Source organism: Oryx dammah, unplaced genomic scaffold, assembly GCF_014754425.2.
Source record: "Oryx dammah isolate SB20612 unplaced genomic scaffold, SCBI_Odam_1.1 HiC_scaffold_4, whole genome shotgun sequence".
Classification (NCBI taxonomy): domain Eukaryota; kingdom Metazoa; phylum Chordata; class Mammalia; order Artiodactyla; family Bovidae; genus Oryx; species Oryx dammah.
This window is the reverse complement of record NW_024070188.1, coordinates 4,835,666-5,124,023: the sequence shown is the minus strand read 5'-3', so window position 1 is coordinate 5,124,023 and position 288,358 is coordinate 4,835,666. Positions and strand designations below refer to the sequence as shown.

The 288,358-nt window shown below is 40.5% G+C and overlaps 1 protein-coding gene and 1 long non-coding RNA gene across 2 annotated transcripts; both read right to left on the bottom strand.

The window, feature by feature from the left end:
- Positions 1 to 114,276: 114,276 nt before the first annotated feature.
- Positions 114,277 to 115,279, bottom strand: LOC120862907. The gene is made up of 2 exons (XR_005720878.1): positions 114,996 to 115,279; positions 114,277 to 114,456 (listed from the first exon to the last, which is right to left on the bottom strand). It is a non-coding gene; the product is annotated as an uncharacterized LOC120862907 (long non-coding RNA).
- Positions 115,280 to 123,329: 8,050 nt separating this feature from the next.
- On the bottom strand, positions 123,330 to 242,735 carry MEI4 (meiotic double-stranded break formation protein 4). The gene is made up of 4 exons (XM_040239329.1): positions 242,496 to 242,735; positions 201,189 to 201,718; positions 123,513 to 123,644; positions 123,330 to 123,419 (listed from the first exon to the last, which is right to left on the bottom strand). The coding sequence occupies exons 1-4, from the start codon at positions 242,725 to 242,727 to the stop codon at positions 123,330 to 123,332; spliced, it is 984 nt and encodes a 327-aa protein (XP_040095263.1). The 5' UTR covers positions 242,728 to 242,735.
- Positions 242,736 to 288,358: the final 45,623 nt, after the last annotated feature.

Here is a 288,358-nt window from a genome sequence, read left to right as displayed (position 1 = left end):
AAGTGAAGTCGCTCAGTCATGTCTGACTCTCAGCGACCCCATGGACTGCAGCCCACCAGGCTCCTCCATCCACGGGATTTTCCAGGCAAGAGTACTGGAGTGGGTGCCACTGCCTTCTCTGAGGTGCATAACTAGGTGAATATAAAGGAGGCCTAGCACCTCAGGACATCATGTAACCTGGGATAGGAACTAGTACTCCAGCATTTAGTGATGGATGTTTTGATCATCAATACTTTCAGTTGAGAGATCTGCAATCAAAAGGGGAAATGATGGAGACATCTGCATGTAGTAAGGCATGGGGAAGTTATTCTTCCTTATACATAGTTTAACTTAAATTTTACTGACGAGAGCACCCTGTGGTTGTTCAGAGAAGCAGTGTGCATTTGCTTTGGCCATTGAGGACAGGAAGGCATTTGACAGTCAAAATGGAGTAGCTATCATTCAAACACCCAAGGTATGAAACTAGGTGGCCATTGTATACTTGATTTTGGACATGCTCTTGTATTCCTGAAAACGTGAGTTTTTTAAAACTGTGTTCCATGCTCAGTTGCTCAGTCACCGCTGACCCTCTGCAGACCCATGGACTATAGCCCACCAGACTCCTCTGCCCATGGGATTTTTCAGAAAAGAATACTGGAGTGGGGTATCATTTCCTTCTCCAGGGGATCTTCCCAACCCAGGGATTGAACCTGGGTCTCCCGCACTACAGGTAGATTCTTTACCGCTGAGCTACCAGGGAATCCCAAACTATATTGCAGACCAAGACAAAAAACACAGGTGAGTGTAATACTATCCCTGAACGTGGCTCGTATTTTGCTTATTTGTCATGGTCTCCCCTGTACTGTGCCTATTAGATGTCTTATATTTCATCCGTAGCCTGAGAGGAGGAAACCTATTTGAGGGCTGAGCAGCAACACTGGCCTCAGTGCTGCTGCTGCTGCTGCTAAGTCGCTTCAGTCAGGTCCAACTCTGTGCGACCCCATAAACAGCCTCCTACCAGGCTCCCCTGTCCCTGGGATTCTCCAGGCAAGAACACTGGAGTGGGTTGCCATTTCCTTCTCCAATGCAGGAAAGTGAAAAGTGAAAGTGAAGTCGCTGCTGCTGCTGCTAAGTCACTTCAGTTGTGTCCGACTCTGTGCGACCCCATAGACGGCAGCCCACCAGGCTCCCCCGTCCCTGGGATTCTCCAGGCAAGAACACTGGAGTGGCTTGCCATTTCCTTTTCCAATGCAGGAAAGTGAAAAGTGAAAGTGAAGTCGCTAGATGAGTCTAATTGCTGGTTCCATGGGGAGAGGCCATTGTCGTCCTCCTCTGGACTCCATGAAAAGTTGAGCCGGCTACTGTGGCTATGTGGAGACTACTGACAACGGTGGAAAAGACTCACCATCTTCCTGTCCCACGTGCCAATATGTCAGAAAGACCCAAACGTTACTGTACAACTGACTGCCCAGAGCGCCCTGGACTAATTGGATTAATACTTACCGTATTTGAAAGTCTTTTTATTCATTGTATTTATTCCCCCCCCCTTTCTGTCTGACTTCTCTGGCTTTAATTGATAACTTTATATCATTTTATCTCCTATCTCAGTATGTTGACTATATTAAAACTCCAGTGGTTGCCCTACAATTTCTATACTCTTACATGTAGTATAGGTACCTTGTAAGAAAGTATTCTCAATTTCTCCATTTCCCCTGTGACATGGCTGTCACTCATTTCACCCATTAATAATTACCTAAAGCTGCTGCTGCTAAGTCACTGCAGTCGTGTCCAACTCTTTGCAACTCTATGGACCCTTGCCCATTCTGTCCTTGGGATTTTCTAGGCAAGAAATCTGGAGTGGGTTGCCATGGTCTCCCCTAGGGGATCTTCCTGACCCAGGGATCCATCGAACCCACATCTCTTATGTCTCCTGTATTGGCAGGCAGATTCTTTACCACTAGCACCACCTGCGAAGCCCAATCACCTAATAAATTGTTCTTATAAAGTTATCTTTCAGATCAAATAAGAATTTGAAAAAAAATTATTTGACTTTATTCTTTTTTCAGTGCTTTCCTTTCTTTATGTAGATTTGTTTCTGACATTTATCAGCTTCCTTCTCTCTGGATAACTCAATATTTCTTGCAGAGCAGTTTGGCTGATGATGAATTCCAGGTCTTGGTTTTTAAAAATTTCTCCTTCATTTTCAAAGGATAGCTTTAATAGATACAGATTTTTAGGTTGATTTACAATTTTTTTTTTCAACATTAACTTACTTTCTTCTTGCTTTCCCTTTCTCTGGTTAAGAGGTCAACTATAATTCTCATCCTTGTTCTTAAATATGGGTTTTCCTGCCTCTCTTTTCTCTTTACAATTTCTCTTCTTTTCCTCCTCCTCCTCCTTCTCTTTCTTATTCTTTTCTCATTCTTCTTCATTCCTGTGCTTTGAACATGACATACCTAAATGTAATTATTACAACCACATTGAAAGGAATATAGACCCTCTTGTTTTAAGAGTACGTCATTTGCTGAATAAATATTTGAGTAGACATGTACCTATGGAAACTACTTTGTACAATTCTTGTAAGTGATGCTCACATGGAATGTTATGAGATCACATTTCCTGGACCTGTGGCAGCTCTGAGGAGACATGACTCATTTTCCCCAGAAATAAAACTTAGGAAGAAAAGCAAAAAAAGTGGAAAGGTCATGAGCTGTGGAGTAGGAGAGTCTCATGTTCAGTCTCACCCTGGATCTTATACTGATGAATCTTCAGGAGAGTCTTTTCATCTCTGCAAGCTGTACTCATTGTCTGGGAAATCATACTCAATGCTCACGGTTATTTTGAAGGTCATAATACTATATAACCACACTGCAAATAAAGCATCTGACGCATAGCAATGATTAAAAAAAATTTAGGTTTCTCTTTTCCTCCCCACCTCCTCCCCTTTCTCTTCATTCTCGTCTTCCTTCTTCTCTTCTTACCCCTCCATCTCTTCCCTCTCCTACTCCCCTTCTTCCTCCTCCTCCTCTTTTCCTCCTGTTTTCTTTTGCTTCTCCTTCTCCATCTCCTTCCCTTTATCCCTTTATCCTCTTCTCCTTTCTTTTCTTTCTCCGTTTCCTACTTCTCCTCCTCTTCCTTCTCCTTCTGTTCTTTCTTCTCCTGTAAACTAAAGCACGGAATCTTCTTATCTGGGATTTAACTAGGAAGATAGTAAGGAGCGCAGAAAGAGATCTTATGTGCCAAGACCATGCAGTTACCATGTAGGGGTAGGTAGAGCAGAGGCAAATGAAAGAAATGAGCAAGATATTTACAACCTGAGCCTGGATTGGAAGATTGGAGCGTAATTGTCTCAAGGCAGTGTGTAGATTGGAACAAGCGTGGCCGATAATCTGACTGTGGCATAGAGTTTTGAATTTTGTCAGCATGTCTGGTATCACATTCTTTGGCTCATCCCTTACTGACTTACTGTTACTCCTTCTGAGAGTTCCAGATTGCTTCTGAAGAGAACGGACATGGATCTAAGCCAGAGTGCTAGAAATGGGATCAGGGCAGTGCTCTTCTGGGCTCAAACAGGTGGCATTAGCATTATAGTGAAAAATAACACAGCTTTATGGAGGATGTAAGTCTCAGGGTGGCAAAGTCAGAGCTGTTTAGCGTCCTACAAATTATTTTACATCTAGTAGTTTTAGGAGGCTGTGTTTTGTTTGTAATGAGCAATCCCTTTCAGGAAGTGGGTAATGCTACCATAATTCCACATCTAAATTCTGGATCCCTAAATGGCACTTGTAGTCCTTCTGAAATTACAGATGGAAAAAATGAGAGAGCTTCTAATAGGGTTGTGACTTGAAAACAAGCATCTTCGGAGAATGACAGGCATGTTTACTTTGTCTCTAACTTATTTACTCAGCTATTAATACGCTCCTGTGACGTCATTTCATAGAACCTTCTTGCCTGACTGGCACTCGCAACTTTAATATATATTTGTATATCCTGAGAAACTCTTTAAAAATACCAATTTTTAGGCTGACCATTTTTTTGAGGCATTGGTGGTTTTTTAAAGCTCCCACGTGAACCAATATACACCTAAGGTTGTAAACTACTGCCTTACATACTTAGTAACATCTTCCTATGTTTATACTGGAATTTTATCCCATTCTCTTTTGGTTTGTCCTTTGTGGCAATGAAGGACATCTGGTCACTGGTATCCTAGGCCAGTTCTACAAATGTTTGAAAAAAAAAATCCACCCCTCAGGCTTGCCTGGGCTCTATCAACCTAGAGCCTTTACTTTACTTCTTAGAAGACTTTCTACCCTTTTCATTATTTTTGTAATTCTCATGAGGAATTCTTGCAACTTTAAATCTCTTGAAAGGCAAAAGACAAAAGTTTAGAGAAAAGAATAGGCTTTACTTTAATTATAGTGGTAAAATTTATTACCAGCATTTACCCATTATTCCCTGGTCAAAACATTCTTAAAGTGTATTCTTAGTTTCTATTTTTGAATCATTAGTAAATGATTAGTGTCCAGCTTACAATCTAATATAATTCCATTTTGCCCCAAACTTTTGTTAGAGATTTCCCTAGTATTTTGAAGTTTTCTTGAGAAGAGACTACTTATACATTACATAAAATTTGGGAGGATAATAGAAGACACTGTTAAACAATAAGTCTCAAGGAAAGATTCTGTGAGAAGCCCATTTCTATCTTATTACAGCAATGTTTAGGTATATTGGATTCCTGCTTTAAATTCTGCCTGAAGCTTGTCAAATGGAAGTAAAAGCAAGAGGGAAAAAGTACCTTAAATTTCAACTACTGAGTAAAAAGTAAAAATTTTCCCAAAGCAATGAACCATTTAATTTCTACCAATGTTGTCTGAGGGAAAAAATACTACTAGAAGAAACTTAGAAACCAGAATACACACTCAGTCTTCAGAAACACCAAAAATTCTGGTTCAATGGAATCAGCATAGAAATCTTATCAATATAAACTTGATTGAATTTTTGGTTCTTATTTACAAATTAATTTGGCAGAAGATTGACAAGGACATATATCTCTTTTGGGAATTCAAAATCTGCTCCGAGGCCAGCATAGCACTATGTAAGCTAGACAAGCTTTGTACTGTAAAGGGGTAAGGAGACTTATCCTAAAATAAAGAGTGGATGATATTTTAAGATGCCAAATAAATGGCAGTGAAAACTTACTATACTTGCTGATGTTAGGTTTTAGGCAAGAGACCAAATAAACAATTCCTGCCTAGGAGTATTCATACTACATACTTGAAATAATAAATAAACAATAATGGTAAGACAAAGTGGATTGAAGAATCACAGTAAATTTTTTCACAATTAATTTAAAAATAACTAGTCATAAAAGACATTACTGATCACATAACAAAAAGTATTTAAATTCATCCATATCTATATCTGTCAAGGAAATTTTATCTATGTTGGGCCCTTTGGGGCTTCCCTGGTGGCTCAGACATTAAAAAAAATCTACCTGCATTGCAGGTAGACCTGGGTTTGATTCCCAGGTCAAGAAGATCCCCTGGAATAGGAAATGGCAACCCACTCCAGTTTTCTTGCCTGGAGAATCCTGTGGACAGAGAAGCGTGGCGGGCTATAGTCCACCAGGTCACAAAGAGTTGGACACGACTGAGGGACGAACACACATACACACACTGGGCTCTTTGAGGCAGATTGAACTGGAAGAGGATTCTATTTTTCTTCCCTGTTATGTTGCCCTCTGTGCTTCCAAGTCTCAACATCACTCATTATCAGAGAAATGTAAATCAAAACCACAATGAGGTACCATTTCACACCAGTCAGAATGGTTTTGATCCAAAAGTCTACAAGCAATAAATGCTGGAGAGGGTGTGGAGAGAAGGGAACCCTCTTACACTGTTGGTGAGAATGCAAACTAGTACAGCCACTATGGATAACAGTGTAGAGATTCCTTTAAAAACTGCAAATAGAACTGCTTTATGACCCAGCAATCCCACTGCTGGGCATACACACCGAGGAAACCAGAATTGAAAGAGACACGTGTACCCCAATGTTCATCGCAGCACTGTTATAATAGCCAGGACATGGAAACAACCTAAATGTCCATCAGCAGATGAATGGATAAGAAAGCTGTGGTACATATACACAATGGAGTATTACTCAGCCATTAAAAAGAATACATTTGAATCAGTTCTAATGAGGTGGATGAAACTGGAGCCGATTATCCAGAGTGAAGTAAGCCAGAAAGAAAAACACCAATACAGTATACTAACACATATATATGGAATTTAGAAAGATGGTAATGATGACTGTATGCGAGACAGCAAAAGAGACACAGATGTATAGAACGGACTTTTGGACTCTGTGGGAGAGGTGGGTGGGATGATTTGGGAGAATGGCATTGAAACATGTACACTATCATGTAAGAAACGAATTGCCAGTCTATGTTCGATGCAGGATACAGGATGCTTGGGGCTGGTGCACAGGGAAGATCCAGAGGGATGATATGGGGTGGGAGGTGGGAGCGGTGCTCAGGATTGGGAACTCATGTACACCCGTGGCGGATTCATGTCAATGTATGGCAAAACCAATACAGTACTGTAAAGCAAAATAAAGTAAAAATAAAAATTTTACAAAAAAAGAAAAAAAAAGAAAATATTTTTACATGTTTACTGTGTGCCAGGCAATATTCTAGTGTCTATGAGATATAGTAGCAAACATAGATAAATCCTGCCCTCTTGGAGCTTCTATTTTAGTAGGGGAAATGACAGCTAAGATATGTATATAAAAGATAAAGACTATTGCATTGGACTGAATACCAAGAAGTAAAATATATCAGGGAAGGGAGGGAGGTATGTGTGATGTGGTACTGTAATTTTAGAAGGGTGACCTCACTTGGAGGATGACATTTCAATAAATGCTCATAGAAGTAAAGCAACAAGCGACCTGGAAACAAGCAAACCAGAAACAGAGAACAGCATATGCAAAGGCCCCAAGGCAAGAGTACCTCTGATTGGTGCCAGAGACATCAAAGAGGCTGGTATTGCTGATGCAGAGTGAGTAAAGGGGAAGGTCATAGGAGATGAGGTTAAGATAAAGGCGTCTCGGAGACACAGATCGCGTAGAGCCTTATATTCTACTGATTTTTTCTTTTACCCTGATGCAATGCCATTGTGGGAATTCAGGAGAAGAGAGATGTCTTTATAACTGTCTCCCTGTGGCTGCTGATGTCAGAAGCAGGGAGACAAGCTAGAAAACGGCAATAATCCAGAAGAAATAATGATGGCAACAGAAGGGTGAGAAGTAGGATGATTCTGGATGTATTTTAAAGATAGAGCTGATAGGATTTATTGATGAATTAGATGCACAGCATGGGCTTCCCTGGTGGCTCAGAGAGTAAAGAATCTGCCCAGCAATGCAGGAGATCTGGGTTTGATCCTTGGGGTGGGAAGATCCCTTGGAGAAGGGAATGGGTACCCACTCCAGTATTCTTGTCTGGAGAATTCTATGGACAGAGGAGTCTGGCAGGCTATAGTCCACAGGGTTGCAAAGAGTCAGACATAACTGAGTGACTAAAACATGTGAGATAAAGAGCAATTAATGAGCCTTCCAATGTGTCTCCCTAAACAACTCAAAATAGAATTGTCATTTACTAACAAATACCCAAAGATTAAAAAAGATTCTATAAAAATGAGACTGTGATGTAGGGTGCCTGCAATTAAGGATATTCCAAGTAGAATTTTTTTTTTAATGTCTATCACATGCTCAGGCACCACTGAGTGTGTCCTGTAAGCCGATGTCTGAATATGGATATGTTTTTATCCGAAATTCTGAGACATAACCATTTACAATTACTCATCTTTCTAGACAAGGTGAATTGCATGCTTTGGTTGTTTTTGAATTTACAATATAGTCAAGTGACTCAGACACAGTGACACTTCCCATTTTTCCTGATTTTCCTGTCCAAAGCATCGGTTTATAAGTGAAACTTATTGTTCGAATGTTAAATTTTTTGTGGCAGGGCCTCAACCATGGTTGTTACATGAAGTCCCAAACACAATATTATTACAAATGCTTCTTCCATGATTAATCATTGTATTTAGAACTAAAGTTTATTATTTATTGTTATTTCACCAAATATAGCAGAAAAGTATTTAACTAATAGTTAACAGAAAACATAAGGAATCAGAGAAATTGATTTAAATTCAACATGTTCTCATTTTTGTGCCAACTTCAAGTACATCTGTGAAAGTGAAAATTTTCTTCCCAAATTAAACTAATTTCAGATGAGAGATTTATCTTGTTTTCCTCTATTCCAATAACGGACCATCTGCTCAATGGCCTTGACTTTCTATAAGCCCAGAAGAGCACAGTGCCACCCACTAAGAGAGAAAGAAGAATTATTTTTCTCTTGTTTAGATACAGTGCCCACTTCCAATAAATGTGAGCTATTTTCTTCCTGTTTCCTTTAACCCTTAAAAACAACTGGTCAGTTTTTACAGAATGAAGCCTTCTTCATGGCTGCACATTTATTTCTGGTGTTGGAACACAAGTAGACTCAGCATTTTCAATTTCCTAATTAAAAAAAAATTGTTCCTTTCACTAAAAAAAGAAGGAAGTTTTTTCTTTTTTATTGTTGTTTGGAAAGAGGAATGAATTCCCATCTGAGTTTCTTTTAACTAGATTCCAGAATCATCATATTCATTGTTTATTTACTCAATCCTTCTCTCATTCCTTCCTTCCTTCAGTAAGCACTTATTAAACATCTAGTAAATGTCAGGCATTTGCTGGATTCTGACAATAAAAAAATGGATAAATCAGGGTCTACCTTTAAACAATTTACAGTTAAAAAAAAAGGTAAGCAACTGAATACAAAAAAAGTGGCACTGTTTCTCAGCAGGACTGATCTCCTTATGAACTTGCTACTTCCACAGACTCCAGCCTCTTCTGGTCCCTCCAGACTCTTCTCTACATAACAGACACATTAATCTAGCAAAGAAAGATTAGATCGTGTAATTCTCATGTTTGGGAACTTTCTTTGGCCTCTTGTCACACTTAAATTCTGAAGCCCTTAGTGAGGTCACACATGACTTGGCTCAACTATCTCTCTGACTGCCTCCCCCACCATCATGGTGCTCAGAACACACTGACCTACTTGCTCTTTTTAGAGTTCCCAAACATGTTTTCACCACAGGGCCTTTGCACATGTTTCTGCATGCAAACTATGCCTTCAAGTATCTGCTCAAATGCCATCTCCTCAGCATCCTTCCTTGACTACCCAAGTCGTTTCTGTATAAAAGTTGGGGAAGGTTGCTAATGATATTGCACCACTTTATTTTAAATACCATTTATCACCTCTTGACAACATGTTTCTTTATGGCATAATCCATGTTCCAGATTTTCAGTGTCATGCAGGAAGGAATTTTCTTTCTGTTTTGTGTGTTTTACATTCTTAGCTTTTGGAAATAAGCCTGACATAGAAGAAGCACTGAACTAATACTAGGTAAATGATTTCACAAATTATGGAAGCACAGATGAGTAGGTGGCATGAGTGGCAAGCTAGAGAATCCAGGGAGTAATTCACTGAAATAACATGTGAATAAGATATAAAAGATGAGCAGGAATTTGACTGAGGGGGAAGGGAAGAAAGGAAATTTCATGAAAAATATATGTGTTCAAAGCAATGATGTGATGACCTGCCCAGGGCATGGTGGGCTTGGGGGAAACTGTGTATGTAGAAGATGCCAATATGGTGGTCATTACTGTTAGAGAAGTGATTTAGAAGAGTGGAGTTTCTCTGAGTTAAGCTTCAGGGAAAACAAGAGAGATTCTAACTCCGGATAATGCCTTGCTTTAAAACAATCTGTCCTTTCCCCTGAACTTCTTATTGGTGACAAATATCTCCATGAAGAATTTGCATTCAACTTTAATGAGTTTATTGTCATTAGTGGTTTTTAAGGAATGAGCCTTTTGCCATTCTCTTATTAAAATTATCCATGAACAGACAGGTGTACTCTCTGTTCCTGCAGGCTTGAAATTACATCCTCTTTATCTTTCCTTCCCTCCTAGCTCCAAGCACAGTGCCTGACACATGATTAGGAGCTCAGTAGGTAATAACTAGAGAAGTTCTAAATTTTTTATTTCAAATCTAAATATTTTAAATGAGTCAGGAGCACTACTTAGCGCATCTCTACAGTGCTTTTGTAAAAGGAATAACCATCTTCATGTACCCATCTGATGGAAGCATTTAAAAGGGGGCTGTTTCTGACCAGTCAGAATGCCTAGTCATCATGTTCACAGCGGCTTCATGTCACTGCCACCCTTCAGTTACCAGGAGACAGGCCATCTCCTCTGAGAGGGGCATTTTGCTTTCAACCCCTGGAGCTCTAAGATTCCTCAGCACCGCTTTGGTACAAGTCACCCAACTTTTTCTAAGAACTGAGATTTATAAGTGTGTGTTATTGATATTTCTTCTGCCACCCACCCATATTTGGAATTCCTCAAGGGTGGGAATAGCTATTCATGATTAACTATATCTCAAGTATGTACCAAACTGTCTTTCACTTTTTCAATTAACACTTATTTCTGAGGTCTATGTAAGTTAGGCACTGTTCGTTGTGCTTTATTTAGGGTGCAAGACAATGAACCAAAAGACAAAACCCCTAGTGTTTTATATCCTAGTGGATGTAGGAAATAGAAAATTAATAACATATGTGGTGTGTGAGAAGTTGATAAATATTTAGAATATTAAAGCATGGAAAAAAGTTAGTGATGTTGTCAAGAAGAAGCCTGCAAGTTAATATAGGGTGGTCTGAGCAGCCTCAGAGAGAAGATGGCACTTATGAATAGACCTCAAGAAAGTGAGGTTAAGGACTTTGCTGGTGGCCCAGTGGTTAAGAATCCTCCTTCCAATGCAGGGGGATGTGGGTTCGATCCTTGGTCCGGGAACTAAGATCCCACATGTGCTGTGCTGTGCTTTGTAGCTCAGTCATGTCCATCTCTTTGCCACCCCATGGACTGGGTAGCCTGCCAGGCTCTTCTGGCCATGCTGTGGAGCAACTAAGCCTGCACATCAAAACTAGAGAGAAGCCCAAGCGGCCAAAAAAAAAAAAATAAGTGAGGTTGAATGCTTGTCTCTAGCCATTTTCAGCTGCCTTGATACAGATGGTTATTTAGAGCGAGAGATTTCTTCAGTTATGGAAAACAGCAAGTTAGAGAAGACCTGTGGTGAGGGTATGGCTGGAATGTTCTAGACTAATAAGGAGGGCTGAGTGGCTGCAGCAGAGGAAGTGGGGAGAAGGAAAGGAAACAGATCAGACAGACAATGGGTTTTCAAATAGCAGAGCATCTTGTAGGGGATGGAAGGATTCTGATGCTTATTAGAGTCTATCTGGGTCACCAGAGGATTTTGAGCAGAGGAATGACATTACTTCACTTGCAAGACTACTCTGGCTTTTGCATCAAGGATCAGGTGTAGGTGGGTGAGGCAGGACTTCGAATAGGAGGTGCTCATGGGATGCTGATCAAGCCAGTTCTTCACCAGAGATGGGAGATGGACTGAGCATGAGAGGAGGCTTTTTATGGGCTCCTGAGTTCCAGAACTCCTTTAACTTTAGTCGTCTGGACACTTAGTTGCTTGCCCTTTCAAATCACCAAAGCCTTTAACCTATCCTGAGCTTCCTCTCTTGAAAGCTGAATCCTGGCAAGTTTCACTTCATACTTTTTTTTTTTTTTACTTTACATGTTTTCCCTTTGAGTGTGGGCAAGGCACATCACTGATTAGCGAATTAAAACGTACTAATTGTACATGAGCTCTTCTAAGGAAAACAGATGGTTGTGTTATAAAAGAATGATTTTAGAAAAATATCCAATTATGAATGAAAACATGTCTGGAGATAATGCAATGCCAAGGTAGGGCCTTATTTACAATTGTGAAACTGTCAAAGTTTCCCTGGAGCTCCTGTGCCCTCGTTTTTCATGCTCTCTCCTTTTCCAGGTAGCCTCCTGGATGCTCAGGGCTTGCATCCAGAATACCTCCACCTTCCTCACACTTATGGAAATTCACACATTACAGTCTATTCTTTACCTCTTGTGTTTTGCTAGGTGCCTAAGGCTTGAGATAATTTTCTCATGAGATATGGCTAAGGAAGGATTATTACCATCCTCCAACAATATCACAGTTAAAATGACTAGTATATATTTGAGAAGGTTGAGCACAGGTAGTTTTGATTTAGAAAACTGGTTGACACCTTTCAAACCACCTAGAATGGAAATACCTACTCGGACCAAATGAATGACTATTAGTATTCTTGGGAACACTGCAACCTGGGATAAATGTAGGGCTTGTTATTAAAGAGGAAGCCAACAGATCAGGGGATGTTTGCCCTTGAAAAATATAGATTATTAAAGTCACAGAGGAGAGAGGCATCACAGGGGGGACATGTGGGGAAGAAGTGGGGTTGGATAGGAGGCTAAGGGAGAGGGAAATACAAGGACAATAGCCTTTCCTGAGGTTTCCAAAGGACAGAATGGGCGAGCAGAGGAAGCATCTTCAGGCTTGGCTGGCTTGGATCATTTCAGCAGCCTCTGGGGTCCAGGGACTATTCCTACTTATCTGGCACATGGCCCTGGAGTGATTAGGGCAGGTGGATGGTACCCAGAATGTGAGAGGCTTGTGAGAGCCCGAAATGAAGTGTTGGGATGTGGGCTCTGGATCAGTTGGTTTACGTACGAAGGCTGTGCACTCAGCCCAGTATTTCCCTACCTTGAGGAATTAGCTAGCCTTGGCAGGAGCAGTCTCTCAGGGACCAACAAAGAACCAGAGCAAGGGATTGGAGATTCAGAGGCACATGGTAAATACAGACACTGAGGTATATGTCTGTCTCCAAAAGAGCATCTCCTGGGCATAATGACACACATCTGAGAACTCCCAGCAGAAAAAATATGAAGTGGATCTTCCCTGAGTTTGAACCATGATAAGCAAAATAGATGTATGGATTAGGTTTGAAATTTCCATTACATTTCACCACAAGAGAGATTTTCCAAGGTTTCAGATTATAATTACACTACCTTGGAACTGGGCCGGCTGCAAACCTCTCTATTTGAAATAAAATCCTCAAAAAGATATTTGAGCCGCTCATGAGGGTAGACACACAGCATGTGGATGTGTGTGTGCTCTCGTGTGTGTGCTCTTGTGTCTGACTCTTTGCGACCTTGTGGACTGTAGCCTGCCTGACTCCTCTGTCCGTGGAATTTTCCAGGCATGAATACTAAAGTGGGTTGCCATTTCCTATTCCAGGGGATCATCCCCACCCAGGGATCAAACTCCTGTCTCTTGTGTCTCCTGTACTGGCAGGCAGATTCTTTACTACTCTGCCACCTGGGAAGTCCAGACACACAGTTTTGTCCACAATAAAGGTCTAAGCAATTTCTGACTCATAAAAGTTGTATGTCTTCTAAAAAATCTCTTCATATACAAAAAATAGTTGCTGTAGCTCATACTTTAATTACACCAAAGTGCTCTTTAAAAATGTGCCAGAAGACCACACTGCAACTACATTTTAAGTCCTCCCCCTTGCTGTTTGCTGAGCTGCTTGTTATTTCTTTGTTTCACTGAACAATATCCAGGCAGCTTCAAGAGAAAAATCCATTAATGCCCTTAAATTTGCATTTGTATAGCAGCTTTTCTCAATTCTTTAAACGGTATGGAGGAACACATTATGACAGCTCTCAAGCACCCCTAAATAAACACTATGTTGGAAACTAAGAGAGGTCTGTGGATGACCTGGAGCCACTTGAAAAAATCAGCTGAAGGACCTGCCAGACTGCTGCTAGCTATGGGAGACACGGTGCTCATTAAGAAACCCCACTGGCTCATGATTTATTGATTGCAGACCAAATATCCTGGAGGACTCATAAATTACTCTTTAAATGGGCTTTTAAACCCCTCTCCTACATCCCACCAATGGATTATGATTCAGACACATTTGCACCTGATTTAATCTATATGAAAATTTATCTGTTCTTCCTATCTCATTAGTTAAATTGTTTTATAAAAAGATTATGTAGCTGGAATATATTTAAACAACAGGTTTCATTTAACAAGATATTATCAGTTCTATTAAATTCTAAAAACGATTTTCAGATAGATGTTATTTCAAATCTAGGCTTTAATATTTGAGTGAGTTGCTAAAATGCTTTCTGGATGTAGGGGTTAGGGCATTCAGATGGATCAAACTATGAATATTTTTATTCTAAAATAGTTTTTCTTTCATTTGGAGGAGAAAAAGATCAAAGTATCAGAGTATCAGAATTTCCTCTATCTCCCCAGATATGAAGGGTATTTAATAGTTTCTCTGAATGCTTGAATCCAAAAAAACTGTCAGCATTCCGTGCATGAGGTATGAGACTTAAACAAACCAACCCTGCGTTTCCAAACAATTTAGATTTAAAGTAAAATGGTTCCATGCAAACAACAAGCTGAATATAAGTAGAAAAATAAAACAAAATAAAGAACAGATGGGCAAACAACATGAGGCAAATAACAAACAACAGAGTAATTTTTAAAACTACAAAGCTAAATAAATGCTGGACATATTTAGGTAGGAAAACTAAAAACCAGAAGAAGATAAAGCATCTTCTAAGTGTTATTCATTCATTTATTCAACTACAAACTCTCATTCAACATGGTACTACTGATGGCCTTGTGTTAGACGGTGAAGAAAACAAACAAGCCAATGTTTTCTTCATCATGGAATGTAAAGACTATTTTGAGAAAACAAATGCCAGAGAATATATAACAAAAGGAGAGCATGAGTGAACATTACGTATAAACTACTTTGGAAGAACATAACTGCTCTGGAGGATCAAGGGATGAAGGCTTATTTCCTGAGACGATAGTGTTTAAGCAGAGATGTATAGGGTACAGGGTTTCCCTGGTGACTCAGACAGTAAAGAATCCTTCTGCAATGCGAGAGACTCGGGTTTGATCCTTGGGTCAGGAAGATCCCCTGGATAAGAAAATGGCAACCCACTCCAGGATTCTTTCCTGGAGAAGTCCATAGACAGAGACTGATGGGCTACAGTCCATGGGGTCGCAAGAGTAGGACACAACTGAGTGACTAAGTATACACGCGTGCTTGTAGAGATGCAAGGGCATTAGAGAGTGAGTGATGTCACAAGACAGAGGGAGAACCTTAAAGTTCTCAGTTAGGAATCTCAGCTTTACACTGAGAGAAATGAGAAGGCATGGATGGGTTTCAGTGAAGAGGTTTTATATCTGGGCTTTCCTGGTGGCTCAGATGGTAAAGAATCTGCCTGCAATACAGGAGACCCAGGTTCAGTCCCTGGTTCAGGAAGGTCCCTTGAGGAAGGGAATGGCAATCCACTCCAGTACTCTTGCCTGGAGAATTCCATGGACAGAGGAGCCTGGTGGGCAACACTGCATGGGATTGGAAAGAGTTGGACACGACTGAGCAACTAACACTCACACTCACTTTAAATCTATACTTAAAACCAAACAAATCAATGAAAGAAACATGTTGGCAGTAGCATGGAGCTGGGTTGTTAGGAAGTGATCACTGTGGGTACTGTGTATGAGGCTACTTATGTAAGAGATGATGGCTTTTTGGACTGGAAGTGGTTCAGGACTAGAGAAACAGAGGAAGTGAAAACCATAGCACCTGGACATTGATAGCATGTGAGTAATAGGAGATAGGAAGAATCAGGAAAGATCCTTAAGTTTTTAAATTCAGCAAATATATGGTTCTTAGGGCCTTCCCTGGTGGCTCAGATGGTAAAGAATCCGCCTGCAATGCAGGAGACCTGGGTTTGATCCCTGGGTTGGGAAGATTCCCTGGAGAAGGGAAAGGTTACCCACTCCAGCATTCTTTCCTGGAGAATTCCAATGACAAAGGAGCCTGGAAGGCTACAGTCCAAAGAGTCGGACACAACTGAGTGACTTTCACACATTTCACATGGTTGTTAGAGGATATATTGAGGCAGGAAACACTGGAGGAAGAAGAATTTATGCAAGAGTGCATGAATTCTCTTTTGGACATGTTGAATTTGAAGTGTTATATGACAGCTCTGTGCCACGACTTGCAAGATGTTAGGTGCATATAGTATGAAAGGTGTACTCAAAAGAGGTCTGGGCCTCTGTCAGCCAGCATGAGCTGGATTGTGTCACAGCAAACTTTCAGGAAAGTAGAACAAATTTTGTTTCTCGCTTTTGCTACACATTCATTGCAGATCGAGGAGGGAGCTTTTTCAGATTATTTACTCAGACACCCAGGCTGATTGAAGTCTTACCTGGTTCTGACGCTGCTACCTTTACTGGGGGCTTCAGTGTTGACCATGGCAAGGAAGAGACTATGTAGCAGGCATATCAGCTCAACAGTGTCCTGACCTCAAGTGACACTTGTCATTCCCATTTGCATTACATCAGCCAAGGCAAATTACATGACTGCTGCTGCAGTTTCCAATTGTTTTCTAGGAAGAGGAAGAGAGCCATACATTTAAAAAATAAATGCTAGTAATATCCACCACAGAATGGATAACATCGTTTCAGCTGATCTTAACATATGGCCCTTGTGGTGAGTGGTTATCATGGGTGATGCCCCAATATATTCCCTAAATTTTGGTAATTCCTCACAATGTTAATCTGTCTTTCCAAGACAGAGGACAGAATATGTATATTCCAGGCTCTCTTGCAGTTTTACACGAAGCCATGAAACTAGATTTCTCCAGTCATTCGCGCCCACTTGAGATTTGCCTTTGAAAGTTAGAATTGTGAAGAGATGACCATGAAAGGTGGAATGCACACTCTGGCACGTGTGACGACAGAGAGTTTGGTTCTTTCTGGGTGAGGAGGGGAGGAAGGCAGCGGAGCACCAGGCATCCAGTTGTGAGGGCAGTCAGTCCCCAGTGGCATGACCATGGTGTTTTCTCCAGAGGAGCCTCTTGGGTGTAGATCATTGCTTCTTGATGAGTAGCAATGTTACCGAATGAGTCACAATGCTAACTAATTTATTGCTACTCATCCTATTACTAACGGATGAGGAGCAATAAATTACGGAACCTCCAACTGTTTCATAATTTATATGAGCTCTATGATACCCCTCAGAGAAGGCAATGGCAACCCACTCCAGTACTCTTGCCTGGAGAATCCCAGGGATGGCGGAGCCTGGTGGGCTGCCGTCTATAGGGTTGCACAGAGTCGGACACAGCTGAAGCAACTTAGCAGCAGCAGCATGATACCCCTTTAAAAATTATTTTTCTCCTTACATAAATCAGAATATTTTATAATGTTTGCAAATATAAACAATGTCAATATGGTATTTGATCCCAGGAAAGGCAACAAGGCCTCAAGGAAATGGGAATCAGTGAATGGGTTATTTAACCTGGTTAGGTTCTTAGGCATTGAAGATCTAGTTAGTAGGGAACTGGGAACTCCAGTGGCTAATGGCAGAACATGTGAAAGAATTACATTCTCCTCCACAGTGAAATGCCTATGGAAGACAAGACTTTGGAAAAACATATAGCTGTTGATAAAGAATGAGTAGGTAGGGAGGATTAAGGATTATAAAGAAGACTGACTGCTTCTAGCTGTATTGTGGAGCTTGAAAGAAAATGATAAGATCAAAGTTTTAAATTCTTGGCTCAAGGCAGAGAAAGAAAATTGGGGACTCACTGTGTCTCTCAAAAGCATTTTTTGCAACAGTGAAATTGACATAGCTAAGGATAAAACATCACTCCTGATGCTCTGGGTGGCTTAATATCAGATTAGCTCGAATTCACCTCTTTGTCAGATTCTTTAGTAGTAGCATATTGAATGGAAAAAGAGTCGGACACCAGAGTCATAAAGAAGGTACTTAGGAGAATCCTAAACCCCCAGACGTTATGGATTGTCTTGCAGGCAAAACAGAACCTCTTTTTTAGTCTCTTTAGGCCTCAAGACCCCTAAGATAAGAGTCCTGCAAGCAGGGCCAGCTTTCCATGTGCACCTTCTTGTCACTCCTTATTATCTATAGTCTACAGTTAGAGTCAATCAGAAATTTAATTGCTTTCTCATTTGGTTCTTTATAAGGGTAACCTGTGCTGAATGAAGTAAAGAGAGTATAAAATTCTGTGAGTTAAAGCAGAAAATCAATCTGGTAAATTATGGACATTTTTGGAGTGAATTTATCATGGGTGACTCTAACTCCCAAATTGGTTTCCTGAGAGGACCCCAAAGACTGCATTGCAGCTAGTGGTAGAAATGCATTGGGAAGGAGAGACTCAGTGTCACTGAAAAGTAGGGTGGTGGCTGTCTTTGGTAGTCCTCAAAGTCCTTTGGGACACGCCTTTTGAAATGAGCTCCTGAGTTCAATGGAGTATATACAATCACCGGAGAGAGTGATTAAGTAAATTGATACATGAAAAGCACTTAGAAATGTCTTGCACAAATTAAACAATCAATAAACCTTAGCTGGGTTCCCAGGTGGCGCTAATGGTAAAGAACCTGCCAGCCAGTGCAGGAGACCTGAGAAGGGGGTTCAGTCCCTGAGTTGGAAAGATCCCCTGGAGGAGGGCATGGCAGCCCACTCCAGGATTCTTGCCTGGAGAATCCCATGGACAGAGGAGCCTGGTGGGACAATCCATGGGGTCACACAGAGTCAGACATGACTGAAGTGACTCAGCACAAGCACAAACTTTAGCTATTGCTACTCTTCCATTAAGGGATCTGCACCATTTATGAGGCAAACCATACAAAACAAAGAGAAATATCCATTTTGTTGAGTTTTGGATACCAACTCCAAGTGTATACTACTGGCTGAGCCAATTCTGTAATTTACTAAAAAAAAACAGGGCTTATTGGATGTTCCCTGACTAATGGGTATCTTAGGCAACTTGGTCTAAAAGTGAAAGTGTTAGTTGCTCAGTCATGTCTGACTTTGCAACCCCAAGGACTACAGCTAGCCAGGCTCCTCTATCCATGGAATTCTCCAGGCAAGGATACTGGAGTGCTTTGCCATTTCCTTCTCCAGGGGATCTTCTGGACCCAGGGATCAAACTCTGTCTCCTATATTGCAGGCAGGTTCTTTACTGTCTAAGCCACCAGGGAAGTCCATGTGCACAATACTGTAACAAAATACCACTGACTGAGTGGCTTAAGCAACTGATTTTGTTCTCCCAGTTCTGGAGGCTGGGCTGTTCAAGACCAAGACACTAGTATAGTCAGCCCACTCTCATGATCTCATCTGAACATAATTCACTCCCAAAGCCTCCACCTCCAAATACCATCACACTGGGGTTTAAGGCTCCAATTTATGGACATAATCCATCACAAGGGAGGTTTTCCATGAAAATATTTCAAAGTAGACCCTCTGGGTTTGCAAACATCCTGTTGCTATTTCTGTAGTTCCTTCTGAGAGTTGGAATAGTTACAATCAGTAACTGGCATGAGCCACAGATTGGATTCATAACTAATGGAGCAAACTCTACTCTGACAGGCTAAATGGAAGTTACTGGATCTTTTCTTTGTCTTTAAATTTAAAAACCAAAGTGTTATCATGTCTCAGGTGGAATTAAAGGATTTCTATTCCCACCAAAGGAGTAGTTGACACTAAACGTTCCTACATTTAATTAGGTGCTAATTCTAATTTCAACTGATTTCTAAATTCAGTCTTATTTCATGTGGAAAATTAGAAAACAGGCTGACCATAGCACCGGGAATGCAGCTATCAACATGGTAGAGAGCAACAGAAACAGTTTGCTTTGACCTGGTACAAACAGGTGACTATCTTGTCTCAGAACTACATTACATCTATGTCTCTGTACCATAATCTATTGTCGGAGGAACTTGATATTCTCATAATGTTAGAGAGTGTCAACCAAGTTCACACTATTGACAGCATCATGAGAAAAGGAATTTGAAAGGAGTATGAGAGGGCTGTCTATCTGTTTAATCCATATGCTGAGTACCTCATGAGAAATGCCCGGCTGGATGAGTTACAAGCTGGAATCAAGATAAGCAGGAGAAACATTAACAAGCTCAGATATGCAGATGATGCCACTCTCACGGAAGAAAGCAAAGAGGAACTGAAAAGCCTCTTAATGAGGATGAAGGAAGAGAGTGAAAGAGCCAGCTTAAAACTAAATACTAAAAAAACTAAGATCATGGCATCCAGCCCCTTTCAGTTCAGTTCAGTCGCTCAGTCGTGTCTGACACTTTGCGACCCCATGAATCGCAGCACGCCAGGCCTCCCTGTCCATCACCAACTCCTGGAGTTCACTCAGACTCACGTCCATCGAGTCAGTGATGCCATCCAGCCATCTCATCCTCTGTCGTCCCCTTCTCCTCCTGCCCCCAATCCCTCCAAGCATCAGAGTCTTTTCCAATGAGTCAACTCTTCGCATGAGGTGGCCAAAGTACTGGAGTTTCAGCTTTAGCATTACTTCATGGCAAATAGAGGGGTGAAAAGTGGAAGAAGTGAAAGATTTCATCTTCTTGGGCTCTAACATCACTATGGATGGTGACAGCAGCCATGGAATCAGCAGATGCTTGCTTCTTGGCAGGAAAGCTATGACAAACCTAGACAGCGTGTTGAAAAGCAGAGACATTACTTTGCCAACAAAGGTCCATATAGTCAAGGCTATGGTCTTCCCAGTGGTCATAAATGGATGTGAGAGCTGGACTGTAAAAAAGGCAGAGTGCCAAAGAATTGATGCCTTCGAACTATGGTGTTGGAAAAGACTCTTGAGAGTCCCTTGGACTGCAAGGAGATCGAACCAGTTAATCTTGAGGGAAATTAACCCTGAATACTCTTTGGAAGGACTGATGCTGAAGCTGAAGTTCCAATATTTTGGTCATCTGATTCTAACAGCTGACTCATTGGAAAAGTCCCTGATCCTGGGAATGATTGGGGGCAGAAGGAGAAGAGGGTGTCAGAGGATGAGATGGCTGGATGGCATCACTGATGCAGTGGACATGAACTTGGGCAAATTTCGGGAGATGGTGAGGGACAGAGAGATCTGGTGTTCTGCAGTCCATGGAGTTGCAGAGAGTCGGACACGACTGGGAGACTGAACACCAACAGCAGCAAAGGAAGGCTTTTTAGCTGGACGAGACCCAGTGAAAGTAACCTGATGGTGAGCCCTATGAGAACTAATCCAATTTGCTAAAAGTTACCTGTGGCAGAAAGAGATGCTGTATAAAGCCTGTGTCAAATCTTAATAGGAGAATCATAGTATAGGCACCCAGGGTTTTGAAGCAAAATTTTAGACCTTTTTGCAAGTAACTCTTTCCTTTCGATTAACAATTTCTGGCCTTCTAATAAAAACAAGATTATGGTAGGTACAGAGCAATAGAGCAATAGAGCACCGAATGACCTGCTCTTAGATTCATGAACTTGGTGTTACCTACTAGTCCAAAAGCTATATAATTGATAATGCCCAGCAATAGCCCATCAATTAGAAGTCACATATACATGTTTGACCTCAAGCAGGTCCCAAAAGATGAATGAGTTTCATAAGCAACTTTGTCAATGAAAAATAAAAGAATCTAGAAATTGAGGTGTGGCCAAGATGGCAGAGTAGGAATTCCCTGACCTTCCTTCCTTCCATGAGTATACCAAAATTACAACTATTTACAGAGCAACTATCTATGAGAACGACAAGACCAGAAAAGATTTTCCACAACTGAAGGTATTAATACAAAGAAGAAACCATGAAAGATGGGTTAGAGGGGTGGAAATGCAATATAGTCAAGACCTATGTAACTGATTCACTTTTTTGTATAGCAGGAATGAGCACAACATTGTAAACAATGACACTCCAATAAATACATTAAAGAAATGGACAACCAACGGGGACCTACTATATAGCACAGGAATTCTGCTCAATATTATGTAACAACCTAAATGGGATGAAGAATTCAAAAAAGAATAGATACATGTGTATGTATACCTAAATCACTTTGCTGTAACCCGAAACTAACACAACATTGCTAATCAACCATACTCCAATATAAAATAAAAAGTTCTTTTTTAAATAAATAAATAAATTAGATAAATAATAAGAACCTACCATATAGCACAGGGAATTCCACTCAATTCTCTGTAATGACCTATACTGTAATAGAATCTAAAAGACTGGAAAAAACAAAACAAAACAAAACTACACATTACCCAGTGTAAGTGACCTACAAATGGTAGTGTAATCACAAGGAGTGAGGGGTCCGGGCTTCCCAGCATGGGGGCCCGCACCAGGAAGTTGAGTCCTCAGAATGTCTGACCTTGAAGGCACAGTGACTTGCATACTGGAGAGAAATCCCTATCAAAATACCAGTGGCATTTTTCACATAACTAAAAAAAAGTTCAATTATTTGATTTTAAAAAGGGTATCAAATATAGCCACAAGAAGACAAAAAAAGAAATAAAACTGGACAGTAAAGTGAAAAAGACAGTTTTTAAGCCATACACCATATAATGCAGCATAATTATTGCAGTAGGGAAGGAGGTTCAAAGTAAGCTAAACTCAATTTGTACAAATGTGACTAGGCAGAAGAGCAGAATGCGGAGTGCAGTGGGGGCCTGGAGAAGGCTTGAGCAAAGCAGGGAAGTGAAAAAATTACAAAGATCTGGGCATATACATGCACTTAGGCCAGCTGTGTGTGTTAGCTGGCAACTATTAAAGTCAGGATTCTTTTCTCCCGCAGAGATTGGCTGACAGTGGTACCATCGTTCCTAATGATGATTAGACTTCAAAGGAATGAACTTTTAGGACCTTGAGGAGACATTCCTGAGTTGTAGGAGATACTGGTCTATCTCAAAGGAATAAGGGAAGGATTCACCATTGTATACACATTTTTTAGTAAATACTCTAAGAAAGGCATCTACTCAGTGGCTCAGGGGGTAAGGAACTTGCCTACCAATGCAGAAGCCATAAGAGATGCTGGTTTGATCCCCAGGTTGAGAAGATGTTCTGGAAAAGGAAATGGCAACCCACTCCAGTATTCTTGCTTGGAGAATCCCATGGACAGAGGAGCCTGGCGGGTCCATAGAGTTGTAAAGAGTTGGACACGACTGAGCAGGAATGCGTGCTAAGAAAGAAAGGTCAAAGGCCAACCTGATGTGGTTTTGGCTAGAACAAACAGTATATTCTTTGGGCAGCCTGGAATTGTCTTTCATCCTAGGGGTTAGGGTCATCTTTGGGATGCATTGCTGAGCTGTTAGAAATTAAGCTAGTGCTGCTCAGGTCTTTTACTGTGTGTGTGTGTGTGTGTGTGTGTGTGTGTGTAGGAGACAAATAAATAATTAGTGCTTGGCGTCTTCAGTCCTTCTGGCTAAAGTTGAGGCTTTGTCAAGGAGAGGTATCATAGGAGACTGATTAGATTTTGGTCGAGGAAAGAATATTTTTAACTTCATAATTCCTGTGCCCGACTGATTTTCTCTGATCATTCCCCCATAAATGTACTTTCATAACTTATGAGGAGGTCCTATACTACATAGGTCCCCCACCCCCTTGGGCCACAGGCTGGTACCAGTTCATGGCCTGTTAGGAACTGGGCCACACAGCTGGAGGCGGGCAGTGGGCATGTGAGTGAAACTTCAGCTGCATTTACAGCCCCTCCCTGTCACTCACACTAATGCCTGAGCTCTGCTTCCTGGCAGATCAGCAGCGGTGTTAGATTCTCCTAGGCTGCTGAGCCCTACTGTGAACTGTGCATGAGAGGGATCTCGTTGCACACTCCTGATGAGGATCTCCCTGAAATCACACCCCCACCCCAAACCATGGAAATATTGTCTTCCACGAAACCAGTCCCTGCTACCAAATGACTTGAGCCTCGTTCACGTGGCGTGGCCTTGCTGGTACTAATCAGAATGGGACTGCTGTCACATTAAACCCATTCAGAGGTGGCCATGATGAAAAGGACAGTGCCTTTCAATGTATTTCCACACGACAAGGCTGATCCAGACACCACAGCTCTGATTACCTGATTTATCTGCAGCAGGAAACAATCTTAAGCCCCACTAGGGTTCTATACCCCAAAGAAACTTATCCAGTTTTTTGTGGTAACAATTACACAGGGCTGCTCCCACTATGGCATAGGAATTTGTCTTTAGTAGGATAAATGCTGAATTTGGATTTATTTTTGCCTCCCTGCTCATTCTCCTTCCTCCAGCACCACCATCCACAGAGTTTATGGAATGTCATGCTTACAGTTCAGATTTCTCACACAGCAGTTCTTTTTTTGCAAACTCATTTTTCAGTAAAAGTAATAAATCAGTGGGCCAACTGTCATGAAACTCACTGGTCCTATGGATACTATGATGGATGAAATGTTTTCTTCCTTCTGAAGAAGGTGACAATATATTTGTTTATGGGTAGTTGCAATGGGACAAGTGGTGGCATGTTGCATTTGGAAGATTAATTTTGAAAGAAGGATATTAATGTCAGGTCAGTAAGTGTGGGCTGCCTTTGCCATTTCTGGTCACCTAATGGCTTAGAACACTCTCCTTATTTTCTATAATCTCCATACTCTGAATCCTATCCTGCTAAAAGAATAAAACAAAGCAAAACCCTCAAATGTGTTGACTCTTTGCAGTCTGAGTGGGGACAGCCACAGACGTGTGATCTGTTTCCCCAATCAGACACAATTTGAGAGACTTGGATACATACGTGAGAAATGTGAGGAGCTTGCTCTGTAGGGGGAAGCTTAGAGACAGAGCTGTCCTATTCTTCAGAGGTGGCAGTAGCGTTTTCACTAACACATCTTTCTAGTGGGGGTACTCTTTCTGGGACTAGCTTTACAGCCTGTCTCTGATTTTGTGAGCATTCTAACGTGAATAAATTCCTTTACTGCTGAAGATATTTGAGGTGCAGCTGTTTTCAATTAGGTCCTCTGACTCATATAGCAAAATTACAGTCACTGAAACAATGGTGACAAATGTTTCTCCTAGAAAGAGAGAGACTATATGAAGCAAAAAGAAATCCTGAGAGTAGACCCCTGAGGATCTTCACATGAACTCATCATGTGGAGGAATCAAAGCCAATGAAAGAGAAGGATATGGAAGTGTCAGGGAGTTGGGGACACCATACAAAGAGCACGGGTCTGAGCACCTTGCCCCCAGCCTTGTGCTAACTTGGAGTTAGCATCATTCTAAATCCTTTTAAAATATTCACTAAATTTCCTTTTATATAGTTTGTTATATCTATATGCATTCATAAAAATATATTTTTAAAAAACCATTTTTGATTCTGTAGAAAAGTTTTCATGTTGCCTGTAGTCTTTGGGACTGATTAATTTTTACTTTCATTCATACTGCTAAATATCATTATAGTTCCTTTCTTCTAATTGATGGACAATGTTCTATTGAGTGAAGATATAATTTATTCACCCGCTTTCTAATTATGAGAATTTGGGATTTGACATTACAAGCAATGACACTATGAACACTCTTGAATCAAGAAATGTTCCCTTTTGCACATGTGGAGAGGTCTCTTCTGTATATGGACTTAGAAGTGCAACTGCTTTATCAGAGGATATTTGTTTATAATTTCTCTGAGTATTTGTCAGGCTTTAGTTTTTAGGATTTAAAACTAAACTGAGCTAAAATAAGACACTGAAGAAATAGGAAGACCATTTCTTCTTCAACGGTGCTTTGAAAATATATGATCTTTATGTGACTTGAAAGATTTCAATAGTAAGTGAACATAGAAAAAATTACGGATGGGCTTGCTTGCACTTTGAGAAGCTCATGTGGTCATGGTGCTCTTTGTTTCTTTGTAGTCACTCAGAAGAAATTCACCTTAATTATAAATCAAGTATCATGTTATAACCCAACATTCTGCAGGTATATGATGCTGTAAGAAGACAGGCAAGGAGCAATTATATCTGGAAATATTTAAAATATTTACTCCATTATAAAGACAATTTTCAGGAAAGAAAATTGTAATCTTCTGTAATCATTACTGTATCACTTCTTGCCTCAGTTATTTTAGCATTTTATATTTTCAATATTTTTCTAAAATGTGATCTACTAAATGCTTCTGCTTTATCTCTACCTGATTAATCATTGCCACAATAGCTAGGATCTTCTTGCAGTGGGGATCCAAGCTAGTACTTGTTATGTAATTGCCTGTTCAGACGTGGACTTTACTTGTAAACACTGCCTTTACAGTAGATACTTTTTGACATTCTAATGGATTTTCCATATTCCCTCTGAGCAGCAGCTTGACTTGATGAGTGTCCTTCAGACTATTAATAAATCCTGCCATTATTCTGCCATAATTGATCACATTTACAACTATGCTTCCCTTTCCCCATTTTGAGAAGAAAATAGAGATAAAATATTTTCCCATATAATCCCTTCGAATGCACATTAACATTTGCTATGAATTACCCTTTGTACTGTCAGCAGAAGTATCCAGGAGCAAGAAAGGAATTATCTGTTCTTTGAATGATTAAAGGTTTAAAGCAGCCACAGTAAACAGCAATTATAAGTGAAGCAAAAGTTAACTAAGCCCTTCTTTCAAACTTCTGATTTTCGTCCCCATTTTGGTATCCCCTTCTTTCTCTTGAGCTGGCAAGAGAGGGCCCTCATGTAGTTTCCAAAGTGTAGAATAATGTAGCAACCCATGCTGGAGTGCACCGGCCATCTGTCCTTCTCTCCTACAACCAAATCAATAAGAACTAAAATGTTATAAAAATATTATAAAAGCAATAGAAAAAGCCCATCATATTTATTCATTCATTTATTCAAGTCAATCACAATATTATGAACCCCATATGAAAATCCTAGGTCCTTCTTTCCACTATGTTTGAGCAATACACATAAATTCCTTTAAGATAAGATATTCTTTAGATGGTATTTTCTTTTAGGCATAAAGGTAAATAAATATGACACTTTGGTCACTGATGGTTGTATAACTCTTGATGCACAGCTGTTCTTTTTTATTAACTTTTATTGGAATATAGTTGATTTATAATGTTGTATTAGCTTCTGCTGTACAGCAGAATGAATCAGTTATACATGTTAACTGATACATATATAATAACTTTTTAGATTCTATTCCCATATAGGTCATTATGGAGCACTGAGTTGAGCTCCCTGAGCTCTCTTATTAATTATCTAATATATATTACTGTATATATGGGGCTTCCCTGGTAGCTCAGCTGGTAAAGAATCTGCCTGTAATGCAGGAGACCCTGATTCAATTCCTGGGTTGCGAAGATCCCCTGGGGAAGGTATAGGCTACCCACTCCAATATTCTTGGGCCTCCATGGTAGCTCAGAGGGTAAAGAATCTGCCTGAAATGTGGGAGACCTGGTTCAATCCCTGGGCTGGGAAGATCCCCTGGAGAAGGGAACAGCTACCCACTCCAGTATTCTTGCCTGGAGAGTTCATGGACAGAGGAGCCTGGCAGGCTATAGGCCATGGGGTTTCAAAGAGTCAGACATGAGTGAGCGATTTTCACTCACTTACTGTGTATATGCCAATTCCAACTTCCCAATTTATTTTTCCCCCACCCTTTCCCCCTTGGTAACCTTAAATTTGTTTTCTACACCTGTGACTTTATTTCTGCTTTGTAAATAAGTTCATTGTACCGGTTTTTAGATTCCACATATAAGCAATATCATATGATATCTCTTTTTATGACATTTCACTCAGTATGACAATCTCTAAGTCATTCTTGTTGCTGCAAATGGCATTATTTTGTTCTTTTTCAAGGCTGAGTAATATTCCATTGCATATATGTACTACATCTTCTTTATCCATTCCTCCATTGATGGACACTTAGGTTGCTTCCATGTTCAATGCAAACCTGTTGTTTAGTAATCTACTTAAAAACAATAAAAACTCATGGTTGTCAGGAGAGGAAAAGCTTTGAAGTTTCTATTGACAGTCTATACATAACATCCTGGCAGTCTGTACCTTAAGTGAGTTGGGACACAAGAATTCATTTATAAAGAGGCTAACTGGAAAGTGGAATATATTTTACATAAAAATTCTATTACATATTGAGACAAGATTTTTCACCAGGACCCGAAGTCAACTTACTCTAAGATTCACCTAGTGTACTTTGTACTGTGAGTTGACCTGTAATTATTCACAATTGGTAATATTACTTTTTTCCCTGAGGAACTCACTTTATGATTTTCAGCTCATTCTCTACCTAGCAAGTAGCATTTAGAAATAAGATTTCTACATAATAGAATATATCTGCTCCATTTCTAAATTTGCAGGCCTGTATTAGGTTACTCTCTCTGAAAGTGAAGGAAAGAACAGCTGTTTAGGCTGTGGGTGCCTTGGTTATATAGTCACCCACCTACTTGTGTGTAGATCCTTCATAATTTGAGAAACAGATTGCCATTGCAGAATATGCTGCAAAGCTTCTAACTCTAATGTATGGAAATGAGGAAATGATTGTTCATTTATAAATTAATAAAATAATGTAGTCACTAATTATTGATAAATTACCATGTATAGTACATACTTGTACTAAACATCAGGATCTAAGTTTAGAAAGACTCTTTCTAAAGTGTTCAAAGTATAGAAGACAATACCAAGCCTACCTATGTTAATTAAAAAAAAAAATCAGTGGTTTTAGCTCAGCCAGTCAACTAATTGTGTGACTTGGGCTTGCTGCTTAGTTTTTTGGCATATATTTTGTCATATATAAAATGAAGGCAATGAACTAAATGATACTGAAGTCCTTTTAAAGTTAAAAATATTTGGCATTTAAAAATATTCACAAAAGTATGAATGGTGGCTCCTTGAAGTGAATGGTGCATTTCTGTCATAAGCTCTTACATGTTATTAGATTGTAAGATTCCTGGGTGTGAGGCAGTGCACCTGATACCTATTCACAGCAGAGGAGTGGACCTGCAGTTAAGCTGTCAGCATCTGGAATCACAAGGTCCCAGGGGCACAGAGAATTTAAGCTCCATCCAGACAGAGCAGACTGGGAGATGGTGGATCATGGTAGCTTATGCAAATTGGAGTCCTGGTCTTTAGCGTAAGATCACTGGTCAAGTTACAGGGCACACAGATTCTGGTGTGGTTGGCAAGTCTGGCAAGTCTTAGCTCCAAGTGCTGATGGATGCTGCCAGAACCGGAGGAGGAAACACTGAAAGTGTGATCCTGCCACGTTCTAGAGGGCACTCATAGGAACAAACAAGCAATAGGACTGCAACCTGTGGGCTTATTAGTAAGGGATCAGCAGTTCTAAGCTACCAACATTGTCTCTGGGTAACGTAAACAGAAAATTAATGCCATTGAAGCACATCTGGTAGGTAATCAGTTTTAGAAAAAGCAGAGAGCAGGCAGCCGTGGGAATCTAGTAAGGAGAACCATTCCACCACCTCATCACTGCACTGCAGCTGTTGGTAAGTGAGCTACAGCTGGTTTCAGTGAGTCTGCACGGGATTCAGGTTTAGAGAGGGGTTTTCCACATGGCTCGGCTTGTGTCATGCAAACTCCTTTCAGCTAGGAAAAAAGGTTTTTTGGTTTTCCAGTATTCAATAAAGACTGTACACAATGGAACAAAGAAATTCACAAGAGGAAATGAAGACGTTCTTTCCAAAAGCAGGGGAACTAATGTCCACTTTCTTGATAGTATTTAGGACCAGGATTCAGATTCAATAGAAAACCAGAATGACAATCAGAAATCAGTGCAGGAAGCCTGGTGTGTGAACCACACATGAAGAATTGTCTGTCCAGGTTGCAGGCATGTGAAACCCAGAGTCCCTGGTTGATGGGAAAGCAAACTCCTAAATAATCCACTATTTTGGAATTTCACTGACTGCAGACTCCTGAAGGACTGATTTATTTATGGCAGGTCAGCAAATTAGATTAGAGAATATAATAAAGCATGATGCAGTTTCCAGCATGCATAAATTATGGTTAACATTTATTAATTGTCATTAATATAACTGGAAGAGATTCAGGCAGAGAGTTTCATGACAGCTCAGCTATGAGTCCACTTAGAATTTATGTGGAACATAGGGAATAAAAAGAGATAGGAATATAAATAAAGTTTGTTTAATACTGTCACATTCTGTGTGACTCTGGAAAGTTCTTAAACTCTGTGTGTCTGTTTCTTCATTTGTAAAATGGGGCTAATAGAAGTAGTAGTATTGACCTGTTTTAGATGGTTGCTATGAGGGTTAAATGAGCAAATATATATAAAGTGCCTGGTGCATAATAAACACTATACATTTCTTAGCTCATCTGCTTCTCAGGGTTATGATTTTAACTTTACTGTTCACAAAGTATTTTTCACGTTATTTCATTTCATTCACACAAACAATCCTATGGTGAGACTGTCCTTTAAAAAAAAAAGTTGACAATGAAGAAATGGCGTTTTCATTTATATGAAAGGATAGAGCCAGGCCTTATCTTTTAACTCCATGTACTAGACTTCGTTACTGGTGTAAAAGTACGTATCACAGGAAGACCTCCATGAAGACAGGAAAGAGACAAAACTGCTGCTGCTGGGCAGCCACATTTATTAATAAGGAGTAGTTACACAGAACAATTTTAGTCTAATCATTTATGCAAACATTCAGAAGAAACAGGTTTCCTGAGCAGAAATAGATACTCTTCATTCTTTCCCTTGTAAAACTGAAACACAGATACTCTGTGTTACAGAGAGAAATTCAGAGTGTTAAATAACTTGTCCCGAGTCATTAGATGGCTGGGCCATCGATGGCCCCTCTGTTCTCTGTCCTTCCACCTCCCCTCTCATCTGTCCCCTCTGTTCTCTGTCCTTCCACCTCCCCTCTCATCTGTGAATCTGCGGTGTCTTCATTCTGCGTTTCATTGCTGTCTTATGTGAGAAAGACAGAAAATCTCTCAGATGAAACCTGATGCTGTGTGAGCTGATTGACAGGACCGAGTGCCAGTCAAGGTCCTTACGTCTCTTTTCCCAGATCAAAGAAAAATGAGTCAACAAGCGCTGCCTAAACTTTTGGGGGGAACATGCCACTGAGGTGCTTTAAATTATTTTCTATGTCTTTTTCCCGAGATGTAACGAGGTATAAAGACATTTTCTTTCTACCTCATAAGATAGTTTAGAAATGTCAATTGGATCATATCCACAAACTGCAAACATGAAATAGAGACATTTTTCTATACTTACAACAGAAAAACATGATTGTAGAGCCAATACAGAGAAACTGTGCTTCACATGTATTATGCCTTTCCTGTCTAAGACTTAGGAATTAACTGTAATCCACACATGGTTGTCTGACCTTGATCCTCACATTTTGAAAGATTTAACTTCCTTTATCCTCTGAAAGTGTTATTCACACTGGCTTACAAAACATCAGATACAGAAAAGAACTTTTATCTATTTCATTTAAATATACTGTGTGCTCAGTTGTGTCCGACTCTTTGCGACCCTGTGGACTGAAGCCCACCAGGCTCCGTCCATGGAATTTTCTAGGCAAGAATAGTGGAGTGGATTGCCATTCCCATCTCCAACTTCATTTACATAAATGTCACAAATTGGATATCTCTGGGTCTTACTGAAGTTCTTTTATTCTTCCAAATACAAAGGGCTATTTTGATTATGCCCATCTTTCTTCAGTTCGGTTCAGTTCAGTCGCTCAGTTGTGTCCGACTCTTTGTGACCCCATGAATCGCAGCACGCCAGGCCTCTCTGTCCATCACCAACTCCCGGAGTTCACTCAGACTCACGTCCATCAAGTCAGTGATGCCATCCAGCCAACCCATCCTCGGTCGTCCCCTTCTCCTCCTGCCCCCAATCCCTCCCAGCATCAGAGTCTTTTCCAATGAGTCAACTCTTCGCATGAGGTGGCCAAAGTACTGGAGTTTCAGCTTTAGCATCATTCCTTCCAAAGAAATCCCAGGGCTGATCTCCTTCAGAATGGACTGGTTGGATCTCCTTGCAGTCCAAAGGACTCTCAAGAGTCTTCTCCAACACCACAGTTCAAAACCATCAATTCTTTGGCACTCAGCCTTCTTCACAGTCCAACTCTCACATCCATACATGACTACTGGAAAAAGCATAGCCTTGACTAGATGGACCTTTGTTGGCAAAGTAATGTCTCTGCTTTTGAATATGCTATCTAGGTTGGTCATAACTTTCCTTCGAAGGAGTAGGCGTCTTTTAATTTCATGGCTGCAGTCACCATCTGCAGTGATTTTGGAGCCCAGAAAAAAAAAAAGTCTGACACTGTTTTCCCATCTATTTGCCATGAAGTGATGGGACTGGATGCCATGATCTTAGTTTTCTGAATGTTGCGCTTTAAGCCAACTTTTTCACTCTCCTCTTTTACTTTCTGCCATAACGGTGGTGTCATCTGCATATCTGAGGTTATTGATACTTAATGGAGTGTAAATTTCCCACCACTGTAATTGTCACAAACATGTGCTGGGTGTGTCTAAAATGAATTCCTAAAAAAAAGTATACGCTGGAGTTTTACTGTCAGGGTAACTTTATTCTGTACACTTAAGTTTCCACTTTTGCAGAGTTAGGACATGGCAGCTACAAGTAGCTAAGTGCTCAAGAGTGCAGTCTTTGTTTTGTGTTAAACTCCAAGTTTAGTTGCTTTACAATGTTGTGTTAGTTTCTGCTGCATAGCAAAGCGAATCAGTTATACATGCACATATATTCCCCATTTTTTGGGATTTCCTTCTGATTTATGTCACCACAGAACACTGACTAGAGTTCCCAGTAGGTTCTCATTAGTTATCTATTTTATACATTGTAGTGTATATGTCAGAGAAGGCAATGGTAACCCACTCCAGTACTCTTGACTGGAAAATCCCATGGGTGGAGGAACCTGGTAGGCTGCAGTCCAGGGGGTCGCTAAGAGTCAGACAGGACTGAGCGTCTTCACTTTCACTTTTCACTTCCATGCATTGGAAAAGGAAATGGCAACCCACTGCAGTGTTCTTGACTGGAGAATCCCAGGGACGGGGGAGCCTGGTGAGCTGTCTGTGGGGTCGCATGGAGTCGGACACAACTGAAGTGACTTAGCAGCAGCAGCAGTGTAGATGTCAATTTCCACCTCCCAATTCACTTCAATCCCTTTCTCCTCCTTGATGTCCATGTTTGTTCTCCACGTCTGTCTCTATTTTGAGTGCATACTCTTGACTCAGTTGTTCATTGCCTCTTTGGATCTTGGCTCTGATTTTTGTTTCAAGCCTTGTGACCATGAGCTAATTACTTACATGCTCTGTGCTTGCTTCCTCATCCAACTGGGCTAATGTTACTTATCTCATAAGGTTGTTAGAAGGATTAAGCAAAATAATAAAGGTCAAGAGCTGAGTAAAGTGTTTAGCACATACCAAACTAAATGCTGAGCATTATGACTAGACTTAATAAATGATGGTGCAAAGGCACATGGGTTAGATATTACATGTGGAAGAGACTCTATTTAAAAGGAAAGTAGGTCATAAGCCAAGCTCATACTAGCCTCAGAAATTATTTTTAACTTTTCACATGGGAATAATATCAATCCATCCATTTGGAGCTGGAGACATTCTCACATTTCTATAATTACTTTAGCTTTTTTCTTTTTGGTATAATCAGAATTCCTGTATTTTCTCTGTCTAGTCTCTGTAACTCGTAGACTTTGTCAAGTTGCTTGATGAGATGCCTAGTCAGCTATGGCAAGCTAACTTCTTGGTCACGTGCCACTGTGGAAAGGGACAAACCACATGTGTTAATGGGCTGTGGTTACTCCTTCCAGGAGAGTGACTTGGCTGTGGAGTCCTCTAGAAACTGCACTCTGTCCTCAATACAAGCTAGCTTTCAACGCTTAAGGATGACGAGGTATGTTTTATCAAATGAGAGACAGTTTTGAGAGGTTTGGATCTCTTTTTATGGAAGGAATGTTGAAGTCGAGTGTGAGTTTGAAAGAGAAAGAAGAACAAATACATCCTCTTCCATGCTGGTGGAGTGTCTGGCGTTTTGAGTGTTCCTGAAACGATTAGTCATTCATGAAAATGTCTTAGCAAGTTGTTAAAGCTAAAAGCAGTGAAGGTTCTGTTCCCTCATCGCATCAGGGGTGCTGTCCTTGGGTCACTCTGGAGATCATGGTAACTTGGGAAAGACTCAAAAAGTGGTGAAAACAAGCACAACCGTTGAGAACAGGCCATTGTTTACCAATTATTCATTTATAACTCACCATATTCCAGAAGGAGTGAAAGAAGATAGAATTTCAACTCCAGGGTTGAGAAACAGAATCATGTAACTAAGCTATGCTTATTGTATGTATAAAAACAGATCTCCTGGAATAAAAGAAATATTCTGATACCATTTGGGATGCTTAATATCTCACCTTACAAGTAACATCCTGTCTGCATCTCTGCCTGCTTCTTACTCCATACTAATACAGAAAGCTATAATTAGTTTATATCTCTTAAACTCAAGATTATAATAATTTTTTAAAATACCACCAACAGAAAGTAATTATTTTAGTAAAGGAACTAAAAGCTAAGTGTAAAGATGTTCATTTTTAAAGTGCTATTCAGGTTGATGTTTACAAAACTGCTACTCATTTTGGGTAAATCATGAACAATTTAGTTTTCCCAAATCCTCCTTTGGAATTTTAAGGTACTCAACTAGGGAAGTTTAAAAATTCAGTAATTTGGGATGACTGAATTTCTACTTTCTGAATGATTTTGTATGTAACTAGCCCTCCTGTTTTTACAAATTTGGGGCTCCACCCTAGCCTTTCTGTTCCTAAAGCAAGTCTCGTGTGGGGCCCTAGAACTTGTATTCCTAATAGGTTCTCAAGTGTTGCTGATGCTGCTGGCCTAGGGCCCACATTTGAGAACCACTGCTTTATGCCGGAGATAACTCAGGTTAGTGTTATCTCTGTAAATCTTGATGCTAAAATGGATTCGCTATGAGAGGGGATTTGCTATGAGAGGGAAATGGTAACCCAGTCCAGTAGTAGAAAATTCCATGGACAAGAGGAGCCTGGCAGAGTGTAGTCATGGGGTCCTAAAGAATAGGATATGACCGAACATGTGTGTGTGTGACACACACACGGAATACAACTATGGACTAAAATACATCAGAAGTTCACCAATGGTTAAATAGCTACAACATAAATTAGATTAAAATATCAAAACAAAGCATTACAAATTCAGAACATGTATCATTATAAAATCAATTTTTATGTCTTTAATGTTAGACTAATTTTTTTTCCCAAGTCTTGCTTCCTATTAGTAGTTGACTCTTAAAACAATGTAGGGTATATTTATATTAAATTGAAAGACAAGAGACCAATGTTATTTCCTATGTATCAATCATATTCTATAGTATTTAGACAATTTTTCAAAGAGTAGTCCATTTATTGGCCAAAGTTAGCATTGTCCAATACTATAAATAATTTTAAAATAATGAATTTACTTTTAAAAATAATAAAAATCCTATCTATTTAGCAGTATTAGGTAAATATCATCATCCTAATAATCTCCTTCACCAAAGACAAACTATTGATGTTGTTGGGTTATTATACTGTTAAAAGAAATTTGTTTTATAAATATGATAAAAGATACAATTTAGTATGCTTATTTTTCATACATACAAGTAATTCATTTTCACAAAGTTGGTGGTTAATAGTTGTTGAGTAAATGAAACCACATTTTGACAAATCACAGCTGTCAATATTTTTAAAAAGTCTACAAATATACACAAAAACCTGGAAATGTGAAAGGCTTTTTTGTTTGCCTCTTTTGGAATATACTGCCCTTATTTATAGGATGGCAACAAACATGATTAAAAAGTACAGCAACTTGTGAAAGAACTGCATCTCTTTATAGGTCCAAGAACAAAACAATCAGATGTGTTTTCTCTCCTCACTGAGCTGAGCACAGCATGCTGATGGTCCACTTACTCTGTCTTTAGAGAGAGATTTGCAGTTTTAGAACATTATTCTTGAAAGATGCTCTATAACACATCTAAGGAGTCTTGACTATAGTAAAATGTTACAATCCAGAGAATGACAGCTGCTCAGCACAGGTTTAAGAACCCAAAATAAGCTAACAATGAACCACCATCCTAGAAGAAGGCTTATCAAGCTTCAACGACAATTACAAAGGTATTTGTGAGTTTCATGAATTGCCAGGACAGCTGTTAAGGAGAGTGGACTGCAAAGACAAAATTCCTGGGGGCAAAACCCAAGTGGTTCCTTCCTGGTTTGCCTGAGTTCCTGATCTCTAAAATGGAGAGAATAACATGACCTCTCACATAGGGTTGTTGGGAGAATCAAATGAGTAAATATATGTAAAATGCTTAGATCAGTGCATCTGTTTATTACAAATATATGTATTTTGTATATAATAAATACTATATGAGTGTAACACTTAACCCTTTTATGATTTCCTCCATTTTTAGTAGTCTTCTCTGTCCTCTTTATTTCCCATCCTATCCTACATCCAGTTTCATTGCTGCCCAAAGTTGACTGCCAAGTCTTCATTGCTACGACATTCCTAAATACTGTTAATTCTAGCTTACATCGGTCTTTCATCATTTTATTTAAACAGATATGTTTCTCATTTGATCATCTTTTCACTGGCAAGAGACTTAGACCTCAATACTAGATATACTGCACAATTAACAGTGTTATAGACAGAAACACAGGATAATGAAGGATTAAGTATTATAGAAATGACTGAAGTTGTGTTTACATAAAAGTGAAAAGTGTTAGTCACTCAGTCATGTCCAATTCTTTTTGATCCCATGGAGTGTAACCCACCAGGCTCCTCTGTGCATGGAATTCTCCAGGCAAGAATACTGGAGTGGGTCACCATTCCCTTCTCCAGGGCTCTTTCCAACCCAGTGACTGAACACAGGTCTCCCACATTGCAGGCAGACTCTTTACCAACTGAGCCACCAGGGAAGCCCAATACCAAATGGAAATCAAATGTATCTCCACATTGTACATTGATGATGACTCCAAAATCTTATCTTTTCTTTTGTAACAAATATACTTCCTTAGGCTAATTTTCAGACCATGAAGCTGTGAAGACTACTGGAATTATTCTCAGGGTCATTATGTTACTGAGTTTAAGCTCACTCTGCTTGCCACAAAACAGGCCAATAAGTTGGAGATGAAGTGTTGAGGAAAGGAATAATGACTATTTGGAAAGCTGGCAGATCGAGAAGATGGAAGATTAATGTCTCAGCATAACCATCTTATTGGGGTCTGGATGTCAGGTTCTTTTTATAGAGTCAGAGAGAGAGCAGGGTGAGGAAGTAAAGTAAAAAGGTCACAAGTCTTGGAAATATCTCCTGGAATGGCCAGACTCAGAGAGGGAATGGATGTGTTAACTTCTCCCCTCCTGTAGCCATCCATAAGTGGACAGTATCAGGATGTTTCCCAGAATGGCCAGCCTCAGAGAGGGACTGGATGTGTTAATTTCTTCCCTCCTGTAGCCATTCACAAGTGGGCACGGTCAGGATGTTTCCTGAAACAAAGGTACTTTGGTTTAATATTCAGACAGAAGGGCAGGGTTCATTGAGGCAGGCCATTATGTACACACAGTATCCTTTTACTGAACAAAAGCAGAAGGAAGCAAAGGTTAAAGTAAGAGAAACATCCCAACAGGGAGTCAGATTTTTGCTTTTGCCTGTAACAATCATGTTGGCTGACTGCAGTGGGAAAAGGGCCACTGCTGCTGCTTGTGTATTTACCAACCTCTTCTAATTATTAGAGAAGAAAGAGGATGCAGTGATGTCATGGGATTTATACAGATCTTCAGAGTTGCTCCCAGGAATTCAATACTAAAAAAAAATTCCTTCTAATTTAGGATCTAAAATATCCCTCTTATGTTCAACTAGTATGTGAGGTGGAACAAATTATTTGCCCTAACTCTTCACCTTCTCATGGATCCAGTGCCCACTGCCATGTAACTTTGCAAATCTTCCTACTCAAGGTAGAGGGTACTTGTCTGTCCTTTTCCTCTGGGCTTGACCCTTTGATGTACCTGGTTCATACATGTGGGCGGAAGTAACAGTGTATAGTTTCTCAGCCTAGCCCTCTTCCTCTCGCCTACCTGCCACGGCCATAGCAGATCTTCCTGAGCAGCTGCTTCTCTCTCCTTCCACCTGGGACCCAGAATAAGCACATGTGGACGAAAACAAAGCCCTGTATACAACACAGAGTCTAACCCGGTGGGATCTGCTGACGGTGCAAAGTTTTCAGCAGGCGCAGATGAACTGACCCCCACGTGACCCACAGACATCTGAGAAAACAACTTTTATTGCTGTATACCATTAAGACTTAGTGGTTCTTTGTTATATAACAAAGTTAACTGATAAAATTTTGTTTCAGTATTACAAAAAAAAGGTTTTATCTTTTGTAGAAAGATAGAAATAACTCCACAAATATGTATCAGGTAATAATAATGATTTTGTAAAATACCAATGACATTCAGGAAAGGTAATTAACTTATGAAACAATATCACATATAATTAATAAAGCAAATTTGTATTTGCTGTATTTGCTACATTGCACTACACGAAAGTATATAATGTATGCTAATTAAGTTGGTTATAATTTTAATAACTGACCATGTCAATGAAAGTGTATAACTGAGAAATCCAACCAATACTTTAAATAAGTACAAATATACTTTTAATAAATATAAAGTATATTTCTAGACTGATGTTAGAATTTGTGAAAATATCCTTAATGACTTAATTACATATAATAACTACATTTTAACAGTAACAGGAATATTTTATATAATCAACAGAATCAAAACAAACATTTGTTGAAAAACAAATGGAACATTTTAAATTAGTAGTTTCAAAAGGACTTGACAAATATGTTGATTATATGAAATTAAAAGCCATTATCTTTACAAATGCTAACAACTTTTCTGTTTCTACATGAACCCCATCTAAGACAATAGAGAGTAAGTGAAACTAAGAAAAAAAGTTGAAAAAATCTTATTTATAACCACTGATTTTAAATGCTCTGTTGATAAAGTAACAAAACATAGACATCTTCTGTTACCTTTTAGCACCTAGTAAATGAAAATGTTTTAAAATGCAATTTTTTAATAAGAAAGACAATTAATGGTCCATTTTAGAGAATAACAGAGCTAGACTGCATTGAGTAAACATACTGCAATACGCAGTTCCGTAGGACTAATGGCGGGGGGGCATTCTCAACTGAAACTGGCTGATTTTAGTAAAGAAATATGACTCATAATCTTTTTATACACAGTTTAAGATTATTAAATTCAATTAATGATTGTCTTTAGGGATCCATTTAAAATGATCATTTAAAAATATTCTTGAAAACATTTAAGATCTTCATATATTCAACTTTAGTATGCTTCTGATTATTTGGTAAACTGCTAAGGAAGTGAGTCATTTCCAACAGTTCCTATTTCTACTGAGTTCAAGAGAATGCCCAGTCTCCACAAATAAAAAGTAAATAAAGGAAATGCATCAGAGAGTTTGAAAACAGTTTCATCATGTTTTTGAAGAAATTTCTTGATTTCCTGATCCTCATGCCCCATTCTTGAAGAGTTGTCTTCTTTGTTTTCCTTTTGAAGAAGTTGCTCCAGAACCCAGAGCACAGAGAACATATTTTCATAGCGTGCCACATCATAATTGGCTTGTACCTGCAGAAAAACAACAAACTCCTTTTAAAAAATACTGCAGTAGCTTAGCTCAGAAAAAGTCAAATAAAGGGATCAAATTTTTTTTAACAAAAGTAAAACACTTGACTTATTTAACACCTTCTGTCTTCCTGTTCCTTTGATTGGGGTTGGGAGAGAAAGAAAAAAAGAGAAAAAATCTTCCAAAACCATTATGATCTTGGTGCATGAGTTTATTTCCTTACGTTTACAGAGTTCTCTACATTGTTGCTATAATTTGTTACTGAGATGAATCTGAGAACACTTGGCAAAGAGTCTTACACACACCAAGTCTTGTGTGTTGAATTCAACCTCTCCCCAAAGACTTCCAAAGCCTGATACTTCTGTCAATGATACTATCAGGATCTTTGTTGGCTGGATTCTAGGAACACGTTTCAAAATATCAATATAACACTGTTCTAAAGCACTTAGGGTTATGACCTGTAAGCAACAAGATGTAATCTCATCCTGAGGCTATACAAGCCAGGAGGGAGTATGATTAAATTTGAATCAGATACATGGTCATGAGAAAAAAATTATATGTTTCTTGTAAAAATTATTATTTGGTTTTGATGGCTGAAAGTGAGATAAATCAAAGGAAGCCCTAAAAAGCACACAAAGGAAAACAGAACAAAGGGAATACAAGAAAAATGTATCTTCAACAGGCTGTCTGATAAAGAAACAAGTATATACAGGTAACTGCTACTTTCTATTTTTAATTGAGGTATAACTGACATAACATCATATTAGTTTCCTGTAAAACATACTGATACAATATTTGTATATACTGCAAAATGATTTCCACAAGAAGTCCAGTTAACACCAGCACACAGTTACAAAATTTTCCCGTGCTATTAAATTTCAAGACTGATTCTCCTAGCCACTTCAAAATATGCAAGACACGGTTATTAACTATAGTCACCATGCTGTACATCCACATTCAACCCTTTTTAATTTTACAACTGGAAATTTGCATCTTTTGACTCCCTTGACCCATTCTGCACCAGAATCTCACCTCAGTTCAGTTCAGTTCAGTCACTCAGTCATGTCTGATTCTTTGTGACCCCATGGACTGCAGCACGCCAGGCCTTCCTGTCCATCACTAACTCCTGGAGCCTACCCAAACTCATGTCCATTGAGTCGGTGATGCCATCCAATCATCTAATCCTCTGTCGTTCCCTTCTCCTCCTGCCCTCAATCTTTGCCAGCATCAGGGTCTTTTCCAATGAGTCAGCTCTTCACATCAGGTGGCCAAAGTACTGGAGATTCAGCTTCAACATCAGTCCTTCCAATGGACACCCAGGACTGATCTCTTGTAGGATGGACTGGTTGGATCTCCCTGCAGTCCAAGGGACTCTCAAGAGTCTTCTCCAACACCATAGTTCAAAAGCATCAATTCTTTGGTGCAAAGCTTTCTTTATAGTCCAAATCTCACATCCACACATGACTACAGGAAAAACCATAGCCTGGACTAGACAGAGCTTTGTCAGCACAGTAATGTCTCTGCTTTTGAATAGACTATCTAGGTTGGTCATACCTTTCCTTCCAAGGAGTAAGCATCTTTTGATTTCATGGCTGCAATTACCATCCACAGTGATTTAGGATCCCCCCAAAATAAAGTCTGACACTGTTTCCACTGTTTCCCCATCTATTTGCCATGAAGTGATGGGACTGGATGCCATGATCTCAGTTTTCTGAATGTTGCGCTTTAAGCCAACTTTTTCACTCTCCTCTTTCACTTTCATCTAGAGGCTCTTTAGTCCTTCTTCATTTTCTGCCATAAGGGTGGTGTCATCTGCATATCTGAGGTTATTGATATTTATTCCAGCAATCTTGATTCCAGCTTGTGCTTCATCCAGCCCAGCATTTCTCATGATGTATGCTGCATATAAGTTAAATAAGCAGGGTGACAATATATAGCCTTGATGTACTCCTTCTCCTATCTGGAACCAGTCTATTGTTCCATGTCCAGTTCTAACTGTTGCTTCCTGACTCGCATACAGGTTTCTCAAGAGGCAGGTCAGGTGGTCTGATGTTCCCATATCTTTCAGAATTTTCCAGTTTATTGTGATCTACACAGTCAAAGGCTTTGGCATAGTCAATGAAACAGAAATAGATGTTTTTCTTGAACTCTCCTGCTTTCTTGATGATTCAACAGATGTTGGCAGTTTGAGCTCTGGTTTCTCTGCCTTTTCTGAAGTTCATGGTTCATATATTGCTGAAGTCTGGCTTGGAGAATTTTGAGCATTACTTTACTAGCATGTGAGATGAGTGCAATTGAGCAATAGTTTGAACATTCTTTGGCATTTCCTTTCTTTGGGATTGGAATGAAAACTGACCGTTTCTAGTCCTGTGGCCACTGCTGAGTTTTCTAAAATTGCTGACATATTGAGTGCAGCACTTTTACAGCATCATCTTTTAAGATTTGAAATAGCTCAACTAGAATTCCATCACCTCCCCTAGCTTTGTTCATAGTGATGCTTCCTAAGGCCCACTTGACTTCACATTCCAGGATCTCATGCTAGGTGAGTGATCACACTATTGTGGTTAATTGGGTCGTGAAAATATTTCTGTTTAGTTCTCCTGTGCATTCTTGCCACCTCTTCTTAATATCTTCTGCTCCTATCAGGTCCCTACCATTTCTGTCCTTTACTGAGCCCATCTCTTCATGAAATGTTCCCTTGGTCTCTCTAATTTTCTTGAAGAGATCTCTAGTCTTTTCCATTCTATTGTTTTTCTTCTATTTCTTTGCATTGATCGCTGAGGAAGGCTTTCTTATCTCTCCTTGCTATTCTTTGGAACTCTGCATTCAAATGGGTATATCTTTCTTTTTCTCCTTTGCTTTTCACTCCTCTTCAGTTCAGTTCAGTTCAGTTGCTCAGTCGTGTCTGACTCTTTGCGACTCCATGAATTGCAGCACGCCAGGCCTCCCTGTCCCTCACCAACTCCTGGAGTTCACTCAAACTCACATCCATTGAGTCGGTGATGCCATCCAGCCATCTCATCCTCCCTCGTCCCCTTCTCCTCCTGCCTCCAATCCCTCCCAGCATCAGAGTCTTTTCCAATGAGTCAACTCTTCTCATGAGGTGGCCAAAGTACTGGAGTTTCAGCTTTAGCATTATTCCTTCCAAAGAACACTCAGGGCTGATCTCCTTTAGAATGGACTGGTTGGATCTGCTGGCAGTCCAAGGGACTCTCAAGAGTCTTCTCCAACACCACAGTTCAAAAGCATCAATTCTTCAGTGCTCAGCTTTCTTCATAGATCAACTCTCAGATCCATACATTACTACTGGAAAAACAATAGCCTTGACTAGACGGACCTTTATTTGCAAAGTAATGTCTCTGCTTTTGAATATACTATCTAGGTTGGTCATAACTTTCCTTCCAAGGAGTAAGTGTCTTTTAGTTTCATGGCTGCAATCACTTCACTGCTATTTGTAAGGCCTCCTCAGACAGCCATTTTGCTTTTTGCATTTCTTTCCCATGGGGATGGTCTTGATCCCTGTCTCCTGTACAATGTCATGAACCTCCGTCCATAGTTCATCAGGCACTTTATCAGCTCTAGGCCTTTAAATCTATTTCTCACTTCCACTGTATAATCATAAGGGATTTGATTTAGGTCATACCTGAATGGTCTAGTCGTTTTCCCCACTTTCTTCAATTTAAGTCTGAATTTGGCAATAAGGAGTTCATGATCTGAGCCACAGCCCACTCCTGATCTTGTTTTTGCTGCCTGTATAAAGCTTCTCCATCTTTAGCTGCAAAGAATATAATCAATCTGATTTTGTAGTTGGCCAGCTGGTGATGTCCATGTGTAGTGTCTTCTCTTGTGTTGTTAGAAGAGGGTGTTTGCTATGACCAATGTGTTCTCTTGGCAAAACTCTTTTAGCCTTTGCCTTGCTTCATTCTGTACTCCAAGGCCAAATTTTCCTGTTACTTCAGGTGTTTCTTCCTACTTTTGCATTCCAGTCCCCTATAATGAAAAGGGCATCTTTTTTGGGTATTAGTTCTAAAAGGTCTTGTAAGTCTTCATAGAACCATTCAACTTCAGCTTCTTCGGCATTAGTAGTTGGGGCATAGGATTGGAAACCGTGATATTGAATGGTTAGCCTTGAAAATGAATAGAGATCATTCTGTTTTTGAGATTGCATCCAAGTACTGTATTTTGGACTCTTTTGTTGACCGTGATGGCTACTCCATTTCTTCTAAGGGATTCCTGCCCACAGTAGTAGATATAATGGCCATCTGAGTTAAATTCCCTCATTTCAGTCTATTTTAGTTTGCTGATTTCTAGAATGTCGACGTTCACTCTTGCCATCTCCTGCTTGACCACTCCAGTTTGCCTTGTTTCCTGCACCTAACATTCCAGGTTCCTATGCAATATTGCTCTTTACAGCATTGGACCTTGCTTCTATCACCAGTCACATCCACAACTGGGTGTTGTTTTTGCTTTGGCTCCATCCCTTCTTTCTTTCTGAATTTATATCTCCACTGATCTCCAGTAGCATACTGGGCACCTACTGACCTGGGGAGTTGATCTTTCAGTGTCCTATCTTTTTGCCTTTTCATACTCTCCATGGGGTTCTCAAGGCAAGAATACTGAAGTGGTTTGCCATTCCTTTCTCCAGTGGACCACATTCTGTCAGACCTCTCCACCATGACCCGTCCGTCTTGCTGGCTCCACATGGCATGGCCTAGTTTCACTGAGGCTGTGGTCCATGTGATCAGATTGGCTAGCAGTCTGCACTGTGGTTTCAGTCTGTCTGCCCTCTGATGCCCTCCCAGTGCCTACCGTCTTACTTGGGTTTCTCTTACCTTGGACGTGGGGTATCTCACCTCAGGAAACCACAAATCTGTTTTGTATTTGGAGATCTGTTGTTTGTCTGGTTTTTGGTTCTACATATAAAAGGGACCATACAGTGTTTATCTTTTACTATTTGACTTATTTCATTTAGCATAATGCCTAAGGTCCATTTATGTTGTTGTGAACGGAACAATACCTTTATTTTTTTATGGCTGAATAACAGTCAAATTCATACATGTATATGTACCCAAGCTTTATTTCTTCACCCATGGATGGCATTTAGGTTGTTCCCGTGTCTTGGCTATTTGGCTATTGTGAATAATGCTGCAATGGACACAAGGGTGCACATACCTTTTTAAATTAGTGTTTCAAGTCAGTCCACACTAATACTCAGGAGTGGGAACTGTTGGATCACATAGTAGTTCTACTTTTAAGGTTTTGAGGAAACTCCACATTGTTTTCCATAGTGGCTGCACCAGTTCAGATTCACATCAGCAGTGCACAAGGGTTCCCTTTTTCTCCACATCCTCACCATCATTTGTGTTTTGATACTCCAGGAGTTGGTGATGGATAGGGAGGCCTGGCGTGCTGGGGTCACAAAGAGTCGGACACGACTGAGTGACTGGACTGAACTGAACTGAATAACCATTCTAACAAGTGTAAGGTGATATCTCACTATGGTTTTAAGTTTCATTTTTCTGATGGTTAGTGATGTTGAGTATCTTCTCATGTACCTGTTGGCCATGTGTATGTCTTTGGAAAAATGTCTATTCAGCTCTTCTCCTATTTTTTAATTGAACTGTTTTTTTGCTACTGAGATATAGAAATTCTTTATGTATTTTGGATATTAGCCTCTTAACAGGTATATTCATTGGAAGCCGCCAGTTTCCCTGGTGCCTCAGATGGTAAAGCATCTGCCTACATTGCGGGAGACCTGGGTTCAATCCCTGGGTTGAGAAGATCTTCTGGAGAATGAAATGGCAACCCACTCCAGTATTCTTGCCTGGAAAATCCCATGGATGGAGGATCCTGGTAGGCTACCATCCATGGGGTCGCTAAGACTTGGACACTACTGAGCAACTTCACTTCACTTCACTTCACTTCATTGGAAGGACTGATGCTGAAGCTCCAATACTTTGGACACCTGATGCAAAGAGCCGACTCATTGGAAAGGACCTTGATGCTGGGAAAGATTGGGGGCAGGAAGAGAAGGAGGTGACAGAGGATGAGACAGCTGAATGGTATCACTGTCTCAATGGACATGAGCTTGAGCAAACTCTGGGAAATAGTGAAGGACAGAGAAGCCTGGCGTGCCACAGTACATGGGTTCACAAGGAATCAGACAACAATATGATTTGCAAACATTTTCTCTTTGTTAATTTTCTTTGCTTTGCTGAAGCTTGCCCCATGATGATTTCTGATTTTGGTATGAACCTCAGAAAATAGCTGCCAAGACTAATGCCAGGGAGCTTACTTCCTATGTTTCTTCCAGGAGTTTTAAGGGTGTAAAGCAGGCAGAGTGTGTCTTGGTTCCTTTCTACTTGCTTTGAGAATCTCTTTTTGGGCACGGTTAGTTCTGCTTCAAGGTGGGCTGGGGTCCCCTGAAGTGTCCCACTTTTCTATGCTGTTGTGGACTGTACTTTTACCAGAATTTGTCTGCTTTGGGTTCCATTTTTATCCTAAATGCTCATTCTTATAATAATTAAATGGATGAACTCTTGCTTCACGATGTTTACATCTCATAAAACATTAACTTGACATTAATTCCTCTCTTTGGAGAGTACAAATTTAACTTATAAGCCGCAGTAGCCTTCCTGCTCAACGTGACTATGATGGCATGTCTGAGGGGGGAGGTCTTTCCTATAGTTCCCAAATTTTATCACACTGGCAGCTGCCCACTCTGCCTAATCATATGTTCAGAAGCTTTCTGAATTAGTGCATAAGCTGAATAAAAAGTAAAATAAATGGTATTAACATGACAGTTGATACCCTTCTACTGTATTTTGGGGTAATTTTTACATTCTTGGTGTCAAATTAGACTGAACCACACCAGCACAGGAAAATCCCCAACAGAGATAAAATATAGTCACTTGGAAAATGCTCAAGTGCTCTGCCTGAACACATACCAGGAAGGTAGAAGGAAACCCAGAACACAAGCACGATGGCTCTGTACATTCAACAGAAGGTGATCAGCTTGTCTATCTCAGTCTTTTAGAACTGAAGGAAAGTTGAGAGGCAGCTTCTATAGTCCCATGACTGCTTATTACTCTCCCATTTCGTAAACTAGGGGGACTTCAGAAGAGGAAATACTTCTCTGGTAGGAAAATCATCATATATTTTTGTAGGTTACTTTCAGAATTAAATATATCTTACGTCTATTTTTCTATTTCTGAGTTGGGCCTGTGTAAGTCAAAGTATACTAACATTTATTTGGGTAGTAAAGAAATATTAACATTTCTTTACATGCTGCAGAATGTAACACTTACATTATGAAATTCATGCTACAGACAAATGGTGCCTGTTTCCTAACTGTTGTTTCAGTTGAAATTCAGTCTAGGTTAACTTGACATTTTTGTAAACATTTATTATCTTTAAAGTAGATAAAGCTACTTGTTTACTCTCTTCCCATTCCTCCCTCCTTTGTCACCAACAGAACCTCAGTTTTGTTCAGAATGACAATGGATCAACTAAAAATGTCTATTTTCCAGTCTCTCTTAAGGCTAATTCTGGTCAAACAGATGTAAATATAAGTGACTGGGTAGGGCTTCTGGGAAAGCTCTTTAATAGCAGGAAAACCCAGTGGAATGCCCTTTTGCTTTCTCTCTTCACCACTGTTCCTGCTTGGAAGAAAAGGTGCAATACTTGGAGGTTCAGCAGCCTTACTGTGAACATGAGGATGAAGGCTGCCCATGGGTCAGTAGCAAACGCCAGATTCTAGAAGGCACTGTGTAGCTCGATTTACCCATGAGGGATGACTGTATCTTGCTGCACTGTGCCGTGGTTCCCTTCTTCTGTTTTGGTCTTTTAAAATCATAACCTTGAGACTTCATCTAGACAGGAAGGAAATTAAATTTCCTTTGTCTTAGAAAGGTGCTGCCTGCTGTCTCTGACACAGAAGGACAGAGATGCCTAAAGGGACAAAGCTAGGCATTCCTTGGCAGCCATCACATAACAAAAGTTACTGTACATTGAGGTGTGGCTCACAGTTTACTGCTGAAAACTGAGAATGTAACAGTTCATTACATTCAACAGTTTGGTAATTTATGTGGGCTAGCCAAGAGCACACAGAAGTACAGTCTGACACTTTCAGAAATAAGCATGCAGCTACGGAAAGGATGAAAACGCAACATGACATCATTCTAACTGCTACAAATGCAAGAGATGAAGGAGAAAATTGGATCATTACAGGGCAGGAGCCAAATCAAAGGGTCTAGGTACCTAATCTAAATGTTACATTAAATGTTCACGGAATATAATATGCCATTGGCTCCTTATCCCACATGCCAGATTTTATTAGACAAAGGCAATAAGTAAGACACAATTATAATAAGTAGTTTCTAAGAGAATGAATTCAACACAATACTATAAAGGAAAAGGTCAGTTGTCACCGTGATGATTAAGTGAAAAACATACCCCTAAGTTTTAAAAACTCAGCCTTTTTTAACTATTAGAAGGGAGTAGATTTTAGTCAAGGAGCTGAGGAGGATGAAGTTAACTCTCTATCAGCTACTTACTATGCAGCTTTAGCTTTTGAAGCACAGGAAAAGGCAGTGAGAGAGCCCAGCACGATACTGCACGCGGCCCAGCTACCAACAGTGCCTGAGAACACAGAAGAACCACGTGCATAATACACACACATATCACACACGCACACATATGACACACACACAGATAATCAATGAACTTATGTTCGCAGCAGAATTCTATAACCTTGGTGCCAGATCCATACTGAGGGAGTAGAAGGCAAAGGCTGATCAGAGCTGAGTAGTTAATTACGGAAGATTTCTTAGAGATGCATTGGGAGCCAAGGTTCAAAGGGAGTGAAGGATAGAGACTGGTCAATGACCTTTTGATTAAAGTGCCAAGTCAAACAGAATAAAAAGGATTCAATGGGCATTAATCCATCTTGCTTCATCCAGATAATGGCATAGTTAATCTGCCTAAAATGCTGCAATCCGGAGACTGGTTCCAGGGGCTTATGTCTAATTTGTGGGTAACTTAGTTTAACAGTTCTAAACTATTAAAAGGGCTAGCATTTGGGATCTTGACATTTTGCCATGTTTCCAATAGGAAGTAGTTTAATAAGTGTGAAACATGTATACATAAAAATATCAATTAAAGGGATGCTGCTGCTGCTGCTAAGTCGCTTCAGTCGTGTCTGACTCTGTGCGACCCCATAGACGGCAGCCCACCAGGCTTCCCTGTCCCTGGGATTCTCCAGGCAAGAACACTGGAGTGGGTTGCCATTTCCTTCTCCAATGCAGGAAAGTGAAAAGTGAAAGTGAAGAAGGGCTATATATGACATAATTAAAAATCTGTCTTAATTAGCCTTGTTTAAAAAATGATGGTTTTCTCATTAACCAACTTTACCTACTTCTCTGAAATCTGTTTCTTGAGGCTCAATATTAAAGACAGCACAGGATCACAAACTTTCAAGTAAGTATTACCTATCATCATCATCGTCACTATGTTTTTACCCAAAGTGAAAAAGTTATCACCTTTTCCATAAGGTTCTCTGAAGCTAGAGGAAAGCTACTGGTATTACTCAAGTACTGTACCATGGTCAACCGTTGGGAGCATTTCAAGCTCATTGTGAACTATTCCTGTAGAGGTGTGTAAGAATCTGGCGATGCACCTTTATCTTCTTTCCTCTGCCAAGGAAACCCTGCAGTCAGCCAGCAGATAATTCCTTTTAGCACAGAAGCATCATAAGTGTTAGTCACTTAGTCATGTCCATAACAAGAAACCTAAATGTACAATTATTTTAACATCTTTCTGATATTAGAAGGACCGGGGAAGAGGAGTATGTTTGGGTTAAACACAGCACTTTCAAGGAAATATAAAAAAGGTCCAGTTATTTGACTTGTGTGAGATGGATCCAACTGTCCAAGTCTCATTGTTGTTGTTCGGTCACTAAGAGGTGTCTGAGTCTTGTGACTTCATCAGCATGCCAGGTTTCACTGCCCTTTACTACCTTCAGGAGTTTGCTTAAACTTATGTCCACTGTGTCCATGATGCCATCCAATCATCTTATCCTCTGTTGCTCCCTTTTCCTCCTGCCCTCAATCTTTCCCAGCATAAGGATCTTTCCCAATGAGTCTGCTCTTCACATCAGGTGGCCAAAGTATTGGAGTTTCAGCTTCAGCATCAGTCCTTTCAATGAATTTTCAGGGTTGATTTCCTTTCAGATTGACTCCTTGATCTCCTTTGATCTCCTTGCAGTCCAAGGGACTCTCAAGAGTCTTTCCAGCACCATGGTTCAAAAGCATAAATTCTTTGTGCTCAACCTTCTTTACAGTCCAACTCTCACATCCATACATGACTACTGGAAAAATCACAGCTGATCAGGGTGAAAGAAGAGAGTGAAAAAGTTGACAAACTCAACATTCAAGAAACTAAGATCCTAGCATCCAGTCTCATCACTTCACGGCAAACAGATGGGAAGAAAGTGGAAGTAGTGACAGATTTTATTTTCCTGGGCTCCAAAATTGCCGGGGGCCAGTGTGAGGAATCCCGCCCGTGATAAGGTCATGCGGAAGGAAGCCTGACAAAATGCAAGGATGTGATCGGCTTCAGGGATTCTCCCCCGGAATTTCCTGAGCATCCACCCCCCAGGACCAGAATCTGCCTGCTTTATGTGTTATGCTTTCCACCTACTCTTCTGTCATTAACAGGGGCTGTCCCCCCACCACCTTTTTCTAGAAAAAATTAGAGCTTTTAGATAATAAATCTCCTGGGCATAATACGAGTGTTTCAATCCAAAAACCCCTCTGATGACTTTCTAGCCTGCCTGCAGGACTCGTACAGCTGCGCATGTGATTGTTTGAGGCCTCCCGACTGCGGGAGGCACAGGAAGCTTAAAACATCCTAAGAATGTAGGGGCGTCCGAGGAGTCAAAATCATTAGAAAGGACTGATTAAAGGTTTCATTTGTTGAGCCAATACTTGCTGCCAAATTTTCATATCTTTTATTTATAGATATAGTTGATATATAGAAAAACAGGTAGTAGACCTGGTATTAGCAACATTAGATCTTTGAGTTAAGTACTTTCTTTGTTATATCCCACTGCACCTTTGTTCTACAGGAATGTGACTTTATTTAGTACTTTGAGGGTGATGCAGGGTAAAGAAAAAACACTTCTAGGGAAAAGGAGTTTTCTGGTTGATAGACAATTAATTATCCAGGAAGAGAGCCATAAAAATGTTAACAGGCCTCTTGGCCAGAAGATAATGTAAACCACCTGAGACCTTTTGTATATGGGAGGGTATGCAAAAAGCAAACCTGGTCTCAATGAGGGTCAGGACTGCTGCCCCTGCATAACTCTGCATATTTCATTATTTCTTTATACAACTTGGGGTATATAAGCTGATTTTGAGAAACAGTTTTTGAAGCCTTGCACCCATGCTGGGCTTCCCCATGTCATTCTTTTCTCTCTCTCCCTTTCGGCTGCATTCCCATTTGGGGCGTGGAGGCTCGCCATGTTTATTTACTTGCTCCAGCTTCTAAGATCCGTGAGAGAGGGAGCCCAAGGCGGGGCACTCTCCGATATTCAAACGATGCCGGTGGCCTAACGTAGATGGTGCAAGCTCCTAGTCTGGAACTTTATTGGCTCTCCACATATACCAAGTTATTCAGCCTCTTTTCTCCACTTAATTTTCCTACTATATTATTTCTTCCTAATCTAATCTTATATTTCTATATTAATAAATAAATAAGTTCTCCTCACCAACGCCATCCCCGCTTCAAATTCCCTGGATCCACTGGGGCTGGACCCCGGCACAAAATCACCAGGGACAGTGACTGCAGCCATGAAATTAAAACAGGCTTGCTCCTTAGAAAGAAAGCTATGACAGATCTAGGAAGCGTATTAAAAACCAGAGACATCACTTTGTCACAAAAGTCCATACAGTCAAAGGTATAGTTTTTGCAGTAGTCATGTATGTGAGAGTCAGACCACAAAGCAAGCTGAGAGCCTAAAAATTCATGCTTTCAAACTGTGGTGTTGGAGAAGACTCTTGAGAGTCCCTTGGACAGCAAGGATATCAAACCAGTCAATCCTAAAGGAAATCAGTCCTGAATATTGATTGGAAGACTGATGGCTGAAGCTTAAGCTCCATTACTGTTGGGAAGAGCTGACTCATTTGAAAAGACTTTGAGGCTGGGAAAGATTGAAGGCAACAGGAGAAAGGGGCAGCAGAGGATTAGATGGTTAGATAACATCACTGACTCAATGTACAGGAATCTGAGTAAACTCTGGGAGACAGTGAAGGACAGAGGTACCTGGTGTGCTAGAGTCCATGGAGTCCCAAAGAGTCAGTCGTAAATGACTGAGAGACTGAACGAGCAACCATTCCATTCTGAGAAACTTTTTCACTATTTTATAACACAATGTTAAACTTAGTCTCAGGCTGGAAATGCCTTCCAAGCATTTTGAGAAGCAAATAGATAATTTATTTGTCTGGACTTTCATCACAGTAGTTCTTGACAAAGTGGTATAAGTCAGATGACTTTGTTATTACCACAAGAATGTATTGAGAGAACAGGGCTCACAGACAGGAATGAAAGCAGGGACACTTAGGTTTCTGTCTGCCTCACACTCCACTTCTTGCCCTTCAATCCTATTGCAAACACAGACGGGGTACCTTCATGTGCCAGACCCCACTAAGTATGGGCATTCAAAGACTAGGACTGGATTGCTATCTATACTAGGAGAACTCTTTGTGTGCATCTAGGGAGACATGAAGGTACCCAGTCTGACATGACTTAGCAGCAGCACCAGCAGCAGGGAGACAGAGACACGACTGAGTGACTGACACACACACACACACACACGGAGACAAAGAAGTAGAAAATAATGGCAATGCAGAGTACGTGCCTGCTCTAAGGGCTATCAGTTCAGTTTAGTTCAGTCACTCAGTCGTGTCTGACTCTGCAACTCCTTGGATTGCAGCAGACCAGGCCTCCCCGTCCATCACCAACTCCCAGAGCTTGCTCAAACTCATGTCCATCGAGTTGGTGATGCCATCCAGCCATCTTATCCTCTGTCGTCCCCTTCTCCTCCTTCCTTCAATCTTTCCCAGCATCAGGGTCTTTTCCAGTGAATCAGTTCTTCGCATCAGGTGGCCAAAGTATTGCAGTTTCACCTTCAGCATCAGTCCTTCCAGTGAATATTCAGGACTGATTTCCTTTAGGATGGACTGGCTGGATCGCCTTGCAGTTCAAGGGACTCTCATGACTCTTCTCCAACACCACAGGTCAAAAGCATCGATTCTTTGGCTATCAATTCTAAAGGGCTATGGGGGCTCTAAAGAGAGCTGAGTCTTGTGGTGTGAGAAGACACAGAAGAGCTGGAAGTGAGCCAGTCGTGGATAATGACCCCGGGGGCTCACTGCCTCCTCCGTTCTTTTGGAGAGATGACTTGAACGTTATTGTCACCACAGGCTAAACACCTGGTGGGCTACGGCCACAGGGCCCTCAGTGTCTGGTGGATCGGCATGCACTGAGGCACAGGGAGAGGCAGGGAGCTTAAAGGAGGGGTGGGGCGATGTTGGCAATCTCTGAAACAACTCACTGGGCAGAGGGCCCACCCCTCAGACTCCTCTAAGGTCGTGCAACCAGACTCATCTGACTGGTGCATGCAGTCAAAGGCCAAATCAGGTCTATATGTTAAAATCTCAAAGACTGCATTTGGTTCTATAGGGTCTGCTGCTGTTTTTAGTAGCTAAGTCGCTTCCAACGCTTTTGTGAACCTATGGACTCTAGCCTGCCAGGCTCCTCTGTTCATGTGATTCTCCAGGCAAGAAAGCTGGAGTGGGGCTGCCATTTCCTTCTCCATGGATATTCCCAACCCAGGGATCGATCCCACGTCTCCTGCACTGGCAGGCAGATTCTTTACTGTTGAGCCAACAGGGAAGCCCACATGAGGTCTATGGTCTCTTGAATGTCTGATGCTTATCTTCCTGAAGGAGAAGGCAAAGAGAACAAGAGAAATCATGAAAGTAGAATTGGGAGAGGATATAGTGCTTCACTAAGTGAGGCCACCCCTACCACATAATTCAGACAGAGCATGAGCAGAAGAAACAGGAGCTGGTAAAATGTCTGGTATATATTAGAAACAGAGATCCAGATAGCCATTATTTATGGCAAACACGTGTCCAAACAGCCAGTGGGGATAAAATCAACAAGCAATCTTCTTCTTTAGGACTGTAAAGATTATCCAAGACAGCATCAAAACCCACCTAACCAGGCAGAATGCAGGCACCAGATTTGCTGGAATAGAACCAATGGCCACCCAGACCAGAAAAGACTCTCCTGACCAGTTTGCCAAAGTAGTAAGAAAAGAAGATATGTTTTTAAGAGCACTGGATCCAAAGCCCAGGATTAGTGACAGTAAGGGGGTGGACTCATAAGTGACCAGATCCTTTCTAGTACTTTTGTTTGGAAACAGAAAGCTAAATTTGGCCCCAGATAAATTCACTGTTTGACTCACAAAGCACAACAAAATGGGGTTGCATTTACAGAAATTAAAAGCTTCAACACATTTATCCCTTTTTTACCCCTGTTTTCAAGATCTGTCACCAATGATTGAATTAAACCAGTTAACCAGAACTCGCTTTCAAAGGTTAAGTGAAGCTGCACAACAACACAGAAAAGTTTGGAAACACAACAGAAAAAATGTATGTGTTCTCATGAACATTTTATCTTACTATTGACATAGAGACGGTATATAGCAAAGTGAGCACTACATTTCTTGTTCTTTTGCTTTTTTAAAAATCAACTAACCACCATCTCTTCTTTAAAAATCAGGTTTTTTTGAGACATAATTTGACATATGGTAAAATTACCCTTTTTCAGTTTTTATCATCATGAGTTTGGTAAGTTACTTTTAAGAACAAGGAAATGGCATAAAAGAAACAATCTTTGAATAAAAGAAAAACCAATAATGCTATAATCATGTGATATTGTTTAACAACATTTTAAATGTTTTGCTACCTTCTAGTTGATTTTTTATTAAATATATGCATAAATTTAGTGGGTATTTTACTACTACATGAAGTACTTATATAACTGTAACTATGATTATAATAACTACAATTTTCACCTGAAGGTACTCTAGCGAATTTTTAAAAAATGAAAGATCCAAATGGAATGCAGAAAATTTAGAAGAAGGAACTAGACTTCAAACTATGAAAAAGTTAATCTGGTTTGACTTTTTTCATTACCTTCGTGCTGAGAAGCTGTTGGGGAAATGCATCTATTACAAAAGTGCTAAGTGGTCCTAAGGAAAGCTTTGGTATGTAGATCTGATGAAAGTCTCTACCTGATGACAAATGTAAAGAAAGGAGTACAGAAACAGAGGATCTAGCCTTGCACACTCTCCTTCAAAGAACATCTCAGTAGACACTGCCAACTGTATCAGCGTGTGTACATGCTGAGATGGAAATTATACAACAATGACAAGAAGCATGGCTTCATAATGGAGAAGGAAATGGCAACCCACTCCAGTATTCTTGCCTGGGAAATCCTGTGGACAAAGGAGCCTGGCGGGCTACAGTCCATGGGGTGTTAAAGAGTTGGGCACAACTAGCAACTGAGCACATGGCTTCAATATACTTTAAACGTCACAGGTTCAAGGTGGAATTACATATGTGAATAATGACAATACAGTGGGATGTATTTATGCTGTAAGAGTGTTATTATATTGGCACTACTCCTGGATGAAAGTGAAAAGTGAAAGTGAAGTCACTCAGCCGTGTCTGACTCTTTGCGACCCCATGAACTATAGCTTACCAGGCTCCTCGGTCCATGGAATTTTCCAGGCAAGAGTACTGGAGTGGGTTGCCATTTCCTTTTCCAGGGGATCTTCCCAATCCAGGGATTGAACCCAGGTCTCCCGCACTGCAGGCAGATACTTTACCGTCTGAGCCACCAATGTGCTCAGCACATAATCTCAATGGAGAATGCTGAGTACCTGTTTTAAACTAGCAATGGCTTATAAGGAAAATAAAATAAATTATGGGAAATGAAGTTAATTTAAATGCGTTGAATATGAAAAATCAGGAGAACAACTCGGTATACATATATTAATACACAGGTTATAAAAGTGCTTCTCAACTTTTTTCACATATGCATTGCAAAGCAAAAAATCAAGTATTCTGAGGCGTACTCACATTTGTAAAACAGATCAGTTAGTTCATTTAACCAGTACTATATGTACTTGGTTATATGTTTATAAGAAATTATTTTCAGAAAAAAAAAATAATGTTCCCAAGTAAGTCAATTATCACTGTTTAATTTCAAAGAAGTTTTTAAAATAAACACTGGTTGACCAGTTTTCCCAGCACCACTTGTTAAAGAGATTGTCTTTACTCCATTGTATATTCTTGCCTCCTTTGTTGAAGATAAGGTGTCCATACGTGTGTGGATTTATCTCTGGGCTTTCTATTTTGTTCCATTGATCTGTATTTCTGTCTTTGTGCCAGTACCATACTCTCTTGATGACTGTGGTTTTGTAGTAGAGCCTGAAGTCAGGCAAGTTGATTCCTCCAGTTCCATTCTTCTTTCTCAAGATTGCTTTGGCTATTCGAGGTTTTTTGTATTTCCATACAAATCTTGAAATTATTTGTTCTAGTTCTGTGAAAAATACCGCTGGTAGCTTGATAGGGATTGCACTGAATCTGTAGATTGCTTTGGGTAGTATACTAATTTTCACTATATTGATTCTTCCAATCCATGAACATGGTATATTTTTCCGTCTATTAGTGTCTTCTTTGATTTCTTTCATCAGTGTTTTATAGTTTTCGATATATAGGTCTTTAGTTTCTTTAGGTAGGTATATTCCTAAGTATTTTATTCTTTTCATTGCAATGGTGAATGGACTTGTTTCCTTAACTTCTTTTTCTACTTTCTCATTATTAGTGTACAGGAATGCAAGGGATTTCTGAGTGTTGATTTTATATCCTGCAACTTTACTATAGATCACTTTCTAACACCACACACAAAAATAAGCTCAAAATGGATTAAAGATCTAAACGTAAGACCAGAAACTATAAAACTCCTAGAGGAAAACATAGACAAAACACTCTCCAACATAAATCACAGCAGGATCCCCTATGATCCACCTCCCAGAATACTGGAAATAAAAGCAAAAATAAACAAATGGGACCTAATCAAAATTAAAAGCTTCTGCACAACAAAGGAAACTATAAGTAAGGTGAAAAGACAGCCTTCTGAATGGGAGAAAACAATAGCAAATGAAGCAACTGACAAACAACTAATCTCAAAAATATACAAGCAACTTATGCAGCTCAACTCCAGAAAAATAAATGACCCAATCAAAAAATGGGCCAAAGAACTAAAGAGGCATTTCTCCAAAGAAGACATACGGATGGCTAACAAACACATGAAAAGATGCTCAACATCACTCATTATCAGAGAAATGCAAATCAAGACCACAATGAGGTACCATACCATTTCACACCAGTCAGAATGGCTGCAATCCAAAAGTCTACAAGCAATAAATGCTGGAGAGGATGTGGAGAAAAGGGAACCCTCTTACACTGTTGGTGGGAATGCAAACTAGTACAGCCACTATGGAAAACAGTGTGGAGATTCCTTAAAAAATTGCAAATAGAGCTGCCTTATGACCCAGCAATCCCACTGCTGGGCATACACACCAAGGAAACCAGAACTGAAAGAGACACATGTACCCCAATGTTCATCACAGCACTGTTTATAATAGCCAGGACATGGAAACAACCTAGATGTCCATCAGCAGATGAATGGATAAGAAAGCTGTGGTACATATACAAAATGGAGTTATTACTCAGCCATTAAAAAGAATACATTTGAATCAGTTCTAATGAGATGGATGAAACTGGAGCCGATTATCCAGAGTGAAGTAAGCCAGAAAGAAAAACACCAATACAGTATACTGACACATATATACGGAATTTAGAAAGATGGTAATGATGACCCTTTATGCAAGACAGCAAAAGAGACACAAATGTATAGAATGGACTTTTGGACTCTGAGGGAGAGGGAGAGGGTGGGATGATTTGGGAGAATGGCTTTGAAACATGTATACTATCATGTAAGAAACAAAGTGCCAGTCTATGTTCGATGCAGGATACAGGATGCTTGGCGCTGGTGCATGGGGATGATCCAGAGAGATAATATGGGGTGGGAGGTGGGAGGGGGATTCAGGACTGGGAGCTTGTATACACCCGTGGTGGATTCATGTCAATGTATGGCAAAACCAATACAGTATTGTAAAGTAAAATAAAGTAAAAATAAAATTCTAAAAAAAAGAAGATGAAAACAAGACCAGGAAACAAATTCCCTGCCCCCTGCCCTAGAGCCAAGGCAGAAAGAATCAGCCCTGCTGAGAACCTGACCTTAAGTCAGTGAAACTGATTTCACACTTCTGACCTCCACAACTATAGGAGAATAAATTTATGTTGTTTAAAAAATAAATAAATAAATAAATAAAATAAACACTGAACACATTTTAAATGTAACTATATTTGTTTCTTAATTTCAGTCTTAAATTACAATAAATTTTACCTTTTTTTAGAAACTAAACTATGCTGCTAACATTAGAAAACTGATTGATTCTTAATTGAAATTCAACCCCAAAATGTAATATCTGGATCTGTTATAAAAATGACATTAAATGCTTTAAAATGATATATTCACTAAGACAACCAAAAACTCTCCAAATACTTCAAGAAAGCCGTTTCAGCAATTAAAAAAAAAATGAATATCTTACTCAAAAACATTTTCATACTTGAATTCAAATTGTAAAGAAATGCAGCCATTTTTTGTCAAATGCTCCACTCTAGGAGAATAAAGTCCACTTCTCTGGATGTCTAACTTCCAGACATCAACTATCTTTGGAATTTGCAGACCCTGAGACAGAAATGGCCACCAGGAGACTGTTTCTGGTGGACTGTGCACGTGACTGCACTGGGTCACTGAGGGTAACTAAAGACAAAGACTATGAATGTAGTCCTCAGTCAGACCCTCGGAACTCCCCTCAGGAACGCATTCTGATGGTAACAAGGACAGAGGAGAGAGTGTTCCTCCACAAGAGGGAAAGTGAGAATGGACAGCAAAGGAAAGACTAGAAAACCCAGACTGGGTCTTCCAGAATGGAAAAGGAGCTCCAGATGCTTCAGTGTGCCTCCAAGGACATAACTGAGGCAGCACAGTTCAACAGCAGGTGCTGGTTCTGAAAAATGTATAAATGATACTTGATACATTCAGTTTAATAAGCTAAATTTACTATAGCATTCCAATAACATGTTAAAGTTTAAAAAGTATCTTTTTCATGTGGAAAATTTTATTATGCAGAATAGTAAATTTTTGTATGATCTTAAGAGGATGTGATGTACCATCAGAAACATTATTTATTTTAGCATAACTAATAAGTCCCTGGGCATTATCCATAGAAATTTACTACAAAATAGTTATTCTTGGCAGTACACTAGAAAGTTTAGCAGCAGTGTCTTTTCAAAGATATATTTGGGTTTTAAGAAAACTCAGAAAAAGTACCCAAACTAGATACACAACTTATTTTAGAAAAAGGTATATACACATATACAAATACACACACACACATTTATATATATCTGTGTATACAACTGCATATAATTAATATGGACATAATTACTTACTTTTAGGATTCATGAGTATACATATAATATTTCAGCAACAATAATGTTTTATATACATAGTCTTGAATTAGTTATGGAAAAACCTGCACAGCCTTCCATGAAATAAGAACTCTGGTTTAAAGTTATATTATTTTTCATAAAAGTGTAGGAAAAAGAAATTCAGTAAGCACGTATTGTATAATGAAGCATTTGTCTCAGCTTTGTCCTTGGAATTTCCTGAGTGAAGGGAGTGTCTTTGTGATTCATGGTGGGGTCCTTGGCTCCTACATGAGATGAGTGAGTGTAGGCGATGGTCAGCTGCAACACCAACCATGTAGTTAGAAGACTGAGGCCTGAGTCAGCCTGACCTCAGGGAAGGTGGGGACTGAAGACTGAGTTCAATCATGTGGTCATTCATTCACTCAATCATGTCTACGTAAGAAACTCCAATAAAAACCCTGGCAAATGACGCTGTGTAGAACTTTCTGACTGGTGGACCCACTGGTACACTGTGAGGATGCTGCATCCTGATCCCAGGAGAGGAGGTCGTATAAGTTCTATGCTTAGGACTCCCTTGAACCTCCCACTGTATCTCTCTCCATCTGGCTGACCCTCATTGGTATGTTATAATAAACTAAATATAATACTTTCCTGAACTGTGACTCATTCTAGTAAATTATGAAGCCCAAGGGAGTTAGCAGAAATGTCCTCTTCCCCCACATTTGTAGCTAGTTAGTCGGAGGCACAGACCCCTACCCCCGTAGTTGCTGGCATGGGAAGTGAGGACAGTCTTACTGGAGACCATGCCTTGACTCTGTAGGGTCTGCACTAAGTCCGGGTAACTGGTACCAGAACTTAACTGAACTGGAACCCAGTAGTCTGTCTTGAAGCAGAGGCAAGTTATACAAAAGTATTCAAAAGATCTAAGGAGTCACAAAAATGTAAGATAAATTTCAAAAGATGTCCCCCTCAGCTTTCACACTTGTTTTTACTGAGCTATAATAACACACAACATTCTATTAGTTTTAGTTGTACAACATAATGATTCAATATCTGTAAGTATGGGAAATGGTCCCCATAATAAGTCTAATTAATATTCATCACCACCATAGAGTTACAAATATTTTTTCTTGTGATGAGGACGTTTAGCATTTATTGTCTTAGCAACTTTAAAACATATGGTGCAGCTATTATTAACTAGTTACCATGCTGTACATTGGAGAAGGAAATCGTAAGCCACTCCAGTACTCTTACGTGGAAAATTCCATGGACTGAGGAGCCTGGTAGGTCCATGGGGTCACAAAGAATCAGACATGACTGAGTGACTTCACTCACTCACTCATGCTGTACATTACATCCTCATGACTTAGGTGTTTTGTAACTGGAAGTCTGGACCTGTTAACCGTCTTAATCAGTATTACCCACACCATCCCCCTGACCTGTCATTTCCATGAGCTTGTTTTTCTGTTTGCTTCTTTTTGGTCACCATCCATCACCACAGAGTTGACCCCCTTTATACATTTTGCCCACTTCTAGTCTCATTCCCCTCTGATAACCACTAATCTGATCTGCTTTTGTGGTTTATTTTTTATTCTAAACACTATGAAATTATACAGTATTTGTCTTTCTCCATGTGACATACTGCATTTAACATAACTTTAACTTACATATGCAGAGTACATCATGTGAAATGTCAGGGTGGATGATGCACAAGCTGGAGTCAAGATTGCTGAGAGAAATATAAATAACCTCAGATACGCAGATGATACTACTTTAATGGTAGAAAGTGAAGAGGAACTAAAGAGCCTTGTGATGAGGGTGAAAGAGGGGAGTGAAAAAGCTGACTTAAAACTCAAAATTGAAAAAGCTTAAGATCATGGCATCTGGTCTCATCACTTTAAGAAAAATACATGGGGAAAAGTGGCAGTAGTGACAGACTTTATTTTCTTGGGCTCCAAGATCACCGTGGATGGTGACTGCAGCCATGAAATTAAAATACACTTGCTCCTTGGAAGGAAAGCTATGACAAACCTAGGCAGTGTATTAAAAAGCAGAGACATCACTTTGTCAATAACAGTCCATGCTGCACTCAATATGCCAGCAAATTTGGGAAACTCAGCAGTGGCCACAGGACTGGAAAAGGTCAGTTTTCACTCCAATCCCAAAGAAAGGCAATGCCAAAGAATGCTCAAACTACTGCAAAATTGTACTCATCTTACATACTAGTAAAGTAATGCTCAAAATTCTCCAAGCCAGGTTTCAGCACTACGTGAACCAGGAACTGCCAGATGTTCAAGCTGGTTTTAGAAAAGGCAGAAGAACCAGAGATCAAATTGGCAACATCTGCTGGCTCATGGAAAAGGAGAGTTCCAGAAAAACATCTATTTCTGTTTTATTGACTATGCCAAAGCCTTTGACTGTGTGGATCACAACAAACTGTGGAAAATTCTGAAATAGATGGGAATACCAGACCACCTGACCTGCCTCTTGAGAAACCTATAAGCAGGTCAGGAAGCAACAGTTAGAACTAGACATGGAACAACAGACTGGTTCCAAATAGGAAAAGGAGTATGTCAAGGCTGTATATTGTCACCCTGCTTATTTAACTTATATGCAGAGTACATCATGAGAAACTGAAGAAACACAAGTTGGAATCAAGATTGCCGGGAGAAATATCAATAACCTCAGATATGCAGAGGACACCACCCTTATGGCAGAAAGTGAAGAGCACCTAAAAAGCCTCTTGATGAAAGTGAAAGAGGAGAGTGAAAAAGTTGGTTTAAAGCTCAACATTCAGAAAACTAAGATCATGACATCTGGCCCTATCTCTTCATGGGAAATAGATAAGGAAACACTGAAAACAGAGTCAGACTATTTTTTTGGGCTCCAAAATCACTGCAGATGGTGATTACAGCCATGAAATTAAAAGACACTTACTCCTTGGAAGGAAAGTTATGACCAACCTAGACAGCATATTCAAAAGCAGAGACATTACTTTGCCAACAAAGGTCCGTCTAGTCAAGGCTATAGTTTTTCCAGTAGTCATGTATGGATCTGAGATTTGGACTGTGAAGAAAGCTGAGCGCCGAAGAATTGATGCTTTTGAAATGTGGTGTTGGAAAAGACTGTTGAGAGTCCCTTGGACTGCCAGAAGATCCAACCAGTCCATTCTAAAGGAGATCAGTCCTGCGTGTTCTTTGGAAGGAATGATGCCAAAGCTGAAACTCCAGTACTTTGGCCACCTCATGCGAAGAGTTGACTCATTAAAAAAGACTCTGATGCTGGGAGGGATTGGGGGCAGGAGGAGAAGGGGACGACAGAGGATGAGATGGCTGAATGGCATCACCGACTCGATGGATGTGAGTCTGAGTGAACTCTGGGAGTTGGTGATGGACAGGGAGGCCTGGCGTGCTGCAATTCATGGGGTTGCAAAGTGTTGGACATGACTGAGCAACCGAACTGAACTGATAGTTAAAGCTATGGTTTTTCCGATGGTCATGAACTGATGTTAGAAATAGAGGAAAACAACAGAGTGGGAAGACTGGAGCTCTCTTTAAGAAAATTAGAGACAGCAAGGGAACATTTCATGCAATGATGGGCACAATAAAGGTCAGAAATGATATGGACCTAACAGAAGTAGAAGATATTAAGAAGAGGTGGCAAGATTATACAGAACTATACCAAAAAGATCTTCATGACCCTGATAACCATGATGGTGTGATCACTCACCTACAGCCAGACATCCTGGAGTGTGAAGTCAAGTGGGTCTTAGGAAGCGTCACTACAAACAAAGCTAATGGAGGTGATAGGATTCCAGTAGAACTATTTCAAATCCTAAATGATGATGCTGTGAAAGTGCTGCACTCAATATGGCAGCACATTTGGAAAACTCAGCAGTGGCCACAGGACTGAAAAAGGTCAATTTTCATTCCAATTCCAAAGAAGGGCAATGCCAAAGAATGTTCAAACTATCGCTCAATTTCACTCGTCTCACATGCTAGCATGGAGAAGGAAATGGCAACCCACTCCAGTACTCTTGACTGGAGAATCCCATGGACAAAGCATCCTGGTGGGCTACAGGCCATGAGGTCACAAAGAGTCGGACATGACTGAGTGACTAACACACACACATGCTAGCAAAGTAATGCTCAAAATTCTCTAAGCCAGGCTTCAACAGTATGTGAACCATGAACTTCCAGATGTTCAAGCTGGATTTAGAAAAGGCAGAGGAATGAGATCAAATTGACCACATCCTCTGGATCATCAAAAAAGCAAGAGCATACCAGAAAAACATCTACTTCTGCTTTATTGACTACGCCAAAGCCTTTGACTGTGTAGATCAAAACAAACTGGAAAATAGAGATGGAAATATCAGACCACATGACCTCCCTCCTGAGAAATCTGTATGCAGATCAACAAGCAACAGTTAGAACTGGACACGGAACAACAGACTGGTTCCAAATTGGGAAAGAGTACATCAAGGCTGTATATTGTCACCCTGCTTATTTAACTTATGTCCAGACTACATCATGAGAAATGCTGGGCTGGAAGAAACACAAGCTGGAATCAAGATTGCTGGGAGAAATATCAATAACCTCAGATATGCAGATGGCACTACCCTTATGGCAGAAATGAAGAGCAACTAAAAAGCCTCCTGATGAAAGTGAAAGAGGAGAGTGAAAAAGTTGGCTTAAAGCTCAACACTCAGAAAACGAAGATCATGGCATCTGGTCCCCTCACTTCATGGGAAATAGACGGGGAAACAGTGGAATCAGTGGCTGACTTTATTTTTCTGGGCTCCAAAATCACTGCAGATGGAGGCTGCAGCCATGAAATTAAAAAATGCTTGCTCCTTGGAAGAAAAGCTAGGACCAACCTAGACAGCATATTCAAAAGCAGAGACATTACTCTGTCAACAAAGGTCCATCTAGTCAAGGTTTTGGTTTTTCCAGTGGTCACGTATGGATGTGAGAGTTGGACTATAAAGGAAGTTGAGCACTGAAGAATTGATGCTTTTAAACTGTGGTGCTGTAGGAGACTCTTGAGAGTCCCTTGGACTGCAAGGAGATCCAACCAGTCCATTCTGAAGGAGATCAGTCCTGGGTGTTCACTGGAAGGACTGATGCTGAAGCTGCAACTCCAATACTTTGGCCACCTGATGTGAAGAGTTGACTCATTGGCAAAGACCCTGATGCTGGAAGAGATTGAAGGTGGGAAGAGAACGGGACAACAGAACATGAGATGCTTGGATGGCATCACTGACTCAATGGACATGAGTTTGAGCAAGCTCTGGGGGTTGGTGATGGACAGGGAGGCCTGGTATGCTGCAGTCGATGGGGTGTCAAAAAGTTGGACACGACTGAGCTACTAAACTGAACCGATGAACTGATGTGAGACCTGGACTATAAAGAATGCTAAGTGCCACGGAACTGATGCTTTCAAACTGTGGTACTGGAGAAGACTCTTCCAAATCCCTTGGATAGCAAGGAGATCAAATCAGTCAATCCTAAAGGAAATAAATTGAATATTTGTTGGAAGGACAGATGCTGCAGTTGAAGGTCTGATACTCTGACCACCTGATGTGAAGAGCCGACTCACTTGAAAAGACTATGATGCTGGGAAAGACTGAAGGCAAGAGGAGAAGGGGACGACAGAGGATAAGATGGTTGAATGGCATCACTGTCTCAATTGACAGAAGTAGAGTAACTTGATCATTCTTAATTTTTTGAGGAATTGCCATACTCTTTTCCATATTTGCTGTATCAATTTACAGTCCTTCCGAAATGCACAAGGATTCCCTTTTCTTCACCCTCTCATCAACATTGTAGTTTCTTCTTTTTGATGAGAGTCATTCTAGCAAATATGAAATGATCTCACTGTAGTTTTGATTTGCATTTTCCCAATAATTGGTGATGTTGGGCATCTTTTCATGTACCTGGTGGCCATGTGTGTACCATTGTTGAAAAAAAATGTTCTATTCTGATCCTCTGCCCTTTTAAATTGTTTTTACTGTGTTGTATAAATTCTATATATTTTGGATACTAATCCCTTAATGAATATATAATTTGTAAATATTTCTCTGATTCAGTTGGTGGTTTTTAATTATGGTTTCTTTCACTGTGCAGAATCCTATTAGTTTGGTGGAATCCCATTTGTTTGTTTTTGCTTTTGTTTCCCTTAGGTTTGGAGCTAGATTCACAGAAACACAGCCAAGACAATATAAACAGGTTACTGCCTATATTTTCCTCTAGAAATTCTATGCTTTCTGATCTTACACTTAAGCTTTTAATTTATTTTGATTTAATTTTTATGGATAGTGTAAGACAGTGGTCTAGTTTCATTCTTGCAAGTGTGTCTGTCAATTTTCCCAACATTTACTGATGAGATTCTCCTTTCTTCATTGTATGCTCCTTGTTCTTTTGTCATAAAATAATTGTTCATACACATGTTGGTTTATTTCTGGGCTCTGTTCTGTCCCATTAATCTGTATGTGTGTATGTATTTTTGCACCAGTACAATGCTATTTTTATTACTGTATCTTTGTATTACTTTGAAAATCATGCAGTGTTATACCTCCAATTTTGTTTTTTTATTTTTAAATTTTAATATAAATTTATTTATTTTAATTGGAGGCTAATTACTTTACAATATTGTATTGGTTTTGCCATACATTGACATGAATCTGCCACGGGTATGCATGTTTTCCCCATCTTGAACCCCTCTCCCACCTCCCTCCCCATCCCATCCCTCTGGGTCATCCCAGTGCACCAGCCCCAGGTATCCTGTATCATGCATTGAACCAGGACTGGCGATTCATTTCACATATGATAATATACCTGTTTCAATGCCATTTTCCCAAATCATCCCACCCTCACCCTGTCCCACAGAGTCCAAAAGACTGTTCTAGACATCTGTGTCTCTTTTTCTGTCTCACATACAGGGTTATCATTACCATCTTTCTAAATTCCATATATATGCATTAGCATACTGTATTGGTGTTTTTCCTTCTGGCTTACTTCACTCTGTATAATAGGCTCCAGTTTCATCTACCTCCTTAGAACTGATTCTAATTTTGTTCTTTTTTTTCTCAAGAATGTTTTGGCTATGCAGGGTCTTTTGTGGTTCCACACAAATTTTAGGATTATTTGTTCTAGTTCTGTGAAATACACCATTGGAATTATGATAGGTATTCAACTGAATCTGTAGATTGCTTTGGGTAGTATGGGCAACACTTTAACAGGATTAATTCATCTAATCAAAGAATATGGAATATCTTTTCATCTACTTGTATCTTCTTCACTTTCTTTCATTAGTGTCATATTTTCAATATATAGTTCTTTCATCTCCTTGGTTAAATTTATTTCTAGGTATTGTACTCTTTGTGCCATTATAAATGAGATTTTCTTAAGTTTTCATCCTGATAGTTCATTATTAGTGTACAGAAACACAATGATTTATGTATGCAGATTTCATATCCTGTGACTTTCCTGAATTCATTTATCAGTTCTAACAGTTTTTGGGTGGTGTCCTAAGGGTCTTCTATATGTAGTACCATGTCACTGTCAAATAGTGAGAGTTTTACTTCTTTTCTGATTTGGATGCAGTTTAATCCTTTTTCTTACATAATTACTGTAGCTAAGACTTCCAAAACTATACTGAATAAAATTGATGGAACTGGGCAGCCTTTTCTTGTTTCTGATCTCAGAGGAAATGCTTTCAGCTTTTCATCATTGAGTATGATGTTAGCTATTGGTTTTTCATATATGGTTTTTATTTTCTTGAGATGCTTGCTATGACAAATGGATGCTGAATTTTCTCATATCCGTTTTTTTTGCAGTTATTGAGATGATTTTTATTCTTTATTTGTTAATTTGATGGATTATGAAGACAGGCTTGTAAACACTGAACCATCCCTGTATCCCTGGAGTAAATTCCACTTGATCATGTTGTTTGAGCCTTTTAATGTACTATTGGATTGTTTGCTAATATTTTATTGAGAATTTTTGCATCAGTGTTCATCAGGAATATTGGGCTGGTTTTTGTTATGTCATAAGAATACATATAAATTTTGCAAAAACTTTCCCTCATATCTCATACTTTAGTGACCTGACACAATACAATTTAATTAGATGCCCCTTGCTTTATAAAATCCTTTCCTATCACTTAGATGTTTCTTCCTTTTGCTCAAAAATTCCTTAAATTTGAACAAACTATGGCATATGCAGTACAAAAGGTAAATATAACTAACAAAGGAGTTAGGAATGCAGAGATAAAACTAACAGATCAAGACTACCCTCAAACAGATCTACGTGCTGTTCCTATTAAAACCAAGGTGTAAGAGCAGCAGCATAAAGCTCCCAATGTTGAGAAATTAAATTAGCAGTGTGTTTCTACAAATTTGATCTATGCTATCACTCAAAAGTATTCAATGAGTTAGAAGTCATTAGAAAGAAAAAATTTAATTTCCATTTGCATGATTTTAGATAATAAAATTTTAAAAATTAGTTTATGTCTCAAGTGTCTTTTGCTAAACACTAGACCCAGAAAGTCGCCCAGTAGTCTCTGACTCTTTGCGACCCCATGGACTGTAGCCTACCAGGCTCTTCCGTCCATGGGATTTTCCAGGCAAGAATACTGGAGTGGGTTGCCATTTCCTTCTCCAGGGGATCTTCCAGACCCAGACAAAGTGTCTGCCTACAATGCAGAAGACCCGGGTTCAATCCCTGGGTTGGGAAGATTCCCCTGGAGAAGGAAATGGCAATCCACTCCAGTACTATTGCTTGGAAAATCCTATGGACAGAGGAGCGTGGTAGGCTACAGTCTGTGTGGGGTCGCAAAGAGTCAGACACGACTGAGCAATTGCACCTACACTTTAGACCCAGAAAGAGTTCTATGATTGGAAAATTTGGAAAATAGTACATACTACAATTTTCCTCTCATAATTTATATTGACTAACATAGCATTTTGAGCATAGAACATTTTTTTAAATATATTCATGGAGAATAAGCATTCTGCAGAAAATACTGTTGACATTGCTAAACAACAATAAATGTCCAAACAGTCTTTAAAATACAGTAATGGATCACAGGAAAAAAAAAATTTCAAATGCTGAAAATATGGGATCATACTGACAATCATCTAACAATATCGTAAGTATATTTATTCCAAAAACTGAGAAACCATTTCCACAGCCTGCATATTTAATTTTAATGAAAAACTTCACCTACAATCAATGTGATTTTCTAAGAGTAGAATCTAGCCATTTCCTTCTCCAAGTATTTTCTAGCGCAGAGCTGAAAGGCCACTTCACTAAGGTGAACAACTCAGAAAGGAAAATTTCTATCCATTTTCCCAGAATTGTTTTTTTTTTTTTTTAAGAGAAATACATTTGTTAGTGTCCAAGCATTTTCTTTATGCTTCAGAAAGACATTTACCTTCCCCCAGCACCAGCCTGGTTCTGAAGTATATGGAGTGGGGATGGGTGGCGTCTTCATAAGTAGTGTCACTCAGAAGGTCAAGAGCACTCTGCTAAGTTCTTTGCAGATTCTTTTGAAGTAAGGAAACAGAGAAGTGGCATGCTGTCCTTTTTGTTCATACTTTTTATGTTTAATATAAGTCTCTGGAAGTGTGGAAATTTTCTCCTATTAATTCCCCCCCGCAAAGTTATAATTATTAAAACACATTCTTCATGTAAAAATGGCAGAAATATAAAGTTGTATAAATAATTTAAAAATGAACATCCACAATAATGTTCACAAGAGAAACAAACACAGTTTTTGCCATGACAGTCATTGTACTCTAGCAAAATAGACACAGATATTTGATGAGGAAATTATCTCAAGAACTTATCATTCCAGTTGTGTTCAGTGTTGCAATGGAAAAAATGTAGTTCTCTGAAAGTAGAAAGAGCTCCACTTATTTCTGCAATATTTATGTCTGTTGTTCTGCTTCTCAGTAGTTTGTTTTTCATCAATAATAAAATCTATGTCATTCTAAAGCACAGCTGCCCCTCCAGAATAGACTGTTCTGAGAGAGCTGAAGTACGTCGACTAGTGTCTGTTCTCCTTGCTCTGGGTTTGCTCTAGACACTTCAGGAACCAAATTTGGATTTGGAGCGACAGAATGTGACATCTCAACTAGTGAGGGAAGTGTGTGTGCGTGCTAAGCCACTTCAGTTGTGTCTGACTCTGTGCGACCCTGTCCGCCAGGATCCTCTGTTCATGGGATTCTCCAGGCCAGAAGAAGGGAGTGGGTGGCCAAGGCCTTCTCCAAGAGATCTTTCTGACTCAGGGATCGAACCTATGTCTCTCAAGTCTGCTGCACTGGTAGGCAGGTTCTTTACCACTAGACAGCCTGGAAGCCTATTTGTTAAAACAGACTGTGGCCCTCACTCTCATGTACTTCCCCAGATCACTCCTATCATGGCATATCCTCACTGTACAGATGGAACTGAGCTGTGCTTCTAAAGCAGCAGCACAAGTCTATACTGCAGATGACTTCAAAGGTCACAGGTAGCAGGGGATTCTTCCCCAGCCCAGGCATGGGGCAGCTGCAGAATGGAGACGAGGACTTTCCAATCTGTATATGAGACAAGGGTGCTGTTTGCTGTATGATGGCTGTGAAATCAAAGATGTAAGTTTGTGTGCTCTATGTGGTCTAAATTCAGCCTTTTGTACAGCTTCAGAGAATACCTAAAAGCTCGATTTAAAGAGGGAATAAAACACATAATTAATTTCTAGTTTGGTTGAATTTAAGCCTTGTGATTTGGTGTTTTAACTTGTTGCTGTGCCTGGTATTTTCTACATAAAATGCAAGTTAATTCCAATGTCTTCTAATTCCATTTACCTTTCATGTCTTTATTTTCTAATTCTAATAACTGCTTGACTCAGTTTTAGAGACACAAAAGTAGACAGCTGTACTGACACTCTGAAAACTTTTATAGCCCATAAATACAAAACAACATTACATTTTGTGTAAAATATTTATGTGAGGAAATGCCATATACACATTTTTATCTTAAATTCAAAAAAAAAATTTTGTGTGTGTTTCCTTATTCATTTTGGTTCATTTGTTTTACTAGGTTACTTAGGTTTAGAGAGACATCATAGCTTTGCCATACCAAAGGAATATCCACTCTCCTGAACAATTCTACTCTCAGTATCATTGAATAAATTTGGATTCTGATTGTTTTTAAGTGTTGACAATTGTAGAACAGATACTTGGGTCATGACTATCAGATGCTCATGAGGCTTCAAATGTTTTCCACCTTAAGTGTCTATATATTATCACATCATACACATTTTTACACAAAAACCTGGAGTATAACCTAAGTTTTAGGAAGTCCATACCTAGACCTGGACCCCTGTTGTATTAGGTTAAACCACATCAAATTTTCTGTATTTGACTGTTGTGACCCATAAACCAGCAACTTTATATGGTTCAATGTAATACTATATGTATCTTTATACCAGAAAATAAAATTTACTTTAATGGTTCATTTGATTAAAAACAATATGAAACAGAACAAAACAACAAACCTCTGAACAAATATCTGTAGGTCATTTGAAATCAAATCATCCATTATAAAGTGGGTATTTATGACTTGGCTAGCTAATGGTCAACCATCAGTTGCAACATTTTCTAAGTTTTTTTTAAATTGTAGACTATTTTTGAAGTTTTTAAAAATTTATTACAATATTGTTTGTTTTATATTTTGTTTTTGACGGCAAGGTTTATGTGATCTTAGCTCTCTGACCAGGGATTGAACTCACATGCCCTGCCTAGTCTTAACCACTGCACAGCTAGAGAAGTCCCACAACTTTTAAAAAGATTGCTATCTAAAGATTTCACACTTCCCTGGTGGCTCAGATGGTAAAGAATCCGCCTGCAATGCAGGAGACCTGGGTTTGATCCCTGTGTTGGGAAGATCCCCTGGAGGAGGGCATGGCAACCCACTCCACTATTCTTGTCTGTAGAATCTCCGTGGACAGAGGAGTCTGGCAGGATACAGTCCATGGGGTTGAAAAGAGTTGGACATGACTAAGTGACTAAGCATATCTAAAGATTTCATCATGTCTCTTAAAAATGCATTATAATGCTTATCTTTTCTGAAGATTTATATACTCGACTTCGACCTATTAATTGTGAACTTTAGCTAAAAACCTATTTCATATCATTTACAATATTCATTAGGAAAAGTCCTGAGTGGATTATTTACTGTTGAACACTTCAAGTTAGGAAGACTGACAATCAATGGTACTTAATTTTGTACTTAATAATTAATTCTTCTTTATTTGTCAGCTACAGGTAGTCAGGCTTTCAGACCAGGGGGCTATTTATTTATTCCAGAAGTATGTATATGTGTTGGGGGTCTGGGGAGAGAGAGAACTATAAATGAAAAAACATAGGCAGAAGCCCATTGGATCACCTCTTTCCCACTGAGTGATACAAACACTACTGCCCCAGTGACCTTCAGGGCTTGGTGCAAAGAAGTCTTTCAAAAGTGGTCACAGCAAAAAAATTGCTTGCTTGCTGCATTTTATTGCTAATTTGCTATATTAAATTTTAATTATTAAAGATGGAACATCATTAAATATTCTCTTTCCACTTACTTTCATCAGGTTCAACATAATCTGATTTCACCGCCTCCGTTTCACTGTGGAAAATACCAACAGCAATGCAGTTTTCAAAAAACTCATATCATGCATTATCTTTTTCCGATTCTCACTTAAATCTCTTTGTTTTCAGTTGTGTTTCAATAGGAATAAGAGACCTCTGAGAGAAGGGAGAACTACAATTTCCAGTGCCTCTTGCAGTGCTCCTTACCCAGCGAGCTTTCCAGAAAAGGGAACTGACTACTCAGTTTCTGGAGCATCACTTTTTTGCCTCCAAATCAAAACCAGCCAGGGGACAGACTGAGTCAATCCGTCCCTCAGTTGCAGAAACTGGTATTTCAAAACACTCACTTCAAGTGGCTAGATTTGACATTTCTGATAATCAATATTTAAGATGGTTTTTCAAGTTCGACCTATGAGCCATCTACTTGAGTATGTATGTGAATTAAAAAGGCTGACAGATCTCAGTGTGTGAGGGAATCTTCTCTCGTCAGCCATCAATTGGATGACACTTAGGGAAAATGGCATGATTCCTCTTCCTTTTGAATGCTGGCATTTCAGCTGTCAAAAGATTATCTTCTGAAATATTTGGCCACGGACATCTGAGCAGTGCCATTGGTGAACTGGATCTTATCAACACAACTTGGAAGAACAGGGAATTATCTTCTATTGTAGCTAGTAACATTAAGAGTTATATATGTATATATATAATTACTTGTTAAGCAGTTAAATTCAGTGGGTATTTTTAGGATTTCCATCAGAATGTACTTTAAAACTCCATTTTTTCTTAATGTTTAATAAATGTTCCACATCCTATCCTAAGCCTTAAATCTGTGGCTGCTTCATAAGTGGTATTCACTCTACAAAAGATTAACAGAACTCTTGTACTAATGGAGCCTAACATGAGCCTGACATTTGAAAATTTCACTGTGCCTTTCCTTTTCTTTCCTTTCTCCTCTTTCTCTTCTCTTCCTCTCTCTAGGTCAATTTTTTCCCTACTATTTCTCTTTCTAATTTTAGAAGCACTGTCTGAGATAGTTTGTCAGTGAAATTGTTATGGTCTGTTGCCTCATATTTTGCTAACTCAAGATGATTTATATTTTTAATTGCTTTAACTCATCAATAAACAGATTGTCTTGGCAGCAACAATCTGGGGTTGCTACTACTGGACATATTATGAGAAGAGGTCATATTCAGAAGAAGGCAGATTCATTGTCAGGCTAGAGACCTGACATACAAATTTTTATTTAAACCACAATGGGCTAGGTAGGAGATCTATTTTATAGATCAAGAAACAGTGAAGCTGACCTCAGTCATCAGGTAGCTATGATTTTCTCCAGGTCTCTATGGCTCTGAAGTCTGTGTTCTTTTCTGTCCTAAACTCCAGGATCTCATGGTGTGACCACGATCTTTACCATCACATTTCAGAAAAACTGATTTGAAGTAGATAAATTACCTAATCCCTCTGGATTACAAACTGTCAAAAACTGAGGATTACTCATTTTTCAATTATCTCTTGAATACTGTGGTTTGAGAACTTCTGAAAAGTGCCCCGATTATATGACAAATGCATCTCTTGTGCTGTATGCTTGGCATTTTGCCATGAAATGCGTATTTCAATGCAATTCTTAATTCTTTGCACAGTCTTGGAATAGAAGGAACATACCTCAATATAATAAAAGCTATATATGATAAGCCCACAGCAAACATTATCCTCAATGGTGAAAAATTGAAAGCATTTTCCCCTAAATTCTCACCACTACTATTCAACATAGTTTTGGAAGTTTTGGCCACAGCAATCAGAGCAGAAAAAGAAATAAAAGGAATCCAAATTGGAAAAGAAGTAAAACTATGACTGTTCGCAGATGACATGATCCTCTACATAGAAAATCCTAAAGATTCTACCAGAAAATTACTAGAGCTAATCAATAAATATAGTAAAGTTGCAGGATATAAAATCAACACACAGAAATCCCTTGCATTCCTATACATTAATAATGAGAAAATAGAGAAATTAAGGAAACAATTCCATTCACCATTTGAATGAAAAGAATAAAATACTTAGGAATATATCTACCTAAAGAAACAAAAGACCTATATATAGAAAACTATAAAACAGTGGCAAAAGAAATCAGTCAGTCTGTCAGTTCAGTTGCTCAGTCGTGTCCGACTCTTTGAGACCCCATGAATCGCAGCATGCCAGGCCTCCCTGTCCATCACCAACTCCCGGAGTTCACTCAGACTTGAGTCCATCAAGTCAGTGATGCCATTCAGCCATCTCATCCTCTGTCGTCCCCTTCTCCTCCTGCCCCCAATCCCTCCCAGCATCAGAGTCTTTTCCAAGGAGTCAACTCTTCGCATGAGGTAGCCAAAGTACTGGAGTTTCAGCTTTAGCATCATTCCATCCAAAGAAATCCCAGGGCTGATCTCCTTCAGAATGGACTGGTTGGATCTCCTTGCAGTCCAAGGGACTCTCAAGAGTCTTCTCCAAAACCACAGTTCAAAAGCATCAATTCTTCAGCACTCAACCTTCTTCACAGTCCAACTCTCACATCCATACATGACCACAGGAAAAACCACAGCCTTGACTAGACGGACCTTAGTTGGCAAAGTAATGTGCTTTTGAATATGCTATCTAGGTTGGTTATAACTTTTCTTCCAAGGAGGACCCTAACAGATGGAGAAATATACTGTTCATGGATCAGAAGAATCAATATAGTGAAAGTGAGTATACTACCCAAAGCAATCTACCAGAGAAGACCATGGCAACCCACTCCAGTACTCTTGCCTGGAAAATCTCATGGATGGAGGAGCCTGGTGGGCTGCAGTCCATGGGGTTACTAAGAGTCGGACACGACTGAGCGACTTCACTTTCACTTTTCACTTTCACGCATTGGAGAAGGAAATGGCAACCCACTCCAGTGTTCTTGCCTGGAGAATCCCAGGGATGGGGGAGCCTGGTGGGCTGCCGTCTATGGGGTTGCTAGAGTCGGATACGACTGAAGCGACTTAGCAGTAGCAGAAGTAGAACAAATAATTTCACAATTTGTATGGAAATACAAAAAAACTTTGCATAGCCAAAGCAATCTTGAGAAAGAAGAATGGAACTGGAGAAATCAACCTGCCTGACTTCAGGCTCTACTACAAAGCCACAGTCATCAAGACAGTATGGTATTAGCACAAAGACAGAAATATAGATCAATGGAACAAAATAGAAAGCCCAGAGATAAATCCACGCACCTATGGACACCTTATCTTTGACAAAGGAGGCAAGAATATACAATGGAGAAAAGACAATCTCTTTAACAAATGGTGCTGGGAAAACTGGTCAACCACTTGTAAAAGAATGAAACTAGAACACTTTCTAACACCATACACAAAAATAAATTCAAAATGGATTAAAGATCTAAATGTAAGACCAGAAACTATAAAACTTCTAGAGGAGAACATAGGCAAAACACTCTCCGAAATAATCACAGCAGGATCCTCTATGACCCGTCTCCCAGAATATTGGAAATAAAAGCAAAAATAAACAAATGGGACCTAATTAAAATTAAAAGCTTCTGCAAAACAAAGGAAACTATAAGCAAGGTGAAAAGACAGCCTTCAGAATGGGAGAAAATAATAGCAAATGAAGCAACTGACAAAGAATGAATCTCAAAAATATACAAGCAACTCTTGCAGCTCAATTCCAGAAAAATAAATGACCCAATCAAAAAATGGGCCAAAGATTAAACAGACATTTCTCCAAAGAAGACATACAGATGGTTAACAAACACATGAAAAGATGCTCAACATTACTCATTATCAGAGAAATGCAAATCAAAACCACAGTGAGGTACCATTTCACGCCAGTCAGAATGGCTGCTATCCAAAAGTCTACAAGCAATAAATGCTGGAGAGGGTGTGGAGAAAAGGCAACCCTCTTACACTGTTGGTGGGAATGCAAACTAGTACAGCCACTATGGAGAACAGTGTGGAGATTCCTTAAAAAACTGGAAATAGAACTGCCATATGACCCAGCAATCCCACTGCTGGGCGTACACACTGAGGAAACCAGAACTGAAAGAGACACATGTACCCCAATGTTCATTGCAGCACTGTTATAATAGCCAGGACATGGAAGCAACCTAGATGTCCATCAGCAGATGAATGGATAAGAAAGCTGTGGTACATATACACAATTATTACTCAGCCATTAAAAAGAATACATTTGAATCAGTTCTAATGAGGTAGATGAAACTGGAGCCAATTATACAGAGTGAAGTAAGCCAGAAAGAAAAACACCAATACAGTACAATAATGTATATATATGGAATTTAGAAAGATGGTAATGATAACCCTGTATGAGAGACAGCAAAAGAGACACAGATGTATAGAGCAGTATTTTTGAATTTGTGGGAAAGGGCAAGGGTGGGATAATTTGGGAGAATGGCATTGAAACGTATATTATCATATGTGAAATGAATCACCAGTCCAGGTTCGATGAATGATACAGGATGCTTAGGGCTGGTGCACTGGGATGACCCAGAGAGATGGGATGGGGAGGGAGGTGGGAAGGGGGTTCAAGATGGGGAAAACATGTACACCCGTGGCAGATTCATGTCAACGTATGGCAAAACCAATACAATACTGTAATGTAAATTAAAAAAATAAAATTTCTTTTTCCAACTCAAAAAAAAATTCTTTGCACAGTCTTAAGATCTGTTGAATTCTGTTGCCACAGTGCAGTAAATGTATGGCAAAACCAATGCAGAATTGTAAAGTAAAATAAAAAATAAATAAATACAAATAAATAAATAAAATTTTAAAAAAGACGTTTAGTATAAAACAATATGGATCAGTATTAACTCAGTGCTTGCCATTTAATACAGAAACCCCGTTCCCAGACTGAATTTCTGACCTATTAAAAGACACGGACAATGGCTAAAATAACTCTCTGTCCAGTCTGCAGATCCTTTTCAAGGCTTGTTTCACAATTTCAGAGCTATATAATGTGGTTATATAATGGGAAAGACTAGAGATCTCTTCATGAATATTAAGAGATACCAAGGGAAGTTTTCATGCAAGGATGGGCATGATAAAGGACACAAAAGGTAAGGAACTAACAGAAGTAGAAGAGATTAAAAAGAGGTGGCAAGAATACACAGAACTACACAAAAAAGGTCTTAATGACCCAGATAACCATGATGGTGTGGTCACTCACCTACAGCCAGACATCCTGGAGTATGAAGTCAAGTGGGTCTTAGGAAGCGTCACTACAAACAAAGCTACTGGAGGTGATGGAATTTCAGCTAAGCTGTTTCAAATCCTAAAAGATGATGCTGTTAGAGTGCTGCACTCAATATGCCGGGAAATTTAGAAAAAACGGCAGTGGCCACAGAACTGGAAAAGGTCAGTTTTCATTCCAAACTCAAAGAAGGGTAGTGCCAAAGAATGTACAAATTACCAAATAATCGCACTCATTTCGAATGCTAGTAAGTTTATGCTCAAAATCCTTCAAGCTAGACTTCAGCAGCACATGACCTGAGAACTTCCAGATGTAAAAGCTGGGTTTAGAAAAGGCAGAGGAATCAGATATCAAATTGCCAACATTTGCACGATCATAGAGAAAGCAAGGGAATTCCACAAAAACATCTACTTCTGCTTCACCTGACTATGCTAAAGCCTTTGACTGTGTGGACCACAACAAACTGTGGAAAATTCTTAAGAGATGGGAATAAAGATCACCTTAGCTTTCTTCTGAGAAACCTGTAGGCAGGTCAAGAAGCTTACATGGAGCAACTGACTGGTTCAAAACTGGGAAAGGTGTATGTCAAGACTGTATATTGTCACCCTGCTTATTTAACTTCTATGCAGAGTACATCATACGAAATGCCAGGCTGGATGAAGAGCAAGGTGGAATCAAGATTGTCATGGAGTATTACTCAACCATTAAAAATAATACACTTGAATCAGTTCTAATGAGGTGGATGAAATTGGAGCCGATTATACAGAGTGAAGTAAGCCAGAAAGAAAAACACCAATACAGTATACTAACACATATATATGGAATTTATTTTGGGGGGCTCCAAAATCACTGCAGATGGTGACTGTAGCCATGAAATTAAAAGATGCTTACTCCTTGGAAGAAAAGTTCTGACCAACCTAGATAGCATATTGAAAGCAGAGACATTACTTTGCCGACTAAGGTCTGTCTACTCAAGGCTATGGTTTTTCCAGTGGTCATGTATGGATGTGAGAGTTGGACTGTGAAGAAGGCTGAGCGCTGAAGAATTGATGCTTTTGAACTGTGGTGTTGGAGAAGACTCTTGAGAGTCCCTTGGACTGCAAGGAGATCCAACCAGTCCATTCTGAAGGAGATCAGCCCTGGGATTTCTTTGGAAGGAATGATGCTAAAGCTAAAACTCCAGTACTTTGGCCACCTCATGCGAAGAGTTGACTCCTTAGAAAAGACTCTGATGCTGGGAGGGATTGGGGGCAGGAGGAAAAGGGGATGACAGAAGATGAGATGGCTGGATGGCATCACTGACTCGATGGAAGTGAGTCTGAGTGAACTCCGGGAGTTGGTGATGGACAGGGAGGCCTGGCGTGCTGAGATTCATGGGGTCGCAAAGAGTTGGACACGAATGAGTGACTGAACTGAACTGACCTGATATATGGAATTTAGAAAGATGGTAATGATAACCCTGTATGCGAGACAGCAAAAGAGGCACAAATGTATAGAACAGACTTTTGGACTCTGTGGGAGAGGGAGAGGGTAGGATGATTTGGGAGAGTGGCATTGAAACATGTATACGATCATGTAAGAAACGAATTGCCAGTCTAGGTTCAATACAGGATACAGGATGCTTGGGGCTGGTGCACTGAGATGACCCAGAGAGATGATATGGGGAGGGTGGTGGGAAGGGCGTTCAGGATTGGAACTCATGTACACCCATGGCGGATTCATGTCAATGTATGGCAAAACCAATACAGTATTGTAAAGTAAAATAAAAAAAATTAAAAATAAAAATAGAAAAAAAAAAGATTGTCAGGAGAAAAATCAATAGCCTCAGTTACGCAGATGATACCATTCTAATGGCAGAAATTGAGGAGGAACTAAAGAGCCTCCTGATGAGGGTGAAAGAGAGGAGTGGAAAAGCTTAAAACTCAACATTTCAAAAAACTAAGATCATGGCATCCAGTCTCATCACTTCATGGCAAAAAGAAGGGGAAAAAGTGGAAAACAAATAGAATGCTGTGCAGATCAACTTAGGAGATGAGGGGTTTCCCATGATGGGACCAGCAGGGGAAGAGAGACTCTGGAGGGGCCACCTTTAGGAACCACGGAGGCAGAGCCCTCCAGTAAGATGAACTGGGCTGAGTGACTGGGTCCATGTACAACCCAGACAAGCTGAACCCCCACCCTTCAGTCATGAGCATTTATAGGAAACAAACAAAACAGGTACCTCCCTGCTTTCTTCAGGGCTCACAAAAGACACTTTTGCTTCTCTAAATAAACATTTCTCCTGAACGGAACTTTTTATGTTATAGTGTACCATGTGTATCTAAATCTACAAAATTAAACTGAATTTAAAATGAATATCTTACAGCATGATTATAATTTCACAAGTTTCTTTTTTTTAATGGACTTACAGTTCTTTCTTGTGTGTGTGTGTGTGTGTTTTCTCTTCTTTTTCTAAACAGGACAACAGTGCACTGCATGTCAAAAGCTTCCAATTCTAGTCCTGGCTTCGTCACTTGCTCTGGAAAAGTTCTCACTCTCCCCTGAGTCTTATCTCTTCATTTGTTAAAAAGACTGACTGTGAAGTACATAAGTACTTTAACCATCTTCAGCTGTAAAATTCTATGGTGATCCAAAATAAGGTAAGGCTCTATCTGAACATTAAGAAATCTAACTCAGGGCACTAAGTCTACAAATATGAAAATATGTTTGGGAGATGTATTATTCTTGGTATAGAAGTCTTCTTTAAACATGATTTATAAGCATTTGCCAAAAATGATAAATTAACTGATGGGATCTCCTTCGAAGGAAACCTACAGTTTTAAACCTAATCTAAAGCAATGGTATTGTGGTAGTTAATTTAAAAGGAAGAACTAGTTTTAATAATTTATTATCAGAAAGCATTATGCTAAACAGATATTCACTACAAATTTAGGACACGTTTTAGCAACTACACTCATCTGTTGTAAAAAAGAACTTTTAATAATGCAACTACCTGATGGAAACTAGCATATCATAGCTTCCCTCAGAGTCTAATTATAGTTTGGCTGGCAGTGTAACATTCAGGTTCCGAGACAGCCTGGATGGCATGTAATTAGCTGTTTTCTCCTAAATCTCTCCATGAACCTCTCTGTTAATGCTAAAAAAAAAAATTTAAAAAAAAAAAAGGTCCTGAAATTAAAGAAAGTCCTGTCAAGGCTATATCCATTTAACTTTACAGTTTGGACATAGTGCTTTATGAAGTAAAGCAATATTCAGCAGAGCTCACTCTACACTTAGTCGGTGGCTTTTTTGTTCACTCCCATTGGCATTCTAAACGTGGGTAAAACACGCATCATTAAAATGCTTACATCTGAAGGGAACCACTTGGCCCGAGTCCTTTCTGCCGCCCCCAATCCCAGCTGCTCTTCTGCCTGAAGTCTGGCTCACAGTGCAGTCCTGCCCACTTGCTCTCCAGCAGATGGTGGGCTCGCCCTCTGAAGTCTCAGAAGCATCACACTGTCCAGCCTGCTCTCTGGAGCCCTGATCTGAGGAGTGCCCAGCGTGGGGAGAGCAGGTGGGCGCTCCATCCAGCCCATATCTCCTGGTTCAACAAGCATGCGCTGCATACCCATGTCCACCCATGCAATCAGCCACGCGTGGACTCACCAAATCCTCTTCCCCAGCGTCTACAGCCAGACAACCTCTTGTGCTTGCTGCCCTCCTCTGTGATCCTCTCGTCACCAAGTATTCAGAGCCCATTCCTTCCCTGGCTGGTGTTCAAATGCCACGTCTGCGGAGAGGTCCACCCTTCCTAAAGCCGTGGCCATCTCCTCACTGTGACTTACTTTTATTCATAGAATTCATTACTTGACATTATCTATATGTATCTTTTTTTTTTCTTTTTCTGGTTTCTTCCACCAGCATGTAAGGTCCAGGAGGCACTTTGTTTGGCTCACTGCGTATTTCCACCATGTATGCCAGTCTCTGGCACAGAGTCACCATTCAGTATATAAATGCTGAAGGAGCCAAGAAGGAGATACAGCCAAGAGGAAGCCACATCGCAACAGCAGGGGAGCAGACCCCAAACAAGGACACCGCTGCACGAAATACAGGGCTGCTCTCCAGTTGCAAATCCCTGCCTTTCCACCCCAGGTGGGGTAAGGGGGCGGGCATGCTGCACTTCATCTGGGGATCAGGGGTGATCACAGAATCTGCCCTGTGACTGCCTACTCCATATATAGCCAAGATGCTTTTGCAGTCTTATATTCATTCTCTGGAGAGTTTGTTCAGTACCTTTTTCTGTCTTCTGACCTCAAAGACCGGGGACAAGAGGTTAAGAGGAAGGCTCTTATCTTCCTTTCTTTCTCATTACCTTCAACATCTGTATTTTTTCTACTTTCAAACAGAAATCACATAACGATTCTTTAGGAGAAACAAAGGGGCATGGAGAGGAGAGTGCTCTAGACTGTGCTTTTAATAAGGCTTGCTTGTTTACTTCTGCAAAGTAAAAAACTATGGTTTTAAATATATATACGTATATGCATGGAAGATTTTATTTACATGTGTATTACTGCTGATGTATAATGGCTTAAAATACCCGTATTTTTTCCTTTCTTTTTAAGTATATGTACTGATTTGTTCACAGAGATGCTGTAGTCTTATTGACAGAAGCACATAACATCAGTCTGAATATACACCAGGGAAAGCAAAGCAAACTAATATATATTCTATATTCTGAGCTTTCTTATACAACCTAAAAATTTAGAACTACTGTAACCTAGATAGCATATTCAAAAGCAGGGACATTACTTTGCCAACTAAGGTCCATCTAGTCAAGGCTATGGTTTTTCCTGTGGTCATGTATGGATGTGAGAGTTGGACTGTGAAGAAGGCTGAGCACTGAAGAATTGATGCTTTTGAACTGTGGTGTTGGAGAAGACTCTTGAGAGTCCCTTGGACTGCAAGGAGATCCAACCAGTCCATTCTGAAGGAGATCAGCCCTGGGATTTCTTTGGAGGGAATGATGCTGAAGCTGAAACTCCAGTACTTTGGACACCTCATGCGAAGAGTTGACTCCTTGGAAAAGACTCTGATGCTGGGAGGGATTGGGGGCAGTAGGAGAAGGGGACGACCGAGGATGGGATGGCTGGATGGCATCATGGACTCAATGGACATGAGTCTGGGTGAACTCCGGGAGATGGTGATGGACAGGGAGGCCTGGTGTGCTGCGATTCATGGGGTCACAAAGAGTTGGACACGACTGAGTGACTGAACTGAACTGAACTGAACTGAACTGTATTTACTTGTATAATTAATGAAGTCAGTATAAGACCTGTAACCAGCTCTACTTATCAACTGCTTATCTGTCCTGCTATTCGCACTTTTCTCTTTCACTTTTTTCCTGCACATGTACCTCGGCTTCTGAAACTCACTGGCCACAGAACCTGTCAAAGTGGTGTTTCCCAAACTGTGTTTGATGAAAAGATGGTTCATAAAAAGATTTCATGGTCAATAAGTTCAGAAATATTCACAGTAAAGGACCTGACAGGTTCTGCAGTAAATACATATGAATAAATTTATTTAAGCCAACGCTTCCTATACCTTCATTTTGAATGTCTTGTTCATAGAGTGAGAGCTAGTGAGACAGTGACTGCGGAAATGCTAGTTTCCAGTCTTTTGGATCATATTCCTCTTTTGTCATCATTTCCCGCCTTTCCTTCTTCCAAGTCTCTTCCTCTGTGATGACACTGCCCATCACTCAGAGCCCACTGCAAACCCTCTCCTGGGGGGTTACCCTGAGTTCTTGCTTCCAACCTCCCTGATCTTCCTTCCAATCTTTTCCCATATCGACTATGTACCAGACTCTGTGCTTGGTTCCCAGGATGGAAGGCCAAGAGACTCATTAACTACACTGGAGGACTACTGGGGATGTGGAGGAATACATTTTTCCCTTTCTTTTTAAGTATATGTACTGCTGATTTGTTCACAGAGATGCTGTAGTCTTATTGACAAAAGCACGTAACATCAGTCTGAACACACACCAGGCAAAGCAAAGCAAACTAATATATTCTATATCCTGAGCTAAGCTAAGTGGATAACTGGGCTGAACCAGGAAGAATTAAGGAAGTGATCCAGATGGGGATACAGGATTGCATATGTGTGTGCCTGGAAGCGTTAGAGGAGTAATTGGGGGAGGGTTACTTAATATATGTGACACATTATGTGCAAACACAGCTCAGTGTATAAGAATCTTCCAATTTCCCTGCCTTCTCTAGAACCCAGGGAGAAAGAACAGAGGTGGAGTGTGAAGTGAGAATTAGTGTGGGGAGAGGTAAGCCTTAGTATGATCATGGAGGGCTTTGCATATTAAGCATATTGAATTTATCCTCTAAGCCAGAGGTTCTCAACCTAAACTGCGCTTTTGCATAACCTGGAGCTTTTAAAAAATGCCCACAGATGCACCCAGCATCAGTTTAGGAGGCACTGCCTAATGTTCTAGAGTTTGTCTTTAATAGCTTGTTTAATTTTGCAAAATTAAAAAAAAAAGGTTCTATATATCTTTTCTGGCATGGAAGACTTATTTTATTTACAAGTATTAATATATTATTGTTGGTGTATAATGACTTAACATGCCCAAGATCTTCCTTTCAAGTATCTGTATTGATTCTCTGTTCATAGAGGCCCTGAAGTCTAATCGCCAAAAGCACAAAATATCTATGTCTAGAGTAGGGCCTTTTTTTTTTTTTTTTTTGAACTTCACAGTGATTTAATATGCAGCCAGTGTTGAAACCGCTGCTGGGTTCCTTGGAAACTTTGAAAGGTACTGAAAGATTCTGAAAAGTATGAAACATGATCAGGTTCTATTTTAGAGATATCAATTTAAAGGAAAACAAAAGATACATATGATTACAGAATGATGTTTAGTCCTGAGAATCCCTGGCACTCACAAACTATCCCAGAAATATTTTTGTGAAAGAATAAATTGGAACCAAACAAAACATGTGTGGTAGACACTGCAGACCTGGCTTCCCAGGCAGACAAAGGGAGGAGAGGCAGCAATAGGAGCAGAGCTCTCTAACAAGGAGAGAGAGCCAAACAGCATCGCCTCACCTCACCTCTCACCTCTTCCGTCAATACCCTCTCTGGGGACTGCCTGGTACACAGATTAGGGGCATGAGACTGGAATTAAACAGACCTGGTTTCTAATTCCCATCTGATACATCCAACTGTTTACTTTGGGATAAGTTATTTATTCCCATTAAGCCTCAGCCTTAGTATCTGTAAAATGGGGATGATGACAAGACAAATGAGGTAATGGTTAAAAATCACTAGTCTGATGCTTGATATAGAAAGAAAACTCACTACTAAGTGTTCATGGATAAACCTTTACAACTGGCATGCACCTCCTGGGAATTAGTCAAGGAATGTCTCTCTCGTTTCTGTTCTCTGTTTGGCCATCAAACACACTAACTATAAAGAAAAGTTCCACCTACAAAGTATAGCTGTAAGCACACCATAGGCATATGGACAGTCTTTTTTAAAGTAATGCCAATACAGCAACACAAAAACATACACAGCTCAAAACTTCACTCAAATGCACTTCCAAGTGACCTGCGAATGAGCAGCATGATGAAGAGGGACTGTGAAAGGTCAGAAAATAGTGTGGCAGACTGCAGGACCAAGCCCCAAAGGGCCCCAAGGAAAGAAAGCTATAGAGAATACCGTGACTGTTTTAATAGTACTAAAATGTCAAGCCTTACAGAAAATATAATATTTAACTGTCAATCAAATATTCACAAAAGGTGATCATATATAGATGATTCAATATATACAGTAAACCCTAAAACACACAGACCACATGATCTAACCAGAGCACAACAGAAGTTGAGATTAATAATAAAAATATAAATAATAACCAAAATATAATACTTAAGATTAACTTAAGAAAACAAATTCTGCCTTGGGCATTTTACGTGTTTTTGCTAATTTAATGCTGGCAAACACCCCTTGAAGTATTTAGATTGTCTGCATATTACAGATGGAGCTTTAAAAAGATGCATGACTTGTTCAGCTAATTAGAGGTGAAAACCAGCACTGAAATTCAAGAAGTCATCTGTCAAAACTTTCAGTTTAACTACTATTCTGCACTGCCTCTCAAACTCTCAGAAAATAAATTTTATTTCTCAGAATGAAACTTTAAAATACAGTTTAAAAAAAAAGAAAGGCAATTCATGAAAGAAGAAAAAATGAAGTCAAAGTAGAAATTAATGATTGATAACCAATATATATACTAAAGATTCATATTTATTTTTAATTTGTTTATTTTTTAATTGAAGGATAACTGCTTTTCAGAATTTTGTTGTTTTCTGTCAGACCTCATGAGGGCGATCTGGTTGTGACACCTGTCACCCCACTGATCGCCAGGGTGGATTCCGCTGATCTGGCTGGCTAGGCGGGTGCCCCCTTCTTCCCTCACATGCCATGTGCTTCCCTCCTGAGGTTATGCATTTGGTTGAAGAGGACGACCATCCCCAGTAAAGGAGGACAGGTCTTCGGTCAAGGGTATAGGATTAGCTCCGCTCCCCTGCTAGAACCTCCAAACAAACTCTCAAGATTCACTTTTTTTTTAAGGTGTGTACAATAGTAACAAATGACCGCACAGTCTAATAAGAAATATAATTAGCAATATCACTTCTACTAGGAAGAGCAGTAACAATATAACAGCCTGCTGTTATGCAGAATTTACTATGTACCAGGCACTGAGGTAAGCACTTCAATTTGTATTACATCAATTAATCCTCACAATAAACTTTTATAACAAATGCCCTACATGCATGCTTAGTTGCTCAGTCTTGTCTGACTCTTTGTGATGCTGTGGACTGCAGTCTGACAGATGCCTCTGTCCGTGGGATTCTCCAAACAAGAATACTGGAGTGGGTTGCCATTTCCTTCTCTAGGGGATCTTCCTGACCCAGGGATCAAACTCATATCTCCTGTGTCTCCTGCACTGGAAGGCAGATTCTTTACCACTGAGCCACCTAGGAAGCTTGATAAATACTCTAGCAATACTCAAATTATAAGGAAACTGAGTCTCAGAGAATTTAATTAACTTGTTTAAGTTCACCTCATTACTAAGTGCCTGCATCAGGTTTTGAACTCATGGCCTCTTGATTCCAGAACCCAAACTTGTATTATATTGTACATGTAAACAAATATCTAAAATTAAGAACAAGAAAGTACATGTAACACAATAAGTGAAGAATATTACAGTTTATTAGAGAATGTTAGGATAAAATTTGTGGCACAGAAGTTAAAATCTCTATTAAGTGACTGATTTTACCTGGAAAATGGAACTGATCCAAGTTGATATAAGAATTCATTTAAAAATATATAACCATAAAAAAATTGGAGCTTTTGTTTTAAAATAAAGCAAAAATATTTCAATGAAAGAACGGGTCTAGATCATTTTATAGGTAAATGTCATCAAGCTTTAAGAAGTAGATAATTCCATTAACATGTAAACTTTTGCAACCCACCAAAAGGGCACTAGAGACCAAGGCAGACAAACGGGGACAGCATTCAGAGGGTGAAGCAGACGATAAACTAACTGTTACCCATGAAGAATGACAACTTCAGATAAGTTCTATGAATTTGATGGGGTAGAGAGGAATTCTGCTGCAGATGACTGCCAGCCCTCTCTGAGAATGTGCCACTGTTATGGGAGCAATGATGTGACAGGCTAGACGTAGCTAGATGTGATAAGACAGGCAGAGAGCTGCATTCAAGGGAATAACAAAGAGAATAACATGGAAAAATACCCAGAGGCAGGAATGCAAGGAACATGTGCAAGAAACAGGAAAAAAGACAAAATAAAATATTAACAGTGAAGAGGGAGAAGGGGATGAAGATCATTCTGGAGATGCAATTTCAATCGTCCAAGTGACAGATGGTAATAATGGGGGAGATGGTGACATGTGGAAAGCTGTGACTTGTCTTTTGGAGGTGGTGGCATTCAACATATATGCGTAATATGTTATATATATTGTACATGTATTGTATACACACATATATTTATTTTACTCTTAATATGATCAGGGAGGCATAATAAAATGCAAAATGAAAACTCTTCTAGAAGTGGTTTTATATAACGAAACAAAATGTAATAAAAGAAACTGAGGTTGGACAGATAGATGAGGTTTATTAATAATGAAAAGATGCTGACACAAAATCATTCTACAAAATCATTTCAGTCCATCTTGATGATCCCTGTTAATACCTCTTTGAGTGTGAACATATCTTCTAGTAAAGTATGCTGACCAAAATGCTTGCTGAATCTTTCTAAACCGTATTATAGCCCCTTTTTCCACTGGAATCATAAACCAGCTAAATAATAGACTTAGGTACTAGCAGCTTTGACCATTTTTCCAGAGATCTAGGTGGTGGGTGGTTTCAGGATGATTCAAGGGCATTATATTTATTGTGTGCTTTATTTCTATTAGTATTACATCAGCTCTGCCTCAGATCATCAGGCATTAGATCCCAGAAGTGGGATGTGGGGTTCTCTAAATCTTGCAGTTCAAGTGGATCTCTGAGTACATGAAACCAAAACCTCAGCTGAAACCAAGAGATTGTTTTCTCCATGATTTAATTTTCATATTGTTCAACTGATAAATCATGTCCATGAACATGCAGCTCGCCAGGCTTCCCTGTCCACCACTGTCTCTCAGAATTTGCTCAAACTCACATTCATTGAGTTGTGTGGGTTGCTTCAATAAAGTTTCTTCCCTCACCACCGTCTACTAAAATCCTGCTTATTGCTCATTAGAAGTATTTAAGAATTCAGAACACTTGATTAAAAGAGATTATCGGAAACTCAAAATCTATCCTGTTTAAACTGTATCCATTCATATGAATTGTAGGCAACTCCTTTCCAGCAGGCAGGAAGAAAGGTACTATCAGAAACTCAAAAATAACATACAATGGAAATACATAGAAGGGACTTAAAAATACCTAACTTTGCTGTAGTCCAAACCGTTCTAGCTAGCCAGAGATGTTACTTCTTTCTGAGGTCTATGGAGACTTCTTAAGATTCTCATATTCAGTAAACGTGTCTTCCTAACTGTAGTTCCTTAAAAGCTTTCTTAACTTTCTTTAAAAAAGCAACTGTTGTTTTTGAACACTGTAATTACTCAATTAATGTTATGGAAATTTGATCTAGCAGGATCATTTTAACTAAAAGAAGGAGAAAATTTTCTGGTGATGAACATGTAATTTATTGCTTTAAAGAGAAAAACTGCTATGTTGTAGCAAATAAATTCACTAATAATACTTGATCATTTTGGTATTCAAGTTATTTTTGCAATCAATATTGTTAAAGTGCATATTAATTTAAACTGTTCTGGACAACTGAATATGCCTCTGACCATTAGTAACTATATTCATTTTTGGGGAAGTGTTAATGTGTATCTAAGACCAAGTGCATTTATTAGGTGGCATACTTTTAATATACATTGATGGTTAAAAAAAAGTCTCAATCTTTTGTCCAAACATAACAATGGAAACCAGTCTCATCAATTCTGACTCAAGAACATTTCTTTACAACTGATTAAACAAAAATTCCCAAACTACTCTGTTAGTAACTAAAGCAATTTTATCATTTTAGACAGAAACAATCATGTACTGTCTACATGACTAATAAAACTATACTTGAAAGTGATTCTTTTCATAATTTTAGGCATTATTTACTAATATGAAAATATGGCATTTCTGTATTGTACAAATTGCTAAAAAATACATATACAAAGGCTATTGTTTCTTATGTGGTTTACTTAGCAGTGACTATTATTAGCACTGTCTTGAACATCACTCTGCACAGTGTTCCCCCTAAATATGGCTAAAATGTGGTTACATCAGAAGGAATTGTGCATTTTAAAAATGAAGAAATTCTTTACCAACTGTAGCATTTTCATATCATTTTAGAAAAGAAATTCACTTGGTAAAATTATTTTATGGAGAGAGGGAAAAAAAAAAACAACCTGATTCAAAAACTTTGAATAGGAACGTGAGGCAACTGAGAGCAGTGTCTTTGCAGCTGGCATGAGCATTCTGGATTATGTGGCCACAGTGGACGTAATGCCAAACGTGACAAGGTCAGACGGGCCAGAAGGACAGATAAAAACTAGGTAACCCGTGAGCAGGGCTAGTTTCATCCGTGAGCAGGGCTAGTTTCATCCGTGAGCAGGGCTAGTTTCATCACGACGCATCTAAACATATGACTCTGTTTCAAAGGGGGAAAAAATAGGCAACAAACTATGCCATGGAATCTTCGAAACTGCGAATTCTAGGGAATCGTCAAGAGTATCTTCAAATTATTGTCTGTGTAATCGGATAATTTGTATCAAATCAACAGGAATCATTCTATGGTGAAGTCAATATCCTACTCCTTTGAACAATGCTCTTTGTTAAATCAATTTATCAGTGACAATTTTTTGCTCCTTTTTTCCAAATACTAAATAGCAACCAACATTAAAATATATACCTATTTTTTAAATATGCTCCTCTGTAAGTCTTTCATGAAGTCAATGATACCAACATGAGAAATTCTGTCCTAAAAATGAATCACTGTACTATAATTTCAAAATATATAGATGTTCCATATTATCACAATATAATCTGAAATTTCTGCTCATAAGAATCTAAAAGAATTGCTTGATGATGTGCTTCAGCAAATGGAAAAAAGGATCTAAAAAATGTAGATATAAAAAGAGAATACACACACACTCAGACATTTATATAGACAACCAACCAATCAAACCCCAATTGTGGTGAGCAAGGAGACAAGCACAATGCAGTATTTAGTCCAAATAATTGAAATATATGATGCAAAGTACTAAATATATGAAACTAAGATCTTATTTGGGTTCAATGTGAGGGTAATAATCAGTGCTCAAGGTAGCAGCAGGTGGGAAGAATGTGAATGTTTACGCCCTTTTTCGTTTGGGGGAAATGATTAACTTTAGTCACTGACTCAAAAATTATATATTTCAATATATTTATAAGTAGAATGTGTAATTTCAACACTAGTAGCAGGAAAAATACCCTCTATGTGTTCTTAAATAAACAAGAAAGGGATAACAAAAATGAATAGCAAATTATGATGATAAACAGAAAAAGTTGTCAGCTTTAAACTCTTCCCCTTAGCACACTTTGCAGATATTGTGTGTGTTTAACAAATCAAGTTTGTGGTAACCTTGCATGAAGTGAGTTCTGTTAGAGTCATTTTTATAACAGAATGTGCTCACTTTGTGTTTCTGTCACATTTTGGTAGTTCTCACAATATTCCTTTTTCATTATTATATTTGGGAGCGTGATCTGTGGTCAGTGATCTTTGATACTACTACTACAACTCAAGCAAGGTTCAGATGACAGTATTTTTCAGCAATAAAATATTTTTAATCAGGGTGTGTGCATCGTTTTTTAGACTTAACACTATTGTACACTTAATAGACCACAGTATAGCGCAAACATAACTGTTATATGCGCTGAGAAATAAAAACATCTGTGTGACTGGCTTTACTCTGGTGGTCTGGAATCGAACCTGCAATATCTCTGAGGTCTGCCTGGACCTAACGCTAAGGCACAAGACGACACATCACTGTTTACCTTACTTAACCTGATCTCCAGTTAGAGCCCCAACTGCTTTCTTCATGAGGCTTATCAAAATGTGTTATTCTTTTATTCTTTATTCTTCAGGTCTTCCTGTCACCATGTTCCACTAGAATGTAAGCACCTCAAGGGAAGGAATTAACACCTTTTTATTCACTAACATATCCTTAGTAACTTGCATAGTGGTATATGCCGCTTAGATAAGCATGAAATCAAACTTAGCAAAGAAAAGTACAAAAAAGACTGCTTGGAACACAGATACAAAGGGACAATGCTAATAAAAATCAAGCAAGCATGGACATACAATAGACAAAATAGAGCCAAGATGAAAAGTACTGAATAACATACCAAATATTTTTTTTGTATTGAGAAAAACTGTAATTCACTACAATGATATACTGATCATTTATCAATATAGCTGCAAAAAATGACCAAACATAAAAACCTGCCCCAAATAGTAGCAACATATGCGTCAACAACCATAGTAGAATAATTTAACATTTCTAAGGTCGTGAAAAATGAAGGCAAACATAATTAAGCCTATAAATAATTTGGCCAGATGACTATCACACATGGCACTTGTTACCAAACAGAGAAAGCAAAGTCAGTACTTGCGTTCATGGGCACCACATCTGTGGATTCAGCCAGCTGTTGGTTCAACCAGCTGTATGTGCAGAGCTGGCAGATGTGGAAGGCCAGCTGTACTGTACCTGTGGATATTAGTATCTGGGGTGGGAGGGAAGGGTCTTGGAACCAGCCCCCCTGGATACTGAGGGGTGACTGTATATTCTTTTGAAATAATCCTGAAATAGTGTTTTTAAGTCATGTATTAGGTTACAAACAAATTACAAAACACACCAAAAAATGTAAGTCATAAAGGCCGTGCTAGACTATAATACAATTAAATTGGAATTTAAAATGAAAAGTATAGCAACAGCACCCACAACTAATTCAAACCACTTGGAAATAAAGATATATGGCATGTGGCTGGAAGAAAATAAAATTCTGGAAGAATGGATTATCTTTATATTAAAGTGGAGAATCACTGCAGTACCAGTGGAAATCCTAAGGGGATACTTTAATGACTTCACCAGGTTGGTTGTAAAGTTCACTAGGAAGAGAAAATCAAAGTTATTAATAAATGGTTAAATAAAATTTTAAAAAAAGAACCATATTCACACAAATGCAGAGTGCTACAAAGCCTCATGTTAGCCATCAGATACACGGCAAATCAGCTGTATTGAAGAGGCCACACACCATTTAGGATTCAGTTTGAGACAACTTTACTCTATAAAAGCAGTTACAGTACCTACCAGTTGGTAGTAGAAGGCAAAATTTTTAAGTATTCTAAAAATATAAAAATTAGTAATTTCTGTGAATTCTATATAACCTGATTAAATAACATGTCCGTTAATTTCCTGAATTTTCATTATCTGTCAGGTATTTTCTCCTTAATACATAATGACCTTCATCTGAGTCATACTGCAGTTTCCAGTGTTTTGTTTTCACATGCCTGATTTTAACGCCTGTGGGCAACAGGTACATTAGCCTCATCCTACTTCATAGATGAACCCACAGCCCCAGCGTTTAGTCTGCCCAGTCTAAGTGGCTGCGATACAGGCCTAGGCCTGGCTCTCGCACTCCATGCGCTGCGGCCGAGGAGGCCAGAGGAGACCCGAGACACGGCTGGGGACGGAAGGCCATTCCTGCAACCACGCAACACGCTCCTGAGCTCAAGTCCCCAAATGGGATACATGAGTTTGCTTCCCTTCTCCATGTCTCCATTTCTCGAATAGTTACCAAGGTTAATTTCATGAAGCCTGTCCTCCCGGATATATCTGAGCAACCTTGCAAGTACAATGGCATACACAGATGGGATTTCATGGGAACAGAAGACAGGGGTACCCAACAGAGTGAGAGTCAGATAGGCACCGGAACTGAAGAATGAGGAGTCAGTAAAGAGAAAGAAGGCTGGACTTAGGGAATGATAATCTCCTAGTGAGGGAGCATCAGCCAAGGCAAGCATGTCAGAAAGACAAAACTGCCTGGACACCCTGTGCCAAACGAGGCTGGAAAGGCAGATGGGGCCAGTTCATACAGCAGCTTGTCTATCACACAACAGAGCTTGGATTTAGCCTCGGAACTAATGAGGTGCTGGAGAATGGATGCAGGTGGAAGAGCAGTATTGTTGACAGAGCCCTGTGGAAGCTGGGTGAAGAACTGATGCCTGGGGTAAGATCATCAAATCAGCTGGCAAAGAATCTGCCTGCAATGAGGAGATCCCAGTTTGATTCCTGGGTCAGGAAGATTCCCTGGAGAAGGGAGAGGTTACCCACTCCAGTATTCTTGGGTCTTCCCTGGTGGTTCAGCTGGTAAAGAAAACACCTGCAATGTGGGAGACCTGGGTTCGATCACTGGGTTGTGGGAAGATCCCCTGGAGAAGGGAACAGCTACCCACTTCAGTATTCTGGCCTGGAGAATTCCATGGACTGTACAGTTCATGGGGTTGCAAAGAGTTGGACACGACTAAGCAACTTTCACTTTCACTTTCAAGGAAATCCTATTAGGAGAGAAACAGCAAATTCTACTCACAAGAATGCACAGTACTTATTCTGAATTCTAATTCTTTGTTAAAGTTCTACTAAGTCAACTGACTCAATTACAACTCCCGATTCTACTGAGATGAATAAACCATTAGTTATCTTTCCTCAATAATGTGATTTCTTTTGGAATGTGGAGACTTTTTTGAAACTACCTTTTGATGGCAGAGTTCTCCACTGTATTTTAGCAAAGTCTTTTAAATCTATGTGCTTTGTTCCTCTTCAAATAATTGAGCATATTTTCTAATGGCCTAGAGTTTGGAGTCAGACAGACTTGAGCCTTAGTAACCATGTGACCTAGAGCAGTTTATCCACCCTCTTTGAACCTCAGTTCCAGAGTGGTAATGTAAAAAGAATATACATCTCAAGGGGGCTGTAATGTTTAAATGCAGTAATTTTTGTAAGTATCTAGCATAGGTCCCACAAATACAAAGGGATCAAAAAATAGTATTAAAAGCAGCCATCACCACCCTTCTGAGGCAGCACAGATTGATACTTAAAATCACGGGGCTTTGTAACCAGTAAGGTTTGAATTCCAGCTCAGATACTAGTTTCTGATCTCAAAAATTATCTACCATCTTATCTACATAATTGAAAAAAAAATGGTACCTTCACCAGAGGTATTCTGAGGACTGAATGAGACAATGTAAGTCAAGTGTGCATCTCTGGGCTGGCATCCGGCAAGCAGTCAGGGCATGTTTACACCACTGTGGTCATCACTATGACCACTACCCCCATCCCCATCAATGTCAGTAACCTCTCCTGGGGTCAGTTATGAGTGTAACAGGCCAGACACAAATGTCAGTCTTCACATGTATAAAGTCTTCACATAAAATATGCAAACATGTATTTTAACTAAAATTACTTTCTTCCTTATCTTTTTTTACAACAATCATGTTTTAGTCTTCAAATAAAAACTATACTTCTTTTTCTCCTTCTTAAAAAAGATATACCACATGATCAATGAGATAAATACTTGATAAGCTAGACTTTATTAAAATGAAAACCTTAGCTCTGTGAAAGACATTGTCAAGAAAAGAAGGCAGGCCACAGAGGCGAAGAAAATATTTACAACAGACGCATCTGATAAAGGACTATTACCCAAGATATACAAAAACTCTTAAAACTCACCAAGTATGAAAAAACTCAATTAAAAAAAAAATGGGCCAAATATCTTAACAGACACTTGACCAAAGAAGGTACACAGGTGACCAGGTAAGTACATGAAAAGATAATAACATCCTATGTCATGAGGAAAATGAGTAAGACAACAAGAGATCACCATGCACCTACAAAAATGGCTGAAACCTAGAACACAGCAACACTAAGCGCTTGTGAGAATGTGGAGCAATGGGAATTCTCATTCATTACTGGTGAACAGTGGTAGAGATACTTTGAAAGACTGTTTGCTGGTTTCTTACAAAACTAAACACATCCTTATCACATGTTCCAGCAATTGTGCTTCTTGACATTTACCCAATGGAGTTTAAAATGAATCTACACAAAAACCTGTAAAAAGATATTTAGTGCAGCTTTATTCTTAATAGCTAAAACCCGGAACCATCCAAGATGTTCTTTAGCGAATGAGTGGACAAATAAACTGGAACACCTAGACTATGGAATATTATTCAGCACTAAAAAGAAACTGTCTAGCAAGCCGTAAAGAGATGTGGAGGAACCTAAATGCAAATTAAGTGAAGAAACTCAGCTGAAAAGGCTAAATACTGTGTAATTCCAACTGTATGACATTCTGGACGTGCCAAGATTATGGAGACAGTAAAAAGATCAGTGGATGGCAGTGGTTTGGGAAGGGGAAGGGATAAAGTGGCAGCACACATAAGATTTTTAGGTCCTGAAACTACATTTTACGATGCTATTATTGCAATGGTGGATACATGTCATTATACATTTCTCTAAACATATAGAATGCACAAAACCAAGAGTAAACCCTAATGTTAACTATGGACTCTGGGTAATCATGACATGTCAATGTACGTTCATCAACTGTAACAGATGTACTACTCTGGTGCCAGATGTTGACATTCGGGGAGGCTACATATGAATGGAAACGAGGGGACATGGGAAATCTGTGTACCTTCATCTCAATCTTGCTCTAAAAAGAAAGTCTATTAAAAAAAGGCATGTATGGTATAATGTCGATTAACAAAGAATAAATAAAAACCATTAATCTACCATTCTACAATTACTGCTGATATTATTTTTTATCTGTTTCTGTTTTTTTTTTTAAATAGTATTTCTTGATAAAAGTCTTATATTGAGCCCAATGGCCAATCTTTTAATCTCAAACACTGAAGCAAAAGTTGCAGGTGAGTGATTGCATCTCTTGTTCAGACTTAAAGAGTACATTAACTAGCATGTCTTTAATAGAGCAAATTCTCAAATACTAACCTTAACCAGAATCCAAATGATTCAGAAACCTCAATTAACTCATTCCCCACCTCCATGTTGTATTTTTAGAAGAAATATGAAAATAAGAATAAGAAAAAAACCATATTTTTTAAAAATAGTTTATGGTCACATAGAATTACTATTAATGCAATCTCTTTAGTTCAGCTGAAGCCCAAGGACTACAAAATATGTAATTATGTTGAACTTATTCTTAGTTAAATATAAAACCCAATTAACAAAGATAGTCCATTACTTGGATATTCCAATAAAATATTACAGTTTTTGAAGAACAAGAATCATCAAAAACCGATGTTCTCAACATAGTTACCTTTTAGATTGTACTTTCTATGGCTCTGTTTTATTTGCAAATCTAACATAAGCTAATTGATTACTTTTTTGACTTTTTTTTTTTTTCTTTTAGCTTACAGGATCTTAGTTCTCCAACCAGGGATGGGACCCATGCCCCCTGCAGTGAAAACATGGAGCCCTAACCACTGGACAGTCAGAGAATCCCTTAACAGAACCTACTTTAGATCCTGATACAGAAAATATGCGAGACACGTATGCAAGGACTCAGGCAGGGCTTTGAATTTAACTCTTCCAAAGAGAATGAGCTTTAGTATTAGTACTCTGACAGAGAATCTATGGATTCTGCAGACCTTAATCTGTCAGAGTTTCAATACAGTTTTCAAAGCACTCAGATACACACTGTCTCATAGGCCTTTCGTGGCCATTTAAGTATGTGGTGTAGATATTGTTAACTTTGACTTACAGAAAAGAAACAGAGATTCAAAAGTATTAAATGCCTTTCTTCCTATGGCTCAAAACACTGAAACTGTAAAGTTTGCATAGCATTCTTGTTTTGGCTACTGTAAGAAGAAACAACCTTGAGCAAGTCACACAACCTCACTTGAGTTCTTTTACTAGTAAAATGCAGGGATCAGTCCAGATGATCTTTCCTTTCCCACCCAGCTCTACTACTCTAAGAGTTGTGACTTTCTAGTGCACAATGCTCTTAGGCTCTAACACTTAGTAAGTAACAGGAAATCTTATTTTGCTGAAATTAACTCATCGTATTGGCTTTATTACTTTACTAGAGTGTGAGATGAGTGCAACTGAGCAGTAGTTTGAGCATTCTTTGGCATTGCCTTTCTTTGGGATTGGAATGAAAACTGACCTTTTCCTGACCTCTGGCAGAGGAACCAGAGATCAAATTGCCAACATCCACTGGATCATGGAAAAAGCAAGACAGTTCCAGAAAAACATCTATTTCTGCTTTATGGACTATGCCAAAGCCTTTGACTGTGTGGATCACAACAAACTGTGGAAAATCCTGAAAGAGACGGGAATACCAGACCACCTGACCTGCCTCTTGAGAAACCTATATGCAGGTCAGGAAGCAACAGTTAGAACTGGACATGGAACAACAGATTGGTTCCAAATAGGAAAAGGAGTACGTCAAGGCTATATATTGTCATCCTGCTTATTTAACTTCTATGCAGAGTACAGCATGAGAAAGGCTGGGCTGGAAGAAGCACAAGCTGGAATCAAGATTGCCGGGAGAAATATCAATAACCTCATATATGCAGATGACAACACCCTTATGGCAGAAAGTAAAAAGTTAGCTTAAAGCTCAACATTCAGAAAACAAAGATCATGGCATCTGGTCCCATCACTACATGGGAAATAGATGGGGAAACAGTGAAAACAGTGTCAGACTTTATTTTTGGGGGCTCCAAAATCACTGCAGATGGTGACTTCAGCCATGAAATTAAAAGACACTTACTCCTTGGAAGAAAAGTTATGAGCAACCTAGATAGCATATTGAAAAGCAGAGACATTATTTTGTCAACAAAGGTCCGTCTAGTCAAGGCTATGGTTCTTCCAGTAGTCATGTATGGATGTGAGAGGGGGACTGGGAAGAAGGCTGAGTGCCGAAGAATTGATGCTTTGGAACTGTCGTGTTGGAGAAGACTCTTGAGAGTCCCTTGGACTGCAAGGAGATCCAACCAGTCCATTCTGAAGGACATCAGCCCTGGGTGCTCTTTGGAAGGAATGATGCTAAAGCTAAAACTCCAGTACTTTGGCCACCTCATGCGAAGAGTTGACTCACTGGAAAAGACTCTGATGCTGGGAGGGATTGGGGGCAGGAAGAGAAGGGGATGACAGAGGATGAGATGGCTGGATGGCATCACTGACTCGATGGATGTGAGTGTGAGTGAACTCCGGGAGATGGTGATGGACAGGGAGGCCTGGCGTGCTGTGATTCATGGGGTCGCAAAGAGCCGGACACGACTGAGCAACTGGACTGACCTGACCTGACCCTTCATCAGAAGCACGGTGTGCAAGCCTTCTCTCCCACTCCACGGGCTGCCTTTTCATTTTCCTGATGTCTTCTATGCAGGGAGCTTGCTAACTTGGTGTAGTGTCAGTTTATTTTTAATTGTCTTATTTTTGTTTTTGGTGTCAAATTCATTCCTTTCTATTTATTCAATAGGTACTTCATAAATTACCAAATATGTGCTTCACAGTAAAATACAGAGAGCCACAGATTAGCCTTTCACCTGAAATCATTCTTTTTAGATATTCAAAGGATTATTGCACAATGTGAGGAGATCTAGCTTCTAATAATTCTTTTCTTTCCTTTTTAATTTTGAGTGAATCAGAGTTTAGAAAGTAGTGTGTTTTAAGGTCAGTGAGAGTTGTTGATTATGGGTTGATTTCTCTCTACTTAAAGTGAAAAAATTCTGATTTGAGCAACACATTTTTTTCCGTAGGTGAGATATAGAGAGAAGACAATGGATAAGGCATTTTTGCTAGCTTCAGTGCATTAGAAAAAAAAGACAGATAAATGATACTTGATTATAGTTATTTCCAATAAAACAAATTAATATCTATCATACAGAGGTAGGAGTGGGAAGGATTTGGGTACCTTTGCTTGTGGTAATCAAATACGACTTGTAAGGTGTTAGGTTTCAACTGCATCACAAAATTGTTCAGAACAAACAAAATTTTACTTTCCAGAGGGAGCAAAAAAATCAGGAAAGGATCCATTATTGAAATATACTCGGATTTTCTCATGACACTGAAATGACTCTGATAATCTCTTTTCAGTACTGACAGACCTCAATCTGACAGCCGTGGTAGCAATACGTTCTCTCACTTAGAGAAAAAAAGTAAGAATTAATCATATGTAATTGACATTTTATTGCCAGCCTAGCCAAATACAGCAGAAATAATTGGCTTTATTTCCTATACTTACTCAAAGCCTCTTGAATTAATTATACTTTAAGGCACAGAACTGTTGTGACAGCCACTGAACACCTGGTCCCCAGCAACTGTTTGCTCCTGTATGAGACAAATGACTCTATACTCCGCCGCAGCACTTGTAGAGAAAGCACCGCTGAGCCTTTTATTTAAGCACAGTTAATTTTTTTAAAAATTAACTCTCAAAATAAATTAATAAGGAAATGTTCCCTCCCTTCTTTCAATTCCGAGTAAGGACACAGAACCCTTAAAAGGTGATAGACATTCTTGCTACAAATGACTTCTCCTAAGAGTCCTCCGATTTGGCACTAAAGAATTTGTGAGGGTAAAAGAAACTCTATGTGAGAAGCTGAGGAAGCTGAAGAGAGACACATAATCCGTAACCTTCCTGCAAACTTTTCTGTACATGCCAAACGACAGGCTGGGGGTCAGGGAGCACTGCTGCATGGCGAGAGGTGCAGAAGCCAGGGACGCAGTCGGCGCTGAGCAAGCCAGTCCTGCTTTCTGGCAAGGGTATCAGAGTGGCCACGGGTCTCACAGTCCATGTTGGGTCCGCAGAAAAGCAATGGGCACGGGTGCCACAATCTCCTCCCCTGGACAGGGCTGACAGAGGGGCTTCTTCTGTCACCCAAGTGAGTGCCCTCACCAGGGACAAATGACCCAGGCATCTGCGGGAAAATCTCAGGCAGATCCAATGACAAGTTTCTCATAAGAAGATGAGGAAAAATGCAAACAAACCAAAAGACAGATTCCATGAGAAACACTGAGAGGAGACACAAGAAAAGGCAAAGAACCCAAATATTAATACAAGGAGGAAGAACATGAAGAAAAAAGACTTGCTGAGGAGACCAGAGTAAACAGAGGGAAGCTCTGAGAAAGCAAAGGAAACGCTCAATGGTTGGAAAGGACACATGCCAGTTATGAAAGGGCGAAGCCAAGAGAAGATGAAAAGGCAAGAGGATTTAATTATAGAGAGCATATAAAAATGAAATAAAATGGAATGTGGTGGCATGCACCAAATTTATGGGAACTGAAATTCCAAAAGGAAAGCTGAAATCCATGCTGAAGACAATAAACCTAACAAGCACTATTACAGAAAAATCAAACAAATGATGAAGGAAGAACTTGAGAATTTTTAGTTGACATATCATGGGTAAGGACAAAGATATTAAAATAAGAAAATAGGATACATATAGAGAACGTCAGCTATAAACTACAATGATTGGTGTTTTTGAAGATGTAATTTTTAAAAAACATTTCCTCAAAAAAATCTCAATGAAAATCTACATAGTTTTATTTCTGAACTTGAAAAAGTTATTGTCAAGGCCATTTAGGAGTAAGAGCATGAATAATAACTAATAAAAAGTAATTGTAACAACTGTATATTAAAATATGTACTAAAACTACAGTAACTAAATTAGTGTAGTAGTAGTGTGGAATCCACAGGTGAGATGAATGAATAAACTCTATATATGAAAACAAAGTATATACTAAACGAAGCATCACAAACCACAGGAAAGGCCCTAGCCTTATTCAACACATAACAGGAAAGTTGAATTCTTTTCCACTCAGAGCCTCAATTCACTCCATGCATCAATAATTTTCCAAATACATTAAATAAACATAGGAAACCAAGACAAAAGATGAATCAATTTCCAACAATATGATGGACCAGGTGACCAAATTTACCTCATGCTATGAATACCTAAAAGCAAAAATGAACACTTTCTCCCTCCCACACTCATCGGTCATCGTCGTTGTTCAGTCTGTCCACGGGATTTCCCAGGCAAGAATACTGGAGTGGGCTGCCATTTCCTTTTTCAGGGGAATCTTCCTGACCCAGGGATCAAACCTGGGTCTCCTGCATTGGCAGGTGGATTCTTTTACCAGTCAGGCACCAGGGACATCCCAAAGAATTTTTCATACTGTGATTTTAAAAGCTATGGGCAATGATGGTGACAAGAAAAAGACAAACACAAACAGATTCATGAGCCATTCTAACGAGCATCAGCACTTAGCTGTGCTTTGTGTGGGCATCTGTTCTTTAGAAGCCTTGAGATGCTCTCCAAGCTAAAAGGGTAAAATGGCCAGAAAAGTGGAGAGATTATGACGCAGTCCGTCTGAAGAGTACCCATAAACCACATGGTGGGTTGGCTGCCACTCTTAAGACTGATTCGACTGACTGAGGACAAAACAAACAAAAAAACATACTTCTCACCAAACAGCAACTGCATCTGATTTTAGAATTAGACTTGGAAGAGTGGATTTTCCAAAGCCACTAAACTAGTTATTAATGCAGTCAGAACAAAAAGTGGCTCCCCACTAGCACTCTGCTCTCTGTCCCCACATTTTCACAATTCTATCAGATCTCTGTCTTCATACATGATCAGATTGTGAGTAAATCCACGACTATTTTAAAACATCAGTGCATCAATTCTAAGAATAACTCATTTTCATATTTTGAGAGGCCATCATAAGCAATCATTCATCCTGGTCTTTTATCATACATTGATTATGCTCTCTAGCATGAACTAGACAGAAATTTGAGTGCTTATTTTGAACAATGTTTTCTTTAATAGGTTAAGGAAGTCTGCCTATATCTTCATAGTTTTCCCCTTGGTTGTTTTTTCTTACCAGGCCTATAACTCTAAATTTAAACAGAATAAAGGTGCAATTAAAATTACCAAACACTTTGAAACTATTTTGGTTAACAGAGATTTTGCAAAATAAGACAACTTATACATAGACCAGAAGAAATTTTACTTTTAGGCAAAGATAAAACAAAACATCCATTTATTTATCCAGTGTTAAGTGAACTGTGGTGTTGGAGAAGACACTTGAGAGTCCCTTGGACTGCAAGGAGATCCAACCAGTCCATGCTAAAGGAGATCAGTCCTGGATGTTCACTGGAAGGTCTGATGTTGAAGCTGAAACTCCAATACTTTGGCCACCTGATGAGAAGAGCTGACTCAGTGGAAAAGACCCTGATGCTGGGAAAGACTGAAGGCAGGAAGAGAAGGGGATGACAGAGGATGAGATGGTTGGATGGCATCACTGACTCAATGGACATGGGTTTGGGTGGGCTCTGGGAGTTGGTGATGGACAGGAAGGCCTGGCATGCTGTGGTTCATGGGGTCACAAAGAGTTGGACACGACTGATAACCGAACTGAACTGCACTTCTCAGTCTATCATCTGAGTGGAAGCTGTACTCTGCAGAAATACTGTAATGGTGTTTTACTTTAAAATGTTATAATCTATATGCCATGCAACTATAAAGCATGCATTTGAAGTAAGCACGGTGTCCAAAACTTCACCAGGTTTCTAAAAGGCTAAGTAAATATTTTTAAAATCAACATCAATACCACACCACCCCACAAACTTACAACAGTCAAATCTGTAAAAGCAATTTTGGAAACAGAGAACACATCACATGATACCTAACGTCTCTCCCAGACACAATCAGAATTTTCACTGCTCCCCTCATCTCCCCCCACGTCCATGCTCTCTGCTCTCCTAGTCTCATTTCTCACTGCTTTTTGCCATAGACTGGGCTTCTTTCAGTTTTAACCATTCATGCTATCAGCGCATGTTGACATGACCATGATCATGTTGACATGACCGTGATCATGATGGAAGGCACTGGAGAGACAGCAGATACAAAAACAGACACCTCCAAGATTCCTTCCACAGTCTCCAGCTCCTCAAGGATCTGCTCTCAGTGCTGGCTGGAAGAGATATTTTTGCCCAAGCTTCTGGGCAAAACAGAAGCTCCTAAAACAGAGCCTCCTCCTTCCTCTCTTTCTCCCCATTCCACCTCTTCTCACCATAATACAATTTATTTGTTGAAGAAAATAAGTTGTTTTTCCTATACAGTCTAGATTTTTACCAAAGGCATCCTCGTGGTTAACTTAAAAATCCTCTGCATTGCCTGTAAGTTTGTAATTCATTATAGAGCCTTCAAATTTGTTGACAAGACAGACTACTCCAGAAGTCATATGGCATTTAAATTTTTTGAAAAAACTTTTAATTGGAAAATAATTGCTTTACAATATTCTGTTGGTTTCTGCCATATATCAACACGAATCAGTCACAGGTATATGGCTGTCCCCTTGCTCTTGAACCTCCCACCCACCTTCCACCCCATGGCACTGAGGAACCTATATGCAGGGCAGCTAAAATGGGGCTCCCTTGATGGCTCAGTGGGTAAAGAATCTGCCTGCCAATGTAGGAGACTCAGGAGATTTGGGTTTGATCCCTGGGTCAGGAAGATCCCCTGGAGGAGGGCACGGCAGCCCACTCCGGTATTCTTGCCTGAAAAATCCCATGGACAGAGGAGCCTGAGGGGCTACAATCTAAAGGGCTCCAGAATCAGACACGACTGAGCACGGGCAGAAGATGACAATAGAGCCATGTGGCATTTTAACCAGGCATCTGATTCAAAGGCTAGGCTCTTAGCCAAAATGACTGAGCTTACCCTGGGAGACATCTCCTAAAAAGATCGAGCCTCCACGCGGCAAATGCTCAAGCTAACTTTCATCTCCATTGGCAGTTGAGCTCACAGATAGAAGTTTTATCTTAATAAGAAGTAACACTGAAACATATATGTTATCATATATAAAACAGCCAGTGGGAATTGGCTATATGACGCAGGAAGCTCAAATCTGTGCTCCGTGAGAACCTAGAGGGGACAGATGGAATGGGAGATGGGAGGGAGGCTCCAGAGGGAGGGGACAGAGATATACTTATGGCTGATGCATGTTGATACACGGCAGAAAGCAACACAATACTGTAAAGCAGTTATCCTCCAATTAAAAATAAACTAACTCATTAATTCACCCGTGGTGGATTCATGTCAGTGTATGGCAAAACCAATACAGAATAGTAAAGTAAAATAAAAAATAAATAAATACATTAAAATAAAATAAAATAAAAAAGTTAGCTATAAAAATGCATTCAGTGATGTGGAAATGTTAGGCCCATAGTACATTCTGATAACTTTTAAGCCTTATTTCATCCTTACCTGGTAATTAAATAACTACTTGCATAAACAACACTGGTAAACAAAAAACTGCCCTGATCTCAAATAGAGCTCATGGTTGAGAATTTCTAAGTCCTGGTTAATCAATTCAAAATTAAAAGGGAAAAGCCATGCTGAGGAACCCTAATCCCGATAGTGTCCACTTGAGCATAATTTGATGCAAAATCTATTCTTCCTGACGGACTGACTGCTGACTGCACCAGGCTTCCCAGATCTTAGACAAGATCAAAATATGCATAATTGCAGAAAATAATATGGTTCCTCTCTCAGTTGAAATAGGTCAGCTGTTTCTGGCTCTGAGCTATGATTATTTTTTCTTTTTATTTTATTAAAAATGCTTATTTTGTTGCTATATTTTGCACTGATGTAAAAAAGTAGTTTCCTTTGAAGACAGTATGCATAAACTCATTCCATATTCAGAATCTTTAATTTGTATGTTCTATTTTTATAAATGAGTTGTTTAGCTTTTATTTTATTTAACACGTTAAATAGACATCTGATATGTAAAAATGCCTCCTGATGTAAACAACCAAGTTTTTACTTTTCTTCTGCTAATAAGCTTTACTTCTGCTAACAGGATTTACTTCCAATTAAAAAATCTATTTTCATGCAGAAATTTCATTTACTGTGTAAACATTAGACTTAAAAAGTATTTAACATGAGTATGCATATAATATTCTAAATTCGAATTTCACCCTAACCATAGCACTATTCTAAAAGCATAGTCATTTTTAATAGCTTGGTCACTATACCTCAAAACATGCTGAGAATTATGAACTATTAATATATCAAAGGAGAAAACATTTCTGTAAAAAAGCCATTAAAAATTGAGGTTTAATTTGAAATGAATATAGTTCTGATACCCAAGGAGACTCTTTATTTTAGAATCTATTTTATATTTTTAGCTCGGAAATATTTTTTCAACATAAAACTATTTCACAATGCAAAAAGCATAGATCTGGAGTACACAAATTATATATTTTCAATACTCATTAACATTTTCTTACATTTATTTCAGATTTTGTATTTGTAAAAGAAAATTGAGAAGTATGAATATACTGGAGACATGCTTTACGTGTGAAAGTCTTGTAAATAAAACTGTCAAGACTGGTATATTTGGGTCTCTTTCCTTTTTGAATACTTCCTTCTTCCCTGCAAATCAAAATTATGTTTCAAAGTGTATCAGTGTTGATACTTGAAGACTTAATTTATTCATTTTAACTGCTACAGAATATTCATGTTTGCCCTAGCACACCCAGCCATCTTTTGACAATGGACACTATTATTTCCAATTTTCAGCTATGACAAAAATGCTAACACACACATCCCTGCAGCGTCGTTTGTGCAATATACACAGTTGTGTGTGTGTGTGTGTGCGTGTGTGTGTGTGTGCGTGTGTGTGTGTGTGTGTGTATTTGACTTTACCAGGTGATGAACTCCACTTCCCCACACAATCATTAACACCTGATATTGTTGTCAAATTAAGTTTTTTAAGTTAATGTCAATAGAGTCAGTATGAAACAAACTGCTGTTTTCTAGACTTGCATTTCCTGGCACTGCCGAGGTTGAACATTATTCACTAATGTTAGGTTTCCTTCTGTGTTTCCTGCCTTTTTATATTGTTAGCTCACTTTTCCTTTCTACTGAATTACTTACCTCTTCCTATTGGAATATAGTTTATTGTATAATATATAAAATTATATAATTATAATTATAAATTGTACAGATTCTTTGAATGAAATACCATAACCCTGTTTACTTTCAAATAACTGAAATATACCTTTATAAAATTCTTTTCTTTCTCAGTTGACTCTGTTCCATAAACAATTCTAGCACAGAGAGGCTCCAGGAACTTGACAGCCAGCTGGGAGGAAGAAGATAAAGCTGCTGGTACTTACTGGGGATATGCCCTGAGAGAAAGAAAATAAATTGATGACCAGGCCTATATGCTCCTCAAGTGGATCTCCTGGCATTTGTTATTAGAAGAGAATTTTATCTAGTGAATGTCCTTAGTGGGGAGTTCCTAGCAAAATATTACTTAGCTAAGTGGACTCAGAATCTATGAGACACAGCTCCTTGACGGCAGCCGTTTGAGCTGTAAAATTCTCCAGGTTATAAAATGGAAATGTTTAACAACATAAAGCTCCCTCTGTGTGAGATCCCCACACAATCTCACCTGGGGACCTCATCTACTGTTGGAGGCTAGAGAGACATGTCTCACAACAAGGATCTTAGGAAATGTATAGAATGTCCCACGTCTCTTTCTGCTTCACCTGTGCCCTTGCCTATTTCTGAAATAATTAGTAAAGCTGGTACTGAATAAGGCCTCTCTGATTCACAGGATTCAACCTGAGAGTCCAGTCATGAGTGTGCTCCTAAGTGTGGACAGCAATTCCGACCCTCCCTGAGTCTCCGTACTGCCTATTTCTGCCTTGTCTCTGGACTCCTATCGGATTTCACTTGACACATCATAGAAAAGGTCGATCTATTGATTTCCGTTTCTTTAAAAAATACTGTCTTTGCCACTTTCGTACTTATTCTCACCTTGAGACAAGTGGTTGGTTTACAGGGCTCTGATGGGTAGCCAGGATTGCAGCAGGATTCTTTAACAACCATATAAAGTATAAACTAAACAGTTATGCCTCTTTTTCCATGTTGCCTTTCTAATGCCTTTCTATTAACAAAACACTCTGCTTTTGCTAAAATTTAGAAATGAAATACACTGATAAACCAGTAGTAGAAAATTTTCATAAAACCTGATAAGAAGGATGATTCTGTGAAAATCGAGTACCATCTAGATATCTGGACAAACTTATAAACTTATTAATAAAATTCTAATAAACAAAACAGAAAACTTACTAAATGTATCTATTGTTTTTTTTACAGCGAGAATGCCCCCATGTTTTCTCTGTAACAATTTGTGAATTGGCTGGCTTTTCCTAAACAATAGCTGTTTGAATTCTATCTGAAAAGAGGAAATCATTCAAAGAAGGAGTTACTCACAAAATTTTCTAACACAGAGACCCACTAGCACAATGTAAGAAAATTAAAACCAATGTCTTGATTTTGTTCTATTTTGAACGAACAGTGTAAGTCCTCAGAAAATCAACATGTCAGAAGTCTGTGTATTCCTATGGGAGTCACTTTTCAAGTTATTTTAAAAACAAATAGAAAACCAAGGTGACTGGTACAAGAAGGTGAATACACAACAATCATGATGAGAAGACTCTGTCACTCCTAATGAAAGACAGATATAAATTCTGAATTTTAATCAATTGATAAGAAAAGACTCCAAACAGGAGAATACAAATACATATTTGTCAAAATATTAGTGAAGTTTTATATTCAGCATCACGGAGTTTCTTCAAGACCTAAGAAAACAGCATTCTTACAAATAAACACAGCCGTAAAAAAGATAACAACATTAGAGGATACAAACCCAATTGTATATAAATCTAAATCACTATAGATTACATATGAAGAATATATATTGAAATTGAGTTAAAACACTCGCTCTAAAAAAGTATTGAGAAAATTTTACTATTATACTTATTTTGGATTCAGAAAAAAAACTGTTAAATTTCAAATGCTATGTTTTAATTGAGTTATAGTTTACAGACAGTGGAATGTCCAGAAATTCGGTGCCCATTTAGATGAATTGTGACAATCAAACTCAACTGTCCTTGTAACCACACTCCACTCCTTCCTGTTCCTTTTTAGTCAATCCTAGAGCCATCTCCAAATCAACCACTACTCTGGTATCTTCCACCATACATTAATTTTGCCTGTTTTGGAACTGAATAGAAATTTAATAAACCTTGTATGTTCTTTTAGGACTGGTTTACTTTTCACAAGACCTTTTAGAACACGCCAAAAAAGATGTCCTTTTCATTATAGGGGAATAGAATGCAAAAGTAGGAAGTCAAGAAACACCTGGAGTAACAGGGAAATTTGGCCTTGAAATACGGAATAAAGCAGGGCAAAGGCTAATAGAATTTTGCCAAGAGAACGCACTGGTCATAGCAAACACCCTCTTCCAACAACACAAGAGAAGACTCTACACATGGACATCACCAGATGGTCAACACTGAAATCAGATTGATTATAATTTTTGCAGCCAAAGATGGAAAAGCTCTATACAGTCAGCAAAAACAAGACTGGGAGCTGACTGTGGCTCAGATCATGAACTCCTTATTACCAAATTCAGACTTAAATTGAAGAAAGTAGGGAAAACCACCAGACCATTCACGTATGACCTATATCTAATCCCTTATGATTATACAGTGGAAGCGAGAAATAGATTTAAGGGCCTAGATCTGATAGACAGAGTGCCTGATGGACTATGGAATGAGGTTCGTGACATTGTATAGGAGACAGGGATCAAGACCATCCCCATGGAAAAGAAATGCAAGAAAGCAAAATGGCTGTCTGGAGAGGATTACAAATAGCTGTGAAAAGAAGAGAAGTGAAAAGCAAAGGAGAAAAGGAAAGATATAAGCATCTGAATGCAGAGTTCCAAAGAATAGCAAGAAGAGATAAGAAAGCTTTCCTCAGTGATCAGGCAAAGAAATAGAGGAAAACAACAGAATGGGAAAGACTAGAGATCTCTTCAAGAAAATTAGAGATACCAAGGGAACATTTCATGCAAAGATGGGCTCGATAAAGGACAGAAATGGTATGGACCTAACAGAAGCAGAAGATATTAAGAAGAGGTGGCAAGAATACACAGAAGAACTGTACAAAAAAGAGCATCATGACCCAGATAATCATGATGGTGTGATCACTCACCTAGAGCCAGACATCCTGGAATGTGAAGTCAAGTGGGCCTTAGAAAACATCACTACGAACAAAGCTAGTGGAGGTGATGGAATTCCAGTGGAGCTATTTCAAATCCTGAAAGATGATGCTGTGAAAGTGCGGCACTCAATATGCCAGCAAATTTGGAAAACTCAGCAGTGGCCACAGGACTCAAAAAGGGCAGTTCTCATTCCAATCCCAAAGAAAGGCAATGTCAAAGAATGCTCAAACTACTGCACAATTGCACTCATCTCACACGCTAGAAAAGTAATGCTCAAAATTCTCCAAGCCAGGCTTCAGCAATACGTGAACAGTGAACTTCCTGATGTTCAAGCTGGTTTTAGAAAAGACAGAGGAACCAGATGTCAAATTGCCAACATCCGCTGGATCATGGAAAAAGCAAGAGAGTTCCAGAAAAACATCTATTTCTGGTTTATTGACTATGCCAAAGCCTTTGACTGTGTGGATCACAATAAACTGTGGAAAATTCTGAAAGAGATGGGAATACCAGACCACCTGACCTGCCTCTTGAGAAATCTGTATGCAGGTCAGGAAGCAACAGTTAGAACTGGACATGGAACAACAGACTGGTTCCAAATAGGAAAAGGAGTACGTCAAGGCTGTATATAGTTCACCCTGCTTATTTAACTTCTATGCAGAGTACATCATGAGAAATGCTGGGCTGGAAGAAGCACAAGCTGGAATCAAGATTGCCAGGAGAAATATCAATAACCTCAGATATGCAATGACACCACCCTTATGGCAGAAAATGAAGAGGAACTAAAAAGCCTCTTGATGAGAGTGAAAGAAGAGAGTGAAAAAGTTGGCTTAAAGCTCAACATTCAGAAAATGAAGATCATAGCATCTGGTCCCATCATTTCATGGGATTAGATGGGGAAACAGTGGAAACAGTGTCAGACTTTATTTTGGGGGGCTCCAAAATCACTGCAGATGGTGACTGCAGCCATGAAATTAAAAGACGCTTACTCCTTGGAAGAAAAGTTATGACCAACCTAGATAGCATACTGAAAAGCAGAGACATTACTTTACTAACAAAGGTCCGTCCAGTCAAGGCTATGGTTTTTCCTGTGGTCATGTATGGATGCGAGAGTTGGACTGTGAAGAAAGCTGAGTGTCTAAGAATTGATGCTTTTGTGGTGTGGGAGAAGACTCTTGAGAGTCCCTTGGACTGCAAGGAGATCCAACCAGTCCATTCTAAAGGAGATCAGTCCTGGATTTTCTTTGGAAGGAATGATGCTAAAGCTGAAACTCCAGTACTTTGGCCACCTTATGTGAAGAGTTGACTCATTAGAAAATACTCTGATGCTGGGAGGGATTGGGGGCAGGAGGAGAAGGAGACGACAGAGGATGAGATGGCTGGATGGCGTCACTGACTCGATAGACGTGAGTTCGCGTGAACTCTGGGAGATGGTGATGAACAGGGAGGCCTGGCGTGCTGCAATTCATGGGGTCGCAAAGGGTTGGACATGACTGAGCAACTAAACTAAACTAAACTAAACTTGTTTTTCTCAGCCTAGTATACTTAGATTTATACATGCTGTTGACTCAATACATTTTATGGTTGAATATTCTAGTAAATATTCTGATTTACTTATTGATCAGTGTAATGGAGTTGTTCTCAGATTAACACTCTTAAAATTAAAGATACTATGAACATAGCTCATGAATTGTTTGGCCATATGGTAACCGATTTTACAAGGAACTGTTAGTCTGTTTTACATTCTCACTAGCGAGAGAAGACTCTACACATGGACATCACCAGATGGTCAACACCGAAATCAGGCTGATAATATTCTTTGCAGCCAAAGATGGAGAAGCTCTATAGAGTAAGCAAAAACAAGACCGTGAGCTGACAGTGGCTCACATCACGAGCTCCTTATTGCCAAATTCAGACGTAAGTTGGAGAAAGTAGGGAAAACCACTAGATCATTCAGGTATGACCTAAGTCAAATCCCTTACAATTATACAGTGAAAGCTACAAACAGATTCAAGGGATTAGATCTGATAGATTGCCTTGAAGAATTATGGATGTAGGTTCATGACATTGTACAGGAGGCAGTGATCAAGACCATCCCCAAGAGAAAGAAATGCAAAAAAGGCAAAATGGTTGTCTGAGGAGGCCTTACAAATAGTGGAAAAAAGAAGAGAAGCAAAAGGCAAAGGAGAAAAGGAAAGACATAACCATCTGAATGGAGAGTTCCAGAAAGTAGCAAGGAGATATAAGAAAGCCTTCCTCAGTGATCAATGCAAAGAAATAGAAGAAAACAATAGAATGTGAAAGACCAGATTTTTCTTCAAGTAAATTAGATACCAAGGGAACATTACATGCAAAGATGGGCATGATAAAGGACAGAAATGGTATGGACCTAACAGAAGCAGAAGATATTAAGAAGAGATGGCAAGAATACAGAGAAGAACTGTGTAAAAAAGATCTTCATGACCCAGATAACTGAAATGGTGTGATCATTCACCTAGAGTCAAACATCTTGGAATGCAAAGTCAAGTGGGCCTTTTGAATCAGTTCTGATGAGATGGACGAAACTGGAGCCGATTATACAGAGTGAAGTAAGTCAGAAAGAAAAACACCAATACAGTATACTGACACATATATATGGAATTTAGAAAGATGGCAATGATGACCCTGTATGCAGGACAGCAAAAAAGACACAGATGTGTATAGCGGACTTTTGGACTCAGAGGGAGAGGGAGAGGGTGAGATGATTTGGGAGAATGGCATTGAAACATGTATAATATCATGTAAGAATCGAATTGCCAGTCTATATCTGATGCAGGATATGGCACGCTTGGGGCTGGTACACGGGGATGACCCAGAGAGATGTTGTGGGGAGGGGGGTGGGAGGGGGGTTCATGTTTGGGAACGCATGTACACCCGTGGTGGATTCATGTCAATGTATGGCAAAACCAATACAGAACTGTAAAGTAAAATAAAAAATAAATAAATAAATAAATAAAGGCTTAAAAAAAAAAAAAGAAAGCATCACTATGAACAAAGCTAGTGGAAGTGATGGAATTCCTTTTGAGCTACTTCAAATCCTAAAAGATGATGTTGTAAAAGTGCTGCACTCAATATGGCAGCAAATTTGGAAAACTCAGCAGTGGCCACAGGACTGGAAAAGGTCAGTTTTCATCCCATTCCCAAAGAAAGGCAATGCCAAACAATGTTCAATTTATAGCACAATTGCACTCATCTCACATGCTAGCAAAGTAATGTTCAAAATTCTCCAAGTCAGGCTTCAACAGTATGTGAACCGTGAACTTCCAGATGTTCAAGCTAGATTTAGAAAAGGCAATGGAACCAGAGATCAAATTGCCAACATCCACTGGATCATCAAAGAGCAAGAGAGTTCCAGAAAAAACATCTTCTGTTCTACTGACTACGCCAAAGAGTTTGACTGTGTATATCAAAACAAACTGTGGAAAATTCTTAAAGAGATGGGAATACCAGACCCCGCACCTGCCTTCTGAGAAATCTGTATGCAAGTCAAGAAGCAACGGTTAGAACGGACCTGGAAAAACAGAGTGGTTCCAAATTGAGAAAGGAGTATGTCAATGCTGTATACTGTCACCTTGTTTGTTTAACTCATATGCAGAGTACATCATGCAAAATGCTGGGCTGTATGAAGCATAAGCTGGAATCAAGATTGCCAGGGGAATTATTAATAACCTCAGATACGCAGATGACACCACCCTTATGGAAGAAAGCCAAGAACTAAAGAGCCTCTTGATAAAAGTGAAAGAGGAGAGTGAAAAAGTTGGCTTAAAACATTCTAAAGACTAAGATCATGGCATCCGGTCCCATCACTTCATGGCAAATAGATGGGGAAACAATGCAAACATGAGAGACTTTACTTTTTTGTCTCCAAAATCACAGGATGGTGACTGCAGCCATGAAATTAAAAGACACCTGCTCTTTGGCAGAAAAGTTATGACCAACCTAGACAGCATATTAAAAAGTAGAGACGTTACTTTGCCGACAATTGTCAGTCTAGTTAAAGCTATGGTTTTTCCAGTAGTCATGTATGGATGTGAGAGTTGGACTATAAAGAAAGGTTTGCACCAAAGAACTGATGCTTTTGAACTGTGGTGTTAGAGAAGACTCTTAAGAGTTCCTTGGACTGCAAGGAGATCAAACCAGTCCATGCTAAAGGAAATCAGTCCTGAATATTCATTGGAAGGACTAATGCTGAAGCTAAAGCTCCAATACTTTGGTCACCTGATGTGAAGAGCTGACTCATTTGAAAAGACTCTGATGCTGGGAAAGATTGAAGGCAGGAAGAGAAGGGGATGACAGAGGATGAGATGGTTGGATGGCATCACCAACTTGATGGACATGAGTTTGAGCAAGCTCCAGCAGTTGATTGACAGGGAAGCCTGGCATCCTGCGGTCCATGGGGTGCAACGAGTAGGACACAACTTAGCGACCGAACTGAGCAATTTATGACTTCCTAGAACCACTTTAAAACTTGCCACATTAATCTTTTTACAATTTAGCCATTCTTGTCACTGTCCATTGCATTTCTCTGCTGACTAATCAAATCACACTTTATTCAGGTATTTACTGTCCATTCCCTTGTAGCTTAGTTGGTAAAGAATCTACCTGCACTGCAGGAGACCTGGGTTTGATTCCTAGGTCAGGAAGATCCCCTTTAGGAGGAAGTGGCAATCCACTCCAGTATTCTTGCCTAGAGAATCCCATGGACAGAGGAGCCTGGTGGGCTACAGCCCATGGGGTTGTAAGAATCACATACGACTTAGTGACTAAACCACCAGCAGTACGTATTCTTTCACGCGTTTAAATATTTTGCTCATTTTTTTATACTGAGTTGTTGATCCATTCTTTCCTGATCAAATTAAGATATGTCTAAAATCAGTAGGCCATAAGTGTGTGCTGTATTTCAGGCTTATCTACTTGGTAGCTTTTCGGCAAACTCTAGGATTTTCTCTGTTTCTAAACATGTTGACTCTAAAGACAGTTTCACTGTTTCCTCTCAAAGTACAGCAGCCTTATTGCAGTGGCAAGGAGGGCTAGTGCAAGGATAACTACAAGTGAGAAGACAGAATATCCCTTCCTTGTCCCTTACCTTTGGTGAAACACATTCAGTCTTTCACCATGGTATATCCATTAAGGTTTTCTCAGAAAACAAAATTTACTGTGTTGAGAAAGTTTCCTTCTGTTCTTACTTTTGTATTTTCTTGAAAAAATCATGGATGGGTAGTGAATTTTGGCAACTGATTTTTCTGCATATACTCAGATAATGTGGGTCTTTCTGTTAATATGAATTATACAGATTGTTTTATGAATGTGAAAACAACTTTTCATTCCTGAGATAATACATGAACATCATGTATTATTATTTTTTGTATGTTGCTGGGTTCTATTTCGAATACACAGTAAGGATTTTACTTGTGTGTTCATATGAGAGAGTCTGAGTCTGTTTTCAGTTTTGCTTTGTTTTCCTGCAATGTCTGTCTAGTTTTGATATAAAGTAACAATAGTCTCAGGAAATGAATCAGAAATGTTCCTTGTTCTTTCACTGCAGATGGTGACTGCAGCCATGAAATTAAAAGACGAAGGAAAGTTATGACCAACCTAGATAGCATATTCAAAGGCAGAGACATTACTTTGCCAACAAAGGTCCGTCCAGTCAAGGCTATGGTTTTTCCAGTGGTCATGTATGGATGTGAGAGTTGGACTGTGAAGAAGGCTGAGCACTGAAGAATTGATGCGTTTGAACTGTCGTGTTGGAGAAGACTCTTGAGAGTCCCTTGGACTGCAAGGAGATCCAACCAGTCCATTCTGAAGGAGATCAGCCCTGGGATTTCTTTGGAAGGAATGATGCTAAAGCTGAAACTCCAGTACTTTGGCCACCTCATGCGAAGAGTTGACTCATTGGAAAAGACTCTGATGCTGGGAGGGACTGGGGGTAGGAGGAGAAGGGGACGACCCAGGATGAGATGGCTGGATGGCATCATGGACTCAATGGACTGAGTCTGAGTGAAATCTGAGAGTTGGTGATGAACAGGGAGTCCTGGCGTGCGCAGAGTTGGACATGACTGAGTGACTGAACTGAACTGAACTGAAAGAGAGTTTGGGTAGTTTCTTGCTTAAATGCATGATATAATTTATTTGGCTCCAGAGTGGTCTTTATAGAGAGGTTCATAATTTTAAATACGCTTTATTTAATCAGTGTAATTTTAGGTTTTCTACTTTTTCTTGAGTCAGTTTTGGTAATTTTCAGCTTTCAAGGAATGTGTGCATTTAGTCTATATTGTTGAGAATACTGCCGATTTTTTTTCATATTTATATTTACTTATTTTATTTTCACAGTTTTCTTGGTATATACTGCTTTTATATTTATGTTGAAATTTCCTGTTCATCTCCTTCTTATTCATGTATTCTTTTTTCTAATTGAACGAAAGCTTCCTCAAATTCTGTAGTGTTTTACAACTTCAGCAGTTTCACACACATGATTTTATATAATCCTATAATAACCACTTTTTCCTCCTACACCTATATGTCCTTCCCCCTACCTTCTCCCCACTGGTAACTACTAGCTTCTTCTCTTCATCTGTGAGTCTGTTTCTTTTTTGCTATATTCACTAGTTTGTTGTATTTGTTTATATTCCATGTATAAGTGATGCATTTGTCTTTCTGTCTTACCTCACTTAATATAAGGTTCTCCAAGTCCATCCATGTTGCTATAAATGGCAAGATTTTATTCGTTTTGTTATTGCTAAGCAGTATTCCAGTGGGCGTCTCTGTGTGTGTGTGCAGTCACAGCTTTATCTATTCATCTCTCGATGGACACTTAGGTTGCTTGTGTAACTTGGCAATCATAAATAATGCTGCTATGAACATCGAGGTGCATGTATCTTTTAATTAGTATTTTTTGGATATGTATGCCCTGAAAGTGGAACTGCTGAGTCATATGGTAGTTCTATTTTCAGCTTAATGAGAAACTTTCATACTGTTTTCCACAGTGGCAGAACCAATTTACATTCCCACCAAACTGTGTACAAGGGTTTCTCTTTTCTCCAGATCCTCACTAACACCTGTTATTTGTGTACTTTATGATGACTACCATTCTGAGAGGTGTGAGATGACATCCCACTGCGGCTCTGATTTACATTTGCCTGATGATTAGTGATGGTGAGCATCTTTTCATGTGCCCATGAGTTAATCAGCTATTTTTGATGTTGAGCTGTATAACTCCTAATATATATTCTGTATTATACACACATACACAGATTTAAGACTTGGACCATAAAGAAAGCTAAGTGCTGATGAATTGATCCTTTCAAATTATGGTGCTGGAAAAGATTCTTGAGAGCGCCTTGTACTGCAAAGAGATCAAACCAGTCAATTCTAAAGGAGATCAGTTCAGTTCAGACGCTCATTCATGTCCAACTCTTTGCAACCCCATGGACTGCAGCATGCCAGGCTTCCCTGTCCATCACCAACTCCTGGAGCTTGCTCAAACTCATGTCCATTGAGTTGGTGATGCCATTCAAACATCTCATCCTCTGTTGTCCCCTTCTCCTCCTGCCTTGAATCTTTCCCAGCATCAGGGTCTTTTCCAATTAGTCAGTTCTTCACATCAGGTTGGCCAAAGTATTGGAGCTTCAATTTCAGCATCAGTTCTTCCAATGAATATTCAGGATTGATTTCCTTTAGGATGGACTGGTTTTATCTCCTTGCAGTCCAAGGGACTGTCAAGAATCTTTTCTAGCATCACAATTTGAAAGGATCAATTCCCACTTAGCATTCACACCCTGTATATTCACAGGAAGGACTGATGCTGAAGCTGAAGCTCCAAAACTTTGGTCACCTGATACAAAGACCTGACTCATTGGAAAAGACCTTGATGCTGGGAAAGATTGAAGGTGGGAGGAGAAGGGCAGCAGAGGATGCGATGGTTAGACAGCATCACAGACTAAATGGACATGAATTTGAGCAAACTACTAGAGAAAGTGAAGGACAGGGAAGCCTGGCGTGCTGCAGTCCACGGGGTCACAAAGAGGTGGATGCAACATGGCCACTGGAACAGCAACAACGATAATGTTCTTCCAGCAGCCAGCTACTTTACCTGTGAATCAACAAATTCTCTTTATGCTATGTTTCCAACTATCTGTTAGAATCTGTCTAAAATAGTCTTTATCCTAGAACTATAAAGTACTATAGTGCTAAGGTCCAACATCTTAGGGTCTCCACTGAATGCCTTATTAAACAAGGTCTTGGTTTTATAGCTGAATAGAATTTGGATCATCCCAAGCACTGTGTGAGGTCTGGCTATTGTTCTTTGCAGTATTTCTTTTCTGAGCAGGTTTTCTTTATTTGGCCTTGTGAAGTCTCCTCCTATACACGTGCAGTGTAGTAGTCAACAAGAAATCAAGAAAACCTCTGCAGAAATTATTTGAGCTCTTCCTTTGCAGAGTTTTCTTCTCTCCATGACCCTGACCCAGAATTTCCCTACATCAGTTCTCTGGAACTCCAGACTCTGACCCACCAGTTCAGTGAGAGCGCTGGGACTGGTGGGCCTCCAGGCTAAAAGGCAAGGCAATCATGGGCTACACAGCTTGTTTATTTATCTTAAGAATCACAACTCTGTATTGCTAATTGTCTAAAATTCACTAATTCGTGTATCTGTCCAGAGTTTTAGCTATTTACATTGGGAAGGGTACTCCATATGTCTTTCTAATAAACTCTTTTTACAAAGCTTAAGAAATTTTATTTTAAAAAGACAATTTGTTACATTCTTTCCAAAAATCCACCTCAATATGCAAATTTGAGATGCAAATCTCCAATAAGAATTGTATCAAAGGAGCTTGCATAACTCAGTGAAGCTATAAGACATGCCTTGTAGGGCCACCTAAGATGGAGGGGTCACAGTGAAGAGTTCACAAAATGTGGTACACTGGAGGAAGAAAAGGCAAACCACTTCAGTATTCCTGCCACGAGAACCCCATGAATAGCATGAAAAGTCAAAAAGTATGACACTGGAAGACGAGTCCCCCCAGGTCAGAAGGTTTCCAACGTGCTACTGGGGAAGAGCAGAGGGCAATTACTAATTGCTCCAGAAAGAATGAAACAGCTGGGCCAAAGTGGAAATGACACTCCACTGCGGATGTGTCCAGTGGTGAAAGTAAAGTCTGATGCCATAAATAACAATATTGCATGGGAACCTGGAATGTTCAGTCCATGAATCAAGGTAAATTGGATGTGGTCAAGCAGGAGTTAGCAAGAGTAAACATTGAAATCTTAGGAATCAGTGAACTAAAACAAATGGGTTATGGACGAATTTAATTCAAGTGACCAGTACATTTACCAATGTGGGCAAGAATCCCTTAGAAGACATGGTACAGCCCTCTGTGGGGAGTGAGCAAATTGGCGTGTTCAGGCTCTCTTACCCCACGGTTTGTAAATACCAGTTATGTAACAGCTGAGATCATGCGCAGTACTGCGCGTGCACGGCACGAAGTGCTCACTTGGTGTGGCACATGCATGTGAGCTCCATCGAGAAAGTGGCGGCATTACTGCTGCACCACACCTGTGTCCACCGGGTCAGCCACAAGAGGAGGGAAGCTGTGTCACGGCTGCCATGCCAGCAAGGAGACAGCAAACATGCCTGCAGTTCCTACGGCTCCTCAAGTCTCTTTCCAGCCTCTTAACTCACACCTTGCCTAGGCTGGGTTCAGCCAACAGTGCAAACAGCAAGACAACTGGCGCCATGAACAGGATCAGCAGTACACCCTTACAGTCAACAAAAGAGTCCAAAAGTGAAATCTCAAAAATGACAGAATGATCTTGGTCTGTTTCCCTTCAATATCACAGTAATTTAAGTCTAGGCCCCACCACTAATGTCAAAGTAGCAGAAGTTGACTAGTTCTATGAAGACCGACAAGACTTTCTAGAACTAACACCAAGAAAAAAAGCTGTCCTTTTCATCATAGGGAATTGGAGTGGAAAATTAGTAAGTCAAGAGATACCTGGTGTAACAGACATGCTTGTTATTCTAGATAGTTGAAATAACAGACAAGCCACCTCGGGCTTCCCTGGTGGCTCAGCTGGTAAAGAATCCACCTGCAATGCAGGAGACCTGGGTTTAATCCCTAGGTTGGGAAGACACCCTGGAGAAGGGAACAGCTACCCACTCCAGTATTCTGGCCTAGAGAACTCCATGGACTACACAGTCCATGGGATCACAAGGAGTCAGATACGACTGAGTGACTTTCACTTTGGCCTTGGAGTACAAAATGAAGCAGAGTAAAGGCTAGTTACCAGAGTTTTGTCAAAAGAATATGCTGGTTATTGCAAACACCTTTTCCAACAACCCAAGAGACAGCTCTACACATGGATATCACAAAATGGTCAATAATGAAATCAGATTGATTGGCATTTATAATTTCATCTAATAGTAAAATAAAGCTGGTCTTTCCTTGCTAACTCTCCCACTCCACAGCATTTCTGAGTCCCTGTTCTCTTTCTGACTATGATTTCATGATTGCCATATAGTGATAGTCCCCTAATTTTTATGTAGGTCCCTCTTTCTCTCAAGCTTTAATTTCACATTTCTGTGTTTGACAACTTCAATGTTTCCTCATATTCAATATATACAAAATAAACTTTTTCTGTTCTCCAAGAAGCATTTCTTTCCATTTTCCTAATTCTACTTAGTGACATTCACTTTTCCTCTTAGTTTTATAATATTAATTTTACACTGATTTTCCTGTCTCTTTCACATTAAACATTCCCTGAGTCCTTTGTATAACAGCTCTTGTATACAAGTGAGTATTTCTATTGCTTCTTGTAGAAGATTTATTGCATTGAGGGTCCCAAATATATGGCTTCTTTACATTCATGCCTCTTATATTCCCTTCTACTCTAACTCCATCTCTTACCACTCTTTTACTGAATTTCTGAGGCTTACATGTAGTAGACACCTTGAATTGACTAATCGTTAGTCTATTATATACCCTTTTATAGTAAAAAAAAAAAAATCTGGAAAAGCATAAAAGTAAATTTTTCCTTGCTGCTTTGGTTCTGAATATGTTGTTAGTTTAGAAATAAATACACACAGAAAAACTATATCAGCTGAAACTGAATCACACAGTGAGATTCAGTGTGGGGGGGCATATAGTGAGGGTATCTATGTGGCTGGTGTACACTACGGCAAGGCTGTTTTATGGACCCTGTGTCTATAGGAGTAGCTCCTGGAGTCAGCAAGCTACTTCGTGATCATGATGGTGAAGGCAGCAATTCCTCTGAAACTAGATTTTGCTCAGTGATTGTGGGAGGTTGTTGTTGTTCAGTCACCCAGTTGTGTCCGACCTGTGACCCCATGGACTGCAGCACACCAGGCTTCATGACCTTTACTATCTCCCGGAGCTTGATCAAACTCATGTTCATTGAGTTGATTGTGCCATCCAACTATTTGTTGCCCCCTTTTTCTCCTGCCCTCAATCTTTCCCAGCATCATGTCCTTTCCAGTAAGTTGGCTTTTCCCATCAGGTGGCCAATAAAGTATTGGATCTTCAGCATCCGCCCTTCCAATGAATATTGAGGGTGGATTTCCTTTAGGATTGATTGGTTTGATCTCCGTGCTGTCCAAGGGACTTTCAAGATTCTTCTCTAGCAACATAGTTAGAAAGGACCAATTCTTTGGCACTCAGCCTTCTTTATGGTCCAACTGTCACATTTGTACGAGACTACGGAAAAACCATGGCTTTGACTATAAAGACTTCCACTGGTAAAGAGATGACTCTGCTTTTTAATATGCTGTCTAGGTTTGTCATAGCTTTTCTTCCAAGAAGCAAGCATCTTTTAATTTCATGACTGCAGTCACTGTCCACAGTGATTTTGGAGCCCAAGGAAATAAAGTTATGGAAGGGGCCTAAGCTTTTCTTCAACAATTCCATAGCTCTTCATGGATTCTTTTCTTTCTCCTTAAATTGACTGGAGTAAATTCTGTCATCCATTTTTAAGAATGCTGATGAGTAGTTTCCTTGTCTTTAAATAGTAATACTAGTATCTTGAAAGGTTATTAAAAGAATTAAATGGAACAATTCATGTAAAGCATGTTAAGACATATTACCTGCGCCAAAACTAATTCTTGTTTTTGTGTTTTTACTCTTGTTTTAAAGTTGCTTAACAATCAGAATGCCTGGGTTTGAATCATGGTTTGTAGTGTATGTTCTTTCTGCAAGCTTGGTCAAGCTGCTTAAATTTTCTAAAGGTTTGATTTCTTTATCTAAAAACTAGGTAAAAAGCAAAACTACTTCATGTAGTTTTGCAAGGGAAGCCCTAAAATTAAATGAGAATATGTTAGTAATTTTTTTTGCTGTACTTCGTTATTCTCCACACGAATCTGATTCCATTCAAACTAATTTCCCACATTAATTCCTGTTTTAATGCCATGAGCTCAACCTGTTTCCTCAGAGTTCTGGGCACACCTTTTAAAAATAACACTCAGTATCCTGACATTATACACTCTCTCTTTTTCAATTCAAATCCATTTTCAAGCTGTTCCTTTTTCATGCAGTCTTTTCAAGGACCTGAAACCTACCTTGATCACTTTCTTGGTCTTGCAGCTCCTACAAACAGCACCATGCATGTTAAACCAATTTTTTTCCATTAGTAAAGGTGCCTTATTTCTTTCTCAAGAGGGTTTTTCGCTCATTGAGATCATTAGTAACAACTAATTAAAAAAAAATCTAACAGAGCTCTTACAAGAGTTCTCCATTTAATAGTGACTTGAAAAACTATTGACTAGGTAATTTATCATGTCATTGATTGAAATCAATTAGATTATACAATATTTTGTCATTAAATGTAGGGAACTTAGATGTATGAATTTGGTTAAGTGTTTAATATTATACATATATAATTTCCTTAATATTAATTTTTTCTCTTTACCAAAACATTTGTCCCTAATTTCCATTGATTGTGCTTACTTCTACCATAGAAATAATATTAGATTAACTGACAAAATGAACACATAAAATATGTCACTGTCAACATTAAAACATGAGAATGACTCCTGTTCCTTAGATACATGTGTTAGCAGTGACATAAGACTCACAGATAAAAGGGCTTAGAGAATAGTTTTCAAACTTGGCTGCACAATGGAATCACCTGGTGAGCTTTAACAATGTCGATACAGTAAGTCCCCTACATGTGAAACTTCAAGCTCGCGTGTCCAAGGACATAAGTTAGTTCACGTGCCTGGTGTACACTGTCACACGCATGCATTCTCTACAAGTGGTTGTGCTTTTGTGCACATTATTGTACACTACTGCATTGAATACAGAGTACAGTATCTTTATTTCAAGCCCAGGGTGTCCAGAAGCAAGTGTAAAAGCAGGGGTTAAGTAGCTGGCACTACTGTACTTTTCAAGGTAAAATACGGTTTAAAATGTTTTACTTTTTTGTGTTTGCTTTTTATGTATATATTATTTGTGTGAAAAGTGTTATAAATGTATTACTGTACAGTACTGTATAGCCAAGCCAAGTGTGTTAGATGGCTACCTGGGCTAACACTTTTGGACTTAGAAACAAACTGGATTTACGAACATGCTTTCAGAATGGAATTTGCTTGTATGTAGGGGACTTAAGAGTAATGTGTCAGCAAGCTAAAAAGCAGAGATATTACTTTCCTGACAAAGGTCCACTTAGTCAAAGCTATGGTTTTTCCAGTAGTCATGTATGGATGTGAGAGTTGGACCATGAAGAAAGCTGAGCAACAAAGAATTGATGCTTTTGAACTGTGGTGTTGGAGAAGACTCTTGAAAGTCCCTTGGACTGCAAGGAGATCAAACCAGTCCATCCTAAAGGAAATCAGTCCTGAATATTCATTGAAAGGACTGATGCTGAAGCTGAAATGTCAATACTTTGGCCACCTGATGTGAAGAACTGACTCATTTGAAAAGACCCTGATGATGGGAAAGACTGAAGGCGGGAGGAGAAGGGGATGACAGAGGATGACATAGTTGGATGGCATCACTGACAAAAACATGAGTTTGAGTAAGCTCTAGGAGTTGGTGATGGACAGGGAAGCCTGGAGTGCTACAGTCCATGGGGTCACAAAGAGTCAGACACGACTGAGCAATTGAACTGAACTACGGTACCTGCATCTTCCCAGAGACCTCCATTTAATTTGATTGGCATAGGCCTTGGCAACTGGATATTGAAAGTCAGTCAGATGAATCTCATGAGCAATTAGAAATAAGAACCATTGGTCAGAGGTTATTCTCCATTTAGCATCCACTCTTTTTCACTTTCCTCTCACTGCTTTGCTTTAGGAACACGCTACTTGCTTGGAGAGGCTTAAGGCCACTCCTTTGCCATTACTAGTAATACCTTTGACACATATATACCAGTAAGGGTGATAAAATGGTATTATTTTGAAAACTACTTCATGAAAATATCTTTCTGTAATTTCAGCAGGCAGTAGCAATATTTACATATTACTAGAAATAAGGTAATGATGAAAATATCTGCCTGGCAAAAAGAAAGAGGAAGAGAGAGTGAAAACAAGTTTACAGCTGCATTAATTAACTATAAAAGAAAGTTACAGTTTCAAGTTGTATGTACCTGGTCGATGGCACCCAGATCATCGGCAAAGCTGTTTACTTCTGACAGAAGCAGAGATATTATAGATCTTCTCAACAAGCTGCAACTTCCCAGCATTACCAGACTCTGCGAGACATAACGCTGCACCTGAAACTACAGATCAAGATAAGGAGGCTTCTACTTTCTGTCAAGTCAGGTCAGAATATATTTAATGGGCATTTTACTAAGATTTACTACTGAGCTCCCTGCTGCGGGGAGCACAGAAAGCGTCAACATAATTCTGGGTCAGTCTCAAGCAAAACTGTGAAGTGGATTATCACGACAGAAGCAATGAAATTTTATAGCAGTTAATATTTTGAAATGTGTGACAAGGTGCTAAAATGGGAGTTTTAGCTGAAGGACCAAAAGATCATATCATTCAGATGATAGATTACATGCAGAATGAATCAAGGGGATGACAAACAAGACTCTGAGACCCTTAACCATGAAATATAGATATGGGGCTGTAGAGGGAGCAACGATAAAAAGGGAAAGAGGAAAAGGTCTGAAGATGTCTGTGGGAAGAGGCCCACCTCCACGCTGCAGAGGGATGGGTGTGGGTGTCCATTCTCCACAAATCAAAAGAGAGGTCATTTAGAGGGAGGAGAAAAAAATGTGGGACTCTGATGTTTCATCTAGAGGTAGCAAAAGAACTTATCATTCAATAAATTTCAAAGGACAGTGGGAGACAGTAAACTGTATCCCTTATAGTTATTAGGAGAAATGCCACTTGATTATTATTCACATTAAGGTACATATAACTCATGCCTCAATTTCCATTAAATCTTTTCTTTAATATATCTGGGAGAAAGGAGCCTTCAAGGAATATCTCAGAACACAAAAACAGCATCTACCTTGCATTGCTCTCTATGAGCTTAAAATCATATTGAGGAGACATTACTTTACTGTATAAAATATTTAAATGACAATGCGAAATAAATAATGCCATATGACACTAAAAAATGCCATCTGTGTCCTTTAGGATAAACACTTAATGTAGATATTTCTCAAATTGATCATAATAATATGCTTTAAAAGCTAATCAATGACACTAAGAAACTGAATACATTATAGGCGTCAAAAAATGTCTATTATAAATCCAGATGTGTATAACTAGCTGTTAATAATAATTTTCTAAGTCAACTTATCAAATTTACAAATAAAACCACATCAATTTATTATCATAGGAAATCACATTTATTTATCAGTTATTTCCTAATAACGTAATTAGCCAAGACTCCCATCTTTTGTGACTCTTTAATACCATTTTTTCTATGTCCCATTTTTTATAACATTTTTCTTTGTACCTGAAATAAAGAGTGCTCTTAGCTAAGTTCTAAAAAGCTTCTGTTGAGTATTTCATGGATGATGTAGTTGTTTACTTACCATTTTTCCTTAATATCTAATCTTTAGGGGACAGCTTACAGAGAAGATACATTTCACAATAAAATGGACTTCACACAGTGGAGATGAAGTGAAGGTATGACAGACTGCAGACTCTGGAGCCCAACACTTGCCTGAGTTAAATCCCAGCTCCACGCTTATTAACTTGCACTAACAACCTATTAACCTTTTGTTTCTCACCTTACACTTCTGCAAACTAGTGACTGGACAGCAGCACCTACACAGAGTCCTGAATATGAAGGTAAGACAGCACAGGGCCAGTCCCTTGGTATGCCAGCAAACGTAGAAAACTCAGCAGAGGCCACAGGAGTGGAAAAGGGCAGTTCTCATTCCAATCCCAAAGAAAGGCAATGCCAAAATATGCTCAAGCTTCTGTACAACTGCACTCATCGCACATGCTAGTAAAGTAATGCTCAAAATTCTCCAAGCCAGGCTTCAGCAATACGTGAACCAGGAACTTCCAGATGTTCAAGCTGGTTTTAGAAAAGACAGAGGAACCAGAGGTCAAACTGCCAACATCCGCTGGATCATGAAAAAAGCAAGAGAGTTCCAGAAAAACATCTATTTCTGGTTTATTGACTATGCCAAAGCCTTTGACTGTGTGGATCACAATAAACTGGACAGTTGTGAAAGAGATGGCAATACCAGACCACCTGACCTGCCTCTTGAGAAATCTGTATGCAGGTCAGGAAGCAACAGTTAGAATTGGACATGGAACAACAGATTGGTTCCAAATAGGAAAAGGAGTATGTCAAGGCTGTATATTGTCACCCTGCTTATTTAACTTGTATGCAGAGTACATCATGAGAAACGCTGGGCTGGAGGAAGCACAAGATGGAATCAAGATTACCGGGAGAAATATCAATAACCTCAGATATGCAGATGACACCACCCTTATGGCAGAAAGTGGATAAGAACTAAAGAGCCTCTTGATGAAAGTGAAAGAGGAGAGTGAAAAATTTGGCTTAAAGCTCAACATTCAGAAAACAAAGATCATGGCATCTGGTCCCATCACTTCATGGGAAATAGATGGGGAAACAGTGGAAACAGTATCAGACTTTATTTTTGGGGGCTCCAAAATCACTGTAGATGGTGATTGCAGCCATGAAATTAAAAGATGCTTACTCCTCGGAAGGAAAGTTATGACCAACCTAGATAGCATATTCGAAAGCAGAGACATTACTTTGCCAACAAAGGTCTGTCTAGTCAAGGCTATGGTTTTTCCAGTGGTCATGTATAGATGTGAGAATTGGACTGTGAAGAAAGCTGAACACCGAAGAATTGATGCTTTTGAACTGTGGTGTTGGAGAAAACTCTTGAGAGTCCCTTGGACTGCAAGGAGATACAACTAGTCCATTCCAAAGGAGATCAGTCCTGGCTGTTCATTGGAAGGACTGATGCTAAAGCTGAAACTCCAATACTTTGGCCACCTCATGCGAAGAGTTGACTCACTGGAAAAGTCTCTGATGCTGGGAGGGATTGGGGCAGGAGGAAAGGGGACGACAGAGGATGAGATGGCTGGATGGCATCACCAACTCGATGGACATGAGTTTGAGTGAACTCTGGGAGATGGTGATGGACAGGGAGGCCTGGCGTGCTGCGGTTCATGGGGTTGCAAAGAGTGGGACATGACTGAGCGACTGAACTGAACTGAAGGCCCCCAATAAGTGTCCATTAAGTGTTAAATGTTACAATGTAGGATAGTAATACAAAAGCATTGAAGGTTTTATGTTTAATTCATTGACCCTTGAGATGTTAAATACTAGAAATAAAATCATTTGTCTAGAGTTAATACAGTCCTTTTAGAGGACACCACTGAGAAGGAAAGTTCATCACAAAGGGTTTTTCCACTGTATGGCTCTGAAGTAAGACCGTCTCCTCGATGTGACTGAGATTCATACGAGAGCAAAGACCAAGTATACAGCCATTAGAATGATTTAAAGTTTTGTGAATATTATTATAAAATGGTCTCTATTCTTCCTTTCATTTTAATTGACACATGCCCTGTTGTAAATGCAGGGAACTTTGAGAGAGGCTGAACTGGAGCCTCGGCTTTTATCATGTTATGAGGTGACTGCAGTAGAAACCAGAAAAGGGCTTGTCAACACCTCCACCATCCTTTTCTACTCTATAGCGCCTCTTAGATATTTCAGGGACAGGAGAGCTAGAAATAAATTTCCCAGGTTCCTCTGCAGTTAGGATTTGGGATGTGATCTGAGCTCTGCCAGTCAGAGCACTCATTTGGGAACTGGATGCAGCAGTGCCTTTTGGAATAAGAGAAGCAGGGCACGGGGCATGCACTTTGTTGGCGCAGTCTGTGGCAGAAGTGGCATGATTCTGGCTTATCTTGCAGCTGGTTCAGAGGACTCCTTCATCTCCAGGTTCTTAAACCCAGTAGAAGCAACAGGATGCTCTTCTGGTGACCCACTGGCTTAGGGAGTCATTCCTATTAACTCAAGGTTTCCCAAAGGTGCCTGGGTCTATATATTCACCTGGAGGATTCACAGAGCTCAGTGCCACATTGAAGTACTGGATTATCCAGGAGTGGAAATGCCTACCCACTTGCCCAATAAATTTGCCTATTTAACCTGCACAGGAAATTGAAGGTCTCTGGAGAATGCTAGTGAATTATTATAAAATTAGCCAGGCGGTGCTTCCAATTGCACAGTGCTGACGACGGTTCCAGATGCAGCTCCCTGCCTCTGACACTTGGTGCCCAGGCAGGTCCTGATCGGGGGAGTTTGCATCTGCCTAGGATACTGCAGTGTGCTTCTCCTGCCCTGCTCAGGCTATGCCAGCTTCCTGGCTCCATGCCACCATTTTGTTCATGGGATTCTGATTACTGAACTGGTCCACAGGACAGCATGCCAGTGCACTGGACTGATGACCCCATGCTGATATGGCAGGGGTTTTGAGGGCCCTAGTAAAAACACATGCATTTCAGAGAATGAACCCCAGAAATTCAGGTGCCTGGTGCACTTGGGAAGTTTCAGGGTCTGACACATGTTGGAATACACTCCCCAAATGAAAACCATGTTGCTTTAGATGTAACTCCCACCACTAATAAAAAGATACAATACTTGAAGTGCCTCTGGATATCTGAGGCAACATATATCCCTTTGGTTTTTTTTCTTAGATGTATAGATTGAGAAATCAAATGGCTGTGAACTTCAAGAGGGGCCCAGAAGAGCATATAAAGATCTCTAGAAGCTGAGGAAGAAGTTTGTTCCTCTAGGTGACTATAACAAGAATGGATCTCATGACCAATAAAAGCCAATATCTCTGGAGTTAATCAGTATACTCTGTGAATTCTGCAGCCGTGACCCTAATCAGATAATCACAAAGAGGGCTCTTTGTTTGGGGTTTGGGGAGAAAGTCATTCCTTTCTTGACAAGTAAATTTTATCCTTTATAGAAAAAAAAAGAAGAATGAAAGAAAGAACCTCTTTGCTTATGCTATTTGTCCCCAGTAAAGACTGAATGAGTTCCTGACTATGGACACCAAGTGACCATATGCCCAGAGCTGCTCATCTCAGCTGGGTGTTACCTAAAATCAGGTATACACGGCAATATTTCTTCATTAAGTAGTCGTAATAGATCAAAATAGGGATCAAGCAGGAACGGAAAGCATGGGTATATCTTCCTCGGGCAGTTAGTTCAAACTAGAATACCATTTCATAAAAGGTTGAATAATAGGAAACATGCTCTAAACTGTGACCAATATGCAACATTCCTTCCCCCACAGCCAAAATACACAGGTTCAGGAATCAATGTATGAAAGTGAGACTGGGAACTCTCAATAGACATCTAATGATTTATGGGCAAAGTGGTATTCCCATCCTTGTGGCACTGGCTTTCTCCCTAGAGGTCTACATAACCAAGTGAAAATGCTTCTTACTGACTGACCCAGCAACAGTTCCATGAACTCGAAGTTGAAATTTCCACCTGGCTACATAGATTTCTTCATACTACTATGCCATTGGCAAAAGAGAGGTTCCTGGTGCAACTGACTTCAATGTGGAGAAAAATAGAGATTTACAATGTGATGGAGCAGGGAAGATTATACCTGGAAGCCAGGGATTGCCCTGTAGGGCTGACACATCCAAGTGGCAGAAGTAAACAGAATACTATAGCCAACTTCATGAGGTCAGACCCTTCAAAGATGAAACTGTGTATAAATCAACTAAGGTTCTGGCTGAGTACAAAGGGGAATGTAATTGGCAGTAGAAGAAGAAAGTCAATACAAATCATAGACTCATAACCAGCTGTAGAACTTAAGGCCACGATGGGTCACTCTTTTCTTCCTCTGTGCTTGTGTGTGTGTGTGTGTGTGTGTGTGTGTGTGTGACTGTGTCCATGTATTTCATAATTTAGTCCATGAATTACAAAGTATCAAACTAGAATTGTGTCTGAACTAGCATGGACATGATTACCATTACATCACATCACATCACACCACATCAAAGGACCAAAACTTTGAATCTTTCCTTTTGAGAAGAGGTCTATAGATTTTTGTTTCCACAGAGCTGGTACATTGTTTTCATAACACAGTAATGTTGCTATTGAGATGTGAGGGAAGTTCGAATATGGGAAAAATGGAGTATATGAATGTTGAATAATTAAGAGGAGTGGTCCACAGCTGATAGACTGGAATCACCACTCAAATATTGTTTAAGCACACTTCAAGCACTAAAAAGGCTAATACTCTCCTTCAGAGCTGTTCTGGATATAATTTAAATGTTTGTAATTAGTACATCTTATTTAAGACATAGTGGAGAATTATTAATACTTGAGGAGAAAGGCAGGTTGTAGGGCATTCCTTTTGAATGATGATACAGTTTCCTAGAAGATACAGCAGGATTCTGGAATAGCTGGAAGAATTCTTCTTGAATCAGGAGATTCCTGATGATAAATCTCTATTATCTGGGACTGGAAGCTTTGGAGACTTTTGTCTCTGGGCTGTCTCCATCAGGGTAAAAGCAGCAGGCCTGATTCTGTGGGTGTGTTTTACAAGAAGGGATTTTAAGACAAGTATTAAAACTGGGCTTAATGCTGTACTAACCCAAAAGATATAGATTCAGGAGAGAAAGAGAAAATATTAAAAAGAACCAAGTAAAGATTCAAGAATATGTGACATAAAAACTCTAGGTGGATGAGCTCAGGAGAATAATGAAGATGACTGAGTAAACAGTTGACATACTTGAATATAGGTCAGTAGAATTTATACAACCTGAGGAACGAACAGAATCTCAGGGACATGTGGGACAATAGACACAGCTCCATCGTAAGTGTAACTGGGATGCAGAAGGAAAAAAGGGTCAGAACAGGCAGAAGATGTTTGAAGAAACAATGGCTGAAAACTTCCTGAGTCTGGTGAAAGACAGATTAAATGTACATTAAATGTACACATTCAAAAATCTCATTAACCTCAAGCAATTAGTATTAAAAATAAAAGCCTAGGCATATCAGAGCTAAATCCTGAAAACTGTGGATATGGAGACAAAATTGAGAGCAATCAGGGAAAAATGACCCTTTACAGGGAACATGACATTACAAATAACTGTGGACTTCCCATCTTAATAATCGGAGAAGACAATGGCACCCCACTCCAGTACTCTTGCCTGGAAAATCCCATGGATGGAGGAGCCTGGGGGGCTGCAGTCCATGGGGTCGCTAAGAGTTGGACATGACTGAGCAACTTCACTTTCACTTTGTACTTTCATGCATTGGAGAAGGAAATGGCACCCCACTCCAGTGTTCTTGCCTGGAGAATCCCAGGGACGGGGGAGCCTGGTGGGCTGCCATCTATGGGGTCACACAGAGTCGGACACGACTGAAGTGACTTAGTAGCATCTTAATAATATAACCCATGAACATGAAATATGTTTTAAATACTTTTGTTTTAATTTCTTAATGTTTTGTGTTTTAAGCAAAGATATCTTGTATTTTTCTTGAAAACTTATTATTTTGCTATTTTTATGCTAATACAAGTAAATTATTTTAATTTCATTTTAGACTCAATCACTTTTTAAGTATGTATTTAATATATAACTTTTCTGAGTATGTATTTTTCTTAAACATGTGCTAAGAACCTTGGATTAGAAACAACTGAATTATCAATATATCCTAGGGTAAACAAGATAAATCAACAAACCTAAGAATTGTGGGTGGGAAGTAAAAGAAAATTACATACATCTCCTTTGACTTCTTTTTTGCTTAAAAAAAATCAGTCATTAAAGACTGGAAATAAAATATGTACTCAAGTTATCATTATTAAAGTGGTAGAACTATGCACAATTTTCATAAACTTTTGGGACACACTGTGGATCCTGTAATCAGCTGTATGTTCTCTAAAATTCCCATCACAGAGCCTCTCAGGATGCTCCCATAACTTAGCATAGCTTGTCTATCTCTGCTGCCGTAACTACTATATGACACTTATAAGTCTTACTACTACAATTTCCACCTCAGAGAGGTGAGATCATTTAGTCATTTAGAGTTCAGACTCTGGATCCAGACTCCTGATTCAAAACGTGACTCTGCAAACTACTCCCTATGTGACCACTGCGAAGTTACCACACTTCTCTTTATCTCAGTTTTCTCATCTGTAAAAGGAGGTTAAGAAGAGTTACAATTTCACAGACTTGTTCTGAAAAATAGATGAGTTAATACGTAAGACTTGTAACAGTGCTTGGCACACAGTAATGCCCAATGAACATTAGCTATTTTCAACTTCAAGAAAAGATAACAAAATGGAAGTATATAAGAACTTATCTACAACACGGACTCACAGATAGACAAACTTATAGTTACCAAGGGGGAAGGGCAGGAGGAATAAATTGGAAGATTAAGATTGACATAAACACACTACTATATATAAAATAGATAATTAATAACGACCTACTATATATTGTGTATCAGAGAAAGCAACAGCAACCTGCTCCAGGACTCTTGCCTGGAAAATCCCATGGATGGAGGAGCCTAGTGGGCTGCAGTCCATGGGATCGCTAGGGGTCAGACACGAGTGAGCGACTTCACTTTCACTTTTCACTTTCATGCATTGGAGAAGGAAATGGTAACCCACTCCAGTGTTCTTGCCTGGAGAATCTCAGGGACAGGGGAGCCTGGTGGGCTGCCATCTATGGGGTCGCACAGAGTCAGACACGACTGAAGTGACTTGGCGGTGGCAGCAGCAGCATATACTGTGTATACTGTGCTTATCGGGTTAGTCGCTAAGTCGTGTCCGACTCTTTGCGACCCCATGGACTGTAGACTACCAGGCTTCTCTTACCATGGAATTTTCCAGGCAAGAATACTGGAGTGGGTTGCCATTCCCTTCTCCAGGAGATCTTCCTGATCCAGGGATTGAACCCAGGTCTCCCGCATTGCAGGCAGATGCTTTACCATCTGAGCCACCAGGGAAGCCTTCTCTGATACACAGTATATAGTAGGTTGTTATTAATTATCTATTTTATTATACTGTGCTTAGTCATGTCCAACTCTTTGTGACCCCATGGACTGTAGCCCACCAGGCTCCTCTGTCCATGTGGATTCCCCAAGCAAGAATACTGGAGTGGGTTGCCATTCCCATCTCCAGGGGATCTTCCCAAGCCAGGGATGGAACCTGGGTCTCCTGCATTGCAGGCGAATTCTTTACCCTCTGAGCCATAGCACATGGAATTCTACTCTGTGCTCTGTAATGGCCTATATGGGGGGAAAATCTTAAAAAGGTGGACATATGTATATGTATAACTGATTCACTTTGCTGCACACCTGAAGCTGATACAACAGTGTAAATCAACTATACCCTAATAATTATTTTTTTAAAAAACGGAAGTATAAAAATGCCTTAAAAAGATCCCAGCTGCAGCTTGATGAAGCCCTTACATCTCTTCTGTCCCACTGCTTCTCTCAAGGAGGAGAAGCGCAGGTATGACAGGCTTCCTGATGGATGGGCCAAAGAAGGAGGAGGCTGGGTAACGACATACAGGACCTGCTTCTTCGGTCTGAGTTCCCAGGGAACTTCATCTCTTTGTGATTACAGTGGTAAGACACTCTCAGAGGTGTCTATCTCCTAAGAGGAGTACTCAGTTTACAAAACAAAACAAAGAAAAAAAGCAGGGGGGAAGGGTGATGTTAGGAGAAACTAGGTATGGCCAAGAACACTGAGATCAAGCCCTATTTTTGGCCAGAGATGTGCACATATGTCTGACACAGGTACATACCAACCCTTAAAAAGAAACTTCCACATAAGCCTCCATCATAGTAGGATTTTTCCTCTAAAGACTGTGCATAGACTATCAGCAGAATTCTGAAAACCTCAGAGGTACCACTAAGTGAAAATCTATAAGCTAGAGCTTGACAAGTTTCCAAAGGGGAGACCTAGCTTTGATAACACTGGTCAGGGTGGGTAGTGAGGCTTATAAGACCAACGGAGTGTTTAGAAAGACAGTAATAGTAGACAAGTTCAGGCCTTGTCAGAAGAACAGCAAGAAGTAACAGGCACTCTGGCAAGCAAGTTCAACACATGAAAGCAGGATCTGAGGAGAGGTTGGGGTTTGAAGAACCGTGATCCAGCTGTAGACTGCAGGAGCTCAGTTTTGAGGATAACCTAAGAAACGGGGAAGGCTGACAATGCCGGAACCAAGCAGAGGGAAGTAAGACAGGACTCAGTTCCTGTGCCTGCCAGAAAGAGGCAAGGCCCAGCATATGTTTACTGAACTAGAACGTGAGGTTAACAGTTCTAGAAACACGACTGACTGAAATGAAATTATCCGGGGCTCCTGAAATCCTTACCATAGGACAGCTGGGAGCCCAGGGCTTGAGGAAGAGCTAAGCACACAGATATGGGTCAACTGACTGCTGGGCAAACAGGCAGAAGGGGCAGAGCCCAACTACGTGACGACACTCTAATACTGCGTGTATTATGGAGCTTCAAAATAAAGCAAGGCTTCTAAAAAGAATCACAAGGCAGGCAATTATTTGATTAGGTTTAGAGCAATGAGGACACAGAAGGGGCAGTTTCACTGTGAAAAAATGGTGGTATTGGGCTAACAGATTACAAAAAAAGTCATGTATTTATTATACTTTCCATTTTTTCCATTCAAAGGGATGATCTTCAATCTGGAGATAATAAACAATAATAAAAATAGGAGATAATATGAAACAGAATTAGAAGTTAAATTCAGTGATTACTGGGGTAGAGAAGATGTAAATACTTTGTAAAGCTGCAGATGGGATGGAAAAATACTGTGAGAATTGAACTAATTGAACCAAATTCAATTAATGAATTTTATCCTAAAGTATACAAAGTACTTGAAGATTAATTGACAATATATTCATGATAACTGCCGAGAACTCAGAAATAGGCCCTAATGAAATAGAAATGAGCAAGTGATACATGGGTTTCAAAAAAATATGAAAGTAAATGTCTCAACTCATAGAATAATATATATGTGGATGCTGGGACAATTCTAGCACATTACTATGCAGAAAATTTTTGATAACTAAGAGAAACATATAGAGTCCAGGAGTCCAGGAGGAAAGTACATCAATTAATAAATATCAAGTATACTACCCTGATATAAGCATGCTCCCAGAGCTGGTGATGGGCAGGGAACACTGGCGTGCTGCAGTCTGTGGGGTCGCAAAGAGCTGGACATGACTGAGTGACTGAACTGAACTGATACTACCTTAACTCCTATCCTATTCAGATGGAGTTGCTATATTCAATCCAGAGAAGTCCCAGACATAAAATGCATTGATTTCAACAAAGGCTCTGAGGAAGCCTTTAGGGTTTCTTGTAGATACAAGAGGCGCCACGTGAGTTTCAGGCTGGGTGAATGAACTGCATATGAACTATAGGACCAGATTATAACTGCAGAGCCTCCTGTAACATCATGCTACACCATCTGACCCTTTAGTCACATTTTTAATTAATATTTTCAACAAAATATTGTAAATCAAAATTTAAACCATGTAATACTAGGCAAGAGAGCTGGTGATGTGATGGTACGGGGAGGGAGGAGGGAGGGGGTTCAGGATGGGGAACACGTGTATACCTGTGGCAGATTCATGTTGATGTATGGCAAAACCAATACAATACTGTAAAGTAATTTGATCCTCTACATAGAAAACCCTAAAGACTCTACCAGAAAATTACTAGAGCTAATTAATGAATATAGTAAAGTTGCAGGATATAAAATCAACACACAGAAATCCCTTGTACTCCTACACACTAATAATGAGAAAGTAGAAAAAGAAATTAAAGAAACAATTCCATTCACCATTGCAACAAAAAGAATAAAATACTTAGGAATATATCTACCTAAAGAAACTAAAGACCTATATATAGAAAACTATAAAACACTGATGAAAGAAATCAAAGAGGACACTAATAGATGGAGAAATATACCATGCTCATGGATCGGAAGAATCAATACAGTGAAAATGAGTATATTACCCAAAGCAATTTACAAATTCAATGCAATCCCTATCAAGCTTCCAGCGATATTTTTCACAGAACTAGAACAAATAATTTCAAGATTTGTATGGAAATACAAAAAACCTTGAATAGCCAAAGCAATCTTGAAAAAGAAGAATGGAACTGGAGGAATCAACTTGCCTGACTTCAGGCTCTACTACAAAGCCACAGTCATCAAGACAGTATGGTATTAGCACAAAACCAGAAATATAGATCAATGGAACAAAACAGAAAGCCCAGAGATAAATCCACACACATATGGACACCTTATCTTTGACAAAGGAGGCAAGAATATACAATGGAGTAAAGACAATCTCTTTAACAAGTGGTGCTGGGAAAACTGGTCAACCACTTGTAAAAAAATGAAACTAGATCACTTTCTAACACCGCACACAAAGATAAACTCAAAATGGATTAAAGATCTAAATGTAAGACCAGAAACTATAAAACTCCTAGAGGAGAACATAGGCAAAACACTCTCCGACATAAACCACAGCAGGATCCTCTATGATCCACCTCCCAGAATTCTGGAAATAAAAGCAAAAATAAACAAATGGGACCTAATTAAAATTAAAAGCTTCTGCACAACAAAGGAAAATATAAGCAAAGTGAAAAGACAGCCTTCCGAATGGGAGAAAATAATAGCAAATGAAGCAACTGACAAACAACTAATCTCAAAAATATACAAGCAACTCCTGCAGCTCAATTCCAGAAAAATAAACGACCCAATCAAGAAATGGGCCAAAGAGCTAAATAGACATTTCTCCAAAGAAGACATACGGATGGCTAACAAACACATGAAAAGATGCTCAACATCACTCATTATTAGAGAAATGCAAATCAAAACCACAATGAGGTACCACTTCACACCAGTCAGAATGTCTGCGATCCAAAAATCTGCAAGCAATAAATGCTGGAGAGGGTGTGGAGAGAAGGGAACCCTCCTACACTGTTGGTGGGAATGCAAACTAGTACAGCCACTATGGAGAACAGTGTGGAGATTCCTTAAAAAATTGCAAATAGAACTGCCTTATGACCCAGCAATCCCACTGCTGGGCATACACACTGAGGAAACCAGAATTGAAAGAGACACATGTACCCCAATGTTCATCGCAGTACTGTTTATAATAGCCAGGACATGGAAACAACCTAGATGTCCATCAGCAGATGAATGGATAAGAAAGCTGTGGTACCTATACACAATGGAGTATTACTCAGCCATTAAAAAGAATACATTTGAATCAGTTCTGATGAGATGGATGAAACTGGAGCCGATTATCCAGAGTGAAGTAAGCCAGAAAGAAAAACACCAATGCAGTATACTGACACATATATATGGAATTTAGAAAGATGGCAATGATGACCCTGTATGCAGGACAGCAAAAAAGACACAGATGTGTATAGCGGACTTTTGGACTCAGAGGGAGAGGGAGAGGGTGAGATGATTTGGGAGAATGGCATTGAAACATGTATAATATCATGTAAGAATCGAATTGCCAGTCTATGTCCGATGCAGGATACGGCATGCTTGGGGCTGGTACACGGGGATGACCCAGAGAGATGTTGTGGGGAGGGTGGTGGGAGGGGGGTTCATGTTTGGGAACGCATGTACACCCGTGGTGGATTCATGTCAATGTATGGCAAAACCAATACAGAATTGTAAAGTAAAATAAAAAATAAATTAAAAATAAATAAATAAATTTATAAAAAAGTAAAACAAAATGATAATAATAATAGATATAAATGAACTCCCTAAGCCATAATCACTAGTCCTAAGTGAAATTTAATACAGATGTATATGAAGTTATATTTATTTAAATTTTTATAGCCTGCTGAAAACAAGAATTGCAATTATAGATACTGAACATATCTTTTTTTTTTAATATGCTAAGAACTTACCCAGGATGCAGCTAAGGACAATTAATGTCCAGAAAAATCCAAAAGCCCCCCAAAAGGAAACAGTGGCACCTTCATAAAATTCATTATATTTCCTAGACGATTTCTTCTGTAGGCTCGGACATGGGACAGGCAATGGTTTCCGTTAGACTTTGTCATTTTGCTCAAGCCAATGTGACTGAGAATCTGGAAAGCTCTGGGGGCCTACCCTATAAACTTTAGAACAGCCATCTGCCTATATGCAGAGTGGATCTTGCTTATTTATGACCAACTTCTCAACGGCAGAAGATTAACTGAACAAATTTTCATTTCCTTATCACTGGGGACTGTGTGACATTTGAATGGAAGTCACAAGTAAATAATAATAAAAACATGGCATTTTACATGCTCAAAATGACCTGAGGGGGCTGTGGAAATCATCTGCCTTCTCACTTAATCAGCTGGTTTGCATCCTTGAGTCACTGACATGTTTTTTAGAATGCACACACACTGCTAGTAAGAGGTACACCCTATGGCACTGCAGGAAAGAACAGTAGCCAATGGGCAGGCGCTGGCATGCTCACAACTGAACTCTGTGAGACAAATTCTGAAGAAAACAGTTTGAGATCAAAGGTATATAATTTTCACTGAATAAGCGAACATGTGGTATAGACTGGTTACATGGAAGGATTGCCCTGCACGTGCATTAGGTTGCTGAACCGTGCCTTCCATTTCCATGATCTCTATTTGCATAACTCTGCTAATGAAGGAAACTAAGTTAAACCAACTAAAAACATCTATCAGAACAAGAACTATGCTGGTTTCTTCTAAGCATATTCTTAGAAGAATATGCTTCTTAGCAAATTCTTAGCAAAATCCTCTAATTTGCCTAAGAATTTTGATAAAAGAGTTGGGATACTCCATCCAAGAACACATTCCCCATTTTTAACAGTATTTGAAAAATAAAGCAATTTAGACTCAGAAATGTTAAGGTGACATGGTGAGTGGTAGAGTCTAGTACTAAATTCAGATTTTTTAAAAACCTGAATGCCTTTTATTGTTGCTGCCAGTAATAAACCTTACGGGACAACACAGCAACAGAGTAACAGCAAATAATACCAGTAAAACTACCCTACAATTTATTAAGCTTTTATGTTGCATTGTACAATGCTTAGTATTTATACATCATTTAATCTTCAAAACAACCCTAGGAGGTATAATCTTAATTGAAATAAGAGGGTCTCAGTTGAGAGAGAGTAATTTGTTCAAAGTTAGATATGTATCCTAAGAACCAGAATTTCCTTGTGCTATTAACCACCGTATGCCTAAAGCTACCATGGAGACATAATGAATGTGAAAGACCCCAAGAGCACTCAAGCAGAATGTTCAGTCACTTGCCACATTTTCATAAGAATGTTATTACCACACTGAATTAAGGAGACAACTGCTGTGCTGTGCACCACCAATTTTTGTTAACAGACCAACACTGGAAACAAGCTGAACTGTGAGGTTAAAAGACTCAAATACACAGGTACAGACAGTATCAGCCTTAAATATGGGTGGGCAATGAACCACTTCCTACTTCCCGAAGCATATAACATTATACTTCACCCCTTTTGTTGTCTTCCTTGTTCAATCGCAAAGTCATGTCTGATTCTGTGACCCCAGGGACTGAAGCATGCCAGGCTTCCCTGTCCTTCACTATCTCCCGGAGTTTGCTCAAACTCATGTCCATTGAGTCAGTGATGCCATCCAACTGTCTCATCTTCTGTCACCCGCTTCTCCTCCTGCCTTCAATCTTTCCCAGCATCAGGGTCTTTTCCAATGAATCAGATCTTCTTATCAGGTGGCATCAGCTGGTATCAGAAGATACCAAGGGAACATTTCATGCAAAGATGGGCACAATAAAAGACAAAAATGGCAATAACCTAACAGAAGCAGAAGAGATTAAGAAAAGGTAGCAAGAATACACAGAAGAACTGTACAAAAAGCTCTTGATGTGGTCATGCACCTAGAGCCAGACATCCTGGAATGTGTAGTCACGTGGGCCTTAGGAAGCATTACAACCAACAAAGCTAGTGGAGCTGATGGAATTCGAGCTGAGCTATTTCAAATTCCAGAGATGATGCTGTTAAGTGCTGCACTCAATATGTCAGTAAATTTGGAAATCTTCACCCCTTTATTTACCTATTTTTCTATAGATAACATGCATTCATCACATAAAGCAAGAAAACCAAAGTCTGTTTAGAACAAGTATGTGTATATACATGTGTGTGTGTGTGTGTGTATATATATATATATATATATATATATATATAAGTTCTAGGTAATCTTACTCTAGGAAATCTGGGGAAAATAAACAGGCATGATAACCCTCTTCCCATAAATGTTACAAGTACATCTATAAAACTTTTGGAACAACCCAATATTCAGCCATATAAACTGTAGCTATTAATATAAATCTGGATTATCAGGTTGGAGGTGACCTAGTAGTCAAGCAATTTAGAGTTACAAATGTCCAGGGAATTGACCTCTGGAACTAATCAAGGCTTATAAAACATATGAAGGGCCCTGCCACCGCCCTAGCTCTCCAGGGTCTGAGCAGTGTAGACCTGTGCTGTGGAACAGAAGTTGTTTTACAAAAATCTTAAGAAATTCAGTGCAACAAGAGTGAAGGTAAATAATCCAAACTCAATTAAAGTAAGTCACAGTAAACAATTTTCACAGGTCCTCACTCAAATGGAAAAATATATACTACAGAAAATAAATATGCTGTATAGTTTAGAGTAAAAGTTATGCTACATTAATTACCTAAAACAATGTGATTTTTTTGTTGTCTTTATGGCTGCACCGCACAACATGCGGGATTCTGATTCCTCAGCCAAGGATCGAACTTGTACCCCCTGCACTGGAAGTGTGGAGTCTTTTAACGCTGGACTGCCAGGAAAGTCCTAATATGATGTTTTTAAATAACTGGATGTGTTAAGATTCCCTATGAGGTAGGAGAATATTTATGAATGTGCCAGGACTATAAAGAAAGGGGCACAATAAAAAATTATTTCTTTAACAAATTAAAGTTCTAACAGTCAAAAGGAAATGGTTATACATGTATTCATTCTTCATAGCAAATATTGACTGAGTGTAGTCATGTGCTAGAGCCTGAGCTAGTCCCCACTGTCACTTAGATTCAATGAAGGAGAAAATAAGATTACTTTTGCTTCAGTATTTACTTCTCCTTACAGTTGGCAAGATAAGCTTAAAAGCTTTCAAAATGAAATCTGGTGAGATTCTGATGTGAAAGGATTCTTCTCAAAAACTCTGGAGTGAACACGTCACTGGTGTATTTGTATCATCAATGAGGGTAGAGAACATTTGAGAAATTGAGCATTGGCTTTAAAGAAAGAACACTGTAATAACACTGCTGGATTAGATATAAAACTGGTTAATACCTTACAGTACAAACCCCTATCATAACTGCCAGGCTAATAGTTTTGTTTTCTTTTTTTAAAGCTTTGAAAGGTTTTATGCATATATGCATTAACGCAAATGGCTATGCCTAGCACGGCTTGCCTGTTCAGCTGTAAAGAAATCATTTGCAGCTATACTAGACAGCAATCTATGTGTTAATATGGAGTTTTACAGAGTCAGGGCTCTGATGAAGTACATTCCCAGACATTTCAATTATCCTTGGGTTATTAACCTATTAGATAAGGCCCTAGTATGTCACTGAGATGCTCAGCCAATCATTTGCCTTATTCCTAGTCTTTGGTGATGTATCTTAACACTATATAAAGCAATAATGCAATATAAAGCAATATATATAAAGCACTATATAAAGCAATCATTTTAATGCATTGTTGAATTCTTAAGAGGGAAAGAGGGATCCTCAGAAGCCAAAAGAAAAAGAGAAAATACAGGAAAATAAGACACAATCAGATAATTATCTTTTAGAAGTGGGTAAGGTGGGGATGCCTGTCAACAAACAAGTACTGACAAAGCAGAATTCTCAAGTAATGCCCAGGCCCTTCTAACATGCAGGAAAGCCTGAGATTCCCTAGGTTAAGTCCACAGGGCTTAAGTATTAAGGAAGGGTGGTCTGGAGAACATCTACTAGCAAGACAATCTTCCAAATTAGTAATAATAATACTAGTGGTAGCCTAGTAATAGTCACCTGGAAGAATGTGCAAAGTCAACTACGTTTACATGGAATCTGCATTTTAAAATTATACTACTGAGTATCCCATGAACACCAAACTGAGAACAGCTATTTCTTCTGGCAACTAGAAGAAGCAAACACAGAAACACTTTAAGATGTACAGTTTGATTATTTGATGCACTTGCATACTGTGAAATGATTACTACGGTAGGGTTAGTGAACACCTCCATCATCTCACATAATCACCATATATATATATATATTTTTTTGTATTGAGAATTTAAGATTAACTCTCTTAGGGAATTCCCTGGTGATCCAGCAGTTAAGACTCTGCACTTCCACTGCAGGGGTTATGAGTTTGATCCCTGATCCCTGGTTTGGGAACTAAGATCTCATAAGCAGCGTGGTGCAGCAAAAAAAAAAAAAAAAGAAAAGAAAAATACTCTCTTAGCATCTTTCAAGCATATAATACGATATGATTAACTATAATCGCTATGCTGCACATTAGATCCCCAGAACTTGTTCAACTAATGGCTGGAAGCATGTACCCTTTGACCAGCATCTCCCAAGTTCTCTCCTCATATAACTTGGTAAATGCCATTCTACTCTCTGTTTCCATGACTTCAGCTTTTTAAGGATCTGCTTGTAAGTGATATCATATGGCATTTGTTTTTCTCTGACTTATTTCACTTAGCATAACGCCCTCTGGGTCCATCCACGTTGTAAAAAGCCGGCAGGATTTCCTTCTTTCTCGTGACTGGATAATCCATTGCATGTACATATACCACATCGCCGTTACCCATTTATCTGTAGGCAGAACCTTAGGTGCTTCCTTCTTCATCTTGGCCATTATCAATATTGGTGCAAATGAACACAGGAACACAAACATCTCTTCAACACCCTGATTCCATTTCCTTTTGGATGTGTGCTCAGAAGTGAAATTAACAGATCACATGGTAGTTCTGTTTTTAACTTTTTGAGGAAACTCCAAACTGTTTTCCATATTGACCGTGTAGTTTACACTCCCACCAACAGTGTACCAGGATTCTCTTTTATTCTACATCCTTACCAACACTTGCTATTTCTTAACTTTATTATTTTTTTTAATGACAGCTGTGCTAAGTGTCAGATCTTATGTGTGAGGTGATATCTCCTTGTAGCTTCTGTTTTGCATTTCCTGACGATTTGTGATGTTGAGCATCTTTCCATGTACCTGCTGGCCGTATGTATGCCCTCTTTGGAAAAAAAGTCTGTTCAGTTCCCCTGCCCATTTTCTAATCAGTGTTTGTTTGCTTTTTTTCTATTGAGTTGTGTAGTTTTTTTTTTCTCCTATTCTGTAGGTTGCCTTTTCATTTTGCTGATTTTTTTTCCATTTCCTGCACAGAAACATTTTAGTTTGATGTAGTCCTACTGCTGAATTTTGCCTTTGGTGCTTGTGCTCTGGTGCTTTGCTTTTGGTGTAAGTTATGGGTCTAATTTCAGTGTTCTGCATGTAGTTATCCATTTTACCCAACACAATCTGTTGAAGAGACTATCCTTTCCCTATTGAGTATCCTTGTCCATTGTCAAATACTAGTTGACCATATATATGGGGGTTTATTTCCTCTCTATATTCTGCTCCATTGGACTATGTGTCTACTTTTGTATTAACACCATACTGTATGAATCAATGCAGCTTTGAAATGTATGATGCCTCTAGATTTGTTCTTCTTTCTCAGGACTGCTTTGGCTATTTGAGGTCTTTTGTGATTCCCTATGGATTTGAGGATTGTATTTTCTATTTCTGAGAAATATGCCATTAGAATTTTAATAGGGATTCCATTTAATCTAAAAATGGCTTTGGGCAGAATGGGCATTTTGAAAGTATTATTTTTCCTGATTCATGCATATGATTATTTTTCAATTTATTTGTATTTTCAATTTCTTTCATCAAAGCCTTATAGTTCTCAGCGTACAGATCTTTTACTTCTTTGGTCACATTTATTCTATAGTATTTTATTGTTTCTGATGCTTTTGGGAATAGCACTGTTTTATTTTTTTTCAGGTATTGCATTGTCTGTATAGGAATATAAATGATTTCTATCTGTTTATATCATGTAACTTTACTGAATTCACTGATTAATTCTAATTCTGTTTTGGTGGTCTTGGGGATTTTTTATATATAAGATGCATCATCTGCAAATGGAGAAAAATTATTTTTCTTTTATGATTTGGATACCTTTTATTTCTTTTTTTGTCTAATTGCTTAGTTTCAGAAGAAATGTTTTCAACTTTTCACTGCTGATGCTGGCTGTGGGCTTCTCATATATGACCTTTATTGACCAAGCTAAACAGAATATTAAAAAGCAGAGATGTTACTTTGCCAACAAAAGTCAGTCTAGTCAAAAAGACCCCGATGCTGGGAAAGATTGAGGGCAGGAGGAGAAGGGGATGACAGAGGATGAGATGGTTGGATGGCATCACTGACTTAATGGACATGGGTTTGAGTGGACTCCGCGAGTTGGTGATGGACAGGGAGGCCTGGCGAGCTGCACTTCATGGGGTCACAAAGAGTCAAACACGACTGAGCAACTGAACTGAACTGAACGCTGAGGTATGTTCCTTCTATATGCAATATACTGAGAGTCTTTATCATGAAAGAATATATTCTGTCAAATGCTTTTGTAGCATCTACAGAGGTAATCATATGATGTTTATTTTTAGTTCTACTAATATAATGTATCACATTTATTAAATTTGCACATGTTGGCCATCCTTACATCTCAAGGATAAATCCCACTGTATCACAGCATATGATTTTTCTAATGTGCTGTTGAACTAATTTTGGTAATACTCCATTGAGAATTTTTACACATAAGATTATCAGGGATATTGGCCTGTTTTCTTTTTCTATGGTGTCCATATCTGGTTATAGTATTAGGGCAATGGTGGCCTCATATAATTAGTTTGAGGGTGTTCCATCCTCTTCAATTAAATGAAAGACTTTGAGACAGACTGGCATCAATTCTTCTTTAAATGTTTGGTAGAGTTCACCAGGGAAACAGTTATAAGACTACTCTCAAAGAAAACAACCCAATTTAGTTCCTCAAGATATCTCAGATTAAATTCAGATAAATATGGGCTATTAATAAAACTGACCAAATAAACTTGAAAATAAGCTATCATCCATTAAACAGTAATAACAATAAATTTGGATCTCTGAAGACTTCAGAAATTAATTAGCAAATACAAGCTATAAAGCAGGAATAAAAAGATGAGGTTTGCAAAAAAAGAAAAGCAACTAGAACTCAGAAATTAAATATTAAAAATTAAAAACAGAGTGAAGCTGACAAACAGCAGATTGGTCACAGCTAAAGGGAAGGGTAAGAAAGCTGGGAATGGATATAAAGAAATCATCCAAAATGTAAGGGTTTGTTTTCAGGCTGTACTACATGGCATGCAGAATCTTAATTCCCTGACCAGAGATTGAACCCAGGCCCCCTGTAGTGGTTGCACTGAGTTTTAACCACTGAGCCACCAGGCAAGTCCCAAGGATGTTTAAGACAAGAATACAGGTTAAGAGATAGAGAAAATAAAATGAAAAAGAAAAAACCCAGAATATATGTTTATATAGAGTTTTGATTTTTTTAAAGAGAGAAACCTAGAGAAGAAACAACATAGGAAAATATAAAGGAAGAAAGTTCTCCAGGTATAAGGAACAACATGAATTTATAGACAACAGAAGCATAATTATATTAACAGAAAAGAATATCTAGACTGGTAAGATAATTCCTCAAGAGCAACAATTGAAGTCATTGTCTTTGGTATATTACCTTCAAAATACTTGGAAAATAGCACGTACAGAACCATACTAAAGGGACCTCTGAAGTTTGGACACTTCAAAGGGAGGATGGTCTCAGGAGTCTCTTCTTCTCTGGTATTCTGAAGAGGTCTGTTTCCCTTTTTTATGTCAATTTAAAGTATTTTTTAGACATACTTTTATATTTATTTTAATCTGCATCAAAACAAAGCTTATCCTGATTCTGACATTTATTGGATATGTTAGTAAAATTACAAAGTGCATAGTGAGAAAAGGGATAAAATAGGGAAAAAGTAAATAAGATTCAGGCTCTTAGAAAGCACATGTGAAGAGCAAACTCAAACTTAATCAATTCATGGAGGAAATAAATGAAGAGGACAAGGTAAGCAAAGCAGGTACATAGAAAAGTTAGATAAATCATTCTCGAAGAAGAAAACAGAACCGATGAATCAGAATAAATCCTCAAAGCTCTAAGTAAAGAAATCTTGCAAGAAGATTTCTAAAACAAACAAAAAATCAGACACAGAAGGGGTCCCCAAGCCCTTGGCCATGGACCAGTACCAAGCCACAGCCTGTTAGGAACCAGGCCACACAGTGGAAGGTGAGCAGGGGTGCACAGGCAAAGCTTCATCTGTATTTACAGCCACTTCCCATTACTCACGTTAGCTCCACCTCCTGACAAATCAGCAGTGGCTTTAGATTCTCTTAGAAGCCCGAAGTCTACTGTGAACTGTGCATGGGAGGCATCCAGGTTGGGCACTCTTTATGAGACTAATGCCTGATGACCTGAGGTGGAGCTGAGGTGGTGATGCCAGTGCAGAGCAGTAGGTGTCACTGGCTCCCATCCCCACCAAGATGGGACCATCTAGTTGCAGGAAAACAAGCTCAGGACTGCCACTGATTCTGCATTATGGTGAGCTGCAAAAGTATTGCATTATATATTACACTGTAATAGTAACAGAAATAAAGTGCACAATAAATATAATGCACTTGAATCATCCTGAATCCACCCCACCCCCAGTCTGTAGAAACAATTGTCTTCCATAAACTGATCCCTGGCGCCAAAAAGGTTAGGGACCACTGAGATACAGGAAAGAGAAAGATTTCTTCAAAATCAACATACTGAAACCAACACCAAGATATATCTAGTAAACATTAAACCCAGGTAAAAAGAAAGGCCCTTATTTCCTAGGGCAGCTGTCGGATCTCTTTAACAAAGGAAAGCTACCAGCCAGTTTCTAGTTCTAAAGCATCACTTAAAAATATTTCCCTCATCACAGTTTAATGTACTCATTGGAAGAATAAAAGGGCAAAGAGAAGAAAACTTTGGATAGAAAGAGCTTGTTGATCAATAATCAGTTATCATATTATATTATATTACATTAAAAGTAGATTAAAGGGTAATTTTTTAAAAAATCCTAGGAATAATACCAAAAAATAATACTAATATTCATTAGAGTTCTGGTCAGTAGTGACTTTTTTTTAAAATTTTGAGCAATAAAATGATAAAGACAAAAAATCACTTATATAAGAAGTTTAAACTACAGTAACAAAACATTGAGTAGAAAGAAAGTGAAAAAATATTGTAAGAAAAAAAACTATCAAACATGACAAAAAAGAGTTAATGGCAGAATTATAAAGTAAAATAAAAAATAAATTAAAAAAAAACGTTAAGGAAAAAAGCAAAAAAAAAAAGAGTTAATGGTTAAAAAAAGAGAGTTAATGGTGCTAGTCAAAAATACTTAATAATATTTTAACCATTATTTTAATAAGGGTTTTAATAATATTTTAAACCAAAAATACTTAAACTTAAAAAAACTTAAAACATTATTCAGTACCCAAAAGATTAATAGCAAAAAATATTATTAACTATTTCATACAGAAGTAAGTGGAAACAGGAAGTATTAATATACATGCAGAAAATGTTCTATACTGCAAAATAACCAAATTAAAACAAAGTATCATCTTATACTTATTAAATTGGAATACAATATTTAAATAATGTGAATGAATGAAAATACTATATATTTACATTGGAATTATATTTTTTAAATAGTTAAATATCCAACAATGTGGGAACACATAAGATTAGGTTTATCTACTGAATAAATATCACAAATATTACAATTATGTAATAAAACAAAATTCTTATAATATACATCAGGAAAGCAAAAAAAAAAAGTGATGGCTTTATAAATAAATTTTTTAAAACATGTTTATATTTATGATGACCAGTAATGAAGTTTTAAGCTTTGGAGAAGAATTTTGAAAATGAATTCAATTTAATTTGAGAATTATAATGATGTTGATATTTCTGTTTAAAAAGCTCCAGACAACATGAAATTAAGAAACCAATTAAACTGATATAAATGTAACACATACCGTTGTGTGTCTAATGAGACATACATTATCACTTTATGAAAAGATACACAAAATAAGACTCCTACTTTGACAGGTACTCTAATGCTTTCCAGATATGATATAAAGGAAAATTAGATTTAAATAAACTTTTCCAGGTATAATGATTATAAACATTAGTTTCAAATAAAACTTAAGGCAGTAAATGTACAAAGTACCAAAAGATAATGCAATCTTGAAACATAGGCTATGTAGTAAAGTAAATTTTCCAGACTAATGGGTACATGGCAGCAATCATTTTTTAAAATAAGAAAAACAAAATGAGCTCCAATTTAATAAAACTTTGAGAAAGCCTTGTTCTCTTGGCTTCAACGACTTGGTTTACAGACTGTGATGAGCAGGTTCTTCCACATTGACTACGGGCTCTGCAGCTCATGGATAACCAAGCCACTGGGCAGATGGAAGCGAGTACTGCCCAAGTGAGGGATGGGGTATGCCTGGGGCAGCCCTGAAGAACTTGGTAAGCCTTGGGATATATGAGATCTTGCCGTATATTGTCTAAGCCCTGTACCCTAAAAGCCAGTCTGCCCTCATTATTCTGTCCTCTATCAGGGAGGAAAAGAAGAGAAAAAGAGAGTGAAAAAGTAAAATCATTTTTCACACTGGACTTAAGAAATGAAATCAAGGGATCCTAAGCTCAAGGAACCTCAAGGAACTTTACCATTCTATCCTCAAAGAAGGCTACATCTTTCAGAAGAATGCAGAGGACTGTCAAGAAGGAAAATTTAACACAAAGATGGGCTTTTATTGCCTATTTCTTTCAATACCTGAGTTATGCTAAGGATAATGTACATATAAGAAGAATAAAACTGAGCTACAGATAAAATGCTAGAAAGCAGGACTATTTCAAAAAGCAAAAGTAAGAAAATACACACACACACACACAAACAAACCAGTGTCTTCCAACAACAAATACATGATGAAGTACAACTTCACTCAATAATGTGATGAAATCTTATGACAAAACACTGAGCAGAGCCAGAGCAAGACATTAAAGAATACTCACAGCATTTTACTTACAAAAATTTCAGAACAGACAAAGCTAAACTGTAATGAATTCTTTACAGACACAAACACAGGTGTTATAACTAGGAAGTTACTGGCATAAAAGTCAGAAAAGTGTTTATGTCCAGAGAGAGAGAGGTACAGGTGGAGTTTTATTTCTTGACCTGGTGTGGTGGCTACATGGGTGTTCATCTTCTAATGATTTTTTAAATTGTGAATGCTTATGTGTGTGTGAGTGTGTATGTGTGCAATAAAGCCCTTTTTAAATTTTATGCTGTTATGAAGTGGCCTTAAATGAATAATGCAGTCATCATACTCCTGCAAACTCAAAAGCACATGACCAAAACTCGGCCCAGGAATACATGGGTCAGCAGAAAGGGCCAGGCACTAAGAAGCTTGGTAGAAGAACCAGGTCTTCAGCACATTCAGCAGTTGAGTTTTCTGGTGAGGTGATACCGAGCACTGCTCTAATGAGGAGAACAGAGAAGTCCTGACTCATAAAGTCAAGGAGAAAACCACATTCACGGCTGAAGTTTAGGTGCAGGCTGTTTTGAATACTCCTGACAGACTGTGTCCACGGTGCAAATCTGGAGTGTCGGCACATGGCATGGATTCACTCAGACAGCCCGATGCCCCTTTGCCACCCCACAGAAGCAACAAGGGGTCCGTTTACAGCTGGATCGCAGTCGAGCTCCTTTCAGGAAGCCACCTATCTTCTCAATCAGCGCTCTCTGTAACTGGTCCCTTGTTCTTTTTTTTTTAGATTCTGAAAGTCAGGAGTGATTTTTTTTAATTTTTTTTTTTTTACAACATAGTGATTCAATACTTTTTATATATTACAAAATAATCAGCATGATAAGTCATGTTACCATCTGTCATACAAAGTTATTACAAAGTTATTGACTATATTTCTTATGCTGAACATAACATGCTGTGACTTATTCATTTTATAACTGGAAGTTTGTACCTTTTAATCTTCCTCACTCATTTCATCCACCTCCCCACCCTGGGATTCTTTTTTTCTTTTTTTTTCTCCTTTTTTTTTTTTAAATTTTATTTTATTTTTTATTTTACTTTACAATTCTGTATTGGTTTTGCCATACATTGACATGGATCCACCAAGGGTGTACATGCGTTCCCAAACATGAACCCCCCTCCCACCCCCCTCCCCACAACATCTCTCTGGGTCATCCCCGTGTACCAGCCCCAAGCGTGCCATATCCTGCATCGGACATAGACTGGCGATTCGATTCTTACATGATATTATACATGTTTCAATGCCATTCTCCCAAATCATCTCACCCTCTCCCTCTCCCTCTGAGTCCAAAAGTCCGCTATACACATCTGTGTCTTTTTTGCTGTCCTGCATACAGGGTCATCATTGCCATCTTCCTAAATTCCATATATATGTGTCAGTATACTGTATTGGTGTTTTTCTTTCTGGCTTACTTCACTCTGGATAATCGGCTCCAGTTTCATCCATCTCATCAGAACTGATTCAAATGTATTCTTTTTAATGGCTGAGTAATACTCCATTGTGTATAGGTACCACAGCTTTCTTATCCATTCATCTGCTGATGGACATCTAGGTTGTTTCCATGTCCTGGCTATTATAAACAGTACTGCGATGAACATTGGGGTACATGTGTCTCTTTCAATTCTGGTTTCCTCAGTGTGTATGCCCAGCAGTGGGATTGCTGGGTCATAAGGCAGTTCTATTTGCAATTTTTTAAGGAATCTCCACACTGTTCTCCATAGTGGCTGTACTAGTTTGCATTCCCACCAACAGTGTAGGAGGGTTCCCTTCTCTCCACACCCTCTCCAGCATTTATGGCTTGCAGATTTTTGGATCGCAGACATTCTGACTGGTGTGAAGTGGTACCTCATTGTGGTTTTGATTTGCATTTCTCTAATAATGAGTGATGTTGAGCATCTTTTCATGTGTTTGTTAGCCATCCGTATGTCTTCTTTGGAAAAATGTCTATTTAGTTCTTTGGCCCATTTTTTGATTGGGTCATTTATTTTTCTGGAATTGAGCTGCAGGAGTTGCTTGTATATTTTTGAGATTAGTTGTTTGTCAGTTGCTTCATTTGCTATTATTTTCTCCCATTCGGAAGGCTGTCCTTTCATTTTGCTTATGTTTTCCTTTGTTGTGCAGAAGCTTTTAATTTTAATTAGGTCCCATTTGTTTATTTTTGCTTTTATTTCCAGAATTCTGGGAGGTGGATCATAGAGGATCCTGCTGTGGTTTATGTCGGAGAGTGTTTTACAGATATAAAAACAAGAGAAAACTCGATAATGGTTTTAACAAGAGAAAGTGATGCTGGTTTCTATCAAGTATGAATAACTTATTTTAAGTATCAGGGGGCAGCAAAGGCAGGGCCTGGGGTCAAAGGCTTCCCCAGTATCTGAAGGTAACCAGCAGAGACGGATGAGGAAGCTCTTCAAGAGAGGGGCATAGTGAAGCCTGGGGTGATTTACTCTGATTCCTGGGGCTTGATGTGATTTTCTTTCTCCTCATCTAGGTCTTCATTTTTATTTGGTCCATGGGTTGACTTCTCTTGAGCTGAGGCAGTCATTGTACACCAGAGGTCAAAGCTAAATTCCAAATCTCCCCTCACTATACAGGGTGGCTCAGAGCCCTACTGAGTGTGTTGGTAATTCCTTTTACATCACTTCTTTGAACACTTAAAGTATGGAGCTAATATTTTATGACTAAGATATTTTTATTACCAAAAAGTGTTAGTTTCTTTTTCTTATTGATATTTTAAACTAAGCAGTTTTCTTATTATTTATAAAACTTCATTTAATTTTGCCCTTGATTTCCACTTATTTTGAGTAACATCTTACTCCCTTTTCAATCTTATAATTTCTGTAAATTATCTTCCTGTCTTCACTACGTAGCTTCAGTTTTATTTTTTCCTTCTCATTCATGCACAGCAAACTGTACTGTTATTCTCCCTTCTATACGTGTATAACTATAGATACAATATAACTTGCAAAACAATGTAAGTAGATGAATTAAACTAAAGCACTACTTTGCCTAGATGTTTTCATACACTGTCAACCTGACTTTGGCTTTATATTCAGTCTCTTCTAAGTAGATATTTTAAATTATTATTGTTAATAATAAATATCTGAACTGCTATTGGCATTTTTTGAGCCAAAAATTTATCATTTTAGGTTTAAATAAACCATATCCAATTCAATCTAATCCAATTTGATTGTTATTGAAAGAAAGTAAAAGTCGCTCAGTCGTGTCTGACTTTTTGTGACCCATGGACTGTACAGTTCATCATATTCTCTAGGCCAGAATACCGGAGTGGGTAGCCTTTCTATTCCCCAGGGGATCGATCAAACCCAGGTCTCCCACACTGCACACAGATTCTTTACCAGTTGAGCCACAAGGGAAGCCCAAGAATACTGGAGGGGTAGCCTATCCCTTCTCCAGCGGATCTTCCCAACCCAGGAATCAAACCGGGGTCTCCTGCCTTGTAGGAGGAATCTTTACCAACTAAGCTATCAGGGAAGCCCCTAATTATGTTATTAAGAATACTTAGTCAAACTTCATATCAGGTAAGAGTCAAAGAAGAATTGTCAACATAAGTACTCCAACGTGACTTCAAGTAAACATTTAAACAGTTTATTCTATAAATGATGTTTTTGGCTATGAACTTATTGCATGTGTGAATACCACAGACTGAAACACTCTGTTGTATTATCATATTTATCCTATAAAGAGTATATTTGCTTACCCCATCAGATTATAATTTATGTAACAGTTCTTTTTCACAAAGAATCAAAGACTCCACTTGTTACCTGGCCAGGGACTACAGAGAATAAAGGGTCAACATTCCCTTCTCTATGCTGTAAAAAGTAAACACTAACTGTGTAAGCCAGGGGTGGCCAGGCCCCGAGGACACTTTGCACCCCAGCGCCTCCTGACTTCATGAGGCCAGCGGGGCTGGAAAGCATGACCTGGGGTCAACATGATCCCAAACAATGACTCCACGTGTGAGCGGTATTAGCCCCACCTTCAACAAGACGGCAGAGGAGAAGGACGCACGCACATCTTCTCCTGTGAGAACTCCAAAACTGTAACTAACTGCTGAACAACCATCTACAGGAGAATGCCGGATCCCACCAAAAGTAAGACACCCCACGTCCAAGAGCAAAGGGAAACCCTAACAAGACAGCAAGAGAGGGGAAATCATGTTTAGAATCAAACCCATACCCATCAGAGATGCTCAGAGGGCTCAAACAAAACCGTGTACACACCGGGACCCAGAGACCCCACAGAGACTGGGCCAGACCTGCCACTGGGTGCTTCAGCGTCTCCTCTGGAGGCACGGTCATCAGAGGCCAGCTGCAGGGACATGGGTTCTGGCTGCAGCAGAGCTGGGAGGCACCACGTGTGCACAAGTCCTCTTGGAGGACACTGAAAGGTGAACTCCCCAGATTGGTAGGTGCCCAATATACTACTGGAGAAGAGTGGAGAAATAGCTCCAGAAAGAATGTGGAGGCTAAGCCAAAGAGAAAACAATGCCAAGTTGTGGAGGTGACTGGTGCTGGAAGTAAACTCCAATGCTGTAAAAACTATATTGCACAGAAACCTACAATGTTAGGTCCATGAATCAAGGTAAACAGGAAGTGGTCAAACAGAAGATGGCAAGAGGGAACACCAACATTTCAGGAATCAGAGAACTAAAATGGATCTGAATGGGCAAGAACTTGAACATCTTCAAGCTGGATTTAAAAAAGGCAGAGGAACCAGAGATCAAATTGCCAAAATCCGTTGGATCATGGAAACAGCAAGAACATTCCAGAAAAAACATTTACTTGTCCTTCATTGACTATGCTAAAGCCTTTGACTGTGTGGATCACAACAAACTGTGGGAAATTCTTCAAAAGATGGGAATGCCAGACCACATTACCTGCCTCTTGAGAAATCTGTATGCAGGTCAAGAAGCACCAGTTAAAACCAGTTAAAACAATGAACTGACTCCAAACTGGAAAATTAGTACATCAAGGCTGTATATTGAAACTTGCTTATTTAACTTAAAGCAGAGTACATCATGAGAAATGCCGAGCTGAATGAAGCACAAGCTGGAATCAAAGACTGCTGGGAGAGATATCAATAACCTCAGATATGCAGATGACACCATCCTTATGGTAGAAAGCAAAGAGGAACTAAAGAACCTCTTGACAAAAGCGAAAGAGAAGAGTGAAAAAGCTGGCTTAAAACTCAACATTCAAAAAACCACGACCATGGAATCCAGTCCCGTCACTTTATGGCAAATAAATGGGGAACCAATGGAAACAGTAGAGACTTTATTTTCTTGGGCTCCAAAATCAGTGCAGATAGTGACTGCAGCCATGAAAATAAAAGATGATTGTTCCTTGGAAGAAAAGCTATGAACAACCTAGACAGCATGTTAAAAGTAGATACATTACCAACAAAGGTCTATCTCGTCAAAGCTACATTTTTTCCACTAGTCATTTAAGGATGCAAGAGTTGGACCATAAAGAAGGCTCAGCTTTTAAAAATTGATGTTTTCGAATTGTGGTGCTGAAGAAGACTCTTCAGAGTCCCTTGGATTGCAAGCAGATCAAACCAGTCAATCCTAAAGGAAATCAACCCTGAGTATTCACTGGAAGGACTGATGCTGAAGCTGAAGCTCCAATACTTTGACCACCTGATGCAGAGAGCCAACTCATTGAAAAAGATCCCAATGCTTGGAGAGACTAAGGGTAGGAGAAGAAGGGAGTGACAGGACGAGATGGTTGGATAGCATCACTGAGTCAATGGACATGAATTGGGCTAACTCCAGGAGATACTGAAGAACAGAAAAGCCTGGAGTGATGCAGCCCATGGGTTGAAAAGAGTCAGACATGACTTAGTGACTCAACAACAAGAATTCACATCCAAACATAACTACTCTAAAAAGAAAAGCTTTGATTACGTGGACTTTTGCTGGCCAAGTGATATCCCTGCTTTGTAATATACTGTCTAGGTTTGAAGTAGAAGTATATGTTCTTCTGGACAATGAATGTTAGCAATCTGATCTCTGGTTCTTTGGCTTCACTGAAACCTCACGTGTACATCTGCAAGTTCTCAGTTCATGTACGCTGAAGCCTAGCTTGAAGGATTCTGAGCATAACCTCACTAATGTGTGAAATGAGCATAGCTGTACATTTTTTAGCATTGCTCTTCTTTGGGATTAGAATTAAAAACTGCTCAGTTTTTCAAACTTGCTGACATACTGAGTATAGCATTTTAACAGCATCATCTTTTAGGATTTAAAATAGCTCAGCTGGGAATTCCATCAACTCCTCTAGCTTTGTTTGTAGTGATGCTTTCTAAGGCCCACTTGAATTCACATTCCAGAATGTCCGATTCTAGGTGAGTGATCACACTATCGGGGTTATCTGGGTCATGAATACCATTTTTGTATAGTGCTTCTGTGTATTAGTGCACCTCTTCTTAATCTCTTCTGCTTCTGTTAGGTCCTTATTGTTGCTTCCCAGATCATATAAAAAGTCTTAAATTTTAAAAGACTGAAATCATACAAAGCATCTTTGCAAACCACAATTATATAAAACTAGAAATCAATTACAGAAAACCTAAAAACTTCATAATATACAGAGATTAAACAACTATTTGGATCTATGAAGAAATAAAAATCATGATAAAAAGTATCTTGACACAAATAAACACTGAAATACAACCTACAAAATGTATATGGAGCAAAAGCAATCCTAAGAGGAACATCCTTAGCATAAATGGTTCCCTTTAGAAACAAGAAAAATATCAAATGAACAACTTAATTTTACACCTCTAGGACTGCAAGAAGGACAAAGCACAATGTTAGAAGGAAGAGAATAACAGATATTAAAGCAAATATCTAGACTGAAAGAACAGGATAAAAGATCCATAAAACTGAGAGTTCATTCTTTGAAAAGATAAAATTTACAAACACTTAGCTAGATCAATCAAGATAAACAGATAGATTCAAGATAAAAAAGATAAAAAATATTATAAAGAAATGATGTTACATTAATGCTACAGAAATACAAAGAATTATGTTACTCTGAACAACTATACACCAGTGAACTGGACAACCTAAAATATGGATAAATCCTTAGAAATATACAATTTTCCAAGACTGAAACACAATAAAGAAGAAAATCTAAATAGACTGACTGCTAGTAAGGAAACTGAATCAGTAATTAGCACTCTCTGAAGGAACAAAAGTCCTTTGGATGGTTTCACTGGTGAATTCTACCAAACATTCAAAGAACTAATATGAATCATTTTCAAACTCTTCTAAAAATATTAGTAAAGGGAACACTTCCAAACTCATTTTATGAGGCTAATACTGTTCCCCTACCAAAACCAGACAAGGACAACTACCAAGGAAGAAAATTACAAGCCAATATTCCTGAGGAACACAAATGCAAAAATCCTCCAAAAAATACTAGCAATAATGATATATTGATGATACTTTTAATAATACATTAAAAGGATCATACACCATGAAAGTGTGGAATTTATTCCAGGGATGCAAGGATAGTTCAAAATCTACAAATCAGTGTGATACATCATCACATTAACAAACTGAAGAACAAAAACCATATGATCAAAATGAAGACTAAAAGTCTTACGATCATCTCAATAAATCCCCATAAAAGCATTTGACAAATTCAGCACCCATTTACAAGAAAAACTCTCAACAAAATAGTATATGGGAACGTACTTCAATATAATAAAGGCCATTTGACAAGCCCACAGCTAACACTATATTCATCAGTTAAAAGTTTAAAGCTTTTCCTCTAAGATAAGAAACAAGATGAGGATGCCCACTCTTGTCGCTTTTATTCAGCACAGTACTGGAAATCCTAGTCAGAGCAAGTAGGACAGAAATAAATAAAATACATCTAAACTGGAAATGAAATAAAACTGTCATCACTTTTGGATGACATGGTATTATATACAGAAAACCCTAATGAATCTATCAAAAAACGGTTGGAACTAATAAAAGATTTTGATGAAGTCCCAGTTTACAAAAATCAATATATTAACACAATATTGACCAGGGGATTTTTGCAGAAACCTGTGACCAGCGATTAGTTATGCAAGTGAATGTTATAACATCGCCATTAAATAATGTTCAGATAATAAAAGCCTTATGAATATATCTCTGGTCAATAATGTGTTAAAATCTCTTGTGTTTTTCTACACTTATAACAAACTATCAGAAAGAGATTAAGAAGACAATTTCATTTACACTTATATCAAAAAGACTAAAATACCTAGGAATAAATTTCAGCAAGGATGGTGAAAAATATAACATTAAAAACTGTAAAGCACTGATAAGAGAAATTGAAGACAACACAAATAATTTCAATGGGAGCCCATGCTCATGGACTGGAAGAATTTATACTATCAAAATATCCATAGCACTCAAAGAAGTCTACAGATTCAGTTCAGTTCAGTTCAGTCATTCAGTCATGTCTGACTCTTTGGGACTCCATGAATCGCAGCACGCCAGGCCTCCCTGTCCATCATCATCTCCTGGTGTTCACTCAGACTCACGTCCACTGAGTCAGTGATGCCATCCAGCCATCTCATCCTCGGTCGTCCCCTTCTCCTCCTGCCCCCAATCTCTCCCAGCATCAGAGTCTTTTCCAATGAGTCAACACTTTGCATGAGGTGGCCAAAGTACTGGAGTTTCAGCTTTAGCATCATTCCTTCCAAAGAAATCCCAGGGCTAATCTCCTTCAACTGGTTGGATCTCCCTGCAGTCCAAGGGACTCTCAAGAGTTCTCAAACACCACAGTTCAAAAGCATCAATTCTTCGACGTTCAGCTTTCTTCACAGTCCAACTCTCACATCCATACATGACCACAGGAAAAACCATAGCCTTGACTAGGCGGATCTTAGTCGGCAAAGTAATGTCTCTGCTTTCGAATATGCTATCTAGGTGGGTCATAACTTTTCTTCCAAGGAGTAAGCGTCTTTTAATTTCATGGCTGCAGTCACCATCTGCAGTGATTTTGGAGCCCCCCAAAATAAAGTCTGACACTGTTTCCACTGTTTCCCCATCTATTTCCCATGAAGTGATGGGACCAGGTGCTATGATCTTCATTTTCCGAATGTTGAGCTTTAAGCCAGCTTTTCCACTCTCCTCTTCCACTTTCATCGAGAGGCTTTTTTTAGTTCCTCTTCACTTTCTGCCATAAGTGTGGTGTCGTCTGCGTATCTGAGGTTATTGATATTTCTCCTGGCAATCTTGATTCCAGCTTGTGCTTCTTCCAGGCCAGCATTTCTCATGATGTACTCTGCATAGAAGTTAAATAAGCAGGGTGACAATATACAGCCTTGACATACTCCTTTTCCTATTTGGAATCAGTCTGTTGTTCCATGTCCAGTTCTAATTGTTGCTTCCTGACCTGCATATAGGTTTCTCAAGAGGCAGGTCAGGTGGTCTGGTATTCCCATCTCTTTCAGAATTTTCCACAGTTTATTGTGATCCACACAGTCAAAGGCTTTGGCATAGTCAATAAAGCAGAATTAGATGTTTTTTTGGAACCCTCTTGCTTTTTCCATGATCCAGCGGATGTTGGCAATTTGATCTCTGGTTCCTCTGCCTTTTCTAAAACCAGCTTGAACATCAGGGAGTTCATGGTTCATGTATTGCTGAAGTCTAGCTTGGAGAATTTTGAGTATTACTTTAGCGTGTGAGATGAGTGCAATTGTGCGGTAGTTTGAGCATTCTTTGGCATTGCCTTTCTTTGGGATTGGAATGAAAACTGACCTTTTCGAGTCCCGTGGCCACTGCTGAGTTTTCCAAATTTGCTGGCCTATTGAGTGCAGCACTTTCACAGCATCATCTCTCAGGATTTGAAACAGCTCCAATGGAATTCCATCACCTCCACTAGCTTTGTTCGTAGTGATGCTTTCTAAGGCCCCCTTGACTTCACATTCCAGGATGTCTGGCTCTAGGTGAGTGATCACACCATCGTGATTATCTTGGTCATGAAGATCTTTTTTGTACAGTTTCTGTGTATTCTTGCCACCTCTTAATATCTTTTGCTTCTGTTAGGTTCATACCATTTCTGTCCTTTATCGAGCCCATTTTTGCATGAAATGTTCCCTTGGTATCTCTAATTTTCTTGAAGAAATCTCTAGTCTTTCCCATTCTGTTGTTTGCCTCTATTTTTTTGCATTGATTGCTGAGGAAGGCTTTCTTATCTCTTCTTGCTATTCTTTGGAACTCTGCATTCAGATGCTTATATCTTTCCTTTTCTTCTTTGCTTTTTGCTTCTCTTCTTTTCACAGCTATTTGTAATCCTCCCCAGACACCCATTTTGCTTTTTTTTGCATTTCTTTTCCATGGGGATGGTCTTGATACCTGTCTCCTGTACAGTGTCACGAACATCCGTCCATAATTCATCAGGCACTCTATCTATCAGATCTAGGCCCTTAAATCTATTTCTCACTTCCACTGTATAATCATAAGGGATTTGATTTAATTCAATTAAATCTGAATTGAATACCGATTCAGTTCAATCCTTATCAAAATTACAATGACAGCTTATACAGAAATAGACAACCCTAAAATGTGTATTAATAGGAAAGTCTATGAAGAGCCAAAGTCTTCATCATCATCATAAAGAAGAACAAAGCTGGAGGCATCACAATCTCTGATTTCAACATATATTACAAAGTTATATTAACTAACAGAGTATAATATTGGCATAAATACAGACACAGAGATCAGTGGAGCAGAAGAGACAGTCCAAAAATAAACCCATACATACATGGTCAATTAATTTATGAAAAAAACTAAGACTATACAACAGGGAAAGGAAGGTTTCTTCAATAAACTGTGCTGGGAAACCGTACATGGAAAAGAATGAAACTGGACCACTGCCTTACACCGCACGTAAAATCTGACTCAAAATGGATTAAAGATTTAAATGTAAGATCTGAAACCATTAAACTCCTACAAGAAAACATAATTGATAATCTCCTTGACACTTGTCTTGAGGATGACTTTTTTAGATCTGACATGAAATGCAAAGGCAAGAAAAGCAAAAGTCAACAAATGGACTAAATCAAACTAAAAAGCTTCTGCACAGAAAAGGAAATCATCAACAAAATAAAGGACCATTGTCAACAAAATGAAGAGGCAATTTACTGAATAGTAGAAAATATTTGCAAATCATAATTAGACTTAATATCCAAAATATATTAAAAACTCATACAACTCTATATCCAAAAAACACTTCCACTGAAATATAGGCAGAGGCTCTTAACAGAAATTCTTCCCCAAAAGACACAGAAAAACAACTACATGAAATAATGCTCAGTATCACTAATCATCACAGAAATGGAAAGCAAAACCACATTGATATAACACCTCACAGTTAGCCAGAACAGCTTTCACAAAAAAACAAAAAACAGGAAATGATAAGTGTTGGTGAGAATGTGGAGAAAAGGAAACTATTATCCACTGCAGGTGAGAAAGCAAATTGGTGCAGTCACTATGTAAAAGAATATGGAGTTTCCTCAAGAATTGTAAAATACTGTATGATTCAGCAAAAGAAAATAACAGCACTAACTCAAAAGGCATGCGCCCTCTATGTCCACTGCAGCATTATCTACCACAGCCGATTTACATAGAGACGTAAGTGAATGCATAAAGAAAACGTGACGCACACACGCATGCGCGCATACCCACAGGAGCACCGTCCAGCTACTGGGAGAGAAGGCAGTCCCGCCACCGAGGACAACACGTGTGAGCCCCAGGGCACGGTGCTAAGTCTGAAGTCAGACAGAAACAGACCTATATTATATAACCTCACTTATACGTGGATCGGAAAGTAAAACAAAATAAAACTCAAGCTCAAAGATACAGAGACCATACTGGTGATTGCTAGGGCTGAGGGTGGGAAGTGGGCAAAATGGGTGTAGGAAGTCAACAGGCACAACCTTTCAGTTTTAAAATAAACAAACAATAGGGATGTATGTACAGCATGGCAACCACAATTAATACTATATTGTATATTTGAAAGTTTTAAGAGTGTAAACCTCAGGCATATTCTTCAGTATGTCTTTTTATTTTCTCCTTTGAAAGTTCTATCTGCTTACATTTTTTCTCACTGAAATTAACGTATTAATAACCAGTGATCAGTATGCATTATATAATTAAAATAATACATAGTATTTACATATTTAAACTTTTGATAATTAAGGAATATAAGAAATATTTATTTGTGGATTCTTCAAAGAAGAGTTATCATATAGATTCACAGCACCTGTTATATATTCCAGTGTTGTGCTTTCCAAGAATCATTCATAATTAACAAAAACTGAAACACAACTACTCAGGGAAAACATAAGTGGAAGAAAATAAAAGCTATAAGTAATATGTTTTAGCTTTAACTTCACAGAAAATCATTCTTATCAGTATGTAATACCCTCTTTTGAACAGGAATAAGATGTATTTCCATACATATCTCGCAGGATTCTAAAATACAGAGTTTCATAGAGTGTAAAAGCTTATTAATTGCCTGCAAAAAGATCTTAGAAATCAAGTATACACTTTAAATAGTTTTTGTGTAGTCTAAAATTAGCAAAAAATAGCTGATTGCTGCATATCCTTAGCTGCATAAACAAACACTATTTAAAAAATACTACATAGGCATTTTTATCAAATATACCTTCCTGTTGCTAAAATATATTATTAAAGGTTTGCTCTTGTTGCTGTGCAGTTGCTCAGTAGTGTCCGACTGTTTGCAACCCCATACAGTACTGCCTGCCAGGCTCCTCTGTCCATAGGATTCTCCAGAGAAGAATACTGGAGTGGATCGCCATTTACCTTCTCCAAGATTTGCTCCTAGGATGGCTTACTTTAAATGTCCTTCCACAGAATACTTTGATATTGCCTCATCATCTATGGAAGCTGTAAAGCTTATCATAAACAATACATCAAAATATACTTTATAGAGTTCATTATGCTAGAATGCATTCTGAGTATTCTCTGTAGATTAACTCATTCAATACTCTTAGCAACCTTATGAAGTAGGTATGATTCAGTTCAGTTCAGTTCAGTCGCTCAGTCGTGTCCAACTCTTTGCAGCACCCCAGGCCTGCCTGTCCATCACCAACTCCTGGAGTTCACTCAAACTCACATCCATCGAGTCAGTAATGACATCCAGCCATCTCATCCTCTGTCGTCCCCTTCTCCTCCTGCCCCCAATCCCTCCCAGCATCAGAGTCTTTTCCAATGAGTCAACTCTTCGCATGAGGCGGCCAAAGTATCGGAGTTTCAGCTTTAGCATCATTCCTTCCAAAGAACACCCAGGGCTGGTCTTCTTTAGAATGGACTGGTTGGATATCCTTGCAGTCCAAGGGACTCTCAAGAGTCTTCTCAAACACCACAGTTCTAAAGCATCAATTCTTCGGTGCTCAGCCTTCTTCACAGTCCAACTCTCACATCCATATATGACCACTGGAAAAACCATAGCCTTGACTAGACGAACCTTTGTTGGGAAAGTAATGTCTCTGCTTTTTAATATGCTATCTAGGTTGGTCATAACTTTCCTTCCAAGGAGTAAGCGTCTTTTAATTTCATGGCTGCAGTCACCATCTGCAGTGATTTGGGAGCCCCCCAAAATAAAGTCTGACACTGTTTCTACTGTTTCCCCATCTATTTCCCATGAAGTGATGGGACCAGATGCCATGATCTTAGTTTTCTGAATGTTGAGCTTTAAGCCAACTTTTTCACTCTCTTTCACTTTCATCAAGAGGCTTTTTAGTTCCTCCTCACTTTGTGCCATAAGGGTGGTGTCATCTGCATATCTAAGGTTATTGATATTTCTCCCGGCAATCCTGATTGCAGCTTGTGTTTCTTCCAGCCCAGCGTTTCTCATGATGTACTCTGCATAGAAGTTAAATAAGCAGGGTGACAATATACAGCCTTGACGTACTCCTTTTCCTATTTGGAACCAGTCTGTTGTTCCATGTCCAGTTCTAACTGTTGCTTCCTGACCTGCATACAGGTTTCTCAAGAGGCAGGTCAAGTGGTCTGGTATTCCCATCTCTTGAAGAATTTTCCACAGTTTATTGTGATCCACACAGCCAAAGGCTTTGGCATAGTCAATAAAGCACAAGTAGATGTTCTTCTGGAACTCTCTTGCTTTTTCAATGATCCAGCAGAGGTATGATTACTTGCCCTCTATTACAAGACTAAGGAATTCAAGTTCAGAGGGGTGAAGTTACTTTTCCAAGGTCACACAGTAAACAAATGGTGAAGATAGCGTTCAACCCAGACCATCTGACATCTGATTAAAGAGGCTGTTTTCTTACCTACAGGCCAACCTACCAAATATATGTGTATGCCTAAACAAATTTGTTTTATAATACTGGAGATGCATCTATAAACAAAGGAATAATGTCTCTGACATCTATTTACACAGCTTTGATCAATTGTTAGAAGAAAATTAGAGTACAACTGAGCTTTAATTAAACACTCTTGAATATCCAATCATGCAATCAACTTCAATATAAGCAGTTCTGATTTTAAGTAAATAGATTTTCCCCTCTCTTCCTACTCACAGCAAGAGATCTAATCAAGACGATATATTCAAACACATCAATTTGGAGACAGATCATGGATTGTGATATAAAAGGAAACCATTAGTAACATACAAAAAAAAACAAAGTCAAATAAGGATATATTATGATGCTTATGTACTAGAAAAAATATATTTCATTTCTGAACATTTCTTTCTTTATTTTGTGACCTATTTATGTATTGAGTTTTGTTTTTAAAAATTCAGAGTATCTATGATTTTTATTTTCTCTTTAATAGCAGTAATCCTCCATTAATGGGGCCAAATAATAAAAAGGCCCCCCAAATCTGAGTTTTAATTCCTTTTTACATTATAAAAATAATAGTCTTGGAACTCAGTATAAGCTTTAGATTAACACATTATTGTCTGTGTTTACACATTATTGTCTGGGGGATTTTTGTAGAAACTAATACCTGTGGCATTAATATGTCTCCAGTCAACAGTGATGTTAAAGCTTGTGAAATGGTATTGACTACTCTGCCTTTACCTTTTATTCTCCGGCATGAGGCAAGTGCCTTCTTTATCTCTCGTCAAGCTCATAAACAGCTGTACTTCTATGGCCATACTCTCCAAGATGCCTTCTCTGGCAGCTGCTGGCCTCGGGATCAAGGTCCAACCCTGGGGAAGTGGGACACATTGCTCCTATTCCCTTCTTTCCAGAACAGTCACTGTTCTGAACTCAGAACAAGGCTGCCAGAGCCAACAAGTGGCCTGCAAGAAGAGATCTGGAGATCTACTCAAGAGTTAACTACAGAGTTTTGCTTCTTGGCACAAAAATAACCACAAAATGCTAGAACATCTGCCAGGTACACCTCCACACACATGAAAACCATCTGTCACATCTCTTCTCACCTGGGAATATTCAGTGGACATTACTGAGATTCCACATCTGATGGCGGGCAACGTACACAAGCTGGACTGGCTCAGCAGGCACTGCCTTAGCTCACTCTAACCTATACTGCAGTCCACGGGGTCGCAAAGAGTCGGACACGACTGAGGGACTGAACTGAACTGAACTGAACCTACACATCGATGCATGCCCAGCAACGGGGTCTTCTGCTTGGCTGGTCTTATATTTCTAATGTCACCCACTGCAAGTGCATATGCTATGCATTAAGCTCTAAAGCTGAGAGCTTAATGACCAGTTTTTTTAAAATAAGGTGTAAATATAAAAATTAGTCAAAGGGCTTCCCTAGTGGCTCAAATGGTAAAGAATCTGCCAGCAAAGTAGGAGACCTGGATTCAATCCCTGGGTCGGGAAGATCCTCTGGAGAAGGGAATGGCAACACCCTCCAGTATTCTTGCCTGGAGAATTCTACGGACAGAGGCGCCTGGGGGGCTACAGTCCAAGGGGTTGCAAGAGTCAGACACGACTGAGCAACTAACACACACACATGTGCTATGGGGAAATCCTTTCCTTATCTTCCTTCCTCCCTCCCTCCCTTCCTTTCTCTGTTTTCTTCAGCACAGACTATAAAGGCAGCACATCTCATGGTGTCATACAACCACAACTGCCAGAGTTAGCAAATTAATATAGGAAATCCAGGTACTTTGAACTTCAGGTAAACAAGAAATAGTTTTTTAGTATAAGCATGTCCCAAATACTATATTTCACTTGGTAACTCTACATGCAACCTGATTATCTAAATTTGATAAAAGATATTTAAGCCATGCTGATTAGTAGGTCAGCCTGATTTAATAGAAAGACTGAGAGACAGTATCTCAAAAGATGGCATTCTCAGCCTAATTCCACCTCCTCCCATACAATGACTCTCAGAATACTCCCCACCCTCTGTGAACTCCAGTATCCTTACTTATAAAATAGACAGAATGATGCTTTTCCTGTCAGTCTTACAGGGAGGAGGATCAACTAAATGAGTAGAAGTGAAAGAATTCCAAAAAGTGAATTTAAGACAACCTTAAACTATGAGTCATTATTGATCAGTATGCTTTCAATAACAAAAGTCGACGTTATTTTTTCAAATAGAAACAAATCACAACTTAGCTGTTTGAAAATAAAACTATCCCATTAATTGCTCAAACTACTTCGGTCTGTTTCTTCCCAAACCATGCCATTAAATGACTACTGCATATTTATCCACGAGCACTTAGGTCACTGCCTGGCACACGGCACCTGTTCAACAAATACGCTCAGAAAGTAAATACACGCGCATGCATGCTCGGTTGTGTCCTAGTGTGCAACCTCATGGACGGAGCCCGCCAGGCTCCTCTGTTCATGGAATTTTCCAGGCAAGAATACTGGAGTGGGAAGCCATTCCCTTCTCCAGGGGATCTTCCCAACCCAGGGATCGAACCTGCGTCTCCTGCGTTGGCAGGCAGATTCTTCACTTCCTGAGCCAGATGGGAAGTCCCAAATAAATAAACAAAGGTCACCAGTTGGTCCTCATCTAGACTGTCCTCTGTAGTAGACATTAAGATGGGTCACCCAGATCCCTGTCCAATGAAACAGTTGTTGCCCCAGCTGTTAGGAATGCTCTTGGCAGATAGCCTTCAACTGCCGGGCCTTCAGATGCTGCCTCAGCTGCAGGGAGCCACGTTATGCAAAGTGTCACCCCTTCTTAGGGTGGCCCACAGTCCAGTGGAAGTACAGTGACCTGGCCTTTGGCCCAGCCTAGGAGAACTCTGAAGGACCCTCCTATCTGCAGAGCTCCACTGAGAGGTCATCGAGGTTGCTGCTGGGCCCACACAGCGGCTCCATTTCTCTCACTAATCCTCCTTGCTATACCCTCCTCCACAGACTCTGACTCCAAAATCATCCTGCACGTGACACTTCTTAGAATTTGTTTCCCAGAGACTTCAGCCTGTGATAAGTCTCACAACATCACCTCAGTTCAGTTCAGTCGCTCAGTCGTGTCCAACTCTTTGCGACCCCATGGACTGCAGCACACCAGATCTCCCTGTCCATCACCAACTCCCGGAGTTTACTCAGACTCATGTCCATTGAGTCGGTGATGCCATCCAGCCATCTCATCCTCTGTCGTCCCCTTTTCCTCCTGCCCCAATCCCTCCCAGCATCAGAGTCTTTTCCAATGAGTCAACTCTTCTCATGAGGTGCCCAAAGTACTGGAGTTTCAGCTTTAGCATCATTCCTTTCAAAGAAATCCCAGGGCTGATCTCCTTCAGAATGGACTGGTTGGATCTCCTTGCAGTCCAAGGGACTCTCAAGAGTCTTCTCCACCACCACAATTCAAAAGCATCAATTCTTCAGCGCTCAGCTTTCTTTACAGTCCAACTCTCACATTCATACATGACTATTGGAAAAACCAACATTATCTAACAGGGATGAAATTCCCTCCTTTGAAGTTTTCATTCCTTGCCAGTCCTCTTTTCCCCTCTTATAAACATTAAGGTGCCAGAGTTACCAGAGTCAAGCCCCCTGGTACTCTTGCTTTAAAAATTTTTTTAAAATTTCTCTTCAGTTGATCTCAATCATGTCTATATTTCTTGATGTTAGGTGTTCCTGCACTGATCTCTAATCCACACTGCTCTTCTAAATTTCACATTTGTACTGTGTGATTTCACATTTGTCATCTGAATGGCATCCCCATTTGGAACTGTCATCTGGAAGCTGGGACACTCTTGCTGCCTTTCAATTAATTCTCCACATGCTGACCACTGATCTTTTAAAGACATAAATCAAACCACAGTATTCTTCTGCTTCAGTGACTTTCCACTGTATTTTTAGCTAAAAATTCAAATTATTTTCCATGACCTAAAAGGAGGTTGAATACTTCCCATATTAGTGAACATTTGTACTTCATACTCAATGATATTCAGAATTATTCAAACTGGGATGCTTTTAAGAGAGACACAGAGTGCTATTAGCAATTACTCCAGGACAACAGATAGTAGCCAGAATGAGCTTAGGCGCTTGGAGACATATGTTCACTCCATGTAGAAGATGCTCACTATGTTTGGAAACGCATGTACACCCATGGTGGATTCATGTCAATGTATGGCAAAACCAATACAGAATTGTAAAGTAAAATAAATAAATAAATAAATACATAAATACATAAATAAACTTTCTGAAGTTACAAAATGTCTACATCTAGTTTCAATATGTTAATGTTCACAGCCTTGGAAGTGACTTAGATCCCAAATAATGAAATGGTTAAAAAACCAGTGGTTACATTTTGCAAGTGAAACCCATGAAGAAAACATGTCTCATGGAGTGGTGATATTTAACTAAGCGGGTCCTTCAGAGCCTTTGGGGCTCTTCTACATCACCCCTGCGCATTTTCAAAATGCATGACAACAGGCTCTTCCCAGAACCACAAAATCAAAATGCCTAGGATGGACCCAGGCATGTGCATTGTGGAAAACCTTCCCAGGGTGAGATCCGTTGCACTAAGCGATGAGACACTGTTTCAGCCACTTTTTAAGTTAAAGAGGTGAGTGCTGTAACAGTGAATGTGTAGCCTTAACTGCAGTGAGAGTATTATTAGACTTAGCAATACCGAATACACCAGATTACTGAACACACTTAGCTCGATTTTCCTCTAGAATACTTCAGCAATAGTAGTCATATTTTTAGGAGTGAAGATAGAATATGATTGGCAAATGCTGATTATTTTGAGACCAGGCATTCATTAAATGGCTGTCTATCCTTACTTTTGCATACATTTAAATTTTTGATAACCAAATGCTTAAAAAATAAGAGCTAATGGTAAAAACAAATGATGGATTTACTAAAATAACCAAGTCCAGTTAATTCTATTTTGCAAATGACTTTAATTTAGAACCTCTCTTTCCTACCCTTCTTGTCACTATCCTTACATCAGACTTTTATTAACGCTCATCTGAAATCTGAATTTAATTTTTATTCTGATATCCTGTGATGAATATACTCATTCATTCACTCATTCATTCTTCATAATCCCTCTATGAAACAGCGCATCTATTTGCAAAGTACTAAGCTACAAGAAGCTACTATCCTCTTAATGTTGCCAAAGTGAGTCTTAAATCTGATCACACCATTTCCCAGGAAAATGAGAATAAAACTATCATCTATGAAAGAGGTAGGCAAATCTTTTCCATAAAAGGTCAGATAAATTTATTAGGTTTTGTAGGCAATAAGGTTTCTTTTGCAACTATCCAATTCTGCCGTTATAATATAAAAGCAACCACAGGTAATACATAAACAAATGTGCTGATGTCTTTCAATAAAACAAGATGACAGACTGGATTTGACCCAATAGCACAGTTTGATAGCCAATGACCTGTATTGGGCTTCCCTGGTGGCTCAAATGGTCAAGAACTCTCCTGTAATGCAGGAGACCTGGGTTCAATCCCTGGGTTGGGAAGATCCCCTGGGGGAAGGCATGGCAACCCACTCCAGTATTCTTGCCTGAAGAATTCCATGGATAGAGGAGCCTGGTGGACTACAGTCGATAGGGTTGCAGAGTAGAACACCACTGAGTGACTTAATACATAGACCTGTGTATTAACAAACCAAATGTACACCTGTGGTGGATTCATGTCAATCTATGCCAAAACCAATACAGAATTGTAAAGTAAAAATTAAAAATAAATAAATAAATTTAAAAAAAATAAAAATAAATTAAAAAAAAAAGAAAAAAAAATAAAATACCAACTCAAATTACACCATAACTATGACCACAAACCACCCTGGTATTTGTACTTCTTTCTACAATTGCAAGTCTGGAAGCTCTTCCACATTTTCTGTGTTGCCACAGACTTGGTAAATCTTTGACTTGAGTACATATTAATAATCCAATACCCAGAACAAATTATAACTCTCTAGGTGAACCCTCCCTGTATTCTATGCTTCCCTTGAATTTTGGTAGAGTTAATAGCACCCCATATGTGTATTATACATAAAATGCCATGAAGGTGCTTATCACATATTATAGATTCTCTCAATTTTATCGCCACCATCCTTACTGACCCTGTTAATCTGTAATTGAAGGGTCTGTGGAGGGCATTTCTGGGTGCTTTAAAACACTAATAAGAGTAGAATGGTGGACTCTACCACTTCAGCCTCTCAGAGGAGATACTGCACTTCCTCAAGGAAAAGACAACCAAAGAGTACAGATTAAATTGAACCTCATTTCTCTTTCTTAAAGCCCAAAGCAATAAATATGCAAAAATAGGACCCCATGGAAATTAACAGCATGACTTATGTGTACTTCATGTATAAGCTTTCTAAAATCATTCCTTTATTCCGCTTTTTTTTTTGGCCAAAACCCTAATGAGGTTTCTGACCACATTTTCTTACACACAGTAACTGAAACTGGCCAGATGAAAGAGACAGTTAGAAGTCAGGTTATTCATCCCTCTTCTCTTAGGAAGAAGCATTCCTAACATACCAGGAAAAAGAGAAATTATCCTATTTTTAGGAGTCTCAGGAGGGAGTGATTTTACAACCTCCTCTGGTAATCTGTTCTAATGCTTAACAAATTTTGCTGTCAGAAAACAATCTTCCTAAGTCCCTTATGCTGCAGAATAAAATCATTTTTCTTGCCCTGTTCTTGGGGGAGATAGAAAATAGCTTACATTACCTTGTGAAAGAGACCTGAATATGTTTAAAAACTGTATAAAATTTTCCCAACTGCACTCATCCTTTTAGATATTTTCATTTCTTGAAGCAATGATCCTGTTTCCAAACTGCAAGTGTCTGAAATATAATTCCACATATTTATTCTTTTGTCTAACTTACTATTACTGAATAACAGCTTATGCAGACTGGCTTTCTTTCCCTACCTTTTATAAAAATAAGAATTATTCATCAGAAGGCACAGTTTTAATTATTATTTAAGTGGAATTTTAAAATTAGAATTGAAAATTCACCTCCTATCATTTGCTTAGCCCCTGAGCAATAACGTTCCCTCAACAAAGTTTTTCTAAACTGAGAAGATTCTTCAGATATCCATTTTATATAGCAATATCTCAGTGAAAATAAATAAACATGGTGTTATCTAAACTAGGAGATTTGAAAGTTCATGAAATTTTAATGTTTCACCTTGAAAGTGAAAAACATACAGCAGGAATGGTGATAATTCACAGAATACCATTTCTTTCATGTTCAAGGCACCCAGGTTCACTTTAACCAAAAGGGTGAAGGAATGACTGAGAGAAGGAATTCTTACTTGTGTCCAGGTCTTATTCTTCTTAATTACTCACTCTTTGGCTTCCCAACCTATGAGACTTTCTTTATCTTTCTCATTTAAGATTAAAATACCTTCTGGAGAAGTCCCTTGGACTGTAAAGAGATCAAACCAGTCAATCCTAAAGGAAATCAACCCTGAGTATTCACTGGAAGGACTGTTGCTGAAGCTCCAATGCCTTGGCCACCTGATGTAAACAGCCGATTCACTGGAAAAGACCCTGATGATGGGGAAGACTGTAGGCAAAAGGAGAAGCGGGGCAGAGGATAAGGTGGTTAGATAGCATCACTGATTCAACGAGCATGAATCTGAGCAAACTCGGGGAGACAGTGAAGGACAGGGAGGCCTGACGTGATGCAGTCTATGGGGTCAAAAGAGTCAGACACGACTTAGTGACTGACCAACAGCAACATGATCACTCCTCTTGGCTGCACTAACTTACATTCCTGCCAATAGTGTAGGGCCTTGTACTCAGTCGCTCAGTCATGTCTGACTCTCTGCAACCCCATGGACTGTAGCCCATCGGCCTCCTCTGCCCAGGGAACTTTCCCCTGCAAGAATACTGGAGTGGGGTGCCATTTCCTATTCCAGGGGATTTTCCCAACTGAGGGATAGAACCTGCATCTCTTGTGTCCCCTGCACTAACAGGCGAATTCTTTACCACTAGCACCACCTGGGAAGCCCAGCAATGTAGGAGGGTTCCCTTTCTTCCACATCCTCACCAGTATTTATTGTTTGTAGACTTTTTTGATGATGGCCATTTGAACTGGTGTGAAGTAATATCTCATTGTAGTTTTGAGCTGTATTTTTCTAAGAATTAGCAATGCTGAACATCTTTTCATGTACCTCGAGGCCATCTGTAAGTTTTCTTTGGAGAAATGTCTATTTAGTCTTCAGCCCATTTTCTGATTGCTTTCTTTATGTTTTGAATATTGAGCTGCATGAGCTGTTCATAAATTTTGGAGACTAATTCCTTGTCAGTCACATCATATTTAAATATTTTCTCCCAATCTATGGGGTGTCTTTTCATTTTGTTTATTGGCTCATTTGTGCAAAAGCTTTTGAGTTTAAGTAGGTCCCATTTGATTATTTTTTGCTTTTATTTCCATTATTCAGGAGACAGATACAAAAAATACTGTGGTGATTTATGTCACAGAATGTTTTGCCTATGTTTTCCTCTTGGGGTTTTATAGTGGTCAGTTTCATATTTAAATCTTTAGCCCACCGTGAGCTTGTTTATGTTCATGGTGTTAAAGGTTGATCTAATTTCTGGGTTTTTTTTAAGCTGTCCTTTTTCCTGGCACCATTTGTTTCCATATTCTTTGATTTCTTTCATTAGCATCTTATAGTTTTCTTAGTACAGGTCTTTTATCTCCACAGGTAGATTTGTTTTATTCATTTTGGTCTAACGATAAACATAACTGTCTCTTGAATTTCTCTTTTTGACCTTTCATTGTCAGTGTATAGAAATACAACAGATTTCTGTGTACTAATTTTATAACCTGAAACTTTACCAAATTCATTGATGAGCTCTAGTGGTTTTCTGGCAGCATCTATGTATAGTCTCATATCATCTACACACAGGGCTTCCCATGTGGCTCAGTGGTAAAGAATCCGCCTGCCAATGCAGGAGACACAGAAGGTGCAGATTCCATCCCTGGGTCAGAAAGACCCCCTGGAGTAGGAAACGGCCACTCCTTCCAGTATTCTCGCCTGGAAAATGTCATGGACAGAGGAGCCTGGTGGGCTACAGTTCAGAGGGCTGCAGAGTTGGACGTGACATGGATTTGATCCCTGGTCCGGGATGATCCCACAGGCCTAGATGTGTGGGCTTCAGCAGTTGCGCACACGTGCTCAGCAGTCACAGCCTGTGGGCTCTAGCGTGCTGGCTCAGCAGTTGTGGTGCACGGCCTATGTTTCTCCATACCATGTGCAATCAAACCCATGTCCCCTGCACTGGCAGGCAGATTCTTAATCACTAGGCCACCAGGGAAGCCTCCCATTGCCTTCCTGCCTCTTGTTTTCAATGAAAAACCAAATTTCATCATGTCATTATGTCATCTCTTGCTGCTTTAAATACATTTCTCTCTGCTGTCAATAGGTTGACTATATTGTGTTTCTGTGTGTGTGTATTTGTATTTATCCTATTTGACCTTCACTGATTCTTTTCAAAGTGTCAATGAATAGTTTTCTTTTTTTTTTTTCATCAAATTTAGGTTTGTTTTTTCCAAAAAGCCTCCATTACCAGAATTAAGAAGTGACTCCCAAAATTTTAACTGGAATCATTTATAAATTGATAAATCTAGTTCACAGAACATAAAATTTCACCAAATATATATATTTACAGATCAACTGGAGAGAACTGACATCCTTACCATACCAAGTAAGCTGTTGATACAGCTGCCCATTTAATTATTTTACATCCTTTTTTTTCCATAGAGATCTTACATAAATCTTCTGGGTCTCTTCATGTATGTTTTATATTGCCAGTGTAAGTGAACTTTTTCTCCTATCCAATTTGTTAATTGGTCATTACTGGTATGAGAAGCTTTGAATAATGACTTTATAGCTAAGACATTTCTAAAATTCTGACTTTACATCTAAGAACCTGGTTAAATTCTTATGTTTCGAATATGTATATTCTCTTGGATTTACATCAATTAATCATACTAAATGCAAATATGGACAGTTTTATCTCTTCTTTTCCAATTCTTAATATGTATTTCCTTTCCTAGGTAATGCAATATCACCTAGTACCTCCAGTAAAATGATGTATAGGAGTAAGACCTGGCATCTCTATACTATTTCTTTTTTTAAAATAGGATTGTTTGAAATTGATTATCTAACACCTCTACTTTAGAGCAATGTTAGAGTTATAATTGATATAGCTGATTCACTAGTATAGCCTCTAAAGGAAGATGCTGATAATTTATTCAGTATATATTATTACGGATATTCTGCAATCAAAGTTAGCATTATTACAATTTTCTCTTAGTGAGGGTTTGCTGATAAGTAATCAGGCAAGAACACAATATGAGCTGTCATTATGACAGTTATTCAAAATTTGGTTAATGACTTATATATTCCTCATAAAAAGCTCTTCACTATTTCTCCCTTTAGTGAACTTTCCTAAACTGTTTCAACTTAAAAAATTACAGGAACAGTTTAACCCAATGATTCTCAAGCTATACTTTTTTGCCTTTTTTCAGCTCTGAAACAGAAATAGTCAATGCTTAAAGAGACACTTCAGTTTGTTAAGCAAGAGATGTCAAAGGCAGAAACAGAATGAAACACTGGTGCATCAAATGTTTTTGCACCTCTCATGCAAAACTAAATAAAACTAAATATGCCACAGATACTGAGCTTCAAAAAATGCAAATCTGACTATGAGGGCAATTCTGAGGTCCAGTGAGAACTGGGGATCTGGGACAAAATGAACAAAACTGATGTAAACTTACATCAACTAGAGGAAGAAGGACAGCTGCTTGCTTTCTATCTAGCTCCTTATTTCTCCACTTTTTCCTAATCCATTTCCTCCAAGCTACATTTGCTATGTTATTCTTTTCCTAGGGCCAAAGGATTTCCTTATAAAGAAAATTAAACTGAAAACTCTACTCACCTTCCCTGCTCCCCAAAACACAAAACTAGTCATTTCTCCCATAGTCTTGCAAAAATAAACTAGCCAATGTCCAGCAGTACATGCAGACACAGTCTCGTACACATCCTGCTTTTGCTTGTCCCTTTTACCGCACTCCTTTACAGAACCATGTAAGAGAGTCTGATTAGAGTAGAGGAAAGAACAGTGAAACATGAGAAGTTAGTTTCTCTTCTGTGTCCTGCCGTTTTTTTCCTCTATGACCTCCTACTCTATTTGCTAGGCCTTCCCTCATTCGTTTATTAAACCATGATACCTCTGCGTTACGTGTTACACATCAGTCGCTCAGTCATATCCGACTCTTTGTGACTCCATGGACTGTGGCCCGCAAGGCTTCTCTGCCAGTGAGATTCTCCAGGCAAGAATACTGGAGTGGGTTGCCTTTCCCTTCTCCAGGGGATCTTCCCCACCCAGGGACAGAATCCTGATCTTCACTGAAGGTGGATTCTTAACTGCTTGAGCTATATACAGGGAAGCCCTTAAGACTCCTCTGGACAAAGATGCTCAAACTACCGCAGAACTGCGCTCATCTCTCACGCTAGTAAAGTAATGCTCAAAATTCTCCAAGCCAGGCTTCAACAGTACGTGAACCATGAACTTCCAGATGTTCAAGCTGGTTTTAGAAAAGGCAGAAGAACCTGAGATCAAATTGCCAACATCCATTGGATCATCGAAAGAAAAAGCAAGACAGTTTCAGAAAAATATCTACTTCTGCTTTATTGACAATGCCAAAGCCTTTGTGTGGACCACAACAAACTGTGGAAAATTCTGAAAGAGATGGTAATACCAGACCACTGGACCTGCCTCTTGAGAAACCTGTATGCAGGTCGGGAAGCAACAGTTAGAACTGGACATGGAACAACACACTGGTTCCAAATAGGGAAAAGAGTACATCAAGGCTATATATTGTCACGCTGCTTATTTAACTTATATGCAGAGTACATCATGAGAAACGCTGGGCTGGAGGAAGCACAAGCTGGAATCAAGATTGCTGGGAAAAATATCAATAACTCAGATATGCAATGACACCACCCATATGGTAGAAAATGAAGAAGAACTAAAGACCCTCTTGCTGAAAGTGAAAGAGGAGAGTGAAAAAGTTGGCTTAAAGCTCAACATTCAGAAAACTAAGATCATGGCATCCAGTCCCATCACTTCACAGCAAATAGATGGGGAAACAGTGGAAACAGTGACAGACTTTATTTGGGGGGCTCCAAAATCACTGCAGATGGTGATTGCAGCCATGGAATTTAAAGATGCTTGCTCCTTGGAAGAAAGGTGTGACCAACCTAGACAGCATATTAAAAAGCAGAGACATTACTTTGACAACAAAGGTCTGTTTAGTCAAACCTACAGTTTTTCCAGTGGTCATGTATGGATGTGAGAGTTGGACTATAAAGAAAGCTGAGCGCCGAAGATTTGATGCTTTTCAACTGTGGTGTTGGAGAAGACTCTTGAGAGTCCCTTGGACTACGAGGAGCTCCAACCAGTCCATTCTAAAGGAAATTAGTTCTGAATATTCATTGCAAGTACTGATGGTGAAGCTGAAACTCCAATACTTTGGCCACCTGATGCGAAGAGGTGACTCATTTGAAAAGACCCTGATGCTGAGAAAGATTGAAGGCAGGAGGGGAAGGGGATGGCAGAGTATGAAATGGTTGGATGGCATCACTGATGCAATGGACATGAATTTGAGCAAATTCTGGGAGTTGGTGATGGACAGGGAGGCCTGGCGTACTGCAGTCCATGGGGTAGCAGAGTCGGACACGAATGAGTGACTGAACTGAACTGGACAGTGACTCAGGCCTGTTACCCACAAGCTGTGGTCCACAGTTCTGATTTGCTTTGAGACAAATCCTCACCAGGATTTTTAATGATGAATTGGCTTTTATGTGTCATCTCTTCCTCCAGAGAGAGCTGCATTAATAATAAATTAATATAATTTGCATAAGGCTTCAAAAATTTACAAAGTGCCTCTTACAAACACCATTTTATCCTTCCCTAATCCATTTTCAAATGATAAAATGCAATTGCACAGAAGTTACATGACTTGCTGGTAAGCGAAAAACCCTCTCACTTCCCACTCCTAATCCCTAGTAATTTCCTATATTCTATAAAGCGGTAAAGCTTCTGTCTACAATGCAGGAGACCTGGGTTCGATCCCTGGGTTGGGAAGATCCCTGGGAGAAGGAAATGGTAATCCACTCCATTACTATTGCTTGGAAAATCCCATGGACAGAGGAGCCTGGTAGGCTACAGTCCATGGGGTCGCAAAGAGTTGGACATGACTGAGCAACTTCACACATTCACACATAGTAGCTTCACGAAAATGTTTATCTGATGGATAAATTGTGGGGTGTGTGAAAGTCACTCAGTCATATCTGACTCTTTGTGACCCCGTGGACTATACAGTCCATGGAATTCTCTAGGCCAAAATACTAGAGCGAGTAGCCTTTCCCTTCTCCAGGGTATCTTTCCAACCCAGGGATCGAATTCAGGTCTCCTCCATCACAGGAGGATTCTTTACCAGCTGAGCCATAAGGGAAGCCCCAAATTGTAGGGAGAATATATTATTCATAAAGGTAACTGGATAGGAGGAAAAAGTATAGACACTTTCTAACAATCTTCAATCCTGAGTCAGCAATATGCCTTGCCACTGATTTATTGGAAATTCTGGATAATTAGCTCATTAGAAAGTAAAAGGAATAAGTAGGATTTATGAGAGTTTCCTAGGATAGCAACTGAACAGGGCCCAGATGGTTGGTTATATTTCCTCCTCTATTTATCATGGGGTATAAAGGGAAAAATAATGCATGTAAATATGGTACTCTGAAAAAACAACCTCGGGCAAGTCAATTCAATGTGACATTTACATTTAACAACGCTCAGCATCCAGTAATTTGCTATTACTTACCAGACTGCAAGTTTTAGAAGAGCTTCTTAATAACTTTTGTGATTGAACTGTTATTCTGCCAGCTTTAACTGACACTCCTGCACCTAAGAATGTACACTATTTCTTCAGTATTAATTTCCTTTGTATTTAATTAATTCATGGAGAATGAAGCCTTGTGTTCATAGACTTGAAATGCATTAAGAAGATACATTCATCTATTTTAAAATAGCATTTGCCCATGAACAGAAAATCTTTCCTGGTTGCTAGATCAGGTCATGTCAACCTGCTGCTGCTGCTGCTAAGTTGCATCAGATGTGTCCAACTCTGTGCGATCCCATAGACGGCAGCCCACCAGGCTCCGCCATCCCTGGGATTCTCCAGGCAAGAACACTGGAGTGGGTTGCCATTTCCTTCTCCAATGCATGAAAGTGAAAAATTAAAGTCAAGTCACTCAGTCGTGTCCAACTCTTCACGACCCCATGGACTGTAGCCCACCAGGCTCCTCCATACATGGGATTTTCCAGGCAAGAGTACTGGAGTGGGGTGCCATTGCCTTCTCCGTCATGTCAACCTAATAGCCGCCAAAAACAAACCGCAAGAGATGGCTAATAGTGGGTGCTTTAACTAGCCAACACACGAACACAACACCGAGAGATGAAGTGTTTATTTCAGCACCTGAAAACTTCAAGACTCAGACCAAAGCATCTAAAAAACTGTATCTGATCAGTTACTAAATGGTATGTGTGTGTGTTTGTGTATACACACGCATGTACATTTCATTTTTTTAAACAGAACACCTCTAGAGCTCAGTGGTTCTCCATGATACTGAACATTAGAATCAAAGTGAAACTTTTAAAGATATCAGGTGCCCCCAAATTCCATTTCAATGGGCCTGGCATGAGATTCAGGCACCAGTATCTTTTTAAAAAAAAACAGGTTAAGGACTATTGTCCACTTTGAGTCAGTTAGTAGCAATTATGTGAAGACGAATTCTACACTCAAATTCTCTACAATTCTGTCCAACTTGATGTCTCTTATGTCAATTATTTGAGATTAGTTTGCTAAAAAAAGGAAGTTTCAGTACTGTTTTCTAATGAACTCATCTCTTGGCAAAAGACTGAAACTAAGCATGCTGCTGCTACTGCTAAGTTGCTTCAGTCGTGTCCGACTCTGTGCGACCCCATAGACGGCAGCCCACCAGGCTCCCCCGTCCCTGGGATTCTCCAGGCAAGAACACTGGAGTGGGTTGCCATTTCCTTCTCCAATGCATGAAAGTGAAAAGTGAAATGAAGTCACTCAGTCCGACTCTTAGCGACCCCATGGACTGCAGCCTACCAGGCTCCTCTGTCCATGGGATTTTCTAGGCAAGAGTACTGGAGTGGGATGCCATTGCCTTCTCCGAAACTAAGCATAAGTAAATATATTTATAAGTAACTATGTATGTCTTCACTTAAACATACTGCCAACTCGTGTTTGTAAAAAGTTGCTCAGTCATGTCCGACTCTGTGACCCCATGGACTATAGCCCACCAGGTTCCTCTGTGCATGAATTCTCCAGGCAAGTATACTGGAGTGGGTTGCCATTTTCTTTTCCAGGGGATCTTCCTGACTCAGGGACCAAATCTGGGTCTCCTGCATTGCAGATAAATTTTTTACCCTCTGAACCACCAGGGAAGCCCCCAGTTAGTGTTTAAGTGTTCTTATTTTATTATTTGATTTTACTCTGAAGCAATGAAAAAAAGATCAGGTTGATGCCATTTACTTTCTAGTATTTTCCTTAACTTTGTGTTCTTTTTTTTTTTTAGTGCTTCTCATAAAATAACAGAAATATTCATGAAAATGGCTAACATAAAAGAAAATCTTACTCTGGACAAAAATTAATGTCATATTTCAAAATAACTATCTTCTGCAATACAAGGTAAAACAAAACAAGGTGAAGGAAATGAAGAGACCTTTCTAAGCCTAGTCTGGTTTCAATCATTTACAAAGCCAAGAATGGAGTAGATCTTATTGTTATATTTTCTGTTTGCCTTAGCATCTGAAACTATGTTGAGATATCAGCTTTATCAGATTTTTTCATAGTTTTCAATTTATTAAGACTCACGGGAAAAAAAATGGAACACATCTGAAAAGTAAAATAAGCTGTTTCATCAGAGGGGAGGTGTGTTTTTAAAATTATTTTGCCATTTTCCCCTTTTATAATCTTAGGTATATACATCTCACAGACTAAGTATATTACCACATATATGTTCATCTACACTCCAATTCATCCACCTATACTCCACTTAGACGAGCCTATACTGTCCTCTGATTGTTAGGAAATAGTTTGGAGGAGAGCCTCCATCTTTCAAACAGTTATCCCTGGAATGTACAGAAAGCTCAAGTCTTCTATTTCCCAGACAAACGCATACCATGGTTTCCTCTGAAAATGTAAAGCTGCAATAGACAACAACACAGGAGTGGAGGAAAACAACAGATCTACATAGAAATACGACGACTCTTCCTGAATTTCAGGTAAATGCCCTAAAGAGAAATAAAAGTCAGCTAAGAAGGAGGTCTGCTACTATACATGTTATATCAGCAATAGGCTAGTATGAATTTGAAGTTACTAGGCCTTTGATGAAAAATAGTAAGTGATTTTACACATGTGCGTGTGTGTGTGCTCAGTCATGTACGATTCTTCACGACTTCATGGCCTGCAGCCCGCTAGGCTCCTGGGTCCATGGGATTCTGCAGACAAGAACACTGGAGTGGGTCTCCATTTCCTCCTCCAGGGGATCTTTCCAGCCCAGGGACCGAGCCCATACCCCCTGCATCTCCTGCACTGACAGGCAGGTTCTTTATCACTAAGGCACTTGGGAAGCCAGCTTTACATATGCTCAATACATCTTCACTCAAAACTCACAATTCGTTACTTTAATGTACAAAGTGCGGATGAGCAGTGACGGCCATGCTTCTGGTTCAGCCAAAGCTACATCCAACGACCCTTTTGTCTACACACATGATAATAAGTAAGCTACAGCTGTCAAATTAGGGAAGTGGCCCCAATATTCCTTTATTCCAATCTAAGGTACACCCTGTCCATTTCCGCTTGAAGTCAGCCTGTGACTTCTCTCTTCTAGACTCCTTCCCTTATCAAAAGAGCAAGATTCAACCGTTTGGCCAAGATCTCAACCACCAGGCTGTAAACTTTCCACATAATTCCATTTTCATATTTTGTAGTGTAACAATGTTTGTCTCCTGTGAAAACAGCTGCAGACAAATAAATGAAAATTTATCAAAGTGTGTATTTTAATATGTATAGCTCGTAACTCAGTGAAACTTCTTTAAAAACTTGAGTAGATTAGGATATTTTTCTGAAAAAGAAATCCTTCCCCTTACATGTAAAATCATGTCTTCGGCAGATACGAAAGATTCATCTCCTTCCACGGCTTTAGGATATGTTGGGCTTCCCCGGTGGCTTAGTAAAGAATCCACCTGCAACGCAGGAGACCTGGGTTCGATCCCTGGGTTGGGAAGATCCCCTGGAGGTGGGTATGGCAACCCACTCCAGTATTCTTGCCTGGAGAATCCCATGGACAGAGGAGCCTGGCGGCCTACAGTCCATGGGGTCACAAAGAAATGGACACAACTGAGCAACTAAGCACATAGCATAGACCCAGAGGGACTTGGGCTCTCCTCTCATCTTTCCCTTAACTCTGACCAACAATTTCCTAAGAGGTTTACAAACGCCAGAATCCAGACCACGTTCGTAACATTTCTCCTGCTCCATTCTGTCTGCCTCCTCGTGGCTGACACACAGCAGGCACACAACCCATGCACACAGCTCTAAAACCCTCTGGTAACGAGGGCAGAGACAAGGTGAACATCCTCCAGGGCAGACAGAAGGTGCACATTCTCCTCAAACACTTTTCCAGCTAAGGTACAGGGAAGAGAGAGATGCTCTGAGCTTAAATGACAGACACCATACCAGGGGAGCACAGGGTGCTGGGTGACGAGGAGCTGGCAGTAACGAACCAGAGCTCTGGGAACGCAGGGGCTGTCCTGTTGAAGAACAGAGCCTGCTGAGCAGGACTGCCTGGACCGGAGCCAGGGTCTGCCCAGCTATGTCTATGGAAGTTTTTAGAACTCTTTATGGCTCAATTTCTCCATCTGCAAAATCAGGATAATAAAAAATATCTTTCTTGGGTTGTTATAAGGATTACGTGAAATAATCTCTGCAAAGAGCTTAGCAATAAATCAATAAATACAGGCCTTCATTACTGGATAATCAGAATCAAAATTTACCTTTTAATTCAGGGCACCTCAGACTTTAATATGTATATGAATTGCCTAGGGATCTTGTTAAAACGCAGAATCCGATTTCAAAGATGGGGGTGAGGGGTGCTGAGATTTCGCATTTCTCAACACAGAAAAGGGAAGACGGTATCTGCCCAGCTCTATAAAAACAATCTTTAATTATCATGTGGTGCAGAATCGGTCTACTTCACCAAGATTCACCACAAAAGGACATTCTACATTTAAGTATTAATCTTCATTTGGGAGGCTTTTTGAGTACATCTGGTGATTCTGGCATGCTGATTGTCACATGTATTTTTAATAGAAGGAACATTAGCTACTTACTCATTAATTCAGTTATTCTGTTCAGTAAGACTATATCAGAATTAGAATTATTTAATTTAATTAGGCTTTAATATGGCAGAGACTGGACTTGACCCTTAGTTTCAAGCACAGGAGAACTGAAAGGTCATGACACAGAGAAAAGATAGAAGACAGGAAGCCAAAATTACAAGTCAGCTAGAGAAGCAGGTGAAGAGATTCACGCCCATGTAACCTAAAAAGAGACACCATGTGACCAGCGTTCCACGGCCTGTCTGCATTCATCCGTATTGTAACCTGCTCTTCCTTAGGTTGAGCTGAAAGAGTCTTCATGCTTTGCAATCTCCCAACAATGGCTATTATTTTCCAGGACACATCCCTATTAAGGTGACTACTACTCAATACTCCGACTCCCAGACATTCCCAAGGAACCTGAAGTAACTACCAGGCCACCCCCAAATGGTTACAGGAGCTTCTCCATTCGGACATGACACCTTCTGTCTGCAAGTGTTCAGAACTCTTCACGTGAAAATGAACTACAGCCAACTCAATGCCATGCTCTTTCACTTTTTCAAAGAGTTTCTGAATAAAAGTGTAGAAATAAAGCATTAAAGCATAGTACTAAGCGGAGGTCGGAGGGGGATGAAAATAGCATTGACAGAGAGAACTGAGAGATGGAAGCCTAGGGAAGTGACAAATTATCAACAAAAAAGACATTTCTAGTAAATGTCGTAACATCTTTCCATACAGACCAGTCACGGTAAGGCCAATCAACAGGTTCCAATCAAACTCAAATCCAAATGTGCCAGCATACCTTAAAAGAATGTCTAATTTTTTAATTATCATTTTGAATTATCTACATTTTCCTAGCATTAACTCAACTATTAAGGTGTTTGTGTGCGAGTCAGAACATGACCACCAGTGTGTTGAGATTGAGAGCATCCTCAGTAAACGTATACAGCACTAAGTTCTACGAAAAGTGAAAGTGAAGTCGCTCAGTTGTAGCCGACTCTCTGCGACCTCATGGAATGTAGCCTACCAGGCTTCTCCATCCATGGGATTCTCCAGTCAAGAGTACTGGAGTGGGTTGCCTTTTCCTTCTCCAGGGGATTTTCCTGACCCAGGGATCGAACCCAGGTCTCCCGCATTCCAGGCAGACGCTTTACCGTCTGAGGCACCAGGTAGCACGAAGTTCTGTAGAACCACAGTTACATACGCAGAGCTCTGAGTACCCTGCAGCAAGAAGACCAGCCTCTTCTCTGTGAAAGACCCTCTTCTCTTCTCTTCATGACAACACTTGCTAACTTTTCTCCTACCCCTCAGTCCTCTGAATTCTTCTCTCCTTTGCGGGCTCCTTCCTCGCTACCAGAAGCCTGAACACCCAGGGCTCCCAGGGCTCATGCTCCCTCCTCCATTTCTTCCTGTGACCTGTCTTCCCGCAGCTTGAAACAACCTCTGTATGCCGATGAAGACTTAACAATGCCCAGGTCAGTTCTCTCCTGTGGGATCCAGACTGATAAAGCCAAACTGCTTGCTAAGCACATCATCTTACAGTCAACATAAAACCCACCTTGCCCGAAAGGAGCCTGCTTTCCTCACCCTCACCGCCAGCCCCACCACCCCAGTCTCAGTCTGTCCCTCCTCCCATCTGTCTGTCCTCCTTCAGCCTGTAAACAGCACTTTTGTTCATAGGCTTGTTGAGGACCAGGAATACCGTTTGATGTCTACTTCTCCCTCAGCCCCAACATCAAGCCCATAACCAAATCCAGTGGATTCTCCCTCTAACATACTTACATTTCCTGGTTTTTACTTTTATTAAAGCATTTCAAGCATATATTTTCCATGATAGTTGCACAGCAGTTATCCCAAAGAGAGTAGTACTCTATCACTCTCTAATGTCACTCTCATTTGAAACTCTCCTAGTTGATTCTTTTGGTATTTACCTTCACTATTATAAACACCATACTTCTTAAAAAATAATGGTTTTCCCTTCTATGGAAGGGACTGTCTTTGCCCGCATTCATCTCCATTCTCAACCTCCTCCTCCTCTCTGTTTCTCTGTCTCTCTCAACTACATATACTTTTTATCCATGACTTTGGACTGATATTTACTCTGTGCTTATATCATGGCAACTATATAAACACCATACACAGCCAAGCCACACAGATTACTATATATTTTTCCTACTGAGGCACATTTACCTGAAATTAATAATTGTTTTTATTCATTCATTAATTTTTATGCATCTATAAAATTCCACCCCCAATTCTTCTACAACTGTCTTAATTCACTCTGAGGATATTCCTACACTGTGTATTCTGCTTACTTTCTTAAAGGCTCCCTGCTAGAGTCTCTGACGTCAGTCCATGAGGTTGCTCTCTAAGCCCTGTGCCAGACAGTCATCCTGAAATTTCCCTCAGCATCAGAGCCTCCCATTGCATGTTGTTCTTCAGTTTCCTATATTTCCTGCTTTCTATTCTTGGTTCACCAGCTCATTTTGTGAGACAATACCATCTAATAGTGCCCTGAGAAAGAGTACATACATGGGAGATATTATTTTAGACCTAATATGCCTGAAAATACCTTCATTTACTCTTACACTTGATTGATAGTTTGATCAAGTACTAAATCCTAAGCTGGAAATAAATTTCCTGTTGATAAGATTTCATCGTCTTCAATTCTTCCACTGTTTTTGCTTTTGAAAAATCTGAAATATGTATATTCCTGGTATTTGGCTTATAAACTTTAAATTTTTTTCCTCTTCTCTCTGGTAGCACATCTTTTCTTTGAACTAGTATTCTGAAATTTCATGGTGATAACCTCAGTTTATTTTCATCCAAGTACAGGGTACTTGGTAGGCTGATGATCTAGAAATGCAAGTTTTTTACTTTTAGGAAATTGCTTAAATTGTATCTTCAATGGTTTCTTCTTATTTTCTCTTCTTCCCTCTTTTTGAAACTCCATTACTCAAATGTTCAACTCCAAAAATCAGCCCTCCAGTTTTTTTTTTTTTTTTCTCACTGATTTTCTATTACTTATTTCCCTTACATTCTGGAAGATTTCCCCTGCCTCTCTGTCTGCTCTTTGAATCCACCCAATTATTTTCAGGCTCTAACTTCTGTATTAGACACTTCCCTCAGAAATCTGCTAATCGTGCATCTTACTGCCAGGACTGAAAGCTGACAGAGCTCTGGCTTGTGGGCAGAGTCAGTGCACCAAGCCTTAGTGCAGAGCGCCCTGCTGCTGTTTCCTTTAGGGAAACTCTGATTTCAGTACACCCATGTGTTTCCTCCAGGGATGTTCAACGTTCCCAGAAAAATGTCTCATCTGCTGTCTGAGAGTTAAAGGTCTTGTAGCCAGTGTTTTGGAGTCAAATGGGATAAGAAAGCTAGGGAGGTATCAACAACGGTACATGTGTGTTTATTTAATTTCCATTTAAAAAATACAGCACTTGTACCCTCAATTCTAATTTTCCCAGTAAGATGCTTTATGATTATTATTACTACTACTACTATTTCCAGAGAGTAAATCTCCTAGCTTCCTCCAGCTGTGGGACTGGCACATCCCTGCCATGGGAGGTGCATGGGGATGGGGTGAGGGGGGGCCTGCAGGGGACGCTGTCCTTGGTCCTGGGCTCTAATGCTTCCCAAGTACACTTCCAAACCTCCACTTCTGACCAAACCTCCTTATCTTACCTTCCAGCACCTGGCCTCCATTTTCTCTTCTAGAGGTAACTAACAAAGCTAATTTCTAGGCTGCTGGCAAGTCTACTGTGAAAATCAGTTTGGATGATTTCTTTCTCAAAAGGTCCTTACCATTCTGTTTTCTCAGATCTCCTAAGGCATTTACCAATTGTTCAAGTCCTTTCCAGCTTCTAATTGTTGCTATTGTCTGGTTTCCCATATCCCCCATATGATTATGCCTTTAAAAAAAAGTCCTTTACTATTGTTTTAATCAGGGTAGAAGCCACATTAGATATCTGTCCTCAGTCTACCAACTTTAATGAGAAATCCTGTAGTACATACTTTTGTCTTCAGTATATATTTTAAACCTGTATAACTGTTCTCATTTCTACCTTCACCACTCTAGTGTAAACCACCATCCAGTCACCTGGACTTAAATGGCTTCTCTACTTCCACCTTTTGTCCCTTCTAATCAGTTATCCCCATTCAGTGAGGCTTTGAAACCTAAACAACGACTTCCATTTCATATCAAATAAAATCCAAATTCCTTGCCACAGCCCATCCAAGAGATGCTGTGGGCTGCCAGCTGCATGAATCCCAACTCAAACCACTTTAAATGCTAATGAAATCCACTGACTTCTATGGATGGAAATCCAGAGACTGTGAAGGCTGCAGGGCTGACCAGTTCTGGCTGGATTCCCTGTGATTCTCTGGAGTTTACCCCCCTTTACCTATCTGTTCTGTCCTTCAGATGAGAGCACGATGACTGTGAGTCCCAGCTTTGCATCTTCAAAAGACAGTAGCCAGAGAAGGCATGGAGACTTATTTTTAGAAATCTTTCAGAGAATGAGAAGGCACTTCCCCAGAAGCCCAGAGAAAGCCTCTCCTGGGACCTCAATGGGCTGAAATGCCTATAAGCCTATTCCAGGCAAGGGGGATGAGATGAGAAGTGTCGTTGGTTAAGGAGTAAAGCACGCACAACACGTGCATGGCCTGCATGTAGACAAAGATATTTTAGTAAGGTCAAAGGGTAAGAGAGGAAATAAACTCTGGATCGGTGTGGTAGGCTGATAAACGCCCCTCAAAAGATATCACATCAAGTCCCTGTAATCTGTGAATGTCACCATATTATTTAGGAAAAAAGAAGTCTCTGTGATGGTGATTAAGTAAAGAATCTTGAAATGAAGAGAGCACCCTGGATTGTTTAGGAAGCCCCTAAATGCCATCACCATTATCCTCAGAAGTAAGAGGTACAGGGAGCTTGGACATACAGTGAAGACGGAACAGAGCTGGATGCAGCCACCACTCAGCACTGCCAGAAGCCACCAGGATTTGGAAGAGGCAGGGAACACATTCTCCCCTACACCTCCACACAAAGACACCTTTATTTCAGACTTCTGGCCACTGACACTGTGAGAGAATAAATTTCTGTTGTTAAGCCTTCAAGATTGTGATCATTTGTTTCAGCAGCCCCAGGAAATGAATACAGGATATAACCTACAAATGCCTTCCAGTCCATCCTTTCCCAAACTTATTATACAACTCTGCCCGTCCCACTCTCAACTGAAGCACCCACCTCCTTCCAATCACACACCCATCCTGTCTCAGGGACACACCGTGACCACTGGCACCAAAGTCCTTACTTCGAACTCCCTCTAATTCTATTTAAAAGCTTCTTCCTCAATGAGGCTTTGCATGTCTCACCAATTTAGATTAGGTCTTTTCTTTTATTCTCTCCCATTTCCCCTTGTCATTTCTGTTTTTACATACCTGTTATTTTACGTGTGTGCTAAGTCAGTTTGGTCGTGTCCACCTCTTTGTGACTCCATGGACTGCAGCCTGCAAGGCTCCACTGTCCATGGGATTTCCCAGGCAAGAATACTGGAGCAGGTAGCCACTCCCTTCTCCAGGGGATCTTCCCGACCCAGGAACTGAACTTGCCTCTCAAGTCTTCTGCACCGGCAGGCGGGTTCTTCACCACTAGCACCACGTGGGAAGCCACACTACCTTATAGCTATCTAGATTATTAGCTACTCTCACTTTCAAGTCTGAGACTGTGTCTCATTAGTCAAGTATAGTACATCCAGTATCTCTGACAGAGCCCAGCCCATGAGAGGGGTCCCATTTTTTATATTATAGGCCCAGCACATAAAAAATACCACAGGAAAAACAAGAAAACAGGTTAATGGTTAATTTTATGCTCAAAGTAAAATGTCCTGCTTCAAAATCATTGTTCCTTATAAACAATGAGAAAGCAATTTTAACGTTCTCGGGATTGTCTGATTTTTCCAAGTCTCATATTTGAAAGCTTTGATTTAAGCTTTCCCAACCCTTAAAAGATTGACAACTAAGTGCAGTGGGTACTTGATGCAGATTCAGAACTCAATGGGAAAAATATACCAAAAAAAAAATGATAGCTTCAAATTCCTATTTATAAATTTATAAACATCAAAATATAAATGTACTTCATACAAATTATTAAAACAGGAAGGAAGACATTTTAATTTTTATGCAGACACAAGCAAAACCACATAGTTTATATTCAATTAGAAACTAGTGCTGTAAGGCTCAATATGCTATTATAAAGTCTACAACAGAGTGTTATTTATAGCCAATAAAGAGAAAACAAAGGGACAGTGACCTTATATCATAACACAGAGCAGCAGCTTTATTTTCCTTTTTATAAATATAACCTGTGCACAGAATAAAATGCAGAAACTTACCCTGCTACTGCTGCTAAGTCACTTCAGTCATGTCCGACTCTGTGTGACCCCATAGATGGCAGCCCACCAGGCTCCCCCGTCCCTGGATTCTCCAGGCAAGAACACTGGGGTGGGTTGCCATTTCCTTCTCCAATGCATGAAAGTGAAAAGTGAAGTCACTCAGTCGTGTCCGACTCTCAGCGACCCCATGGACTGCAGCCCACCAGGCTCCTCCGTCCATGGGACTTGCCAGGCAAGAGTACTGGGGTGGGGTGCCATTGCCTTCTCCAGAAACTTACCCTAGCAAACTATAAATAAATATTCTTCTTATAAAATTGACAGAAATACTGCTAAGGTCTTTGATTTCAAATGGATTTTTTTGCTATCCCATAAACTGAAGTCAGTTTACTTCTTTTTGTATGGATAATTTTTTTAAACTAATGATGGAAATGAGATACAGGAGAAAGAGGGAAAGAATCTGTGGTCACAGCTATAGGTCTGAGATCCAGCTCTTCCATGACTGGTTAATTAAGTATCTAATTAAGTAAATTAAGTAACGAGTCCTTTAACCTGCCTATGTTCAATTTTTTTCCTCTATAAACTGAAGACAGTAATAACAACCACAAACACAGAGTTGCTGTAAGAAGAGATAGTAAACTCCTGGTGAGGGTGCTTCCCAAGCTATGAAGTATAACAAGAAGGTAGACTGCTGTTCAGTTACCTTAGGAAGAGATAGACTGTACCTTGAAAGTAAACTGTTCTGTTCTGTCTAGTCTTCTGTCCTCCTCATGAGCACTGCAAGTTAAACACTTCTTTGTAAATCAAAGGAATGTCTGATTTATACAGTGATCGAATGAGTATCAAGATTTTAGTTTTGTTACAACTCATTTCAGTAAATGCCTATTAAATTAAGTACAACTACAGGAATATTAGCCCAGATTTTTTTTTTTTTTTTAAACACAACCCTGCACAAGGATGCAAAGAGACATGGAGCCTGAGCCTTAGACACAACTTCTGTTTCCCAGGAGTTTCCTAAAACAAAGCAGATTGTGGGTACCATTAAAAATCCACAAGGCAAACTTCAAGAAACTGATGAAGACCTGTAACAAAAACAGAAGGTAAAGCTTTCTGGAAAGTCAGTGCAGGAGTAAAAGTCTGTGTCATTACGACAGGGATGCCCTAACTCAGCAGGCAAAGGTAAAACAAATACTGCTACCCAAACACAAGTCAGTTAAAAAATTAATATGTTTTACCAATTGATATGATTGTGGCATGACTGAGCTTTAAGACACAACTAGGAAACACATACTGGTGAAAAAAGACGTCTGATTTCATAAGACATATCTTCAGATTTGTCTAGAAATGACTGAAGGCCACGGCATCAGGGATCTAGACAAAAATGACAGTCTAGAGGGAATCAACAGCTACCACACCCCACAGCAGGGACATAACACAGCTCAGCAGGAGGGGAGGGGGCAAAGAGTAAGTAAAAGCATGACCGTTGAATAGTTATTACTAATTAACACAGATTTTCTATAATTAAAATAGAAAAATCCATGGAACCTGCTAGTAAGCTTATCAGTCAGTGGGAGGCTGTGGTTGTTGAAAGTGATTTTAGTGACACCACGAGATGATGCCTGCTACGTGGCGGTGCTTCAACATCAGTTAGACAGAGCTAATGCTCAGAAAGCTTTTACTTTATTTTACTTCATTCATTTATGTTTTCATTGTCGGAGTATAATTGTTTTACGATGTTGTGTTAGTTTCTGCTGTACAACAAGGGAATCACCTGTATGTGTACATACGTCCCCTCCGTCTTGAGCATCCGACCCCCGCATCCCACCCATCCAGGTCATCACAGAGCGCTGAGCTGAGCTCCCCTGCTATGCAGCAGCGGGCCACTGCTATCTGCTTTACACGCGGTAGTGTATGAATGTCAGCACTACTCTCCCAGTTCAGCCTACCCTCTCCTTCCCCCACTGTGGCCACAAGCCCATTCTCCATGCCTGTGCCTCTTTTCCTGCCCTGCAAATAAGTTCACCTGGGCCCTTTTCCTAGATTCTGTATCTATGCATTCATATATGATATTTGTCTTTCTCTTTCTGACTTTCACTCTGTATGACAGACTGTAGGGCTATCCACATGACTAGGCTTTAAACACACACACACAAAATGATCATAAGACAGAAGATGGTACTTGTATGTATGGGGGTATATAAAGTTTAACCTGTCATTTGTTTTCATTGTCTTCTTCAATTCAAAAAGATACTTCCTTCTGCTCCTAAGATGAGCTCAGCATTTTATTAGGAATAGGGCCCCTTCCTCAGGAGACTACATGGTACCAGGTATCATGCTAATAAGCACTTCATGTGCATCTATTCACTGAAAATTCCCAACACTCCTATAAGGAAACCACATTTACTGTCTTTCTTTCATAGATGTGGAACCCGACATATTACCTCTTGAAGGCCAGTGTTAGTAAACAAAATCTGAGGGATGCTAACTTCAGCTACTCTTACCTGCAATATTTGACAGATCTAATAAAATATTTTAAAAATCTGAGCCATACTAGATAAGCTAAAATGAGAGAGCAATACAGCAAACTGAACAGTGAATTACACAGACAATAACTGCTATAGGAGTTCAAAAGAGGAGCCCATTTCAGGATCAAACTGATGAAGAATTTATGAGTGAAGTGAGATTCGAGCCATGTTTTGAAAAGGGGTAGAATGTGGATGAAAGGGTATTTGTTTGGGTGGGCTGTGCAAATCAATCTCAATGGTTTCCCAGGTGACCTTTACTTTGGGAATCACAGTATCATTTCACCAACATGAAAATGATGGGTGCCTTCCTAGGAATAAGAACACATGTTCCTACAGGCAAAATTGTGCGTGCAATTTTAAACTGTACACCTCGAGACCTCAGGCTTACAGAAGAACCTCAAGTATTTAACAAAACATGCAAAAACCATCATTACTTGACCTTCTCCATCATGTTAGGTACATGTCTCTCTAAGCTCCACTCCTTCCCAACCAAACCCTGCAAGCTGAAGCAGCTCCAGGGCTCTCCGAGCTGCCCCCTGCCTCAGTGCCCCTGAAAGCAGCATGCACACTTCCCCCAAGTGATCTGTCAGGTGGCCCCCTAAATCTGCCCATCTTAACAGGTTATTATGCTTCAAGGCACTGGAAAGTCTCAACTAGGAAAAACAGTGATCAATGCAGATAGGGAAATTAAGACCAGAAGAAAATAGAGGCAAAGCAGGGCACAAGGAAAATATAAATATTTTACATATTATCATATAGAAAATAAAAAAGAACTGGGAGCTATAAAAAGGAACAATTAAGAGAACAGTCATAGAAACTAATAATTTTTGAGTAGAAATATAACTTCAATTGATTGGCTAAAAGAAAAGCTGAGGAAAGAAATCTAGGAAAAGCAAAAATAAAATGAATAAACATCCAAGTTAAAAAGAAATCTAGAGGATTAGACCAAGAACTGTTCCAATAAAAAAAGGATACAGAGGAGATAAAAGGCAAAAATATATGAGAAAAACTGTTCAAAACCTTTTTCAGAACTGAAAAATGAAATCCCTGATTCAAAGACCCACCAAGGACTCAAGAAAAAGAATTTCAAAAGACCCACACTGAGCTACACCATCCAGTGGTTGTGGCTGTTGTTTAGTCCCTAAGTCATGTTCGACTGTTTTGCAGCCCCATGGACTGGAGCTCTGTCCGTGGAATTTCCCAGGCAAGAATACTGGGGTGGGTTGCCATTTCCTTCCTCAGGGATCTTCCGGGCCCAAGGATCGAACCCGTGTCTCCTGCTTGGCACACAGAATCTTTACCGATCCAAATTCTTGGATCGGATTCTTTACTGATCCAAATAGGAAGCCTGTGGCTACAAAACAATAAGAACAAGAAGGATCCTAAGTGCTTCTCTGGGTGTGTGAGCATAGGAGAAAGGCCGCATGCAAGGAATCACAGTTGAATTATGCCAAAAATTTCAACAGCAACACTAGAATTCAGAAGTAAGTATGAAAGTGTTTCACATTCTATGGGAAAAAATGATTTCCAACCAAAAAAATCTATCTTAATCCACCAATAAAATTTAAAGTTGGGATAAAAATATGTTAAGTAAACAAATATTTTTAAAGTTTACATCCCAGGTATCCGTTCTAAGTGAGCTCAAAGAATGTGCATCACCTAAATGAAGTTATAAATTAAGAAAAGGAATATATGAGGCCTAGAGACTCTGAGATACAGCATAAGAAAGCAGCAAAGAGAATTCCCAGGGTGGTGATTGAAAGAAGCCCCTGTGGAGTAAAGCTGGGCAGAGACACAGAAAGCTCAGCCCAGATTAGAAGAGGAAGATGGAGGGCTCCAGAAGGTGTGCCTTAAAAATAAATAAATAAAAGGTGGAACTGATAAATGACTTAATTTGTTTGGCCATACTGAGAGGATGTTTACAACCCTGTCAAAGTATCTGAAAGAGGCATCAATTATAGGTAAGCAAATGGAAAAAAAAAATCCGAAGAAAAAATAAAAAGTTGTACAAAAAGGAAATGAAAAAGGATGTCCCAGGGCTAAAAATTTACATATTTATATAATATACATATGTTATATGTAATATTGATTTAACCACAAGTTATGATAAACTATGACTGGAAGAGGGCAGCCGTAAGACATAAATTTTTGTCTTCTATGATACAAAGTGAATAGATGAAAAAAGAAAATAACCTGAGAACAGCAGCATAAGCCTTTTACGTAAACGCACAGGTCTGAGTGGTGGCAAAACAGGAGTACAGATCTGGCCGTGGGGTCTCAGCAGGATGGAGGGCTGGGTGATGGCAGCGGGCTAGCTCTCGGTCCTTACAGCACGTGTGCATTTCAAAAACACAGGCACGGGTTTCCACTTCCGGGAAGTGGACTTGGACATCTCTCATCCTCTCACTAAGTACAACTAAAAACCCTGGGCGTTGTATTTAAAACACACCTGAGAAGACTTATAGGCAGACAGGCTATGAACCTTAGGCCCAAAGGAAGGACTAGGTGGTGAGTTCTCTCATTTCCTTTTCCCTTTTTTTTTTTTTTGTTATTACTTAGGTGCTTTTTTTTTTTTAATTGAAGTATAATGATTTACAATGTTGTGTTAGTTTCAGGTATATAGCAAAATAATTCAGTTACATATGTATATGTATAAATAAAACATATATATATATATATAATATGGTATATATATATAACATATTCTTTTACAGACTCTTTTCCCTTGCAGGTTATTACAAAATATTGAGTATACAGTTTCCTATGCTATACAGTCGATACCTGCTGGTCATTTTATATATTGTGCATATATAATGTGTGTATGTCAGTTCTAATCTCTCAGTTTATTCCTCCCCACCACCATTTCCCCCATGATAACCTTAAGTTTGTTTTCTACATCTGTGATTCCAGTTCTTTCATAAATAATCCCATTTGTGCCACTGTTCTAGACTCTAATATTAATAACATACGATATGTCTTTCTCTGTTTTACTATGATCATCTCTAGGTTCATCCACGTTGCTGCAAATGGTATGATTTCATTCTTTTTCATGGCTGAGTAACGTTCCACCATATATATATATATATATATATATTCCACACCTTCTTTATTCATTTGTCTGCCAATGGTCATTTTGGTGGTTTTCATGTCTTGGTTACTGTAATAGTGCTGATAGGAACACTGGGGTACATGTATCTTTTTAAATTATGGTTTTCTCTGGATATATGCCCAATAATGGGACTGAGAGGGTATAGATAAAAGGGAACTCTCTTACACTATTGGTGGGAAAGTAAACTGGTACAGCCACTATGGACAACAATATGGAAGTGCCTTCAAAAACAAACAATAGATCCGGTTTCCTTTTTGTCTCATTTATCCAAGATTTGGAGCTGAAAAACAGCAAACAACGTGGAAATGCCAATGGGCACAGACAAAATCAACAACAACAATAAAAGACTGCTCCCCCAGCCAAAGGATGGAAATGGGGCATCCTAGCAAGATAGAAAGCTTTAAAAGAGAATCTCCCTACAGCTGCCAATACCACAGGAAAAGCCTGTGGCTCGGCCCACCAGGGGAGGAGCCTAAAGTCTCCACCCACCCCAACTATAACCAAGACCCCCCAACTTGCCAGCAGACGGCACACATAGCAACGGGAAAAAGGGGAGAGGACCGGCTGGCCTGAGGCCTGGAGACCAGATTCTGCGGGGGGACGAACACACTCAAGAGCTCCTGCAGAGCGTGCAGGCAGTGAATTCACGGGAAGGAGACTTCATCAACAAGAGGAAAGGGAGACAGAGGCAGGGGATGAGGGAAGGCTTCTCTGTGGACCCATGCTCCATCTGGAAGGCCGAGGGGAACAGCTGGAGAGCAGAAGGCTCAGCAGGCCCTGTGGCACTGGCCCAGGGACAGAGCAGCAAGGCCTCGTACAACCACACACAGCTCTGTCCGACCCAGGGAAGAGGGTGCAGGGTGGACTGCAGACGGGAGAGGCCGAGGAGACTGGGCGGACTTCTCACAGAGGCAGGGGATTCCAGCCCTTGTTAAGGTCCCTGACAGTGCTGAGGCGGGGATGGGGGCGATCAGAGGAGGGGGCTCAGAGGAGTCCGGACTCTGACGGAAGGGAGGAGCTTCAGAACCCCGCCAGCTGGGGGCAGGAGACGCTGCAGGTGAAGCGGCAGACACCCTGGAATCTGGTCAGCTTCCCGATGTGAGGGTTCTAAGGGCTGAGCATGGAGAGGGCACAGCCACGTGCGAGCGTGTCTCGAGGGCCAGTGTTCACGACGCCCGGCCTAGTTGTGTGGCCTTGGGCAAAACTCTCTGAGCCTCATTCTTCCTGTCTATCAAATAGAAATAAGAACGGCCACCATGCCTATCTCACAGAGTTACCGTACGAATATATTATTAGGTAATACTTTGGCCACCTGATGCAAAAAACTCACTCATTCGAAGAGAGCCTGATGCTGGGAAAGACTGAAGGTGGGAGGAGAAGCGGGCAACAGAGGATGAGATGGCTGGATGGCATCACCGACTCGATGCACATGAGTTTGAGTGAACTCCAGGAGTTGTCAATGGACAGAGAAGCCTGGTGTGCTGCGGTCCATGGGGTCGTAAAGAGTCGGACACGACTGAGCAACTGAACTGAACTGAATGGATGTGAAAACACTATAAAAATGGTAAACACAGTCTGTATTTTTTTGTTTCTGTTGTATCAAACTGCCATAAACTTAGCGGCTTAAAAAACACACATTTATTCCATTACAGTTCTGGCGGTCAGAAGACTGAGGGGTCTCACTGGATCAAAGTGAAGGGGCTGGCAGGCTTGCACTCCTTGTGGGGTCAGTCCCCACTTCCTTTTTCCAGCCTGCATTTCTTGGCTCATGGTCCCCTCTTTCATCTCCACAGGTCAGTTCAATTCAGTTGCTCAGTCGTGTCCAACTCTCTGTCACCGCATGCCAGGCTTTCCTCTCCATCACCAACACCAAGACTCAAACTGATGTCTATCAAGTCAGTGATGCCATCCAACCATCTCATCCTCTGTCGTCCCCTTCTCTTCCTGCCTTCAGTCTTTTCCAGCACCAGGGTTTTTCCAATGAATCAGTTCTTGCATCAGGTGTCCAAAGTATTGGAGTTTCTGCTTCAGCATCAGTCCTTCCAAAGAACACCCAGGGCTGGTCTCCTTCAGAATGGACTTGTTGGATCTCCTTGCAGTCCAAGGGACTCTCAAGAGTCTTCTCCAACACCACAGTTCAAAAGCATCAATTCTTTGGTGCTCAGCTTTCTTCACAGTCCAACTCTCACATCCATACATGACCACAGGAAAAACCATAGCCTTGACTAGATGGACCTTTGTTGGCAAAGTAATATCTCTGCTTTTCAACATGCTGTCTAGGTTGGTCACAACTTTCCTTCCAAGGAGTAAGCATCTTTTAATTTCATGGCTGCAATCACCATCTACAGTGATTTTGGAGCCCCCCAAAATAAAGTCTGATACCATTTCTACTGTTTTCCCATCTGTTTCCCATGAAGTGATGGGACCAGATGCCATGATCTTAGTTTTCTGAATGTTGAGCTTTAAGCCAACTTTTTCACACTCCTCTTTCACTTTCAAGAGAACAGAAGATATTAAGAAGATATTAACAGAAGCAGAAGATATTAAGAAGAGGTGGCAAGAATACACAGAAGAACTGTACAAAAATGATCTTCATGACCAAGATAATCATGATGGTGTGATCACTCACCTAGAGCCAGACATTCTGGAATGTGAAGTCACGTGGGCCTGAGAAAGCATCACTACAAACAAAGCTAGTGGAGGTGATGGAATTCCAGTTGAGCTCTTTCAAATCCTGAAAAATGATGCTGTGAAAGTGCTGCCCTCAAAAAAATTTAGAAAATTCAGCAGTGGCCACAGGACTGGAAAAGGTCAGTTTTCATTCCAATCCCAAAGAAAGGCAATGCCAGAGAATGCTCAAACTACCACACAATTGTACTCATCTCACATGCTAGTAAAGTAATGCTCAAAATTCCTCAAGCCAGGCTTCAGCAATACGTGAACCATGAACTTCCAGATGTTCAAGCTGGTTGTAGAAAAGGCAGAGGAACAAGAGATCAAGTTGCCAACATCTGATGGATCATCGAAAAAGCAAGAGAGTTCCAGAAAAACATCTATTTCTGCTATTGACTATGCCAAAGCCTTTGACTTGTGTGGATCACAACAGACTGTGGAAAATTCTGAAAAAGATAGGAATACCAGACCACCCGACCTGCCTCTTGAGAAACCTATAAGCAGGTCAGGAAGCAACAGTTAGAACTAGACATGGAACAACAGACTGGTTCCAAATAGGAAAAGGAGTACATCAAGGCTGTATATTGTCATCCTGCTTATTTAACTTATATGCAGAGTACATCATGAGAAACGCTGGCCTGGAAGAAGCTCAAGCTGGAATCAAGATTGCCAGGAGAAATATCAATCACCTCAGATATGCAGATGACACCACCCTTATGGCAGAAAGTGAAGAGGAACTAAAGAGTCTCTTGATGAAAGTGAAAGAAGAGAGTGAAAAAGTTGGCTTTCAGTTCAGTTCAGTTCAGTTCAGTTCAGTCGCTCAGTCATGTCCGACTCTGCAACCCCATGAATCGCAGCACACCAGGCCTCCCTGTCCATCACTGACTCCCAGAGTTTACTCAGACTCACGTCCATCGAGTCAGTGATGCCATCCAGCCATCTCATCCTCTGTCGTCCCCTTTTCCTCCTGCCCCCAATCCCTCCCAGCATCAAAGTCTTTTCCAATGAGTCTCTCTATGATGCCTCAAAATTCTGAAACATACCAAGTTCTTACTAATATTATTAAAGAAAAAACTAAGTTTCAAAGCCAAGTTCTTACTGATATCATTCAAGGAACACTAAGCTGTGGTCAGAAAAATTTTACCATTGAATATACTGAAAACATGTTGCTGAATATTTTATTTAAAGCCTGGCTGTACATGAATTATAAATACATGAATTCCTTAGTCAGAATATTAAAGTACTCATACAACACCCTTTCTTAAACATCACACAAAAACAGGATTAATAAAATAAATAGCACGAATCATGTTTTTTAAGAAATATAATTATTTAAGCACTTCAAAACTATGGAAACAGGTTTTTTCCAAAGTATCTTCTCTGAACTATGGTATTTTGTTTTTAATAAATCCAGAATAGTATCATTAAAATACAATAAAAGGAGCCATCCTGTATTTCATTTCAGAATATATTCTTTTTTGAGATTCTGTTTATCAGTCAAAGAAAGCTAAGGTAACATACAAAAGCATTTATAAAGAGCAATTGTTAGTCAATTTTTCTACTAAAGAAGCCTTATGAACATATCTGGAAGAAAATGACAATGGTGATAATGATGATGATGGTAACAACAATTACAAAAGTTTGAATGACTTAATCTAAAGTGCTTTTGCTGGGGAGAAAAAAAAAAAATCCCCAGAGATGATGTCATTAAAACTTATTTATGAACCATCATCCTAATTGTGAATGCAATGAGCAATTTTATGATCCTACTTTCTCTAAATGGCAACAATTAGCTTTCCACGGAAAGTAGAGGTATTTACAAGTAGAGTACAACTCAACCCAAGTTAAGCTCCCCGGACAGACACAAGACTAAGATAACAATGACATATTGGCTAAACAACAAAACCATGCGTTCACTCAATCTTCAATGACTCGTGCCATGATAAATGGTATAAAAATACACAGACCAAACTACACCATGATAAGCTTCTTCTACATATATAGTTCCCAAAACTACTCTTGTGGTAGCCAATCCTTAAGAGAAAAACTAAGCTGAAAAAATATTTGCATCATCTGGTAACTGATAAGGACTATGAATGCCAGTATCTGGAAGGGGCCAAGTCACATAAAACCTGTTTAAAGTAGTATTAAAAGAACAAAGCAAAAAGATACAAAAAACAAATTAAAGAATATTAAGTATATGAGGTATTTATCTATAACTAAGAAACAAATTATTCATCTCAGATATATACCATGGATAATCTGATACTTAGTTTCTGATTGACCATATTAGGTAGAAAAAGAAATTTCCACTTCCCAGACAAAAAGTTCAGTTCAGTTCAGTCACTCAGTCATGTCTGACTCTTTGCGACCCCATGAATTGCAGCACACAGGGCCTCCCTGTCCATCACCAGCTCTCAGAGTCACTCAAACTCATGTCCATCGAGTTGGTGATGCCATCCAGCCATCTTATCCTCTGTCGTCCCCTTCTCCTCCTGCCCCCAATCCCTCCCAGCATCAGAGTCTTTTCCAATGAGTCAGCTCTTCGCATGAGGTGGCCAAAGTACTGGAGTTTCAGCTTTAGCATCAGTCCTTCCAATGCAATACTTTTCAAAATGTCAAAAGCTAAGTTGTGAAGTTTTATATAATATTGATCGAGTTAACACCTTAATAGAGAGGAAAAGAATAGATGGATGTGCAACAAACTGGATTATGAGTTCAACTATGTCAGAGTTTGGAAAATTCAGGTAAAGCCCTATGTTGTACAAAAACCCTAAGCGTTAGATGATGACATGGGGAACAAACATGGGACAGAGAGCTGTCAACAAAAACAAAGTCCAACAACCCTGTGAACCTTTTTACCCAGTGAAATATCATAAATAAGTTAGAGGGACCTCTTGGCTTCCTCTTTGATATTTTTAGTAGTCAACTATAAAGGATTAAAATGTGAAGGTATTTACAAAGGACCAGATATTGAGAAAGACAGCAAAGTTATGCAAAAAAAGATGCTATTATGTCTCAAGAGCCAAGCAGCAAAATAATTTCAGGTTACCTGAAATGTTACCTGCAATAAAAGAATCCCTGAGTCAACCTTTTAAAACAATTTAAAATAAACAAGGGAAGCAAAAAAAAAAGAAATAAAGCCATATTATTATTAGGAAGCATCACTATGAACAAAGCTGGTGGAGGTGACAGAATTCCAGTTGAGCTATTTCAAATACTAAAAGATGATGCTGTTAAACTGCTGCACTCAATATGCCAGAAAATTTGGAAAACTCAGCAGTGGCCACAGGACTGGTCAAGGTCAGTTTTCATTCCAACCTCAATGAAAGGCAATGCCAAAGCATGCTCAAACTACTGCACAACTGCACTCATCACACACGCTAGTAAAGTAATGCTCAAAATTCTCCAAGCCAGGCTTCAACAGTACATGAACCATGAACTTCCAGATGTTCAAGCTGGATTTAGAAAAGCAGATGAATCAAAGATCAAATTGCCAACATCCACTGGACCATTGAAAAAACAAGAGAGTGCCAGAAAAAACATCTACTCTGTTTTATTGACAACACCAAAGTCTGACTGTGTGGATCACAACAAATTATGTAAAATTCTTAAGGAGATGGGAATACCAGACCACCTGACCTGCCTCCTGAGAAATATGCATGCAGGTCCAGAAGCAACAGTTAGAACTGGACATGGAACAACAGACTGGTTCCAAATAGGAAAAGGAGTATGTCAAGGCTGTATATTGTTACCTTGCTTATTTAACTTATGAGCAGAATACATCGTGAGAAATGCTGGGCTGGATGAAGCACAAGCTGGAATCAAGAGTGTCAGGAGAATTATCAATAACCTCAGATATGCAGATGACACCACCCTTATGGCAGAAATTGAAGAAGAACTAAAGAGCCTATTGATGAAAGTGAAAGAGGAGAGTGAAAAAGTAGGCTTAAAGCTCAACATTCAGAAAACTAAGTTCATGGCATCCAGTCCTATCACTTCATGGCATATAGATGGGTAAACAGTGGAAACAGTGGCTGACTTTATTTTTTGGGCTCCAAAATCACTGAAGATGGTGACTGCAGCCATGAAATGAAAAGACACCTACTCCATGGAAGAAAAGCTATGACCAACCTAGACAGTGTATTAAAAAAGCAGAGATATTACCTCACCAACAAAGGTCTATGTAGTCAAAGCTATGGTTTTTCCAGTGGTCATGTACAGATGTGAGAGTTGGACTATGAAGAAAGCTGAGCGCTGAAGAATTGATGTTTCTGAACTGTGGTGTTGGAGAAGACTCTCGAGAGTCCCTTGGACTGCAAGGAGATCCAACCAGTCCATCCTAAAGGAAATCAGTCCTGAATGTTCACTGGAAGGACTGATACTGAAGCTGAAACTCCAATCCTTTGGCCACCTGACATAGAGAACTGACTCACTGGAAAAGACCCCGATGCTGGGAAAGATAGAAGGTGGGAAGAGAAGGGGATGACCGAGGATGAGATAGCTGGATGGCATCACTGACTCAATGGACATGAGTTTGAGTAAACTCCAGGAGTTAGTGACAGACAGGGAGGCCTGGCATGCTGCAGTCCATGGGGTCGCAAAGAGTCAGACACAACTGGGCAACAGAACAACAAAGCGGAGAAGCACAAGCTTAAAACACAGGCTACATAGAGAACAAAGCCATTACATCAGATGCTAAAGCTGGGTCATGAGGACAGGTCAGAGCTGTAGATTGCTACAAAGCAATGTCCAACTGGAGATTCTGGGCCATGAGGCTAAGCAACCACAACAGGCATTACCCACTCGGTGTGTTCACCCAAATCACTGGCATGTTATTTCATACATAAAAGAAACGTACTACTTACCCGATTGATATGGTTGTTCCTTAAAATAACCTGTACCAGGGTCTTCTCAAACTCTTCCAACTTTTTGGAACACTTTGTAAGAATATGATTAGATAAGTTACAATCACCAATCAGTCTAGCTAAAGTATCAATAGCTTCTGTCCAAAAGCTTGAACAAGGAAGTTTGGGTGCTCGGTAAAAAGCAATCAAGCCCTCCAGCAACTGAAAAACAGAATCCGATATTGTGGCAGAGGCATTTTCAAAGTGGCTTAAGTCTGTTTTCAGATACTCTGACTCAGTCAAGTTCTTCAGTCCAAGCAGATGTTGCAAGAACTGCATGTGAGAAGACAGAGGCTCTTCTGGGGGAACACAGGGTTTACTCCCAATGGGCAGTGATGAGAAGGGGGTGGGGATCTGGCTCTCCCCAGAGCACTGGGGCATCTCTGAGGGCGTCTGCTCACTTGATAAATAACACCCGGAATCCTCCAGCAGAGTTGGTGTATTTTCAGAACTTTTAGGTTCCTGAACCTGCAACTGGGAAGATGGGTCTCCTGAAATGGAAGAGAATATAAGTGTTATCTTTTTGTGGCTAACATTTCTTCAAACTAGACACTGACTTTTCTAACTCAAAACACTAAATGAAGCATGAAATACATTCTTAGACATCTGAGAAGCAGTAGTGTAAAAATTACATGGAGGAGAAATGTGAATGAAATTGCTTGGACTATGGAAAAGTTCTATATCTGGGAGAAAGCACGGGTGATTAACCCCACATATTGTCAGGTCACTATCTTTCATCAAGGCCATGCCTGAAAGACACAGAAGAGAGACCACAAAACCGGACAGAAGTCACCATCTAGTACAGATTCCAACAGGTACCTGCAAAATAACAGGTACAGCTAACGAAGATAGGAGGACCATTGCACATTCCACCCAGCTTAGGTCAGTGCCTCCTGGAAGAGGTGACAGAACTAATTTGTAAGCTAAAAGCAGGAGTTCCAAGTTAAAAGTTCGAGGAACAGGGGTAAGAGCAGAGAATTTCACTGACCAAAGGGTAAGTAAAATGCACAGACTTAAAAAGGCAAAGCAAAACATTGTTCTTATAAGAACCCACCAGTAGTTTCATGTTCCTTCTACAGAAAATACAAGGCAAGAGATTAAATTAGACACATACATAGAGCCCAAATCACAAACAAATCTTAAAAGAGATATTAAAGACCTCAGAATTCATACATTCTGTATAATCATATTTAAAATTGTATTAATATGTATGAATGTGTAGAGTGAGTGCAATTAGGAAAAATTATGTATATATGCACACATATACCTAATATACAAAAATAAATAAACAACTTATATATATGCATGTATATTTGTTTATAATTATTCAAGTATATGTATCTATATCTATCTGTGTATATATATATTCACAGATATATGTGAATGTGTGTTTATATATATGCATGTGTATGTATGTGTGTAAATCATAGATCTTTGAAACTATATATATAAACACCAGAATCAGCTGAGACATACTGCAGTTAAGGCTTAACTTAGTAACTTTATGAACTCTTTGGCAGAGATGTCATCATAAACACAAAGGTTATTGTTTGTGAAATGATTATCAGTAAAAATGGTGACTGCAGCCATGAAATTAGAAGACACTTGCTCCTTGGAAGGAAAACTACGACAAACCTGGACAGCATATTAAGAAGCAGAGACATCAGTCTGCCAACAAAGGTGTATAGTCAAAGGTATGGTTTTTCCATTAGTCACGTATGGGTGTGAAGTGTCAAAAGCATAAAGAAGGATGAGGACTGAAGACATGATGCATTTGAACTGTGGTGCTGGAGAAGGCTCTTGAAAGTCCCTTGGACTGCAAGGAGATCAAAGCAGTCCATCCTAAGGGAAATCAGTCCTTAATATTCACTGGAAGGACTGATGCTGAAGCTGAAGCTCTAATACTTTGGCCACCTGATGAGAAGAAATGACTCATTGGGAAAGACCCTGATGCTGGGAAAGACTGAAGGCAAAACGTGAAGGGGGCAGCAGAGGATGAGATGGTCAGATAGCATCACCAACTCAACGGACATGAATCTGAGCAAACTGCTTGAGATGGTGAAGGACAGGGGAGTCTGGCGTGCTACAGTCCATGTGGTGGCAAAGAGTCAGACACAGCTGAATGACTGAACAACAACAAGAACACACCCACAATATTGAAATCACTGAACATCCTTCAGCACACTCATGTATCTATGAAACCATTTTCAGAAATACTGGTGTCAGCAGTGGAAGCAGGAACGGGACAACATATGGTGTGGCTCAGGGAAGTGAATGATCATCTTTTCATATCACAGATCATTCTATGGGTTCTGTGAGGAGCACACTGGAGAAGGCCTCAATCGGACACTGAAGATCAGTCCAGAGTGGCCTCTGTGACATCAGGTGATGAAAGAAATGAACCAAGAAGTTGCAGTGGAAAACTAGAAAGGAAGGGACGGAATAGGGAAAGAAGCACCAGTGGAAGCCAGCTGATGGACTGGACACAGAGGTTGGAGTGGACTAGGAATACACACATCCTGTGCTTCTGACTTAGGCGCCTGGGTAGGTGACAGTGCTACCAACTGACCAGCACAAATACAGACAGGAAAGGGGCTTAGGAGAAACCCTGAGAACCAGAGAAGCAACCCAGAGAAGCAAACCCTGAGAAGCAACCAGGGGAAATCTAGGCTAAGATAGTCACCTGGAAATTGGCCACAGTAGCCAAAGGATGTGGAAAAGGGCTAGACTGCAAAGACACTTCAGGAGTCATCAGTGTGCAGCGGGGGTGGTGTTGGAAGGAACGGTTATGAGGCTTCAAGAGGGACCCTGAGGAATGTCAGTCTGAGGGCTGAGTGGAGAGAATGGCCATCAAAGAGACAGAGCAGGGACAATTTAAGAGGTGCAGGAAGAAAAAAAACAGTGTCACGAAAGACAAGTGAAGAGTTTCAAGGAGAAATTACATGCAGGTGGTAAGTCTGATAAGGTAAAGTACTAATAAAAAATTTGTCAGAATTACCAGTTAAAAAATCACCCGCGATCACATCCTGAGCAGTTTTCGGTCAGCGGGGGTGGTGAAGGGAACGGCAGAGTGAATGGGAAAGTCACAAACACAGGGAAGGGTGGCCAAGGCTTGTGAGGACCTGGGCGGGAGGGCTTGATACGGGAGCAGCTACCGGTGAACATGGCAGGACACATTGGGAAAGAAAAAGAAACTCAAGCAATTACAGATTACAATGGAAAGAGAAAAAAAAAAAGACCGATAAGCAAAAGCTACAGATAGGACAGAAAATAAAACCGGTAGGTGGGGGCGTAGCCAGTGAGCAGGTGAGAGATGGAGTCAAGGACCCACGGAAGGGCAATGTTTACTGATGAAGAAGAAATTTTTTACCCCAAGGCTGAAGGAAGTAGGATGAGAATGTACAGGGATATAAAAAACAGCCCAGACGCATAGGAAATCAAAGGAGACCTCACCCAACAGTCATTTTTTTTTTTTTTTAAGTTGGAGACAGGTGAACACTAGTTCAATGGGGCAGAAGAACAGTAAAGCAGCATTCTCTCTCTGCCCCACCACATACTTGAAATCTAAATCATTGCTCCTTTGCCCTTAAGTAAAATTTGAAGCTGATGAGGCTGAACCAGAGGAGAGTGCTTCAGTTCAGAGAGCATTCATTTAACAAGTGTCTACTGTGACCACCACAAATGTGCAAAGATGAGATTGTGAATTATCACTACAAAATCTGTACTCCAAGTTAGGGAGGTGATGAGGCAAATTCACAAATGTGGTGGTACCCAGAATGGTGGACTGCCAGCAACAGTTTAACTGCATGCTGCTATCTCTGCATTACAACCAGCAGACGGCATGGTCATTTTAAGCAGAGAGACACTTTCGTTTTCTTATAAGCAAGGATAAAATAACTTCTCAAGACATCCATCTTACTCCTCACAAAAGTAGAGCAGAGGGTACTATGGTAATTATTCAGGTAGATTACATATTTCTTTCAGGGAACTCAAAATAGTTCTCTGCTAAGAAAGTGAACATAAGTTTAAATATGTCATTAACCTACTCAATTTTCCATCAAAGTAAGCTAACTTCACAGGCGATGACTTCAGGAAGAATCATAAAACAAATTCTCCCAGCAAGCAAGTTGAGAGGCAAAAGCTGCTATCTTGCTTCTGCTTCTCTATCCCTCCTCACTGGTGCTCAAAAATGCAAATCTGAGGGCAGCAGTTCTAACCATGCATGTGGCTCTCATGACAGGAATTGCTATTGTTCAGTCACTTAGTCGTGTCCGACTCTTTGTGACCCCATGGCCTGCAGCACACCAGGCTTCCCTGTCCTTCACCATTTCCCAGAGCTTGCTCAAACTCATGTCCATTGAGTCAGTGATGCCATCCAACCATCTCATCCTCTGTCGTCCCCTTCTCCTCCTGCCCTCAATCGTTCCTGGCATCAGGGTCTTTTCTAATGAGTCAGTTCTTGGCATCAGGTAGAGAAAGTATTGGAGCTTCAGCATCAGTCCTTTCAATGAATATTTAGGGTTGGCTTCCTTTAGATTGGACTGGTTGGATCTTCTTGCATAATTCGAAGCATTGTGACAGGACTACACAAAACAGAACACCACTGTTTCTGCCGGTGTGTTTCTGTGCTTTCAGAAAAGTGATGAGGGCATATGCTGGAGAATCCACCTGTGTGGACCCCACACAGGCAGCAGGCTCTCCGTGTCCTACAGACACACCTGGCTCCAGGGGAGGATCACGCTGACGTGAGACACACTGAGGCTCACAGTATGAACCTCATGTTACCAAAGAGAATCTTTTATTCATATTTCACTTTACAAAGTGGTTTCAGGAACTAATTCAACTGATATTCAGAGCAACCCTGGAAGGTTATGTGACTATCCCAAATTTACCAATAAGGATGTAAGCATAGGCTGAACTTGATGAAGAGGCTGGAGAAAAGCCACAGGGAGTACAAGGGAAACCAAGCCCTCCATCCCAACGCCTGCCAACCACGGCAGAGGTCTGTGTGTTTCCATACCAGATTCTGGACATTTCCACGACGGCACTCAGCAACTTCTGTATGTTAGCCACTGGTTCATGAGCTCCCAGGTGGCAGAAGGTCTGGCTCTGTGGTTCCCTTACCGAGTAATGTTCTCATCTGTAGGAGACGCCCTGTGCCTTCTTGTGTGTGTACTCAGTCGCTCAGCCATGTGCAGCTCTGCGACCCCACGGACTGCAGCCCACCAGGCTCCTCTGTATATGGGATTTTCAGGCAGGAAATACTAGAGTGGGTTGCCATTCCCTCCTCCAGGGGATCTTCCTGACTCAGGGATCGAACCCTCGTCTCTTGCATCTCCTGCACGGGCAGGAGGATTCTTTACCACTGTGCCACCTGGGAAGCCCAGAAGATGCCTTATCAGGGGAAATGCTCATGGGACAACCTGCTGCTCACTGAGACAGATCTCCTCTGACCCTACAGTATTCACAGTGCACTATGATCTTACACCAAATCACAACAATTATATATGTACATAAGAGAGATCAGACAGAATAGATAGACAAAAAGAGTGTGGTTTTTCCAAAAGTAACTCATAATGTCTCAGAATACTTGTTAACAAGAGTCAATAATTTACTTTTTATAATATCTACTACCTCTGGTAACCAATTAATGTCCTCTCCCATTGGTCCTCGGTAATGAAACTTTTAAGAACACAAACAGTATTTGCATTGGAAACCAACAGTTTCATGATGGATATCCCTCATTGCCTAATAAGTAAAGTAAATAACAGTGGGCAAAGATTACTATTGTATATATCCTTATAAAATGGAAAAGAGAAATGGGGGAAAACTTTCCTAGAGAGAATTAAACATTTTCAGTGATAATGAATATTAACAGGTTACAGTCTTGCAACAGTCATAAATAAGACTATTCATAGACAAGTTTTTTAAATGTCCATCCTTCTTTGGGTAACACAGAGCATAAAAAAAGAGAATACCCCAGTCTCTTTAAATGATTTTTTTTCATAACCACAGATTTCATTCATTGGCATATATGACTTTTCACAACATAAATCTCAAAGCATGGCTAACAAAGCATTTTACCCAAAGGAAAGGAAAGAAAATGAAGCCATGCTCCTGCAACTTTCTGTAATTCTTGCTTTTTCCAGGAGGCATTAAGGTAAAGCAGAAATTAGGGATGCTTCTTTCTTAATTTCTTATTAGGCTGAAGGGACTGAGGACTGTAATCTTCCTCCTAGTCACTGGGATATGATATAATTAACATGTGTGTTATCAGATTTAAAATGGACAATAAACTACACACACACACACACACACACACACACACAAGCTGATCAATCACAGTCTAGCACACATGAAATACAAATAAACATTATCATTATTAAAAGTTATAGGTATCAAGAAGTCTAAATCATGCTAAAGTATGAAATCACATACAAAAACACATGAAATAAGATAGCAATTAAAACTACACATTTGCTGTAAAAAACATTCTATAGTCTCTGCCATGCATTAGAGCCCACAGACTTGATATTCCACTTTAGTGGGCCCTTTCCTCTTTCATTTCCTTGCAGTTGGTAATTTCCACTTTCACTCCACTCACCATTTCAGAGTGGATCGCAAGCACACTTAACAAAACACAGCCAGTACCCTCCTCGCACACACCGAGCCCCAGAAACGCCCACTCCTAAACAGGAAATACATTTTCTGCCGCCCCCCAAACAGTCACATTCCACATCAATTTTTCATGCCTTTCTTCATCCATTTTCACAGTTCCTACTTCAATTATAAAATCAGGCCTATGGAACCAGATGCTTAAAATGCATCTTTCTGTTCGTCCTACAAACACCATGAACTTCATGTTTATAAAAACAAACAAGTAATCTTCACGCGATGCACACACCAACATACAGCGCATATGTGCCCCACATGCTATCCACATCAGCCGACAGCAGGACTGTCCCTCCGGTCACCAGGCCAGCTGAAAAGGGCGCATCCTCACCCCAGCTCTGCTCCATCCCCCACACACACCCAAAGGCCATGTCCTGCCGGTTCTATGCTCCGCGTGTGTGTGAGTCAGGACACTTCAAGGAAACAGGCCCAACAGGACAGAGAGCGAGCGACAAAGAAACACATTTCTTACGGGGACTGGCTTGTGCGAGTACGGAAGCTGAGCCTTCTCAAGACCTCAAGTCAGCAAGGAGACCCAAGAGTTTAGCTCCAGTCCAGCTACGAAGCCCCAGAATCAGGAGAGCTGACCGTGCGCACTCCCATCTGACATTCAGCAAGTTCCAGACCCAGCAGGGGCCAAGGTTCCAGTTCAGTGCGAGTTTAAAGGCCGGGGCACACCGACGTCCCAGCTCAGAACCAGTCAGGCAGGAGGGCTTCTCTCTCACTGGGCCTTTCTGTTCTCAGGAGGTGAGCAGCGCAGATCAGCCCGTCCACACCAGGGAGAGCAAGCCGCTTCACTCCACCTACTGACTCAGACGTTAGTCTCAGTTATGAACAGCCTGACAAATGCATCACAACCAGTTCTGACCAAACGTCTAGGCACCCAGTGGCCCAGCCAGGTTGACACATGAAATGAATCATCAAAGCCATGTCTTGAGTCTTCTCCAGCTCCTTCCACCAGAACCAGCTCCTGCGCCGATTCATACCCTGTACTGGCCTGACTGACCCGCCTGCCTCTCATTAGTTTTGTCCTCCTCTAGGCTCCATCAGGGAAGTCAGTCTGCTAAAATGCTAGCTTGATCACAAGACTCTCGTCCTTAACACCGTCCTAGGGCTTCCCTTACCTGACATAACAGTGTCCTCTCAGATCCTCAGCATGGCCCCCAAAACCACTCTGGCCACTTTCCCAGCCTCACTTTCATCCTCATTGTATTTATATGCCAGCAAATTTAAACTGGGAAATCGCACAGACAGAAGAGCCTAGCAGGCTACAGCCATGAGGTCGCAAAAGAGTCAGACACAACTTAAGAGACTAAACAACAACAACAGATACTAAACTACTTACAGTTTCCCGGAACACACCGAACCAATTCACACAACCATGAATCTGCACAAGGCGTTCTCACCACTGCCTGGTATGTGCTTCTACTACAACCCAGAGAAGGACGGATTCTGAAAACCCTCCTCCAAAATCCTCTGGGAAGCCCTCACTGCTCTCCCCAGGGACAGGAAATCGCTCCTGTCTGTCTGGGCATCTTTCACTTTGCTTCTATTACTGCACTCATCAACCTGTTCTGAATTTATTATTGTCATTGTTCAGTTGCTAAGTCATGTCCAACTCTTTGCGATCCCATGGACTGCAGTACACCAGGATTCCCCGTCCTTCACTATCTCAAGGAGTTTGCTCAGATTCAAGTCCATGGAGTCAGTGATGCTGTCTAACCATCTCATTCTCTGCTGCCCCCTTCTTTCTTTGCCTTCAATATTTCTCAGCAACAGGGTCTTTTCCAATGAGTCGGCTCGTCTCATCAGGTGGTCGAAGTATTGGAACTTCAGCTTCAGCATCACTTCTTCCAATGAATATCCAAAGTTGACTGTCTTTAGGATTCACTGGTTTGATCTCCTTGCTGTACAAGGAATTCTCAGGAGTCTTCTCCAACACTATAGTTTGAAAGCATTAATTCTTTGATGCTCAGCCTCCTTTATGGTCCAGCTCTCACATCCATACATGACTACTGCAAAAAACATAGCTTTGACTTTACGGACCTTTGTCGGCAAAGTGATGTCTCTGCTTTTGAATATGCTGTCTAGGTTTGTCAAAGCTTTCCTTCGAAGGAACAAGCATATGCTAATTTCATTGCTCCAGTCACTGTCTGCAGTGATTTTGGAGCCCAAGAAAATAAAATTTGTCACTGCTTCCACTGTTTCCCATATTTGCCATGAAGTGATGGGACTGGATGCCAAGATCTTAGTTGTTTTTTTTTTTTTTCATGTTGAGTTTCAAGCCAGCTTTTTCATTCATCTCTTTTAGCCACATAAAAGGCTCTTTAGTTCCTCTTCACTTTCTGCCATTAGAGTGGTATCATCTGCGTATCTGAGATTGTTGATATTTCTCCTAGCAATGTTGATTCCAGCTTGTGCTTCATCCAGCCTGGCATTTGGCATGAATGCATAGAAGTTAAATAAGCAGGGTGACAATATACATCCTTAACATACTCCTTTCCCCATTTTGAACCAGAATGTTGTCCCATGTCCAGTTCTAACTGTTGCTTCTTGACCTCCATACAGATTTCTCAGGAGATGGGTAAGGTGGTCTAGTACTCCCATCTGTGAGAATTTTCCAGTTTGTTGGGATCCACACAGTTAAAGGCTTTAGTGTACTCAATGAAGCAGAAGTACATGTTTTCCTGAAACTCCCTTGCTTTCTCCATGATGCAACAAATGTTGGCAATTTGATCTCTTGTTCTTCTGCTTTTGCTAACCCAGACTGTATCAATACACCTGGAAGTTCTTGGTTCAGGTACTTCTGAAACCTAGCTTGAAGGATTTTGAACATAACCTTGCTAGTATGTGCAATGACTGCAATTGTATGGCAGCTGGAATACTTTTTGGCATCGTCTCTCTTTGAGATTGGAATGAAAAGTGACCTTTTCCAGCCTTATGGCCACTGCTGAGTTTTCCAAATTTGCTGGCGTATTGAGTACAGCAATTTTAACAGCATCATCTTTTAGGATCTGAAATAGCTCAGCTGGAATTTCAACTCCACTACCTCTGTTTGTAGTAATGCTTCCTAAGGCCCACTTGACTTCACACTCCAGGATGCCTGAGTCTAGGTGAGTGACCACATAATAATGGTTACCCCAGTCATTAAGACCTTTTTTGTATAGTTTTCTGTCTGTTATTGACACCTCTTCTTAATCTCTTCTGCTTCTGTTAAGGCTTACTGTTTCTGACATATATATATATATATATATATACACACATACATATATATAGTTGTTGTTGTTGTTGTTGCTAAGATGTGTCTGCCTCTATACGACCCCATGGACTGAAGCCCACCTGGCTCCTCTGTCCATGAGATTTCTCAGGCAAGAATACTAGAGGGGGTTGCCATTTCCTTCTCCAGGGGATCTTCTCAACTCAGGGATCAATTCTACTTCTCCAGCATTGGCAGGTGGATTCTTTACCACTGAATCACCTGGGAAGCCTATATAGAAAAAGTTAAATAAAACAGCATATCTTCAAATGCAGTCAAATGTCATCACAGGTATATATGTTTTGTCCCTACCATGATTTCTTAACAGTAATAATCATTCACTTGTACTGATGCAGTGGACAATTTATAAAAGAATTGTTTATGCCACCTGGTGGTCAATTTGGAAACACTACTTTAAAACGCTTCACAATTCATATTCTAATAGACAATTTTCACTTTAAAGCAACTGTTCGACTTCTACTTCTGGAAGGATATATTTTAGCTTATTGCAAAGCACGTTTAAGACATTCTGACCAAGAAAAGACTGCAGTTTTTCGTCTTATATTTTTGTTTTCTTTTTAGATTCTTTTCCCATACAGGCCAGTACAGAGTACTGAGAATAGAATTCCCTGTGCTATACAGCAGGTTCTTATTAGTTATCCATTCCATAGATAGTAGTGGGTATATGTCAGTCCCAATCTCCCAATTTATCCCTCCCAGGCTGCATCTTTATTTAAAACCACACGAGAAGCCTGCATCACAATTTAACTTTGAATACACCATGAGAGACTGTAATATCAAATGCATGAGATTACAGACTAATGAAATAACTGTCTCAGCTGAATTGTGTTCAATGAGATTCACAAAACAAAACAGCGTATTTGTGTGTCTGGCTGATCCAGGACTATTTGAGTGTATAGTTTCTCCTGACTTCAGATGCTCAAACTCTGGGCTTTCCTGGTTATCCCCATCTCTTTCCTTCAAGCCATCTTCTAGTTCCCCAAATACACCATCCACATGCCCGCACCTTTGGCTTTCTCCCCTTGTTCCAACCTCCTGGACATCCCTGCCTTTCCTACAGCCTCAAAGAATTCCTCTGGGCAGAAGAGTCTCAGATCTCTATCTCCAATCCTACTCCTCCACGAAGCTCAATCTCCTAGGTAAACCGATATTACTTGACCTCAAGACACTAAACCACAAATGTCCAAAACAAATCATCACCTTTACCTATACCTGGATAGGTACAGGTAATATACCTATATACCTGGTACAACCTCCAAAGAAGCCTGCTGCTGCTCTCTGTCCAACACTTGAACCGCAAGTCAACTCTGACCTCTTGCTTAATCCTCTTCTACATTCCACTGACAAGTAACATAACCCTGCCTCACCCTTCTGTTCCTTGGAATCGCTGGCTTTTACAGTTAAAAGTTTACATGTTTCCTCTGCCTGGTTGCTCTCTCCCCAACCCAACCCCAATTTTCTCACGGCAGGCTCCTCGTTATCATTCCAGTGCCTTTTTAAAAGGCACTTCTTCAAGGAGGCCTTCTCTGACCAATCCAATCTAAAGCTATAACCAGACTGGTCTCCGTCACATCTCCCTGTTTTAATTCTCTGCATCTCACTTGTTACTGTCTGACCACCTTCTGCTGGTGAAATCTGTCTCACTCACAAGAATGTGGGCTCTACAAGAGTCTGACTGCCTGGAATACTAAGAACTCAATAAATATTACTCAATAAGTAAAACCCTTTTTACACCATGTCTTTATTTCTACGCCAAAACAATTCATCCAAGACCTGGGCTATGGCAGTGACTTCTCTGTCTCCAATCTCCTCCCTCCTCAAACAATTCTAAACACAGCTGCCCAATTACTCTTCCTGAATAATCTTATCCTTCAGGTCACCTAAAGGAAGCACTCTCAGAAAGTATACTGCTTGGCACATGCATGGCACACACCCAATAAATGCTAGTTTCCCTTCTATTCTCCTGCTGGAAAATCTCCCAAGGCCTTATACTGCCTACAAATAAAGTATGTTTTCCACTGGCTGTCACAGCTGTTATTAATAGGCTCCAATCTAGTTTTTCATCTTATTTTCCAGAATAACTCTTCATGCTCTGCATGCCACAGTCAAATTAAACCATTTGCCAGTAGATTCTTATGTCCTTAGTTTACACTGTTCCTTGCCTGAAATGCTCTAGTATCCAGAGCTTTCTAAATCCTATCCATCCTTCAAGGTCAGTATCTTCCTCCAAAAAGACTTTTTAAAAGTTCTGGTTCTCTAAAGCGAAATAATCATTTACCCTCTCCTCTGAACATCAGATCAATCTCTGGACCACAGCATCTCACTGGGTGTGATACGTGATATGGTTTTGCCCCCAGCAGCTGACTGTGTGATCCCCTGGGCAGGGTTCTGACCTTATTACACTCTGTAATCCTCACACTGTTTGTACCTGACCACTAGTGAATAAAACGGGCTGAATAAGTGAACAGAAGAATTTCTCCAAAAGGGAAAGAATTACTGGGATAAAATTAGGAGCTGATAAGAAGAATTAACTTCTCTCTGGACACAGCCATTTAGGGGCACAGTCCAGAGAACAAGCAGCGTCCTAACTCTACGTCCTAACAAATGGGAAGTATCAGGTTGAGAGGTGTAGACGTTTCTACTGACGCCAATGTCACAGCCCAACAGAGAAACATCAAAACCATGAAAATACAACCCACCATCAAGTGAACCAACGACTCCACCAGCATAATGACCACTGGTCAGGGTGTGGATTCTCTGAACACCGTGAGAATGACTGACGACCACAACAGACCACACTCACTGGCCTCCCAGCACCGTGGAGGCCAAACCGCAGAGCTCTCTACCATCTCACCGGTGTTCCCTTTCCTTTGACCTCCAAGCCTCTTCCAAAAGAACGTGCCTGAATGTGTCTCCCACCAAACCGCTGAAGGCCCTGCTATGAGTCCCGCTCTCGGCCCCAGGGCTCCAGCCGCTCACAGACAAGCTGCTGAGACAGCACCCGGCGCTGGCTCGGTCCCCAGGCCCCTTGCTAGAAAACAGGCTACACTCATTTTCACTAGATGTGTCCACTTCACTTTAGCAGAAATTAGGAGCACTGAGATCTTTTACCCAACCTACACGACCATAAAGCGAACATACTAAATGCATGTCATCCTAGGCTCAGCGTTTCCATGGGAGGACTCCAGGAATCTGGTTTCACACGAACATCTCAGAGGAGTCCCATAACTGAGTGAATCCCAAAGGAAAGGCTTTGCTTCTCCCATATCATGCCCTTGGCCTGCTGTGTTAAGATTTTTTTGCTGGGCTCTGAGAGGTTACACTCAACGATCTTACACCAGTGAGTTTCAACCTTGCCTGCATGTTACAGTGACTTGCACACCAGACCACACCCCATGCCAAGGACATCATAATCTCCAGGCAGGGCTGGAGGCCAGATATCAATGTTGTTTTTTTTTTTTTTTTAAGTTCCCCAGGGCTTCCCTGGTGGCTTGGATGGTAAAGAATCTACCTGCAATGCAAGAGACCTGGGTTCAATCCCCGGGTCGGGAGGATCCCTTGGAGAAGGGAATGGCTACCCATTCAAGTATTCTTGCCCGAAGAATTCCATGGACAGAGGAAACTGGAGGGCTACAGTCCATGGGGTCACAGAGAGTCGTACATGACTGAAGCGACTAACACATTACTACTAGTGATCCTAATGTCAGCCTTAGGATCTAACCTAAGATCCTAACCACAACCTTAGATGAATTCCTGCTTGCTCTGCTTTCTTAGGAGAGCAGGTGAGTGACCTGTGCCCACATCATACCATCTCCACTACCAGCTTCCAACCTCCCCAAATGTCCTTTCTCCTTTCTCTCTACACATTCGTGTTTAATTCATGGTGAATCTTTCAAATTTCTTTCGGGATTCCACTCCCTTTTCAAGGGTCACCTTTGCCACTGAATGCTCTCTTTGGCAAAGGGAAGGGCCTCATATATTCCAGCTGTCTGAAGGGTACTGCCCTATGGACTGCAGCCTCAGACTCTCCCCAGTGGCCCTCTCTCGTTTCTCATTGACATTCTCCACTCAGTAGCCAGGGCACGAAGCTCACAACTCCCACTCAGGGCCAACCAAAGGCTTCCCACTGAACCTGAAGTCCTACCCACCGGGTCAAGCCCGACATGCCCTGTACTTCTGCCCTGCCTCTGGTCTCTCCCAGCCCTCTGCTCCTCACTGACCCTGTCCCCCAGATACACTGGCCACTTTCTGCTCACTCAGCAAGAAGGCTAATTCCTGCCTTGGGGCCACTCAGATGACCCTGCTCCTCCAGGAGACAGCTCCGATACCTCCTTCTCATGACGTCTCACTGACCGCCATCCCTAGACACTCCATCACTTCAGCCTGGTTTAGCCTCTCTGAATGTTTTAACACGCTCTGAATTTTTCTTGCTTATTGGTTTACTTGTTATTGTCTGTCTCCCCCAAAGGAAGATAAATTCCACTTCTTGTTGTTTTTGTCACTACTCCAAAAATCACAATTTTTGTGGAATAAACTTATCAAGTAATCAATGAGTGAATAAACATGAATAGACAGAACCTGAAACAAACCTATATACATCACGTGTAGGATCTTTACACGTGACGATCTCAGGAGCTCCTGCCTCTCTAAGCAGATACCATAAACTCTCCATGGGCAGCAAGTAAACCTTTCCTCCTTTTCCAGCCTTGAAGGTCAAGCACAGTACTGAGTAAATATCATGTTTCAGTATGTTCTTATTGATATTTCTGGCTATTTTAGAAGATTCTCAGTATTGTATTAAAAATGGTATATGTGTGTGTGTATGGTGTATGTATATATATATATATATATTTTAACAAACTTTCAGTTACCTGTAATCCTCTGACCCCTGAACGTCTGCTTACTGTATCACATCTGAAGGAGCACAACAAAGAGTCTCTGATCTTAATTCACCTTCCAGTGTTTTCCACTTCATTCCCACTCTACAAATTACATCCATCTTATACGGTACCTGTGAATCTGCAATGGCAGGCTTTGCCAGGATGTGACTACTGATCTGTCTGATAACAGAGTCGGGCACATGTCTGTCTAACTGGCATGTACCTGTTGAGATCAAACAGAGACCTCAACCAGGAAACTTCTACAGAGATGCTCCAAGTCTAAGCTGCATCTCTGGGGATAAGGCTTCCTCCAACTAGGACATCTCCTAAAGCCTACCTTAGATGGGCTATTGATTCCGGTTTCAAGCGTTTAGTGTATCTGTTAGTTTCCATTGGACATATCAAGACTAGTCTGTGAAATCTAGACTTTATTAAGAATCAATCAAAAGCTTACGGGGCAAGAAGATAATCATCTTCTCCCCTAAAACCTTAATGACAATCTCAGACACTAAGGAAACTACTTTCGATGAAATGCAAGAAAAAAACAAAATTCAGGCAATTTTGCCAGGATCACTTAAAATATAATTTGCTTTATGCCCACAGTGGGCAGTTCTACCTTTCAATGTCCTCTAATTCTTATTTATCTCAGAATCAATAACCGTTCAGTCTTTCCCCAGCTAACTGCTAAACAAATATCTTTGGATAACTCAAGCTTCTCCAAGGAAATAATCTCCAAGTATCTTAGGATACATAAAACATTCATAAAATCCGCTTTGATCTTCAGTTCTGATGACTAAAGACAACATTTGTCCCCAGTAGGAAAGATTACAATAAGAGCCATAAAACACACCGTCCTCCTACCGGTGCCTTTCAGAGCTTCGACGTCTGTTACCTGTCGTCTCCCAGGTTCTGGGAGTCCCCGTCAATTCTGACGACCCAGGTCGGGGCTCAGAAATCCCCACTCATGCCCTAGACATCCTCTCTCCCTTTCACATGGAGGTGTCACTCCACCAGGAGTCTGACCATGGAACTTGCTGGTTCCAAAAAGATATATTTAGATGTTGGTTCTTTAAATACATGTCCCTTTTCCCTCTCAAAATGTTAAATGGTTTTGACTTCACAATCAACTAAATCAGTAAATAGCCTATACATGTGTCCCTGTTATCACTGGTAAATAAAAAGTTCTTCCTTCAGACTCCCAAGTTTCACAATCTTGACTCCAACTTGGAGCACTCTGTTTTTCTTCTCCCCCTACAGCCAGTTAGCTATTCCATCAGCCGCGTCATTGGTATTTGTTTCAAAATGCATCACTTTGGCACCTTTTCATTCCCCGTGCCAGCATCCTAGGTCACGTCCTTCCCATTTCATGCTTAGAGCACCATCATCTTGTCCTGTCAGGCTTCTCCACCTTCTGATTCTTCCCTTTTCCCCTGCAATCAGCACCTGGCTGCAGGATTAACACCAGTCCAAGCATATAGCTTTTGATGTCTCCTCATTACTGCAAAACAAAGCCTCAACACTTCCTAAGAACAACCGTGTCTTCTGGTTGTGGACACATCACCTCCACCTCTGGCTGCCCTTCCCTCCCTGGGCTGTGTTCACCCATTTACTGAAGCTCAACGTGCCCTTTGAGGCTCACTTACATGCTCTCTCTTCCCTTAAGTGCTTCCTCATCATGTTACACCTGTTACCTTCTATTAACATCCATGATACCCACTGCCTCCTGCATGCGGATGTCTTCCATATATATTCGACTACTCTCAGAAAAGTTGCTGCTGAACACAGGAGCTCCTGGTCCCTGAACTAAAGTGCAGTTGTCAGTTTCTGCCTTCCTTGACCTCTCGCCTCACGCATTTCCTCACTTTCAAGTTACTGTTTTCATTTGGTTCATCTGATACTAACTCGGGATTTTTCTCCTAACGAATCCTTTTTCTTTTTTCCTTTCTGCCAGCTGCTGTGGTTTGAATGTCTGTGTCTCCTCTGAAATCCCTAGGTTGAAAGCGTAAGCCCCATGAGCTGGTTTACAAAGTGAGGCTCTGGGAGGTGACAAGGTCATGCGGGCGCAGCCCTCCCGAGGGGCCCCTTCCGTCATGTGAGGACTCAGTGGGAAGGTGCAAGCCCACAGCGATGCCAGCTCTGCTGGCGCCTAGATCTGGACTCGTGAGCCTCCTGAAGGGTGAGAAATCCATGCCTGCTTTATGAGCCACCCCGTTCACGGGAGCTTTGCTGTAACAGCCGGAAGAGATGAAGACGCTGACTTTTCCTCTCACCACTGTTCTGCACCCTGGCTGACACTGAGCTGCTCCTCCCGGAGGCCCGGCTCACAGCACTGCCTCTCAGCGCGTCTGTGCAGTCTCAGCCCTCTCCAGTCTGTCCAGGCTGAAGTCAGGGGTGTTCTCCCACAACCACACTGGGTCACTCAACCTGCTGAAAACACCTCAATGTGGCTTCCCAAGTATCCAACAGTCTCCCTCAGAATGGGATCGAAGAACTGACCCTTTCCAAACTCTTCAGGCAATTCCAATGTGCACCTAAGTTTGGAAACTACTCCTCTAGCTGTATTCACCTCCATGCCTGTGTGGGATGTTTTGTTTTTATCTAGAACATTCTCCTACTCCTTTCTAAACCCACCTATCCTGAGTGACCGCTATCCAACCTTCACATTTTCATTCAAATGTCTTCTCTGATGCTTAGATCAGATCAGATTCCTCTGAAATAGGCTCCATGGGACCTGTTATTATATATTAACGTCTTCTCTTTTTGAACTGCAAACCTCAGTCTTACTTTGTAGCCTAAGCACTCAACAAAGTACCAGGTGCAAGGTGGGTGCCAGAGATCCCTGCTAAACGGACGTTATAACGTGTTACAAGAAAAGGGTTATGGAAACTCAGAGGGGAAAAGATAATTTCATCATGGAATCACAGAAATTATTCTTTTCTTTAAAAACTCACAAAAATATCTGAAGATACGGATAACAGCCCTAGATTGACAGGCAAGCCCAAAATAGAAAAATACTGTAATTGGCCAATTTTGAATTTCATTCCACTGTGGAATAAAACATCTGATGGATGACATAACAGCTCATCATATGCCTTAAGTAAGTGAACTAATTATAGGCTTGTTATGAAGACCAAGAGGCATTCACACACCACTGTCTGCAGACATACACATTTCCAGAGCTAACAGTCTTTTTTTAAGTAGAGTCTATCTGCCAGTAAAGCCCCAAATGACAACTCTGTAAGAACATATGGATATGGCCAAAAGTCACATACTTAATTCTGCAGAGTCTGTTCTCTAGTATAAGGAGACAAAGTAAAGATAGTCTTAATTCTGAGTAAAGAGGTATAACCAGAAAGCTCAAGTAGTCAATTATTACACTGTCAATTATGATTAAAAATACATTCTTTGGTTAAAAAAAAAAAAAAGCTCAAACTCGGTTTTCTACAGACATCTTATTGCTAATCAAGCAGAAATCATTTCCACTGCTTTTTACTACTGTAATATTCCTGAAAATAAAGTCCATTCTCGGGGGTTCATGTTTCCATAACTTGCAAGGCTGAGCTATAAAGCAGTACAGCACAGCTTTAGTTCATCCATCCATCACTCACTGTAAAAATCAATGGTCTAGGAAATTAAATAAATTTGACCAAAGGAGCAGCATAATCTCTTACTCTTAAAAAAAGGAAACTGACACCCATTTTCAGGGCACAAATAAACCAAACTAAGTATATCCTAACTTGCCAGATCAGACGATTTCACAGAGCTTATATGGTATTCAACTTAAATGATCAAATATATATTGGGTGCCGCAATCATTAGGTACTAGAATGAGGGGTGAGCAGCCTCAAAGAGTAAATAGGCAAGACCTCCCAGCATCGGGGGATAAGAAAAGGCAGGCCAACACTAGCTCTCAGTTCAGTTCAGTCGCTCAGTCGTGTCACACTCTTTGTGACCCCATGAACCGCAGCACGCCAGGTCTCCCTGTCCATCACCAACTCCCGGAGTTCACTCAAACTCATGTCCATCGAGTCAGTGATGTCATCCAGCCATCTCATCCTCTGTTGTCCCCTTCTTCTCCTGCCTCCAATCCCTCCCAGCATCAGAATCTTTTCCAATGAGTCAACTCTTTGAGGTGGCCAAAGTACTGGAGCTTCAGCTTTAGCATCAGTCCTTCCAATGAACACCCAGGACAGAACTCCTTTACAATGGACTGGTTGTATCTCCTTGCAGTCCAAGGGACTCTCAAGAGTCTTCTCCAACACCACAGTTCAAAAGCATCAATTTTTCAGTGCTCAGCCTTCTTCACAGTCCAACTCTCACATCCATACATGACCACTGGAAAAACCATAGCCTTGACTAGATGGACCTTTGTTGACAAAGAAATATCTCTGCTTTTGAATATGCTATCTATGTTGGTCATAACCTTTCTTCCAAGAGGTAAGCGTCTTTTAATTTCATGGCTGCAATCACCATCTGCAGTGATTTTGGAGCCCCCCAAATAAAGTCTGACACTGTTTCCACTGTTTCCCCATCTATTTCCCATGAAGTGATGGGACCAGATGCCATGATCTTCGTTTTCTGAATGTTGAGCTTTAAGCCAACTTTTTCACTCTCCTCTTTCACTTTCATCAAGAGGCTTTTTAGTTCCTCTTCACTTTCTGCCATAAGGGTGGTGTCATCTGCATATCTGAGGTGATTGATATTTCTCCTGGCAATCTTGATTCCAGCTTGTGCTTCTTCCAGCCCAGCATTTCTCATGATGTACTCTGCATAGAAGTTATATAAGCAGGGTGACAATATACAGCCTTGACGTACTCCTTTTCCTATTTGGAACCAGTCTGTCGTTCCATATCCAGTTCTAACTGTTGCTTCCTGACCTGCATATAGGTTTCTCAAGAGGCAGGTCAGGTGGTCCTGTAGTCCCATCTTTTTCAGAATTTTCCATAGTTTGTTGTGATCCACACAGTCAAAGGCTTTGGCATAGTCAAGAAAGCAGAAATAGATGTTTTTCTGGAACTCTCTTGCTTTTTCCATGATCCAGCAGATGTTGGCAATTTGATCTCTGGTTCCTCTGCCTTTTCTAAAACCAGCTGGAACATCAGGGAGTTCACGGTTCATGTATTGCTGAAGCCTGGCTTGGAAAATTTTGAGCATTACTTTACTAGCATGTGAGATGAGTGCAACTGTGCGGTAGTTTGAGCATTCTTTGGCATTGCCTTTCTTTGGGATTGGAATGAACATTGACCTTTTCCAGTCCTGTGGCCACTGCAGAGTTTTCCAAATTTGTTGGCATATTGAGTGCAGCACTTTCACAGCATCATCTTTCAGGACTGAAATAGCTCAACTGGAATTCCATCACCACCACCAGTTTTGATATTAGTGATGTTTTCTACGGCCCCCTTGACTTCACATTCCAGTATGTCTGGCTCTAGGTGAGTGATCACACCATCGTGATTATCTTGGTCATGAAGATCTTTTTAGTACAGTTCTTCTGTGTATTCTTGACACCTTTCTTAATATCTTCTGCTTCTGTTAGGCCCATACAATTTCTGTCCTTTATTGAGCCCACCTTTGCATGAAATGTTTCCTTGGTATCTCTAATTTTCTTGAAGAGATCTCTAGTCTTTCCCATTCTTTTGTTTTCCTCTACTTCTTTGCATTGATCACTGAGGAAGGCTTTCTTATCTCTCCTTGCTATTCTTTGGAACTCAGCATTCAGAGGCTTACATCTTTCCTTTTCTCCTTTTCTTTTCACTTCTCTTCTTTTCACAACTATTTGTAAGGCCTCCCCAGACAGCCATTTTGCTTTTTTGCATTTCTTTTCCATGGGGATGGTCTTGATGCCTGTCTCCTCTACAATGTCACGAACCTCCATCCATAGTTCATCAGGCACTCTGTCTATCAGATCTAGTCCCTTAAATCTATTTCTCACTTCCACTGTATAAACAAGGAATTTGATTTAGGTCATACCTGAATGGTCTAGTGGTTTTCCCTACTTTCTTCAATTTAAATATGAATTTGGCATCAAGGAGTTCATAATCTGAGCCACAGTCAGCTCCCAGTCTTGTTTTTGCTGACTATATAGAGCTTCTCCATCTTTGGATGCAAAGAATATAATCAATCTGATTTCGGTGTTGACCATCTGGTGATGTCCATGTGTAGAGTCTTCTCTTGTGTTGTTGGACAAGGGTGTTTGCTATGACCAGTGCGTTCTTTTGGTAAAACCCTATTAGCCTTTGCCCTGCTTCTTTCTGTAATGCATCAGAGGGCAGACACACAAACCATAATCACAGAAAACTAGTCAATGATTCTCTAACACGAGCTCTACCATGAGGCAAAAACGTGTCACTGTCAAACTGAGCTTCAGGTGATGCCACAGGGACCTGAAGGAATCCATTCAAATGAGGGAAACTCCAGGAAGACTTCATTTATGCGGTGTGAGTGTGGAGTGATCACAGAGCTTTCTCCAGGGCATCTTCTGCACAAGGAAGGAGCATAAACAAGACACAGAGGCAGGCACATGGGCAAGGGCTCTCTGATGGTGGAGCTGGGGCAGAGGGAACAGATAGACACCCAGGAAAGAACACGTGGGGCTGAGGAGAAATGTTGCATTCATGACAAGAAAGGATCTGAACGCGATCTGTTCCCATGCAATGGAACACGATTATGGCTGCAAACGATCTTAACTGTGTCTCAGGAAAACCTGCAGAGGCAAAATGGGTGGCAGACTACCTATATGGTGTTCCTGTAATATTCAAAAAGAAATAATGTTTTGCAGAAAAGAGAGAACTCACAGGGCTACCAGTGGAAAGAGAACATTGAAAATTATAGGATTGAGAAATCAGAACAAAATAATCAAAATAAGGCTAGAATTTTTAATAACAATATATAGAGAGGATGGCTTCCCTGGTAGCTCAGATGTTAAAGAATCTGTCTACAATGCAGGAGACCCTGGGTCCATCCCTGGCTCAGGAAGATCCCCTGGAGAAGGAAATGGCAGACCACTCCAGCATTCCTGCCTGGAGAATTTCATGAACAGAGGAGCCTGGTGGGCTACAGTCCACAGGATTGCAAAGAGTTGGACACGACTCAGTGATGAACACTTTCACATAGAGAAGGCAGAGAATTAAAATCTAATTCCATTGATGTAACTGCCAAAACAATGACAGAGGGTAACAGCTAGACTCCCACAGAATGTTCCAAGACTCCTAACAGAATCAGACTGCCAGGCCTGCTGCACACTGAGAAGTCAAACTTTTGCTGCTGAACTGAACCGAGAATATGGCAATTATGTCAATCATTCTGTTTTACTACATGAGAAAGAAAAACTTACACACACCCTAAAACTTTTGTTCTTTCCCACTGGAATAACCTGCTAAAAAGCTAGATCCAGCTGTCTTTCCAAGACAGAATTAGGCAATAAATTTCTCAAGTCAACAAAAATACAAAAAGCAAGACACTTAAGTTCTTCTGCTGTTAAGGAATCAATGACAACTCCCACGAGCCTCTCAAGCCAGTGAAGAAAATCAGTATTTATCTTCTGTGTGTCAGGAAGCTTGGGGCTAAGCGTTCCTCATTAAACCTCACCACTGCCCATCACTGCCCTCCATTTCATTTCACAGAGGAGGAAAGTGAGTCTCATAGGAGGTAAGTGACTTTCCCAAAGAAACTGAGCTAATGTCAGCAGAGCTGAGACTCAATCCAGATTCCTCTAACTCCAAATCCATGCTCCTGCCAATAAGTTTTCCACCTCCAGAACTGGTCCTCAGCAACCTTTCCCACCCCCAGCAATAATGCCTCTTCTCCCTCTGTTGGTTCTTTTTTCATTCATTTTTATATGTTCATTCTTAAATTAATCATCAAGTACCTACTGAGCACTAGCCTTGGATGATGACCACTCGTTAAGTGTTTCAAGTGTTTTATATGAAGCATGGTGTTCCTAAGCATTGTCATTTTTCTTATCCAAACATGTCAGAATGGATGTAAAAATCACATCACTTTCACTTACTTCCCTATCACAAATCCACGATACTTAAATCATTAGAACTCCGTGTCTCCTACCTTCCAGTAAATACTGAAGATTTGAGCTAGTTGGAGGGGGGGAATTACTTCAGAACTATGCAAAAGCTAATATCCTAATTATTTAAGTAATTTTAGTAGCTGAAAATTCTTGGTAAAGTTGTCAACAACATTAAAAGCAGAGCACATGAATGAAGACCATGCTGCTAGTTTATAGTGTAATTTTAAATAAAACATTATGAAATGTGTGGATATATATTAGGAATCCTATTAATTAATATTTATTTATAAATCATGCAATAATAAGAACCTCTGCATCAATTGGTACAGTTCCTCAGAAATATAACACAGATTGCTGATAAAATTCCACCTCCAAATATAAGTAAAAGAAGGCATGATCCTTGATTCTTTCCAAAGAGGTATCTTAACCCACCATGGACTGTGGAATATTACTGCTAACTCAAGGACCCTGAACAGTATAGTAAATACAGCAATAACCCAAGAAGAAGCATTTTAAAGGCATATCACATAAATTGTTCAATAAGCCATATACTAAAGTGAGCAAATAATACTAAACCAAGATCAGAAATACAAGTATTTCCTAATTTTTAAAATGATATGCCTGTGGGATACTGCCAGGAGAAACATCAATAACCTCAAAGACGCAGATGACACCACCTTATGGCAGAAAGCAAAGAACTAAAGAGCCTCTTGAGAAAAGTGAGAATGGAGAGTGAAAAAGTTGGCATAAAGCTCAACATTCAAAAAATGAAGATCATGGCATTCAGTCCCATCACTTCATGGAAAATACATGCAGAAACAATGCAAAGAGTGAGAGACTTTATTTTCTTGGGCTCCAAAATCACTCCAGACGGTGACTGCAGCCATGAAATTAAAAGACATTTGCTCCTTGGAAGAAAAGTTATGACTAACCTAGACAGCATATTCGAAAGCAGAGACATTACTTCACCAATAGAGGTCCATCTAGTCAAAGCTATGGTTTTTCCAGTGGTCATGTATGGATGTGAGGGTTGGACCATAAAGAAAGCTGAGTGCCGAAGAATTGATGCTTTTGAACTGTGGTGTTGGAGAAGACTCTTGAGAGTCCCTTGGACTGCAAGGAGATCCAACCAGTCCATCCTAAAGGAGATCAGTCCTGAATATTCACTGGAAGGACTGATGCTAAAGCTGAAACTCGCAATACTTTGGCCACCTGATGCAAAGATCTGACTCACTGGAAAAGACCCTGATGCTGGGAAAGACTGAAGGCAGGAGGAGACGGGACGACAGAGGATGAGATGGTTGGATGGCATCACCGACTCGATGGACATGAGTTTGAGCAAGCTCTGGGAGTTAGTGATGGACAAGGAGGCCTGGCGTGCTGCAGTCCACAGGGTTGCAAAGAATAGGACACGACTGAGCGACTGAACTGAACTGAATTGCTTTTAGTGTCTAAAAGAGGCCATCTACTACAACTCCCTCTCCTTACAGAACAAAGAAAAGAAGCTTGGAAAAATGCCGTTTCATTTAATAGTGGCTCACGATTCATACAAAAGGGCTTGTGATCCCCACCAAGGGCCCAAGTGCAACCTTAGTCATGCCACCAGCACATCCAGGCACGTGCACAGGCAACAGAGAGCCCTTCCCACAGCTGCTCACCCACCATCCCCCCCCCAGTGCCATCCACGCTCCCAAATCTGTGGACTAACTCTACCACCAGGTACCTCCCCCATAGGGTTAATATCAGCGTGTTCCACTCTTTCTAGGCCTTAACTGCAGCCTTCTACAGAGGATACTCCAAGAAAGCAAGCGGATTAAAACTATGCGGGCTTAACCACGAAAACTGGAAATAAGGGCATTTGGGTTGAATACAGAAAATAAAAGTTGGCCTTAAAGCAATGTTTCTCAATCCTGGCCCTACTTCAGAATAACGGAGGGACAGTCAAAGAATACGGATACTTCAGTTCAGCCCCCAGAGATTCTGACATTGCTCACCTGGGGTGCAACCCAGGCCTCAGAATTTTTCACAGCCCCCAAGAGATTCAAATGCAGGTGCGAGATTTAAGCCATTTCAAAATAAAAATAAATGTTAAAGTCGTGTGCTGCACATCTGATTGAAGGTACTTTCCTTTCTTCACACAGACCTGTGGGTACAAAAGGCCGAGGTGCAGACAGCACTGGCTGTGATCACTGTGCACACCCGTGCACGACCAAGTGCTTCTTTAAAGAGAAGCTCCAGAGGGCCTGGAAAAGTACAGCTTGCTGAGCCCCTGAGCCCTCCGGGCAGGCTCCGCTGGCTCCCTTGCCCTGCCAGACATCAGAGAGCTGTGCAGCCACACGGAGCAGCCACCAGCGTGGACTTGGCCTACTTCGGACCAGCTCCTGCTTGGAAATTACAGGTAAGACAAGAGGCCTTGTGGTTCACAGAGGAAAATCTCATCAGCTGAGGATAAACACCATAAAATACCCAGGCAGAAGTAACTGCAGAGCTATTACAGGCACAACTATTAACAAAATTAGATATTAAATAAGCAAAATGCCACTGAATCTATGTGACCTGGATTGAAGAATAAGGCTGTTCTACTACAAACTTTTACTTCAGAGAAACAGCAGACAAACCATGCTAACTTCCGGGTGAAAAAAGTATCTGTTATTTGAATAACAAGGGAGGGCAGAAGATGCTTAAAGTCTGCATATTCTACTTCATTGATGATTCGACAGACTCGAAATACAAGGAAAGGCACACAGAAGGTTCAGAGGCATTACTTAAATTTCTGCCAGTTACTTTTGCACCAAGTGGTGACCTTTCAACTTGCTACACAATATTAACATTTTGTCTGTACTACATTGTACACATGAAACTTCAAAATTATTTCTGCTACAAAATCTTACAAGCCTAATTAGAGACAATAACTTAAGTATCAAGCCAAGAAGAGGCTTTGAAAATCGACTGTGTGTAAGATCGCACTGAATCAAGCATGGAGGGAAGGCACAAAAGTAACTGAGTCTTTGTTCTCCGTGTGACTTATTAATTAAAAGAGGAACGAGGAAGGTTTAGACCTGCGCTTTGAAGCCATCAGAACCAGCCTGCTCTGGAAGCATTCCTTATCTTGTTTATGTCAAAACACAAAACCTGGCATATGCGGTCTGAATGAATTAAAAACACACAGGCAGTATTTCTCTCTGACTCTGAGAGCAATGGGAGAGACCAAAGAGAAGAAAAATTATCACACTTTTACCATGAAATAACTGACGATGTGCAAGGGTGGATCCGTGGGCACTGAAAGCAGCTCCCTGCCTCAGAAGCCCGTCCACAGCACACACCCAGCGAGCACTCTAATTCATTAAACACAGATTCAGTCTTTACAATAACTTTAAGAAGTGTTTATAAGCAATATAATTCTTTATATTCCAGAAATGAGGTCTCTAAAACAGGAGGTTCAACTGAAAATGCAATGACTTATGTGCAGCAAAAGAAATGGAATAATGTCCTTCCTCCTGAATGAGGGTTGTGTCTCCATTTTTAATTTAGGAATTCATACAGCTTCACTTGTAATTCAGGTTAGCCAGTTTGCCTCTTAGAGCTATTCAGAATACAACGCAAGCACCTGTGTTTATGGGGTACCTGTGCGACAGATTTCATGATTCAGCGTCTTCTGTCTTGTTGCCTGCAAAGTGCTGGCATTCATCAACAACAATCTATTTTTTCTTAGCTATGTTACACTCTATACTTTTTGAAGGATTGGTATAATGCAATCAGAACTTAAGGGTTTCTACTGGCTTCTAAAATACTGTCTATTGGTTCTCCTATGCAATATTTCCCCTACAATATATCTCCAAAATGACTTGAAACAGCTATAAGAAATATTTTCCCCTGCCAAAATGGGGGAGGGGTGTGCCTTGCACAACCGTACATCTTACATTCAGAGAACATGGGACATATACAGGATGGCACACAGGATGCTAATGAGGAAGAGGGGAGCAGGATGGAGTGACGAGAAGAAGGGATGAAAAGGGAAGAGAGAAGTTCCAGAAGAAAAATCTGCAAGACTCATTCCTTGGATTCCTATTATGTTTACCAATAATTTCACTGAAGAGTACAGAATAGCATCAAACATGGCTGCTAGAGTCAGTTTAGTTCAGTTCAGTTGCTCAGTCATGTCCAGCTCTTTGTGACCCCATGGACCACAGCATGCCAGGCCTCCCTGTCCATCACCAACTCCCGGAGTCCACTCAAACCCATGTCCATCTAGTCGGTGATGCCATCCAACCATCTCATCCTCTGTTGTCCCCTTCTCCTACTGCCCTCAATCTTTGCCACCATCAGAGTCTTTTCCAATGAGTCAACTCTTCGCATGAGGTGGGCAAAGTACTGGAGTGTCAGCTTCAACATCAGTCCTTCCAATGAACACCCAGGACTGATCTCCTTTACAATGGACTGGTTGGATCTCCTTGCAGTCCAAGGACTCTCAAGAGTCTTCTCCAACACCACAGTTCAAAAGCATCAATTCTTCGGCGCTCAGCTTTCTTCACAGTCCAACTCTCACATCCATACATGACTACTGGAAAAACCATAGCCTTGGCTAGATGGACCTTTGTTGACCAAGTAATGTCTCTGCTTTTGAATATGCCATCTAGGTTGGTCATAACTTTCCTTCCAAGGAGTAAGCTTCTTTTAATTTCATGGCTGCAGTTACCATCTGCAGTGATTTTGGAGCCCAAACAAATAAAGTCAGCCATTGTTTCCACTGTTTCCCCATCTATTTGCCATGAAGTGATAGGACTGGATGCCACCATCTTTGTTTTCTGAATATTGAACTTTAAGCCAACTTTTTCACTCTCCTCTTTCACTTTCATCAAGAGGCTCTTTAGTTCTTCTTCACTTTCTGCCATAAGGGTGGTGTCATCTGCATATCTGAGGTTATTGATATTTCTCCTGGCAATCTTGATTCCAGTTTGTGCTTCTTCCAGCCCAGTGTTTCTCATGATGTACTCTGCATATATAAGTTAAATAAGCAGGGTGACAATATACAGCCTTGACATACTCCTTTTCCTGTTTGGAACCAGTCTGTTAGTGTTAATGTAATTATTTTATTTTGGTTCATTTTCTCTACATTCTACTACCTGCCTCAGCTCAGTCAGGCTCTAAAGGAACACTTCCTCAGTTCTTTGGTGACTGAGAGCCAAATATCATCAGCTGGTATTAAGGAATCTTTCAGAGTCTTGCCGATAACTTCCTTGATGTATGACAATCAGGTGGCTTGATCCCCTTTCTGGAGAGATCCCATTATGCTCTCTGAACACACATTTCACGTTTCTGTGTTCAAGTCAGTGGTTTCAGTGGTTCTCAAACTTCAGTCTTCATCACAATCACAGGGCCACAATATTAAGCCACAATATTCCATTAACGTCCCCACTCCAAACTACAGTCCACAGCTCTCCACCCGGATTCTCTTCACTGCACACTGAACTTATCTAAAAATAAAAAAATTAATTTTAGGATGCTTAGTAGCCAAGTACTAAATCCAGAATCCTTGAGGTAACATCATCTTTCTAACAGAATCTTGAAATTTGAAAACCAGACACAGGGTTCAAAAAACACAAAACCTGTTTAAAAAAAAAAAAAAAAACTAAATATAACCCTAAATGGAAAGACAAGATTAACATCTGCTACAGGTTAAACTATTCGAAACGCATTACAATGAGCGATGACCTAGGAATGCACATGTACTTTGGGCATTTTTAGCCTTTGTTCCACAGAAGGTCCATCGGCATCTCCCCTCTTCACTTACTCTGTTCTGATTCCACCACTGTGTGCACACATGGCTCCCTGAGAGGAGGAGCCCTGATCCTCACCCTACTGAGTGGGTCCCCTCCCTAGGAGGCTGGGTCTCACTCTCTGATCCTCCTCCCATCACCACGGGGCTCTGGGAGATCTCCAGAAACGACAGATCAGCAAGGCCACTTTGTTCCAGGTATGAACACTCACATAAAACCCTCTCTAAACATGCTCATTCAGTAAATGTCACCAAAGTGCCCCTCCCTGCAAGGGACTGTGCTAATCTAGGAATACAGGGGCGATGAGAAAAGACTCCCTGGAAGCATGGAGTGCAGGCCCGATGGAGAAGACAGGCTGATTCAACCATCTTAATTTCATTCACGAACTCTTAACAGTACAGGATATTATCAGGATCCCCAGCAGGAGAATCTGTTCTAGTCTTGGAAGGCAGTCGACGAAGGCAGAAGAGATTTTAAACCTATGTCAGCAGAGAAGAAGACTCTATCACACAACTAGACCAAAAGGAGACCAAAAGGAACGCATCCTCCAGAGAGAAACCACCTGCCTAAAAGCTTGGGGCCGAGAGAGAACACGGTGGATGCAAGTGAAGTTGAAGAAAGTTCGTGCATCACACAGCAGAACGAGGAGGGCATGGTGCTGAGGGGCTTGGCTGGGCTGGAAGCAAGTACTGCACTGTAGAGAGGCTCAGGGTCCATTTTATGGGGAGGGGACTTCACCCGAAAGTGAGTGAGAGGACCTGAGACCAGGCTGCGACGTGCACTTGAATACAACAAGGCTACGACCACAGACGTGAAGTCCGGTTGGGGATTTTCAGACAAAACCGAGGCAGTGGTCACGGGGATGCAGAGGAGAGGAGGGAGTCCAGAGACGCCCAGCTGGGGCACTGCCTGGACATGCCGGATGCCACCCTGAAACCCAGCACAGGCTGCACCACACAGTGAGACTGGAGCCCGCACAGGAAGGACTGATAGTCTCCATCTGGAACACTCCACGCTGAGGAATGCCCGGCTGCCCCACCCAAGCCCAGCATCAGAAGCTCCTGGCTCCCTCAGGCCCAGCCCTGCGCCAGGACTTGGCAGGTCCTCCTTACTATCTCCACAGTTCCTCTCAGAGCCGGCTCCTCTGATGATAAGGAAGGTACTCACATTCCTAACTCATCACCTTGTCTCTGTGAAAGCCATTCAATATCCTGAGCTTTTTTCAGCCTTCACTTTAATATCTTTGTATGCTGACTGTCTCTAATATCTAAAGTTTAATTCAATTTTTATATATAATGAGTAAACCAATTCTAATGTACAATTATAAATGAATTATTTTCCAGGCTTGCCTCAGACTCCTCAAAATTATTCAGGCCACATTCTCTGCTGTTTATATACATTATGCCTGTGTGTTTTAAATCACCTGCAATTTAAGGCAAACTCCCATTCTAACTATAGTTGACAGTTTATATTACAAGAGCTTATGTGAAGAAGGAAATGCTTAGGTCTTCATTTTCTGTGCTCTTTCAGCATCTGTAGCACAGGGAGGGCCCCAGCGTATAAATGCTGAGCCCACAACTGCATCTGCAAGTCTGTTATTTGCTGTGTCTCTCCGGTACGTGGTCTGCAACCAGGTGAGAAGGAAAGGACGGGGCAGAGGCTGGGCAGACAGGGCCAGCAGAGAGGCAGCCGGCAGCCAAGAGGAGCCCCAGACTGGGTGCCGTGCTGACATCTGGCCCCTGCTCTGAGGCTTCATCAGCATGACAAGTCCAGCTAAGAACCTCCGCCTGGATGCAGACTTACAGGAAAGGAGACGTGTGGTCTGCCTGGGGGAGGCAGCGGGTGGTGAGGGTTTGCTCCTCCTGGTGTGAAGCAGTAAGGGGGAGTTAGACTAACTTGAGCAGAGTCAGCAAGAAGGACAAGGAGGCTTCAGAAGCCATCTGGCTGGGTCAGTTGTCTCCCAGGACCCACAGCCAGAAACAGCCAAATTCAACCTAAACGGACAGCTGCCCTGCCCACCACGCTCCCCAGCCCGCAGCATGTGATACCGAAGCCACAGATGCCACATATGTGCGTGCTCGGTCCTGTCTGAGTTTTTGCCACCCCATGGACTGCAGCCCTCCAGGCTCCTCCAGGCAAGAATACTGGAGTGGGCTGCCATTTCCTCCTCCAGGGGATCTTCCCGACCCAGGGACTGAATCCAGGTCTCCTGGGTCTCCTGCACTGACTGGTGGATTCTTGACCACTGAGCCCCCCAGGAAGCCATGAGCATTTATTATATAAACAGATACATCAATGAGTTAATTTGGTTTGACATTCTCCTATTTTCTTTTTACTTTGGCTCGTTGTTAGTCCAGTAACCTGTATATCATTTATGAAGGTACTGAGTACTTAAATTTTAGGAGAAAAAGCATATATCTGACATCTTCATTCTTCCTAGCAACTGTCCAGACACCCCTTGCTTGCCCCATACTCTCACACACAAACACAAACACACTTTGATTTTAGATCTAAATCTGCTCATTGAAGTCTTAGGCCATTGTTTCCACTAATAAAGTCCTGTGCCTGTCAACACACTCCGTTCAAACCCTAGTCAACATTTAAGAACAGCTACTAACATCTTCCTAAATGCTCTGGGTCTCCCTCACCTACCTACTCAAGTCCCAACTAAATCCTTACAACATCATAAGGCTATCATCTAACAGGAAGCTGTTGTATAAAACACAGTTTTTGCCTGTCTCTCATTTTCTCTCCTATAAATCAAGAAGACTCTTGGGGGAAAAAAAAGCAGCTCTCTAATTTGTTTGTTATCTCCCCCACTCCTCCACTCTTTAAGTTAGGATGAGCTCAGTTACAAGGAAGAGAATCCTAGTATAATAATGGCTTAAACCATCAGTTGCTCAGTAATGTCCAACTGTTTGCAACCCTATGGACTGAAGCCCTCCAGGTTGCTCTGTCCATGGAAGTGACCACTGTTTACCTTTGAAAAACTCTTAATAACTTCACCCTAGAGTTGCTTTGGTTGCTCAGCAATGACAAGAAGGACCAAGGCTCTTCTTATCCTCCTGATTCATCACCCTTACCACGCTGATGTAAATTTTTCAGTATTGCCTCATGGCTGTAACGTGGCTACCGCAGTTCGACGCATCACATCTTCACATGGCAGTGCCCACATAGGAAGCAAGCAGTTGAGGTAAAAACATTTTAAAGTTTGTATCATTCATGGACTTCAATCTCTATACAAGGTGACAAATATTTATCAAAAGCTCCCAAGATTCTCTTTTAGTTTCCATCGGTCCCTGTCCAACCTTAGGACCATATTGGCAAAACAAGTCTAAGCATTTCACAGATGAACAAACACGGGTACATGTCTGCCAAATCAAGACTGTAGTATTTTAGTAAGGAAGAAGGAACCAGGCTACTGTGTAGAAAATCAAACTGTCTGGCACACATCACCTAGAAGGCTTTGAGAAATGTGACGCTGGATGTTCATATTCCTTTGGTCCATACCCCCTCCCTCCCTATCTCCCTACCCTTCTACAATCATGGCATATGGTCCCATGCCATGGGACTTTATTTGGGGGGGCTTTATTTTGGGGAGCTCCAAAATCACTGCAGATGGTGGCTGCAGCCATGAAATTAAAAGAAGCCATTTGCTCCTTGGAAGGAAAGTTATGACCAACCTAGACAGCACATTAAAAATCAGAGACATTGCTTTGTCAACAAAGGTCCATCTAGTCAAGGCCATGGTTTTTCCAGTAATCATGTATGGATGTGAGAGTTGCACTATAAAGAAAGCTGAGCGCTGAAGAATTGATGCTTTTGAGCTGTGGTGTTGGAGAAGACTCTTGAGAGTCCCTTGGACTGCAAGGAGATCCAACCAGTCCATCTTAAAGGAGATCAGTCCTGAATATTCACTGGAAGGACTGATGTTGAAGCAGAAACTCCAATACTTTGGCCACCTCATGCGAAGAGCTGACTCATTGGAAAAGACCCTGATGCTGGGAAAGATTGAAGGTGCAAGGAGAAGGGGAAGACAGAGGACGAGATGGTTGGATGGCATCACCAACTCAATGGACATGAGTTTGAGTGAACTCTGGGAGTTGGTGATGGACAGGGAGGCCTGGTATGCTGCAGTCCATGGGGTCGCAAAGAGTTGGACACGACTGAGCAACTGAGTTGAACTAAACTGATCCCCTCTCCCTCCCTATCTCCCTACCCTTCTTTCCTCCCATCCATCCTTCTGTTCTTCCTAACTTCCTTTAAGAATCTGTAGAAAAATAAATCAGAATAATGAAATAGACAAGTTCTTTAAATGCTGTATAAACCATATCACACTTCCTTATTTGTTTACCATGCCATTTCATCTCTGCCTTATTCAACTCTGGTTTTCTCAGTTGTTTCAGTGGATAGCTGATGCTGTAAATTAAGTTCCCCAGTCTCTTGGTCAGGAAGCATTCCATTCACCATTTATTGAGGGTCTGTGGTCCCTGAACACTGGCAAAGAGTTGCATGTATAAAGAAGCCCTAAAAACTGCAGACAGAAATATTTAACAACATAAATCACCTACATAATAGTTTGACTTTCAGGGCTGGCACTTTCTTAGGGCAAGGTATGTCAGTCTTTTCAATCATACATCTTCAAACAGCAACTACGTCCCTCCTTTATTTTCCTATCAATCTAATAACCCCCCTTCTAGATTTTTCCTTTTTCCCTTTCAGTTCAGTTCAGGCGCTTAGTCGTGTCCGACTCTTTGCAACCCCATGAACTGCAGCATGCCAGGCCTCCCTGTCCATCACCATCTCCCAGAGTTCACTCAGACTCACGTCCATCGAGTCAGTGATGCCATTCAGCCATCTCATCCTCAGTCGTCCCCTTCTCCCCCTGCCCCCAATCTTTCCCACCATCAGAGTCTTTTCCAATGAGTCAACTCTTCACATGAGGTGGCCAAAGTACTGGAGCTTCAGCTTTAACACCATTCCTTCCAAAGAAATCCCAGGGCTGATCTCCTGCAGAATGGACTGGTTGGATCTCCTTGCAGTCCAAGGGACTCTCAAGAGTCTTCTCCAACACCACAGTTCAAAAGCATCAATTCTTCGGCACTCAGCCTTCTTCACAGTCCAACTCTCCCATCCATACACAACCACAGGAAAAATCACAGCTTTGACTAGACAAACCTTAGTCGGCAAAGTAATGTCTCTGCTTTTGAATATGCTATCTAGTTTGGTCATAATTTTTCTTCCAAGGAGTAAGCATCTTTTAATTTCATGGCTTGCAGTCACCATCTGCAGTGATTTAGAGCAGAGCACCCAAAAATAAAGTCTGACACTGTTTCTACTGTTTCCCCATCTATTTGCCATGAAGTGATGGGACTAGATGCCATGATCTTCATTTTCTGAATGTTGAGCTTTAAGCCAACTTTTTCACTCTCCTCTTTCACTTTCATCAAGAGGCTTTCTAGTTCGTCTTCACTTTCTGCCATAAGGGTGGTGTCATCTGCATATCTGAGGTTATTGATATTTCTCCTGGCAATCTTGATTCCAGCTTGTGTTTCTTCCAGTCCAGTGTTTCTCATGATGTACTCTGCATGTAAGTTAAATAAGCAGGGTGACAATATACAGCCTTGACGTACTCCTTTTCCTATTTGAAACTATTTATCTGAATCTATCCATTTATTCCTCACTTTTTAAGTTTAAGCTAACAGATGGAGAGACAGATTACTCCCAAACATCTGAAATCTTTACCTGCAACTCCTGATGTGAGCAAAAGAGATTTTAACTACATGATATTTGAAATCTTCTTTCGCAGGCACTGTAAGGGAAAGAGTCCAGACTGAAAACAAGTTATCACTGAGGTCCACTCATGTCTCCAACAAATCACACACATACCACTGTCTTGGTGTTGTAAACAGACCCTTGATGGTAAACAACAGTTGGGTACTGTGCATGTTATGATATTCACAGTTCGGTATTAATGGGAACTGCTACATATGTGCCATTATAACAATCACATGACTGTACAAAAAAGGTAAGATATATTGACTGTCTGCTATTCATAGATTTTCTCAAAGAGACCACTGCATAGAAACCAGAGCGACTAAAATGTGGCTGTAAATCTTGTAACAGTATTTTTGCTCAGACAAGAATGAGACTTTAGTTACAAACGGATATTCAGTTCAGCTCAATTCAGTCACTCAGTCATGTCTGACTCTTTGCAACCCCATGAACCACAGCACGCCAGGCCTCCCTGTCCATCACCAACTCCCAGAGCCCACCCAAACTCATGTCCATTGAGTTGGTGATGCCATCGAACCGTCTCATCCTGTCATCCCCTTCTCCTCCTGCCCTCAATCTTTCCCAGCATCAGGGTCTTTTCAAATGAGTCAGCTCTTCACATCAGGTGGCCAAAGTATTGAAGTTTCAGCTTCAGCATCAGTCCTTCCAAAGAACACTCAAGACTGATCTGCTTTACGATGGACTGGTTGGATCTCCTTGCAGTCCAAGGGACTCTCAAGAGTCTTTGCCACCACAGTTCAGAAGCATCAGTTCTTCAGGTATTAGCTGAGCGTTTTCCTGAAGTAGCGGGTGCTCTGTTACCGCAGCAGGCACAGGTTCACTGTACCTGTGCACCCTACCATGGCAGCCACACTCTTTCCACGGCTCCTTTCCTCTATCCCCCCGGAATGTCGGAACCTGCAGCCTCCCCATCAAAGGCCCACTCACCCTGTAGCCTCAACCACAGTGACAAGGGCACTATGACTTAGATACCAACGGATCCTTGCTGTCAGTCTATATTTCCAGGCTGCTTATCCCCTCTGAGTTTAAGAACCCTACTTCTTTCCTTCTAGGTATATCTGCCTGGACTCAACCTTTTATCATATACCCTGATTTCTGTGTTCACTGTCTGGATTTAAAGCACTGCAATCAAACCAGTCCATTCTAAAGGAGATCAGTCCTGGGTGGTCCTGGCTGTTCTTTGGAAGGAATGATGCTAAGCGGAAACTCCAGTACTTTGGTCACCTCATGTGAAGAGTTGACTCATTGGAAAAGACTCTGATGCTGGGAGGGATTGGGGGCAGGAGGAGAAGGAGACAACAGGATGAGATGGCTGGATTGTGGGACCCTAAATGGGAAACCTTAAAAAGAAGAGCTAGCTTTGTGGTTTATAGCTAAGACGGCACCTGGCGGAAGAGATGAGGGTGCGGCCTAAGTTGTTTGTCAAAACTTTTGATTGGCTCTCTTGATTTCCGTGCACGTAGACAGCGCGTGATCACCATAGACTCCTGTTATAATGATGGCACATGATGATTTGACCTTTAATGTGACTGGTACAACTATGGAAAGTCCCTCGCAAACCCCTCCCTGCTTGCCTTTATAAACCAAGAGCCGAGGGGCTGGGTTGGCGGACAGCAGGCTCACCTTTCCTCAGGACCCCTCGGCTTTGCTGAGGGAAGAGTTCCACTGCCTCTCTCTCTCTGTGGAGCACGCCCCACAGAAACTGGCGCCCAACGTGGGGCACAAAGCGGACGGACGGAGGTGATGACACCGTGCGGCTCTGAAAGAAAGAACGACGAGGGACCCTAGGCTGGTCGCAGCGTGGAGCTCCCCTTCAGAGGAGTATAGCCCAAGGTAATCCGGATTTCAAGGTGGGCCCCCCTCTGCTTTGAGGGAAGTGGCAAAAAACTCTCCTGACTTATTTTCCTTCTCCTCTTCTTTTCTGATCTGTCCTTAATTCCTTTTTCAGGAGTTTCAGTGAACAGGCAAACAGTTGTGGAGGCAATTGATAGATCCTGGCTAGGGCCACTCTCTGGAGGACTTTGAAGGCCCCACAACAGGTAAGCCTCAGTAACTAGAGCCCGACCGGGTGAAACTCCCCTTTATTCATTTTTAACTGAGGACGTGGCCTAAAATCTTCCCTGTGGGCACAGGTCAGGCACTTAAAGGCCATTAGGGCGTCTGCCACTTGAAGACCCCCGTGGCAGGATAAGGGGGTCACGGAACGGGCTAGAAACCTCTAGGGTGCCCACCCCCAGCAAGAAAACTTCCGTGCAACGACACAGGCACATAAACAGTTCCAAAAGCATACCACAAGCCCAACTTTCTGGCCGCCACCACTCCCGGTAGGATTTTTGGTGGTTGTCCTCAGTGACTTTTCTTTCTATTCTCCCTCGGCAGCATGGGAAATAACATCGGGAAATCTGATGAGCCCGCACTCAGGGCACTGAGATATATGCTCATAAGCAGGGGACTTGAGATTTCTGACTCACAGGCCATTAAGGTCTGGGGGACATTGTACGGTTGGCCCCCTGGGTTGCTTCGGCCAATCTGTTCTCTTGGGACACTTGGGATCGAGTACAAACCCTTACTAGGCAGCGAGAGGTTCGATACGGTGAGGAGCCCCCCCTTAGGGTTCTGTCTAAACATTTCAGCCCTCAAACTCCGCTTTTCAAGGAGCGAGGAGCATGTCACTGATATGGGTACCCCCAATTCAAAATCAGAAAAACAACGGGAAATTCCCTGGCCGATAGAGCGTCCTCCCTTACGATCCAAGCTTGTAACTTACAAGATGCCTATGATCTTCACAATCTTACTCATATAAATTGGAGAGGGCTACATAAAAGGTTCCCACAGATCCCTATTAGAGAATTAAAGAAAATTATACATACTTGTAAATCCTGTCTTCCTTATTTACAAGTATCACCTTTACAGCCCTCAGGAGTAAACCCTCGAGGGCTAAAACCCAATGTGCTGTGGCAAACTGATGTGACCCATTATTCCCCTTTTGGAAAACTTAAGTATGTTTTTGTGTCTATTGACACTTACTCTCATGCCTGCTGGGCTACTGCCCACATAGGAGAAAAAGCAAAACATGCTCAAAGCCATTTTTTACAATGTTTTGTGACGTTGAGCCTTCCCCATCAAATAAAAACAGATAACAGCCCTTGCTTCATCAGCCAGAGCTTACAGAAATTTTTCCAACAATGGCACATTCGTCTTAACACTGGAATCCCACATAACCCCCAGGGACAAGCCATAATTGAGCACCACCATCAAAATTTAAAGGCTCAATTACAAAAACAAAAAGAGGGAATAAGCCCTCACCAGCAACTTGGAATGGCACTCTTTACTCTAAACTTTTTAAATTTTTCAAAAAATGAACCGATACCATGTTTTCAAAAACATTGGTCTAACCAAGAAATAAAACCTGAAATACAAGTGCGATGGAAAGACCCCATCACTGGCCAGTGGAAGGGGCCCGATCCACTCCTTACAATGGGAAGAGGATTCGGATGCATATTCCCCATTGGGGACCCCAGCCCTATATGGGTGCCAGCAAGGAATCTTAAACTTACACCACAAGAGAGAGGTCAAATCTCAAAATCTGACACAGATTAAAGAGACACTCACATATTGAGCCCAAGAACAAAAAGTTCCTGAGGCAATCTTTTTCCCTTTCAGATCATTGATGCCGCGACCCTGGTGGACACTGCTCCTGGTGATCGTCGGATTACCTATCCTCTCCTTGCTGACCTTCCTCATTGCCACGGCTGTGCAACAGTTTTTAAAATCTTTGAAGCCTGGGTTTAACGACACACAAGGCCATCAACTATGAGGGTACAACAGTGTCAGCATCCGTGCTGGGAGTTCAACAAGCTCAGACCATCGAGGTTATAAACAGCATATCCACTGCCTCTGCTCAAGTATTTCAAACCAGCTCGAACACCTGAGATCCGCCATAACGCGACTCCAACAACAGCTTGATCTCCACGCCAGAGCGATTGAGACGTTGAGTGTTCTGACGCACATAGACTGCGATGTGAGATACCCCAGCTTTTGTTTGACAGCTTTTCCAGTGTTAAATGAGACTCTAACAGGTAAAACAGGGAGCAATGGACCTATGGGACTGGATACAAAGTCCATTTACCTGGTTTAAAAATACCTTCTATCTGACTGTTTTTGTTATTCTGCTTGTTGTGATGTTAAAGGTAAGAAATCTCACAACCCGCGATAGGTGCTTACAGCAAAAAATAGTTATGCTTGCCCAGGTCATGGAAAAGGAGCCCCATTTGGGCACCCACAAAACCCCTGGATTAATTTAGCCCTTCAAGAGATTAACCGAGACAGATAAATAAAAGAGTTCTAGATGCCCACCATCTAGAGAGATTCTGCCTAGCCCCCAAGAGGTGGCTGGATAGCCAATGACAGGTAAGACCCTCAGAGGAGGGCAACCTAAGACAGGCACAGCCGCGAGAGGGGCTGGCGAGGCTGGAGGTGGGCCACCCACAGCTTTACGCCTTGCTCTACAGAACATCAATACAAATGTCTCGAGGGCTTAAATAAAATAAAAAAGGGGGAGATGTGGGGCCCTAAATGGGAAACCTTAAAAAAGAAGGGCTAGCTTTGCGGTTTAGAGCTAAGATGGCGCCTGGTGGAAGAGATGAGGGTGCAGCCTAAGTTGTTTGTCAAAACTTTTGATTGGCTCTCTTGATTTCTGTGCACGTAGACAGTGCGTGATCACCATAGACTCCTGTTATAATGATGGCACATGACGATTTGACCTTTAATGTGATTGGTGCAACTATGGAAAGTCCCTCGCAAACCACCCCCCCGCCCCCCCCCCCCCCCCCGCCGCTTGCCTTTATAAACCAAGAGCTTGCAGCAATAAAGCGGAACTGCTTAGACGGAACCCCTGTCGCGTCTGATTGTCTCTCGCTCGCCGAGGGGCTGGGTTGGCGGACAGCAGGCTCACATCTCCTCAGGACCCCTCGGCTTTGCTGAGGGAAGTTCCACTGCCTCTCTCTTTCTGCGGAGCGCCCCCCACACTGGATGGCATCACTGACTCAATGGATGTGAGTTTGAGTGAACTCCGGGAGATGGTGATGGACAGGGAGGCCTGGTGTACTGCGATTCATGGGGTCGCAAAGAGTCGGACACAACTGAGCGACTGAATTGAACTGAATCAACTTAATGAACTAGAGACCTCAAATGCCCTCCACACCTCCAGCTGCCTTAACCCACTTTGAACTCATTCACAGAAGTCTCAAGTGCTTATTCTGGAATCATTCATTTTAGTTCTAACAGTCACAGATCTAGCCCAACTCCTTACTCTTCATGTGGCCTTAGGTAAACCCTTTCAGAACCTGCCTCCTTGCTTCCCATCATGGCTCGCATCAAAGCATACTCTATGTTCCACTTCATTTGATGAACATCGATTTAGCACCTGCTGTGAGTCAGGCTTTGGGGTGGGTATTGAGTAGAGGGTGCTGAGCAAATCAGAGACCCTCTACTCAGCAAAGCTGGACTCAAGTCAAGGAGATAAGGAAGGGTCCACCTAAGCAAATAAGCATACAACCAACAGGGGGGTGTTTGGGTGAAAAAATAACTGTGGGGGCATGCATGTAGAGTGGCCAGTGAGCAAGTATGGCTTAGAAAAAAGACCTCTACAAAGGGGAGAGGCAATCATATGTCAACACCTGATCACAGCAGAGATTCACTGCAAGAAGAGCCCACAGTGGTCAGCAGGAAGCCCACCGTGCCCAGAGCCCACGTGCTATGCAGGGAAGCACAGGTGACATCAAAACGACATCACCAGCCAAGCCACCAGCGGGAATCTGGTGCGAGGCACAATGGGGAGTCAGGAAAAGGTTTCTGGCAAAGGAGTAAGATGATCTGCTTTACGTTTTCAACAGATCATCAAAATTAAGTTTTACTATTGCAATATGAGGGTCATCCCTCGGAGTCAAGAAGGTGAAGGGATCCTGAGGAAGGAGGTGCCCATGTGCTCTGGTCTGTCCTGGGGGGGTGCCCGTTTTCCCTGCCATTCTCAGATCATTCTTATAGCCCCCCTTTCACTCTCTCATAGGGGTCTTAAGGGAACCACCCTGGCCAACTCACTGCAGGGATATTCCTCAGGCTGATACCCGGAGTCTTTCCAAACCTGCTCCATCAGATCTCCACCTCACAGTGTCCTGGGCTCTGGAATACAAAACTGGCCTGCTGGATGGGACATGGATTATCCCTGCTGCCCTGGCTCTTGTTCCTACTTCTGACCACAGGCTCTGATCACCTCACTATCAGACAGACCCTTGAGGGCCCAGCCAAGGAGCATCTCCAAGAACTAGAAGAATGAATGGCTTCCTTTTCTGCACTTTCTCTATGGTAACAGTCATCATAGGTTCATTATCATAGGTCTGCTTTCTCTGCTAGAATGGTCAGTACCCCATGGTAAAGGCAGTAGCTTTCCTGTGTATTTCTAGGTCCTCGCCACCCACCGCACAGAGCTGGGACTTGAGACAGGACTGCTGGACGAATTATGCAATGTAAAAACAACATATAATACAGAGTAAGATATAAGGATGACTGAAGATTTTAAAATTAATTTCTCCAGGAGGCTTAAAGCAGTATTGCCTTCATCTCTAGACAATTTTCAGTCTCCAACTTCAGCCTCATCCATTAGAAAGTGACAACAAGCTATTTTTTTTTTACTTTTAATAAATGACTAAAAGCTAAAAATCTTTATAGTGCAAGAAGAAGTCTAATTTTAGGAAACCGAACAACTTGAGTGTTTTGGTAATGAGTTTCTAGGTAACTGTGAAGCTGACATAAAACAAATTGACACATCCCCAAGTTACATCCACTCACCACTCTTAAATGATCCCGAAAAAATCCTACTCAGGAGAAGTTTCTGACGTAATTGTAGAACTTCAGCTTCCAAGGCTTCGACTTTTGATCTCCACCTTGATTCCTGCCCGGACACCATCCTCGCAAGATGCTCTGTGTATTCTCTGCTGCTTTTGTCTGCTGGTTTGGAGCGGATAATTGCCAAGGCCAGGGCCAGCTTTGAAGTTCTCAGATACCATGTTTGATTATCCATCTTGTTTTTTGTCCCTGTCATGTAATAATAAAAAAGAAAAGTTACAGAAATTCCTTTTAACTTGTATTTTTTTTTTAGTGGATAAGTCTTTTTATTTTATTTTGTTTTTTTATTTATTTTTATTTATTTATTTATTTATTTATTTTATTTTTTATTTTACTTTACAATTCCATATTGGTTTTGCCATACATTGACATGAAAAAGAGTACATTTCATTTAATCAAAATTGATTGCATGGAATAACACTAATTAATAAGTTTACATTGGAAGCCATCTAACAGAACAATTTCTCAAGAAGTGAAGGCAGTGTGAAAAAAAAAAATAAAACAGAAGAAAAACGCAAAAAGATGCACATTAAGTGTATTAAGATTCAAAGCAGTAGATCCAGATAACCTGACAAATTCTTGGACTGCAGAAAAACAGAGATTAATTCATTTAGTGATTTCTAACCAGAGGCACACATAGGAATCTCTGAGGGAGCTTTACACATACATAAATGCCTGGTCTCATCCCTCCAAAATTCTGATTCAGCAAATCTTGGCTAGGACTGAGGCTTTTATACATTATAAAGAGTTCACTGAGTAATCAGAACCACTAACTTAAATCGTTCATTTAAATTTAAATCCTTCTCCCCTCTAATCCACCCTAAGTCTTGAACTCCATGCTTCCCAAGCCTGCATTCCTTTACCTCCTGTTTGTGTCTCTAACCAGGCCCCTCCAATCCATATTAAGAACAATCTTGCAAATATTTGCACCATTTAAGCTGTGACTCTGCCTTGAATCCACACCTCCAAAGATTTCCAACTGCCACTGTGAGCAAACTTTTCCAAACCAGCACTGGACCACAGCCTGACCGTCAAGAGGACAACACAACACCGCATTCAGTGGCTCAATGCCATCATCCCTTCTGAAGTATAAACCCCTGCAGACCGCCACCATGACTGACTGAGTTTCAGGGTTTTGCACATAAAATGTGTGACATTAACATTTTTAATCAATGGTTGAAAAGGACAATGGTGCAGAAAATTCAGGACTTTAACTGTCACATCTACCTGCTAACACAATGCCAAATTCCACATCTCAGACTTTGTTCCCATCAGTTTCTCAAGGCTATTTCTTCCACTGTGGTTGGATCTCAGTCATACAAATAGATGTACACAGTCCCAGTTCACTCAGATTCACATCTCCGCTCCCGAATTTTCCCAAATTATGACGCTCCAACTCTTACAGCTGCCAAGGCCCTGTGTACACCTTTCAAAGAACAGTGCATATACCCTCATATCCAGTCTTACCAGATGTATGCCCTCCTCTGCAATGATTACCTATCTGATATCCTACAAATTTTCACTGACAATATACAATCTAACAGGTAGCATAATGCTGTTTTATTATAATCAGACATGAACACAAGAATGTATATATATATGTATATATAAAATACAATGTATATTATAGGAATATTTATAGTATTTAAAATTGGGCAATCAAATAGTTAAGTAAATAATGGTATATTGTATAAATAATTACACATCCATTCAGTATTGAATTTTTAGAAATATTTTTATTATTAGCACATGGTGTTAACAATATACTGAACGGAAAAAACAGTGAGTTCATGAAATTATACATATAATAGGTTGCTCTTAATTATGTGTTAAATTGGAAATACAAAAGTTAAACAGGACTCCTCTCTACTGGAGAATTATTACTGATTTTTCCATATTTCTCTAAATTTTCCTGATTTTCTACACTGACTACATATCAAATTGTAATCAGAAAAACATTTCTAAAAGATGGATTTCTAAGAGCAAAGTACAGCTGCCATGTTCCCAACCTTTCACAGCTGTAGAATGCACCACGGATTAGCTGCTGTTAAGATGGACAAACTAATGAGAGCTGTGGCCCCGCTTACTTTAGCCCAGGTACCAACCGTCTCACTCAGCTGGCACGCCCTCCATCCGCTGCACTGGCCATGGCGAGCAGGAGACCATGGCGAGCGGGAGACCACGCCTCTTGGCGCTTCCGAAAGCGCCCTGGGCAGAGCGCACACAGGTGTGGACGTCGCTCCCTAAGGAAGGCTGACACTCACAGGCAACAGTGCTGAGCACAGGAATAATAAGATTAAGCGACCTGCGTAAAGTGTTTCTGTTAGAAGAGAATCTGACACTCAACTATGAATCGTGGGAATCCTGACCAAAAAAAAAAAAATAAATAATAATAATAATAAATAAATAAATAAAATATATATATATCAGCTTATTAGCATAAGAAGACAAAGTTCTCCGGATAATAAAAACACAGCAAACTCCTGTCATTTTGTGGAGATATTTAATTAATTGATTTAAGCAAGCTCAAGCTGATTAATTAGATGTTCTGATTTTTAAGTTATCTGATGAGATGTTAAGGGGCTTTCCTGGTGGCTTAGATGGTAAAGAATCTGCCTGCAATGCAAGAGACCCGGGTTCAATCCCTGGGCTGGGAAGATCCCCTGGAGAAGGGAATGGTTACCCACTCCAGTATTCTTGCCTGGAGAATTCCATGGACAGAGGAGCCTTGCCGGTTATAGTAAATGGAGTTGCAAAGAGTCGGAAATGACTGAGCAGCTAACACGTTCACTTTCACGTGATGTTAACAGTCTTAAAACATGCTGAGTATCAGTCAACAAAAAAAGATCACATTATAAAGTCTTCTTGGATCATATGTATACCACGGTCATTTTTCTAAACATTAATCAGAATGAAATGTACCACAAATAAGCAGAATACAGTTCCCAATAGGCATCTTTGGTACAGACTTCCATGGTAGAAATCACATTCAAAACGCACATAGACTACAACCTATATCCAAACAGAGAAGGCTTTTATTAATAAACCCCTTCCTGATGTCTTTAATTTTTTATGTGTATATTATAAACACATGGTTCTTTATTTTAGAATAGCATTCCTATCCTCAAAGTGCTATTTGCAAGGTGAAGGTAATTCTATTTCCCTTAAAATTTCATGGAGAAAAAGATAAGCTTCCTAGATATATCCTCTGTTTGTTTAATTGAGAAAAGAATTAGTAGTAACTTTCAGAAAGTCTTTTGTACATTCATTTTATGTACAAATAATTATAGTAAAGAATTAAAATGAACACTTAATGTTCCCCAAGAAGGTATTTAGTGTCACTGAATTCTTAATAGCTTAAAATACAAAATTTTAATGGTCTTTTTAGAATAGCACATTTGATCAAATGGGCTTTCTTTTCTTGCATTTGGGAACAGTCCTTACCATAGCAAAGTTCCCCACAGGGTAACAGAAAAATCCTCTGACTTCTATTCTGTTTCAAGCATGCGCGCAGCAACAGCTACTCAATAAATAGTATTCTGGCAGTTTTTATCTACCCTGTATCTGCTACCCCCATTTTCCCCTACTGAACTTAAATATGTTATCAACTAACCAATTCTCCATACTATCAAAGCTGTTTTGAATTATAATCCTGAATTCTGAAGTTGGTTCACCTCCAAGATCACTGATGAAAATTCTATGAAGCAAAGAGCCCCAGGTCACTCATATATAACTAGAGAACAATTCAGGAAAATATTTTCCTAATATGTACACAACATCTTCAAAATATTTATTCCCCTTTAGCTCAGCAATGCAAGTTCTAAAATTTTATCTTGAAGAAATGACCAGAACTACTGTACAACAAAACTTTATGCCCCTAAATGATCATACAGGATTATTCATAACTACCAAAAAGACAAAACAAAACTTGTCACCAGCCTGAATATACACACAATAGAAACACATTAATTAAACTATCAAATATTACAAAATTTAATTGAAAATGCTGAGAAAATTTTAAAGTATGAGAAACTATTCCCCACATGCTAACTACAAATGCAAATGTTAACTACTATATGCAAAGCCACAAGGGGATAATGCCTCACACCTGTCAGAATTCCTATCATCAAAAAGAGCATAAACAACAAAGGTTGGCTGATGGGTGGGAAAAAAAGGCAACCCTTGGACACTGCTGGTGGTACTGTCAATTTGTACAGCCACTGTGGAATAGTACAGAAGTATCTCAAAAAGCTAAAAACAGAACTAGCATGTGATCCAGCAGTTCCACTCCCAGGTATATATCCAAGAACAAGAACAGTAATTTGAAAAGCCACATGTACCCCAATGTTTATAGCATCATTACTATAATACCCAAGATATATGCAAAGCATCCCACTTGTCCATCAAGAGATGAACGCATAAAGAAGACGTGGGGTGCGTGTGTGTGTGCATAAATAAATAACATGGACTATTACTCAGCCATGAAAAAGAAAGAACTTTGCCATCTGCAGCAACATGGATGGACTTGGAGGGCACTGTGCTCAGTGAAGTCAGTCAAATGAAGACCAATGCTGCATGGCATTACTCATATGTAGAATCTAGAAAATACAACAAACCAGTGAATCTAACAAAAAAGATGCAAGCTCACAGATAGAGAGAACAAACTAGTGTGGTACACACCACTTGGGAGGAGAGACAGTAGAGGAGGAGGTAGAAACTACTGGGTGCAAGATAGGCTCAAGGATGTACTGTACAACATGGGGACTATACCCAATGTTTTGGAGTAACTGTAAATGGAATGTAACCTTTAAAAATTGTATAAAAATAAGTATATTTTTAAAAATTATAAAAAAGAGTAAATGCAAAAAAATCAGGGAAAGAAGAACGAAATCACACACATTAAACATGCTCAGAAACATGTAACTCTCCAAGTGTTTGCAGAATTGAGGAAACATGGCCAAAGGATGAGAGTTCTGCCTCCTAGGTTTTCTAGTCTCCCCTCCTAACCAGCCTTGACAAAATTCTGCTAATGAAATCAAGTCCCCCTGAAACCGAGTTCCCTTACTGAGTTTTTACTAATCTCTGTCCAAATCTTTATTCCCTTTCTGGTGCACTCTGACCTCAATTCTATACTAACTGAACAATAACAGAGAACAAATAGTGTTATTGTCAATAAAATTGTTAATATATTCAAATTCCCTAATAGGTATGATCATTAATGTACAAACTCAGGTTGTTTCTCCTAACAAGCCTCTAAGCCATGAACCACTTGGCCAGATAACCACAAACCAGAGACATCCTGACCTCTGAAACTATTATTAAGGATTAAGAAATGTCACAAGACATTTTTCCAAAGAAGACATACAGATAGATAATAAACACATGAAAAGATACTCAACATCACTCATTATCAGAAAAATGCAAATCAAAACCACAATGAGGTACCATCTCACACCAGTCAGAATGGCTGCTATCAAAATGTCTACAAACAATAAATACTGGAGAGGGTGCAGAGAAAAGGGAACCCTCTTACACTGTTGGTGGGAATGCAAACTGGTAGAGCCACTATGAAGAACAGTGTGGAGATTCCTTAAAAAACTGGAAATAGAACTGCCATATGACCCAACAATCCCACTGCTGGGCATACACACCAAGGAAACCAGAATTGAAAGAGACACTTGTACCCCAATGTTTACTGAAGCACTGTTTACAATAGCTAGGACACGGAAGCAACCTAGATGTCCATCAGCAGACGAATGGAAAGAAAGTTGTGTTACATGCACACAACAGAATATTACTCAGCTATGAAAAAGAATGTGTTTGAGTCAGTTTTAATGAGGTGGATGAAACTGGAGCCTATTATACAGAGTGAAGTAAGTCAGAAAGAGAAATACCAATACAGTGTATTAACACATATATACGGAATTTAGAAAGATGGTAATGATGACCCTATATGCAAGACAGCAAAAGAGACACAGATGTAAAGAACAGACTTTTGGACTCTGTGGGAGAAGGTGAGGGTGGGATGATTTGAGAGAAGAGCATTGAACCATGTATATTACCATATGTGAAATAGATGACCAGTGCAAGTTTGATGCATGAAGCAGGGTACTCAAAGCCAGTACTCTGGGACAACACAGAAGGATGGAGTGGGGAGGGATGTAGGAGGCGGTTCAGGATGGGGGCGTGCATGTGTGCCCGTGGCTGATCCATGTCAATGTGTGGCAGGGGCCACCACAGTGTTGTGAAGTTACAGTCCTCCAATTAAAATAAATAAATAAAATTTTAAAAATAAAATTAAAGAAAAACTAAAAAGGAAAGGAAAGAAATGTCCTAAGACGATGATTAGTCCCAGCACCTTTGTTCTTCCCCTTTAAAAAGTCCCTAACTCAAAGCCCAGGGCTTCCCTGGTGGTTCAGCAGTGAAGAATCTGCCTGCCGATGCAGGAGACGTGGGTTGGCACAATCCCCTGGAGAAAGAAAAGGCAACTCGTTCCAGTTTTCTGGCCTGGGAAGATCCATAGACATAGGAGCCTGGTGGGCTACAGTCCATGGGGCCACAAAGAGTTGGACACAACTTAACGACTAAACAACAACTCAAAGATCAAGTTAGAATGGATCTGACGCTTGCCTCCCACTCCCTTGCCTGGCACCCTGCAGCAAACGCTGTGCTTCCTTCACAACCTGGGGTCAGTAGACAGGTTTGCTGCATATCAGCTGAATGGACTCAAATTTTGTTTGGCAGCATTTAGCTTGTGGACCTCAGATCCTTCCATGTCCACAAGCAGATGCAGGCCCCCTCATCAGATGTGTTTTGTGTTCCTTCTAATTCAAAACACACAGTGGATTTGGAAGCAGGGGGCAGGGTTAGCCTTCCAGGAAGACTAGGCAGCAGGACACTTGCCACTGTATTCCCAGTGCTACAATCTGCACCTGGCTGACAGCAGGCCCTCTACCGAGGACTTGACGGGGTGAACGAGTGACTGAATACACCAGTGCAGGTCAGACAGTCACGGAGAGCCGCCTGGGCGGCAGCTCAGTAAGACTGTCAGTTACATGCTAGGGAGAAGAGCACTGGAGGGAGAACGGTTCAGGAGGGGAACTTAGTGAACCTGAAGGGCACATCTGTCTCTCTTCACTTTATGAGGCATCTTTCTCAACTGCACCCAATGAGTCTACTCCCTCTAAACTTACGTCATTCAATAGTATGCCCTTAAGCTTTCACCAATATAATTCTTGAGTAAGAAAATACAAGATAAAATCTAATTTATACACAGGATTAGGTCAGAGGGAAAGCTATAAGGAAGAAAACTGTATTTTTATTTCATGTGAACCATTCCCTTCCCAAAAACTGAAGAATACTGGACGAATGCTCCCCAAACGACTGAGCTGAACACAGTAAGCCAAGATCTGGATGCTGGAAGAAGATCCCAAGGACCAGAAGGCAACGTACATTTATCAACTATCGGTCTGGGGACAGCTCAGCTATGGCCATGCCAGAACAGTAAATCGTTACTTTTTCAACAGGTTCAGCAAAGTTTGGACGTTTAGCATGCAATTTTTATATCAGATCCAGCTGGCAAATTCCCTAATTATTGTTACAGTTTCAGTACATACTGTACTGTGAAGTGTTCTGTGGATTAACATCACGTGAAATTTTACACAGAAGAATCAGGAGTTACTCAAGATCTCCAGTCTCTTCACTTTAATTATTAATGGGGCCTTTGAAAGCCTTCTCCGCAGAGTCTGTGTAAAACAAGAGACTTGAAAAGATGAAAGAATACTTACTCTTTTTTTTCTGTTTCATTCCCATCATAACAGGCCAACTATCTATAATTTTCCTGCTATTGAAGGACTTAATTAAACATAGACTTAAATTGTCTAGTTTCTTACCATGGTTTTCTTTTCATGTAACCACCCAACTCTCAACTTTTGATTCCTCAATGCCTCTTTTTTGGCATAGGAAAGATTCCCTCTGAATTCTGGTAAGGACTATTACACACAGGGAAAGTGCAAAACACATTTTGTAAGTCAGCAAAAGTACACTGATTCAGAAATGCAGAGCTATGTATATTGTGCACAATCAGTAATCATCTTCTATTATGTGAATCCAGAGAAGGAAAGGGGACCCTGATACCTACTATTAACACATACTTAGAAAATAAATTAGAAGAATTATAAGTTTTTCCTAGTTATACTATTTCAAACACTTTATAAAGACACAATCCTTATCACAAAACAATCATATTGTTCTGTTAGAAAATGTGATAATCTACATGATTCAAATTCACAAACTGCACAGATCTGGAATCTTTGTCAGGTTGTATTCTGGAAATGGAAAAAGTCACATGTCATAAAATGAGGAAGACTGTAGGATGGAGCCAGTGACCAAAGCAAACACCAGAAGAGGTAACTGAGAGAGATTCAAACAGTGTTAGGAGAGTGGGGCTTCTGGGACCATATGAACCAGGGCCTGAGCTTCAAGGAAAACAGAAGACTGAACTTGGCAGATGGTGGGCAGAGTCCTCTGGAAAAGGCCCTAACCAGAGAAGCCCTCTTTTGGAAACGTTAGGAAATAAGATGTGTTTTCTAACTGCTATCATGTCCCACCATCTTAAACTTCACTACTGAGTGCACGTGAACGAAGAACCCGAGGAAGCAGGAGCAGTCGCACAGGAACATCTCTAAGGGTCATTTTTAACACTGGAGAAGTGCCCTAATTCCCATCTGTCTGACTCACAGAAGCCTCACCAAGGAGACCACCGCAGATTTCAGAGCGCATCTGATAACGCTTCATGGCCTCTCACAGGACCTCATTTCACAAGTCTTTTCTTTACCAGAGAGAAAGTTCTTTTACTTTCTACTTAAATTTGCATTTAAAAGAGATTAAGGCCTACTTTCTTACTAGCCTGGAACAGCCTATAAGAGAAGACGACCATTTCACAGATATTAAGCACTTCGATTCTAGACATCCTCCACCAGGTGATGTTCTTTGCGCTTTTATCCTCTTTAAACTCAGCTCCTCAAATGGATGTAACGTTGTTCTGCGTTTTCCAAGACTCCTTTAAATGTGTTATCATATTTTTCCTAATTTTTAAAAAATAAGTTAAAAAAAAGAACAAAGACAGGATTTTAATCTCAAAAAAGAACAACAACAAAAAAAAAACCCTCAGCACCTCAACTTGCCGCAGCAACAAATACAGAGTCAATGTGGCCCATGCTGTAGGGCCCCTAACAACTAAGGAATACTAGAAGCAGCTGCAGGCCATTCCAAAGATCAGCATGCTACCCTCTAGATTGGTTCCAAATAGGAAAAGGAGTACGTCAAGGCTGTATACTGTCACCCTGCTTATTTAACTTCTATGCAGAGTACATCATGAGAAATGCTGGGCTGGAAGAAACACAAGCTGGAATCAAGATTGCCGGGAGAAATATCAGTCACCTCAGATATGCAGATGACACCACCCTTATGGCAGAAAGTGAAGAGGAGCTAAAAAGCCTCTTGATGAATGTGAAAAAGGAGAGTGAAAAAGTTGGCCTAAAGCTCAACATTCAGAAAACGAAGATCATGGCATCTGGTCCCATCACTTCATGGGAAATAAATGGGGAAACAGTGGAAACGGTGTCAGACTTTATTTTTTTGGGCTCCAGAATCACTGCAGATGGTGACTGCAGCCATGAAATTAAAAGACGCTTACTCCTTGGAAGAAAAGTTATGACCAACCTAGATAGCATATTCAAAAGCAGACACATTACTTTGCCGACTAAGGTCCGTGTAGTCAAGGCTATGGTTTTTCCTGTGGTCATGTATGGATGTGAGAGTTGGACTGTGAAGAAGGCTGAGCACCAAAGAACTGATGCTTTTGAACTGTGGTGCTGGAGAAGACTCTTGAGAGTCCCTTGGACTGCAAGGAGATCCAACCAGTCCATTCTGAAGGAGATCAGCCCTGGGATTTCTTTGGAAGGAATGTTGCTAAAGCTGAAGCTCCAGTACTTTGGCCACCGCAGGCAAAGAGTTGACTCATTGGAAAAGACTCTGATGCTGGGAGGGATTGGGGGCACGAGGAGAAGGGGACGACCGAGGATGAGATGGCTGGATGGCATCACTGACTCGATGGACGTGAGTCTGAGTGAACTCCGGGAGATGGTGATGAACAGGGAGACCTGGCGTGCTGCAATTCATGGGGTCGCAAAGAGTCAGACACGACTGAGTGACTGAACTGAACTGAACTGACCCTCTAGGGGAACAAAAGACAGAAGAAGGCACATGCCTCTGGGTACCAGGTGAGGGTGGAGCAGGGACTGGTCCCAAGCTTTCCTTCCACCACTGTATCCAAGACTGCCTTTACCCATGTAGCAAGAACCATTCCAGGTCAAAAGTGTCAGCAATCCTGTGACCTAACAACTATGTTGTCTGATTTTCCCAGGCAACTACACCAAACTCTCCAAACTGCCTGTTTCTTTTGCTCATCAGAACCTGCCTTCATTCTTAAAATTTAGATCTGACCAATCTGAGATCCACCAACCCAAAGTCGTGATAGCTAAGACTTGGCCTCAAGGTGACAACATGACCAGGTCTGAACCTCAGTGCCAATGAGAAGTATAGGCAGAACAGCACTGTATTGTTTTTATTTTTTTTTAAGTAATATCATTTGTATTAAGAATTTCTAGAATCTTTTTTATCATGCTATGCTGAAGCCAATAAAAGGTCTTCTATTGAAAGTAATATCAACCTACTTCTATCAATAGAAGCTAGACTTATTAATGGGTTCATCGGGGTTCAATTTTACTCTGGGGTAATCAAGTAAAGTCCTTTGTTTAAAATGACAGGAAATTCTCAAAGGTAGCTCAAGCTATAAAATAAATTTAGATCTTTAACTCATGATTTCTGTATCTAAATCTATTTGTCCTTTCAATTACAGCAAGAAAATTATAAGATTTGGGTTTTACTCCCTTAAGGAAGATCATTAATTTACACATATATTTGGCAACTTATGTCAAAGTAAAACTTCTACTTAGATGCTCCACCTATTTAATTTGTATCTGAAGATACAAAGCAACTGTTTTCAAACAAATATAGGTTGAAAGTAACTGAAAATGCAAATAGTAAACATAAGAAATCTGGAATGGGTAAGTTAATGCAGACAAACTTCATGACAAGAAAATATTACCAGAGATGTAGAGGAATACTTCATCAGTATTTTAAAAGGTCAATTAATCATGAAGAGTAACAATCCTAAATCTGTAACAGAAAGCAGTAACCAAACTTCCAAATATATGAACCAAAAATTACACGAAGGATAGACAAATCCACAATCATATGCAAAGATTTTAACACACTTCCTTCAGTAACTGACAGAATCACTAAACCTTGAATAAAATGATGATTATATAAAAGACTGAAAAACTACTACCAGCCATCTTGAACTCACTGGCATTTATAGAACATTATGCCTTATAAATGCAGATGTATGCACATTCTTTTCAAGTTCTCATGGGACATTCGACAAGACAAATCATATGCTCAGATAAAATAATTCTCATTAGATTTTGTAACTATAAGAAAAATAATTAGAAATGTTCTAGAAAATCAACTTTGTGGAAAATAAACAATATATTTCTAAATAAAATAGGGGTCAAAGAAAAATTATAAATGTAATTAGACTACTTTGAAATCACATTTCAAACTGAATGATAATGAAACACAACATATCAAAGTTTGAAGAAGGAAGCTAAAATAGCTTGTAAAAGAAATTCTATTTTAAATATTTATTTTTATAAAAGAAAAAGAGTTTAAATTCAGTGACCAATTTTCCCACCTTAAAAAATTAGAAAAATAATAGCAAGTTAAAACCAGAGGAAGTAGAAGGAAGGACATCATAAATATATAATCAGAATGCAGTTAAACAGAAAACAAACAAAAATTTAAGAAGCAAAAGTTAAATATTAATAAAATTGATAATAGTCCAGAAAGAATTATCAAGAAAAGAGAAATAACACCAGTCATACTATGATCAGGAATAACAGAAGCGATTTCACTACAGTGTATCCTTCAGCTAGTAAGAAAGTAGTAAGGCAAACTTATGAATGATTTAACAAATTTGAGAACTTATGATGAAGTAAATATATTTCTTGAAAAAAATATACTGACCAACACTGACAAAAGACAAAGAACTCTGGCTAGCCCTACATCTCACACATGCACTTATACAACAGTTTCATTCCCATATGGCTTCACTAGTAGATTCTATTTAACAATGAAAGAAAAAATTGTACCATGTTTATACAAAGTCTTTCAAAAACTAATGGAGGGAGCATAAAACAAACTTTATAAACTCCTTTTGTGAAAAACAGAAGAAAGAGAAAATAACACACCTTGTTTTATAATTTGATATGTATATTTGCATAACACTGATACTAAGATTGCAAAAATATTATATGGAAAAAAAAACACTGCAAAACAATACATGTAATAAACACATATTCAAAAATCCTTTGCACAATATTAGCAAATCAAAACATATCATTTTATAAAAAGAGGAATCATTATCACCAAGGAAAGTTTTTCCAAAATTGCTTTAACATTCAAAATTAAAGTCATACACAGTGAAGCAAATTAGAAAGAGAAAAATATATTGTATGTTATCACATATATATGGAATTTAGAAAAATGTAACTGATGAACCTATTTGCAGGGCAGGAACAGAGATACAGATATAGAGAATGGACTTGTGCACAAGGCAGGGGAAGGAGACTTTGGGAATAACTGAGATAGTAGCATTGACACGTAAACACTGCCATGTGTAAAACAGACGGCTAGTAAGAAGCTGCTCTGCAACACAGGAAGCTGCTTTGTGATGGCAGAGGGATGGGATGGTAGGGTGGGAGGGAGGCTCAAAATGGAGGGGAATGTATGTATACTTACAGCTGATTCATGCTGTTGTAGAGCAGAAATTAACACAACATTGTAAAACAATTATCCTTCAACTTAAAAATAAAAAAATTAAGTTAAAAGATCACATAACTCAACATATTAGCAAAATAAATTATTTTAAACACAAAATATAATCATTTTAATAGTTTTATAAGAAATGTTTAAAAAATTCAAACTGGTTCATAATTGAAAAAAACTTCATAAATGAAAACAACAAAAGAATACAAGTGAATTTACTCACTGTGATAAAGTTATACAAAAATCCACAGGAAATATTATACTTAATGATGAAACACTGAATGCCTTATCATTAAGACTGGAAATATAACTAGGATATACATTCTTCTCAATTCTATTAAATACTTTACTGGATATAACAGGAAGTGAAAGTCACTCAGTTGTGTCCAACTCTTTTGCAAACCCATGTACTATACAGTCCATGGAATTCTCCAGGCCAGAGTATTGGAGTAGGTAGTCTCTCCCTTTCCAAGGGAGAAGGGAAAGACTTCCCAACCCAGGGATCAAACCCAGGTCTCCCACATTGCAGGCAGATTCTTTCCCAGCTGAAGGGAAGCCCAAGAATACTGGAGTGAGTAGCCTATCCCTTCTCCAGGGGACTTTCCCGGCCCAGGAATCCAACCAGGGTCTCCTGCATGGCAGGCAGATTCTTTACCAACTGAGCTATCAGGGAAGCCCAACAGGAAGTGAAATACAGAAATGAACAGATATGTGTTATGCCCAGAGTCCGAGTCCCCAACACTGAGAGAATAAAACGTCCACAGCAATGCAAAAGCAAAAAGGGATTTTATTTCCAGCTCGAGCCAGGGCTCCCATCTCACCCAGTGCAGTGGAGTCTTGACGAGAGCCCAGAGCCCAGATTTTCACCAGTATTTATAAGTTTAGAACAAAGACAGGGAGTTGGCAAGGGTTGATTGGCTGCAAGGGTTTCCTGGTATTTACTGATTGGCCACTTATCATCTCTCTAATTGGCCAGAGTTATCATCTCTCTGAAGCCCCAGAAGCATGACTCAGGGATTATTTTTGGCCTAGTGCACCTCTCTGAGCCTGTCACGGCTCTGGTGAGGTTGTAACATTCCCCCGTCTTTAGATCATATTCTGCTGGGCTTTTTGCTCTCTCTTTTGCTGGGCTAGTCTTTTTTTCATTTTTGTCATAGATTTTTTTATTATCTTGGTGTTGTCTGCGTAGAAACAACTTTTTTTTTCCAGGGCCGCGTAGAGCCCCCCTTGCTGCAGAAAAATTAAATCTAGCCCTCTTCGGTTTTGCAAGACCACCTCGGACAGGGAGGTCAGCAATTTTTGTAGGTGACTAATTGACTCTTGTAGGCGGGTAATGTCTTTATCTATGGCTGCCTGCAATGAAGTAAATCCCTGGCCTTGGAGGGACAAGGCTGCTATCCCAGTCCCTGCCCCAGCGATCCCAAGGCCGAACATGGTCGCTATGGTGATGGCTGTAAGGAGGGAGCCTCCCATACATAATTTCAAAAGGGGTTAAGTTCAGCTTGTAGGGGGTATTACGCGCACGGAAGAGAGCAAAGGGAAGGAGAGTCACCTAGTCCCCACCAGTCTCTATTGCCAATTTTGCCAAAGTTTTTTAGAATCTAATTTATCTTTTTAACCTGTTCTGAGCTCCGGGGATTGTATTTACAATGCAGCTTTTATTTGGTCTCCAGAGCTAAGGCCAGTCCCTGATCAATCTGACTCACAAAAGCAGGTCTATTATCAGAGCCAATAGTCACCGGCAGCCCAAACCTAGGTACTATTTTTTCTAGGATCTTTTTTTAGCTACTATCATTGCTCTTTCTCCCTTAGTGGGGGATGTTTCCACCCATCCAGAAAAAGTATCTACCAACACTAACAGATAACGGTACCCACACTTGCCTGGTCTTATCTCTGTAAAATCTATCTCCCAGTGTTGCCCTGGCTGCTCTCCCCGGTACCTCATTCCCGTATGCTGTCCTCTTCCCGGCTTCATCATCTGGCATGCTTTGCAGGCCTGGACTATGTCTCGTAAAGTCGCCTGTTGTCGGGGAAACCGCAAACGTGCTGTCTGTAAGAGGGTTAGAATCTTTTTTTCTCCTAGATGGGTGGTCAGATGTAGGTGCAGACAGAGGTGTTGACCCAAGTTGGTTGGAAGTATTAATTGTCATCCTGGTCCCGATACCATCCATCTTCGCCCTCCTGAGGTCTGGCAATTGTTTGAATCCAATTGAGATCAGAAGAGGAATACTTGGGGGTGGCAGCCCCACAGTTAGTATAGGGGCTGTGCAGTCCCTGTCAGCCGCCTCCTGAGCCGCCGTATCAGCGGCTCGGTTGCCTTGAGCCTTGATGTCTCTTCCTTTTTGATGTCCAGGGACATGTACTATTGACACTGCTCGAGGCTGTTGGACGGCTGCTAAGAGTCTGCGGATCTCAGGCAGGTTTCTAACTTTTTTCCTTCGGCTGTCAAAAACCCCCGCTCTTTATATACTGGGCCCTGGATGTGTACGGTGCCGAATGCATACCGACTGTCGGTATAAATAGTGACTCTTTTTCCTTTTGCCCTCTCTAGAGCCTGTATTAAGGCTATTAGTTCCACTTTTGGGGCGGAATACCCGGGGGAAGGGCTTGGATGGGTCAGGGAGAGCAAGGGCTGGGGCTTCCAGTAGAGCGTGTCTGAGTTCTTGAAAAGCCCGTTTCATTGGCTCAGTCCAAGTCCAGTTTTTACTTTCTCTACTTCTTTTATATAGTGGCCGGGCCTTTTCAGCAAATCCCAAGATCCATAGCCCCCAATACCCAATAGTCCCAAGAAATTCTCTCACTTGTTGAGGAGTAGCTGGCTCAGAGATCCGCAATATGGCCTCTTTCATGGCCTGTGTCAACCATCTCCATCCTCGTTTTATTTTATACCCTAGGTATATGACTTCCTGCTTAGCAATTTGCGCCTTCTTTGCACTAGCCCGGTACCCCAAGGTCTCCAAAGTTTGAAGGAGGTTGCCTGTTGCTTCTAGGCATGCTTCCTCAGTGGTTGCAGCTAGCATAAGATCATCAACCTACTGCAATAGAACAATGTTGGGGTGATCAACCCGGTACTCATGGAGGTCTTCACCCAGAGCCTCACTGAATAGCGTTGGTGAATTCTTGAAGCCTTGCAGAAGTCGAGTCCAAGTTAGCTGTCCTGAGGTCTGGTTGCCTTTTTCTATCTATTCGAATGCGAAGATCTCTTGGCTCAAGGGGGCCAAGGGTAAACTGAAAAAGGCATCTTTCAAGTCCAGGACAGCATACCAGACGTAGTCTGGTGGGAGGCCACTCAAAAGGGTCTATGGGTTAGGGACGGTTGGATGTACATCATTCACCCGTTTGTTGACTTCACGAAGATCCTGCACAGGCCTAAAGTCCATTCCCCCTGGCTTTTTTACAGGTAACAAGGGAGTATTTCATGGAGATCGGCACCTTTTAAGAATTTTTGCCTCCAGAAGCCATTGTATATGTGGTGTGATTCCTCATTGGGCTTTTAGGCTCAAAGGGTATTGTTTTACCCGGATAGGGGTGGCGTCCGATTTCAGTTTGACAATGATGGGAGGCCTCTGCTTGGCTAGTCTTACCCCCGCAGTTTTTGCCCAGGCTAGGGGGTATTTTTGGACCCAAGGTTGTACATTGGGGTCAATGGTTATGAGCGGCTTTGGCTGATACAGTCTGTATTCGTTCCTCAATGCCAGAGACAAAACTTGTATGGGATGTCCAGTCCCATCTAGAACTGATATCTCTCCGTGGTCAAAGTGAATTTGGGCATTGACTTTAGATAGTAAGTCTCTTCCCAACAAGGGTGCTGGGCATTCTGGTATCACAAGAAAAGAGTGGGTTACCTGTTGGGCCCCTAAGTTCACTTGACGTTTAGTAGTCCATCCATATTGTTTAGTCCCGGTGGCCCCTTGTACCCAGCTGGTCGTTTTAGACATTGGTCCATCTTTCCAGTTAAGGACCGAGTATTGAGCTCCCGTGTCCACCATGAAGCCAACCGGTTTCCCCTCTACATGAATAGTTATCCAGGACTTGGGGAGGGGTGCTGGGCCCTGACCCCCGTAATCGCTATCCTCTCCTGCATATAGGATGTGGGCCCCCGTGGAGGACGTGGAGCATACCTCCTGCTTGGTGGGTCTCTCTATGATTAAAAACCCTCTCTGTGGCCCTCACCAGGTCTTTCAGTGATTGCTATCCCAACCTCTATTTTTTTTTTTTTTGTAGTTTCTTCCTGATATCTGCGGCTGTCTGTTTCACAAATGCTAGCATGACTACTGCGTGCAACTCATCGGCTTGTGGGTCCATGGGGGTATACTGCCTAAAAGCTTTCATTAATCTCTCAAGGAAAGCTGCCGGGCTCTTATTTGGCTCTTGTCTAACCAGATTTACTTTAGCCAGATTTGTTGGCCTCCTGGTGGCCGCTCGGAGGCCGGCCATGAGAGTCTTGCGGTACACTCGGAGACGCTCCCTACCTTCAGCGCGCTCGAAGTCCCAGCAGGGCCGCGTCAGGGGAAATCCCTCATCAATCAGGTTAGGCTGCATAGTGGGTCTCCCATCTAGCCCCGGCACATTCTTTCGTGCTTCTGACAAGATCCGTTCGCGTTCCTCTGTAGTAAAGAGCACTTGTAACAACTGTTGACAGTCATCGCAGGTGGGGTCATGAGTGAAAAGGATAGACCCTAAAAGGTCAATGAGGCCCTGAGGTTTTTCAGAGAATGAAGGGGTCTGAGTTTTCCAGTTGTAAAGATCAGTGCTGGAAAAGGGCCATACTGGTATGTCCGTTCTCCGTCTGCTCGGGCAGGCCCTGCCCGAACTGGAAATGCCTGGACTGTGGAGGAGGGGGCTTCTGGGTTGTTTTCTTCCGCCATATTGGTGATGCCCCTGGCTCTTCCCCTAGTCCCTTGGGCAGGGCCTCCTTCCCGGGCTGGGGCCGAAGGCTCAGTGTCCCTTTGTATCCCTCCAGAAGAGACCTGAGGAACCTGCGGGGGCAGAAGTGGATCCGCATAGGGGGCGGGGAGAGTTCAGTCTCCAGGTCAAGTAAATTGGGGTATAGTGAGGATTCCTGGAATACAGGTTTCACCTGGTTGCTGCGCTCTTTGTCTTCTTTCTCTTTGGATGCTTCCACGACTAGTACCTGCGGACGTACTGAAGCCGAGGACGGGGAAGAGGGAAGGGAAGTGAGGGGCTGAAAAACAAAAGATTTTAGCCAGGCCGAGGGGTTTTCCACCAGGTCCTGCCAGACCAGAATGTATGGAGTTTGGTCTGGGTGCCCTGAAGGGTAGGGGGCGAGCACCTTCTCTCTGACCACTCGAATAGTAGGCAGGCTGAAGGTGCCTTCTTGTGGCCAGCCGACATCAAAAGCAGGCCACTTGGCAGAACAAAAAGTTACTAACTTGCTTTTCTTCACCAGCAATGATAGACTCTGTGCTCTAGACTTAAAATCAGAGAAGTAGTTAATCATAAGAGAGAAAGGAGTAGAAGCTGTTTGTCCCATGATCACAGAAAAGTACACTGGGAGCCAACAGAGCACGCAAAGAGCAACGCAGACACCACAAATAGACAAACAGATAACAAATGCAAGGTGGCCACCAACAATGCACTCAATCTTACCTGCAGGATGTTCACAGAGCCAGCCGCCTCCCCGGCACGATACCGGGCCTCGGCCTTACGCTGAATCCAGTAACCAGAGCCAGCCACCTCCCCAGCACAATACTCGGCCTTAGCCTTACGCTGAATCCAGTAACTAGAGCCAGCCGCCTCCCCAGCACGATACCGGGCCTCGGCCTTATGCTGAACTCAATCCAAAACTAACACTGGTGTTCAGATATCTCTCCTCCTAGTGAGGAAACCCCTTCTACCGGGAGAATGTTATTCTTCCCAGTTAAAGGGATCCCAGACGAGCCCCCAAATGTTATGCCCAGAGTCCAAGTCCCCAACACTGAGAGAATAAGACGTCCACAGCAATGCAAAAGCATAAAGGGGTTTTATTTCTAGCTCGAGCCAGGGCTCCCGTCTCACCCAGCGCAGTGGAGTGTTGACGAGAGCCCCAAGCCCAGATTTTCACCAGTATTTATAAGTTTAGAACAAAGACAGGGAGTTGGCAAGGGTTGATTGGCTGCAGGGGTTTCCTGGTATTTACTGATTGGCCACTTATCATCTCTCTGATAGGCCAGAGTTATCATCTCTCTGAAGCCCCGGAAGCATGACTCAGGGATTATTTTTGGCCTAGTGCACCTCTCTGAGCCTGTCATGGCTCTGGTGAGGTTGTAACAATATGTAGATTGGAAACACAGAAGTAAAACTCTGCGTGTGTGTGTGCTCAGTCACTTCAGTCCCGTCCGACTCTTAGCAACCCCATGGACTGTAGCCCGCCAAGCTCCTCTGTCCATGGGATTCTCCAGGCAAGAGTACTGGAGTGGGCTGCCAGGCCCTCCCTCCAGGGGATCTGCCCAACCCAGGGACTGAACCAGTGTCTCCTGTATCTCCTCCATCACAGGCGGATTCTTTACCCCTGAGCTGCTAGGGAAGCCCAGTAAAAGTCTACTCGTTACTAGATAGCACGAATGTCTAAAGGAAACCCCCAGGAATCTGAGAACAATTGATAGAATTTATGAATCAATTTAGCTAGGTCTCAGGACACAAGGTCAATATGCAAAAATCAATTCAAGTTTTAGAATAATGATGACAATGAATAAATTTAACAGCAGATACGAAAGACCTCCACCTTGAAAAGTATAAAACATTCAGTCCAGTAAAACTGAAGACCTAAATAAATCAAGCTACTACAATGTCCATGGACTAGAAGACTTAATATTATTAAGATCTTAATTCTCCTAAAATTGACCCAATTAAACAATCCTGAATCAAAATTCTGATCAACTTCACTGTAGAACTTGATAAATTAATTTGAAATTTTATACTGAAATTAAAAAAAAAACTAGAATAGCAAGCATAATTTTGAAAATGAATAAAGTTCCCTTGTGGCTCAGCTTGTAAAGTATCTGCCTGCAATGCAGGAGACTTGGGTTCTATCCCTGGGTTGGGAAGATCCCCTGGAGAAGGGAAAGGCTACCCACTCCAGTAATCTGGCCTGGAGAATTCCATATACAGTCCATGGGTTCACAAAGAGTCAGACACGACTGAGCCACGTTCACTTTCACATTAAACAAATCAAACTGCTTAACTGCAACACAATATGCAGCCAAAGCAATCAAGACAACGTGGTATTAAAATAATGATATACAAATATATCAATGGAACACAACAGTGACTTTAAAACTTGATCCAATCTTTTCAACACACAATCCTAGAAGAGTTCATTAAATATATGGGAAAATGAACACTGCCATCTATTCAGCTCTTACACCATAATCACATTTAATTGAATCACAGACCTAAACATAAAAACCAAAACTAAAAGGAAACAGAATGAATTAGCAAATGAGAAAGATTATTGATATTGGTCATAAAAAGTATTGATCATTAAAGAAACAGTGATAATATACACATCATCAAACTTAAATCTGCTACTCATCAAAAAACATCATTAAGAAAATAAAGAGCAAAAGCACAAACTGGAAAGAAATATTCACTATATATTTACCTCACAAAGGACTTGGATACAAATCTATGAACAGATAAAAATCATTAAGAAAAAAAAAACTCTACCAAAAATGGCCAAAAGCTATAAACATATGTCATAAAAGCAGCTAGAAAAATAGTCAAGATATGAAAAGATATTCAAAGTTATTAGAGAAACACAAACTAAATCACAATGAGACACCACTTCACATCCACAAGAGCTAAAATTAAGAAGTGTATGAATAAGTGAAACTCTCACACATGGCTGGTAGAAATGTAAAATGGCTTGACCATTTTTGGAAAAAGTTTCACAGTTTCTCAAAAAACTGAACGTATAATCTCTCTATAACCCAGGAAATCCACTCTTATTTACCCAAGAGATAATATAAAGATATGTGACGAAAGAAGCCTAAAAGAATGTTCATAGCCACTTTATTTGCAATAGCCCCAAACTAGAAACAGCCCATGTGTCATCAGTTAACAGGATGGCATAAACAAATTCTGGCATATCCACACAATGAAATACTACTCAGCAATAAAAAGGAATGAACTACACATGCACTCACCTCCATGGGTGAATCTCAAAACAATATACTGTGTGAATAATAAAAACAACACAGAAGTATACAAACTCTAAGCTTCCATTTACATGAAGTTCTAAAACAAAGCATTGAAAAATATGATTAATGTTTTCTCTATGAGATGGAGGAGATTACCTGGAAAGAAGAATGAAGGGATTTTCCAGGGTGACAGTAACATTCTGTATTTCATGGGGCTGATATACATGGGTGTGTTAAGTCATCAGAGCCACAAATGATACACTTCATGTTTTCCATTTCCTTGTATTTAAAGTTCATTCCATCAAATAGGGGGTTTCTAGCAAAACTAGAGTTGAAACGACCAGATTTACACTCCACCTTAAACAAGCAGACAGAAAAACAAATAAACAATAAATAAATAAATAAAAGTTTCCAAACACTGGACAGAAAGCATGTAGGGTTCTAATTTCCTAGAACAGAAAACAGAACGGAAACAAGGTGAACCTTGCTATGCACCAGCTTCTTGCCTGGAGGCAGTTTCCAGGCCACAGTGCAAGGAGGGGAAGCCAAACAGAGCCTGAATATCTCAGAGAGCTGAGCAGACTGAGGTCAGATTCAGAAGCCAGGAATACAGGAACTGTCAGGGCAGAGTCCCAGAAAGAAGGGAACGGCACGGAAAACCAGCTCTGAAAATCTGCAGCAGTCCCTCACAATGTTACCTACTTACTTGTGCATGTGTGAGAGCAAACGGGCTTCCCAGGTGGCTCGCTGGTAAAGAACCTGTAGGTTCCACCCCTGAGTCGGGAAGATCCCCTGGAGTAGGAAACGGGAACCCACTCCAGTATCCTTGCCTGGAAGATTCCATGGACAGAGCAGGCTGCAGTCCACGGGGTCGTAGAGTCAGGTACAAATGCGGGATTGAGCACACATGCACGCACAAGAGCAAACTATCTCAAGTCCTGTGGTTCCAATGATTTTCCATTAAGAATGTAACAAAGGCAAATCCTTCAAAAGAAGCACATGAGAAGAGATTCAGTTCAGTTCAGTCACTCAGTGGTATCCGACTCTTTGCGACCCCATGAACTGCAGCACGCCAGGCCTCCCTGTTCATCACTAACCCCCAGAGTCCACCAAAACCCATGTCCATTGAGTTGGTGATGCCATCCAACCATCTCATCCTCTGTTATCCCCTTCTCCTCCTGCCCCCAATCTTTCCCAGCATCAGGGTCTTTCCAAATGAGTCAGCTCTTCACATCAGGTAGCTGAAGTATTGGAGTTTCAGCTTCAGCATCAGTCCTTCCAATGAACACCCAGGACTGATCTCCTTTAGGATGGACTGGTTGGATCTCCTTGCAGTCCAAGGGACTCTCAAGAGTCTTCTCCAACACCACAGTTCAAAAGAATCAATTCTTTGGTGCTCAGCTTTATTGTCCAACTCTCACATCCATACATGACTACTGGAAAAATCATAGCCTTGACTAGACGGACCTTTGTTGACAAAGTAATGTCTCTGCCTTTTAATATGCTGTCTAGATTGCTCATAGCTTTCCTTCCAACAAGTAAGCGTCTTTTAATTTCAAGGCTGCAGTCACCTTCTGCAGTGATTTTGGAGCCCAGAAAAACACAGTCAGCCACTGTTTCCACTGTTTCCCCATCTATTTCCCATGAAGTGATGCGACTGGATGCCATGATCTTCGTTTTCTGAATGTTGAGCTTTAAGCCAACTTTTTCACTCTCCTCTTCCACTTTCATCAAGAGGCTCTTTAGTTCTTCTGCACTTTCTGCCATAAGGGTGGTGTCATCTGCATATCTGAGGTGATTGATAATTCTCCCAGCAATCTTGACTCCAGCTGTGCTTCCTCCAGCCCAGCGTTTCTCATGATGTACTCTGCATATAAGTTAGATAAGCAGGGTGACAATATACAGCCTTGACGTACTCCTTTTCCTATTTGGAACCAGTCTGTTCCATGCCCAGTTCTAACTGTTGCTTCCTGATCTGCATATGATTAGACAAAAAATAATTAACCACCTGTAGCACTCCACTTTGACCACTGTGGGCAAAACATCTGAGAAAGGAAGGCCAAGAAGAGGCAATAAATAAAAAGACAACCCATGGAAATGCTAAGAACACAAAGTCTAAAAAATAACAAAACTGGTGTTTCCTTCTCCTTTATCCTATGTTTCAGAAGTTCTCACAGTTGAAGCTGCCATGGAATCACCTGGAATGCTTGTAAAACACAAACTCCCTAGACTCCATCCCCGGAGTTTCTGATTTAATAGGTCTGGAGTTAGCCTGATAATCTATTTCTTACATGTTCCCAGGTAATAGTGATGGTGCTGGTGTGAGGACTCCACTTGGAACATCACTTACATACTCCATCCCTGGAATAATACCACATTTGAAAGTCTGTAAATACTAAGCCATGGTCTATTCCAAAACTGTTAGGATTTTCAGCCCCCGAACAATAATAAAACAACAATAAAAAGTACTCATATTTTAGTTAGCTTCATAGTTTATCTCACAATAACCTTGAAAATATTTCTGACTTCCACTCCTCTCTACCATGTTTTTAACAGATTAGGAATCTGGAATTCAGATATTTTTAAGAACCCATCCTTCATCCACAGACCATCTGATACCAAAGCATGCGCTCTTCTATGTCATGCCGCTACCCTCTGGAATCCCCAAGTGCCATGCCTCTTACGGGGGCTTTGGCGGTTGATGCTCACCCAGCTGGAGGCTGCACCTAGTCCTTCACTGTGTGAAAACGTCCAAATTCCACTTTGCATTGCAACAATACATATTTGACTAAACTATTGAGAATGGCAGGAGAGATTCTGTCACATCTCACAAAACTTCATGAAAACTTACTTTAGGTAGAGCTTTACTGCTCCTATCCCAAGAACTGATATTAGCCAACATATAATGAATGCTTCCTATGTGTCTCGTGTGTGTGTGTGTGTGTGTGTTTGTGTGCGCGCGCGCACGTGTGCTCAGTCGCTCATTTGTGTTTGACTCCTTGTGACCTCAGGCACTGTAGCTTGCCAGGCTCCTCTGCCCATGGAATTTTCCAGGCAAGAATACTGGAATGAATTGGCATTTCCTCCTCCAGGGGATCTTTCTGACCCAGGGGTCAAATTCACATCTCTGGCATCTCCTGCATTGGCAGGCATTCTTTAACCACTGTATGTGTTTCTTAGCAACTTTCAAATATACACTACAGTAATTTTAACCATAGTCACCCATGTTGTATATTATATCCCAATCAACTGTTATCTTAATATAAACCTCAGAATATTTCTCATAGTGTTTTCTAGGGTAAGTGGATTAAAGTAATGCAAAGGTCTTACGCATAAACACAAACAATCTGCCATTCTATAGACAATTAACTTCATATTTTTATTTACAAAGACTAAGCATGTGGTCAGGGTTCTGTGTTGTATATGGAGACTTGGTGAGAGCAGTTCAGCACCCCAAACATACCCTGAGTGTACACAACACTCAAGACCAAAACTGTATTAGAAGCTGACCAAAGATGAATTATATGTATTGTTTTTTAAAAGTTCATAATGTTTATTTTTTTGCGGGGGTGGTGTCCAGGAAAGAGAGAAAACCATAAGTCAGTCTGATAAGAGACTTAATCAGAGTATAAAGAATGATACCCATGGGATCATCTTAACCTCTAGGCTCCCCACCCAAAAGTCCTAAGAAAGTGAATGCCTGGAGTACTGAAGCCAACATCCCATTACATTGCTGCTTTATGACAAAGCATGCCAAGGTCATTTGGAAATCCTATTGAGGGCGTCACTGGGGTTTTTTTTATCCTCTTCTGAAATACAGTGGTAGTTTAAATTTTATTAGTAATGGTAAGTCATCACAACAATTGTAATCATTGCAGAGCAAACTGAAGCTATACCTTATAACTGGTGATGACTTTTTAAAAAGGAGATAAAACAAGTAACTGAGACATGACAGATAACTTCAAACATATCTAGAGATAAACAAATGGTTTTTATGAGGATCTCTCCTTACAAGACCATACACTTGTGAACGGTTCCAAGAAAGACAAGATTTCAGGAATTCTGGACACTAACCATTAAATCAACGCAGATCAAATTTATCAGAAAAAAGATGATGATGAATTAGTATAAAAGCTTGAGAAGGCAACAAGAACAATCATTAAGAATGAAACACATCAAGTTCACTCCACTGAAATTATATCCAAAGCCTCTTCTTTCATTACAGCTACCAATGGCTCATCTGAATTACCTACGGTTACTAGGAGCTTTCTGTACAGAAAAGAATATGCACATGTATGAGTGAACACTTTACTATCAACAAAAATGTACTGTTAATGAACAGACTGATAATTCTGTAAATACTGATGTTTTACCATGGCTTCTCTTCTCTAAGCTCTCATTTTATGAAATGATTACTGAGTTTGGACAGAAAATTTATATACACAATAGTTACGGTATAATGGTGGGCTCTGGTTTCTTCATTTTTAATTGGAGGATAATTGCTTCACAGCGTTGTGCTGGTTTCTGTGAAATCAGCCGTAAGTATACACATGTCCCCTCCCTCCTGAACCCCTCCTCCCCTTCCACCGTGCTCACCCCTCTTAAGTCATCACAGAGCACTGTGCTGAGCTCCCTGTGTTAGACAGCAACCTCCCACTAGCTATCTGGTTTACATATGGTAATACGCATGCTTCAGTCTACTCTCTCAATTCGTCCTACCCTCTCCTTCCTCCACCATGTCTTCAAGTTCATTCTCTATGTCTGCATCTCTCTATTTCTGCCCTGCAAATAAATTCATCAGTACCATTTTTCTAGATTCTATATATATATGTGTGTGTGCTAATTTATGAAATGTGTTTTCCTCCTTCTTACTCCATGCTGTATAACAGGCTCTAGTGATGTTCATCCACCTCACTAGAACTAACCCAAATCCATTCCTTTTTATGGGTAAATAATATCCCATTGTGTATATATATATATCACAACTTCTTTATCCATTCATCTGTCCATGGACATATAGGTTGCTTTCATGTCCTTGTTATAAATAGTGTTGCAACGAACACTGGGGTTACATGCGTCTCTGTGAATTATGTATTTCTCAGGGTATATGCCCAGTAGTGGGATTGCTGGGTCATATGGTAGTTTTATCTCTAGCTTTTTAAGAAATCACCATACTGTTCTCCATAGTGGCTGTGGGCTCTGTTTTGAGTAGACTGGTATTGATAAACGATATGTCAAACTGCACTGAGACAATTTGACTTCCAACATTTTTAAAAAAATCATATTTTCCATCTTTATATTTAAGGAGTACCTTTACATTTTATTCCCTCAATATGAAAGAATTCTTAAACAGAAACGTGGTATAAATGATAGAGGGCAAAATAACAAATTTTACTATATCAACAGTTTAAGTCTGTTCAGAATAGGACACTACAAAAAAAATGAATAGTAACCCACAGTCTATCAAAGATATTTTCAACACATATAGTCAACAAAGGATGAATATTCACAATCTATAAAAAAAAAAGTCTATAAATGAGTAAAGAAAAGATTATGCATTAGAAAAGTAGGCAAAAAGAGATGAACAAGCAAGTCACAGTTAAGGTGAGAAATTGGTCTGTAAACATGTGAAAGATGTACATATATATATGATGAGACATGTTCAAAACTATTTACAACTTCATTGTTTCTGATGAAAATTACAACTTAAATATCTGCTAATAGAAAAATACCTAAATAAATTGAAATAAACTGACACAATCAAATATTACTAAGGGATAAAATACAAATGAACTAAAGCTATACACATGAAAATGAAGGAATTTCATAGTTAAAAGAATAAAAGAGAATTAAAAATGCATATTACTTGATGTAATTTATATAAAGAGTACTATACATTTTTAGATATATAACCACTTATAGAAAAATACAAAGGAATGCATCGGGTAATATATTCCAAATTTAGAACTGATTATTCATGCAGGGGAAAAAGGGGTGAAATCAGAAAAAGGAAGGGTTTTTCCTGCCTTGCAAAGATCTAGTTTTTTAAGCTGGACTTAAAAAACTGGTATTTGTTGCATTATTCTTTATGCTTTTTGTATGTCTTAAAATGTTACAGCATACATGTATTTTAAAGATTTTATTTTCTATCGCAATGACTGTATGACCTTATATATGATCTACATAGAAGGGTTCAGGGATTCCGTGGTGGCCCAGTGGCTAAGACTCCATGCTCTGAGAGCAGGGGACTAGGTTCAATCCCTGGTCTGGGAACTAGATCCCACATGTTCCAACTAAAAAGACCCCGCATGCCGCCACAATGACCGAGGATGCTGCAGCTAAGACACAGCACAGCCAAATAAATAAACATTTTAAAATAACTAAAAAGAAATACAAACAGAGTTCAAAGGTGAAGTTTTCAAATTCATGAAAATAGTTAACATAGTCAAGGCCAACCCAACTGCTAAAGGAAGTATCTACTGTGGGTGTCACCACGAAACATGGAAACCGGTCTACCGTCTCTCAGTTTTTCCTACACACCTCCAATGACCTCTGCTTCTTCCACATCCCTCTGAATCCTGTTTCACATCTATACAGAAGGCAACATCAATAAGCTAATATTGTCCTTCTACTTTTAGGAGGCACAATCAATAAGTTCTATCAACTGTCAGAAATGAACTATATGCAACACTGAACAAATGCACATATTTGAACTATTTTTTTAAAAATGTAAAAAACCCACTTAAAGATAAACAAGGCTAGAATTTTATTTGGGTGCAATTCATAAAATTATCAGAACCTGAACACTAAAGGATACAATGTGTGTGGCCAAAAGTGTTACTGAGCACTTAGGGGATAAACCCCCTCTTCCAGGAAGCCTTCCTTAATTATTTCAGCCAATAGTCATTTTCTCTTTTCCCAACAGTTGGAGTACTCCTCACCTGAACCACTGATTCTGACTCTTAATCAATAACTATCTGCTTGCTTTTTTTCTCTCTGGTAGGACTAAGTCCCTTGGGGATCACGGGTTATCTCACTTTCCCTTTTTTCACTCCTTCACCAACACTCCCAAAAGGGTCCGAATAAATTTTCTCAAATGAATTAGACAGCAGAGGGACTAAGGGCCAGATGTCAGAATAGAGACCCTGCAGTCTGAATCAGCTCTGCCCTTTGCCAGCTGAATGACTACATCTGGCTACATCTCACTTTATTCATACAATGGGAAATATACTGGTAACATTCTCATAAGATTGTCTTAAAAACTAATGTAAATCAAAGTTGAAAAAGCACATACAGTAGTAGTTGGCACATGAGTGGACTCAAGGGTTGTTAGTTATTTTTATCACTAGCACTATTATTACAGCTATGCTACTACACAACTATTTGTGTGGAGGGGAAAAATGAGTCTTGCAACCACATGATTCCTAAGTTTGTGTTCTCCTACCCAATTTTTAACAGTTTGCCCATTACAGTGATCAACGTCTTCCTTGACATCCAATTAGCAAGTCTGACTCCAAATGCAGTTCTGGTGTAAGTAGAGAAACAATTATTCAATTCTGTCCCCAAAGGTTCCTTCCCTAGACAAGGTATGTGTTTACTTCACAAGAGCTTCTACTATGATCGCTGTTATTAAAGTTTATACTGATCTTGTATCCGTGATGAAATTATTTTAATTTCAATATATTCTGTAAAATCATAAACACAGTTTTCATACATCTACTGCAAATGTTATGTTCTTCTATAACATATCCCCCTTCTCATTTAAAACAGAATGTAAACAAACTCATTCATTGGGTCATTATTCTCCCATTCCAAGGGTATTTGCAATGGTTTGGTATTTAGCAATGACAGATTTGCAGCACTGAGAGCTCCTCAGTGATTAAATACACTGAAGAGCAAACTGAACATTAGTTTCAATAAGCAGCTGTGGGATTTTTCGGGCACTCCATATAAACCTGATTCTGCAGCTTTAAATTCAGGACAGTGTGCCCCAGCAGTAACTGCTGACAGCATTGTTTGATCTGGGGAGACGTGCAAACATTCAACAACAAACAAGCATGTGTCAATAATTCATAGGTCTAGCGTCAACTCTAGCAGGAGAGTGGACTTTTTTTTTTTTCCTGTATCCCAAGGCTTTTTTTTTTTTTGCTTTGAGTTAATTCCTCCCTCTTCAGTCTGCCAGGAGTCAGATCAGCTGCTACAATCAGGTGTTCTGCTAACCTAGGTCGTTTTAGTCCAGGCCGACCAGGCTTCAAGAGACAAGTCTCTGAACCACAAGAGACAGGCATCAGTCTGGAAACGTGGTGCTTCGTGCCCTCCTAATAACCATGACTTCACCACCTCCTTCATGTCAATGAATGAGGTTTTCTCGACCCAACCCTGAGGACTTGATTTAGGCAGATAACATGTTTCTAGATTGTTAATGCAGGGAGCCAAGCTGAGACATCAGCACCCTTCAGATGTCTGAATGCATCTGCATTTCTGCCTCTCTTGCCCTGTAAATTCCCCTTCATCCAGTAAATCCAGAAACCATACTCACACACAACCAGCTAACAAATGGGGGCTGTGATCACTCTGAAGAGAGATATTGTAGCTGTGAGATACACCATCAGAAACTGGAATGATGGAACAGCTACAGTGAGCATATAAACAGGAAATTCAATGACTTGCTGCTACTTAAAAAAAAAAAAATTTTGAATGCTTTTGCCCACCAAAGTCTGACCTTGAGTCATCCGAAATTGAAGCCCATGATAAATTACATTTTCTTCATTTTCAGTAACATTTTAAGTTGAAAATGTTAATATTTCACTCCAGGAGTCTAGCTCAGATAACTACTCTGTGAGAAAATACCCTTGAAGCACAAGAAAATTAACTGACAAATGAATTTATGAAACTGAAATATTAAAAGAGCAATTAATAAATTTGCCAGCTGTACTTTTCTTCTGTTAAAAAAAAAAAACAGTAGCACCTCATTGGGCTTTTTGATGGTGAGACCACATGAGAAACGTAAATATAACGGTAATTCATTCATTTATTCACCAAGTATTTTTTATGACCTACTCTGTCCAGAGAATATAGCAGTGATTTAAATAGATGCATTCTGGAGCTCACATTTCTTATTTCTTACATTCTCCTCGGGGTGGGGCGGGGGAAGCGGGGAGAGTCACAAAATAAATACATGCAAAATGATGTACATTGAATTGTCATACACACAGCTGAGAAAACTAATGCAGGTACGATGGCAAGAGAAGGTAAGGGATCAGTTGTCATTTAAAATATAAAGGTCAAGAAAGACATCAATGAGCAGATGACATGACTGAGCAAAGACACAGAGGAAGATGAGGGAGTAAGCTGTGCTGAAACAGAGAGCAGGGAGGGTGAAAGAGGAGGCCGAGGACAGGCTGGGACACTCTCCCCAGCACGACCTGATGTGACCCCCATAACAAAGCTGGGTTTTAGGGCCCGTATCACGCCAGCGTTACATGAGGGTGCTGAAGCTCAGCCACGCCACCACCTGCCCAAGGTCACACAGGGAGGGGCAGTGCTGACCCCTTCCCCCAGGGGCTCCTGCTCCGTCCAGAAGATTTTCAACTGCACCCAGTTTTTCCACTGCTTCCAATGCTGTTATCGCAACTTACTAGAAACAACCCGTTAAACTCCGCTGTCAGAAAGGTGACTATAAGGGTGAGGGCTCAGGAGGCAGCACGTAGAACTGAAGAGACAAGCCTCCAGGAAGCACAGAATTTGAAGGGCTGCCTTCAAGAAGAGGAGAGACCAGTGTTCAGCGTGCCCCAGAAGGCAGAACTGGGCCCAATAACTCGAAATCACAGGGAGACAACTTTCCAGTAACTGGATGAATAAAAAGATCCAGTGACAAGAGCTAGCCAACAATGGGATGGCCTGGCTTGTGAAGCTATGAAGTTCCAATTACAGGAGTTTTTCAGGTAGAGGCTGAACGGCCATCTACTGTCTGAGATGAAGACAGATTTTAGCATTGATGTGCAGGCTATACGTACGGATGGACAGATGGCTGTTCCAATTCCATGATTACCCAAGCACCGGGCAGGGCAGTGTGACAATCAGAAGTTCCAGAGGTCAGACAGCTGGGCTAAAACCCAGTCTCCACTATTTATATTCGCTTTGCACACTCTACAAGCCTCGGTTTGCTTATCTGAAAAATGATGCAAATTATGTAAGTCACCTCATGGTGCCTTAAATTAAAGGAGATAATCCACGCACAGGGCTTAACTGACCTGGCACACAAAGGTCAGTCAATTCAGCTAATACAGACATGTGTGTTTGGGAGCATGTGTATAATATATAAATATGTATAAATAATGTGTGACATTTGTTTTTCTGTTTTTACTCTTATACTCAGTGGTGAGAAGAGTTCAATATCCAAAGCTGAACTGCTATAGAATATTAAATAACAGGATGATACTAACCATAATAGTTTTAAAAAATATTTAAACAGCCAGCTTCTTAGCCTGATCATTTCATATTGTATCTCTTTTAACTGCCAGGAGATATGCAGAAAAGTTCATCTTTTAAACATCTGAAGTGCCAATTTAAAACTTATGAAAGGAAATATCAACATTTTCTTAAATGAAACAACTATTAAAAATTCAGTACTTTAGCATAAGAAAGAATGCCTAACAATCTACACCTGTATTTAATGTGCATTTATATGCAAATTCTTGAGTGTCTGTGTATACACAAACACACACACTCTTAAATATCTTTCTACTTCAAAATTATAAACTAGAAATCCCATGGTTACTTTTAAATTACCTGTTAATAAGCAAAATGATTTCATATATTTCTTATAAGGGTCAAGCATTTTATGCGTATGTGTCTATATTAATAGAAAATAAAGGAAAAATAACCACAGAATGTGGCATCTCTAGGCTAAAATCTGGAGATGCTTCTGGATGGCAGAGAGTGAGTTATGCAATTATAGATTAATTTGCCGTCATTCTTTTCTCTTTCTGGATAAACTAACATTTATTATTCATTGAGACAACATTCAAGAATGGATATGATTGATAAAAAGAAGAGTATGTTTTAGGAAAAACTCAGGCAATATTTTATTTCTGCAGCAGGATGCTCAACACTTCTAGAAAGTCATGGTATGATGCATTACAGACAGAAAACGCATTTCCAATAATAGTATTTGTTTGAGACAACAGGATATGTATGGATGCATATCCATCATTATACTGATCCTCCCAACAGCCCTGCGACATAGCTGCTATTACCCCTGCTCTATCAGTATGCACACAGGGGCTCAGGGGGTAAACTGCTCAAAGCCTCAAAGGAAGAAGTGAAGATACAATCCCATTCTAAAACCTTCCATCTTTCTGTATAGTGTGCCATGCGATCACATTAAATTACCATATCTGGGCACAGATAATCTATTTCAATAAGTGCATTTTGCACCAAAACCCTGTTGGATATATCTCATGGACTTCAAGGGCGTGCTGTCAGAAGAGATGATCCAGCCTGTCACCAAAGACAGCATCAGGAATCCATTCCAGTCTCAACAGATAACACCATACTGAAAATGTGATTCCCTAACCATCAGTTCTTAGCCAGTCCTGCCAGACACTCTATAATGTCTGCTTCTATTAATCCCAGGTCCACCCTTAAAGCAAAAATAATGTAAAGTCCACTTTCCCAAATCACCCTCCAAGGATCTGAAGTGAGCAATCACTGTCTCCCTTTATAAAATCCCCCAGACCCATTTCTCATAACATCGGAACAGTAGGCCTCTTTTCACTCTGGCGGCCCCTTCTGGTTGCATGTGATTTGTCAAAACCTCTCTTTGGTGACACTCAGCACTAAACCTCCAATCCCATGATGAACACGGTCAGTTACGAGTCTTCCTGTCGCCAGGTGGTATCTCAGTGATGACTCAGATGGACATAGTGGAAAAACAATTAAAACCTTTCTTTCCAAAATTTCTTTTAAGCTAGATTTCTACTTCCACAACTGATTTCTGCTGAGAACCAAACACTTGACTTCTCAAGTATGCAATCTAGTCACAGAGGAACAAAGCACACACTCTCATGACGGTGGGCCTCCTCCGTGACCCGTGGTGTGTCCTCCCTGACAGCAACGCCCTTCCCTGAGCCCCGTCTGCAAACTCTCCACTCGCCCCTCACTGCCTCCTTCTGCCGCCTGTCTCAAGTCTTCTGAATTCACCCTTCCCGCCTTCCTCACCCAGAAACCACCCCCTGCTCCTTGGTCTGCATTTCCACAGCACTGGGAAATACAGAGATCCCAAGGCAGGATCAACAGCCATTTGGGGGTCTTGCTCCTCTACTAGACAAGAGAGTGAGCCCACCGTATTTGTGGACCTTGTCCTCGTCGGCTGGACTTGGGAAGATCAAGCCATGCAGTACGTGAATAACTACAGAAAAGGTTAGAAGTGGAACAGCTCATGGAAACAAGGCTAAGACCGGAGGAGTTAGGGAACTGAAGGCCTGCTTAGATATATATGGACAAAGGAAAAGGTATCAGCAGCGGGAAGAAAGCCTTGAGCCCGACTGCAGCGTGAAGCCTCGAAGGGAAACATCAACATCTCTTGAACACCTCCGCACGCGAGCCCCTGTGCACTCACTTTACAGCCAGCGCCTCGGGCAAGACCTCATTTAATAGTTCTGTGACTGGGCCAACAAGCTCCCACCATACAGCACAGGGAACTACAGTTCCTGTCAATGTCCTTATCAATATCCTTATCCATCCTTATCAGTACCCTGTGATAAACCAAAACAGAAAAGAACAGGAAAAAGAATGTATACAGAACTGAACTATGTTGCTATACAGCAGAAATTAACACAACATTGCTACACTTCAACAAAATTTGAAAAAATGATTGTGTTGTAGAATTCAGTATCATTTTTTGGAGTTAAGGAAAAAAGTTCAGAAGGTAGCTTTCTCAAGGCTATCTGGTTAACAAGTGATGGAACTGGACTTTTTAACTGTCATCTCTCCGCACATTCTTTCTGCGATACATTTCTGAAGCTTGGCAGTTGGAACTGAATGGAACCTGGCTAGGAATGGACCTCTCTGAATTGCCCTGTGGTCACCTTGTGTCTACTCTGACATTCATTTCAGGTTATCACCACAGCAGCACGCATGTGTGCGTGCACACACACACCCCCACACACACACAATGGCAGGCCCACTATCTCCACAAGCAGTGCTAGATAAGGGATATTTTACCCCCAAAGACAGCCTAGTGAGACAGGCACGAGCAGTACTGCATACTAACCAACTCTGAAAAACTCCCATCAGAAATCATTGCAAATATGTGTTCAAGAGGCAAGGACAGCATAGGAAACAGGAGAGCAGGTTTGGGAGGAAACAGGAGAGCAGGTTTGGGAGGCAGGCTTCCCAGCTCTGCCGTCTATTAGTGTGACCTCAGACAGGTTACGCAACCTCTCTGTGCCTCAGTTTGCTAATCTGTAAAATGGGACTCAAAAGAATACTCAACTTCTAAACTAAGGAGAGGAAGTGAGTCAAGGCACATGACCCCTACGTACTCTTATCAGGCACGCAGTAAACAATGCAACACTTGGTCCGCTTGAGGCTTGTATGGGTCATTGAGTCAACGCCAGTCCACTGTCTCCAAAGCCTGTGCCTCTCTCTGCGCAGCATAAACCCAGTGAGAACTCAGGGAAAGAGACACTTGTGGGCTGATGTGAACAGGAGGAACAGAACTCTGGAGCCAGCCTGGAAGATCTGAAGGATGAAAAGGACTCAGGCAAAGGAGGGACAAAATTTGATGGGGTGGACAGTACGGGCAGCCAGCAGATAACAGCATGCCTCTCTGTGGGAGAGGGCATGGATTTCTGACTGAAGAATGTGGTATTTTGGGAAAGAAAGGGAAATAATATCAAGGCTATGGTTTTTCCTGTGGTCATGTATGGATGTGAGAGTTGGACTGTGAAGAAGGCTGAGCGCCAAAGAATTGATGCTTTGGAACTGTGGTGTTGGAGAAGACTCTTGAGGGTCCCTTGGACTGCAAGGAGATCCAACCAGTCCATTCTGAAGGAGATCAGCCCTGGGATTTCTTTGGAAGGAATGATGCTAAGGCTGAAGCTCCAGTACTTTGGCCACCTCATGCGAAGAGTTGACTCATTGGAAAAGACTCTGATGCTGAGAGGGATTGGGGGCAGGAGAAGAAGGGGACGACCGAGGATGAGATGGCTGGATGGCAGCACGGACTGAATGGACGTGAGTCTGAGTGAACTCCGGGAGTTGGTGATGGACAGGGAGGCCTGGCGTGCTGCGATTCATGGGGTCGCAAAGAGTCGGACACGACTGAGCGACTGAACTGAACTGAACTGAACTGAACTGAAGGAAGTTGGGATCTTGAAGGTCAGTTAGAGGAGTCTGAACTCACTGCCATGGACAGCTGGAAACAGGCATGGTCTTCGGTGTGGGTAAGTGCAACACTCCTAGTAATGTTTTAAGAAGAGAATTTTGCTAAGGAGTTAGGGACTGCTGACACCATAGAGGGAAGAAGGGCTGGAAGGAGAGCCAGGCCAGCATGCTAACGTGTACACACAGAATACGAGATGCCTTGAAAGATGTCTGTGACACGGTGGGGCTTCCTGCCAGACTGGAAAGAGGGAAAGTAAGGGGATACTTGCATATGATTCCCATATTAGGCCAGCGATGTGACGGACTCCAATCAAAAAATTATACTAAAATTACTGGAAAGTAGAAAACATGCAAAATAACACTGATAAAATATTTATTCTGAACACTGTGACTATTCTCAGAAGTTTGTTTCCTTAACTCTTTACTGAAGTTTCGCTTGTTATCAATGAGTGATGAAAAGGAGGTAAGCACATTAATAATGAAAGAAGCCAGCTTCCTGCCAAGTAGTTTGAATCAGTGCCCTTCTCGGTGATCTTATGCGGTAGTCATATTTTTGGAGTATGCTGGGAAACTGGGAATTTGTCCATTATTTATCACGAAAGATTTTTACATCAGCAACCTAGTAAGAAATATACCTTTGGGGTCTTTGAGCTGAAGCACTGCTTCATTTGCTATTTGCAATGATGCTGCAGTTATTTGCCTGTATGCATGCGTTACATTCTAAATCACAATTTTGGTCTTTGGAAACTGACCTTGATGAAAAGAATTTATTGGTAATATACGTAATTTTTAAAATTCTATTCATTATATAGATGAAATAGTGCTTAGTTATTATCAGATAAATAGATAGATAATCTGTTTATTTTGATAACAGATGGATGGTGGATGATTTTTTTTGGTTAGAAAACAAGATAATCTTATAAGAGTGGATGCTTTAGGAACCATATTTATAAAAGAAATAGCTTTTAAGAAAGCAGCAATTTGTTGGGAACTATGTAAGCTTTTGTGCACTGGCATAAAAAGGCAGATTATCATGAGAAACTTATACTTCTGCCCACAAACACACAACACCATTTATCAGCTGTACCAGGCACAACTGGAAATAAGGATGTTCTTTCCCTCAGAAGCTTTCTTCCTGGGGGAGGCCAATACATAAGAAAATAAATAAAACATCAACTAGTCAGGAAGCAAAAGTTAGAAATGGACATGGAACAACAGACTGGTTCCAAATAGGAAAAGGAGTACTTCAAGGCTGTATATTGTCACCATGCTTATTTAACTTATATGCAGAGTACATCATGAGAAATGCTGGGTTGGAGGAAGCACAAGCTGGAATCAAGACTGTCAGGAGAATTATCAATAACCTCAGATACGCAGATGACACCACCCTTATGGCAGAAAGTGAAGAAGAACTAAAAAGCCTCTTGATGAAAGTGAAAGAGGAGAGTGAAAAAGTTGGCTTAAAGCTCAACATTTCAGAAAACTAAGATCATGGCCTCTGGTCCCATCACTCCATGGGAAATAGATGGGGAAACAGTGGAAACAGTGTCAGACTTTATTTGTTTGGGCTCCAAAATCACTGCAGATGGTGATTGCAGCCATGAAATTAAAAGACGCTTACTCCTTGGAAGGAAAGTTATGAGCAACCTCGATAGCATATTAAAAAGCAGAGACATGACTTTGCCAACAAAGGTCCATCTAATCAAGGCTATGATTTTTCCAGTGGTCAAGTATGGATGTGAGAGTTGGACTATAAAGAAAGCTGATTGCTGAAGAATTGATTCTTTTGAACTGTGGTGCTGGAGGAGACTCCTGAGAGGCCCTTGGACTGCAAGGAAATCCAACCAGTCCATCTTAAAGGAGATCAGTCCTGAATGTTTATTGGAAGGACTGATGATAAAGCTGAAATTTCAATACTTTGGCCACCTGATACAAAGAGCTGACTCACTGGAAAAGACCCTGATGCTGGGAAAGATTGAAGGTGAGAGGAGAAGGGGACGACAGAGGATGAGATGGTTGGATGGCATCTTCGACTCAATGAACATTGAGTTTGGGTAAATTCTGGGAGTTGGTGATGAATAGGGAGGCCTGATGTGCTGCAGTCCATGCGTTCGCAAAGAGTCGGACACGACTGAGCAAATGAACTGAATTGAACTGAATGCATGAATAGCAACTTTGGATAAAGTATAAAAGCAGTTCAGAAAAGAAAGAAAGTAGCTTTCTCTGACCATTGTTCCAGAGATAAAAAGAAATGGGTCATCATCTGCTATTCTAAAACCATTTGGGGGGATTTGTAAAGAATCATAAGTATGTTTTATTTTGTTTTTTAATCCTGCGAGAAAAAAGCTATTCATGAAAGTAGAAGGAAGGCGTGGGTAAAGCGACCATGAGCAAGCAGTCTCTGAAATACATTTCCTAGCAATTATTAGAGATTAAGAAAGTCACATCTCTCTTTCCAACAATCAAAATTACTTTCTAATGAGTTGTTTTCATTCTACTATTCATCCAGATTAAACCAAACCACACATTAAATACAAAAAGATTTATTTTCCAGAGTTCTGCCAGGGTGAAAGCAATCTAATCAAAAACGAAATGGGGAATGAGCTCAGTGAATAAATCAGAAGGAAGAATTAAAGAAGCTGACAGATATTTTGGAGGCCTGTTAAAAAATAAATTGGATTTTCATTATAAAAATTGACTTAAATAAATGATACACTTAAGAACCCACTTCAGAACATTTCCTTAAAGTCAATTTGATTATCAGCCCCAAGATATTGCATTTCAATATATTTTGTTCTATTTCCAAAATACAAGAGGTATATGAAAGGACATACACAGAGTAAATGCCAACAAAATAGAAAGAAAGATAAAAAGAAAGAAAGAAATACTAAAAAATCTTTGATTCTGATATCTGATGTTCAGATTTGAAACCTAAATAGTTAGGCAAAATATTTTACATAGTGCCACCAAAATAACTAGAGGATAATTAAAGTAAATTTTATATTTGAGGAAAAGCAAAAGAAAACTTGATAGCAGACACAGCCCTCTAAAGATCTATAATTTATAAATTACTTTACTCCCTTGATGGATAATCTGTAAGTATAGATACATCTAATAATAGGGACAATATTAAGCCTTCATCTAAGACAGCTGTTCATACAACTGAAAGTTGTGTCCGACTCTTTGTGACCCCAGGGACTATATAGTTCATGGAATTCTCCAGGCCAGAATACTGGAGTGGGTAGCTGTTCCCTTCTCCAAGAGATCTTCCCAACCCAGGGATGGAACCCAGGTCTCCTGCATTACAGGCAGATTCTTTACCAGCTGAGCCACCAGGGGAGCCCTGTTCATATGCCACGTGACACTTTATCAGCAGAAACGGGGAGCATGAATGTGTGCGGCGTTCGGGGGGGGGGGAGCAGGTGGATCTAGTCTCTGTATTTCCAAGCAAGGAATGATGAAGTACAGACCTTCTCATAATCTCTGGAGGTAGTAAGCCTTCTAGGTAAAATTATCATGTTCATACACTCAGCAGATAACACCAGAGAAAAGAGATTCTGTCCTAGGCACGCCACCTTTAAACAGATAAAGCTGGTAAAGGAACGCAGAAACCTGCTGTCTGAGGGACAGAGGAGTAAAATGTAAACTGGGCTTGTTCCATGAAACCCCAAGGAACAGGACAAGGATGGGAGGGAAGTTGTGGATACATATTCTATCTGTCAGATGCGTTAAAGACTGAGAGAGAGCTTTAGGAGGAATGAGTTCCCTGTTGTGGGAGGTATTCAAGCACAGAGAGAGATGACAGGAATGGGGCAGAATGGATCTTGAAAATTAAATGGATCAGGACCACTGCCACCCTGAGATCTTGTGATGATAAGAAACAGAAACCATAGCCACTGACATTGGGAGACTTAAAAATCATTCAGTGACAGTGATATACAATAGATGCCTTTGAGAAAGTGTTGAGGACACGGTATCCATGAGGGTCCAGGCAGAAAAGCTTTTGGTACCTCAATCTGGGTAATGTGAAGCAGCACTTAAGAAAAAGCTGCTTCCAAAGGTGTGGGCAACCTAAGGGGGAAACACAATGTGCAGGGGACCAGAAACAACAGCAGAGGCCAAGGGCATCCTCCACTTCCCTTGGATCTAAAGGGAGGAGAGGAGGGGCAGTTACCAGGGCTGGGAGAGAGACCTGCGGAGGATAGGACCACCCAGCAGGAGCTGCGAACTTCCATCCCCAGCATCCTCCTCATGACTGCCGGGGGAGCAGGGGCTGGTGTGGGACCTGCAGGGTGGTGGTGCAGAGAGATCTGGGAGGCCAAACGGAAGACTTCCAGCACAAATGCCAGCAAAGCCACGGAAAACAGGGCAAATGGGAAGGTCCTGGACAAGGGAAGAGGCTGGACTGCCTTCTCTCTAGGTCCTTTCCGAAGAGAGCAAATGCCTTTTCAGTGGACACAGTGAAAATGAGAGTCACAGACCCATGTTTTTTTTACCATCCTTGTATATAGAGTGCTGGCTCTTTCTGATTTTCCAGGCATTTGCTGGGATTTGTTTTCTGAACTAAGCACTCAGCTGCAAGGTAATTGTTCTACCCAAAACACAAGTGCCATAGGAGACAAGAGCTTCCCAGGTGGCGCTAGTGGTCAAGAACCCGCCTGCCAGGAGAGGTAAGAGAAGAGGTTTTGAGCCCTGGGTCAGGAAGATCCCCTGGAGGAAAGCATGGCCAACCCACTCCAGTATACTTGCCTGGAGAATTCCCATGGACAGAGGAGCCTGGAGGGCTACAGTCCATAAGGTCGCAAAGAGTCAATCAATCAGAACAGCACAGCACAGGACCTGAAGATCTGAACATAGAACCATCTAGCCTATGTTAGTTAGGCGATTTTCCATCTGATAGCCTGGCTACTCATTCCTTCATTCACCAGACACGTTTAATGATCTGCTACTGGACAGGTGCTGTGCTGGACCTGGGGACTCAACTGCCAACAAGGAAAGTCCATCACTGTCTTCACTGAGCTGTCAGCTGACTGTCAATCATTCCAATCTACAACACTCTCTGTTCAGTAAAGGAATCTCAGAAGTGCTATGGATCAGAAATGCAAACTATGACCCACAGGCCGAATCTGCGCGGCCTTCCTTCCATCAGCCATGTTTTACTGAAACACCCATGTCCATTAGCCTATGTGTGGTCTATCGCTGCTTTAGCGCTACAACCTCAAAGTTGCTACAGGAGGATTGCAAAGCCTGATATATTACTAACTGGTCCTATACAGAAAAGTTTGCTAACACTTGCTCTAAATAAAACCTAATGCTTTAAGAATAAATATATTGAGGGAAACATATTGTCACTGATCAAACATCCCTGGGTGCCCTAGCTACAAACCAAGTCATGAGGGAGGTTGGCTTTCTGCCAAGTTGCATTTCTACTGTTGTAAGTTTTGTTTCTGTATTTTTTTTCTTCTTTCATTATAAAGGCAGATTAAAAAAAGGGTCACGTGGCTAATGTCTTCTATTTAACAGCTAAATCTGTTCAGAGGATGTTCACATCCTCTTATATTGTATCTAGTCTTTTGATTGATCAGAGTTCTTCCATATCATGGAAGGCCCATTTTTCCAACCATCCTGTTGGCTGAATCACACCAAACAAGTTTTGACAGGGGTGATTTTAGGCTATCTTTTAAATTGAACAATAAAATTGATTTTAACAGCACTTAGCCAACACTCAAGTGCTATATAAATGCAAAATCATAGCAGCAATAGTACCTTCACTTCCCTGCAGAAAGAAACAGAAGTGGATGCTTATTCCCCAATCACATGACTCACAGAGCATTAAAATTTTAAATGTATAAAAAAAAAAAACACTAGCTTTCATTGGCTGTTACCAAAATTTCCTAATATGAAGTGACAGGATCTGTGCCGGTTGTGGTTCCTCCGAAGGATGTTAAGAGGCTCAGTGGTGGCTGTGGCTGACCATTGATTTGCCACTCCCCAAGCCCTTTTCATCCCCTAAATGGGAATCAATGTAGCATGAATAAAATTAATCAGCCATTTAGTTCATATTTAGTCACTATAACGAAGCAATAGCTGGCTTGAGAATGATCTTTGCCAAGCCTTGGTTCCTGAAAGTTTTCCCATCCACTAACCATAATGCACATTTCAAGTGTTGAGAGAAAGGAGACTGAGTCCACCAGTGAACTCAGAACCAAGAATGAGATGATAACAGGAGGCAGCATGGAGAAGGCCTGGCTGATCTGGTAATAAGAGAGGTTTCTACTAAGTACCAGCTTAGACATTCTATCATTGAAAACACCTTCCTTGATATCTTTAGATCAAGTCATTTCCCTCCAATACATAGCTCTTAACACACCATATTCCTGTATCACAGTTGCAGCTGGGTCATTCTTTACTTCCTTGGTCCTTTGATGGCAATGACCCTCAGTGAGTTCCACTGAGCTCATGACCTGCCTGTGCAGAGCAGAAATTGCTACAGCAAACACACAATAAGCACTAAATATATATTTATATATATATTAGCTGGCTGATCTGATGAATGAATGGACAGGTAAGCAAGCTGGATCCTAGGCGCTCTGATAGCATGTGAGAATACCCTGGTCGTTCTATGATATGCTCCTCAAAACTAATGGCCCATGTCTTCCTGTCCTGAACTAGGCTCTAGGAAAATGCACAAACTGCACACCAGCTCCTGGTATCCTCACCACCAAACTACCTCCTCTCTGCTCTTTCACTCTCTTCTTCTGTCCTAACTTCTCTTGATATATAATCCTGACCAAGTTGCTCCCAGATGCAAAAAAGAAAAAACAAAACAAAACAGTATCCCATCACCTCCACCTCACCTAGCTGTTCTTACAAAGGCTGAAAAAGACAAACCTGATGCCTACTTGCAAATTCTCTTGCCACTTCTCTGCAGACCTCACCCTAAAAACCATGCCTGTATTCTTAAAATGCTTTGCTCTCTGACTTTAGTGCCACGATTCCCCTGATTCTTCTTCTATACCATACCCTGTCAATTCTATAATCGAATATATCTATAAACTGATCTTCTTCCCAAACCACTAACACCTCTTGTCTTTATGACTGCATCAGTGTTCTGCCAGGCCTCTCGGCTCCCTCCAACCCATTCTTCACAGGGAAGTCATAGGTGCACCTCAATAATGCTCAAAGTAATTTCACTGGTTCTACTACATTGTGACTCTGGCCCTCACCTTCAAGTGCCTTTGTACCGCAGAGTTTAACTTACATATGACAAATATAAGCCCCATGAAAGAGCTATTCTGTCTGATCTTCACCACAATATCCAGTGGACTCCTGACATATTTATATATGTTAAAACATATTCAAGGTAATGTTTTCTAAATCTTGACAAGGCCTCCAAAATACTGGTTTTGGAAAGCTGGTTCCAAATACTGGTATTCCCCCCATTACTCATGAAAAAAAGAGCAAAAATCTTACTAAGAGTCATCAATTTGTGTTCCTGACCATCATTCCTGGTTTCTCTCTTAATTTTGTCATTTGTGGTCCATATCCCTGCTCTGACAGTCATCCAGATTATGCATGTTCCAAATTATACAGGCTCTTTATTGCACTTAATCTGAAGACTTCTAAAGCAGTAAGTCTTCCCAAATATAAACAAGTAGAATAGTTGCTAACACAATTTTCTGCCGAGTGACTGAGTCTCACTGTAACCACATGAAACACTGTAAATCTCTTGATTTTAAGTAGAAAACAGGCAGTTGCAAACAATCCAAAGAATGTGATCAATATGTATGTAATTAGAGACAAATATTGCTCTTGAAATATATACCCTGCTCAAGAACACGGTCCAGGTTATGAGTTTTTCTACATTATGAGCATTTTATGAATATTAAATAACAGTACATGTCAAAATCTATGGCTCCTGATGACCAGAAGTCCACAATGTATTTCTGAACTTCCAGCCTATGAAGCTATACAAAGCCTTTCATGATTCAGTACAAACCACTGGTCCCATCTTACTGGCTGCCATTTTTATTAGACATTCAAGTTACACTAAAACGCTGTCTTCTCCCCATATACTTGCCTTCCTGCCTTGACTCTTACCATCCTTTTCATTTGCGATGTATTCCCCACTTCTACCCCTATTTCCTAAATATCTGGTACCTACGGCCACTGTCAGGGTGCCACCTCCTCCAGGGAGCCATCTGCCCCGCAGCATTTTATCTGAATCTCCTAATGAAATCCCACCCTGCCCCTGAATGTTTCCTACCTAACTCTACATCTATCTCTACCCCAGGCTTGGGAGGTCTTTCAAGGAGACCATGTGTGTGCCATCTTTGATACCTATAGCACCTTACATCAGTTCAGTTCAGTCGCTCAGTCGTGTCCAACTCTTTGCGACCCCATGAACAGCAGCACGCCAGGCCTCCCTGCCCATCAGCAACTCTCGGAGTCCACCCAAACCCATGTCCATTGAGTCGGTGACGCCACCTAACCGTCTCATCCTCTGTCGTCCCCTTCGCCTCCTGCCCTCAATCTTTCCCAGCATCAGGGTCTTTTCCAATGAGTCAGCTCTTCCCATTAGGTGGCCAAAGTATTGGAGTTTCAGCTTTAACATCAGCCCTTCCAATGAACACCCAGGACAGATCTCCTTTAGGATAGACTGGGGTTCCTTCAAAATAATGGGCGCTCAATAAAAGATGTGTTGGGGACTTCCCTGGTGGTCCAATGGCTAAGACTCCACACTTCAACGCAAGGGACTGGACATCCATCCCTGGTCAGGGAACTAGTTCCTACATGCCCCAACTAAAGATTCCCAGCCTCAAGGAAGATGCCATGTGCTGCAACTAAGAACCAGGCAGCCAAAGAAATATTTTAAAAAAATAAATTAAAAAATGTGCACAAGGCAGTGATCTACACCGCAGCAATGGCTCCAAGCACAGGCATCTTCTCCCCCCAGGAGGGAACCATTTTTTTCTTTTTCTTTGGCGGGGGTGGGGGGGGCGCGCGCCTCAAATGCATGGAGGTTAGAACATACCCGGCAGTTGGTGATGGACAGGGAGGCCTGGCGTGCTGCGATTCATGGGGTCGCAAAGAGTCGGACACGACTGAGCGACTGGACTGAACTGAACTGAACCGAGAACACACCCAGGACGACCACACATTTGGAAGCACAGGCCGGAGTCTAACTCCAAAAGCTCCAGCGCCGCTGCGATCCACTGCATCGGGTAGAGAGACACGCGGAACACGTGCTGAGCTCCGCATGGAGCGGCCCATGGCGCGGATACGAGTCTCCGAACGAGGCCACGCGCCAGGCACGCGAGGAGGCGGAGACAGGGGAGCGGTGCAGGGCGCCTCCCCACCTACCTTCGGGGACCCCGCAGAGCACGGAGGGCTCCTCCCGCGGGGAGCCGGTGCGGGGGGGGGACGGGGCCGCAGGGACTGGAACTCTGCGACGTCGCCGGCCGCCCAAGCCCGACCGCCCAGAGAAGGCCGCCCGCGCGGCGCCGGCTTCCGTCCGCGCTCGGGCAGCGCGCGGGGAGGGCCCGGCCGCCCGCCCCCACAAGGCCCCGCGGCGCGCTCGGCCTGCGACGCCGGGGCCGCGGGGCGGGGTGTCGGCCCGGGTCGGGAGCGCGCTTCCCGCCGCCTGGGTGGGAGCGGGTCGGCCGGGCGGTCCCTGCGAGTATCCGCGCCGCGCGGGCGAAAGCTAAGGCGAGGCCGCGCACCTCGCTGAGGACTGCGCCCCCTCGGCTTCCAGCCGGAAGGGGAAGTCGAGGCCTCAGAGGACAACAAGCCCTCGGGGAGACTTCTGGAAGGAGATACGGTGATTCCAGCGGGGTAGGGGGAGCAACTTGGACAGGATGAATTCGAAAACGACTTTTCTTTTCCCAGAAACGAAATTAAACTTGTGTTTCTTCCAAGAAATTGTGGTCATTACAGAATGACCTCTGCTCACATTTCGCATCATATGCATTGTCTATTTGGGGAGGGGGAGAGGGTAGGAGCCTTACATCTTACAAAAAATGCTTCCATCATTAAGAATCCCAATTCGATTCCAAGCAGCCTGAGGACAGATTCTCTCGGCAGGTTTTTTTGGTGCCACGCGCAGTGCTTGATCGCTATTGGGTAGAAATCTCAGCATATATTTATGGTATAAAATAGCGAGCATGTCTACGTGGACATCTGTATGTCTGAATTTAACTAAATGGATGAACCTTTCTTATTAAGATAATACATCTGCATCCAATCCGTTACTGTACATTTCTTTAAAACGTTAAGCATCGTTGTTCTAGCCTTCTGCCCCTTAACGAGAATCAATGCTGTAAA

Excerpts from the sequence above, each read along its gene's own strand:
- MEI4 (XM_040239329.1), bottom strand. The coding sequence starts at position 242,727 with ATGGATAATCAAACATGGTATCTGAGAACTTCAAAGCTGGCCCTGGCC. Across the intron at positions 201,719-242,495 it reads TTCGGGATCATTTAAGAGTG|GAGACCCATCTTCCCAGTTG; the intron begins GTGAGTGGATGT and ends CTTCCATTTCAG. Across the intron at positions 123,420-123,512 it reads ATCTGGGTGCCATCGACCAG|GCAGATATTTTCATCATTAC; the intron begins GTACATACAACT and ends TCTTTTTGCCAG.